Source organism: Bombus huntii, chromosome 17 (assembly GCF_024542735.1).
Source record: "Bombus huntii isolate Logan2020A chromosome 17, iyBomHunt1.1, whole genome shotgun sequence".
Lineage (NCBI taxonomy): Eukaryota > Metazoa > Arthropoda > Insecta > Hymenoptera > Apidae > Bombus > Bombus huntii.
This window is the reverse complement of record NC_066254.1, coordinates 2,555,163-2,843,520: the sequence shown is the minus strand read 5'-3', so window position 1 is coordinate 2,843,520 and position 288,358 is coordinate 2,555,163. Positions and strand designations below refer to the sequence as shown.

General features: G+C 35.3%; 7 protein-coding genes, 4 long non-coding RNA genes and 1 other non-coding gene across 39 annotated transcripts in view; 5 read left to right on the top strand and 7 right to left on the bottom strand.

Annotated features, from left to right (window-relative positions):
• Nucleotides 1–13,807, bottom strand: part of LOC126874956 (uncharacterized) — a 92,977-nt gene extending 79,170 nt beyond the window's left edge. For both annotated transcript variants that reach the window (XR_007693140.1, XR_007693141.1), the window contains exon 1: nucleotides 8,484–13,807. This is a non-coding gene — a long non-coding RNA (uncharacterized LOC126874956). The remainder of the gene's footprint in view (nucleotides 1–8,483) is intronic.
• LOC126874945 (protein patched) overlaps nucleotides 1–31,619 on the top strand; it is a 96,127-nt gene extending 64,508 nt beyond the window's left edge. For 3 of the 6 annotated variants that reach the window (XM_050637470.1, XM_050637473.1, XM_050637472.1), the window contains 7 exons: nucleotides 4,130–4,227; nucleotides 5,059–5,272; nucleotides 25,578–25,985; nucleotides 26,764–28,602; nucleotides 28,853–29,341; nucleotides 29,590–29,713; nucleotides 29,906–31,619. In XM_050637470.1, coding sequence (XP_050493427.1) covers nucleotides 4,130–4,227; nucleotides 5,059–5,272; nucleotides 25,578–25,985; nucleotides 26,764–28,602; nucleotides 28,853–29,341; nucleotides 29,590–29,713; nucleotides 29,906–30,051 — 3,318 coding nt within the window. In that variant the 3' untranslated portion in view covers nucleotides 30,052–31,619. Of the gene's footprint in view, nucleotides 1–3,781; nucleotides 4,004–4,129; nucleotides 4,228–4,426; nucleotides 4,858–5,058; nucleotides 5,273–25,577; nucleotides 25,986–26,763; nucleotides 28,603–28,852; nucleotides 29,342–29,589; nucleotides 29,714–29,905 lie in introns of those variants that run through there. The other 3 variants (XM_050637474.1, XM_050637471.1, XM_050637475.1) reach the window with 3 other exon arrangements.
• Nucleotides 31,620–31,801: 182 nt separating this feature from the next.
• Nucleotides 31,802–37,655, bottom strand: LOC126874948 (DNA topoisomerase 2-binding protein 1-A-like). Of its 5 annotated transcripts, XM_050637483.1 has the most exons (20): nucleotides 37,323–37,654; nucleotides 36,121–36,870; nucleotides 35,906–36,045; nucleotides 35,681–35,807; nucleotides 35,505–35,612; nucleotides 35,226–35,432; nucleotides 34,933–35,149; nucleotides 34,751–34,864; nucleotides 34,606–34,676; nucleotides 34,353–34,522; nucleotides 34,176–34,281; nucleotides 34,000–34,084; nucleotides 33,793–33,930; nucleotides 33,550–33,731; nucleotides 33,318–33,478; nucleotides 33,042–33,247; nucleotides 32,828–32,979; nucleotides 32,552–32,761; nucleotides 32,421–32,474; nucleotides 31,802–32,337 (listed from the first exon to the last, which is right to left on the bottom strand). In XM_050637483.1, exons 2-20 carry the CDS (start codon nucleotides 36,223–36,225, stop codon nucleotides 32,281–32,283), a joined length of 2,610 nt encoding a protein of 869 aa, XP_050493440.1. In that variant the 5' UTR covers nucleotides 36,226–36,870; nucleotides 37,323–37,654; the 3' UTR covers nucleotides 31,802–32,280. The 5 variants fall into 5 exon arrangements, with proteins under 5 accessions (XP_050493440.1, XP_050493441.1, XP_050493442.1 ...); XM_050637484.1 differs by having other exon boundaries at nucleotides 32,828–32,967; nucleotides 36,121–37,650; XM_050637485.1 differs by lacking the exons at nucleotides 36,121–36,870; nucleotides 37,323–37,654 and having other exon boundaries at nucleotides 35,910–36,045.
• Nucleotides 37,656–38,520: 865 nt separating this feature from the next.
• Nucleotides 38,521–41,452, top strand: LOC126874949 (UPF0692 protein CG33108). 6 transcript variants are annotated; one of them, XM_050637493.1, is made up of 5 exons: nucleotides 38,521–38,978; nucleotides 39,630–39,816; nucleotides 39,898–40,083; nucleotides 40,166–40,498; nucleotides 40,584–41,452. In XM_050637493.1, exons 3-5 carry the CDS (start codon nucleotides 39,914–39,916, stop codon nucleotides 40,783–40,785), a joined length of 705 nt encoding a protein of 234 aa, XP_050493450.1. In that variant the 5' UTR covers nucleotides 38,521–38,978; nucleotides 39,630–39,816; nucleotides 39,898–39,913; the 3' UTR covers nucleotides 40,786–41,452. The 6 variants fall into 6 exon arrangements, with proteins under 6 accessions (XP_050493450.1, XP_050493445.1, XP_050493449.1 ...); XM_050637492.1 differs by having other exon boundaries at nucleotides 38,522–38,978; nucleotides 39,876–40,083; XM_050637488.1 differs by having other exon boundaries at nucleotides 39,630–40,083.
• A 9,259-nt stretch (nucleotides 41,453–50,711) lies between these two features.
• On the bottom strand, nucleotides 50,712–256,718 carry LOC126874947 (phosphofurin acidic cluster sorting protein 2). 6 transcript variants are annotated; one of them, XM_050637476.1, is made up of 13 exons: nucleotides 256,527–256,718; nucleotides 81,816–81,884; nucleotides 72,709–73,012; nucleotides 69,543–69,833; nucleotides 67,972–68,074; nucleotides 67,693–67,872; nucleotides 65,017–65,121; nucleotides 59,483–59,751; nucleotides 58,545–58,750; nucleotides 57,116–57,454; nucleotides 56,068–56,465; nucleotides 54,134–54,250; nucleotides 50,712–52,476 (listed from the first exon to the last, which is right to left on the bottom strand). In XM_050637476.1, exons 1-13 carry the CDS (start codon nucleotides 256,628–256,630, stop codon nucleotides 52,343–52,345), a joined length of 2,619 nt encoding a protein of 872 aa, XP_050493433.1. In that variant the 5' UTR covers nucleotides 256,631–256,718; the 3' UTR covers nucleotides 50,712–52,342. The 6 variants fall into 6 exon arrangements, with proteins under 6 accessions (XP_050493433.1, XP_050493435.1, XP_050493437.1 ...); XM_050637478.1 differs by having other exon boundaries at nucleotides 65,017–65,118; XM_050637480.1 differs by having other exon boundaries at nucleotides 67,693–67,848.
• On the bottom strand, nucleotides 91,812–93,383 carry LOC126874957 (uncharacterized). The gene is made up of 2 exons (XR_007693142.1): nucleotides 93,224–93,383; nucleotides 91,812–92,100 (listed from the first exon to the last, which is right to left on the bottom strand). It is a non-coding gene; the product is annotated as an uncharacterized LOC126874957 (long non-coding RNA).
• Nucleotides 105,039–107,468, top strand: LOC126874959 (uncharacterized). Its single transcript, XR_007693144.1, has 2 exons — nucleotides 105,039–106,278; nucleotides 106,960–107,468. It is a non-coding gene; the product is annotated as an uncharacterized LOC126874959 (long non-coding RNA).
• LOC126874950 (uncharacterized) lies at nucleotides 218,019–221,563 on the top strand. The gene has a single exon (XM_050637496.1). The coding sequence runs from the start codon at nucleotides 218,758–218,760 to the stop codon at nucleotides 219,355–219,357; it is 600 nt and encodes a 199-aa protein (XP_050493453.1). The 5' UTR covers nucleotides 218,019–218,757; the 3' UTR covers nucleotides 219,358–221,563.
• A 366-nt stretch (nucleotides 256,719–257,084) lies between the features above and the next one.
• On the bottom strand, nucleotides 257,085–262,854 carry LOC126875056 (protein YIF1B). Of its 3 annotated transcripts, none has more exons than XM_050637678.1 (4): nucleotides 262,704–262,854; nucleotides 258,214–258,299; nucleotides 257,808–258,140; nucleotides 257,085–257,729 (listed from the first exon to the last, which is right to left on the bottom strand). In XM_050637678.1, the coding sequence occupies exons 2-4, from the start codon at nucleotides 258,244–258,246 to the stop codon at nucleotides 257,202–257,204; spliced, it is 894 nt and encodes a 297-aa protein (XP_050493635.1). In that variant the 5' UTR covers nucleotides 258,247–258,299; nucleotides 262,704–262,854; the 3' UTR covers nucleotides 257,085–257,201. The 3 variants fall into 3 exon arrangements, with proteins under 3 accessions (XP_050493635.1, XP_050493634.1, XP_050493633.1); XM_050637677.1 differs by lacking the exon at nucleotides 262,704–262,854 and adding an exon at nucleotides 258,601–258,811 and having other exon boundaries at nucleotides 257,085–257,714; XM_050637676.1 differs by lacking the exon at nucleotides 262,704–262,854 and adding an exon at nucleotides 258,601–258,807.
• Trnac-gca (transfer RNA cysteine (anticodon GCA)) lies at nucleotides 259,350–259,421 on the bottom strand. The gene has a single exon. It is a non-coding gene; the product is annotated as a tRNA-Cys (tRNA).
• Nucleotides 262,855–264,727: 1,873 nt separating the features above from the next.
• Nucleotides 264,728–283,643, top strand: LOC126875053 (ankycorbin). Of its 6 annotated transcripts, XM_050637665.1 has the most exons (15): nucleotides 264,732–266,010; nucleotides 266,281–266,615; nucleotides 269,974–270,250; nucleotides 271,967–272,215; nucleotides 273,412–273,836; nucleotides 275,363–275,621; nucleotides 277,451–278,496; nucleotides 278,679–279,161; nucleotides 279,231–279,584; nucleotides 279,639–280,021; nucleotides 280,670–281,008; nucleotides 281,149–281,225; nucleotides 281,808–281,962; nucleotides 282,392–282,462; nucleotides 282,683–283,643. In XM_050637665.1, the coding sequence occupies exons 1-15, from the start codon at nucleotides 265,805–265,807 to the stop codon at nucleotides 282,848–282,850; spliced, it is 4,827 nt and encodes a 1,608-aa protein (XP_050493622.1). In that variant the 5' UTR covers nucleotides 264,732–265,804; the 3' UTR covers nucleotides 282,851–283,643. The 6 variants fall into 6 exon arrangements, with proteins under 6 accessions (XP_050493623.1, XP_050493622.1, XP_050493619.1 ...); XM_050637666.1 differs by having other exon boundaries at nucleotides 264,728–266,010; nucleotides 278,679–279,584; nucleotides 282,379–282,462; XM_050637662.1 differs by having other exon boundaries at nucleotides 264,733–266,010; nucleotides 278,679–279,584.
• Nucleotides 267,750–268,576, bottom strand: LOC126875057 (uncharacterized). The gene is made up of 2 exons (XR_007693231.1): nucleotides 268,222–268,576; nucleotides 267,750–268,155 (listed from the first exon to the last, which is right to left on the bottom strand). It is a non-coding gene; the product is annotated as an uncharacterized LOC126875057 (long non-coding RNA).
• Nucleotides 283,644–288,358: the final 4,715 nt, after the last annotated feature.

The window sequence follows — 288,358 nt, the reverse complement described above, 5'->3', positions numbered from 1 at the left end:
AATATAATATAATATAATATAATATAATATAATATAATATAATATAATATAATATAATATAATATAATATAATATAATATAATATAATATAATATAATATAATATAATATAATATAATATAATATAATATAATATAATATAATATAATATAATATAATATAATATATAATTTAATATATTATAATATTTGATTTAATATATCATTTTATATAATATAATAGAATATAATATATAATCTAATATAATTTAATTTAATATATACCTGAAATATAAATTTGAATATAATAATTTATATTACATTTATAATTCTACATATGCATAGAATATATATATATATATATGTTCATAGGTGTTCGTGAAAATACGTTTTCCTTGTAATCTAGCAACGACGCGAACGAAGGCGACGCGTAACGTTAAACGGATCGAAAGATTCTCACAGTTTAGTTTAATAGGAGAAGCTTAAGGGAAAATCGTGGCCATCGCTAGGCGTAGCACGTATCCGCGGCGGATCTGTTCGTTCGTGTCCTGGAGTCCAGTCACCATGTCGCAGCGTCGTTCCCCAACGACTCACGTACAGTCGTAAACGTCGAAAATTGAATACGACGCTTGAAAAGCCGAACAAACGTCGCGCCGGTTTGCACGTACAAAGTCGCACGCTCGTTTCCGCGCGCTCACGCGTGCTACATCGTTTCTTGCGCGCCGCTAACGAGCGGACGCGTTAGACGCGTTTCGAGCGGCTGGGAAAAGGGAAAAGCACGAAATTACCTCAGCGTGAGAGACACCGCGACGTCGGACGCGCCGCTTCCGCGATGTTACCAGCGCGAGTTTCACCGCACCGTACCAAAGTAGCAGTTAAGGAGGAGACAAAACTGTTCGGATAATGGAATTTTCGGATAATGGACAGTAGAAAGATAATAGAACAATAGAACAATAGAAATACGGATTAAGATTGATCGGTAGTTTTTTTAAATTTTTATGGATGTCATATGTTTCTGGCTGCCAAGTCAGATAACTCTTTCAACACAAGTAACCACACAGAGTGTGGTTATTCTTCTTGCATTTCCAAAAATTAAATTTTTTGAGTGTCACGAATGCCTTAATATGAGGAAGCACCTCTTCTCTTACCATCTCCATTTGCTCTTTCCATTTGGATGAAATCGTCGTTGTTAGACTGCAGATTTCCATGCAGTTAAACTGGGTCCAAATATTCAATTTATAGGAATTGCAAGAAATACGTGGTATGATATACGCAGAGAGAAATTTCAATGAAAAAGGAAGAAAGAAATTGAAGGATCGAATATGAGATTTCTAGGGATTGCGGATTTATATGCAATTAAATCGTGTCCAAATATTTAAGAAAATTCGCTAGGTGTATGTAGACTTTTGTAACTGACTGTAGTTCGAAAGAAACTCCGAGGATCGACCAACATCCGCGCGATTCATTATGTTTCAATCTCGAAGTTTCTGTTGAATGATAGATGTTCCGGTATGCAGGAATTGCCTGAAGTAACAACCGTCTAAATCACACGGCGGTCTCCTGTATCTCAGACAAACAGGAATATTATTATCCCAGCGCTTATGTACAGGATGTTTCACTTTTAACGCGACCGCATCCTCTTATCCCTGTTCACTGGATCTCATCGATTTACAATCGCAGACAAGATTACTGTTTACACGAATAACCTAATTGAAACTATATATATATGTCAGTTGTGTATAAAATATATTTATGGAGCTATGCACTCGTGTAATTCGTAAAGTTCTAGGAGATTTAACTGTGTGAAGTTTTTATTTCATGGTTAGAATTAATCGAGGTTTGTACCCTGTACGTATGCAACCGAGACGAATACCTTTGTCTGCCTGGTTGCCGTGTCGCAGGCACTTTTCTTCGCCAAAATTGCTTTCCTGATTTTAGGTATAGATTTCGGATTTGAAGAATAGTTTTTGGCAATATTCGAGTGGCAAATTATTTGGGCTACTGATACTTTTATATTTGATATAAAAATGTTCGATACTGGAATTTTAAACCAACAGAAGTTGACGCGTAAACCGACATTTTGTAGATCTTGGGGCGGGATTTCGAATTGTCTTTGTTCTGTCACTTTATAAGTCAATCACAATGGTTTGAAGAGATGGTTGGATAGAAATAAAACACGCGAAAATGCACGACGTAAACGAGTCATTATCAAGGATACAGACATATACAGTTACGCACAGTATCCGCTGCAATTAACACGATAGACTGGTGATAAGTAGACAGCGGATGTTTGTGCATTTTTCGGAAATTTATGATTCCAAAAATCGATAGAGTGCGTGTAACATGCAAAAGTGTATACAATATTTAAAATACAGCACTTACTATGATGTTCGATAGACGAGACAAATTTCTATTTAGATAACGTTTCTTTAATTGTGTTCACAAAACTATAGAACTGTGTTTAAATTTATCATACGCGTGTAAGCGCTAGATCGATTCTTAACTAAACACGTTCGAACTCTGTTTTCTTGAAAATAAATCCTTAAACGGAAAGATTATTTATTTTACATCTTTTACCTACGTTCGCTTCTATGATGACATCTTATCGATCGTTTACTCGTACCAGTCGGTAATTAACCATACGGTAATTAGTATGCTCGATAAACGTTCAAACTCGATTCTCTCGAAAATTAAACCTTAAATGACAACATTTTATTGCACATTTTGTTCTTATTTTTTCCAAAGCAATCACCTCGTGTTTGCTTGTACGTGTTATTCGCTCGCGCCCTGTATATGTATGTATAGAAATATATCGAATATATGTTTGTAACGAGTATCTTGTAACTTCTATATAGATTTTCAAATTAGTTTCATATTTCACCGTGTCACGTTACAATGTCAATAAACCGTGAAACGTTTTATAGAGTACGTGTTCGTACGTATACGAGTCGAAAAGCTGCCACGAATTCAACGTAGATGATTCGTAGCAAAATTTCACCTTATTTCATTTTCGTTCAAACTAAAAATTTCTTCTTTCACACAAAGTACCTTCGATCACGCAGCAAACGTGTGTTAAATCGCCGCTGAAACCTACGATTCGTCGACTGAACGTGCAGTTGAAGTGAAAGCCTGTGTAATCGCGTTAGTTGGAAAAATGAAACAGTCGATGGGCAAAAAACGAGCTTAACGCGTTCTCGATTAAATTCGTGGTCGCGTTACTCGACCAGACCACCGCGACGATGGTGTAACAAATGTCCGCTAGGTTCCTCGAATCCTATCCAAATTCATATTATTCGTAAATCAAGGGGGCCGAAAAAACGAAACGCTTGGCTGGAGAGACCGCCCTATTCGAGTTTCCGAGAACACACAGGTGGCCTCCCATAATGCCTTCCTACCAAGAAAAACCTTATGGCGATCGTTAGTGTCCACTATCGAAGAAAAGGAGAAATAATCGTAAATCGGTGCCGGGAACGTAGCATTCGTCATCCAATAATCCATTAAATACATCAGAGCATGACAATTTCTTTCGTCTAACGCTGCTAAGGAAAATTCTTCCGCGCTGATGGCTGATCGTTAGACCGCCGATTTTTTTCCCTTCCTCGGACATTTCATGGGTTCGAAAGTGCGCGTGATATGCAAAAGTATGCGAAATATCGGAAGCGTCGTATCTCTTACGATATTTCCTAAGGACAAGCAAATTTCTCTGTGGATTCCAGTTTTTTAATTATATTCTATAATATAATTATGTGTAATTGTATAATTACATACAATATAATTATATTAAATTATATTTTAAGACATGAATGTACATAAATATCTGTCATGATTACTACGTAGCTACGGTGTTGAACCGCCATCACTGTGATGATGTGATCGATTACTCGAACTCGCCGAATCGATAATTTCCGCGATATATCGCTCAGTCCTCGCTTTGTCTTCTTTCAGTCTTCCAATTTCTCTCGTATCTGTTATTGATCTGTTCGACGAATGATTCGAATTCCTGAACAAGCATCGGCATACGCGATTGTATGTAAAGAAATTGAAAAGATGTCACGTGATTTGTTTGTAGTTCGATATAAATAGATTTCACGCGAGCTTTTCTCGTTAGATATAAATACCGTGGACCAGTTTCTAACCAATTTTTAATTGCAGATCTTCGATAGAATTATACCATGCGCCATCATTACACCCCTCGACTGTTTCTGGGAAGGTAGCAAGCTCTTAGGACCGGACTCTCCTGTGTATATACCGTAAGTATCATACATATAATGTGTGTATAAATATATGAGTATATAAATAAGTAAAATTGAATGAAAAAAGTAAACAAAGTATAATTAAATTAAACGAATGAGAAATAAGATAAATGTATATAAATGAATAGGAAACAATAAACGAAACAAAATATTGGGTTGGTAACTAAGTGACTGCGGATCTTGTCATTCGGTGGTAATAACAAAATCCGCAATCACTTAGTTGCCAACCTAACCTAACCTCAATAGTAGAAGAGATATATGTAGATATTTACATATAACGTATAACCTTTTTTTTTATATATATATATGTTATATAAAATTTATACATGTGCAGTGTCACGTAGACTTCGAAATGTTTCATTTCATCTCATCAATATCTCAGTCTAACCATTAGACCACGGATTTCTATGCAAACTCACTTGTCCATGGATATAACAGAAAATACGAAAACTGGTATTGAAAATTCGTCTACCTATGAAATATCAGATAAGCCATTATACTCTTGATATTTGATACCTTATTATACATATTTATATATTACACACTTTCTATAAATTGTTCGCACTCTACGTAATAATATTGGGTTGGCAACTAAGTAATTGCGGATTTTGTCATGACCACCTAATGGTAATATATATAACAATGTATAATAATATATATAATATAACAATATAAATGTTTCTCATAAATGCATGGGATTCCGTAGTCTATTAATCATTATCAATATATCGTTCTACAAAGAGAAATAAATAGATGTATATATATATATATAGAGAGAGAGAGAGTGAAGTGGTTCATTTCGCCTTTGAATTATTTTTTCCACGGTAGCGGCACGCAGATGCACAAGCCAGTGCACTGGACGAATCTCAATCCGTTGTGGATGCTGGACGAGATGAAGAAACTGCAGTTCATGTTTCCCTTCAAAACTCTGGAGGACTACATGAAGAGGGCCGGGATAACGAACGGCTACCAAAGCAAGCCCTGCCTCGACCCAGCGGACCCTGAGTGTCCGGAAACCGCGCCCAACAAAAAATCCCAGCAGGTAAGCAAGCAAGCAACCAGGCAACCAAGCAAGCAACCCAACAAACGCACCTTGTCTCCGAGATTGTAGTACCAGCGGAGCCGTGTGTCGACCGATTAAGGTGAAAGTCTTGGCGTGTAATTGTTGATACACGGGTAGTCCCGGCGCGTTTCGTGGCGTCGTCTTTTGATACCGACAAATTCGGATTAAATTGCGCAAAAAGGATGCTCGTAACAGTCGCTGTAAATTAGCTTGGTAAAAAGAAAAAAAAAGAAAAAAGAAAAAAAGAAGGAGGGTACCTTGGAATGTACGAGTTTTCTTGGTGTTCTTTCCTCCTTTTTATTTTTCTATCTTTCTTTCTTCTTTTTTTTTGTTTTTATTTATTTCGTTTACTCGCACCGCGTTGTATTTCTTTCCTTTGGTTTTCTTTTTCTTTTGTTTCTTCTTGCGTACGATTATCACGTTCTTCTCTCGTAGGTCAGCCGTAAACTGCGATGATTAGCAGAAGTAAAATCGCTGGCAACAGTAGTAGAATGGTGTTTGACGACTCTGATGAGGCGAAATAGGGGTGAAAACATGGCTTGGCGAGATAGGCTTTTTTTTCTCCGATTAGACGCTCGTCTCAGGAACAGGCTTTTTTTAACTTGGTTTTAGAGAGAATTTTTATTGTCTTTGATACACTTGTGACATGATAACATCTTATATATTGGGTGCTTTTCTTGGTATATGAACAGAGTATCGGATTAAATGGTATTTCTGCGCATCGTTTAGATATAATTACTTGCCTTTTCTCAGTTTGAACATCAACATTACCAAATGGCCGGTTTCAATATTTAATGTAAAATTGTACATTTACTGTTATTTCTTTTATTCATCTAATTTTATGTAAGTTCTTATGTTATCCGATTAATCAATTTCTCAATGTTTATTAATATGTTTAAATGTTATTAATTTCTCAATGTTTATTCACAAAACACACGGTTCTATGGATCTAATTCTTCCGAACTTTTATTACAATCTTTGTTCCTTTTTACGAATACGCTTCGCTATCGAAAACATACAGAGAATGGTGCAACACACTGTCAACAATAATTTTATTGGAAAAGTACAGCTACGTTTTAACTTTCAATTTTACTGTTTTAGACATTTTTATTAGGATCTTCGTTTCTTTCTATACTTACACTATACGTAGATCAGCCTCAACTGTAGTTTGATTAGAAAATTAGAAAGTTTCATTAGTTTTGATTCATGAAAACACACAGTTTCTGTCTGAAGCTAATTTTCTAAATTTTTATTATAATATACAAAATCCAAAACATCCGAGGAGGTTGCACGCACGTGGAATTATAATTAGAAAATTACAACTAAATTTCATCCATAAAAATACACAATTCCTGCCTCTGTCTAATTAAACAATTTTTTAAATTGTAAATATTTTTACTACAATCTCTGCTTTTTCTCGCACGTTGATATGGAAAACTATCAAGAACGTTGCACCGCACGTGGAATTATAATTAGAAAATTAGAACTAAATTTCATCCATAAAAATACGCAATTCCTGCCTCTGTCTAATTAAACAATTTTTTAAATAGTTACAATTCATTAAATAGTTACACGATCAGTTACAATTGCAATAAAAAATTGAAACTAGATTCCATCCACGGAAGCACACAATATTTGCCTGCATCTAATTAAAAAAAGGAATCTCTAAAATTGTTACAATCTTCATTATAATCTCCGCCTCTTCTTGCAAATTAGCGCCGATGTGGAAAACTTTCCTCGACCGTGTAATTTAACTGAGACATGAAAACTATGTTTCATTCACAGGAACACGCAAGCCTCGTCTACACGTAATTTCCTTTTAATTAACCTTCTTTACAATTTCCGCTTCCTGCTGACGCGAGTTCGCGTCCGGATATCGGTAAGTCCGAAAACTGCAGCGCACGCGTGCACGTGCATTGCGTTTTCTCGATTAACCAGCGGTGTATCCCAAGTGGGCAAGTTCGTGACACGCTTGTTACGTCAGAGGCCGCGCGCCGAGACCATTGGCAAACGTGGAGGCAAAAAGCTCGCCAACCGCTTATTAACACGCTTGTTCGTGCGTCAGACGGATCGATGTTATAATTCATAGGGCTACGTGCAATTATGCCGGGTCCGTTTATTAGCCTTAATTCCGTCTTGGCCTCGTTAATGGCGGGATTTATGGCTGCTATCGATCTGTCGTGGGAGGCCAACGCGGTTCAAGCTGATGCACGTAAATAATCGTCTATTGCTATTACGAAACGCTATTGGGAAACGTTCAATTAGAAAGCGATCGACAAGTTGGTAGAGAAGTTGGATGCAGGGTAGTCGACAGTATCAGGTCAGTTGCTGAGCAAAGTTTCCTGAAGTATTCGTCTTTATGCGAGTCAGGCTAATGCGCTGCTGTGTAACGTTTGACAAGAGGGTGGACTAGGACTGTACTGTAATTTGTACTGTAATTTGTACTGTGCAATTTGTCCAGCTGCGTGGAATAACAGCTAAGTGATTGCGGATTTTGTCGTTAGGTGGTATTGAGAAAATCTGCAATCACTTAGGTGCCAGTCCAATAATTAAAAATATGTAAATTGAATTTATGAGATGGATGAAAATATATGCAGGATGGAAGGTGATGTGTAAAAATATTACACGAAGCTGTTATTATATTGAAGAAAAAGAAGACAAGTGTGAGGAGTTGAGGATGCTGAAGCTTAACGAGCACGAATCGTCAACCTGAGCAATGTTTTAATGTATGAAAAAGGAAGAACATTTTGATTTGTTAAATTCTTTATTGGAGTTAGGAAGACAGAAGGAAGAATATTCGAGTTGATAGTTGAACGTATGAAGACGCACCATGATAACTAAAAAATATATTCTAATTACTCAAACTACATTCTAATCCATAGGAAATGTTGAAGTAATTACTTCAAGAATAACTTTTGTATATCCATGACCTGGAGACCGCTGTTACGAAGAGAATAGAATTTAGTGAAGAAAATTCAAAATAACGAGAGGTCCATATTACTGTGCCCTTGAATATAAATTTTGTTTTTGGGTTACAAGCTCTAGAAACAAAAGAGATATAAGTAGATTTCTGTTGCTGTTTCTTGTAGCCTTCAGCTAGAGCTACACACCAAGGTTGGCTTTTTGCTAATGTTCTTTGCTATAAATATATGAACGTGCTCCCTATCAGCTTCCTATTGTATTGTAACACTGTAAGAGTGAGGATCTGGATCAGCATAAACTATACCTGTACTTATACCTATACTTATTTCAATGTATTTTTCTATTACAATTTCATCCACTCGTTGCTGTATCAGTCAACCTCAACAGAAGATGGTGAAGTTTTTCAAAGAGCAGTGGCGACATGGAGCGATTAAAGTATTAACACTAATCTTACCAGGTCCAGTCGAATGGCAGGTTTGAAAATTTAATTTGAAGTTCTAGAGTCGTCGTTGCTTCTTTTCTTCATCTACTTTATGTCAATTCTTATATGCAAAAATTGAACAATTGATTAACCAGATAATAGAAGAATTTACATAAAGTTAGACGAGCAAAAGAAACGACAATGCGCAATTCCAAATGAATTTTGAAACCGGTCATTTGAAGGTCCTGTAAGGTTGGCGTTAAGGAATGCACACTTCCACTGAGAAAGACGTAAAAGATATAAAAACATGAAGAATACAGCGGCCCTGGGAAGAAATAATTTGCACCGTACAATGTTTCCCTTGGAACCAAACACCTTCTTCAAGCAAACTGCAACCCCAGAAATAAATCCCATTGCTCTCGCTTGAATGTAACACTCCGCCATCCACGAAACTGCATTAGAGCGTTGCGTATAAAACGAGGAAGACAAAATGAAGAAAGAAAAGGAAGAGAAAAATGAGAAAACAATTCGTCTTCAGCTCGTAATTCCCTGAAAGTAGACACGGGACAGCGCACTCCAAAATCAAACAGAAATCGCTCGATATCAATGGCTGCTGTAAATTCGCCAGAAGATCGCAGACGTCTGGCGCGTGTCTGAGAAAATGCCGAAGCAAAGGATCCATCGTATCGCAGCGAAGAAAAGCGTCGGTGGCCCAGTGGTAGGGGAAGGAGGTCAGCTAAAAATTCCTGTCTATCGGCTGGTAGCGTGAGACGTCGCCGGGTCGACGAAATTGCTATCAAAATACCATCTCGTAGCGACGGAATTACCGAGGCCGCGGCGGCTACGATGTAGGGGAAGGCTGCGGATGCCTAAGATTCGTTTCATAGGATCGATGTCCGGAATAACAAGTGGTCACTTGGAATTCCGCGGCCGATGACGACCGGTTGCGCGCACGTAGCGAGTCCGGTAGGTCCTGGACAGCCGCACTCGTCCATTCCGCTTTGATGTCCGCGGCGCGGAGCAGATATTCCGCTGGCCGGAGCCGGCGACCTAGCCGCGGTAATGAATATTTAATTGGCCGTGCTTTGCTTCTTTGTTGCGCCTGTCTCTGTGTGCAGATACACAGCGCGGGCGCGTGCGTACGTGTTGCATCGTCGCGATCAAAATGGAGAATTTTTTCAGCGCGTGAAAAGTCGATGGAGAATGCTGATTTCCAAACGGTGGATTCACCAACGGCGACTTCCTGGGGGGGCCGATGGAAGCGCGAGTGGAGGGTAGGAGGAAATACGTGCGGTATCTGCGCCAGGATCTGTAGAACCGGAAGTGCGAGGCAAGCGGGCGTGGAGCGTATTCGTGAAGCACTTAGGGCTCCAGCCTCGGCTTTTTATCGATGGATTGAGTTAGGAGTGGAAGCAATGATCGGGGTTAGGTTTTGGTTTGGGGTAAGTTTGACGATATGGAAGTTGAGCAGTGTTGGTAGACGTTGTTCTTTGAAGAACGATTTTATGGAATTGTTATTGATATGGACGTTTGTAACGTGATAATGAATCGTGAGAAGGTTTGGTTAATTACTGATAATTGATATTTGATTAAGTGCAAACGTATTGCCCATGATACAGTTTTCAGCTGATTTTTTATGAAATTGAAGAATATAGAAATTAAGAGTCGTATAAAATGCATTGTAGAAGTTGAAATAGATTGTTTATAACATATTAATGAATCGTAAGAAGGTGTGGTTAATTACTGATAGTTGATATTTGATTAAGTGCAAACGTATTGCCCATGATACAGTTTTCAGCTGATTTTTTATGAAATTGAAGAATATAGAAATTAAGAGTCGTATAAAATGCATTGTAGAAGTTGAAATAGATTGTTTATAACATATTAATGAATCGTAAGAAGGTGTGGTTAATTACTGATAGTTGATATTTGATTAAGTGCAAACGTATTGCCCATGATACAGTTTTCAGCTGATTTTTTATGAAATTGAAGAATATAGAAATTAAGAGTCGTATGAAATGCATTGTAGAAGTTGAAATAGATTGTTTATAACATATTAATGAATCGTAAGAAGGTGTGGTTAATTATTGATAATTGATATTTGATTAAGTGCAAACGTATTGCCCATGATACAGTTTTCAGCTCATTTTTTATAAAATTGAAAAATATAGAAACTAAGAATAGTATAAAATACATTGTAGAAGTTGAAATAGATTGAAATAGTATACTAAGACAATGTTATTTCCATTACTATATATCCTCAAGTCTTTAAATATTAACTTTTTCAACATGCACCAAAAAGACTTAATTTATTAATGAATATCTATCAATGTTCATAGACATCAAAAATTGATATAATATACTTGTACAATTTAGATGACTCGTATTAAAAGCAACTTCATTATTGGATTCACTCGCGCACATAATCAATTGGATTTAAGTATTTCCATTTTTACTAAAATATACCGTACAAATGTTCACTTATTGACATTCACACTCAACTATATTTATTGTTGCCACTCGATCTGGCCATTTCTTTCACCAGTGTATTGTCTTGCTTATACTCACACTCAGCTACACTTAAATATTTCTATTTTTATTACCAATTCTTTCGCCAATGTATTGCCTTGCTTATACTCAAACTCAGTTACACTTAAGTATTTCCATTTTTACTAAAACATATCGTACGAATGAATTGACTTATTCATATTCACACTCAACTATATTTTTTGCTACCACTTGATCTTACAAATTCTTTCGCCAGTGTATTGCCTCACTTATACTCACGCTCAGTTACACTTAAGTATTTCCATTTTTATTACCAATTCTTTCGCCAATGTATTGCCTCATTTATACTCACACTCAGTTACACTTAAGTGTTTCCACTTTTATTACCAATTCTTTCGCGTGTATTGCCTCACTTATACTCATACTCAGTTACACCTAAGTATTTCCACTTTTATTAATCCATATCGTACTAATGAATGCATTCATCGTCAAATATCTGAATTACTTTCTCTGTTACCAATGGATCCTAACTTCCCAATACATTCTCATTCACGACCCTTACTCACGCTAACGCTCAGTTACACTTAAGTGTTTCCACTTTTGCAAAAGTATACCGTACAAACGAGTTCATTCATTGACATTCACACTCAACTATATTTATTGTTCAACTATATTTATTTATTGTTAATCGATCACTCGATCTTACCAATTCTTTCGCCAGTGTATTGACTCACTTATACTCATACTTAGTTACACCTAAGTATTTCCACTTTTATTAATCCATATCATACCAATGAATGCATTCATCGTCAAATGACTCAAATACTTTCTCTGTTACCAATGGATTCTAACTTCCCAATACATTCTCATTCACGACCCTTACTCACGCTAACGCTCAGTTACACTTAAGTGTTTCCACTTTTGCAAAAGTATACCGTACAAACGAGTTCATTCATTGACATTCACACTCAACTATATTTATCTATTGTTAATCGACCACTCGATCTTACCAATTCTTTCGCCAGTGTATTGCCTCACTAATACTCACACTCAGTTACACTTAAGTGTCTCCACTTTTATTACCAATTCTTTCGCCAGTTTATTGCCTCACTTATACTCACACTCAGTTACACTTAAGTACTTCCATTTTCACTAAAATATACCGTATTGTCTAATACATTGTCTCGCCCACACTTACGATCAGTTACACCTAAGTAATTCCACTTTTATTAATCCATATCGTACCAATGAATGCATTCATCGTCAAATATCTGAAATACTTTCTCTGTTACCAATGGATCCTAACTTCCCAATACATTCTCATTCACGACCCTTACTCACGCTAACGCTCAGTTACACTTAAGTGTTTCCACTTTTGCAAAAGTATACCGTACAAACGAGTTCATTCATTGACATTCACACTCAACTATATTTATTTATTGTTAATCGACCACTCGATCTTACCAATTCCTTCGCCAGTGTATTGCCTCACTAATACTCACACTCAGTTACACTTAAGTGTCTCCACTTTTATTACCAATTCTTTCGCCAGTTTATTGCCTCACTTATACTCACACTCAGTTACACTTAAGTACTTCCATTTTCACTAAAATATACCGTATTGTCTAATACATTGTCTCGCCCACACTTACGATCAGTTACACCTAAGTATTTCCACTTTTATTAATCCATATCGTACTAATGAATGCATTTATCGTCAAATATCTGAAATACTTTCTCTGTTACCAATGGATCCTAACTTCCCAATACATTCTCATTCACGACCCTTACTCACACTAACGCTCAGTTACACTTAAGTGTTTCCACTTTTGCTAAAATATAGCGTACGAATGAGGTCACTCGTTGTCAGCTACACCCTGATATTTCCATTCTTATCGATCGATCCTATCGGTACTATTCTTTCGCCAATATATATTGCCTCACACTCGCTCGCATTTCAAACTTTCTGCGCACCGGCACGTTTGCGAAACCAGTCATCGAATATCTTCGGAAATCGCACTTGTACAAAGTTGCAGCCATCGAATGTCCGGCGATTCGCAGGCGAAATTTCAGATGGCCCGATAAGGTACCCTCGGAACGATCAATTTTGGGTCGTAAAATCGTGGACGTAGCAAAGGCGGGAAAGAAAACGGGACAAGTGGACTGCGTTGAATGAAACGATTCCCATGCGAGGATCGGCGAATGCGTATGCGAGTCGCGTGGGCCGCGGCGCTCGGGACCGACATTAAAATAATAAAATCGAGAGATGCGCGTCATTATTGCGCCACGTCGGTGGTCGCTGCCGCTACACACCGGCATTACGTACGCTTTTTCGCCGCCGACACATTACGCGGCCGTCGTTTCGCCCTCATTAACATACGATCTGAATTCCGCGCCTGTCGCGCGTCCACGGATCACGTTCGCGCGTAAAAGCTCGTCCAGGCTGACGGACAATTTACAGGTTTACAGGCAAAGCGGTACAGCTAACGAATAAACAGCTTAGGTTTCCTACGTATTAAATTTGAAGTTACAAAGATGCATAGAACGTATACGATACGTGGAAAATTATATAAAATATCCAGAATGGGATACTTGTTGTAGTAATATCTAATAAATGAAATAGGTTGTTATTTACGTAGAATTTTGTATAGTTGAAGATCCGCGGTGCAGTATTATAACTTTTATTTATTTCAATTAATCAATTAATTAATTTTATTTATTTCAATTAATTAATTTTATTTATTTTAATTAAATAATTTTATTTATTTTAATTTATTGAATTTGGGATAAAGTTAAAGCTTGATCTAATGATGAATATGTAAAAGTAATAAAAGTAATCATAATAATTAGTATATGGTGAATTAATTATACAAATTACTTATTATTTGTTTAAAGTTAAAGCTTGATCTAATAATGAATACGTAAAGGTAATAAAAACAATCATAATAATTAATATATGGTAAATTAATTATACAAATTATTTATTTCATTTTATTGGTTATATAGCAGACTCGAATGAACTAGTATAGTTTTATATACTACACAGAGATAGAGTGCTATGTGTCTACTATATTACAACGTATGCGTAACTATGATTTCACATAGCAATTTTTCCTACTGACAAACAATCTCTTTTTCGTATTTATGGAGACACCTGTGCTCCTTCAATTCCTACCTTTTGTTTCACGTCTTATTGTATAAATCGTGTAAAGGTTTGGTTAATTACTGGTGATAATTAATGCGAGCGTGTTTCCTATACTGCAGTTTTCAAAAAGCCAAGATATAGCATTATCGTTAAAAAGAAAAGCCAAGAAACGATTTCACTACGAACAAAACTGCGCATTATTCGCTGATTAGAAGAAATTAAAATTAAAGAGAAAAACTCTTTTCTCATCGTCGATGATATGTACATGTGGAATATTCTTATTTTCATTTTTCTCTTAAGTAGGAATATTCGCTCCTATTATTACAAATTATTTAAAACAAGCTCAGAGCGCCGGTTGTTATCGTAAAAATCCAATTAATAAGAGATTATATGTTTTTCGCTTTCCAATCGTTAATTTAACATTTTATGTGCCGTTGCGTGGAAATGATTTAAACGCGATATGCGCGGGTTATCTGCTGACAATTGGCCATAAATCTGGAAGAATCTTAACGACGAGTCGCGATCGCTTCTCGGAATATTTTGGATAGGAAGTAGACCCTGTTCGTACGCGGAAACCGCAAAATGACAGGCTTGTCCGTTGAAATTCTAGCGTAATGACGGGTGGAGACGGCGCGGAATGATCTTTGGGAGGAACGTGTAATTAGGGAGAAATTTGGGTTTGATTGATTGCAATTGGTGCTTGGGTGGTTGGTGAACGTGGCCGAGTAGCACGAAATTTCGAGTTGTTCTTTTTTTTTTTTTCTTTTTCTTTTTCTTTCACGTGGATGGGTTAATTAGGGTAATACGAAGTATTAACGAATTCGCAGCCGATGCTGTAAAATTGCGTTTGTTCTTTTTCCGCAAACTGCAGCTGATTGCCACAGTTCAGGTAGAATTATGCTACCGACGCGACGAGAAGCTTGAAAGCAACGGTGGCTTTTTAATAACACGATTTATGTTTCTTTATTGCAATACAAATTACACAGCGATAAAGAACCAAATATTATATAATACTGATTTCAGTTTTACAAATTAACAAACCGTTCGATCTTCTTGAAATGAAAATTATATTTTTTAGATTTCTGTTCGACGTCGATTTTTGTTTAATTTAGTAATTAAAAATTTCTTCGACTATTTTCGACAATATTGTATTGACAATAAATGTTGACAATGTTGTCTTGACAATATGCATTGACCATATATGTTGACAGTATGTATTGACAATATATGTTGACAGTATGTATTGACTATGTATGTTGACAATATGTATTGATAATATATGTTGACAATATGTATTGACTATGTATGTTGACAATATTGTATTGACAATATATGTTGACAATATGTATTGACCATGTATGTTGACAATATGTATTGACAATATATGTTGACAATGCTGTATTGACAATATATATGTTGACAGTATGTATTGACCAAATATGTTGACAATGTACTATTGACAATATATGTTGACAATATGTATTGACAATATATGTTGACAATGCTGTACTGACAATATATGTTGACAGTATGTATTGACAATATATGTTGACAATGCTGTATTGACAATATATATGTTGACAGTATGTATTGACCAAATATGTTGACAATGTTTTATTGACAATATATGTTGACAATATGTATTGACTATATATGTTGACAATATGTATTGATAATATATGTTGACAGTATGTATTGACTATGTATGTTGACAATACTGTATTGACAATATATGTTGACAATATGTATTGACCATGTATGTTGACAATATGTATTGACAATATATGTTGACAATGCTGTATTGACAATATATATGTTGACAATGCTGTATTGACAATATATATGTTGACAGTATGTATTGACCAAATATGTTGACAATATGTATTGACAATATATGTTGACAATGCTGTACTGACAATATATGTTGACAGTATGTATTGACAATATATGTTGACAATGCTGTATTGACAATATATATGTTGACAGTATGTATTGACCAAATATGTTGACAATGTTTTATTGACAATATATGTTGACAATATGTATTGACTATATATGTTGACAATATGTATTGATAATATATGTTGACAATATGTATTGACTATGTATGTTGACAATACTGTATTGACAATATATGTTGACAATGCTGTATTGACAATATATATGTTGACAGTATGTATTGACCAAATATGTTGACAATGTTTTATTGACAATATATGTTGACAATATGTATTGACAATATATGTTGACAATGCTGTATTAACAATATATATTGACAGTATGTATTGACAAAATATGTTGGCAATGTTCTATTGGCAATAAATGTTAACGATACTGTATTGGCAATAAATATTGATAATGTCGTGTTGACAATAAATGTTGATAATGTCATATTGACAATATTGTATTGACAGTACATGTTGACAGTATTGTGTCGACAATATATGTTGACAATGTGTATTGATAATACGTGTTGACAATATGTATTGACAATAAATGTTGACATTGTTCTATTAACAATATATGTTCACAATATGTATTGACAATAAATCTTGACATTGTTCTATTGACAATAAATGTTGACAATACTGTGTCGACAGTACATGTTGACGATGTTGTATTGACAATAGATGTTGACAGTATGTATTGACAATATATGTTGACAATGTGTATTAACAATAGATGTTGACAGTATGTATTGACAATATATGTTGACAATGTGTATTGACAATAAATGTTGACAATATGTATTGACAATGTGTATTGACAATATATGTTGACAATATGTATTGAAAATAAATGTTGACAATATTGTGTCGACAACATATGTTGACAATATGTATTGACAGCACATGTTGACAATGTTGTATTGACAGTACATGTTGACAGTATTGTGTCGACAACATATGTTGACAATGTGTACTGACAATAAATGTTGACAATATGTATTGACAAATATGTATTGACAATATGTATTGAAAATAAATGTTGACAATATTGTGTCGACAACATATGTTGACAATATGTATTGGCAATAAATGTTGACTATATTATATCGACAATAAATGTTGACAAGATATATTGACAATAAATGTTGACAATATGTGTTGACAATATGTATTGACAATATATGTTGACAGTATGTATTGACAATACATGTTAACAATATGTGTTGACAGTGCAACTATTACCAAGGAGAAATTGTTCCTAGTACCTTCGTATATACATCCACAGGAAAGCTTTTCACATTAAACAAACAAAAATGAATATTAATTCATGCTAAAGATACTCATTAGAGACGAACAATGTCGAAGAATTAATCTCGCGATATCAAGATTAACAGCGTGAATACTATGAAAGCACGTAATTCCACGTACCTTCTCTTATGAAAAGATACAGCTCCATCATATTACCTTGTCTTTTCTTCTTCCTTTCTCCTACCTCATCCACTACATCACAAACATATTACCTGTTCACGCGGTCCATAAAGTACAAAGCGACGTAACAAAGTCCGAGACAAAGGTACAATGAAATTTATACACAAAGTTCACGTAGGTCCGCGTGCACGATACCGAGAGCTTCACGCTGCAGTAAGTACATACTTACACGCAAGCTGGACGTGCGAGAAAGAGGGAAGGGAGACTCGGAGAAAGAGGGAAAAAGCAAGGGAAGGGAGAGATTGCAGGGAGAAGATACAAGGCGCGGTCAATTAATTTCGCATAATTGAAAGCATGGATTTATGTCATCCGATCTGGAAAGGGAGAAGAGGCGTCTCTCTTCTTCTCTTCTTTTCTTTTTCCTTTCTCTTCTCCCTCCACCCCTCTCCTTCTCATTTCTTCTCCGTTCGTTTCTGCACCACGTTCGCCTTTCGCCACGCTCCTCTCGTGTGTCTCCTCTTTCTTCAAGCGTGGCCCCTCATTTCTACTTCTATTTCCATACAGCGTACGCGCGCCCGTACTTAACGTAATTACACTTAATGGCCACGTGGTGCAGTCAGCCCCCTCCTCGGGCAATCGGCGCGTAGCTGCGGGCACGGAACGTCCCCTCGAAGCTTACGCGGAAAGGGGAGAAAATCGATCTGCTGTATATACCCCGTGTACTTGCTATTTTCACTTCGCTGCGTGTCGAGTCACAGTTGGAGCGAACGAAATATTACGATACCGATAATTTCGAATTTGTTTGTACCGATGGAGGGTTCGAGTATTCGAGTTCGTTCTATGAGCGCGAAAATCAAAAATTCTTTCGGGGTAAAATACACAGCTGGGAATTAGAAGGAAGTATTGAAACTTGTTTATCTTTCTTGCGGATAGCAACAGATTTTTGTATCGATTTTACAGTAATTGATCTTTTTCTATCGCAGCAAGCAGGCGAACCAGCTCGAATCGTCTTTGAAATTTCACATAACCGCGTTGAGTATTTTTTTGAATCGCGCGCTTATTCGTTACAGGCGAATAGAATCTCATTCTCTGATAAATTCGGATAAGATTAATTGACGAAAAATAGCTTCAGATGAAATTTCGCCCGGAAAATATTCTCCAGCGATGGAAAGTCCCACGCAAACCGCTTACAAATTTAGTCGTCCGAGAGCCTCGCGTCGTTCAAGGGTTTACCGTACTCGAGCAGCACTCGTGGCACTCATCACCTTCGCGTCGAGCCTCTCGACCGCTCAAAGTAAACGGATACGCGTGGCCCGTTATGCGAAGGATCCGCGGCCGATTAAGCTCTTAACTGTGAGGTTTAAGTCGATCGGCTTAATTGTCTTACGGATCAATTAAAATCTAGTTGGCCGGTGGCCTGACGTGGTAAACCGCGTCGTCGCCACGATCTTCTCCACACGTGCACACGTGTGCGCGTCGTCCGCTTCGCTGGCTCGTTAAATTCTGCAGAACCGAGAACGGTGCTGCTTTCTAGGGAACACGACGATAACGATGGCCACCTCTAGCCTGCGGTCTTTTAAAGATTCCTGCTTTTCATGACTGTTTAATGCAATTATTATCCGATCCATGTCGATCGCATAATTAACGAACACCGGTCGTCTGCGAGCCCGACGATCGATAAAATCGTCGATCCGGCGCAGATACGCGATCGTGCAATGGGATGGCAACTGCTTCCTGGGAAAATCGTTAATGCGCTCAACAGCTGCTCCGTTCGGCGATCCAAGCGGACGCGATTAATTAAAAACAAAGTGTATTATTATATATCGACTGAAAAAGAAGCGTTTTATTCCTCCGTTTCTCTAACATTTGTTTATTTGGTTCCATTGACGAACCGACGAAGGCCGTACGAGCTTGCACAGACTCGTAACGTAATTTCAGACTAATAGCTCTTTCATAGGGTTTTGGAGATTTCAAGGTCAGCTGGCGTCTTCATTCCCCATAGACGATGTCTAGACGCGCTCAACGATCCTTAATACGAGGTTACACGATCTATAGTTACCCCATGTTACACACTTTGCCCTATATGATCTGTTGCGAACTGGCAATTTTAACACTTTACCGACTGATAGCCGATTAGTCGGTTTTCTGCCGCCAATACTTACCGGCCGATAGCCTATTAATTAGCTTTTTGTCGCCGACAATCTTTCTCATTATTTGAGCAGTAATTTGTTATTTAGTACTAAGGTACCTTGCTCAGTTGCGTCAGTTGCGTTGCTTTGTAAGCTCCCACGGTTTTATACCAATTTGAAAAACTTATCGTTCGCGATGAACGAAAAGAATGGTATTGGAGAGTCTAAACCGAAACTAGCGCCAGGGAGAATCTGCGCCTAATCTGTCGTACGTGCATATGCCGTTGAACCGCTAGCGGTCGGTAAAGTATTAAATCGAAACACAACTGTTAGTTCCTCGCCGAGGCTGTCAATTTCTTGAACGTAATATTGGCTTGGTATTGACAAAATCCGCAATCACTTAGTTGCCAAGCCAATGGTATCTTCGTTTCGACACTCGTCGCTCTGTCACCTTCTATTTCTTTCCTTTTTTAATTTCTTCCTATTAACCTTCCCATTCTGTTTGTTTATCCCTGTCGCGCGTGTGTCGTGTTTTACTTCTACCGATAATTGCATTGTAACTTGTAACTGCTGCATTGAACGAGTGAAACGAGCGAGTAGCACTCGCTACATCGAATTAAACGTAAAATCTGTCGAACGACAGAGAAAGACGCGGTGCATCTGATATAACGGAAGCAAATACTGGACATGGGAAAAAATGGCGGAAGGATGGAAGAAGGAGGAAGAAAGAGGAAGAGAAGAAGAGCGACCAGGTGGTGCGAGAGCGGTGCGCGATTCAAGTGGCATATAAGAAACAGCTACTAGTCGGACACGCGGAGAAAAAGAAGAAAAGCGTGCCAGTAGTACGTTGACGTTTTGTCACAGTACGGCGGCGTAGCGCGGCCGTTCGTGGAATTACATAACGCGACGTCCGCCGTCCACGTGCAACGCGTCTGCCGACACCGAATCACAGGTAGAATCACGTTCGCCGGCCTTTATTTGGTATGCCAGCCTGACATCCGGTAGCGCATCCATCGGCCAGCCCTCTATATTTTATACTCAACGTGAAACGAGGGCCGGCGATTTACGCAGGTGATCGCCAGATATAAAAAGAGCATGCGGATGAGAAAAAGTTGCGCTAGTGTGCTTAAAAAGAGAAAGAAAAGGGAGGGGGGGGGGGGGGGGGGGGGAAAGGAAAGAGTGAAATGAAATAGGTGTGTTGGAGAAATGGAAGAACGAAAGGTTGTTTGATGACCTACGAATGTTTAGGAAGGGAATTTTTCGAATATTCCGCGCACAAGATTTGCATTCGTGTGGCTCAAAGAGATGAGAAATGGAACAATAAAACGCTTTTCGGTGGCCTACGAATATTTAAGGCGGGAATTTGTCAAATATTCAAAATAGAAACTTTGAATTGGTTAAAAGAATTTTAAAATCTCCTGGCTTATGTGATTTTATACTGTCGTTTTACTATTTCCTCTCGTTCCGCCTCGATGGCAAAGAAGATAGAAGTATTTGACTGGTTTCAGATTAAGCGAACAAAAGTGTTCTTTGACGTGAACTACGATAGAACTGCGTTTATAGCTTACATGAACTTGTTGGTGGATAAATGAAGTCCATACAAGATATTTAGTCCATCACTATATATCTTATGAGAATACGAAAACATTTAAAAAATCAGTGAATTATCAATTATATTAATAAATTTCAAAACCCAATATCTTTACCATAACGTACCATTTTCAACGTATTCAAAATGGCTCCTCGTTCTATATATTAATTTTCTAAACATTTTCAAATCGTTCTCAAATTTGATCATATACCGGGTGTGGTCGAATAACACTCACAAATGGACACGAGGTGATTCCTTAAGAAAAAATAAGAACCAAATATGGAACAAAGTTCTTTCATCGAAGGTTTAGTTTTGGAGAAAATTGAGTTTGAAAATTTATCAAGTATACTAATTACCGTATGGCTAATTACCGACTGGATATAAGCAAACGATCGATAAAATGTTATCCTAGAAGCGAAAGTAAGTAAAAAATATAAAACAAAATTCTCGCATCTAAGAAAATAGAGTTCGATAAATTTTCAAATTTATTTTTTTCGCAAACAAAGCGCCCTGAGAAGAAATTTAATTCCGCATTTTCGACTTATCCTTCCGATTATTTAATACTGTCAAGTCCGAAATTAGCCATGTTCAAGTATATGGTAAATTGGTCAATTTTACAGCTCGATTTTCTCTTAAACTAAGCTTTAAATGAACAAATTTAACTGCGTATTTTGTTCGTAATTTTTCAGAAGGAATCACCTCGTACTCGCTTCTATGTGTCATTCAGCCGCACCCTGTGTGAATCAGGAATTTTGTATGCGACAGTCAGTGCTCATTATCAGTGCTAACGAAATGTCGAAATATTTTATACGACGCACGCAACATACACGTACGAAGTCTTCCACGCTAACTCGCGATCGCATACGCTGGCTTACGCAGCATCAAAAATATTTTCGAAAATTCCTTTCGTCAAGAGAATACGTTTGCGATCGCTATCGTACTGTCCATACTATCCATCCCACGTTATACCTTGCCGAGCTTAAATCTACGGTGAAACCAAATCCATTTGAACATTCGCAAGAAACCTGCAACCGATAAATTAGATTTCGCGCGTGCAACTCGATCAGAATTGCCCATACGATCGTAGTCTCTTGGTGGCACGCGCTTGCGCCGGGTAAATTGTTTGGGGATCGATGTTCACGGGACGATTTTCAAAAATCAGCCAACAAGATATCGTGACGGATCACGTAAGGTCGTGGACTGATACTCGAGACACGCGATAATCACCGTGGATCAGCTCTAATGTTACGTGCGTTTGTGGTACGCGAGCGTCGTGAGCTACACGATATCGTCTCGCGTTTCGCCAGCTGTCAGAAGACGACTTTTTTTTCGTCAACGTCGAATCGAAGAGCGTTTCGTAGCAGAGTTGGACATCGTATGACGAATATGTTTTTACATGTCATTGTCGTATAACGAATCGTTTGGAATAAATATTTGTCTGTGATAATTATTAAATATTATTATGTATAGTGTATATATTTATTGTATAATATTTTTTACATTAATTGGTAAGTTAACAGTGGAACCAGCGATAGTTAAGGCGAAGCTATTGCCATCTAATGACAAAATCCGCAACCACTTAGTTGCCAACCCAATATTTCTACCAGAACCAGTGGAAATGACTGGTGTGATAGTTTTGACTATTGTTAAATAATGTGTAAATATAAAATTAAAATATTACATAATAATGTATTATATAATTATATAGAAATGTAAGACACTGCAACTTTTAATTTAACTTTCTTCCTCTATCGTTTTTCGGCTAGGAAAAAATTATTTCGTTGTTAGCATGAGCTACATTTGTGCAAAGTTTCAAATTTTCCAGCTGACGTGCTTCCCTTTCGTATGTTGTATTCGCGTGGAATTTATCGTATTTTAATAGTTTCGAAAGTGTAGTTTCAATAAAAAGAACGTGGGCCATCGATGGCCACCGTGATAGCAAACGCGTTAATAAATATCGTAATTTACAAATAGAAGCAAAGGTAAGGCGCGAGGCCAATTTCTGCGCGATTCGCTCGTTTGCTTGCTGTGCGATAATCGACGAATTAATTACTGGTAATTAGCACTGGCTCGTTAGTATGCGATTAACGTGCTCGGTATCTCGCGTTTTTGCGCTTTCGTTTTTCGTCGTTACACTCTCCCTGCCTCTCCCAGCGCTGATTTTCTCCAACTCCAAGTTTCTTACCTCTGAACTACTTAATTAATCACTATCGATGCTTATACACGCGATCATCGCAGAGTAATTCAGCCAAACATTTTGTACGATATGCGATTTGTCCGAGGGGGAAGATCAAATTGATCGACTGCCGAGGGAAAATCTGCGAGAAATTGTCGAGACGATAAGATTTGACGTGTGAATATCTCCAAAGACGATCTATCTTTGATATATGATTTTTACATTCGTTTTGCATTTATCGTAACACGAGCAGAAAGAGAAGTCGGGCACCTCGAGACTCGCAATTAGCATACGAGCACCAACGGATATTCAAATTCGTTTTTCTCGAAAACGAGCCCTCGAACGAAAAAATGTTATTCCTCTTTTTCCACTTATTTTTGCATGTAGAATCACCACCCGACCGCTTGTACCGTGATTTCGGAGACAGCCTATATACACATACATATGTCTATATACAGGGTGGTTGTCTATATACTGTCTATATACTGGTGGTACAAGCGGAAAGGGGGTGATTCTACGCGAAAAAAGAAGTCGAAAATATAGAATAAAAAATTTTTTTTTTTTAATTTTTCCATCGAGACAACGATCCACAGTGAGATCCGTTATAACGTACCGCACGCGTACCGAGCGAAAATTCAAAGTCGATTTTCTCGAAAACAAAGCCTCGAGCGAAAAATTTTTATTCTATATTTTCGACTTCTTTTTTCGCGTAGAATCACCCCCTTTCCGCTTGTACCACCAGTTACCAACCACTTAGTTGCCAACTCAATAGAAGCCTTAGGGAATCACGTTAGGAATTTCTTTGTCTGTTGAAAGAATGATTGCGATTGAAAGGAAGATTTCGGAATGGATGGTTGGTTTGGTGGGCCAGGAAATGATAAAAACGCGATCGTAAGTGGAACGATGGCATAGGGTACGGCAGACCTCACACCGTGATTTTATGGGCACCTATAAAAGGAGCATAGCAGTGAGCACTTTAAACGATCGCCGTTTAGTTGGTTGGACGTTGTCCAATGGTTCGCTATATCATGCCAAGATAAATAACGTGAACAGGATGAACCGTGTCAAGTGTGCAGGGTCCTAACCTCTGTAACGAATGCATTGTGCTAGTCTGACGATTCATTAGTGTCCGTTTAATGATAATCGATAAAGAGAATGATGTTGCAGGTGGCATTCCGGCTGAAATATTTCGTTTGCTGAATGACGTGCTCGAAATACCCGTACAATCGATTGATACGTTCGTTTCCTATAGATGCGCGAGCAAACATAAAGTCAAATATACATATTGAGATACGTGCTACACTGAATTAGCCGCGTAGTTGTGGCACACATATATGAGTATGAGCGTGTGTGGGAGTATGTGCGTGCGCAGCGTCGCAAGAAACGGAAGAATGCAACTGTTCCGTACGCATGGTGGAAAAGAAGATGGCGAGACAAAAAGATTGCTATGGGTATCTACGAATATCTTGTAAATCACATATTAAATAAATATGAAACTATTTTAATATCATTTCTACGTGTACTATAAGTGTTCCTATACATTTATTTCGGCGACTAAGATTCACAATTCTCAACATATACATAAACTTTTGTTCCGAGTTCTTCTAAGGTTGTAAGGACGTGTTCCAAAAGAAGATCCTTTATACCATGTATTATTGCTGTGAAAATAAAGAAAGATGTCCATTGTCTTATGGCTATACAGCTTTCTCAAATTATTCCCTAAACTAAACACGATATTGAAAGGATACTTTGGAGCGATGTTTGGGACAACCGGAACTGTCCAGAACAATTTTGACGCTTCCTGTTTCATGAAAATGCGGGCTGGACAAAGATTCACTCGTTTGGTGTTGTTTCTCTGAACCCTCTCAAACAATTCATTATTCCTTTGCACCAACGTAGAACAATTCTGAATGAAGACAAAAAATACGAGATTAAAAGAGTAGGAGGAAGGGAGGGGGACTATCTTCATACAGACACCGAAGATGCTCATGAAGCTGCACGATTTGTTTCGCCAGGTACCAGACATAGGAGCGGAATTAACGGGAGGCTGTTACGGTTTTGCGGCAAAGTTTATGCACTGGCCCGAGGAACTACTCGTCGGTGGTGCTAAGCACAATAAGACTGGTCACTTGACCCGTGCAGCTGCGCTTCAGACCGTTGTGCAGCTGATGGGAGAACGAGAGCTTTACGATTTCTTCGACAACACCTACAAGGTACATAATATCGACTGGTCCCAGGAGAAGGCATCGCAAGTACTTAAAACCTGGCAACGAGCGTTCAGCAATCAAGTGAAGAAGCACCTGGGCGCGAATGGCTCAGCGCCGTACAATCTGTACGCGTTCAGCACAACCACCATGAACGACATACTTGGGAAGTACAGCGAGGTGTCCGTTATGAAAATCGCCATAGGCTGCGCACTGATGGTCAGTATAAATATTATTACGGTTTCTAACGCTTTCGTGGATACTCTAAGTAATAGATACGTTACGTTGGTCTGGTACATTGATCCTGTACAGTTTCAATTATACAGGGTGCCCTCTGAGTGGTGGTGCAAACGGGTAAGGAGCGATTCTACGTGAAAAAATAAGTTGAAAATGTGGAGCAACGTTTTTTCATATAACGTTTCGTTTGCGAGAAAATCAAGTTTGAAAATTTGTCAAGTATACTTGAACTTGGTTAAGTACGGACCAAGTATCAATAAATTAAGGAAAAGTATAAAATCAGCAGGAGGTTATTCTACGCGCGGAAATAAGTAAAAGATGTGAAATAAAGTTTTCCCATTTGCCACCTCGTTTTCAAGAAAATAAAGTTTAGTCGAGGACTGGTCTTGTGCACACGCACGATGCATTTTCCAATTAATTTTTCTTCAAGGCATAGCATCTTATGACAAAATGTTATTCTACGTTTCTGACTTATTTTTATGTGCAATTTAACTTCCTGTCGTTTATATGCTCCTGTTCAGTCCAGGATTAGCCACGTCGAGGTATACCTACCGAATTTTCAAACACAGTTTTCTCGGAAAGGAAACATCATATGAAAAAAATGTATTCCATATTTTCGACTTGTTTTTTCACGTACAATCACCTTCCACCAAACTGTATCATCTGTATTTGACATTCTTATTTCGCCTGATTAGAAACTTGCTAAAATTTGGCTATATATAATTAAAATTGTATAACTGGCTATATAATCTTCTTTCAGGTACTGTACGCGGGTATAGTCCTTCTTCGATGGAAGGATCCAGTGCGTTCGCAAGCTGGCGTGGGCATAGCCGGTGTAATGCTCATCTGCGCAACTGTGGCCGCTGGTTTGGGGTTCTGCGCCCTCCTGGGAATCCCCTTCAACGCAGCCACCACTCAGATCGTCCCTTTCTTAGCTCTAGGACTCGGTGTTCACGATATGTTCCTATTAACTCATACTTACGCTGAGCTCTCGGTAAACGAAGTGCCCAGTGGAGAACAGACAGGAGTGGTTTTAAAAAGGACCGGCCTATCTGTCCTTCTAGCAGGAATCAGCAACGTGTCAGCGTTCTTCGCTGCAGCGATAATCCCAATTCCTGCACTCCGAGTGTTCTGCTTTCAAGCTGGTATCTTGTTGCTTTTCAATCTGGCCGCTATGCTGCTTGTTTTCCCAGCTATGGTAAGTTTGGACCTGAGAAGACGACGTTCAGGTCGTTCAGATATACTCTGTTGCTGCCTACCATCGAACGCTGGCAGAAATAAGTACGCCAATAGAATGAGCAATGGTACCGCGAAGCAAACTGTAACGAGGGCGATACCACCAGAACGCCGTGAAACCTGCACGCAAATCCTGACATCGCAAAACGTGCAGAATGAGTCCTGGGTCGGTGGAAATATCGAAGTGGACTCGGATAAGCAATGTAGCGAAGAAGACACCCTAACAGGATGCAGTCAAGACGACTGTCTCACTTTCTCCTTAACCCAGTTAGCTGCGAAGCATTATGCTCCCTTTGTCACCAGACCAGCGACTAAGGTCTTTGGCATGATGATTTTAATCGCAGTTCTTGTTGGCTGTGTTTGGCAAGCTGTAAGGGTGAACGATGGTCTAGAGCTGACCGATCTGGTTCCACAGAATTCCAATGAACATGCTTTCTTAGCTGCCCAGGCAAAGCACTTTGGATTCTACAATATGTATGCTGTTACCCAGAGGGAATTCGAGTACCCTAACAATCAAAGATTGTTGTATGAGTATCATGATGCCTTCATGAGGATAAAGAATGTGATCAAGAACGATAACGGAGGATTGCCTGAGTTTTGGTTAAGTTTGTTCAGGGACTGGTTGAAAGGACTGCAGAACGCGTTTGATAGGGATTATAGCAATGGATGTATTACACAGGAAAGGTGGTACAAGAATGCTAGTGACGAGGCAATTCTCGCTTACAAATTGTTGGTACAAACTGGTCACGTAGACAATCCTATTGACAAATCGTTAGTCACTCAAGTCAGGCTAATCGATTCAGAAGGGATCATCAATCCAAGAGCGTTTTATAATTATTTGAGTGCATGGGTGTCAAACGATGTTTTGGCTTATGGTGCTTCTCAGGCCAATTTAAGGCCAGAACCAAGGCAATGGATTTATACTAATGATCATGAATTAAAGATTCCAAAAAGCATGCCTCTGACGTACGCTCAGATGCCATTTTATCTGCATAAACTTACTGACACGCAAGAAATTACAGAACTAATTGGCAATGTTAGAAAACTGTGCAAAAAATTTGAGGAACGAGGACTACCAAATTTTCCTTCTGGTATACCATTCCTCTTTTGGGAACAGTATATGGATTTAAGAAATTGTTTGGGTATTGCTCTGTTAGCTGCTTTAACAGCCAGTGTTGCTGTCGTTGGAATATTATTGTTGAATTTCTGGGCAGCTTTGTTAGTCGGCACTTCTCTTGCTGCTGTGGTACTACAACTCTTTGGAATCATGGGCCTCTGCAATATAAAACTGAGCGCTGTTCCTGCTGTTCTGTTGGTCGTCAGCATTGGAATTGCTGTGCACTTTACAGTGCATATTTGTCTGGTTAGTATAAATACTAGTCGAGGATAAGTTGAGACATTGAGAACAAAAGCAAACTACTCCCAATACCTAAGTAGCTAAACGAACAATGTAACAGAAAGTAAGAGTGTACAGAAAGAACATTGCTTATTCCACTTTGGTGCTCAATGTCTCAATTGTAAAACTCGTTATTTCGTTCATATTATATTATATTCTTAAAATATATTATTCTAATATATTCTAATATATTATATTCTTATTTTTATTCTTGCAGAGTTTTGTTACGAGCATTGGAAGCAGAGATAGAAGGATTCGGTTAGCTCTGGAGCACATGTGCGCACCTGTAATTCACGGAGCAATAACAACTTTATTAGCAGTCGTGATGTTGGCCTTCTCCGAGTTCGACTTCATCGTTCGGTATTTCTTCTTGGTGTTGCTGTGTCTTATTGGGATCGGTTTGGTGAATGGATTATTCTTTTTCCCCATCCTGTTGTCTTTGATCGGCCCATCTCCAGAAGTAATACCCAATGACCATCCGGATCGTATTTCTACGCCAACTCCACCTGCCTCGCCAATCGTCAGAAGATCGAAACCTCCTGCACCCCCCAGGAGATCGTACAAAATTGATAACGCCAGGTTACACGCTGAACCATCTCTCACTACCATTACAGAGGAACCCAATTCATGGCACAGTACACAGGAGTCTTGTATTATTGTTCAGCCAGAGTTGAAGGTTGAAACGACATCAACTTGTGGCAACCAGGTACGTTATATAACATGAATATTAACTGTTTTGAAATATTTCCTGTCTCACGTGGCATTTTCTTCCAAATGTACTTGACTTGAGAGTGCTTTTGATAATATCTACCATTTGGCTTTCTATCTCTGTAACTGCTTACACATTACTCAAAATTCTTCTTATTACCTTACATACTATCTCGCGTGAATGATACCGATACTCCAAATCCACGAAGCATGATTAACGTGTGTGCTTTTGTTTTTAACTAACAGAACTGTAGCGGATCAGATACAAGTGGGTCTAGTCGAATGTCACCAGTGACATCTACGTCTCATATCACAACCAAGGTCACTGCGACGGCTAATATAAAGGTTGAAGTTCATACACCGTTAACTAGTGAGTATCTATTGTAACGTTTGACTAAAAATGTTTCTTGTCATGATTATATTACATACTTATCATAAAATTCATCGACTTTCAATGTAACTTATTCAAGTATCTTAAACAAACAATATACATACAAGCAATATGATGGAATTATTTCTTGCAATGCTCTACATGGATATTGATTTCTGTGTAAAATTATTGTAGGTACAGTGGATCGTAGCGAAAAATGCAGACACACGACTTCCAGTAGCCGAAGGAGCTCGCGCTGCAGTGCGAACGTTAATGCTGGGGAGTCTTCCGGTTCCGGTTCTGAACCGGATTCAGACACTAACCCAAATAAACACTAATAATAAGTACCGGGAAGACCGGCAGCTGCTGCTCAAATACCATGCAAAGCGGGAACATACAGAAGGCTGACTAGGATAGATTTATAGTTTCTTTTCTTCTTTCTTTTCTTTATACATCGTATGGCGATGTGCGGGTACCCAAAGTTTAAATAGCAATGGCTTTATTCGAGATAAGTTCGCGTAATGTTCTCACATGACACGTTTCACCTCTCTCTTAATCTTTTGTAAACTAGATATACGAACTAATCTATTCACTGCCCTTATTTTATATAAAACACCGCGGACGAACAACGTGGAAAGCCAATGATCAGAGTTTACCAGGTACTCTCACATCGTTAATAACGCAACGTGCTTGTCCTCTTTGAATTAAAGAACAAAAGTATTATGACTCAGAAATACTGAATCGATACACGCAGTGATACATTGTATATAAATGTCCGCGAAAATGCATTTATATTTGTATCGTACGTCCAATGCGGGCCATACGTACGAACAGAATGTTCGTAATTCACTTTTAACGCATTGAACGTGTGATAAATTATTGGGATATATATATATATATATATATACATATATAAAGTATACATATATATACATATATATATATATATATATATATATATATATATATATATATATATATATATATATATATATATATATATATATATATATATATATATATATATATATATATATATATATATATATGTATGTATGTATATGTATAAAATGATATTTTTAACGAATCTACTTAGGAGCATGTCAAAGAAAATGCTTTACTACACGCTCTGTGGTATACGACAGTTTCCATGAAACTATAAGGATATTATTTTATGAACTAGAAAAATTTCAACGTCTGTTCTATAATTGTTAATAATACGACGAAGATTGAAAAACTGGAAATGTTTCGGGTGTTTATAGAACTTTTCCTAACAACTTATTGTAAAGTCCGTTATACAAAACAAACCTATTATATAGTAACATATTTTTGGAAACGTTTATCCGTCAGAAATATATATGTATATATATATTGAGACGTTTTCTTTTCTAGAAGATACTAATAGTATTATGCGCATAATATGTAGTTTGAGATTTTTGCGGACAATACATGACTTTCTTATTGGGTCTAATTACGTGCAGATTAATCGTTGGTACCCTTTTGGGTATATAGGTGACCGAAGGTTTACAGATTACATTTACGTAATACTGTTTAGGGAGAACTTTCTAATTTAGAAGTAATTACGACGATGTAGCTCTCTTGCGCCGTTTTTTTGCAACGACTACAATGTGGTGCCTTGAAAATGATAATAAAATTTCGAGTAACTATTTATTTTATACACTAACAGTTATAGTGCAGTGTGTATATGACTTCGAGCGATATTAAATTTAAAATCTATTTATTATTTATTTCTACGTGTCTACTTTGATATCACGATTATTTAAAGCGTTTCGTTTTGTACAATGCCTATTTCATATGATAATTTGTAAAAATACTTCATTATTTATGTCACCCTATATATTTTTATATAAAATCGTTACTTAATTTAATAAAATAAGTCGATCTATCCGATTCGTACCTCTTATGTAAAAAGGTGTAATATATTATTCCACAGCCAATATGTATGTATGTTTATGTTTTTTTTGTTAGGTATGAGACAGAATTATGTACAATAAGAGAAGTATTTTTATGTGAAGTCAATTTTGTAAACATACAGAATGCAGATAAGGTATTTAATGAAAGAAGACGTTCTATTAGAGATGTAGAATCTTTATTGTGCATAAAAAACACTTTCATAAGAAAAAACATAGTCAGTGTGTACCTCCATCGTACTTCCTAAATTATACCACAAATTCCTATTCAAATACAGTTATAGTAAAACGTTTATTTTTTCGATCGTGTTTCAAAATATAGAGCCAGTACTTCTTTTGATTTTACAATTAAATTGGAGGTGCAATAATTAACTTACTACTGCTTTTAGTATTATAGAAGCTAATAATTTTTATATATTGAATATAGAAACAATTAATTGTATGATGTATAATCTTCATTTGTATATAAATACAATGATACTATTATAATAATTTTGGAAGTACAGTCAATTACTGTTCTTAGGTCTTTATGAATATTTGCATATTTCACATACTTTGCTTATCTAAAACTTTCTTTTAACTTACATATTAATTCCATTTGTCAGTTTTACCATTGTCATCTGTGTCTTCTAATTTCTACCAGTTGAAACCACCGTTTGCTACTGCAGATAATGTCTCGTCTGCATTATAATTCTATAATGTTGTAGTATTTATTAATAAATATATATAAAATTATTTATCGATACACATATACATATATAAATGAAGAATATTACCTCTGGTAACTTTTCACTTTTTTCCTGCCAGTTTTTTGTAACTATTGAGAGAACCTATAAATTCAATTATGGTAATATTTATTAGATATTTATGTATTATGTATATAATTAAGCTTACAAGAAATACTAACTCTAGTAAATGGCCTACTCAAAGGAGGTTCTGCTTTTATTAAATTTGAGGAATAACTAATCTCTTCCAACCGAGATCTTTCTGTCTCTAGTGAAGGGATGGGTTCAAACACTTGACTACATAGTGTTTCTGATGGTTTAGAAGTTGTGTTCATAGGTAAGCTGAGTTCATTATTTAGTAACAACATGTCATCGAAATTATTATTTTGAATCTATAATATATTTTTTAGTAATAGATCATAAATTTATAATAAAGGAAATATGTAAAAAATATATACTTGTAAATTTGGAAAATATTCTTCTGGAACAATAATGTTGTGGCTTCTTGAACTACTGGCTACTGGTTCAGTAGAAAGAACTATTTGATTTGTGATAGTTTGAGGTAAACTTAAGTCGAATTCCATCGGTCTTTCTGGGCCTTTAGACGGGACTAATATTATACAAATTTTTGTATATACATATATAATATGAATTTATTAAGTATTTATATACCTAAACTTTCCACGACAAGAAATGGCGTTTCGTCAACCCATGTTGATTGAGCCGCACAGACTTTTAACCATTCTGCGGTAACAACTGGTATTTTCCACTTTACTGCAGCGTCATACTTCCTCCCCTTTGGTATTGGACAAATTAAATGTGTGTTTTTATATAGATCTCTGTCAATAATTATTTCACGAGCGAAAACATTTTGGTATCTGAAATTAAACAATGCTTTAATACTTGATTCACTCTAGTTATCCTTAAGGTATATGATAAGAATAATACATTGCACCCAATTCCATAGCTAATGTTACAAGATACGATCGTTCAACTCTTACATATGTGCTGATTGTAAGAACACAACCTACTAATACATGCTTTGCTACAGATACAGGTCTATGATAATACATAATTTCAACTATTCGATCCTGATTTACACAGTCTTCCTATAAAAAAAAATGCTAATACTAAAGAATATATCAAAATATGAAAATCGAAATAAAAAGCTGAAACTTACAATAAACAAATCGGTAACAATTTCTTTCACTGTACAATTTAAAGGCATACCACATTTTGGCACAATACCATAATCTGGAATCGTAACGAACGTACCTGGAACTATTCTTCCATTCATTGCTACTATACTTTCAACCACATTATTATACGTGTTACAGAAGGCAGATACGACAAATGTCAGACCTATATGTATATTTTACCATTATTTTAGTTCATTGTTGTATATATTCTACCACAGCATTACCTTCAAATAGTCTATTATTAATAATACCACTATTATCTGTTCCAGGTAGCACTGAATACTCAAGACTTTCTGGCGTTTGAGACAAAACAGGTATATACGGCTCTACATATTCTTGCACCTTTTCATCAGTTGCTGAAGCTAGCAAAAAGTAAGATGTACATTCAATTTCTTTCATAAAAAGTGTAAGCAATTATTTACAGATACTACCGATCGTATTTTGTAGCTCCTGTTGACCGAGATTAAATGATTCTTCTCTTTGTTCTGGCATCCTTTCTTGCAGCAATTGTAAATTCTGGAAAAATATATGAACATGATAAATACCTATATTACGTACTATATTTTTATGTATATATCATAATTAATGAAGATGATGGTTCTGTAACCTTTTGGATTGCACTATCTTCTTGTTTGTATAAGAAATATTCTACTGGTGCGGTCCGTTTTAATCTAATACTCTCTTCCAACCACTCCAGTTTCAATATATATGGACTACATCATATATCCATTAAATTACAGAATTTTAAATAGATATTAATTTAGACATTAAAGTAACATTATACCATAATCCTCTTGATTTCAATAATTTTAGTTCACTAGCTGCGCTATCTTCGTCCCCGACAATAACGTGTGTTATAATGTCACATATATAATCAAATCGCATTGCACTACCTACATGCAATATTCTGTTAAGTTTATCCCTTTGATAAGAAGTAAATCCAGCTAGGTAAATCTGAAGAGAAGAAAAGAATTAATTAGAGAAATACCATCGGAGAGTATTATAGAATATGAAAAATGTAAATGCAATTTACGCACAATGCAACCAAATAAAAATGGACCAGCCGCTTCTGCTTCATTAAATATAGGTCTAGCCAAAACTGTAGTAACTGAAAGTTGGAATAAATTTAAAATAAAATTTATCTTTGCTGTAAGTTACTTTCATGCATTTTGTAATACTAACCAGTAGAAACATTGCTCATTGTTGAGATTTTAAATGCGGTTTCATCTATATAATTGCTGCGCTGTTTGTCATATGTTATGAAACTTGTTGTAGAATAACTACAAGTTTCACGTACTGAACATTAAAAAAATTATATTAGCCACCAATTTATAGATCTATAACACTAAAGAGATATTTTTTACCATTTGATCTTCTTGAAGAATAACATTGTTTTACTGTTTGAAATATATAGTACCTAAAAGGCAAAGCATGGCCGACTTCTATACTTTGATATAGCCAATTTAGTGTTAAACAAATAATATCTGCTTCTCTTGCATGTTTGAGCTTCTGATTTATTGGACTATCTTCTGGTGTAAGTACTACATTAACTCTGTCTACATTCAAATTATTCATATACACCTAAAAAGAGAATAATAATATAAGGGAATAGTTAGCTAAAATATAAAAGAAAAATTTTAAACAATATGTATTTTACTCCTCCATTATTTCTAATTAAACGTGAAATGTCTTCCTTTTCACATTCCTGAATATTTGTTGCTGTTACAACTAAATTATAGAACATAGGAACTTTATATTTATCAAACCTCTTGTCATCTGGATCAACATAATCTGTCTTACTCGCTTCCCATATTGCTTCAACCCATTCTTTTGTAACTATTGGTATTTTCATATGTATCGCCTTCTATTAGAAAGAATTAAATATTATAATAAAACTATATAATAAATATAATATTAGCGATATAAATTTACTTACCTCATATTCAGCAGAGAAAACAGATGATGTTACAAGATGTGTTACTTTATCATATAACTTTATTGCAAAATTTCCACTCATCTTTGCCACTAATGCTTGTATGTATCTCTATAATAATAAGATTTTTTAATATTTCCTCTTTTATTGTGTGCAGAAACAATCATTAGTGAATATACCTTATCTTCTAAACATAAATGAGAACATGTACATATACAAAGATTTGCCATGACTGTTGTATGCATTAGACCTCTTCTACCTGGTGTTGCACTAAGAAAAAATGGCAAATATTCTGGTTCAATTATGCTGTAACATTAAAATAATATTGATTAATATCATGTAATCTACTATCTTTGCAAAGTTTATGTAGCAGTATATTACATCAATATCAAGCTTCTACTTACTAACATTCAGCTGTTATTAATTTTTTCAATGGAATTTGTTCATGATTTTCCACCACAAGGATATCAGATGTCGTAAGTTTCAATTTAGTAGAATTTCTTTTACTGACCCATATTGGTTCCATATCATATTCAAGGCATTTCTGAAAGATCAATTCATTATATCGTTTTTATTGTTGCTTAAAATATATTATTTATGTAAAAATAAACCTACTAACATCGTACGCACGCATCATATTTTCACTACATATTTTAGACTTTTTCGTCTTTGATGTAACAAAATAAATCTTGAACTTTTTTGTAGATTCACTCTGTTCACTCATTTTTAGATACTGTCTAACTGGTTATTTATATATGATATGATTTTTATTTAACAAATAAATATTCAATGAAAAATAAAATCTTTATGTGTCACACAATTATACGTCAAAAACTATACCGAGCACTATATTAAGTATTGCCAGGGACGAAATTTGTTTTTAATCGCTTGATACGATGAAATAACTTTATATTTGTCAAAATGACATTCACTTGACTGATATAAGGGTAATGTAACGTTTCCACTCCCGGACCATCGAAATAGATATTTTGTCTTATTTTCATTTTTATTTATAAAGAATTGTAAATTTTACGTTATAATAGGTTAGATTTTCTTGACAAAGGTGTAGTTAATTAAAAAGATCATTAATTTTGAAAAGATATTATTTTATACCTAATAAAATAGTATTCAAAACGTTTAATTTAAATTTCTATTTAAATTTTTTGTTTAATTTTTTATGTTTTATTTTGTTTAAATGGTAGAATAACAGCAAAACTAGGTAAAATCACCGAAGGGATATAGAGGAGAAAAGTAGACGTGACCCTCCATGACCCCCACATCGTGTTCGCATGCGACGTTATCAATTCAGTTTAGTACTGTTTTGAATTAAACCTAAAACCACTGTCGCAGAAAATAACCTTCACATGTGCTACAAAATAAAAATTTTATAATTCATATATCAATTAATAACAGTGATAATTATTTTAATTTAAAGAAATGTCTTCTTTTATTTTTCAAGATAGTTTCGTTATCAATTCTCTAATTGCTAATTATTAATCATTTTGAAGAATGATAATTGTTTTTAATAAATGCATTCATAAAACAGCGTAGGACAATTATTTCATTTTTTTCTATTTAGTAAGATATTATATGTAGAGTGATATGTAGAGACGAAGAAATTATATGTAAGAGTACTACAATCATTTTTGAATAATATTAATTAAAAATAATCTTATTTGCCATTATAAAAATTGTTGAAATTATTTAACAAGTATGACCTATATCGATTAATCAAAATACGCCTCGATCACTGGCAATTCAATAAAGAATGAAGAATATCGGCTGGCACCGATAGACAAACTTGGTTTAAACATCTTGTACCTCAGTTGACCTAAAATATCAAGGATCGCAGTTGACGAAAAGATTCGAATAAAATCTCGTTTCAAAATATCCAACCGATGATCAGTTTGGATTAATTTGCCGCATCGTTTGGTATTCTCGTCATAAACTGTTTGATATAAATCTACGCTATTCTAAAACGTAATGGCAAATTGCTGCTTGCAAATTGGGACTGAAAATATGTAGTGCAGATAGAACCGGTAGTCCAAAAAAAAATGACTTCTGATATGGCGTTGTTCGTTTTAAATGTGTAAAGGAACTGTCCGTGACGTGATGAATAATATGTTTCTATCCTACACCTCTTTGACTACACATATCACAACATTACATATTCAAAAATTTGAAAGAATATTATTTTTCCTGAAGTTACAGTTGCAAGAAACATTGAATGTCATGTCTATTCTGTTCTTCGTCGATGCGCATATAAGCAGAAATGTACTATAATAGTAGCGATAGTTTCTTGCGAAAAATTTCAGAAAACAAAACCGATCGCCGATTATATACATAAGAAAAATTATACAAAATGATATATTTCAAAATCATCAAAGTCGGAGAGGGAGTACCTTTCTACAAGTTCACATGGCACATACCATATCTATATACATACATACTCATGAACTGACATGCACGTATACGCACACGTGTATGCTGCACTAACAGTAAATAGCATTTTATATAAATTATAATAGTCGCCTTAGTAAATCATAGAGGGCGTAAGAGACATTCTGATCTTTTTCTCGGTCGGTATTTCAAAACGTGAGACATAAAGTTCTATTCAATGCCATGTCTATCCTATCCTTAAACAATGATAAAACTTTGTATAATCGTCAAAAAGTCAGATCAATTAGATCTATTTTTGCTCGCCACAAAATTCAAGAAAGCAAAATATGATTACGAACATTACTATTTAAACTATCAGAACTTTGAAAATGTACAATCATATATAAATCCATAAAAAAGTTTAAATGTCAATCGCAGATTGCAGACATTTGCAGAATTTAGCTCTATTTTCGATCCTTTTGCGTGATATATTTTATATGCAGCATTTCGATGCGTCGAATTATGTCCAGCAATGGGCAACGATTGGCGTATTCGAGACATTTCAGCCAATCAGCTTTCATAGTACTATTAGAACTGCATTAAACCTATTATCTATGACAATAGTATAGGAATACGGTCTCATGCGATACGTATCGAAATCCCCGCACCTGTTTCAATTCGAGTTCGAGTCAGAGTGAAAAGAGATAAACAATATATTTCCCGAGGCTAGGGTTCTTGCAAACAATGCACTTGCCTAAACTGGTGAATCATCTTCGGAACTGCAGCACCTACGAGAAATTTCTTATCAGACTGTATATCGTGACAGACGCTTGCGAATAAGACATAGTGCGCTATGCCAGCCTGAGAGAGCTCTCTCAGAGAGGATTTAAATTTCAGTCGTATCGGGGCAGTAATCGTAGTTTGTTGGAGAATTGTCGCGCATCCGAACGTACTCTTAATACCGTCACGTCAATGCACTCGAGTGTTAATTCTAATTTCTATCGAAGAATTATATAATATATGTGCATGAGTCACAGGGTGAATAGGGGGGACGTGCAAACGTCAAAATCGTGCTGCACCGATTTTGTTGCATTTTAGGTACGGTAAACAAATACTGATCACCCGATTGATTGCCCGATCTAAATTTGATCTTCCGTGTACAACAATCGTATAATATTGGATCGATAATCATCACTTGATATGTATATTGTATATTATCGTCAACTGCTATTCCGTCCAATGTCGATCGTGCGATGTGCTGCCATTAGAACTTTTGCAACGAGTTCATCCTTATATTAGAGGCCGTAAGAAGTATTAAATATATCTCGAAACTCGGGTAAAAGCATCACTGCCAGTTGTCGCGCGACCTGATTGATTTTGTCAAAAACGACTACTGTCGATGATATCGTTTAAAATTTTTTTGCAATTCACGTTCATCGAGCTATGACAGATACCGTATAAAAACATATTCCTCAAGGTTAAATGAGTAACGGATAAAAGTAATTGTAATAATCCAGTGACTGCGTAGTTTTGTTTCTTTTTTCTATCATGTTGAAATCTTTTCGTAATGAAGTAATGGCACAAAAAGTGTTTTGTTAGAGCAAAATCGATATTAATATCGATATGTTACATTATTTACTATTTTTAGTACCACATATGAATTGTCTTAATTTTTTTGCTAATTAATTATTATTTATGGTTTTGATTGTACGTTGCAAGTCGCATGCTGTTTTTCCACTGATATTTCAGCTTGGATCTCTGCAAGAACGTTCAATAGGATTGCATTTACGATGAACTGGAAACATTATGCGTCTTACCAGTGAACAGGAAGACTATCACTAAGAAATGGCAATTTTCAAATTGAAAATACTAAAGCGTAGGTGCATGATTTCATAGCTGTGGAAACTACCATCATTTTATTGTAACGTGCGGCCAGGTATTTGTTAATTGAACAAAGTAACTGTTCGTATCGTACTTATTATTGAAAAATGCCAGCACCACCTCCACCTCTCTCAAGTTTGCCAGAGGCACCTATGTGTGAAAAAACTGAAGTCAGCGATGCAGACTCCCTGCCTCCTTGGGCCAAGATTACCCTTACATCTGCTGAGGCAGAAATTGAAAAGCTGATATCCCGAAATGAACTGAAAGATGCAGAAGTCACATATTTTTGTCAAGTTGAACCAATTTTGCAAGACGGACCACAGTGAGTTTCATCTGTAATTTATTATTTATAGATGAAACACATAAATCTAAATAATAACAATAATTACGTTACTATTTAACAGATGTGGTTTAGTAGCACTTGCTATGGCATCGCAAGAATACACAAAACCAGTTTCTGTGAGTCAACTCCTAGCTGAAGCTCGTGTAAGGGGTTTTACACAACATGGAGAAGTGTATAGTGTTGATTTTATGGGCACACTAGCGGCTGAATATTTGCCTGACCATAGACCGGATATCTTAGTGGATTTACAGCAATGCCCAGACACATTGACACACGCTTTGGCTCATGGTGCAATGGTACTAATTCCATACGATTCTGATTTCAATCATGCTCCATGCTTAAAAAGAGGCCATAAAGCTCATTGGGCACTACTTGTGGGTCTAATTTCATCTAGGTATGCCACATCTTTTCCTATTGTTTTCAAATTTTAATTGAAAGTAAACATTCTTGTGACTGACTCACTGTGATATGTATTTCAGACAAGGATATCATGTCTTAGCACGTCATGGAAAATCACGTCATTTAGCTTGTTGGCCGTTACGCGATTTAATCGAGAGCAATGGTAATTTGGAAGAAGAAGGAACAGCTAGACATGCTGGAGGATACGTGATACCAAAAGGAGGAGTCGGAGGTCAGAGAGGTTTGCGTGGTAGGGCACTGGCGTTGCACCCATACATATAAGATCTTGTACAAGAATTGTAGGTAATTAATATCACAGCGAAAGACAGAAATTACTATTATAATATTACTGTATCCATGTTACAGTATATGGTAAATATTCAAAGGCATAACGTTTGCACAGCTGCTACGGAATTTAATTACTTGTAAAACCGTATTGCTTTTAAGTAACATGTGTTTTAACTTGCAATGCATTTTTTGATCAACATCTGAAGGGGGGTATTAAGATTCTCAAAAATTCGGCATTAGATGTAATGAATTGACGAGAATATCATTCATTTAGTTTTAACATGCAGTGTAAATAATGATTTATTATGTACGTTTGACTGCACCTGACGGTTTGAAAGATTCTTTCTTTCGTTGTTTCGACGTATCGAGCTTTTCCTGTGGTGCGACACGTGTTAAGTGCAGGCATAAGAAAATAAAATGGGCATGTACACGTACATGAAAGAGACAAACGTTAACGAGGAGAAAGAAAAGTCTATAAAGAATATCTGCATAAAATAAATATCTACGTGTATTAGCTAGGATTTATTGGGATCGTAACACTAGCTGAAACAAAAAAAAAACCAAGTATATTTATTTAGCGAAGAAACTGTAGGTTTTCGATCAATAATTATGAATCTTTGTTTTATCTTAACATTGTGAATAAAGACTAAATCTATCTATAGCAAGAGTCTCACAATTGCATTTGAGGCAATACAACTTAATGTTCGTGTGTACCGGATTGTTGGGCGCATTGCTTTTAAGATACGGAATGAATTATTATATTTGCTAGATACGGTAGACTAGTTTCACGAAATCATACGAATTAAGACACGTTTCATTATCCAACATAAAATGTGCGATTTACTTTCAAATTTATTACATATCATTTTTATATTTATGAAACAGTCTTTCAAGCTTTACTCATAAGTAGTAACTTACAAATGACAAATTGCCTAATAACGATAGGATAGCGATACATATATACACTATATCTTTGAAATTATATACTAAGCTTTAAATTGAGATTCCTATCAAATTTTCCCGCATTTTTTCAAACTTTTATCAAACAGAATTAAATGTATCTTCTCTGAATCGTGTAAATCGAGAATTAAATTTATCACTTGGTAACTATATCGAAATCTCTTTATCGAATATACAAATACATATAAAAATATCCAAACTTACACTTAAAAATCTATAAAAATTCATTTTACGAATATATCGTCAAATATCACTTTGCTGTACCGAAGGTCTTGGAAGCAACGCGCTATAAGGAGAGGATCTTACTGTGTAGAACTCTACGATATGCTTGTTTTACTATGTATTTACCGGTATGTAAAGTACGAGCGTAGTTTTTACTGATATTAATACGTAACGATCGTAAAAAGAAAAAAGAACGGAAAGCTATAAAAACCTGGAGATATCTTATGACTGGCTCGTCTTTCCAGTTGTACGGTATCTTAAGCGTTTTCTTTATCAAATTCGTCGGATAAAAACGCGTAAAGCAGGTTCGAGAGAGATGCTATATTATTTGTAGACTCCGTTGAGTAGTTTCGGATCGAATACAAAACAACAAAGAGCAAAGAGAAAGTTAAAAGAAGACAAAGAAAAAATAATAAAAACTGTACCCAAGTGCCGCAAAGTAACGAGGTTCATTCATTAAAAAAAAGGGAAAAAGAATAATTGTATACCGTGCCTATTCTCACATCGCGAAGCTTCTTCGATTTGCTGCCCTGTCGCAATCAAAAGATACTCTTGTAAAGTAAAACGAATACGACGAATGCTACTTATCGGTGCACGTACATGGTTTCTCCGTTTTCCATGATGTTTCTAATGATAATCAAAAAGGAACAAAAAAAAAAAAAAAGAAAATTAAAATAACACGTATTTTTTCTGCTCTAACTTCGTGAAACTCGTACGAATCGCGTAATAGAAGAAAATAGGGATTTTCAAGAGTAATAAAAAAATACGTCTTCCGTTACTTACCGCGATACAGTCTTTTCATTGGAGTCGGAGAAGCAGAGTTGAACCTTTCATTTTAAAAGCATTTAGAACACGTGAACTTGTTACATCTTCTATATATACCTATCGCCTTTTAATCGATGGGAAGGAAGTAGTTTCGATTAATGGGAGTTATCGAGCTTTTTTCTTCGAAGGATTTTAGTTCGTGCCGATGTATAAATCGTCATCGACTACATCGATGTACATCGCGCCTGTGTGGTTCGAAAAGTGTAAAAGCCAACGCAACACAGAGCCAAGAGAAAGCAGCGGTACGTGGTGCCGCGTTACGTTATAAGAGATTAATATTGTGATCATTGTTAACACTTGTTTCTTTTTTCTGTAACTCGCGTAATTTTTACTTGATTTGTTGTCGGTATTTAGCTTTAAACGTGATACAAATATAAAGAGATGTTATCATTTACAAAGCATGTTTTCATTAAGATTTCTTTCCGTGTATAGTACATGTCTTTCTTTCTCTATCATCTATCTTTCACTTTTACACTTTGGCCGTTACTTTACGATGAACATCGTTAAAACGATATCCTATGCGAAAATCGACTGTATCGGGTATGGTTGGTGCTAGAGATTTTCTGAACTAGTGAGACAAGCGTGCCAATCTATATCTTTCAATTACGAGTATACATACTGCACGACGAAAGATTTACTTTCTTCTTTCCTGTTAGGAGTTTGAAAACAGAACGCAATAGTGACGTTTGAAGAGTAACCAAAAAAAAAAAAAAAAAAAAAAAAAAAAAAAATGAAGAAAAATGAAGAAAAAGGAAAGAAAAGGAGGATGTAGAGAAAAAGAAAATAAGAAATAAGAAGATATTAAATCGTTCGGATGGTACAGGTGCACTGGGATTGTAATAGAATATCGAGAAACTGCGTTACATTTATATTTCAAGCTTACAAACATCAACAACATAGTTTTTTTTTCACTTTTATCCTTTTAAAATTGTAACTTTTCCTTATTGTTGTTTTCGGTTTCTTTTTCCTTCTCTAAGCATACAGAGTTATTACCACAAGTTTATTTTTTGTCCACTATTTTCTAATTACATTATATATCTACTTGTGTCCTGAGATGCGACTGGGAATCATCGATCAATGTCCTCCCTCTTTCTCGTCTTTTGTAAATACAAAAGATCACGCCAGACGACTCGCACGCGACGAGAATGCGATTACAGTTTCGTCGCTGGAACAACGATCCTCACACGCTTCTTTTATTGAATCTTCGATCGTGGGAGAGCGTCGAAAGTCAAACCATATACATAAATATATTTCACGCGGATGCCACTAGACGAATAATTATATGTATATTTCTCTATAAAACGAAGCTACAATCTATTTTGCCGTTTTATATTGTACTCTGCATAGATGTATGTATACATATACATACGGTACTATACTGTGTATACATATATGTATACATATGTACATGTAATATATTAAAAAAAAAGGAAAAAAGGAAAAGAAAAAAAAAGAAAAACAGAGAGAATATTCTGTACAACGATTACACAGCGTTCACAGTATAAAACGACCACGTGTTACGCCCAGGACACAAGCCGTCTCTAATTATTCTATAGATTAATAACAATGATATCCTGTATCCGAATATTATGTTTATAATAATATATATCACATATAGGTATTTCATGTTCATTATATCAACAATAGGGGAGTTGAATTAAAAAGAAGGCTAGCGTTCACTTATTAGAAATTTATTTTCTTTCACTGCTTTCTCTCATTCTCTTTCTTTCCTCCTTTGTTTTGCTTCACCCGATCTACGCGTGTGTATTCACGTTCAACTTGAAAAAAAGAAAAGAAACGAATTATTCGAGTCCTACAAAATTTTCCTCGATCATTGTGACATCTTTTCTTTCTTTTTTGTTCTTTTAACCCCGTTTTAGAGCAATTAACAAAAGGACCTCGGTAATGATACAGTGTTTACTCGCAGTTCGTTGGTCGTGCGAGTTTTATGAAAAAATCTCGCCTTTGACTCTCTCGCTTCCGCAGTAATCTCATTTCACGAGCAATTCGGGAAAAATTACGAATAACTTTATCCTCTATCCTCGTGCAATTTCGTTCGCGAAATATTTCCGTAAATCGCTTACGTTGAATAATTTAACGATCAATATAATTTTTCGACTAATACAATTATAGTTAACGTAGTTTCTAGTTCGGGAGTAAAAGGGTTCAAGAGAAACGGCACGAACGTTCGCGCGTTATTTGTATTTTAGAAACTTGGGCGGAATTATTCGTTTCAGCCGCGAACGAAGTTTATTGCCAGGTCCGTAACGAGATCCGTACAATTAATATGTTTAAAACGTGTCTACGATATATATATGTATATATTGCGTGCGTAATAAAATTCTGTACATCTGACGTTTGGAGAAAAAGCGTGAAACAGAAGAAACGCGCAAACGTGTAGAACGAGATACCTGGAAACAGTCGACACGCGTATCAAATATCAACAAACTACCACGTAATTCCTCTTCTAATCTTTCTTATCTTTGTCAGTCTAATTGTTCGCGTAGAATTCGTGGAACGGTTTTTTTCTTCCGTAGCTTTGTCGTGCGACTCGCCGGCTTAATTCTCGAAGAGAAGGAGGAAAACTGTAAAATCAGTGCGAAAGATCTCGCGACGGGAACGCGCAACAAAATGGAAAAACGTGACTTTGCTCGTGAAGATACACGCGGAGGCCATGTTGCCCCCTCCATCTTGTCTCTTTGTCCGCCCTCTATCAATTTCGTTGCTGCCAGTTTCCCGCGCGGGAAGCCGGCACACGCGTTTTACAGCCCTTTTAATTGAACTCTCTGATATTATTGATAACAAGTTAATCATATGTACATGTACAGTTTAGACATCGGCCGCCGTAAGCGCAATAAAGACGTCTAAGAACGCCCGTGAAAGTCAAACGCCGTATCTCTGACCGATCCATTTGTTTTTTCGCTTAATTCTCTTTTTAATTATTTTCCTATTTCGTTTCTTTTTCTTTCCGATCGCTACGCTCTGGTACCGAAAAACACGCGCTCCACGTATATATTTATACAGACATATATATATATAGATATAGATATGTGTGTATATATATATGTTTATATATATTAATTACCTCTTTTTTTTTCGTTTAATTATTGTAAGCTTTGAGCTTGGGCCTGGCTGCCCACACGTGTCGAAACTTACTATACGCTGACAAAAACAATAATCGTACCGTAGCAAACGCTTTCGCAGAGTATTGCGGCCCAGGCGTACGTGCTCACGGTCCTTGCGGTCCATAACGATCGCATTCTCGCGCTCAATCGTCTGGCATAGAGCTTATCGATCCATTCTTTTTTGCTGCGCTTCGCGAGACTCGCGGAAAACGCGCTGGAAAATTCGAAACCGAATGGCGACGCTCGTTACGCGGATCGATCGCCACATCGCGGATTCGTGCGACGACGGTACCGATTGCCTCGTTCGAGAAGAATCTTGAGTTTTGACTAGAATCGAGAGCTACGAGAGTCGAAGTTCGCAGCGATCGCTGCTTGTAGCAGCCTTCAAGGGAACGAATTCTTCGACGAATCTTACGATGCTGTTGTGGACCGCGGACGACAGGTATCTGACGACTGAATTTCAACGTTCGCGTGCGTCATGGAAACAGGACAAGCAAACGAACGTTCTCGTCCTCTGTCGCAGACAGTTTGCTTTGAATGTTTCATAGGTTCCCGCGTTTCGTATATTTTTCTACGTTTCAATTTTTCATAAATCCATTCAGTTTAGCTACGAGTGCGACGAGAGGAATGGAAGGGGAAGGAGAACAAAGACTGTGAGCACGCGTCACGGGTGTATCGTCGCACGTCTCTAAAGACGCTAAAATCTCGTATTACGAAGCTTATTTATTAATTGCACAACTTGGACGAGTCGAAATTAAAAAAGAAGAAGAAAGAAGACGCAAGCGTTTATTTGCGAACCAACGATAAAAGCAAAAGGAAGTAAGGTAAAATAGGAGGAGAAGAGATCGAGGAACATTAAGGAACACGCGAAGTCCTTTACACGCTGTCGTGGATTAAAAGAACTCGTTTCTGCTTCAACATTGAATACGTTCGTAAGACATAAATATGCGTAGGTATGCGTGTACGACAGTTGGTGGAAACGATATAGCAAAATCGCAGATCTCTTATAACGTCATAGAGCTTCAAATTGTACATCTATGCCATATGATCATCCGTCCTGATGCCTCCATCTCACGTCATATCATCGTACTATTGCACTGCATTATTGTACTGTCGCTGTGTTGTTGTGTGGTAACAAAACGTCTATCTATCGCTGGTCTACAATTTTTATTCTTTTCGGAATTTCGATCTAATTCCAGTTACAGAAAGTTTAGTAATCGTATTACAGAAGTAACTTGGATAAAATTGCTGGGTGTCATTTAGTGATTGCAGAGTGCTCGTAGGAAAAGCTGTAGGTGCCAAGGAACAAGCTCTCGAGGAAGGAAATAGGAATCTACGCATTCATGTTTGGGTTGTCAACTAAGTAATTGCGGATTTTGTCATAGATGGTAATGACAAAATCTGTAATCACTTAGTTGCCAACAATAGTTCAAGTTTACTAGAAAGAAAACCGTGTTCGTAGAAAAGCCTGTACGCGTCGTCTCTCAGCTGCAAGAAGAACTCAACGTTTGGTTAATTATGATAAATGGCATAGACAAAAGCCAAGCAGCAATTAACTAATTTTTATTGGCACTTATATTTCTCTATATAGAGGCGACCTTGTCACACTATTTTCTGCTATTATTAAGAACTATTTGGAATGGGAAATTGCACTTGGATCTGACGTTAAGTAATACTCGATGCTAATAATAATACAGCAGTATCTTCGTGGGTATGTGGAACATGGTCCAATAAAAAAACAAAATCTTCCAATCGTGGCACTTATAGCGTTTTCTACAGGCACTCTTCGATTATGGAAATAGCCAGTGGCGCCTGTTAATGTGTCGAAGACGTGATATTTTACAGTTTCGCAACTTTACAATTTCGCAATTTTAGCCAGCGATATTTATTGATTCAAGCTGCGGTAGCTTATATTGAAAAATACATTTTTTTATACTGTCGCATAAAATTTCACTATTGTCTACATATATCGACGATGCGGGAATAAAAGGAAAGCTTGTACGTTGAGAGATTGGTTTTCGCACGGAGACAGTCAACGACACATTGAACGACTGTTGTTCCGATTCTTGTAACGTACACAGCGTAACGCACGGCCGATTCTATGACTTCGCTATGTTCCTTCCACCAGCTACGGAACGGTATGCACGAACGTAAACGTTTTAGTCTTTGCGTTGTACAATTTACAGCCAGGCTTCCGGTGTGGCCGGAAGTATGCTTCTTCGTCCGTTTAATTTATTCGGATTCTCGACCACTGCGCGTCGTCTCCTACGACGTGTCACGATCGAACTTGCATTCGCATTGCCGGCCGCTGTTCGTCGCAACAAATTTATTGACTTTGAAACTTTTGTTTCATCATTGTTTTCTTTTTTTCTTTTTTGTCGTTCCGTCGAAATTATACCGATAAGAGACATCGTTGAACGCGCCTTCTGACAGAAAAGCAAAACGCCATCGTGCAAAACTGCGGAACGACGTCCTCGAACGCCTCGTTCAAACTGTGCGAGTATATATGTACAGGGTGTCTCAAGTTTTTTCGTTCAAACGACGCGAGTATATTCTTCGGGTAAAAATAATTAATTTTATACAAACGTGGACCTATGGAAAGCTTCGTGATCCATTGTTGACAACATCCTCGTCGTACGCTTAGTATCAATCGTTCATAAACGAGTACGCATAGTCATTGGCGGGCATTGTGTCAAATGAAAAATCAATCTCGCGTTATTTCGTACTTTTTTTTTGTTGAATTTCTTCCTCAAGTGCTCACGTTCTACATTCCTATCAAACTTCTTATTTCTATTCGTAGAATATGCTGCTGAAAAATCATGGGTCACCCTATATATATACACACACACATACATAGTATCTATACATATGTATATACATATATTTATATGCATATGTACCTATAGAAATATATATATGTACATCGTATGGCAGGTTCGATCGCTGAAAAACGATTCAGCATACGTTCAATGAATCTGACAACGAGGCAGTTAATATCGCGTGTATGTGTGCGCGTAGCAACGTCTCTTTGTTGACTTTTCATCGTTCGCGTGGCCTGCTGGCATAGTTTCTTTCCTTTAGACTTCAGACTTGTCGCGTTCAACCGCGCTCTTATTTCTCGTGATAATGTGCGCTGCTACTGAAAACTGACACGGGTTTGAAAGTCTTTCCCGAGGGTAGCGTGCAAACGTTGATTGATCTACCGCGGCCTTTCCTCCCCTCGCATCTTTTTCGCCAAACTAACGCAACTCGAACCGACCGACCGGCTCTTTGAAAACTGCCAACGAGTCTACTTCGATACGATAAAATATTACTTTGTTAAATCCAGCGATAGTAAGAGAAATATATCATTACTTTTAAAATAGGAACGAACGTCGTGTTCATCTCGAGCTTATCGTTGTGAGGGGACCTTAAAGGATAAGCCGCGCGTCAACGCGTTTCCTTTAAGTCGTCTCACTCTCGTAAGAAAGGATCGCGCAACGTGTCGAATAAAACTTCTTTTATTTTGCGGGATCTCGCAACTGAATTTTTTTAAATGAATTAAAATTTACATGCACACACACATATATATACATAAAATAGAATGATAAAAAATTTCAAGACAGAAATTGGCAATTAATCAGAAGATCCGATCTCATCCACGAATTCTCTCGAATTTGAGTATCCGATCGCTCTTATCGCTCCGATCATCTTTTTTTCTCTCAGCACAGCCTCGCGGAAGGCCATCGCGCGTCGAAAAGCAGAACGTTGCCACGTACACACGCCCCGCTCGGCAATAACTTGCCAGTGCCTCGAGCTGCTATTCAAATCAACTACGTATCTCGCGGGGTAGTTCTCAGAAAACGGGTTATTGCTCTCAGCCGCTTAAGGATGTGAAATGTAGGACTACGATTTGCACAGTTCGATACTCGTTACAAACTAATTGCAGACTAGCAGAGAACAGGGGAGGGGGGCGGGACACAGAGTACGTACTATCGTATGGTATGCGTGTGTTCGTGTGCGAGTGTGTGTACGTGTACATGTACCGGCACAGGGTAAAGATTTTGCCTGTAATTTTATACCGGCGAACGTAACTTCGCCAATGTACCATAAGACGTTATTATCGATTTCCTCTTCGCTGTTTTACGCACAGTGATAGAATGCTCGTGTTCCAAATGTATTTTCTCTGAATTTAACGAATGATCGAATGGACGATCGGTTTTTTCTCCTTCTCTTTATTTCTGCTCGAGCCTTTCTCTCTCTCTCTTCTTCTTTTTCGATTTGGCATTAGGCAGTCAGCGCGACGTATATGTCGCTGGAGACACTAAACTGTTGCGTCGTTACTTCTAATTTTTCCCCCTTTTTCTTTCTCATCTATTCTCTTGCTTATCCGAAGCTACATTCCAAAAACGAAGAAATCGGAAAGTACGTGACTGCTGCACGCAGCTATCGTTCGAACGGTGCTCGTTTTCTTCTCGTGCAAATTATGATACGTGTTTATTTATCTCGTTTCTTCTTTTCTTCTATTATCCACAGTATTAAACGTTAGTCTTTATCGTTTCGTCGTGATATGACTCTATTTCTTTCTTCTTCTTCTTCTTCTTCTGAGGGACAAGAGGAACTTACGGACTTGACTTGCAACGCGTGACAGGCGGTTGATTTTGAACGGCGATTTAAAGTGAAATTCAATAATCAATAAATGTAATTAGAAAGAAGGAAGAAAACGCGCGAGCGCGTTTCGATTCTGTCTTTTCACCACGATAATTTCATTATCGATCGATGGTATGAGAAGAACGTACTCATTCGATATCTTTTTTTTTCTTTTTCTTTATTCCCTAATACCCTCGTCTACGTCTTTCCAACGAATTTATTTCTATTAAGTCTTGCTCACTCTCGCCCTCTCTTTCTTTTTCTTTTTTTCTTTTTCTTCTTTTATTCCTACCGGCTAAACAATAATACGCGGATGAGTATACTCTATACGTTACATCGAAGTCGAAGGGTGAGAAGGTCGTCTAGCAAGAATCAAGTATCAAATAATCAAATCTGAAAATAGAGTATTTAAACTACAGCAGCCTGCGGCTAAAAGTCTATAAAATGGAATACAAAAAATATGTCGAAATCTTAAACGAGAAAAGGAGTATAACGTATATAATAACTAATGAGCTAATTCGTAATCGTCCTAATCGTATTCATCATCTTATTATTCTTCTCTTCCTTTCTCTTCCCTTTCGTCTATCTTCTCTCTCTCTCCCCGGGGAAAACTTCCCGAAAATTCGCGAAACTACATCGTCTTCTCCTAAACAACAGGTTTGTGCGCTAAGAGAAATGTTTTGCCTGTATCACAGACTTCTTTCGATAACGTCGCTGTATGCTCCATTGCTATATGCGATCGTATATATATATATATACGTGTGTGTGTATATACACACATGTGTAAGTACACACACATATATATTTACCTATGTATATGTATATAGAATACACGTTAATTAAATAAATACATAATTTAACGCTAACCTTTGCTTCGCTACCTCGCGATTTAGACGAAGAACTATCTTAGCAAATACGCGTATCAGTTCGACTCGCAGGCGAAACCGATCGATTTTTCCTATACTCGTCCTTAAAAAAATTTCTATATGTACACGCGTCGACGGCTAGGGAGTGGGGATGCAGGAGAAGGGGTGGGGGTGGCTTGCTGAACCCGGTTCCCGAACGATTCTTCGTAATCCATCGCATGTGCCGCTTCCAACAGGAAAATCGAATATCCTATTCGTGCAATTCGCTTCCGCTGCGGACATCGTGCTCCTAACGATGTAACCGCACGTTCCCTCGCTGTATGGCATTCGCGTAACCAATGAGATCCATCGTCATCGTCGTTATCTTATATTAATCGCAATACGATATGTTTGTTGGCGTTATGCGTCTACCGGTCTTCGATACGTCTCAGTTACGCGCCTACTCCTGGCGAACTGCGCATGCGCGATGAAGAGTCGCGTCTCTTTCTTTCTCTGCGTTTCTCGCTTCTCTATGCCTTGGGACAGTTGGCAGCAAAAACGTTAACAGATCGCACAGTTTCCAAGTTTGCTTTCCGCTTCTCGAAACGTAATCGAACGAACGACCCGAGCGTAATGCAACACCGTGGGCCAATTAAACGAACAGGCAACGTCCAAACACTGTAGAAGCCTGTACAAGCTGCAACGACTTGCGGTTTCAAGCAGCAGACTGTCCACTGTACGAACTCTGGCGCTCTATCGCGCATTACCTTCCGCTCTGTCTCGCTACTTCTTCCCTTTCTTTTCTCTATTTTCCGACGTTCCGAGGGTTTCATGGCTTTCGGGTTTTGCGCGATAAGCTAAGCGGTTGTTTCTAATTGGCAATATCCATGAACACAAACGAAATCTGGCGAAACGTCTGGCCGCTGACGGGAACGAGGCAAGCGTTTACGTGGGGTTCGCTGCTTGTTGCTGGGGGCTGTACTCCAACATCGCTATCGGGAACGTCTTGATGTGCGTCTGCCACTGCGCCGACAGTTGGAAGAATTTCACGCCGTACCACTCGGTACCGTCGATGCTCACTGAAGAAGAACAAGTTATTCGTGTAATTTCAACGTTCCACGTGCTAACGTTCCTCTGCACAATTTTCCCACATTTTACCTACGTTATTCCCTTTCTATTAAACTGTGCCAGAAATTCCTTGCGTTTTATGAGCAAACGATAGATGCAAATTGTTTGGTTCATGTTATTTTATTGAAGATATTTCTATCGTTCTATTATCGCCAAATAAAAATAATATAAAAGAAACAATGTGCATCTATCGTTTTCTTAGAAAAGCAAAGAAACTTTTCGGACAACCTGATGAATTCCTTGAGTCAAAGAAATTAATAAACATGATCGTATGAATACAAAGACTTGAAACATGACAAAGTTGTAGACGTGTCACTTAGAAATTTGCCTTTTTGTACGTACAATAAATGTCTGTATAGTGGCCTTGAAAATGAAAGAGATACGAAATAAAAAAAATGGAAAAGTTGTAGAATATTTTAACCTTCGGTTGTCGTTAAGTCATTAAGGTCATTTAAGTTTTACTTTGCAAAGAAATATCTTCAAGACTCTTCTGTTAATTTGCAGTGTTTTTTAAAATATCTGATGATCACGCTGCTAGACTTAGTAATGGGTCATATTGACCCAACTGTGGCAAAGGTGTATTTTTCGCTGCAGCCGAACGTGTTTTATCTCTGTGCAGCTTTTGCATACATATTTTCGCGCAAGAACTGATTGAAATCAATATTATACTTTTTTACACCTAAATCTACGCATACAATTAAAACAAAAGATGGTTGTACCTGTACGTGCGAGTAAATTGATTTTCTCATTATATACAGGGTGGTTGGTAACTGGTGGTACAAGCGGAAAGGGGTGATTCTACGCGAAAAAAGAAGTCGAAAATATAGAATAAAAATTTTTTTTTTTTTAATTTTTCCATCGAGACAACGATCTACAATGAGATCCGTTATAACGTACCGAACGCGTACCGAGCGAAAATTCAAAGTCGATTTTCTCGAAAACGAAGCCTCGAACGAAAAATTTTTATTCTATATTTTCGACTTCTTTTTTCGCGTAGAATCACCCCCTTTCCGCTTGTACCACCAGTTACCAAGCATCCTGTATATTCACATAATTGTATTCTTCTTATTCGAAAACTATTTCTTAGAGTAACACGTCTTAAAACCAACATGTTAAATTTTTTACAAGAAAACGTAAGAAGAGTTACAGCATTTTTCACTTAAAAATGTTTCTCTATCGAAACTTACAGTTACAAGGATTCTCTGTTTTTTTTAAATAATCTCACTTGGTTTGTTAACCGTTTTTCTTATCAAAACGTATTCCAGGATGTTGAAACTACGTTCCCAATTTTTTCCACTGAATATCTCTGTTGTTTTTATAACAGCAGCTTCGTGAAAGTTCCAATTGGAAATTGGAAAGTTGAACAACTTGGCTTTGGGCGAACCCCAGTGCGACAACCGACGGTTAAACGTAAATTTTCATTCTCTATAATTCTGTTCTAATTGTCGCTATAATTTTAATTAAAATATGAGTCTAATAGCATTATCATATAGCGTAAGAAGAAAATTTCCAATGAAAATTTTGATTTCTCTTATCCTAAAAAATACTGTGATTTTCGTACGTTTTGTATACACGTAATATTAGGAGAAAACTGGCACATGTTGTTACCTCTTAATGGAATGTTGTGAGTCTTCGCAGAGCATATAAGTCGTGTCACGCCTTCCACCGTTTGACTCTTTGGCTCGTTTTCCTTCTCTTTCTCTTTCTTCTTACCCAGTCTCATTACTGCAAATGAAACGGACAAACGTATAAAATTTTTTCTGAAAACTAATACCATTTCAGAAGAATACAACGTAGTTAGATGTGAATTATATTTAACTCCTAATTGCTCTCGTGGGATTTTCACGTTTTAATTTAATTTAATCTCATTTTATGCTACCAGTTTCGAATATATACTCACACAGATGATCCACGTACGTATAGTATACGTGAATAATTACAAGCTCAACTGTATTTTTAGATTGTTCGTAATATTAAAAGAAAAATTGACCGAATCGTTTGTACAATTTCGTATTACAATGTAAAACAGAATTGAAGATTAGGGAAACGTTAAATTTTCTCTTAAAATTGTGCCCCTGCTTCTGGCTAAACATACAAATTCAGTGTTAATTTTGTTACGTTTTCGTTCCATATTTCGTGGATTCTCCTCTGTTTTTGATTACTATTATTAATCCCTCAGGTGCACTAATCGCTAACTTATTTATAGTTTTCTTTTGAATATCTTCCTACGTGGATTTTGTGCTTCTTTTGGGGCTCTGGGTCGTGTTCGGATTAAGACTCGATGCTGGCCATCGTCATAACTCTATTCAGCATCGTCTTGTTTGAGAAATTGTCTTTTCGTTTGCAGTTTCAGTTATTGAAAAAAATAATCTTCTTACGTAATACAGGGTTCAATTTAGCCATTTTCAAAAACAATTTCAAAAACAACTTAACATATTCAGGCATTCAATCAGTGGTTCCTTAGAAATATCGAAGAAACAACACAGAAAATGTTTTTGAGTTTACAATTGTCCAAAATAATGTACATATAAATAATTGAGACTAAAAATTGCACATATGAAAATTAAATTAAAATTATACGTATGTAATATACCAATGACAGTAAATATACATATACACACACAAACATATTACATTTTACTAAAAGTTATCATTAACCAGTTAGTTAGTATGTTGCGTCCTCTTTGAAAAGTGTGCATCTGAAATGTGTGGCAAAAAATGAGTGATGACGAGTATACTCGTCAAGCGCTGAACATGCGAGGCTCTTATAAATTAGAATTAAGTTAATTAACGAAATGACTGTTTTACGTTTTAACTTCATTACTGCAATCCACTGCAATTACTAAATTGAAATTTAAACAACAAATTGTACTTGTTACGCGTGACGAGTATACTCGTCAAACGCAGAGTACGCGTGACTATTATGACATAGAATTAAGTTAATTAACTAAATGGATGTCCTACGGTTTAATTTCATTACTGCAATCCACTGCAATTACTAAATTGGAATTTAAACAACATATTGTACTTGTTACGCGTGACGAGTATACTCGTCAAACGCAGAGTACGCGTGACTATTATGACATAGAATTAAGTTAATTAACTAAATGGATGTCCTACGGTTTAATTTCATTACTGCAATCCACTGCAATTACTAAATTGGAATTTAAACAACATATTGTACTTGTTACGCGTGACGAGTATACTCGTCAAACGCAGAGTACGCGTGACTATTATGACATAGAATTAAGTTAATTAACTAAATGGATGTCCTACGGTTTAATTTCATTACTGCAATCCACTGCAATTACTAAATTGGAATTTAAACAACAAATTGTACTTGTTACGCGTGACGAGTATATTCGTCATAATGCGAAATATCGCCGTTTCCTCGTGACGAGTATACTCGTCAGAAACAGCCAACTGGTTAATCTTGCCAGTGGTACTCGCATACTTTTGGCAATTGCAAAGTTGCCAAAATTCGTCATCTGAATAAAAGTTGGTTAGTCGGAAAGTTACAAACGACGCAACTTGACACGTACTTTTCTGTTTCTTCTCCTTTGTGGTGTAGTTCATGGACAAATAGTGGCCAGGAGTTTCACCCAGAGGCGGAAGTCTCTGAACGTGTAACGCCCTAAACGCCTGTCTTAATGTGTTCTTGCCCTTTTCACCCTGTGTTTGCTTGCTCCAATAATCGAGTTGTAACTCGACCGGTTCCCAGCCTTCCCTCGTTGGTTGACCGACGTTCGGGCTGCTTGGTGGCGTTAACCTACCAGGAAGTGGAACAGGTAATGCAGGGGGTGGCAGAGAAGGTGGAGAGCCAGACATGGTCACGTTGCTCTCTTCGAGGTCAACCGACGCGGAGGAACTGCTGTCCGGACAACCCACGCGGACGTCGTTTATGAATGGGATGAAGATTTGGCTGCTGTCGTCTGTTTCTCTGCGAAATTAAAGCGCAACGATGTTTGGTTCTTGTTATGATCTCTGCTTCAGCGTATGAACAGCTAAAGTCCCAATTTGTATTTTTATACTTTAATATCTTCTGTAATTTGTTTTTATAATAATTTTTATAACAAGATTTTATGACGATTCGTGTCAGTAGCAGTTGGTTTTGACAACTTTCTATTATGAAAGATAAAAGCAACTTTCGAGTTTGGATGGAATTTAGACGCTTTTATGAAGATACAGTAGAGTCAGAAATTTATTTTTTGAAAGGGGATCTTTTGATTCTTCGAAGAAGATTTCTTGCAAGAAACGGGGATTAACAAATTTCCCAGCGATGCTATACTTATCCGCACTTTTTTCTGCAAATTCAAGCCGAATGGGGAGGGGGGTGAAAAAGGACTAAATTGTTTTCTCAAAGGACAAACTCTATATCTGCAAAAGTTAGAGACTCGAAGTTCGGCATAGAAACTCTTCATTAGAAATAAACAAACACGTGTTTGAGCTTTTTTCGAGATTCAACCCCTAAAAGCATCTCATAAATTGAAAATACTGTGCGGGCAAAACCACTCGGGTAGCCTAGTATCGTGTAAAGAAAATCCATAATGTATAGACGTAAAAATCAATTGAACCGCCTGGATATTGTACCTGTAGGTAACCATGGCTTCCGCAATCGGCAGTAGCAAGGTTGTACCAGCCGAAGCCAAATACTCGGAAACTCTGGCCGCACCCTCGCTCGCGCCACCGCCCTCCCTTTCCAACAATTCTTTCCACTCGTCACCGAACAACATCGAGTACTTGGCGTCTATGGAGCCGAGGTATTTGGACAACGTATTGGAGCCCAGAGGCACGACGAAGAACTTGAGATAACTCTGCGGTCGGAAACTTAGCTGATCCACGTAGTGGCGGAGCACTGCATTCACGAAACCGTCACCACCGGCAATGACTACTTTGATCGGTGCCGGCGGCTTAGCGGAGCTGTTACAACTAGAAATGACAAGATGGTTTCGTTATTAATAAATATTATCATTGTTATTAATATTTTCAATATTCTATGATATTTATATTTATATTGTATTAGAATTATATCTTCCAGTAGATTCGCAGCGAAATACTAGTGAGGATAAACCGTTAATTAATCAGTTAGCTGTTTTTGACGAGTATACTCGTCACGAAGAAATGGCAATATTTTGCGTTGCGACGAGTACGTTGTTGTTGTACGACGAGTTGTTGCGGACTCTTTGAAAACTTCGAAAAGTGTGCACATAAAATGTGCCGCAAAAAGTAAGCGACGACGAGTATATTCGTCGAACGCAGAGTGGCTGTTATAATACAGAATCAAGTTACAACGAAATGACTGTTTTGCTTTCTCGTGGTAACGCGGAATATTGCCATTTCTTCGTGACGAGTATGCTCGTCAAACGCAGAGTGGCTGTTATTAATATAGAATCAAGTTACAACAAAATGACTGTTTTGCTTTTTCATGGTAACGCGGAATATTGCCATTTCTTCGTGACGAGTATACTCGTCAAACACAGAGTACATGTTATAATACAGAATCAAGTTACAACGAAATGACTGTTTTGCTTTCTCGTGGTAACGCGGAATATTGCCATTTCTTCGTGACGAGTATACTCGTCAAACACAGAGTACATGTTATAATACAGAATCAAGTTACAACGAAATGACTGTTTTGCTTTCTCGTGGTAACGCGGAATATTGCCATTTCTTCGTGACGAGTATACTCGTCAAACACAAAGTACATGTTATAATATAGAATCAAGTTACAACGAAATGACTGTTTTGCTTTCTCGTGGTAACGCGGAATTTTGCCATTTTTTCGTGACGAGTATACTCGTCAAACACGGAGTACATGTTATAATACAGAATCAAGTTACAACGAAATGACTGTTTTGCTTTCTCGTGGTAACGCGGAATATTGCCATTTCTTCGTGACGAGTATACTCGTCATGACAAGAGATATCGTAATTTCTTCGCGATGTGTATACTCGCGAAAAACAGCTAACTAGTTAACTAAAGGGAAGATCGTTATGTCGTTAAGTAAATTATTAGTTACAATTTCTGTATTCGCGTGACCAAGCACGTGAACGTGGCACGAATATCCGCCGGAGAGGCGGTCGTCAGGACCCTGTGGTTCCTCTCTTGAAGTCTCGTGGCCAGCACAGCCGCGCCAGGATCAGCCAGCGACACCAACGACACAGCGTCCGGCAAACTGTCATCCGGCAAAACCCGGCTTAATTGCTCGACCAACGCTTTCCTCGGCTGAAACAATACGTGACCCGCTTTAAATACGCGTGTCTAGCTTAACGTACGAGCGAAACGTTTCAAGATCACGATCGCGACTGCTCTCATGTTCGAGCGCAATTAAATTCTATCATGGACAATAAATTGAATATATCGAGAATTTATACGCGTCGCTGATTACGAAGATACGTACGTAAATAAGGGAACCGTGGAGAATCGAGATTCTCATCTGTTTTATATCGTATCGATTTGTATTTCTATGTTGTGGGAGAATCTTTTTCGTCAAATAGCTGCGAGACGAGCGACGATACGGTGACGTCACTTTCGTATTTAATACACCGTACACTATGTGCGATATCAAGATAAATGTATATACTAGCAGTGATACACTACTGTACATAGTGTATGGTGCACATGGTCTGTGTAGTGCACAGTGTACATAGTATACAGTGTACATGCCGTATAGTGTATACACTGCATAGTGTATATAGCGTGTAGTGTATACACTGCGTAGTGTATATAGCGTATAGTGTACACAGTATACAGTGCATAGTGTGCATGGTGTATGTAGCGCATAATGTGCATAGTGTACATGGTGCACACGGTGCATAATGTGCACACTGTATAGTGTACACGGTACATAGTATATGTAGTGCATAGTGTACTTAGTGTGTATTGTAATTCTAGCAGCGATACACTGTATACTATATACGATACGATATGCTGTGTACGATCGAATATTCTATCTACCTCCGAGCTATTCAAGTCGGCAGGAGGCTTCAGGTCCACACTGAGGCTATGCTTTTTGGACTTATTGGTGGCCGGCACGCCTCTGTCGCGAGTAAAAAGCCTGCTCCGTTTGTCCGTGTTCTCGGCCTTGTTATGCTGTTCCGATTTGGGCGGCGAGCCCGTCACGTAATTCGGCGGATCGTTCGCCTCGTGATCCGTCCAATTTTCCGGGTGCGAGTCGCTGTCCGCTCTTCGGGAACTATCGTCACTTTGCCTATCCACGCCACGTTCTGCAACGAAATTTCATTACTCTTCGTCGCGGTGCATTTGCCTAATCGTATCACAGGAAATTGGCCGCGCGTTACCGACCGTAAATTCGAGACATAATTTGTAAATTCCCATTTCGTTTATTTCTTCATCTTGTCAGAGAAGAGGCAGAAGATGTGGGTTACGCGTAGAGAATATCTGAGGGATATTTCGAAGGTTCGGCTTAACATTCGTTCGAAATTACTAATTTGATAATAGAAGAGAATTTGCGAATAAAGAGGTGAATTTTTTTTTTTAGGGAAACAGCACCACATTTTCCTCTATTCTGCGATTTATTAGGAAATTAAATTAGATTTAGGCGAATCAAGTTGCTCTTTTCACTCGTCGATTATGGCCCCAACTTTACGATCAATAACGTACGTGGCAATTGATTAATGTGTGATCGATTAACCCGCGGAGAAGTACACACACACACACACACACACACACAGGCGGCTCTATTAACGCGTTCAAACGAATCGTTGTACTAACGTACACTACGCGTTTAATTAATCGACACGATGGCTCGGTCCGACACATTGTACGCGTGTTGTCAGTTTGCCAGAAGTGCGACACCGCTAAATGAAGATCAAGAGACGTTTAGGTAACTTTTCCTGGAAATCCTGAATTTCCAGAGAACCTGATGCAAACTCGAAATTATCAATTGCTCAACCATTCAGCGACAAAGCAATTTCTTCTCGTTACCACTGTACAATTTGCAGCGACAAAGTGGCAACTGCAATATGTTCAAACTGTAAAAGCAGGGGACGTCTGCGAAGTTGATAATTTGAAGTTCTCTTTTTCACGCGTATATTCGTGGAACGCAGTTAACTGATTAATTACTACGCACGAAGTTCATATTCATCGCCTAATTGAATTTCATCATCCGACAGATTAGCCTGGGGATCTCTGAACGTAAATATTCATTTCCTATCGGTAGTTTGACAAACGTCCATTTAGCCGGACTACACTTTTCAATTGAAATGATTATGATACCCTCAAAAGGCAAAAAAACGATTAAAGCAATCGATAACTGTGTTACTATAATCGTGTTATTATAATTATACATAATAACTATTTTAATATTTTAACAACATCTACTAAATATTCCTGCAAAATAGCAGGCGAGATTCCCTCAGGAGTGACAGTTCCCGAATATCCAAAAATCGATGATCCTGCAGATGCGTCGCTCTTCTGTTAAACCGACGATATATTGGGTTGGCAACTAAGTGACTGCGGATTGTGTCAATACCACCTACTGGCAAGTACAGACGTTTTGACGACGTACAGACGAGTGGGACGTCTCACGATAACCAGCAGATTTGCCTAGGTGCAGGCGTTTGCGAGATCTCAAGGTGACCTTTGTCCCTTTAAATGGAACTATATATTTTTTTCACAATTGTTCGATGCAGCTTCTAATTCTCTACAAAAAAGTATCTAGGTACTTGTATCCGAAAATGGACAGTTTGAAAGATATTGCAATGTTAACTTCGTTGGGTGCAGCGCATGGGAGAAGGCGAACGTAAGAGCACCATATTATCTTCCCTTGTCTCTCATACAACGAGTCTTACAAGACTAAAATGGTATAATACTTTTTTGTAGAGAATTAGAAACTGTATCGAACGGTGTATAAGAAAGTGCCTGGTTCCCTTTAGAAGAGCGAAGATCAGCAATATTGACAAAATCCGCAACCGCTTAGTTGCCAAGCCAATATGTACGTACATAGATAGTATGTATAATATATATATATAAGAGAACTTACTAAAACGTATCAATGGAAAAGGATACACCACACGAATCTGCGCGCAAAATGCAACGGGCAACAGGCGTTCGTGATTCGAGACATGTGTTTTTCTTTTCTTTTCTTTCGCTTCTATTCGTTAAGAAGATCAGTGAAGCTTCAAGAACACTCGCAATCGAACGTGTGGCGTGTTAATCGGTACAGCGACCATAGATAGATAGATAGATAGAGAGAGACAGAGAGAAAGAGTAAGAAACAAGTAGAGTTAGTAAAAGAAGAGAGACAGCGATAGATGTAACAATATAGTTCATAGTATAAAAAGAGATACGTACGTACAAGTAGATAGAGAGAGGCAGAAAGAGAGAGGCCAGCGGGCAGGGTTTTTGGTGTTGCAATTTGCTTTTCACTTTTGTTCAAATTCGCTACGTACAGACAGGCGTATAAAAAGCACACAGACACACGGTTAACACAATCTCTTCTGCAGCAACGATCTGGACGTTCGATTCGAGGGGAGAGAGATCTGCCCGCTCTCTTTCCTTTTTTTTTTTTTATCGTTGAGAGAAATCGAACTGGATTTTCATTGTGTCGCGGAAGCAAACAAAAATGACTACAAAAGAGATCAGATGGTAGATAAACGTTTATTTCCATCTCATTTCCTTACAGATATATCAGTATCGGTCTTACAGGTGTGTTCTAACGTCTACCACGAACGAGGGCTTTCTTGTCAGCGTGCTGATCGCGTACGACGCAAGGATAATGGGAATACGAGGGCCCTTAACCAGTTAGCTATGTCCGACGAGTATACTCGTCATGAAGAAATGGCGATAATTCGTATTATGACGGGGCGTGTCGGTGACTAAAATTGCAAAATCAAATTGTCGCTTCGTTACAACTTCACTTTATGTTGCAGAATATTGCAGTTTGACGAGTATACTCGTCTTACAGCTGACTGGTTAAGAGCAGTAGAATAATTTCGATATATTGTATGCAGCGTGAAATCACTTTGATCAGTTATATGAAGATGAAAGAAGAGCATTCGGCGCAAAAACGAGCGTAATTTTGCGCTGTTAATTTATTAATAAACAACCAAATGGGATAACTCGTTCGCGCCGATCAACATGCAACAGCAGAGCAATTGTCTTTTTTGAGGATGCAACTGAATACTTTTTCCTCGCACTTATTTTTCCACATCGAATTATTTTGTTACTCGATTTGACGACTGTTGCTCGTCTTTCCACCGAATGCTTCGTTCGTTTGTGTTTTCTAAAGGACAGAAGAGAAATGAGCCAGGATACGAAAGGTTTCTCTTTTTGACTTGGGTCATTTGTCGTGTTAAGGTAACTGAAACGTCCAGTGTCGCAGTGAAAAGTGATGAAATTATCGAGGCTGGCTGTGATTTTAGCTGGTAGTGTATAGGTACTACGAGGAAGAAATTGCACATTGAACGATCATTGCTGGTGTACGGTGGAACTAATAGACATCTAATTACCGAGTCGGTTAGCTTCTGTCGGTTAGCAAGAGGTCATTCACGCGCTCGAGTTCCTTCTGCAATCTACAAAATTGCGTACACCGCCATATGTAGCTACATGTTTCAGTCTGCCAATTAACAATAAGCCAAAACTGACTAAATACACGTTGGCCAGGTACTAGCGCGATTGTCTAATTTTAATTATTTGTCTACTTCTTCCTCTCTACGCTCAAAACTTGATACTGGACGAGTAACTTTGAACCGACCCACGCAAATATTAATTTCATTAAATACCAATTAAATTATTTATAAATGATGAATAAATTATTGGAAAAAGTCTGCCAGATAAAATTTGTTCTGTTTCGAGTGGGACGTCTCACGATAACCAGCAGATTTGCCTAGGTGCAGGCGTTTGCGAGATCTCAAGGTGACCTTTGTTCCTTTAAATGGAACTATATATTTTTTTCACAGTTGTTCGATGCAGCTTCTAATTCTCTACAAAAAAGTATCTAGGTACTTGTATCCGAAAATGGACAGTTTGAAAGATATTGCAATGTTAACTTCGTTGGGTGCAGCGTATGGGAGACACGGAGAAGGCGAACGTAAGAGCACCATATTATCTTCCCTTATCTTTCATACAACGAGTCTTGCGAGACTAAAATGGTATAATACTTTTTTGTAGAGAATTAGAAACTGTATCGAACGGTGTATAAGAAAGTGCATGGTTCCCTTTAGAAGAGCGAAGATCAGCTTGAAATCTCGAAGGCACGTCCGCCTACATAAGATTTGCGACCATCGCGAGATGTCGCCCTCGAAACGAAGCAAATTCTGTTCGAAACGCTTCTTCAGCCTCTAGATTCGGAATATTTCATTGTTTTAAATATTTCTTGCTACGATTCATTGAAAAACATTGCATGGCAAACGATATTTGGAATAGTTCCTCAGATTATTTCATATAACAGAAATATATCACTTTCGTGTATTATAGCATTCTATTTAAAAAAGGAATTTTTTTTACAGATAATTACAAATGTTTTAATTTGGAAAATGAAAGTGAATTTCAAATAGGTTCATTTCGAGTAATTAGAGAAATAATTGACCAACTGATTTTATTGTTCCTAAGGAGAGAGGAAAGAAGTACGTCGTTATATGAGTTGCGTTTTAAACTACAAAAGTGTACGTGCTGTCAGATATGTATATACAGGGTGGTTGGTAACTTGTGGTACAAGCAGAAAGGGGGTGATTCTACGCGAAAAAAGAAGTCGAAAATATAGAACAAAAATTTTTTTTTTAATTTTTCCATCGAGACAACGATCTACAGTGAGATCCGTTATAACGTACCGCACGCGTACCAACCGAAAATTCAAAGTCGATTTTCTCGGAAACGAAGCCTCAAACGAAAAATTTTTATTCTATATTTTCGACTTCTTTTTTCGCGTAGAATCACCCCCTTCCGCTTGTACCACCAATTACCAACCACCCTGTATATGTGTATAATATTAATACAAGGATACAAAGAATATTAATATGCGATTACGCTGCGATCAATCGACATAAATCTTCCACTTGACATGAAAAATTGCCCTGTTTCTGTAAGAACAAAATTACCCTCGCGAAACACGTTACACGTTAAAACGTCAATTTTACCGATTACATAATTACCGAAAATCACCAACTATCGTGCTCCTCGTCGTGTAAAGTATATCATAACATGAATTTCCGCTACCAAGCACATTTTCATAGCCACGACAGCACGAAAATACCAAAAGAAAAAAATAACGACAAAAGGTCTACAATCAAATCAACTCGTTCGATCTACACTTTGGCCGATGAGCAGCAAAATCGTCGCGAGAAGGTCAATGAAAAAATGAAAGAAAGGCGTGTCATGCTGTTCAAATTCACGCAGGCATGCTCGTTCGGCGGCGAAGCGAAGATTCTTCAAAACAAAAGAAAAAATAAAAGAAAGAAAGAAAGAAAGAAAAACGATCCGGGGATAATTTGTCCTTGGAAATCGCGACGATCCGGTGTGCCTTTACATACCTGGAGTGGTGTGTCCGATACGCTGTTTCTCTTTAGCTGGCTGACCTGCGCTCTGCTGACCTATGGCTGTCGCAGCAGTGTTTCCGGTCTCCTCGTTGGTTACTACTACCGAATCGTAACATGCAACAATGCAAAGCCAACGCACCAGACTTTCACTTAGTTAAACAGATCTGAATCCGTATTGGCAACGAAACAACATTTGCGCTTCTATTTTTACTAAAAAATGATCGGTACTCAACGTGCGATATCTGTCGGTTCGTTACTCGTGTTGCATCTCGACGACTTTGCTAGTCGTATTTCGAATCTGGGCTATTCAAACGAACGAAGAAACGATCACGGACGATGGTAAATAATTTGCAAAGTTTCTGGGACCTGGGACGCAGTCGTATCGCTCCGAGTACAAATGAAACGATTACGGATATTTCAATTAGATTATATTATTCAGGATGTTCGAATTAGCGTTGAAAGATTTTAATTAATATCGATTACTAGAAAGGAGGATTAATATCAGGATGATATTACGTAAAACTTGAATGTAATTTAACAATAATATTTAGTATACGATAATAATTTAATTATTAATTACTTTACTGTTTATTATTATTAAATATTTTATTGAATACTTCACAGTGTATTGTATAGGAAAAACTACTTTGCTATATTTCTCATTATTTGCCTAGGAATATCACAATATTATATCAAGTTTGCTAACTTTTATAATTATCAGGCCTGTAAGTATGAAACCGGAAGTTGCCTATAGATGGACCTAGCTGATAATGCAGTTATCACTGAACTGCGTCATTGATGCCAAAAGTCTTTGTTGGCATCTCACAAACATTTTCGACTCAGAACAATACAAATTTCATACGACAGCATAGTTTGTAATATCGTTGAACACGTCAAATTTTGTGCCTGGAAACGACGATTTGCGGACAGCATTGACTTTCTGTTAGCATTTGAAGAAAACTGATGCAGAATCGCATCGAATGCTTGTCGAGGCTTACGGTGAGCACGCTCTTGGTAAATCTTGGTGCTTTGAGTGGTTTAAAAAATTCAGAAGTGGCAATTTTGACGCGAGGAACGAAGAACGCGGAAGACCGCCGAAAAAGTTTCAAGACAGCGAATTGCAAGCATCGTCGGATGAGGATGACGCTCAAACGCAACAACAACTCGCTGATCAATTAAACGTGACACGAGAAGCCGTCTCCATACGTTTGAAAGCCATGGGAAAGATCCAGAAGGTGGGAAAATGGGTTCCGCATGAACCGAACGAAAGACAGCAGGAAAACCGGAAAACAACTTGCGAAATGCTGCTCGCCAGGTACAAAAGAAAGTCATTTCTCCACCGAATTGTGACTGGCGATGAAAAGTGGATATATTTTGAGGATCCTAAGCGTAAAAGATCATGGGTAGCCCCAGGCGAACCACCGACATCGACTACAAGACCAAATCGCTGTGGACGGAAGACAATGCTCTGTGTTTGGTGGGATCAGAAGGGTGTGATCTATTATGAACTGTTAAAACCTGGCGAAACCGTTAATGCTGAGCGCCACCGACAACAAACGATCGATTTGAGTCAAGCTTTGCGTGAAAAACGACCAGAATATCAAAAAGGCAACACAAAGTAATTTTGCTTCATGATGATGGACCATCACATACAGCAAAACCGGTCAAGGAAACGATCGAAGCGTTCAGTTGGGAAATCCTTTCGCACGCGGCTTACTCACCAGACTTGGCTCCGTCCGATTACTATTTATTTGCATCGATGGGACACGCACTTTCTGACCAGCACTTCGCTTCTTACGAGAATGTACGAAAATGGCTCGATGGCTGGTTTGCCTCAAAAGAGCGACAGTTCTTTTGGCGTGGCATCCACCAATTGCCAGACAGGTGGGAAAAATGTATAGCTAGCGATGGGCAATACTTCGAATAGAATATCTTTAATCATTTTCATACAATAAACGTTTTCTATACAAACATTCCGGTTTCATATTTACATGCCTGGTACACGTCCTGGCCACGCGGGTTCTTTGATAAACCTCCGCTGAGGTTTCAGACAATCGATAAAAAGAGACGACTAGGATACTCGTGTCAAGCGTTTAGCGTAATATATTTTTGTAGAGTATCAGAATTTCATGTCGAATGCTTCTAAATGAATATTGTGGGTGTTTGCTGCGATCGCTAGGCTTGTTAGAATTGCGAACTCTTGTCCTACGCCTACGACACAACTACGAAAAGACTGCAAGACAGGGAATTAGATATCAACAGCGATTACATTGCTCAAACAAGTAATTAGAAATAATTAGATAAATAAATAAACGAAGACAATTGTTCCGCTAGGTCGTCTTCTCTACATGTAGAAGGTGTTCTTGTCTTTTTACTTTCTGGCAGAAGCATGAATGGAAACATAGGTAACACTCGTCAAGTGTCATCATATAACCACAGTGTTCCTTACCGTGTGCTCAACTATTTCGACAGAGGCAACAATTAGACCGATCTGTACAGGTCTCGCGTTATGTACACCTGCTGTATATTTTCTCTTTTCGCTCCACTGTTCTTTACGCCGCACTGATCGTCGTATCGAGCAACTCGTATTTGCCAATCGAGATTCACATGATCACAAAATCTACGATACTCAACAATGTTTGGACGAACGAAAACGAGCGATTCACTTACCGGAGTGAGGAGGCGCGAGAAGAGATCGACTAGAGCTGAAGAAAGGGCGCAGGGACGGCTTGGGCGTGCTACTGACGGACATCGTGTCCAATTCGGGGCCACTGTCTGAAAAATTTTCCAGTTCGTCGAACAGTTCCTCGATTTCCATTTCTGCCCCTTTAACAAATCCAGTTAACGAGTCTATAAAATAATCAATAAGACGATCGGTGAAACATTGGCACAATTCTTCACGTGGCTACTGTGTTTTGGGATAGGAACAGTTGATGTATGTGTACTTACCTGACAGCTTTTGCCCGATCTCCTCTTGATCTTGATCGAGGTCCTCGGATACCCTGAACCGTCTTTTCAGCAGCGCTATGAATTTCTGCTTTAGATTTCTTTGCTGCAAGAATAAAGATGATTCTATTGATGATTCTATTGATGATGACAATCTGGCTATTTGCATTGACGTTTATCGCAGCAATTTTTTTAATGTTGTTTAATTAAGATTTGTTTGGTTCCTATGCTCTTGTATAGTTGGGAGGAAGGAATTGTTATTGTTTCAATATTAATAGTAATAGTATTAATAGTAACAATAATAGTATGATTGTAATTGAACTGTGGATTTTTATGGGTTTATAGAAAATTTGTGCAAAATTGCACAGAGTACATATAAGGTGAAAATATATATGAAAGATTGTAGTGATTTCTATAATATTTGGTAGGTAGAGAACAATTTTCTGTTGAATTGTCTTATTTATTATACTTTGATAATATGAACTTGCACAAAAGTTTGTAGTTTAGTTATAATATTAAAATATTTTCATTTCTTTGACAGGACTATATCTTAGTTAATAATTATTGCACCTTTATTACTATAATCGAAATTGTAAAACAATCGCTGGATACTCGGTCCACTCATAGCAAAGCAAAACTAATTAGATTTTTGAAAATTATTCATTGAAAAATGAAATATTGTGATGTAGTAGGTCTATTACAATTTATTGCGGCTCTCGAGGGAAAATATTTATTGGGTTGATCAGAAAGTTCGTCTTTGTTCTCGTAGCAAGATGAATCTGTGTTTAAACAATGTATATTAACTTTAATTTGATCCAATTGTAAGCTGGGATTGTTGATTAATCAACGGTTAACTGTAGAGAATGAAACAATCATCTTTGAGAGTACTTGTTTCTTGTTGGCCTGGTACAAGTTCACACATGGTTCACCAAAACAACGCAAGAGTTTGAGCTATTAGTCTCAAGTTAATTTAATTGTAACTTGGTATTGTTCACTAGTCAACAGTTAACTGTAGAGTGTGAAACAATTTTTGGAAGAACTTGTTCCTTGTTGGCCTCGAACAAGTTCACAAATGGTTCACCAAAACAACGCAAGTTTGAGCAATGGGTATTAACCTTAATATAATTCAACTGTAACCCGGTATTGTTGATTAGTTCGTTTCTGTTTTCGTAGCAAGATGTATCTGTGTTTAAACAATGCATATTAACTTTAATTTGATCCAATTATAAGCTGGGATTGTTGATTAATCAACAGTCAACTGCAGAAAATGAAAGAATCATCTTTGGAAGTACTTGTTTTCTGTTGCTCTGGCACAAGTCCACAAATGGTTCACCAAAACAACGCAAGACCACATTGGTCGGACAAAAACTGGTGCAACATCGAAAGGAATTGGTGCATACATTCATCGAAAACAACACACGTAAAGGAGAGAACACATCCTCGAGTTCGGCCGTAAAAGCGAAACTTTCCGTTCAATTCAATAAAATTCGCGTGGCAGACAACATACATATTAATGATACATTCATCATACACAAACAAGGAAACAAATTACGTATGTAATTCAATTCACGTACCCTGGCGTTGGGCGGAATCTTCGCCCGGGTCTTTCGTCTGTGTCCCATCTCAAGAGTTGGCTCGCTGTCGCTGCCTTCCGCTTCACCCTCTGAGCTGAACTCTTCCTCCTCGTCGCTATACTCGGGGCAGAGCCTCTCGTTCGGGTCGTTCATCAGTCTTTTGTCCTGGTCGACCGGCTGGGAGCTGAGCGCGACCACGCTCACGCGGGCTAACACAACCGAGTGGCCACCGTACTTCTCCGCCTTGTCAGACACTAGCTCCAGCTCCAGGTCCATCTGCTTCTGGAGAACCTGTGCACGCACGCAAGTGTAACAGTTCGATGAGAAACGAATTGCTTTTTTCTGGCCTAGTCTCACATGGCAGCCGGTTGTTTTTGTTTCAGGTGGACGAACCTGAATTTACAAAATTACACGGCGAACAGAGGTTCGGCTAGGATGCCGAAGACGTCGACACCGAGTGGTTAGTTGGAGTATGGACTTTCCTTTTAATTTTGAAGCTGACGAGTAGAGCTAGAATACGTGGAGAAACGATCGTGTGCGAAAACAGTTATGTTATTGCAGAGTTTAAGCATGAGAGGCTGTTACCTCGAAGAGGATGTTGACGGTGCAGATACTGTAAATGGACGATAAATTCGTTGGAAACCTTGTAACTCCATAGGGAACAATATGTGTTTAAACAATTTTTATTTTAACGAGGAATGAAATCTTTAGGTACGCACTTACGAAAATATCGAGAATGTGTTTAATTTTGATGAATTTTAGTACGATAGCTATTCACTGTATATGTATATAATAATTATAATTTAGGTTTTCGAAGATTACTCGATTACTTATTGACTTGCATTTATTGGTTTTGTCGACTAAATGAACTTTTTTGTGGATTATGAAATAGAAAAATCATTTGTCAGATTGTGTACAGTAGAACACTTTTTACAAATTCGTTGTTTTGAAAACGCTAGAGAGTTTGATCGAATGCTATAAATAATTTTCTAATGTTGTTTTGCTGTGTTGTTGTTTGTTTATTTTGTTGTTTTGTTGTTTTGTTGTTTTGTTGTTTTGTTGTTTTGTCGTTTTGTCGTTTTGTCGTTTTGTCGTTTTGTCGTTTTGTCGTTTTGTCGTTTTGTCGTTTTGTCGTTTTGTCGTTTTGTCGTTTTGTCGTTTTGTCGTTTTGTCGTTTTGTCGTTTTGTCGTTTTGTCGTTTTGTCGTTTTGTCGTTTTGTCGTTTTGTCGTTTTGTCGTTTTGTCGTTTTGTCGTTTTGTCGTTTTGTCGTTTTGTCGTTTTGTCGTTTTGTCGTTTTGTCGTTTTGTCGTTTTGTCGTTTTGTCGTTTTGTCGTTTTGTCGTTTTGTCGTTTTGTCGTTTTGTCGTTTTGTCGTTTTGTCGTTTTGTCGTTTTGTCGTTTTGTCGTTTTGTCGTTTTGTCGTTTTGTCGTTTTGTCGTTTTGTCGTTTTGTCGTTTTGTCGTTTTGTCGTTTTGTCGTTTTGTCGTTTTGTCGTTTTGTCGTTTTGTCGTTTTGTCGTTTTGTTGTTTTGTTGTTTTGTTGTTTTGTTGTTTTGTTCATTTATACTGTTTCGGTAACATAATAATCACCTAGAGAAATAAATTGAACGAATGAAATTGTTACGTGAGAATTTAACAGACTGCGAGAAAATTAGCAGTAAAATTAGATTTTTCATTTGTATTAAATCAAATTATTTGTTTAATATATGAGATTTAATTAAATTTATTTCGTTAAAGTTATTTAAGATGTTAAATAAAATTAGCACTAAAATTAGATTTTACACACTAAAATTGAACGATAATCATTAATAACAATTTAAATAATAAAACTGATGAGATTGGACGGCTAGAAAACTGGATATTCCTTGATACTTTTTTAAATAAATTCTTGATAATATATTAGACAAGGATATTGAATTAGCTGTAATTCTCCTTTCACTCACAACCTTAATTCGCATATTCGTAGCTGCATCATGGCACAAGGTGTCCCGATTTAGCCTAATGCATTTGTAATCTAATCTCTAGAGATTCGAACGCCGCTATAATAACAGCACAACAGGGATGATGTATAGGTAAATTTCAAATTAAGCTGAACTTTCGCAGTAATAAATATGTCAATTGTACTCCAGCGCTACATATATATGTATAGTGATTTTGATAAATTTTTATATCATAGATATTTACTATATATATAATTATTATAATTTAGGTTTTCGGGAGTTACTCGATTATTTATTGACTTGCATTTATTTTTTTATCGACTAATTGAATTGTGGAATAGAACAATCATCTGCCAGATTGTGCACAGTGGAATACTTTCCACAAATTCTTCGTTTTAAATTTAATAGTATATATTATATATATATATATATCATTGCAACAGTAAATAAGAGTAAAACTGTGTGAAAGAAGATAGTTCAATTGATGCACATAAAGAAATATAGTTTCTTCGTTTTGCAAATTAACACTAGAACTACCACACCAGTCGAATTGACTGGTTCTACAATTTTATAAATGTGGCAACCCTTGTTTAGGGATCTTGGTCCCGGATGGATTAATAATACCAAAAATGTACCACATAACATGGAATTGCTTCTGTAAGAAAGTAATAAATCGAAAAATATAAAAATATTCCACTATTACGTATTTTTTAAACATTTTCATCGGTTTTCGATTGTGTTAATCGATTCGCAGTACACCTGCAACTACTTTTACAATTTCTTCCACTAGCACGCTAAAGCAGCCGTAGATGTCTCTGATCTCGTAGAAAGATAAATAACAGCGAAAAACAACGTTTGTTTTGTGCCAGTTTAGTCGACGTAGGAATAGAACCAACAGATAAGCTGGAACGTCGTTAGAACGTAAACAATACCAGTCTCGATTTCAAAGACACACGAGAACTTGTCCGGCTCGTTGCAAAAAATCAGTGAGAGAAAAAGCGAAACGTAGGTCGTCGCAGCCGACACGAGACGATCAGACAAAGGAAATTTCAAACGACGAAAGTAATTTTCTTCTCGCTGATAAGAAAGTCGTCGTAGTGACGACGCATAAAACGAGGATTTTCGAGAAGAATATTCTTCTGTATCTTGTACTTGTCGTATGCTCGTGTATCTATCGAATAGAACGTGCTTATCGAATGTAGTTGTAGGTCGAAAATTGCTTTTTACCTGAGCCATATTGATAACTCCCTCGGCTAGCGTCTTGTACCCGAGCATCGTGCGATTTTTATAGCGTTTTCTCCTCTGCAGTTGTATCAGCAGCTTGTTGCCGTCCCTCTTGAGGAAATGCGGATACTGAAGCGCGAATTGCAGCTCTAGCTCGGTGTCCAGCATGCCACCGGTTGGAATGGCCATCTCGTTGGAGCGCAGCGTCCTCTTCGAGCTCTGCATCTTCACCGCGATACTAATCGACGTTAAATCGGAGCCTAATGGCCGTAAAATCACCAGCCGCGTCAAGGTCAACGAGCATAACCTAAACAAATTGCAAGAGAAACGTTCGCTTTAGATTTTGCAAATAGTTGGTAATACAAAAATATATATATTTTTTCTTAACTAATTAAAAAGCCAAGAATTGAAATAAAATATTGGGTTGGCAACTAAGTGATTACGGATTTGGACATTGGTGGTAATGACAAAATCCGCAATCACTTAGTTGCCAGCCCAATAGTGGAATTTCACTCGTTCGCTACGTAAGTATTTGCATGGAAATTTACTTTGGGATTTCAGTACGCTAACTTCTGCCAGGCACATGAAAAGCACGAAAGTTTCTAGCGAAAGTTTTGTTGAGCTAAGCGTAAGGCGCGTACGCAAAATTTTGTTAAGGTACACGCGAGCAAATTTGCCGCGGAAACTGTGTGTTCGTGGCACGTGTTACGCGCACGTAAAAAGAGCGCCAACTCCACGAACAGCCGAGTACAATAAATAACGAACATTGTAATTATCAAATTATCGATTCAGTGTTTTTCTTTCTTCTTTTTTCTGTTTTAGATAGGCAGCGTCACAGCTGACGTGATTATTAGAATTTTAATTTAATTTAATTGTCAGAAAGGCCGCAAGTGTGGAAATTGAACAATTTCCCTTTACTTTAATACAGAAATTGTGAAAAATTGTGAAGAAAATGTTTTGAATAGCGCGATAGCCCTTTGTAAATTGTTATTAATACGCTGCTGATTTTTATGCAGCCAGATTTTATTTTTATTTTTTTTTTTTTTCGTGTCGAAATGTTCTACCTATATGAAGGAAACGTGTCACATTGTATAAGGTACGTGTCAAATAACGCAGGTTACACATATGCACAGAACAACTTAAATAGAAGCGGAAGAAGAAATTTGAAGACAGAATATGACTATTAAACCGTAGATTTTTACTCAGCTGAAACGTGTCCGAATATTCAACTTATTATATATATTATAAATTATAATTAGAAAATATGTGACATTACGCAAGGTGAATGGCAAATAGTGTGGAATACATACACTGTGTATATAAATAGGATAAATATAAAACACAAATATGAAAAAGAAATATAAATAGAATAAGATAAATTGCAAAATGTAGAATACCTACACATACATACACATACATATGTATTACATTGATATTTACGAAATATGAATCACATTCATACGTGTACCTATATTTATTGGTAATGTTTTTAGGTTAGGTTAGGTTTAGGGTAGATCCATTAAGTGGTAATGACAAAATCCGCAATCACTTAGCTGCCAATCTTATAGTTATCGTTATACTGCGGATTTTGATACATTTGGAGAAGGTTCAAAAACTGCAAGAATGCACAAAGTGCACGTAACATGCGAAGATATAAGAAACTCGTTCAAAGTGAAGCAGTTGTTACGACGTCTAACGGGTGAGATGAATATTCGCGTAGGTTCCACCTCTGCAGTTGTGTTAACGAAATTAAAAATAAAAATCCGCAGTCTAATTATGACAATTTGCGTTACGATAAGTAATAACAGGTTTTCCAAGGTCGTTTAAATCGCAAAACGATCTCGCTCACGTGGAAGCATTAATTTACACATCGAAGGAGATCGTTCGGCGTCATGAAACCTAACTGAAGTGTACATATTTCAATTTCTTTAAATTAAACAAAATTCTATGGATGTGCCTGCAAAATTCTTGAAATTTTCAATGTCGAGTGATAACTAACATTTCTTCATCGAATACGACGAAATTTTTCTCCTATTTGTTGATCGCGTGACATAAATCGGTACGAAATCCACTTTTACGCGATTGACCGCTGTTGTGTACGTCCCTTAAAGGTATTAAAGAAATTCAAATTGTCCCGCTTGTACTTCGTACGAACTGATAAACTGATTGTACGATGATTATTATACGAAAGTATCAGGAATCATGAAATTAGAAATAAATATGTAACATGTTTATTAACGTGGTTTATGTAAAATACGCGAAACCTATGCAATATGAAAAGTACGAAAACTAAAAATTCGTTGTCCGGTTATTAATAACGCTAGAAGATGTGTATCATAACGTCAACTTTGTAGAAATCAAATCAAAGAGTTAATAAACATTTCTTGGTTTTTGCTTATGCCATCTGCCCAAAACGAATGGAACGAATAAGTTTTCTTTGCAACTGAGACGAAAGGTGGCACTAACGTGCTTCGCATCTACAGATACACTTTTCTCTTTCATGAATTTGGCCTAGATCGATGCACAAGTTTTCTTTCGCTGTTGAAAAACTTGTTTCTCGTCGCTGGACAGTGTTCGTCAATCATCGACGATTACGACGTAATTAACAACGTAATTGCGACACATTACATTAGCTTCCATCGCTTAATTACACACCTGATTTATGTGAACCGCGAAAATGAAGTTTGTCAGTATAAAAAGAGAAGATAAATTAGTGTAAAAACAGAGGTTAGTACGTGTAAACTTTAGAAGAATTTCAAACAGTTTTTGATAGAAAAGAATAATGACGTTTCAAAAACAAACTAATTTAATTTAATTTAATTTTACACCTAATTTATGTAAACCGTAAAAATGAAGTTTGTTTGAATGATGTTTCAAAGACAAAAATAAACTTTATTCCATATCAGTGTCGCTATCCTAATTCAAAACACTCAATCTTTGCTTTTTAAAATTTCTACGAACGTATCATCTTCATCGCTTGAATATTTGCAAGTTCGGCGTCATTTTCGTCCTCAACCATTTTCGTCATTTCCTCACACGATTCTTTTTCAATCTTTTCTTTCACCAAGTTTTCCTAAATTTGTTGATACCGTCGCTACGACATTTCATTGAATTTTGTCGAAATTTTAAACTTCGTTGGGCGTCCCCACTTTTAAATAAAAGAAAAATAAAAAGTAAAATGCAATTTACCACGTAAGAAACAGACTCGCGTAAATTGAGCGTCGATTACATCTTAACACTTTACTGACCGCTAGCGGTTCAACAGCATACGCACGTCCGATTGGCAACTCAGGCGCAGATTCTCCCTGGCGCCGCCTCTGTTTCGATTTAGACTCTCCAATACCATTCTTTTCGTTCATCGCGAACGATAAGTTTTTTAAATTGGTATAAAACTATGGGAGCTTACAAAGCAACGCAATTGACGCAACTGAGCAAGGTACCTTAGTACTAAATAACACATTACTGCCCAAATAATGAGAAAAATTATCGGCGACAACAAGTCGATTAATAGGTTATCAGTCGGTAAGCGTTGACGATAAAAAACCAATTAATCGGCTATCGGTCGGTAAAATGTTAATTCATATTGTGCGCTTCAAACCATAATTGACCATGAAACACCATTAAACACCATTATCGTTGCAAGATAAATAGAAAATAAACCGAAATAACCCAATCTGCAGACAATTGTCAATCACGAACCTTCGATACGGTAAGCTAAACACGACAATGTGCTCGTAATAAATCGGTGAAATTTATCGGCTAATAAAAGATATTCAACGAGCCAAATCGGCGATATTTTATTGGAATATCGCATCCTATCGGTAGACATTTGACGCTGTTCGACGAGATTTATGGTGGTCGACAGGGGCTCGTTTCGAAGTGTTACAAGTGGATAGTTTTATTGCTATTGGTAATCGAGGTCGCGTAGCATATTTAGAATGATTGATGGAAGTCGTGAGATTTGTACAGAAAATGTAGGATAAGAGGATCTTCGTCAGAAAGTTTCAAACTTTCGCTCAACTTCTTGCTGCTTTGTGATAGTTGTAACACAGTTGCAAGTGGTTCAAGTGCGAGGTTTTAGTGGCACACCTGACTAGCTGCTAAGTGTTCTTCTTTCGATTTTCATATACAGGGTGTTCGTTATTAGCTGACCATTTTTGGATGTAAACGAGAACGATAGACGTGTATGTGTAATGTAAATGTTCTTGTAAGATAAGTATAACGTTTTTTGTGTGAAAGTAAGAAAAAAACGTAGAATAAAATTTATTTTGCCTCGGAAACCAAGCGTCTGGAAACTTTGCGAAATGAAGAAATGGCAACATTTTCTGCTACGACGAATATACTCGTCATGCGCAGAAAGCAGTTACAATTCTCTGTTTAAGTTGCAATTTTAATAAAAACTAAAATATATTCGTAAACTTTAATATGTTTTTTAGTATTTGCAGGCCGAGATGAAATAAACCGATCAAATAAAAACATGTAAATAATTATTATAAACAAATAGTACATATAATATGAAAGTATTTCCTCTTTCCTTTGTTTCCTGCGAAAAAATGATTAAGGCAGAAATATTCGCGTGATTAAAAATCTTGTTACATTTATTATACGTAGCACTATTATATATATTATTATTCATTATATAATATTATACGTAACGTTTATGTATCTACAAAGAGCTGTGTATGCGTGTGAGAGGAAAAACAGCTTCAGAAAATTACGTGGAAATAGAAATTTATTAATAGAATAATTTATTAATAGAAATATAAAAATAGGAATTTATTAATAAAAATTTATTTTTATAGAAATAGAAATTTACGTAAAAGGGATTATAACTTTTAATTCAACTTTTCCCTCCTATCCTATATACTTTCTAAAATATTTATGATAACATGAAAAGTCAAGATTTCTTCGGTGTGGAGTTTTCACCCCTAGGACCGTTCCACTGTTCAGAGAAAATTGTTTCCTTCTTAGCATCTCATGAGCTACATTTGCCAAGTTTCAAACTTTTCTCAATTCTCCAGTTGCCAAACCTTCCCCTTGCCAGTTAAAAACTTCTCCACTCAAATAGCCCAAGAAGCTTCACGATGCACGTTATCATCCAGCAAACCAAAGCTCGGGAGAAATAAAAACGAAAAAACTCGATCGATAACCTAAAAAGGAATTTTCCCTGGAAACAATGAGAAAATCTCTTCGGACGAGAAAAATTCAACGATATAATACAAATAATAGAAGAATCGAGACTCTCATCCGCATTCCTCGCGTATCTTCTTTCCACGTAATTTCCATCGGTGAAACTTGGAAAGGCGGATCGAAGATTGAGAAAGAAAGCCCTGAGCTACGAGACAATTTGTATCGAAAACGAGCGGAGGATCTCGCGGAGGCTGGTGCTGAGCCTTCGCTTTGCGAAAACGAACGAGTCCACTCGGCTCGTGGAACCAGGCCGAATTGATGCTCGAAGCAAAAACGCTGCTGCACAATGCTATCGATCAGACGGCTACGTAGACAAAGAGATAATAATCACGCCGGTTTGAAGACGTCACCGCATGTACGTTGCCATGTACAATGATATGAAATATGGATACGTACGACACGACCAACGTAGAACGCGTCCTTGCGGTATCTTTGTCATCGAAGACGTGTTAGTTGGAAGCGGTGGCCTTTGACACGAGATCGCTAGAGTGTCTGACGTTTTAATTGCTTTGGCTGGCGAGAATTAGGTTAGGTTCAAGCAAAAGCGTTCGCGATAACGAGGGCAATGTTTCGACGTTGACTACGATGGATGAGAAATTGCGAGGTTTTGGCCGTTGACGACGAGATTGTTCGCCGAGCTTCGCGAAAGCAAAGTAACAGTTTGGTAATGAGATGGTAATGCGTAGTAATGTATTGTAGTAGGTAGATGGGTAGTACAGTTGTTAAGCAAGTTTAAGAGATCATCTAATATTTGCATCATTATTTTGTAATTACGATGTAGCGTAATTAGGATATTTAATACATGAAGTGGATCATTTGAGATTTTGTTTATTGTAGTAGGTAGATATGTTATGCAATTATTATACAAATTTAAGAAACTATTTATTTGCATAATTATTTTGCAGTCTAATTGCAATATTTAGTGGATGACGTAGATCATTTTCGATTTTGTTTATTATAGTAGGTAGATATGTTATGCAATTATTATACAAATTTAAGAAACTATTTATTTGCATAATTATTTTGCAGTCTAATTGCAATATTTAGTGGATGATGTAGATCATTTTCGATTTTGTTTATTATAGTAGGTACATATGTTATGCAATTATTATACAAATTTAGGAGACTATTTATTTGCATAATTATTTTACAGTCTAATTATAATATCTAATACATGAAGTGGATCATTTTCGATTTTGTTTATTGTAGTAGGTAGATTTGTAATGCAACTATTACACAAATTTAAGAGAATATTTATTTGCATAATTATTTTGCAGTCTAATTATAATATTTAATACATGAAGTGGATCATTTTCGATTTTGTTTATTGTAGTAGGTAGATATGTTATGCAATTATTATACAAATTTAAGAGAATATTTATCTGCATAACTATTTTGCAGTCTAATTATAATATTTAATACATGAAGTGGATCAGTTTCGATTTTGTTTATTATAGTAGGTAGATTTGTAATGCAATTATTATACAAATTAAGAGACTATTTATTTGCATAATTATTTTGCAGTCTAATTGCAATATTTAGTGGATGATGTGGATCATTTTCGATTTTGTTTAGTATAGTAAATATATAGATAATACAAATTTATGAAAATAAGTATTTGTACAAATTTAACAAATTATTTATGTGCATAAAAATTTTGCAATATAATTGTAATATTTGAAGGTAATTAATGCAATGTTGCTTTTATTTCTTGAACCGTATTCACCTCGGACCAACCATAATTATCAAGACTATACACGTAGACTGTATTATGCAATTCCTATTTCTTTAAATAAATATTTTTCTTTAATATGTCGTGTAATCCAGCGGCCGGAATATTGACATTCTCGCACAATTCTCTCATGGTAATGTACAATTCGTAATGTATCTGCTATTTGCATATGTGCATTACGTAAATCTCACGAGACATTAATAAAAGGAAAAAAGAAATTGTATTCGTAAAAATATGTATCATCGTATAAACTTCCACAGTTCAGTTATCACAGAATCAATTATGTTGTTTCTAATGATTTCTGCCCTTCTGATGAATCCTTTCGTCTTCGCGATTTATTATATTGAGTTGGCAACTAAGTGATTGCGGATTTTGTCGTTACGTGCTAATGACAAAATCCGCAACCATTTAGTTGCCAACCTAATAGTACGATGTATAAGACATTAAAGAAAATCTCGTAACGATGCACAATTGACAATATATGCAATTTTCACGTGTAAATTACGTAAATCACATGAGACAATTAAAACTAATAAAAGAGAAACAAAATTACATTAATAAAAATATGTATTTGTATTTTGCATTGTATATGTATTGTATCTTACTTATTTCACGTAACGTGTACATGTACAGTATTTTAAACATCCACATCGCAGTTACTATAAAGTAAATTACGTTGTTTGTGACGCGATTGTCTGGTGATATACGATATTTGTCTCCGACTTTCTCATAGTTTCTTTCGTCTGCGCGATTTATTGCATGGTTATAGCAGCCACGCTGTACAAAATGTGGAAGAAAATGGCACAGGAGAGCGATTCCAGTTGGACAAATAAATCTGGCGACACGTAGAAGAGGCGGGATAATACGGTGTAGAGTAACTTTCGTTGAAAAAACAAGCCGAAAATTGAAGGTACGAGTTGGCATTTGGAAGATCGTGGCTCGGGAGAAAACACGAATTGAACAAGTGAACAAGGAAATTGCTACGAAAATAGAACGACTTGCACACTGAAAAATAAATTTCTCGATATATAGAATATATTCACGAGGGAGGAAATCAATAGCGTGGAATGTTTTCCTCTTTCCGGAAAAAGTATTTCCCCTTCACTGGAAATAATTAACGTAATGTTCTAATAAATAACGTCTATCTGTTTCACATTCAATTTTGCAAAGAAATAATTCGCACGTACTAACATCAGATAATTGTGATACTTTTAGCATCGCGAAAACTGTACGCGATTTTTATTGGGTTGGCAACTAAGCGATTGCGAGTTTTGTCGCACCACCTAATGACAGCCAACTTAGTTGCCAACCTAATAGATTATCCCAAAAGTGTCTGACATTTTGTAAGAAAATAATTAGATGCGCAATATTTTTTCTTTCGTACTATTTTATTGAATTTTGTGTGATCCATTTTGCAGTAATAGAACAAATTTTTGTATATTATTATTAGTATTATTATATTATTTTAGAATTATCTGCAATTCTGATTATATTATTGTTGAAAATGACAACGTGAGTTCGTGCTCGCCATCTATATGCAGATGCGTTAGTTACAAAAAATAACTAGAAGATAGTTCTAGAGACAATCGATAGATTTAATCGATAGGTTTAAGATGTTCTTTTGTGTTTATCCCTAGTCCATATAAGAATGTGCAAATAAAGGTTTTTCTGGCTCAGAACGGTGTGATAGATTTATCCATAGAATATAATAATAGCTATTGTGATCCTACCTTTGAATATAGAAATAACAACAATTATATTATATTGTATGTTATATTATTTTGTAGTGATAGAACAAAATGGACGGTACATAATTCGATAAAATAATATAAAAGAGAAATGCAATATAAAAGTGCATCTACGTTGGCAACTAAGTGATTGCGGATTTTTTCGTACCACCTAATGACAAAATCCGCAGTCACTTAATTACCAACCCAATATTTCCTGATTAAACGAAAGGGACTTTTGGTACAAGCTAATATTTCGCATTGTGATGAAACGCGATAAATAAAATGCGGGACATGAAACGACGAACAGCGAGCAGTTCGCAGTGGAATTTACTTTCGTGATGTATGCACACGTAAAACGGAAAAGTCTAAAATGGTATCATTTGCTTGGACGTAATACATAGTTACAGTTATAGCTAAAAACTACCGACGTTCAATCGATATTCCATTTCTTGGCTTACCATTTGCAGTTCTTTGCTACTTTTCCGCGCATTATGCGAACGCTTGATCTCTTCCTTTCTTCCATAGTTCTGCAAACCAACAGCACTTGAACAGATCTATTTATTCTTCGTGTTACACTAGATACAATTTTATGTTTGTTTATACTTTTTGTTTTTCTTTCTTTTTTTTTTTTTTTTTTACACGTGACACTCGTGAAAGTATCGTAAAATGTGAGAAACAGAATTTACGAAACGTACGTACATCTGGAGATAAGAAGCTGGTGAATTTTGAAAACTCAACAAGAATTACGGATCACTGGAAAATAAAACTTCTAATGCAGACTTATGCGTGAAATGAATAACTGGCCAAGGAATTAAACAAAAGAAAAGAACATAATGAGACATTGAAAAGATTGGGAAAAGTAAAATATTATGCAGTGCAGAAAATAATAAGCCAAGTCTCGTCGAATCATTGTATTCTACAAGATTGTACCGATTCCCTTTCTTAACTCTCGGTTGCCTTTATGGGTCACAGTGACCCATAGTTTTGTTTTGGGAAGAAACATATTCAAGATGTGACGCTTGCAATGACACTATTGTACAATTTACTGTTAATTTGAATTATTGAATTATTTTTTTTTTTTTTTTTTTATAATATCTGGTGATTACACTGCTAAGAATCCTGTCAGTTTGCGTCTGGTAACTCTGTGAAGTTAGTAATGGGTCATTATGACCCAAGTGTCACAAATGTGCATTTTACTTTTGTGCAAATTTTACTGACAGAAATCACTATTACAGTTTAAAAAATTTTAATCTAAAAATTGTTTGCACCTGTGTGTGTAATGAACTGATTTTTCCATAAAATTGCACTCTTCTTATTCAAAAACTGCTCTTCCTCAACATGTGAAATAAACATCTTTTTAGGAACGCGCACTAAGAAACTATTTTCCCCCTCAAAGTGATTTAAAAAACATTAAATCTGAAAATTGTAGCGAGAAATGTCGAAACACAAGAGAGTTACAACAATTTCTCATAAAAATGATTTTCCTCGAAACTTACAGTTTCAAATATTTCCCTTTCTTTCTCGGAAACAACGTCACTTCCTTCCTTAGACTTTCATTTTTGTCAAAACATATCCCAGGATATTGGAACCGTATTCTCAAATTTCCTTTGATCCGATATCGCCGCTATCCTTTCAACAGCAGCTGCTTGGAAATCGAACAGTGGGTCAGATTGACCCGGCGAAGCGAGCGTGGCAACCGAGGGCTAATAAAACCCGTGAAAACTAAACCGGCAAAGTAGAGAAATCACATTCCAATAAGAAATTCAACACGACACCTCTGGTCTCTCTTTCTGCTTAACCCCCCCCCCCCCTCCCCCAAAACAAACAAAAACAACAAAACAACAGAATATCAATCTTACACTCAATTGTCTAAATTTCCAACAAAACAATTCCACCTGCAAACTCGTCGAGTTCGATCTCACACTATTTCAAGTCCAACGCACAACACACCTTTTCCTATACGCTTTTCCGATTCTCGTTGCTGAGAATTAGAGAAACGACGCTCGAACACGTTGCAAAACACCGAACCGGGTTGTCTAGACGTCGCGGTAGCCTCTCGAGGTCCGCGTGGGTCAGCCACAGCCGACTGTGCAAATGGCGAAAACCATAGAAAACGAAGCGCAATTGTGGTGAAACAAGCCCGTTTGCTACACGCGAGCCGGCAAGGTAGTTATTTTTATTTATGGTAAGCTTCCCTCTTCGGTTCGGGGGCGAGCTCGCTAACTATAGCTTCACAGCGCTAAAACTACAGGTGGTGTTTCAGTTTCGTTGTACGTGTTCGCCTGGCGAACCAAGCTACCATACACGACGATGGTGGCGGTGAGCCGGCGACAGACTGCGGATCATTTCTTTTTTCCACCTACCAACCGCCCACGACGGGTCGTCGGTGGAGGAATAAATAGGAACCGGGGGCAGCAGACGCGGTGCAACAGAAATGATTCATCTGTCGAAGAATCGATAAACGAGCGGTAAGGTTGTCGTCGTTGTAGGTAAATTAGTCGCGTACAGAGGAGCACGTACGGTAGAAAGGCAATTTTACTCGGTTCTATTCGATTCTTTGTGTTTTTTATTTTTTTTTTTTTAAACTTCCATGGCTGATTTTATAATTTTATTTTAAAATTCCTATTTCCTGGCGATAACAAGAGGAATAATATAACGAACAGTAATAATGGAATTGTATAATAGAAGAGGAACAATATAATGAATTTTCTGTGCTTCTATTTACTTGGAATGGAAATAATTTTGTATCGTTTACCATACCAAAGCGTGGAAGTGTCCTACGATCTGTTTACCGAAACTGAATGAGCTATTGCTTTGCTTTATCAATGTGACGCGATAAATAGTAATCTCATATATTAATAAATATTGAGAAATTGATTAATCGGATAACATAAGAACTTACATAAAATTAGACGAATAAAAAAATAACACTAAATGTACAATTTAACATTAAACATTGAAACCAGCCATTTGGTAATGTTAATGTCAAAACTGAGAAAAGACAAGTAATTGTATTTGTTGGGTTGGCAACTAAGTGATTGCGGATTTTATCATTAGATGGTATTGACATAGTTGCCAACCTAATAGTTTCCTTATTTTCTGCAACTTACCACGTGTCTTTAACAAACGTTAGAAGTTTTGCAGACTTGTGTTTTATAGACTTTCGAAATTTATCAGGCAATTTTCGTAATACAACAAGGAAGCAAAAAGCATTTTGATCAATTACGAAAATTGTAAACGACAGTTTCCTTATTTTTCAGATATTCTGCTCGTTGTTATTCCGTATCGTAGAGCTCAACTTAGTGTCACTTTAAAATACTCATCGGATAATGACGAATTTCAGCGTATAGTTCTCTTCCTTTCCGCTTTATATAAACGTCTGTTTTCTTTATCTAAAAATCGTTATCGTCTTCCGATTCTGAGATTCTTCTTTTATCTATTTTTACCCACTTATTTATAAAATGGCGGCAATCTCAGAACTAATTGGAAATATAGAATCATTATCTGTCTATTTATTAATAATTTATATCACTGACGTTAACCGGAAGTTATCCGCCGATAAACAATTTCACTTTCGCTGGTCGAAGCAATTGACTAATAATTACTAACGATAACAGTAGAATTTTCGCTCCTGAGAAACGATACCTTCGACAGCAATGCAAATATTTCGTAAAAATACCAATGAAAATATTAACACTTTACCGACCAATAGCGATTCAACAGCATACGCACGCCCGACCGGCATCTCAGGCGTAGATTCTCCCTGGCGCCGGCTCTGTTTCGATTTAGACTCTCCAATGCCATTCTTTTCGTCCATCGCGAACGATAAATTTTTCAAATTGGTATAAAACTGTGGGAGCTTACAAAGCAACGCAACTGACGCAATTGAGCAAGGTACCTTAGCACTAAATAACAAATTACTGCTCAAATAATGAGGAAGATTGTTGGTGACAAAAAGTCGATTAATAGGCTATCAGTCGACAAGCGTCGGCAATAGAAAGCCGATTAGTAGGCTATCGGTCAGTAAAGCGTTAATAAAACAATTTGTACAATCGTTGATCTCTGGATGACACGCGTAAGTTCCGTAGAACAAATGAACAACCTTCCACGCCATTGAAAAAACGACAAAACTTCGCTGGTCAACCAATAGGATAAATGGAATTGCTCCGCTTTTATAACAAACAAATAATTTCGCATCTTCGATCGCCAGACAAATTTACACTGACCAACTTCACGCACATACACCCGACATTGCTTTTACACAATTGAAACAATTGATTTGCGAAAAAGCATAAAACTTGCGTTTCATTCGTTAAAGGAAAATGAAAAAATATCATTTTCTGAAAAATCTGCATTTTACTCGTCGTCGATGTCCATTGGTATTGCAACGAATACGATTTTCGTCACTCAAAATATGTGCCGCCCGATCGTTCTGTATCAGTTGCGACGACGTGTATTTCGTTGTTGTTGGGTAGATGATACATTTACACTGTACATGTGAATGTGTGTGTAAGCGTTAGGGGGCGTCCAGGTCTTAGTTGAGACAAAAGACTGTTGCCAGATGTTAGAAGCTTCTAGAAGGACAACAAGCGTGCGTGCAAGAAGGTTATCGAGATCTTCAGAGTGTAATATATATGTATAGCTGTTGTGTGTGAAATAAAGTAAACTATTTGTATTTCCGAATCCTTTCTATACCTTAACAGTTGTGTTCTTGTACAAATTGAGGAAATTTGAAACGATAAAATTTCAATTCTGCTCAAGCCAAATTAAATTCTCTTTATTCTATCAAGTTCTGACTGTTGGTGAATGTTCAATCTGCGGCTTATTGGACGAACGAACAACACCTTTCGTTGTTTCTTTAAACAGAATGAAGAAATGTAAAACGATATAATCTCGATTCTCTTTGCATCGAATCAAGTGATTCTTTGTTCGCTCAAGATCTCAGTTGTACGATCTGACGATCGTTAAACAAATGAACAGCATCCTTCAGATGCTGTATGCTCTTACCGCGACTCTAAAACAGTCGGTTGTTTGTAACAGCGATAACAAAGTAGAATTTGTGTCTTGATGAAGCGGTTCTTGGAAGGTTCGTCGGTTTCTTCGGTCCGAGGATAAAAATAAATGAAACGTGTGAAAAATATCGTTTAAAGGTAAGTAAAACGTGCTAAGAAAACTGTGCAAATATGAATAAAACGTGGTAAAAAAAGAGTCGCATAACTTTAACCAAGACGTGTTAAACAAATCGTGTAAAAGTTAATAATACGTGCTAAAAGATCGTTGTAAAAGTGGATCTTGTAGAAAGATTCCTAGGTGTAACTAAAATTTCGATACTAATTTCATAGCAAACTATAATTTCCTTTTCGATAAAAGCCGAAACAAAGTGGAATTGAATTTTTTCGAAAAATGAAGTTACCCCACTTTCGTGATAAACGGTTCACGTATTCTACTTTAGATTAGTCGTCTACTTTTTACCTGGCTGCTACGCGTATTGTAATATGACATATTAATAATAATGAAATATTATGTTATACAAATAACGTATATAATATTATATATTACTAGTATTTTTGTTTTATTTTACATTTATATTATATATTTATACTGTTATTATATATATAATTATATTATATTATACAACGTACCATTATATAATATTTAATTTTAATTTATATAATTAATTACACGCATAATTATACATTAAATATATAATGTTACATATAGCATAATATGTTACTATATGTATCACAATATAAATAATTTATACACATATACGTATAATGGTATATGATGTATATATGATAATATAATATATTATACAAACATATATATATTTATATTATACAACGTACTATTATATAATATTTAATTTCAATCTATATATTCAATTACAGGCATATTTATATATTAAATACAGCATAATATATCACTATATGTACCACAATATAAATAATTTATACACTATGGTCATTGGGACAGAATTCTGTTTAAATTTGTGATTTCCACTGAATTTCTAAGGGCTGCAAATGAATATCTTTACATTTCGTGTCAAGGAACTGCTGTTCAAGGAACAAGTGTTCCAAGGGTATTGTGAATTGCTGATAATTTTTCCTATTTTTTATTCGCCCCCTATTGTGCCGGACAAAAGCCTCGAGTAAGAGAGAAATGTGAAGATCGAGGAAAGAGATACGGTACGGTTGGACGTGGATTGTGGACATAATAGACTGACTATGACGCCGAGGAGAAATGGAGTCGCTTGCTATGTACCGTATTTTTCCCCTTCTTTTTAAAACGTATTTGTGCGGTAAAACATTACTCGAACGAATTGTTGGTAAAACAAATTGTTTGCAGAGTATATCTTTGAATTGTGAAAACATGTAATTTCCAAAGAATTTAATATAATTTAAAACGTTTATGCGTATCAAGATCATAAAACACGAATGTATCATATTATAGATATGCATCATAACGCGCATAAAATAATTCTTCCAAGTATACGAGTGTACGTATTATGTATACAAGTGTAGTAACATTAGAATTACTTTTTTAATTCCAATTAGCCACACGTAGTGGTATTTTTTTCGAGAAGATTTACATATACGTGTTTTTTATATTTTCTATGACAATTTCTTCGTTTGCAATTCCATTCTTCTGGCGATTCTATATGCATATTCTATATGTGCATAAATTTAAATAAAATTTCATGAACGTCGAAGCCTCGACTAATAACTCTCTGTGTTTATGTAATGTATATTATTTATTATTATTTATTATAATTATATACATTATACATTATAAATGTATATATAAAAATGTATATAATAGGAAATATCGTGCAGATGAAATAATATTCTGAATGAAATATATATATATATACATTTTTTTATTTTATTCTTTATTTAACGCTTACCTCTCGACAACCCCATATACATGCACATCTACAATAGTATAGCGTATAATATCTCCATTTAGTGTATTATCTCCTCTGTTCGACATTTCCTATTATATACATTTTGTAGAAATAAAATTTCATTTTCTTAAAACTTCCACGAGCAGGTGAAAATATTAATCTAGAAATGTGTTTTAAACTCCGTACAATGCAATTAAGCTCCTTACCTACTACGATAGACGTACACGTGTACACAGAGCAAGTGTAAATGTGTTAATTTGCAGATACGAAATATATCTAAACGTATCGCGTATTAAATTACTCAACGTGCTATTCGTTTGTGTAAGAAGGCGTAGTGCAATTCTACGAATCACACGGTGTCAGCACACGAACGCATTGAATTCACCCTCTTTTCATGCCATTCATTATGCAATACCGCACTTTCTTGCCCCTCTTGGCAATTTTCTATTATTAAAACGAATCGATCGCAATCGTCTATCGCTTGGAAGAAAACCACGTATCCACGCTGATATCGATGTTTTGCTGTCGAACCAGCCAGTACATATACCTAAACACATATATAGGTGCTCGGTCGTTTTCGTATTTTCGTGCCGCGACTTGCACTTTATCGTGCGATCTTTCACACGCGTTTTCTCCTTTCTAATCCTTACATGCCTAAGCTTTTTAATTTACAGACCGATCCAATAAACGCTTTTCAGTTTAATCGCCGTTCCAATAATATTTCGCCACCTCTTACAATTCTACACAACAATTTTCTAACCTCACTTTGAAGCTTCGTTACTTTATTTCTTATTTTACTGTGCTTCGAAATTATCCGGTCAGAAATCGTAATTTTTCGAAGCATTGAGAGCTCCGTAGATAAAATCCGATGAAATTACTGTGCTAGAAATATACGATCGAACGATCTGCTGAGTTTCGAATTAATTGCAGTGGTACGTGATGGCTATAGCGCGCAATAAATTATGTGTATGCAATTATTATTTTAGTCAGATTACGAGACACTGATTTCGTGAATGCAATATCGTATTAAGATCGTCGCATTTGCTTTTCTCTTTCGTGCTGACAACGCCTCACGTGTCAACGCCAACTTATTTCTCGAAAAAATTGCTCTCGATAAAATCGGCGTGAATCATCGATGATTCACACGCGCTACGAGAAAGCACGTTGGACGAGTGTGTATCTGTCGGGCATAAAAAAAGTATGACATAGGACAGGAAAAATTGAAGAATTGTTTAAGTATCAAGCGAAACTGTTTCCTTTGTTAAAGATAATAATGTGATTTATGTTACTGAGCGTAATATCAATAAAAATACCAGACGTGTAGCTAATGTGTAGTACACCCAACAATTCCAAAGATTAATTACGGTTTTCACGTGATTCGTATTAAATTATCTTCTTATGAATTGCAAATATCGATGACACATTTAAAACATCGAAACGTTGAAACATTATTTGAGCGACGTATCGCGTTATTTGCTTCTCGAACATATTCCGGAATAATTAATAGAATCAAAAAAAAAGAACAATCTCACAAAGAATTATTACTACGGCCAAATAAAACAGAATTCTTTAGAATTTAATAATTTAGAATTAGAATAAAAATTAGAATAGGATTTAATTTCTTTACGTTTGCCGAAATAATTTCTCGTTCTGCTATATCAACCGTGTCAGAAATCCGCATTTCCCCGCGATACCTAACCTACAACACAATTCCACGCATTTGTTATTCCAGGATAATTGAAACGAGAACAATTAACGTTGCCTCGCAAAGCAATCTTTATCGTTTGTAATTGAAACGCGCGTGAAGCACGGCTGTTCCAATATTATTTCCAAGCGTGGAAATAAAGAAATTGCAAATAAATTCCTCGAACTGTCTCGTGCTCATTGCAACGTATACCGCGCGAGACAACAAATCAACTACATTCGCTGGAAGAAAGAAAGAACTCGCGTAAACATCCGCAGTCTACTGCTAATTAAAACCTTCCTTTGTCCGCTTTCGCAACTCGCAGCGATTTCGTTAACCAATTTTCCTCGCACAACTATGCATCCGCATAAACATCCGCAGTCCACAAATCATTGGACGCAGCGACGCGAGGTAAACGAACCAGCGAACCTACCAAGAAATCCAGGCGAGCGCGTCAATCTCGTGACAGATGCGCGGCAACCAGTTGAAACTATCGTGAAACTTGCGCCAAACTTTCGTCTGGCCGTGTCACGAACTAGTGTGGCCGAGGTAAGTAACCTGACCATGGTATCGACGAGTGTGTAACGAGCGCACGAGGCTCGTGTGTATACGCTGTACACACGACAAGATGGGTAAGCGTCGATAAATAGCGGTGCAATTATTACGGGGAAGATCGATCGAGCTGCGTTGATTTGGGGCGCGACGTTCGCGCGCATCAGCGACGAGCGAAACGCTAATTTCGACGATATTTCGAACGTCGATGCTTTTCCATTCAAATATCGAATATTAATTAAGTATGTTAAATATGAATATTAAATATGTTTAATGACACCGTGTATTATGCGCTGCGGTATCACGACGCTTAACTTCTGAATATCGAAACTGTCGAACGAAATTTTCAGTTGATATCAGACGAGTCAACAATACACTGTTTGAGTGCCAAACAGCGTGATCGCGCTGTTTAAATTCTGTGTCGATAAGTCCCGGCAATGACAAAATCCGCAATTACTTAGTTACCAACTCAATATACATATTTTGACAAATCTTCGCAATAATAGCTGTAATGTAAAAAGTATAGGATGTTGAATACAAATTTTCAAGACTGGCCGCCATTAGTATTGTTAATAGTTTAAATCTTCCAACATTGAGCAAGGGAGAGACGATATCCGACGTAATCTTCATTAATAAAATAGCTAAATGTGCATTGTCGACTGATAAAAATAATGATAAGAAGTCATCTGTTGTTTTGCACGAAACAAATGAAAGAAACTGTAGTCGCATAAATCGTATGGACAATCGCGTAAATTCTTATCACACGAACATGGAAATTCTCTTATAGTGTTAATTCTGCGTAATATTTTCAAGACATTCTTTCGACCGTTTTCTATGACAGTGTTGCGTTCTAAGTTTTCTTTATACTTTTATGCTTATGTATTAATTATTCAAATGTACCGCCATCACTAACATGCATCATTTCAACTCGTAAGTTAACGAAATCAGACGCGTTCTTGTGGCATCGACCAGCGTCGCGTCGTGTCATGGCAAGAGAGACCATACAGTATAGCATACACACACGGTTCGCGTGTGTCACATGAATCACCGAACGCTGTCGGCTGATGAATGAGCTCCTCGTCAAGTAGCCCTCCTCGTCCAACCCTCCACTCATCTCCTCGGCCGACTATCCTCCACCCCCGCAGCCTGCGGCCAGAAGCGGCTGGCCACGCGATTCGTGTACGCATCTTGACCTCGCTACACCCTTGTTGCTTTTCAACCACGTCTCGACCAAGTACGTAATCGCGCACTTAGAATACTATATATGTATGTAGTTTTTCTTCTTTTTCCTTTTATTTTCTTCTTTTTCAATTGTTTTCTCCTCTTCTTTTTCTTTTTTTTTATAAGTTTAAAGCTACGCTCACGTTTCAAGGTGCCAGCGACTACGATAAGAGTAGTTAGCGAAAAATACAGTTACCTATGGTCGGTAAAAATCGATATGTCTGAGGAATCAGTAAGGTTAGAATCTTTTTGCAAAGACTTGCACAGAGTCGCAAGCACTCGGTTTCGAAGCGTGTCTAGTAAATTAGTAGCGTGTGTGGAAGATTTGCGCTCTTTTCGTAGCGTTGTTGTTTCGTATTTGTTTCAAGTCGCTTGTTATCTATAACAGGTAAATCGACATGTATCGGTAAGGTTAGAGATGATCGTTGATAGACAAAAGGTATCGAAATCGCGAGGAAGAATTGATATTTTGCTGTTTAAAGTACCGATAGAGGAGAGAGAAAAGAAAATCGAGTTACTTTACATGTTTGATATATCGAACAAAGTTGTATGCGAAAGAGAACCGTAAAGAAATGTTTAATTCATATTATACGCAGGTATGTCTGTACTATTTTACTATTCCAAGTATCTTATAAGAGATAATCCAAGCAACGTTAAGAGTCACGATATATGTTCATTATAATCTTTCTCAGAACGTTTTTTATTCGATTCTTTGGAACGTGCGCGTCTTGCGACAGAAAACTGACGCTTCGACGTGGCGGAAAACAATTACAAAGTGGTGGCGCGATTTTTTGAACTACAAAAGTCTTACTGCAAACAAGTGCAACACACTAAACTTTACACGCGTTGACACGCGTTTGCTTCGGCGTAAAGCAACGGCGCGGCGCGTTGAATTCAACCACGCGCTGCAAATGCTTTTGCAAATACCGGGTGCAAAATATGAATATCGACGTGGGGCAACAAGCGCGTGGAAACTAAGCCAACGACAACGATGATAAATATTCATGGAAATTAGCGAGCTATTCATCGAAACAAGCGTAGAGAGTCGGCGCGACGAAAGACAAAAGACGAAACCCTACGATTCGATGACCTGGCTTTCTAGAGAGAAGCTGGAAATTAACGTCGACGCAATTTGATTCGAAACTGGCGACGAGGACTGCGTCAATTCCCTGTATTTCAATATTTTACACTTGCCATTTGTAAAATATTGATATCGCTCTTGTTCGTCTGTCGTTTCAGGTAAAAGTGCAAATGTAGATTAATTGCTGCTAATAAATAAAAAATAATATTACATTAGGCTGTCCCGAAAGTTCCTTTCGTTTTGCAAGGAAATAATACACATTTTTTCTTTCTTATGTTATTTTAGCGAATGACGTATGGTACATTTCGTAGTAAGAAAAAATGTACGCCTATTATTTTCCTACAAAACGAAACAAGTTCAGGTTATTTCATATTGATTATTGTTAATTACTGACCATTACTATTATTTTAGATAAACTTACAGGCAAGTTTGTGGAACTTTCCAAATACGTGTGCGATATGCATTTCTGACGTAGATAATAGACCACACGCGTACCTAACCTAACCTATGCACATTACGTTTGCTGTGTACCGAGTGAAATAGCTGGTGGGGCGAAGAATATTCAACTGTTCAGGTTTTTCATATTGATTATTGTTAATTACTGACCATTACTATTATTTTAGATAAACTCACAGGCAAGTTTGTGGAACTTTCCAAATACGTGTGCGATATGCATTTATAACGTAGATAATAGACCACACGCGTACCTAACCTATGCACGTTACGTTTGCTGTGCACCGAGTGAAATAGCTGGTGGGGCGAAGAACACTTAAAAATGCATAAAAATTGGATAATCTGGATTCGTGTCGTGCGACCGATAATTGTTTCGCGTATAATTTCATTGTGAAATAGTAATCAGACACGACGTATAGTTTAGCTCAATTCCATTAGGATCGATCGTTGTACCGTGCATACGTAATTCGATTATGACGCGGCTAATGATCTCTCGCGGACAGAGTTGTACGAATTCTACCAATTCTGTCGCCACGAGTCACTTCTTCTATCAAATCGTATGGTGAAATTGCGAGGATGCTCGTCGTTGCAGAATTCTATCTGTTCCGTTATCGACGGAAGATCGATCAAGATAAAAGATTGATATTCATATTTAATCAGCCACCTTAACGGTTATTATCGATGCGACCAGAAGTTGCAGTATAGGAATCTGTAGATAAGTTTGACTGATTTTCGTTACCGGTAAACATTATCAGTAAGATAATTTTCTTTTTGGTTACCGGTAACCGTTATATGCGAGAGAATTTGTTTCTTTGGTTAACCATTCTATGTGAGACAATTTTTTTGTTACCAATAACCATTATTCGCAACGGAATGTATTTTTTTTTTTTTTTTTTGGTTATGGATAACCACTACGTATACGAGAATATTGTTTGGTTACCGATAACCATTATCGACGAGAAACATTTTCTTCCTGATTGTCCGTAACCACTAGGTGCACGAGAATTTTTGTTTGGTCGTAGATAACCATTATACATGACGAGATTTTTCCTTGGCCATCAATGACCATCGTAACCAGAATTTCGTTTGAGCACCAATAACCGTTATCTGTGACAGAATTCTTTTTCGTCACCAATAACCACTTAATCAGGCACCCTAACGGTTATAATTAACGTGACAAGAAGTTGCAGTGTAGGAATTAACAAATAAGATTAACTGATTTTGGTTACCGATAATTTTCTTTTTGGTTACCGGTAACCATTACATTATAGAGAGAATTTTTTTTGGTTACTAATAACCATTCTATGTGAGAGAATTTTTTTTGGTTCCCGATAACCATTATCGACGAGAAACATTTTTTTTACTAGTTGCCCGTAACCATGAGGTAACCACGAGAATTTTTGTTTGGTCATCCATAACCATAATCCATGACAAAAGTTTTCCTTGGTCATCAATAACCATTATTCGTGACAGAATTTTTTTTCATCACCAATTCTCATTTTTTTTTTGACAGAATTCTATTTAGTCACCAATAACCGTTATTTATGACAGAATTTCTTTTCATCACCAATAATCATTATCTATGACAGAATTTCTTTCCATCACCAATAATCATTATCTATGACAGAATTTCTTTTCATCACCAATAGTCATTATTCGTGACAGAATTTTTTTTCATCGCCAATTCTAATTTTTTTCGACAGAATTCTGTTTAGTCATCAATAACCGTTATTCGCAACGGAATGTTTTCTTTTTTTGGTTATGGATAACCATTACGTATAGGAGAATATTGTTTAGTTGTCGATAACCATAATTCATGGCAAAATTGTTTCTTGGTCATCAATAACCATTATTCATGACAGAATTTTTTTTCATCACCAATTCTCATTTTTTTTGACAGAATTCTATTTAGTCACCAATAACCGTTATTTATGATAGAATTTCTTTTCATCACCAATAATCATTATCTATGACAGAATTTCTTTCCATCACCAATAATCATTATCTATGACAGAATTTCTTTTCATCACCAATAGTCATTATCTGTGACAGAATTTCTTTTCATCACCAATAATCATTTTTTTGACAGCATTCTTTTTGCACACCAATAACCATTATTCACAACGGAATGTTTTCTTTTTCTTGGTTATGGATAACCATTACGTATAGCAGAATATTGTTTGGTTGTCGATAACCATTATCCACGACGAAATTTATTTTTCGACACTTTCGAGTATCACCAATTTTGTATTAACATTGCTGATAATCATCCGGATGAAGTAGCTTAAGAAATAACTCTCGATGACCTGCGTGCGAGGTCTTCTCGTCTACACCTTGTCATCGGCAATGTTAACAAAAAATGACGATGATCGAAAGTTACCAAAGAAAAGTTTCGTCATCGACTATAGTTATAGGTGATTAAAAAAAAAAAAAAAGAAATAATATTTGGTTATAGACAATCAAAAAATAATCCTCTCACGTATGATGCTTATCGAAAAGCAAACGAATATTCTCTCATTTGCAATAGTTATCGTGAAGCATAAAAAAATTTCTCTCGTTTCTCGATACCGGTTATCGGTAAGAAAAATCATCTTCCGATCATTTACAACGATTATTCGCACCGAGAATGCTCAACAGATTCTTTCTTTTTAATTATTCATTTTTCCAAAAAATTCATCAACATTTAGTGATCACTGTCTTTCTATTTAAACGAAAAATTTAAGGATTCTTTTCATAAAAATTTCAGGGATAACAGAAACCTTTGGACCCTGCATTTAATACACAAAAAGACAATTGCAATTTCGTTTTTTATCTTTTTCACCTTATCAGCCTGCAGATACAAAAAAAATTCACTTTTCCAAAAAATTCATCAACATTTAGTGATCACTGTCTTTCTATTTAAACGAAAAATTTAAGGATTCTTTTCATAAAAATTTCAGGGATAACAGAAACCTTTGGACCCTGCATTTAATACACACAAAAAAAAATTGCAATTTCGTTTTTTATCTTTCTCACCTTATCAGTCTGCAGATACAAAAAAAATTCACTTTTCCAAAAAATTCATCAACATTTAGTGATCACTGTCTTTCTATTTAAACGAAAAATTTAAGGATTCTTTTCATAAAAATTTCAGGGATAATAGAAACCTTTAGACCCTACATTTAATACACAAAAAAAAAAGAAACAGTTGCAATTTCGTTTTTTATCTTGTTCACCTTATCAGATTGCACACAAAAAAAAAAAAAAAAAAAAAAAAAAAAAAAAAAAAAAAAAAAAAAAAAAAAAAAAAAAAAAAAAAAAAAAAAAAACGTTGCTCGGATTACAATAAGCGGAATTAGCGAGTTAGCGTTTAATATTTCAACTGGACGTTGAGATTCGACATTAAGAAACGACTATTTGTCACGCAGTGCGCATCTAAATTACCTCGTTTTCTTCGTACGTCGACCTCGCGTTTTATTTTTGAAATTGACAAGTTCATAAAGAGGATCACGGGTAAATTTAGCGTTCGACTGCAAAAAGGAGGGCAAGTGTAGCAAATTAGCAGCCCTGGTGTTCGCTGGAATTTTCGTTAACCACGTTCGTGCCCTATCTGTTCTATCGTTAGTCCCGCTGATCGACGATCTATGGAAACTCGTGCTGCAACTTGCACGACAAGCCTATCGTCGCCGGTTTTCCGTGTAAGAAAACGAGACCGTGGGAAAATTCGAACAATGGTTTGCTCGTGTGTAAAAAAAAAAAAAAAAAAATCCTAAGCTTCCACGTGGCTCGTCATAATTTTAACACTGTGTCACACTAAGCTGATTTCCCATTTCCCATGTTCCGCCCGGTATACGGTGCATTATTTGCATATTTTGATTAAAACTTAGGTTGCATGGTTTCTCTACAAAGATCGACACGCTGTGACGTGCAACGGACGACCGTGTGACTCTCGCCGATCGAAGAATATTAATCGACCCATTTTCCCAACCATATTTCAACTACACTTTCACATACGTATTTTGTTTAAATTTAATATTTCGTAAAACGAACGTTTGCTTTCATCCATCGTGCAATATTCATTGACCTAGTTCGTTTGAACGTTCGAACACTTGAAAAAAAATCCCGGTGAATTTTTACTGTCGCCGCGAATTTGCCAGTTTGCTGCGCAGAACGTGACGAAGAAATATCATCGCGAAAAATATCGCCGGAAAATTTACGGAATCAGTGATCCCATACACGTTCGACGTACGTACGTTTAATGCCGTTACATCGACAGGACCATGTTCCTATCTTGGTCGCATGTTCCACTAATCCGCTTTGATACCGTCACAGATACTCCGCGCGCATAGTCCTCTAGAGATAACGTGATTCTAGCGTCGCGCTGCATCGATTTTTCTTCACATTTTTGCACAGCGAAACGAATGTCTGGTTCGCTTCGCGTGTATTTTGCTTTTTTTTTTTTTTTTGGTTCTGTTCTTTAAGTGGGGAGGGAGGGGGGGGGGGTAAAAGGTTAATTCGTAGAAAAATAAGGCATGTTTTTGTGAATTATTTGTGACGACAGAGTTAAAATCTCTTTATTAAGACCAATAGTACATTAAAGTATGACATTAGAAGAATATTGTATAAAATTTTCACGGAGAAATATTGAAGAATACGGCAATGGCAGCAATTATTCGTGTCTCGGAAAAAGGGTAGAATTGCGGTGCCCCTGATAACTTGGTGCTGGATCGTCTGAAATCAAAAAATCAAAGTTCATTCGTTAGGTAACAGTTTTCCCCAGGTAACGCTGCGAGGGTTTTTCGAAATTTCAATTTTTCGCTTTTTTGGAACACTTTGAAGGGAAAATTAACCGCAAATTTTCGCAAAATCGGGCAATTTATCCCTTCAAAGTGTTCCAAAAAAGTGAAAAATTGAAATTTCGAAAAACCCTGCCAGCGTTACCTGGGGAAAACTGTTACCTAACGAATGAACTGTGATTTTTTGATTTCAGATGATCCAGCGCCAAGTTATCAGGGGCACCGCAATTTTCCGAGACACGTCCGAATAATTACTGCCATTGCCGTATTTTTCAATATTTCTCCGTGAAAATTTTATACAATATTCTTCGAATGTCATACTTTATTGTACTATTGGTTCTAATAAAGAGATTTTAACTCTGTCGTCACAAATAATTCACAAATACATGCCTTATTTTTCTACGAATTAACCTTACCCCCCACCCCACCCCTTAACGAAGTAGAAAATATAATTTTTAGGACAGCGATTAAACGTAATGTGACATAAATGTGCACGTTGTACGCTTCCAGCGTGCGTTTGTTTCCAAGTAAATTGGAAATAAAGTCTCGAAATTTACTCTGAAATATTGAAAAAGTATTTGACTTTTTGATTTGTATGTATTAGGTTGTCTCAAAAGTGTGTTTCGTTTTGCGAGCAAGTGACAGATGCACAACATTTTTTGTTTCTCGTTATTTTATTGAATCATGTACGACCCATTAGAAGTAGAAATAAAAATATCGGCAGTAGAACAGCGCGAAAGAAAAAACGTTGTTGTTTCCTTACGAAACGAACGAAAGTTTCCGGACAACCCGACGTGTCTTTGCTTTTCAACGAAGACTTCGACTTTTGGGAGATCGTCGGGCGAGGATGACGTCAAAGGAAACTGCAAATTTACATGAAACTGCATAGTTGCACAACAGAGATACGAATGAGTAAAATGGTACTGCAAATTTCGACTATGGCATTTGCACGCGTATAGCGCGCTGTAGTCCCGCGCTGATTTCCGATTGACCAGTCCGATTGGTACAAGTGCACAGAGCTGTCAGAAAGGAGGAAAATTTTTACGGTTTTCCGCGACCAATACAACAGCGAATATCGTTTTTTCGTATTTGCAATAGTTTTCGTGGAGCAAAGGCTGCCTTCGATTTTTTTTTTGATAGAACGCTGTATATTTTTTCATGGCGTATGAAAGCGCGCGTGCAAATAGAATGACCGTCGAGGTCGTGCAAGCTGCATAACGAAAGAATTATTTCGAATATTACGTGTCGATGCTATTCTATTAAGAGAAAATCGGAGGACACCTCTGTTCTTTGAAAAATATTGCGAATTTGAAAAAATGATGTACGTTACTTGATTGTTCAGATAAAACTGTAAAACTTTCCCCTCTTTCATTTTTTCCCTAAGATGTACCATTTACGAGAAAAACGCTGGCTAATAACGGTGCGCACAGCCCGCACGTAATTGCAGCGAAGAAGCGTCCGTGTGCTGCGCAACTTATATCGAGGGAATTTACGGTACAGACGTAAATGTTGATGAACTGAAGAGTGGAAATGGAGCAGTTTGATATACCGAGTAAGATTTGGAATGTAGTCGCTGTTTTCGAAAAGTTGAATTTTATAGTGGAAAAGAAAATTATAACCACGTCTCGGGACTAATTTTAGGGAATAATTTTAAAATTGTTTCCAACGTTAGAGAATGAACAACAGCGAAGAAGATCGTTCATTTTTCGTTTTCAACCTGGTGAAAAGTACTTTTTCGGAATAAATTTAACGCATCGGTAACGTTGCGCGTAGAAATGGATATTTTAAAAGCTCTTTGTTGCGAGGACAAAATGTTACTAAATATTATCCGTTGCTTTGTTACTAGTTGCTATTGTGAAAATTAGAAAACCAATATTTTTCATTTCTTCAAATAATTTGATATTGATTTTGTATTTTCATTTTATATTTTTTCTTCATCCCAAGCTAAACGATACGAGTTCAGAGAAATTTCAAAATCGTGATATTTCTTCCCTCGAATTTGATTTGCATACGTGGGGCCCGGGCGACTCTAGGCACGGCCCTGCGTAGGAGGCCACCGCGTGTTATGTAAATCGATCACATAATTAAGGGATTTCGGGGCAAATTATCGCGAGTCATCGACAGTGTGGGCATAATCATTATCGGATACGTCGGATACAGGTGCAATCAAACGCATCGACTAGATAGCGGCGCTCCGTGAACGTACGCTGTTCCTGACAGCACTTGTTCACTTGACAAATGTTTTAGGATAAGCACCTTTGGACACTTGGGACATGTTCAAACAGTTAACAGGTCCGGTGTTTGATCAGATTTTCAGATTATCAGTGAGGGTGGTAGACCATCGAGTTAGAGTCAAGTTTTGATTTTCGAAAAAAAATTTTCTTCTTTAACTACGACACTGTAATAGTGTAAATTGTTTCTGATCAGTCAGATTATTATTCCTGCTGCGATTTTTTATATTTCCATTTCCTCTTCGTTTTAAGCAAGTAACGAGCTATTAAAGTTTTAGGAATATTTTTGAACATAATATCGAGACGAATTCTTTTTTATTTGGCTGGAATTTAGAAAATTTTCTAACGACGAAAAACTATGCTCCATCGTGAAAAATTGAAAATTGAATGTTTATATTTGTAATAACAAATCGAAGTTGATAGAAAAATACTCGGTAAGATGGAATTAAATTTATAATAAATAAATAAATTTAACGAATAACGAGAGATTATTTGAAAGCTTTCTATCTCGCGATCTGACATTTTTAGATGCGTAGAGAAAAGGCGAGAACTCATTTTTTTTTTTTTATTATTATGAATATTATTTATATTTGATTCGAATATCGTTCTTTCCTCGAATATCTTATCAGAAATCTTATGGGGGTAAGATTAACTGTAACTGTAACAGCGCAGCGTAGAGGAAAAGTCCCTCGATGGGAGTTGAAGAGGCTATCGATGACCTCATGTTATGTTAGGTCTCATGAATGCTCTTTTTACACTGCTGTATTTGACTAGACATTTCAATCGGGTGTTCTTATCTGAGATATATCCCAGAACCTGTAATGTATCAACGAATGAGGAACTTATGAACGAGGAGATGGACGAATGAAGAAATAAACGAATAAGAAATTCGAATGGAATAATAATTAAGCTAATAATGGATAAGAATTGGATGGACGAGTAAATGAATAAGAAATTCGAATGGAATAATAATTAAACTAATAATGGATAAGAATTGGGTGGCAAAATAAACAAATAAGAAATTCGAATGGAATAATAATTAAACTAATAATGGATAAGAATTGTATGGACGAGTAAATGAATAAGAAATTCGAATAGAGTAATAATTAAACTAATAATAGATAAGAATTGGATGGGCGAGTAAATGAGCGAGAAATTCGAATGGAGTAATAATTGAACTAATAATGGATAAGAATTGGGTGGCAGAATAAACAAATAAGAAATTCGAATGGAATAATAACTAAACTAAAAATGGATAAGAATTGGATGGACGAGTAAATGAATAAGAAATTCGAATGAAATAAGAAATAAATAAATAATGAATAAGAATTGGATGGGCGAGTAAATGAGCGAGAAATTCGAATGAAATAAGAAGTAAATGAATAATGAATAAGAATTGGATGGGCGAGTAAATGAGCGAGAAATTCGAATGAAATAAGAAGTAAATGAATAATGAATAAGAATTGGATGGGCGAGTAAATGAGCGAGAAATTCGAATGGAGTAATAATTGAACTAATAATGGATAAGAATTGGGTGGCAGAATAAACAAATAAGAAATTCGAATGGAATAATAACTAAACTAAAAATGGATAAGAATTGGATAAGTGAGTAAATGAATAAAAAACTCGAATGGAATAATAAGTAAACGAATAATGGATAAGGATTGGATAAACGAGTAAATGAGCGAGAAATTCGAATGAAATAAGAAATAAATGAATAAGGACTGAATATGGATAAGGATTGAGTGGATGAATAAACAAATAAGGAATTGGGACGCAATAATGACTAAACTAAAAATGGATAAGAATTGGATAAGCTAATGAACGAATAAAAAATTCGAATGGAATAATAACTAAACTAAAAATGGATAAATTTGGATGAACGAATAAATATGAGTAAGAAATTCGAATGGAATAATGTAAACGAAAATGTAAGTTTAATTTACATAAATGTAAAGTAAATGGATAATGGATAAGAATTGGATGAACGAGTAAATGAGTAAGAAACTCGAATGAAATAACAAGAAAACAAATAATGGATAAGAATGGGATGAACGAGTAAACGAATAATAAATTGAAATTGGATAAACGAATAAACGAAGAAGGAATTAAATGGGGATAACGAATAAGCGAGTAAGAAATTGTAATTGAATAAGCGGATGGAGAATTGAACGATCAATAAACCAACGAGTCGTATATCGAATAATAACGAAATAATCCAATCGAAAGGTAAATTCGAATAATGAATGAACGAATAAATGACTACAATACTATAAAGGAATAAATGTTCTGCTTCTATTCATTTTATTTCTGAAAATTCCTGCTTTTTGAAATGTTATTATACGTAAGAAGGTTTTACGTGTGTTCTACGCGTATTTTCATCTTCAAATTTCCCAAAGCTACATCTGAAGTCTGCCGTCTATTTATCATTCTAAATCTTGCTATCCATGAAAATATTTATTATTCTAAATCTTGTTATCCATGAAAATATTGACTATTCTAAATCTTGTTATCCATGAAAATATTAATTATTCTAAATCTTGCTATCCATGAAAATATTTATTATTTTAAATCTTGTTATCCACGAAAATATTTATTATTCTAAATCTTATCCATGAAAAAATTTATTATTCTAAATCTTCTTATCCATGAAAATATTTATTATTCTAAATCTTGCTATCTATGAAAATATTTATTATTCTAAATCTTATCCATGAAAAAATTTATTATTCTAAATCTTCTTGTCCATGAAAATATTTATTATTCTAAATCTTGTTATCCATGAAAATATTGACTATTCTAAATCTTGTTATACATGAAAAAATTTAGTATTCTAAATCTTATCCATGAAAAAATGTATTATTCTAAATCTTCTTATCCATGAAAATATTTATTATTCTAAATCTTGTTATCCATGAAAATATTGACTATTCTAAATCTTGTTATCCATGAAAAAATTTAGTATTCTAAATCTTGTTATCCATAAAAATATTTATTATTCTAAATCTTGCTATCCATGAAAATATTTATTATTCTAAATCTTGTTATCCATGAAAATATTTATTATTCTAAATCTTGCTATTCATGAAAATATTGACTATTCTAAATCTTGTTATCCATGAAAATATTTATTATTCTAAATCTTGCTATTCATGAAAATATTGACTATTCTAAATCTTGCTATCCATAAAAATATTGATTATTCTAAATCTTATCCATGAAAATATTGATTATTCTAAATCTTGCTATCCATGAAAATATTTATTATTCAAAATCTTGTTATCCATGAAAATATTGATTATTCAAAATCTTGTTATCCATAAAAAGAGTAATAAATACACCGCAGGCTTGAGATGTATCTCTGGGAAATTTGAAGATGCAAATAAGCCTAGAATACACGTGACACCTTTTTACATATAATAACATTTAAAAAAATAGGAATTTTCATAAATAAAATAATAGAAGCGCAACATTCATTCTTTTATATTATTTTATCGAATCATTGAATTATATGAATCATATGATCCATTTTGTTCTAAAACAATATATATATGTATATATATAGAATATAATATAATTATTAATATAAAACAAAAAATATCGTGCACCGATTATTTCCTTACAAAAACGAAAGAATCTTCCGGCGCAACCTGATGTTATAAATAACAGTCGTACTCTACGCTATAACAAGAAACATGTATCATGCGTCTTACTGTAGCTCATACCGTAGCTACATTCGCATATTTAGCATTCCATTATTCCAACCAGGGTATACGGATCTTGCTCAAGGCCATCTATACGTTGGCATCCTCCCTCGAGTTTCGAGCAAATCTATGCCAAAATATCGCCTAAAAGGAACTCGCGTAACTACAAAGCTGGCGCCGTCTTGTCGTCCTCTTCTACCGACAGAAATACACCAAACGCTAGTATTAGGTTGCGCAATACGCTAATTTAACTTTCAGCTTCTCAACTTTAACGTCGCCTGGCTTCAACAGATTTACTCTGTGACACCTCTGTCGCAACAAAATTTTACGGTCCTCTCGATGATTGTACACGATTGGACAATTGCACATGTTCGTTGCTTCTCCTTGCAAACTCTTCCTCGTCCTCTGCTGTCTTCTTCCTTCGTTTCACAAATAGCCCAATCGTTCAAGACGTTTAGACGTTCAAGAAACCGTTCAAATTCAAGAATTCCTTTCACCTTGATTTTTACCAATTTTCAACGTTAACAATTTTATCGAAACGTTACGTTACTGTATGACGTAGTTCACTGTTGATATCTTCAACGTACTTCACGTTGAACGTGAAGAAATATTACAGTTGAATATTGCGGTTGAACGATAAGATGAATTGTAATGCAAAGGAAGAAATGTAGTTTGTTGAACGTAATGCAAAGTAAGGAGAAAATGTAATTCGTTGAACGTAAATATTCACAGAATCTTGAGGTTCTTCGAAAGTACGAATGGCTTTAGAAAATTATAATGTTACCTTGTCCAATTGTATGGACCAATTGTATCGTACGTTTCACAAACATAGTAAGGAGAATGTTGGACATGAAAACAATAGACGTTGGATGCCGTTTGATTCTCACAATTAAGGCGCATCTTAATAGTTTGAGTGTTCCGATGCTGTATAAGAGAAGGATGATTTTCATTTAAAATTTCAATTAATATAATTAAAACATGCATTTCCATTTGAAAATATAATGCAGTTGTTGATTGCATATGCACCATTGCATTTCAAAAAAAAAAAAAAAAAAAAAAAAGAAAAAGAAAAATAAAGTGGTCTCACGGATGTAGTACTCTTTGAATGATTCATTTTTCTTGAATATTTTTCTGTAACTGCACTGATAACGGAGTTAAGACACGAAACAGTTGCGTGGATCGTCCTGTGCCGATTCAGACGATGTGGCAAACTTCGCACAAAGTCTAATTATAAAATTAGCGTAATATTATGTAGAGGATATTATATTGTATTTCCTTATGGAAATTAAAATTGCCTAATAAAAGAAAGAAAAATAAAGCTCGGTTAAATGTTCCACTGTAAAGCTTCTCAATTTTTTCTGAACGTATGTACTCACTTTTTTGACATCCTGTATATTGTAATTGAACTATGGTAATATATCCTACAAAGAATATTACATTGTATTTCCTTATGGAAATTAGAATTGCCTAATAAAAGAAAGAAAAATAAAGCTCGGTTAAATGTTCCACTGTAAAGCTTCTCAATTTTTTCTGAACGTATGTGCTCACTTTTTTGACATCCTGTATATTGTAATTGAACTATGGTAATATATCCTACAAAGAATATTACATTGTATTTCCTTATGCAAATTAGAATTGCCTAATAAAAGAAAAGTTGTCTAATAAAAAATAAAGTTTGGTTAAATGTTCTACTGTAAACCTTCTCACTTCTTCCTAACCTTACATGCTCTCATTTTGTATATTGTACATGAACTATGGTAGCATATCCTTCAAAAAATATTACATTACATTTCCTTATGGAAATTAGAATTGCCTAATAAAAGAAAAGTTGTCTAATTTGGTTAAATGTTCCACTGTAAAGCTTTTCAATTCTTCCTAACCTTGCATGTTCTCATTCTGTATATTGTACATGAACTATGGTAGCATATCCTTCAAAAAATATTACATTACATTTCCTTATGGAAATTAGAATTGCCTAATAAAAGAAAAGTTGTCTAATTTGGTTAAATGTTCCACTGTAAAGCTTTTCAATTCTTCCTAACCTTGCATGTTCTCATTCTGTATATTGTACATGAACTATGGTAGCATATCCTTCAAAAAATATTACATTACATTTCCTTATGGAAATTAGAATTGCCTAATAAAAGAAAAGTTGTCTAATTTGGTTAAATGTTCCACTGTAAAGCTTTTCAATTCTTCCTAACCTTGCATGTTCTCATTCTGTATATTGTACATGAACTATGGTAGCATATCCTTCAAAAAATATTACATTACATTTCCTTATGGAAATTAGAATTGCCTAATAAAAGAAAAGTTGTCTAATTTGGTTAAATGTTCCACTGTAAAGCTTTTCAATTCTTCCTAACCTTGCATGTTCTCATTCTGTATATTGTACATGAACTATGGTAGCATATCCTTCAAAAAATATTACATTACATTTCCTTATGGAAATTAGAATTACCTAATAAAAGAAAAGTTGTCTAATAAAAAATGAAGTTTGGTTAAATGTTCTACTGTAAACCTTCTCAATGCTTCCTAACCTTAAATGCTCTCATTCTGTATATTGTACATGAACTATGTAACATATCCTACAAAGAATACTACATTATATTTCCTTATGGAAATTAGAATTGCCTAATAAAAGAAAATTTGTCTAATAAAAATAAAGTTTGGTTAAATGTTCTACTGTAGACCTTCTCAATTCTTCCTAACCTTGAATGCTCTCATTCTGTATATTGTACATCAACTATAGTAGCATATTCTACAAAGAATACTACATTACATTTCCTCATGAAAATTAGAATTACCTAATAAAAGAAAAGTTGTCTAATAAAAATAAAGTTTGGTTAAATGTTCTACTGTAAACCTTCTCAATGCTTCCTAACCTTACATGCTCTCATTCTGTATATTGTACATGAACTATGATAGCACATCCTACAAAGAATATTACATTATATTTCCATGTGGAAATTAGAATTGCCTAATAAAAGAAAGAAAAATAAAGCTCGGTTAAATGTTCCACTGTAAACCTTCTCAATTCTTTCCAAACTAATGTGCTCACGCTTTCAACATCCTGTATATTGTACACGACCATGGCAGCCACTAGTTATACGGATACAAAACTACTTGCACGTAGATTTCATATTCGATTGAACAAGAGGCTGGCAACCCTCGGAACACAGTTAACCGGCCATCTTCCTCTTTGACTAGTTTCAGAGCAGCATTCCTTTGTTCTTCCATGCTGGCGTGAGTGGCGTGCAACGTGCAACCCACTCGTTAAAACACGTAATCGTAAGGAAGGATGCAACGCGTGCTTTAACCCTGGAATTCGTGTTTCCCGCGTAAACGTCGTGGGTAATTCTGTGAATAGTATAGTCAGATGCTTCCTGGGTACGATCAGCGCATATTGGGGCCATTTTACAAGACCACATTATGTGTCCGGCACTTTATGGTTAAAACCTTATGAACGTATCACAAAAATTTGCTTGCTTAACTCATGTAAATTCTGTGAATATAAAATTAATTCATGCCGCGTACACGAATTATCGGCGACTCTCCTTTAACGTTGAAATCGCAACCGTGTAAATTGCCGTAAGAGGCCGCCAGTGGAACGGAAGTTCGCATGCAACCGATTCGATGCATGTTATTTGCTATTCACCGCGGCGCGCCGAGTAGAAAAGAAAGAGAGAAATAAAAGAGGAAAATAAACGCCTGTCACAGTGACATACATTCGATTGGTTGCCGATTAACTCGGTTAACTTTGTCGTGCTGCCAGCGATCGTCTACTTATCCACCTGGTTAATTAGGTGTATGCACGTGCATATGCTTTCAACATGGAGAAATTATACTTCTCCTTCCTTCTTTCTTAGCTCTAACCAGACACGCTGTCTAACTAATTAGAAAATGATACTTCACTTTGTAATCGTCTTTTTCCTCGCAACAGAATTATAATTTCCTTTCGTTTTCTTCTTTTTTTTTTTTTTTTTTGTTTCCTCTCTATCGGTACACTCGGTATAATTAATTAGAAAACGATACTTCATTTTGTCATCGTCCGTTTCTTTTTACGACAAATCACAATTTCCTTCGCTCGTTATCTTACGTATCAAGATATAACGCGATATAATTATATCATTAGCAAATAAATGCATTTTCTTGTCGTCGCTTTTTTATTCACCGTGTGTCACATAAATATCTGAACGCCTTGATCAATTTGTAACGTTGCGAGAATGTTATTAAAATATACCTGGGGCGCATTTTACACGGTGTTCTTTTTACGCCACTCACTTTTACACGGATTTTTTTCCACGGTTCATTCACTTTCACACGCTTTTTTAAACACCTGTTAAGGTAGCTTTAGGCACCTTTGTGCAAAGTTAATGGTGCAAGTTAATTACAACGAAAAAGACTATTCATTCTCCGCAAGTTTAACCGAACGATGAATACAACCAGCTGATAAACTCGAACATCGTTTCGCTGTGAACAGTGAACGTTCCACGTGATTTCCAAGGCACTCGAGAACTTGCGTGGCTCATTGTAAAGAACTGTTAGGATAAAAAGTAAAACGCAACTGATACAAAACGATCAGACGAAGTCTGATTCTTCGAGCGACGATGAAGGAAATGAGGAGTTTCGAAAAGAAATTTTTTTTCATTTTCCATTACCTTCGTATGTCTTATCGAATAAAATGTTATCATCGAATGTATAATAGTTCGAATATGTTAAATTGCTTCCTATATTATTTGCCTTAGGTCGATGCAAATTTTATATTTTTCTCTGGAAGCAATTTTTTTTTTTTTTACATGTTTCTTTGTTGCGATTTATGTATCTACCTTGTAAGAAGAGCTGCACATTAATAAAGTATTTCCTTTTTTAAAATACACCCGGTACGTATTATTTTATTATCATTAGACGTCAGTGTGTTTTAACTCGAAAAGCAGATACATGTTGGTGCTACTTCCATTAAAGTAGCAATTAGAATCAGAAAGCAAAAATTGATGGCTTGAAATGATCCTCGTTAGAATAGGTTATAAATTTCAATTATCTTCTTGCCATTGCACTTTGACAATGACTCACCGATGTGACCATCGTCCTTTAAGTATTATGCCTGCAATTAATCAAATCAGTATTCTACTTAGCAGATTAAACGACGCATTTTCTTCTCTGATCCATCAAAGTAAGCAATCTGAAGGCAAATAATTTTCAACCAAGGAAATATAATATAATGCAATATATATAATATATAAAAATATAAGTAATATATATATATCTATATCGTGGAATATGTATATTGTTGCTGTAACTTACTATATTAATACATATATATATATAGTATATATATTAATTTTATTAGTATGCAACCTATTATATTAATATGTATGTTATATATATATTAATGTTATTAGTGTGCAATTTACTATATTAATATATATATTAATTATATTAGTATGTAACTTACTATATTAATATGTATATTATATATATTACGTTTATTATTGTGGAACTTACTATATTAATATGTATATTATATATATTAATTAAAATTGGTATGCAATTTACTACATTAATACATATATACATATCAATTTTATTAGTATGTAACCTAATATATTAATATGTATATTATATATATATATTACTTTTATTAGTGTGGAACTTACCATATTAAAATGTATATTATATATATTACGTTATATATATATGTATATTATATATATCAGAATTTTTATTCCAATACCATCATTTTGCATTAATAATTCCAAAACAAAAACAGTAATTACAATAATAGCAATTAAAAAAATTAAATTCTCAATTTAAAAAAATGACATTAAAAATATAAACAAATTCTGAATTTCCATTCAGAAATTCTGAAACACCATCTCTTCACATTAACAATTAATAATAAACAAAGAACAATAGTTCAGACAGTAGCTTTTCAAAAATTATATACAGCATTTTCGAATTTTCCTTATTAGAGCCACAATTTTTATTCCAATACCATCATTTTGCATTAATAATTCCAAAACAAAATCAGTAATTACAATAATAGCAATTAAAAAACGATTAAATTCTGATTTCTAAAAAATGATGTTAAAAATATAAACAAATTCTAAATTTCCACTCAAACACTATCTCTTCACATTAACAATTAATAATAAACAAAGAACAATAGCTCAGACAGTAGCTTTCCAAAAATTGTATACAGCATTTTCGAATTTTTCTTATCACGAACGATCAAAATTATAATTTTCGTGATGCTATTTTTCAAACGAAATCTGTCGCGATTTTAGGCTCAGCGACGATAGAAACTGTCGACACGTGTTTGCTTTCCATTGACGTACTCGATCGCGAAATACGTATATTTCGCCTAACGATCTCAGCGACCTCTGTGACGAGTCAATCCCGCCGAGAATTAATTAAAACCGGAGATTTCAATTTCACGTTCACATCTAATGCCCGTCGTTTATCCTTTTCACTTCGCCTTCCAGTGAAACGTAGTAGATTTACGTTTGATTACCAGCTTAATGGCAACTTCAACTTGCAAGAGCAAATTCATTAGAACGTAAATCTCGATTGCATATCTACAATCTTCGTACATTACGATTCCAACATGTTCGCGCACTTGTCTGTTTATTTTTCGACAGCGCGTCGATTATTCTCTTCAATTGTTGGCAACTAAGTGATTGCGGCTTTTCTCATTACCACCTAATGTCAAAATCCGCAATCACTTAGTTGCCAACCCAATAATTCGTCTTTTAATTTCATTACGCGATTACGTTAAAATGTAATTAGATATATATGTATGTGTGTGCGTGTGTGTGTGTGTGTGTGTGCGCGCGCGCGCGCGTATGTGCGTATGTGCGTATGTGCGTATGTGTGTATGTGTGTATGTGCGTATGTGTGTACGTGTGTATGTGCGTATGTGTGTATGTGTGCGTGTGCGTGCGTGTGTGTGTGTGCGCGCGCGCGTGTGTGTGTGTCACAAATCGCGTTATGAGCTCACGTTAAAATGTGAAAACCGCTGTTCGAGATAAAATATCGTGCGTAAGGTGTAGGGACAAAGCATCGTAAATTAAACGTTCTTTTAACGTAAAAGAGAAATTACCGAGATCGATCGGAACAGTGATATTTCACGCTGCCAAGCAAATTTGTAATCCGACGATTTCATACGAACATAATAAGCTTTATTCGCTACTTTTACTTGATTCGCATGTTTCAGTAACGTTCGTACGTTGCTGCTACAAATCGGTCAACGTAACCGAGCACCTACCAGCGCCTAACTGTGTACCGTATGCACATACATTGAATTTACGCGGTTTGTCAAGCGAGCAAATAATAACTCGCATGAATAATTAATATTCGAAGATTAAATTACGTTGTTGGTAATTTGATAGGTGTAATCGGCTGATCTAAACGTGGAAACCAAAATCCTGATTTTACAATAATGTGAATGTAGACCAGCGTTCGTTCGGCTTCATTTTCTCGCTAATATCGCGTTTATTCGATGCAAATTTCATCGTTCGATGGCAGGTCGCGTGTACACGAAAAAAGTTTCTCGAAATACGTACACATCGAACGAATGAAGATCGTTTGCACTGCAGCTGCGATTTACGTGCGAACGTAAATCAGCCTTTGAGTCGTAACAATTGCAATCCCCTCGTGTTCGTAATTAATTGCTTGAGGTGTAAATTTATGCGAGCAAGAATCTTGATTAAACAAATCGGGCTTTGTGTAATGTTTCAATTTCTTCAGTTTGCTTTTTCTCCTATCGCCGCTGGCTACCGCTTTATACCGGATTGTTGGTTGAAGCTTGTTGAAAGAATTTTAATTTCATTTCGTTTAAGGCTCACAGCGAAATGGTGAAATTTAAATTACCACGTTCCGAGAGAGGAAGAACTACTTTGCATAGGAAACTGATTCAAATATTATCGAACCCTGTATCATCGTTTGCTTTCCTTCTTTCTATTCTCATATAATATATGATATAATTATATCATAGTTATTGTATATTGTAATATAATATAAAACATGAAATAATTATTATATATCGTATATTACAGAACCTTGCATCTTCGTTTGCTTGCCTTCTTTCTATTCTCATATAATATATGATATAATTATAGTATTATATATTACATGATATAATTATAATATAATATAAAAAATGATATAATTATATCATAATAATTATGTATTACAATATATTATATTGTAATATAATATACAACATGATATAATTATTATATATTTTATATTATAGAACCTTGCATCTTCGTTTGCTTGCCTTCTTTCTATTCTCATATAATATGTGATATAATTATAGTATTATATATAACATGATATAATTATAACATAATATAATATATGATATAATTATATCGTAATTATTATGTATTATAATATACTATATTGTAATATAATATAAAACATGATATAATTATAATATATTTTATATTATAGAACCTTGTTTCTTCGTTTGGTTTCCTTCTTTCTATTCTCATTTAATATATGATATAATTATATTGTAATATAAAACATGATGTAATTATAACATATTTCATATTATAGAACCTTGTATTTTCGTCTGCTTTCCTTCTTTTTATTCTCATTTAATATATGATATAATTATAATGTGCAATATAACATGTGATACAGTAATATCATAACTGTTACATATTATAATATGTTATATTATAATATAATATAAAACATGATGTAATTATAACATATTTCATATTATAGAACCTTGTATTTTCGTCTGCTTTCCTCCTTTCTATTCTCATTTAATATATGATATAATTATAATGCGTAATATAATATATGATACAATAATATCATAATTATTATATATTATAATATGTTATATTATAATATAATATAAAACATGATATAATTATAATATATTTTATATTATATTATGATATATTATATTATATAATATAATTATGATATAATTATATCATATATTATTACAATTATATATATTCAATTGCATTATTTCAATTTCTATTACATGGAATATTATTTCAACTGATTGAGATTTTTCGTTTTTTTAAAGAAAATTTCTCGTCGCATTAAAATTTCCATTAACAAAGAAGAGTAAATTTTACAAAAATCTCCTCTAATTCTGTCTACCAGATCTGTCTACCAGGTGTATCCAGAAAATAAATTCCGATTGGCTACTATTAAGCAAATGCAGAGATTCATTTGCAAGAGCTTTGATAATAAAATATTTGACAATAGTGGTCACTGATAACCAACGAAATTCTCGTATATATTATATAATAATTATCCGCTGCAACAATGAAATTCTCCGCTTGATAATGGTTATCGATAACGAGAAATATTTCAATTCATTAAAATATTCAGAATATTCATAATGGATAAAATCGGTGAAACTCCTATACTGTAATTTTTTTGTCGTTTTGGTTAGAACTGGTCAGGGTCGTTGGTTAAAAGCGAACAAATATCCGTAAACACGGTCTGATTGTTTCAAATCGACATTTGTCACTGACCAATGAACAGAGAAATTCAGCACGCACGTGCAAAATTGCGGTTGCAGCGTTGCATCGTTGGTATTTGTTAAACGAGACTTACTTCATGGACACGGCACGTGTACTTGAATACAAAGTTAAATTTTATCCTGATGGAAAGTCGTTAAGACGACTTTCCGTAACAAACTTTTATTCTGCTCGTTAAAACTGCACATCGACTTGCAAATGACTGCAATAGACTTGCAAATTTTAGGCACTGATTTTAACAGTTTTGTTGATTTTAACAAAAAATTTCCAGGATGTAATTTTTCATTAATATAGAAGTAACGTGTAATTTTAAGTTTCAAATTCTTGCAAACATACATTTTCCTCGCTTACAAACTCACTGTTTGCTTCTTTTTGCAGTGCACAAAGCAGCACGAAAGAATTTTGAACAAACAGTCAAATACACTCACGCCCAACATTTTCAATGTCATCATACTTAATTCGATTATTAATATCTTTTTCATTCGTTATTTACAGCCTCGGTACAGGTCATTTATAGCGCGAAAGGAATGTTGTGACTGTAGCTTACCACGTAACGCGTTAAGTAAATTTTGTAACTACCTCTTTATTAAGCTATTTTCAATAAAAAAGTTGAATATATATATACTCACATGATATATTCATATATTCATATGACATATCCATATATTCATTTATTATATTCATACATTCATGTTATATACTCTCATATTTATATTATACATATACATATATTCATATATTCATATAGTCATATTATAAATTCATATGATATAATATTTATATATTCATATAGTCATATGATATATTCATATGATATAATCATATATTTATATGATATATTCATATATTCATGTATTATTTTCATACATTCTTGTTATATACTTTTATATTTATATTATATATATACATATATTCATATATTCATATGATATATTCATATATTCATACGACATATTCATATATTCATACGACATATTCATATATTCATACGACATATTCATATATTCATATGATATATTCATATATTCGTATGATATATTCATATATTCGTATGATATATTCATATATTCGTATGACATATTCATATATTCGTATGACATATTCATATATTCATATGATATATTCATATATTCATATGATATATTTATATATTCATATGATATATTCATATTATATATTCATATATTCATATAACATATATACATTCATATGATATATCCATATATTCATGTTATATACTCATTTATATTATATATACATATATTTATATAATATATTCATATGGTCATATTATATATTCATATGATATATTCATATATTCATGTATTCGTATGATATATTCATATATCCATATAATAAATATATAGTCATATATTCATATATATAAATATATGCTTCATACATGGAATACATTTTTCATATGAATTTCATAAATATATCTTTTACAATCTTCTTTTTCAATTCCTAACATCCAATGAATACAAATACAATGAATCCCGCGAGTAGATGCAAACTACTCTCCAACATACAATTTTGGAGTGTGTTAGTAATTTTATTACGCAGTCAAACGATTAAACGTGACAGCTGTTGTATTTCCAATTGCGTACTAATTATTCAATAAATATCATCAATCCGATGGAAACGCAATATCCATAGAAAGCAGAAAACCACAGAGTTTCGATAACTTTCCACTGTATACAGTCACCGATGCAATTCCTTTCAACGGATACACCTTCTTGTTTCATCGAAAGTTCAATCTCCAATCGTTTCCACCATTTCCTTTATCAATCTTCCCCCTCTCACCCCCGTTTTCCTTTCTTCCCATCGTTCCACATTAAACAAGCTCGGATTGATTTTCGATTACTCGCAATCAACCGACCACCCCTCCCCATCCTCCCCCACCTACCCCATTTCCAAATCACGTGGACTGGAACATGCAACCAGCTACACGGTACGTGTCTTGCGCGACAAAAACAAGAATTGTGTCGCGACAACGACAACAAAATCGCGACAGGTTTCTATGACACACAACGAGGGACACGTGCGCGACGATGCCCCTGCACACGTTCGTAAAGCACAGCAGATGCATTGTACGAGACACGGTCGTTGCGGCGCAACAATACGATCATAAAGAATTATGAAGATGGAAAAATTTAGAAATAGTCCGAGGAATCGAACAATCGTTTACAATGAAGGAAAACCGAACGACGCGGAATTTTTTGCAATCAGCGTGCTGCTTTTTTCTTTTCTTGCACGCTCAGACGCTTGAACGCTCTTCTACGAATTGGTAGTCGGAAACCTGAAGGCCATCTGTCGTTGCATAACATGACGGCTACCAACGTCACCAATTACTTTTTCTCTCCACTTCCTTCATTCGAAAAGAGTACCAAGTTAGGAAATTCGAGGGTCCACCGTCAGCAATTTGCCCAACTTGAACCATTTTTCCTATCGTTTTTGAGTCTGTAATGGAACTTCGTTCGTTCACTTACACTTCGAAGAGACTCGATTGCATCAGGTTGCAGTTCGAGACAGTTCGCGTGACCGATCTTTCGATGGCTTCCTCTGATTCTGCTTTTTTTTTGTACAGTTTCATTTATTAAGGAGGGGAGGGGGGGGGGCTAAGGTTAATTCGTACAAAATAAGATATGTTTTTGTGAATTATTAGTGAAGACACAGTTAAAATCTCTTTATCAAAACCAATAGTACATTAAAGTATGACATTCGAAGAATATTGTATAAACTTTTCACGGAGAAATACTGAAAAATACGGCAATGGCAGCAATTATTCGGAAGTGTCTAGGAAAAAAGTAGAATTGCTAGCAACAACTGCTGGATTTAAGTGAAAATCGCGAGCAAAGCCAGCAATCTGAAGATAGGAAAGTTGCTGTAGCAGTTCACGAGAAGGGAAACACGTTTGTCGGAACATAGCAAATACTACTGGGAGATCTGAGACTGCTGGTAAGCAGCCACAAAAAGTATAGAAAAAATGCATAGCCACCGCTTATCGGAAAAGGCTCATTTACCAAGTGTCGTTGACATTTAAAATGAAATGAAATGAAATAAGAACCGCACGGAGGCGTCTTCGTGATTTTGGCCGCAAGGGACGCGTGTCACGCGAGAAACCGACTCTCTCAGTCGTAAATATCGGACGCTGAGAGTTGCGTCCGCCGAAGCGCGCAATCGCTGGGTAGCGCAAGATCCGGTTAAAAGCGTCATTTTTGACGAGCATTTTTTATTTTGTATTTAGTATTTTTAAGATAGCGCGATAATTTGTTGGAAAGTAGCAGTCGTCTTGAACTTTTGTCCTAACTCGTGACAATATTTAGAGGGCGCAACAAACTCAGTGATTAGGTTCTTCCTTTTTTGTGTTCGCAGAAATGTAAATTTGCATGAACTTCGGCAGTCGAACTGTATGTTAACTTAACTTGATAATATGTTAATCTAAGTTAGTGTTGATGAGAAACTTCATTTTTTTTTCTTTTTTTTTTGTTAGGTGAGAAGGGGAAATGAGAACTTGAAGATTTTAGACAAACGTTATTTTATTTTCACTCTGAAAACGAGAGACGTGTTTAAACAATTATCAGATCACTTTTACGTGTACGTTAAGCAATCGTTGCTTTTGAAAATACGTCAGGCAAATCGTCAGGCGATTCGCGATATGTTTTGTGTGGGAATTTTATACAAAAATAGCAGGTCATTGATGGCTTCTGCCTATCTCTCTTTGCATAGGCAGCAGAAATTCTACGAATTAACCTGTCTGAATTAATAAGGTTTCCCACTGGTAGGCAGATGTACCTATGACTTAGCCACTTTGCATAGCAGAAAACTAGAATAATGAAATTAGTATTGTACATGTAGAGTCGTTATATAAATAATAACATTTTTCTTATTTACGTTTTTCATTTCATGCCGTAGATTCGGAACGATTATTCGCTTTTCCTGCAAATAATTTGAAACACGAAAAATGAAATGAAACGATGATAAATCTTTGAGAAAACAAATTACGAAACGAGGTATTATCAGGACGATCTTCCTCCACGTTGATGTTTTAATATTACACGCAACGTCCTTGAAAAATATAAGATTTCGGAGGGAAACGATAGATGAGCGATGAAAGGAAATGAGAAAATCGACTTTTCGTAACAGCATCGAGAGAAAAACGCACATTTAATACATCAGATAAATGTTGCTTAAACGATTATCAAGCATATCAGTGTTGTACATCTAACGTGCGTAGTATCTGCCACTATTGTACACAAATGTGATTGGAAACCAGGAGAAATCGTAGAAATCCATCGTACATATGTGCAAAGGTAGGCACACGTATTACAACAGATTGATGCATCAGTATGCAAACAGTATGCGTCACTTTTGCGGTGGGTTGAATTCGCGATAAGCCAAGACACACACAAACAGTCACAATGAATATCACGTATATAATATATAAATATATATATTTATGATATTCACGATATATGATATATTACACATATGATAGTCATTGTGTCTATTTTTGTATGTTTTTGTTTATCACATATTATGAGTTCAAATATAAATTATATTTATAATATATATAATAAATATATATTCAATATAAATATTATATGACAAATATAAATTAAATATATATATTTCTGTTGTATTGTTGTATATGTTTTTATGATATTCATGATATATGATACATTACACATATGATAGTCATTGTGTCTACTTGTGTATGTTTCCACTAATCACATACTGTGAATTCAAATACAAATTATATTTATAATATATATAATAAATATATATTCAATATAAATATTACATGACAAATATAAATTAAATATATATATTTCTGTTGTATTGTTGTATATGTTTTTATGATATTCATGATATATGATATATTATACATATGATAGTCATTGTGTCTACTTGTGTATGTTTCCACTTATCACATACTGTAAATTCAAATATAAATTATATTTATAATATGTATAATAAATATATATTCAATATAAATATTACATGACAAATATAAATTAAATGTATATATTTCTGTTGTATTGTTGTATATGTTTTTATGATATTCATGATATATGATATATTACACATACGATAGTCATTGTGTCTATTTGTATGTTTCCACTTATCACATATTATGAGTTGAAATATAAATTATATTTATAATATATATTATAAATACAAATACAAATTAAATTTATAATATATATTACAAATACATATAGAAATTAAATTTATAATAATATTATAAATACAAATGTAAATTACGTTTATAATACATATCATAAATACAAATAAAAATTAAATATATATATATTTATCTTGTATTGTTGTATATGTTTTTATGACATACATGATATATGATATATTACACATATGATAGTCATTGTGTCTATTTGTGTATGTTTCCGCTTATCATGTATTATGAATTGAAATATAAATTATATTTATAATATATATAGTACAAATGTTTACAAATATGTTATAATATATATAGAGATTGTATTGTAAATATAGTGATCATATTGATGTTCATTAAATATGCATTTGCCACGCAAAATATATTTTTTATTTCATCCTATTTTGCTTCATTTCATTTTGCATTTATCTCTTCCACCACATTTTATTTAAGAACACTATCTCTTTCAAGGACGTCATACATGATATAGATTATATTTAGCAGCATTTGTACCCTATTATATTTATAGCATTTAAAGTATTTCAATTTAGATTATTGTGTATTTATAATGTTTATGTTATTCCAAATCCAAGTATTTATGCAACTTAGCTTTTCTAAAGTTTATATAACAACGATAAATTTAGTCTGAGTAATATTAAGCAACGCTCATAATGGACAACCTGCGTTAAGAAGTAGCAGTAAAGCTAAGAATACGTAAACTGTCGATACTTGAAACTTTGCTCTACGCTATAATTAGAACCAAAAGTCATTTGAAGTTCAGCTTTGAATTTATCATCAAGCAACTTCTCTCTTCTTCTCTTTTTGATGATACAACGAGCCTCATTACTGTCACGATTCTCACAACTGATCGATATTACCTGTGTGGCACGTGCTTGCAATTTATTTCACAGACAAATAAATTCACCAACGAAGACGTGTAAATCGTGCAATACAACCTACAAACTTCCTACAAACACAAATCATGCATACGGCAAACAACACAAATTTAACATCTCAGCTGTTGAACACACACAAGAACACAATTGGACGAGTAGAAAATTTCAATAGAATTTAAAAACGTTGGAGGATAACAGCCGAAGAAATTTAACAATAATATTCGTAGCTCGTGTAAAATTCACGATGAAGCTCTCTTCAATTGTTCCATGTGAAACGTAGTTGTACGTTGTTTGAAGCGGGCAGAAATTTATACAATACACAACATGAAACAACATCTATTTATAAGGTTATACTCGATATAGTAGGAAAATAGCGTAAAAATAAAAGTGAGCGAGTACGAGTGTACGTATTAAGTTGGACCAGTTCAAGTACTATTACTACGGATTAGATTAAATTTCGAGCACGTAGGTTTTAAGCTCCAAGTATTAGGGCAGATAGCAGTGAAATTTAAACACTTAGAACGCAATAGCTTGTCGTATCAGTGTTTTATCGTGATCTAACAATAAGTCGTGTTTCGTGATAGTGACAGCAATGTTGAAGATAGTAGTGTCATCGTATGTTTATTACAACGATTAAAATAATCGCGAGATTACCATCTTCTACGTGTTACATAATATTGGACTGGCAACTAAGTGGTTGCGGATTTTGTCAATACCACCTAATGACAAAATCCGCAATCACTTAGTTGCCAGCCCAATATTTAGGTATCAGGCACAGGTGTTGAATACATACAGAATGTCTCATTTTAATCGGCTCAGCGAATGTCCCTGAATTGCACATTGATTCAATAAATCGACCGTTTCCAATGAAACTCACTGTATTTCTAGAGAGACGTCTCGCTACGGTAAAAATCTGTGGCGCATCGGTATCAATAGGACGCCGACAGATCCGCGAGTACCAACCGCCAACACCAGAGGGCTACGACGACAACGAGTCTATCTCGCTAGCGGTCGAATATACGGCCGCACGATACAAATACCGCACCTAGCGAGATCTGTCGGCGTCCTATTGATACCGATCCGCCATATATCTTATCCGGATGGACGCGCCATCCAGATTTCATGGTGGTCTTTGGTCCTTCAAATGGAACATTTGTACACTTTTTCGTGCGCCATTCGACTTAGTTTTTCATTCTCTATGAGAAGCTGCCTTTAAAATCTGATTATATTAAAACACAAAGATGAAACGTTAAGCCGCGTGGCTTCCGATTAGTTCGAATGATTAGTTCGAAAGATATCTTAACTTTAATCTCGTGAAGCTTATCGTGGAAAGACGAGGTCAGATAACGCGGTGCTTCTGTTCCTACGTTTCTCGTATCTTCCGTACGCTCGATTTCATGAAATTGCCATCGAAAATATCTTTTAAACCGAGCATTCTCAGCCACCGGTGGCTTCGTACTTTCTTGTAGAGAATTAAAAACTGCACCTAATGGTGTATCAAAAAGTCTACAGTTTCACGTTTAAAGGAACGAAAGGTACCTCGAGATCTCGGGGCGTCTGCACTTTTTTTTAAAGTTTAAAGTTTATTGAGTCCAAGAATACAGTTTTAGGTACATATTCACAATAAACGGTGAATTTTTGTAATGGTATGTTAGGCAAAGGTACCGATACGCGGCGGTATGACGTAGCCATGCTGTATTATGTGTCAGCGCTTTACATTTTTCGTTGTATGATACAATTTTTGGGGTTTAAGCCGCTGGGGAGCGGAGCTTTTTTTATTTATTTTTTTTTCTGTCCTGAAAACTTGATCGCAAAACAGGACGCTTCGGTAGTTTGCTTTTTGGGTGCTGTGTAACTTTGGGGAGGGGTGGGATGGGAGGGAGGGGACGGGGGAGGGGGATGTCAAATAGGATTATTTACAGTATTTTTACATTTTACACCTGTGTTATGCGGTGTCAGAATCGAGTTCTGTCGGTTTAATGTTCTCTTATTTTGTTATGGGTTCTGTATCCACCAGTATTTTTTTGTGTCTGCACCTCAACGAGTCTGGTGATCATCGTAGGGCGCCATCTTTTGAAACGGACACTTTTTCCAATAACCTAATAACCTATAGTTTGAAAATATGTTCGCGCAGATCGATTAGAATGAGACACCCTGTATAAAAGAAATGAAAGAGATTCAATTTTGGAAGCGGTTAAAAGGCTTCGAAAAGAAAAAAAGAAAAAACGAAAAATATTACCAACGTCATTTGCACGTGGCTTTCGTCGCTATAATAAAAGTACAATAAAACGGTTTTTCATTTCGCCTGTCGAGAATCCGCATAATCGATTCGTCCGGTTCGCCCGCAGCCTCTTTGTCGGTAGAAAAACGCGACACGCTTTTCTCTTTCTGTTCGTTCCGTTTGCGTGAAATATCATCGAACATATGCAGAACGTATGCGTCCAAGCTTTATAAATCGCGCGACGTTTCCGTTCCGTGTGACACTTTCCTGCACCTACTTACGTATTTGCACACCGCGTTCGTCACTCGATTTCGTCATTCGTTGATTTACGTGCACATTGCACGATATCGTAACTGGTCGATTCACGGGTTCAACGTGTTCATGAGCGTTTTTCCTTTGTCACGACGTTTCGCGCGACGATTACGATCGCCTTTCTGCAATACGTAGCCACGAAACGATTTCGTGACGTTATCTCGATCGATTCGAATTTCGAACTTCAAATTTACCGACCCTAGCGGTTCAACAGCATACGGACGTCCGACCGACAGCTCAGATTCTCCTTGCCGCCGGTTTTGTTTCAGTTTACAGTCTCCAATGCCATTCTTTTACTAAAGTTTACATAAGTTTACAAAATAACACAATAACAAATTACTGTTCAAATAATGAGAAAGATAGTCGACGACAAAAAGTCGATTAATAGATTATATCGGTCGGTAACGTCGGCGACAAAAACCGATTAATAAGTTATCAGTCGGTAACGTCGGCGACAAAAAACCGATTAATAGGCTATCGGCTAGAGGTGCGTGCGTGTTCTTAGAAACCCGCATGTTTGTGAAAATATTAACGAGTATCTGAAAAATGGCCAGATATACAGACAGTATAAAAAGTATTTCTACGGTAATTAATTTCAACAAATACAGCGATCTTCGAGTTTCAATATTCGTCCGAAATGGAGGTACAAATTGCATGTGTCAATCTGATGCCATTCAGTGTTCCATTTTAGAGCTCTCTATTTTAAAGTGGAAAATCAATATTTGCCTGTGTAGTATAGGGACACATGACGAATTCCACGAGACTCTCTCTCTCTCTCTTTCTAAGCTGCGTTTGGGAACGAAATTGGAATTTTTTGGGAACATTTCACGTGGCGCTGCCTGTCACGCGCACGCCGAGGCGCAATGTAACAACAGTGCAATATCGAATTCCTAACGCTGCAGCTTTGCTATTCGAAATTAATGTCATAATACGTGTTAAACCATACACGCAACGCTGTGAAAATTGATAAAATGCAGCTGATTAAATCGAGACTGAGATGGAAATAACAGACGCAGTACAACATCGAATTATACACAGCAATTAATTAAATTAATAGAGGGAATTAATATCTGTTTTCAAATGTTCGACAGGGCGACGAAAATTATTTCATTTCTTCGTCTCTTTCGAATAGCTAATTAATCGGTCATTTTTTAATCTTCTTATTGAAATAAAGACGTACGTTTTATTTACCTAACGCGCCTGTTTTTTCTAAATGAGAAGGAATAAGTCGAGTAACGTTTCTTAACGAAATATCCGAAGATGAAATCTCCGTCGGTAATACGGTTTTTTCACTGACGCCGTCGGTATAGGAGTTTTTCAGTCCGATTTCTTATCGTCTCAGGTTTTAAAAAGATCTGAAAAGAATCTGAGCTGCTTATTATAGTCGCCAATTTACCGCACAAGCGATACTTTAGCCAAACGTTCGAACCTTTCTGCAAGAAAGATACAGTTCACTTTAAGATAAAACTGGAAATTACGAAAACATTGTAATTTGTCCGGAGGTAGACAATTTGGTATGGAACAAATATCGAAACAAGTTATTGCAGAGTTTTACTCCTAAGATAACGATCCTCCAAGAAGATCTAATGAAATTTACCAGCTCTTACAAAGGTGTAATTATTTCCTTATCAAAGTATAATAAAACAGCGAATTTTTGAAAATATTGACAAAAATCAGAAATAATTTACTGATTATTGGACAATGATACGAAACACGTATCTCGTATTTGGAAATGTATGATCGTCAAGAGATTAGTATTGCATATACCAAGATAAGAAAAATTGTGAGTATAAAAGAACTCATTTAGCAAAAGAATGACAATACGAATCGCTCGCAGTGCTCAATTAATTAAATAAAAACGGTAACAATTAAAAAGTAAACAATACTTGACCAGTCAGAAGCTTGTAGCTGTAAGTTTTTTTAGGTGCAGGAACCACAAGGTCCGACACCTTCGTTGGTCCAAAATGAGCCACGTTCGACAGTTCTTGATAAATTTTCAAATTCGATTTTCTCGCAAACCGAGCCTTAAACGGAGAAATTTTATTCCACATTTTCTTCTTATTTTTTTATTTGCCCGCTTGTAATGTTATTCGTTCGCCCCCTGTATACTCTGAATGCTTCGTTTCGACATTTCATTTTCTCAGCTGAGACGACTAAATATGCGACTCCATTGAAAAAGCATACAGAACTATAGAAAACAGACGTCACACTCGCGCAACCACGTGTGCGCGCGCTTTAATTTTTATTCAAAGGAAAAGCTTCTCTCAATGGAAAAACTAACTCGACCATAGACTCGGATCGACTTTGCAAAGCTGCGTGGTCGCGTTCAGAGGAACTGAAATTCGCGTGACCGCGAGCGAACAGAGCGAAACAGACGAAATGAATGCCTCGTAACGAGATGAAATCGTGTTACGACGACTTGGCGCGTAAAATACCGAGCAAAAGAAACAGAGAGAGAGCGAGAAAAAGGATAAGAGACTGGACAAGTCTGACTGAAAAAGGATAAGTCTGGACAAGAGACTTAACTGTAATTACATCCATTTACAGTTACCAGGTTAATACGGCGAAGACGCGCGGCGTTTGGTTACTGTCACGCTTTCCGGATTGCGACATTTCAAATTTAAAGCGTTCGCCGCCAACGACATTTCCGACGACATTCGCGTGCAAGCTTGTGCATCGATGCAGGTTATCGCGCGCGCGTGTGCACGGTGTTGTGTCGGCTCGCAACTAAGAAAAGACTGATGACGATAATTTTGAGTTTATTATAATTTGTGGTAGTTTAGGGAACGAAATAAAATTATATTTACAAAATTAAGTAATTTCGAAGAAAAAGACGAAATAACTCGTATCTGATTTCCCTAAAATATAGCGGAAACGTGGAGATCGGTAACTTTTAATGGCGTTAGAAGAGGAGTCTGCCAACTTTTAGCTCAACTTACGAACAAGGGAAGTTGAGAAACTGGGAACTGGTGAAAAATTTGAAACTCTGCGCGGACCTGGTTTACGCGATGCTAATGACGAGAACGATGTCTCTCTTCTGCAGGAAAAGCAGGCCATCGGTGAAGATACTCCTCCATCGAAGAAATCTCGAATTTTCATAGTATCGTGAATATTTCAGAAACTGTACGAGATAGAGGAGAGAAGTTCAATTAAAAGTTGCAGCGTGTTTCATGGTATCGTGGATGCGACAGACTTTCGTGAAGTTGTATTTGCTCGCTGTCACGAGCGCGGATATTTGCGATTTTTTAATTTTTCAATTTTCACAGATTACGAATTTCCAAATATACGGACGAACGAACCTCGAAAAGACAGAAATTTTCTACGAATGTTCTTTTCCTTTTCACGAGTTTCCACCACGTTAAACGCGCAAGCTGTCTTCTCCTTTTGAAAAAATTGTTTTTTGGCACTCACAGTGTTCGTTTACTACAAGCGCTGTTCGCGATTGATCGAAGAGTACGACGTTTGGAAAATGGTGAAAAATCGTGTTCTTTTTCTCTTTTTCTTTTAGTTGTGTTGCTAACCAGGCAACGTGTACGATATGAACGCGCGCGAGCAAGTAAATTTGTTGTACGGGTCGCGTCGTGACGAGACTCTGTTGACCAGTTAGCTGTGTTTGACGAGTATACTCGTCATGAAGAAATGACAATATTTTGTGGTATAAGAGGCCTGCGAGTAATAGAATTCAGAAGTAAAACAGCCATTTCGTCGCAATTCAATTCCACATTACGACAGCTACACGTACTCTGTGTTTGACGAGTATACTCGTCACCAAGAAATGGCAGTATTTTGTGATATACGAGCCCTGCCAGTAATAAAATTCAGAATTAAAACAGCCATTTCGTCGCAATTTAATTCCACATTACGACGCTACACGTACTCTGTGTTTGACGAGTATACTCGTCACCAAGAAATGGCAGTATTTTGTGATATACGAGCCCTGCCGGAGATAAAATTCAGAATTAAAACAGCCATTTCGTCGCAATTTAATTCCACATTACGACGCTACACGTACTCTGTGTTTGACGAGTATACTCGTCACCAAGAAATGGCAGTATTTTGTGATATACGAGCCTTGCCGGAGATAAAATTCAGAATTAAAACAGCCATTTCGTCGCAATTTAATTCCACATTACGACGCTACACGTACTCTGTGTTTGACGAGTATACTCGTCACCAAGAAATGGCAGTATTTTGTGATATACGAGCCCTGCCGGAGATAAAATTCAGAATTAAAACAGCCATTTCGTCGCAATTTAATTCCACATTACGACGCTACACGTACTCTGTGTTTGACGAGTATACTCGTCACCAAGAAATGGCAGTATTTTGTGATATACGAGCCTTGCCGGAGATAAAATTCAGAATTAAAACAGCCATTTCGTCGCAATTTAATTCCACATTACGACGCTACACGTACTCTGTGTTTGACGAGTATACTCGTCACCAAGAAATGGCAGTATTTTGTGATATACGAGCCCTGCCGGAGATAAAATTCAGAATTAAAACAGCCATTTCGTCGCAATTTAATTCCACATTACGACGCTACACGTACTCTGTGCTTGACGAGTATACTCGTCATGAAGAAATGACAGTATTTTGTGATATACGAGCCTTGCCGGAGATAAAATTCAGAATTAAAACAGCCATTTCGTCGCAATTTAATTCCACATTACGACAGCTACACGTACTCTGTATTTGACGAGTATACTCGTCATCGCTTACTTTTCGCCACACATTTTAAGTACACGCTGCTCCAATAAGTCGTAACAGCTATTTGGTTAAACGAATTCATGAGCCAAACGAGGATTCGCGACAGTAGAAAGTTTCGGGGCCATCGCCGTAGATCCGACTGCGCCGGAACGTCGATTTCACTTTCCACTTCCGTTTCAGCGCGTCGCGACGCGACGGAACGCAATTCATCGCCGGATGGAACACCGACCGAACAAATTATCCTGTTCGACTTACCGCATCACCTAGTGAACCAGTTAACTGCGTCCGACGTATATATACGTCAATGCGAAGCTTTATTTCGGCGTGGTTGACGTATATACTCGTCGTGTGAAAGAAAAAATTGCCATTTAGCATAAAATGAGATTTAGTGGCACGTTTTCTTTATACTTTCAATAAACCTATTATGTATAACAAATATTATAACAAAAGAGTGTGATTATTTGATTATTCTCTTTGCTGCCATATCGGCCATTCCCGAGATTGTTTTGCGTTTTATAGCAGCTTAGACAACTTTTTATCAGCTATACCGTCAAAAGCAAATCTTCTTCGAAGATGTGCCGTCTGCTGAAAAAATGAAAGCTCGACCTACGAAACGCCACTTTGTACGTACAAACTTGCTTTGAAAAATACCACGCTGAAATCAACTGCATTTCTGAAATTTTCTTTTCTTTAATTTTCTCCATTTATCAATTTCATTATTTCTTTGGCAATTTTTCTGTTTCCAACAGCGATACCTTTTTCAACGATGAACCGTTATTTCTTAAAAATATAATCCTTGCTCGTTTCGCTTCACAAATTTATAACACGAGCATCTGGCCTACGTTGCACGTATATACTCGTCGTTTGCTTGGTTCTAACCAAGCGCCACGTAGGAGAATTCTGACACTAAATTCCCCAGTTCACAGGTTAACCGTATCTCTCGTCGTTTTAGCTTCAACGCACGAGCAGAGATTTCTGGCGATTATCGACGCCCAAATTACTTGTCAGTGTCGCAGATAAATTAGATACGGCACTGCGAACAATTAGAAAGCGAAACCTATTTGTCCCGTTGTTTCTTCGATATGAGGCGGTTAGCACGTGCTAAGTGTTGCTCAAGCGCTCCAGTCTTTTACTTTAACAACGTCCATTTCAATGTTGCGTGTGCGCTGTTTTAGATCGTAACGTTTCGCAGGTACAGCCGAAGCGATGATGACGATGCAGAACTGATACAAACTTGTTATGACTATCTATTTGATCGACTAATGGTGTTACTACCAGCAACTATCAATTGCCTACTATGACGGACTATAATCGATTATCCACTCGCTCCAGCTTTTCCTCCCCGAGGAAACAATATGGGTATGAAACAATACATTTCTTCTGAGGCCCATGGTTTTCTCAGCAGGTCCCAGCATTTATTCTTTCACGACGTCCTGTCCTCGGACGTCGCTTCTACCTTGGAACCCTCTGTCTATGGCCATGAGCCGCTACAGGTATTTTCAAGAAACCGCTGTTCATGACTGCGGGAAGTTATTTTTCTAATGGGCCAAATTGCACGCCATGGGACGTTAGGAGATGTTGCACGACGAATCATCGCAATTAATAGCCGATTTTTTTTTTTTTTTAATCGAGGAAAAGGCGATCGTTCAACGAGATGGTTTTGTCAGCGTGGCCAGTGTCACGTAAACTTAGGAGTCACATAACTGAATCGTAACACAACTATCGTCTTTATTTCACAACACAAGTTTACACAGATCGGAGAGATTCGATCGTTCACTGTTCGATAGTTTAGTCTATTTCTCCCCAGGTGTCCTCGTCTCATTACAGAGGAAAGCTCGGTGTGGGTGCGCCCTTTTTAATTAACAATTAACAATTAACAGGTTCGCACCTTCCGTTAGGAAAAGTGAGGGTAACGATCCACGATGCCAATTGGTTATAGGTCATGAAGATAGGAGGAGAAAGCCTCCTACCAACGCGGCTATTAGGTCACTTTGTTTATGGGAAAAACCAGCTTTTTCGTTAGTCGAGTATTGGGTCTTTCCTATTAAGTAACTACCTGCTTTCCCCGTAATTAGTAAGGGCGTGTAACAACCTAAGGGCCGTTTCAAAGACCATCCATAAACAGATAACAGGAGTAAACTTAAAAAGCTTAGGTTTATGGTGGGTCCTTGGGGCAATTGAGGGTACGAGGCGAAGACCTGCACACATCCTGCCTCTAATATGAATCCACGTTACACCAGCGTCGAGGTCCCATCTGAGGGCGAACGGGGACCTGTTGAGGAAATTTTAGGAAGAAAAGTTCAGGATCGGGAGAAGCCAACCGTAGAAAATGTCGTCGAACTTGATCAAAGTTAGTGGAACTTGGAATAATTTTTATTGCTAACCTAACTGATCGATAGAAGCAACGGAGGATAAAGGAAAATTGGTGAAACATTCGAATGAAAATTGACATTGAGTTTGTGTGTTCTCGCAGCCAGGAAGGCAATTTTCAGAGGGATTTTCATTTTTTCCCGAAAGAGGAAAGTTTCTCCTTGCTGCATCTTCAGTTTTCTTTTGCAGTGTAATATGAAGCGATACAAACGATCTTGTCGACAATTATCGTGTTCTAGCGACGACAGGGTACAGTTTATGATTCGACATCGCGTTCAAGTTCACATCTTGCAATTATTTTTTTGGATAATTATTATTATTTTCGAAATTATTTTTACATTAAAAGGCGTCATTATTTTTATTTATTTTAATTATGCATCGCAAGTACAGATAATGCAAGGTTTGTACATTTCAGACAATTTTGAATTTCATCAACTTTCAACGTCACGACACAGCGGCATGAATAATTATAAATTGCATATTACACTATAAACAATTATATAAAATAATTACAAATTCAATCGCATTTTTACAATTTTTACATCGCACCAGTTTCCACCACGAACTTGAACAAATTTTTCATTTCTTTCATATTTATATTATATTTATATTAAACGTTGCTTCGCCTAAAACGATCTAAATGACAGGAAGCGTTAAAAAACTGTCGAATGATATTCTACAAACTTGGAAGATTATTTAAGAATTTTTTTGAGATTAAAAAGAGTAAGAATCTATGACGTCGGTAAAAACGAAATTACAGACGGAAGAGTTAAGACAAAAATTGTTTATATAATCTCATATGATAACAGAAAATAAGTAGAAATCTTCTTCTCCTTAAAAATGAAATTTTCCCTGGAAATTGCGTTTTCGTCTGTGAGAGAAATAGAAACTCGATGTGAATTTCGTTATTACCTTCTTAATCGATATTTCCCGGATTTTCCTTTATTTTCAGTGCATTGGCCGTACTCTTGCTAACGTAATCCACTTGTTCGTCCTATTACTCGAAACTTATTGTTAGCCACTGTTTGTTGAGAGATCGTAGATAACGAGCAGAAGCAACCAACTCCTATTACATGGATTCCACTTACGCCATCTGTTTATTTTCCGATCAGTTTAGACAAATGGAGTCTACTTTACGTACTTACAGTGCGGTGAATAATTACAAGCTCAGTTCTATTTCTACCTTTCTCATAATATTCGAAGAAACGGTAACAGAATCGTTTACGTAATTTCACGTTATAATGGAAAAGGAAACTATGAAGATACTTTCTTCTTTGAAAAATGGCAAATTCTCTCTTGAAATTGTTCCCTTTTCTCTTTTGGCTGCGAAGAAACATAAACTCAGCTTCTTACGTACAAACTAATTTTCTTATATTTTCCTTCGATATTTCCTGAATTTTCCTTTATTCCCGACTGTTTCAATTAATCCACTGACTCGTTTAAAGTTTCGTTTTTAACATCCTCCCACGCGCATTTTATTCTTCTGTCAAGTTTAACGTTATTTTCTCTACCGTAAACTTGTTCTCCACGATTTTCTCGATCTCGTTGAAATCACAGCTCGACGCCAGCCACCGCGATAATTCTGTTCCGAAGCCTGGAAATCAGATCTTTCTACTGAAAAATTTACTTTGTACTTGAAAAATCACCTTTCTGTCTTCTATCTCGTCTATGCGAAGCGATAATTTTCCGCCCAACGTCTCCTGTTGTCCTGCAGCAGTTGTTCAATCTGCCCCTTAGAAAAACGATTTCTTTGGTACATCGAACGATCTCCCTTGAAACATTGCAGAAACAACGCAATAGACGCGTTTCGGCTGGCAATTATTCGCGGCACTTGCGTTTCCATGTATTTTCCACGTTCCACTCTCGTTCAACGTTATTTTCCAATCGACACGTTCGAAATATTAAATGAGTTGCGAACAGCAGCTGACTCGATCGATAAGGAAATTTTCTGTTACGACAGAAATCGAATCAACGAGTTCGATGAAACTGCCAATTAGAGAACGACGTTATCTCGAGAAAGATCGCGGAAGAAAATTTCCGCGTGTCTCGTGTTCGCTGATTAATCGATCACGTTCTACATCGCGAAGCGAAGCGATCTTTAAAATCGCGCGGCTGGCTGGCAACAGATGAGAGACGGGGTCGTTGAACTCGCGCCATCTTTTGTCAATTGATGATCGCGATATATGTTACATATATATATATATATATATATATATATATATATATATATATATATATATATATATACCGCAGACCAGAACGTCACAGATCGTACGAGAATGAACGATTTGCTCGGTCGTGTCTTTCCGACCTTCTAACCTAACCTTCTCTCGCTGCACCGTAAACACCAGAATGTAATGGGATGTGGTGGGGGTAAACCGAAGGCGGGTCGGACGTACGCACGGTGCAACGAATTAAAAATGCAGCGAATTGATAATGGCGCGTTTACACGGGCGCAGGTAACACGGAATTTGATCGTGGAACTGCATCCAGATTTGCCGCTTCCCACCAGCTCTTCGGACGACGGAATACGCGTCGTTGCGCGTGATTATGATCGATGCAGCGATGCTCCGATAAATTGCAACGACGCGAGCGCGATATTTGCATTGCAAACGACGCACGCATTAATGCAGGTCAGAAATAGAACGATGGACGCGGGCTGATCTTCGCTTGCTTGGATATCGATTTCTCCGCGGACGTCGGAATCAGTCGCGTAGAAAGTCGTCACGCGTCCTGTGATAATTATAATTACGATATAGAGGTGAAATTTCACGAATTCAATTTCCTCGATTTACAAATTCATTTCCATGCACGACGACTGCCTTCTATCTGTTGCGTATAGTCGAAAGTTTGTCACGTCGTAATCGATCGAACGTGCGATCTAATCGACGTGTATTTATACAGGGTGTGCCAGTACTTACGGTACGACGAGGAGGTGATCGTAAGAAAATACGTGGAAAATATGGAACAAGTTTGTAATATTCGAAAGAATTCTTCCACTGTTAATCGTGTATGACCTTGACCTTCACCGTGTGGTACGTGGATGAACTGGTCTTGACACACGTTCTCGTACGAGGCAGAGAAACGTACAGGGTGTATTAAAAAAAAATGGGCAAATCGTCGTTATTTGTTGAAAAATATTGCAAACATAAAAAAACAATATAGCCATTGTATTGGTCATAAAAAACTGTACAACTTTTTCCTCTGCCACTTTTTCCTAATACGTACCCGTTTACGAGAAAACCGCTGTCTAATAACAGCGCGGCTGTCCCTATAATAACGAAACGCGACTTTCCGTACTAAGAGGATTCTCGTCAGGTTGATAGCGATAAAAGGCGAATCTTGCGAAGAAAGGCGTGCGAAAATGTGGAAAATTGTCTTCGCCAGCGTTGAAATGTGGCGATGTCCGACTAGCTACTTTCCATCGAACAGGTGACAATAAATAGCGTTCGTATTCCAAAGAAACGTACAAAGCCCGGCAACGCGTCAGCATATAATACGTACGTCATACCGAGAAATGTGACATTCGCAGAAAGGGAAACGGGCGGAGCCCAGATTCGTCGAAGTAGTCTACAAAAATAGCGCTAACTGGTAACGATCGCTAATTCTATTACGTTGGTTGTCGTTTGTTCACGCTGCGGCGTGTCTCGCGGAAAGACGCCAGCAACCGGACAACAACTATTTTATTTAAGGATGTTTATTAGACCCAAGATACAATTTTCAGTGCATTTTGGTATTTACAATAAACGATGAATTTTTGTAGTGATGTTTTAGGCAAAAGTACCGATACGCAAATATTATAGCCATGCTATAATATGTGTTATGGCGCTTTACATTTTTCGTGTTTAATATAATTTTTAGGTTTAAGCCGCTGGGAGAGCGGAGCTTCTATGTGATTTTGTTTTTGTTTGTTTTTTTTTTTGTCCTGAAAACTTGGTTGCAAAACAGGACGCTTCGGTAGTATATTTTTGGGTGCTGTGGAATTTTGGGGAGGGGTGGGATGAGGGGGAGAGGGAGGGGGATGTTAAATAAGTTTCTTTTAAAAGAAGGAGAATTACAATAATTACAATGTTTGCACCTGTGTAGCTTAACCGGACAACAACTCTGTCGATTCTCGTGATCACTGCGGATTCTGAATGGAACTATTCGCAGGCGTCTCCCGCCATTGTAACTCGACAGTGGCCTGAGAGATGCAGCGTACTGCGACGCGAAATATAATTACAGTACACGCAATAGTCGCGACTTCCTCGTCATTTTTATTAAAAATTAAAACGATAGATACATGGAAAATATTTACGTACTCTCGGCTTCCGGTCCTGGACTGTTGAGCAGTTTTGTCGCGTGTTACGCATCCAAGCGATTTTTTGGAATCTTCTTTATCGTCTGTTTGCATTTTTTATGCGCCATAGTAAAATATACAGACTTTTCGCGAGAGTTCACATTTACTGATGTGAATTATATTGCTGATACTACTACGACGAGTATTTTGCTTTGGACACTGTTTGCACTTTTCTGTATTGCATTTTGTATTTTCTAAAATTGAACTTTATCCGCTTTCTTAATCGTATCATAGGCAATCTCACAAAGTAAAATTTCCCAACGTCTTAAATGAAGGAATAACTGAATACGTTATGCAATTACGAATTTGATTAGTTGCACCAACATTATTATAATTCTCGTGCTACTCGTCTTGCACTGAATATTTGTAAATTTATTTGCGAATTATTAAATTATTGGTGAATTATTCAACGTATGAATAATATTTACAAAGCAACCCCACTTTTCTTCATCCTGATCAACTTTAGTAGGAAAATTTCAAATTATCCTTTTCTAGTCAGTTCCAGCACCCTACAAGTTGCATTTATTTTAGCTAACTTTGAATTGCCAGCGTATGTCCTACGCGCATGTGTGTTATTACACAAAATATACTAAATTAGTATAATAAATTATGAAATTCAACATTTAATAAATACAAGAGACAAATAATAACGCAGAAGTTTGAAAGAAAGTAACGAGAGTATGGTTCATTTACTTCCATGGAACGTAACTTTCCTCGATAATATTTTTCTCCTCCGTAATTGATCGTTATTCAGCCGGAAAATGGCTGGTATAAGTTTCGTTGTATCGCGGAATCTTTTCACCGCTGTTAGCGATTGCCGCGAATGGAGCAGCGCAACGGTAAATTCAATTTCCTTCCGCAGAAAGCTGCCGGCTGTTAAATTGCTTCATCTGTGATTGTCATTTGCGTTACTCGAGGCTTCCTGCAAGTCGTTCAAATTAGCTAATTTCAAGCGAACCGTAGTTACGTTTGTTGAAAAACTACGTTTACTTTCAACTCGCCCATTCCACAAAGTGTCGCTCCTTGATACTGTGGTTACTCATTTGTCAAGTGTATCTCGATATCAATTTAACTGGACATCATCATTCTGCCATCGACTGCAGAAGCGTGTAGACGTGCGTCTAGTGCTCAGTGAAGTTTACACTACAATAAGTGACGACCCTCCGTCGAAAGTGGATTGAAACAGAAATGAACCAAGTGGACTTGGTTCTAAACTTCCTCATGGAAAATCCGACACTTCTAATCTTTAATCGAAATCACAGCCTCTCGACTAGTTACTTCAATTTGAATTAATTAGCTCGAAGATGGCTCAAGTAACTCGATCAGGCTCTCATCAGCAAAACTACAACCGCACTGTGTCTACCTCCTCCGTGGCGAAAGGACAATATATGCCTCCGTTCAATGGACACTAAAAACATAAAGAGACGCAAGGTAGGTATAGTAAAAAAGTTGCCAGCGACTTCAACTCTAAGGCTACCGCATGGGGTGGAAAGAAGAACGACCGCAGGGGAACCAGCCTTCTGAATGTGTCGAATCGTTCCGATAAAAATGGCATACACCGTTCATTAGGAACGGAGGAACGAGTTTTATCGACGTTGTCAGCGTAAATAAGGGACTAGCGAGGAAGCATGCCGGTGGGAGGATATCGAAAGTCTGGTCGGCACCGAACCACCGCTACGTCCTTCGTAGTTTTAAAATCAAAAGGACGAGGTGTATTCGACAAGGGACAAGAGCTCTCATGGACAAATTTGTTTTGACGTTCGATGGATACTATGGCAAGTCATTTACAGATGCTATGGATGACCAGGAGGCACAGGATGATCGCTTACAGACCATCCTAGAAACGACATGTGCCTTTGAGTTAAAGAAGGTCTATCCATCGATAGGGAAGAGAATGTGCGAATTATTGATGGAATGATGAAACAACTGGCCTAAGGAAAGAAACGATTAGGGGTAGGAGAAAGGCCCTGAGAGCCAGAATTACAGGCACCAACGACGCAACTCGACTGAGCGAAGAGTTTAAAACCAATAAGAGGACGCTGGCGAGGATGATAAGAGGAAGTACGGAGAGATACTGCAATTTTGCGTGACGCTGGATCGGGACCCATGGGGGAGGCCGTACAGGGCCACCATGTCTAGGACGGCCTACACGTGCATAGGGCTCGAGCTACAGTTGTTGAACTCTTCCTGACGAGGCCAATGGAGAAAAAGCAAGGTCTATTGAGGAATTGCAACCTCAGAGGAGGACCTGATGAATGCCTGTAGGAAGATAACAAGGCGGTTGATGTAGACGGTGTGCCAGGGACGGCGGTCAGAGCATTGGTGGAGAGGAGAGCAGAGAAAGTGTTGGGAGTGTTGAATACCGTGAACGACACAGGCAAGATCCCGGCGAAATGGAAGATAGCGAGGGTGGTGCTCATACCTAGACCGGGCAGAGATCCCACGTGAACATCGTCTTTCCTACCGATCAGCGTGATTCCAGCACTTAGTAAAGTCTGGGAGCACACGTTTAAGAACCTGAGCGAGCAAAGCCTGGGACTGGACCCATTTCATGATGACCAGCATGGATTCAGGAGAAGAGTGAGTACGGTGGACGCCCTGAGCCAAGTAATGGATCTTGCTGACTGGTCCAAAAGGAGAAATAGGATTCGTGTGTTGGCGGTGGTGGACGCGAAGAACGCGTTCAACACTCTCAGCTGGAGTAAGATGTTGGAAGAAGCGGAGTCTAGAGGGATACCCAGGAAATTAGTGACGCTCCTTGAGAATTATCTCGAGGACAGAAAGACTATAGTAAGGACGATAAGAGGAACGGTCAGGAGGAATGTGTACGCGGGTGTCCCTCAGAGATCAATACTTGGACCACTGCTCTGGAATCTGGTGTACGACGGTCTAATAAGGAGTTGAAAGCTATTCCGAAAATGAATGACGTCGCTTTTGCCGACGACTTGGTGGTGATTCTCGACGTGGCCAAGCAGGAAGAGGTGGAGAATAAATTAAGTATGGCGGTGGGTGTGATTGTGTGGTGGTGTGCCGATAAAGGATTGAAAATTGCACAGGAGATGACCGAAGTGATACTGCTGACAAGTAAGTGGATGCCCAAGGTAATTGAGATGAACGTGGAGGGGCATCTTCTGACCACGAAGCAGGAGATTAGATACCTTGGGGTGTAGGTTGATAACTGCAGAAGGTTCGGGGCTCATTTGGAGAAAGTGTGCGATAAGATGATGCCCTTATGGGAACATTGAGATCGCTGCTGTCCAATGTGAACGCTCCCACCGGTTCTGCGAGGGAGATATCTGGGCATGATCCTGAACAGAAGAATGACTTAGAAACGGTACATTGAAGACACATCCAAACAAATGAAATCAAAACTGAAAAGATTCTACTGGCTCATTGGCAGACGCTGCAACTTAAACATGCAGAGTAAAATAATGCTATATAAAGCCATATTAAAACCTGTTTGGACCTGTGGGATCCAACTATGGAGAACAGGAAGTAACTGCAACATAGAAATTCTTCAACGATTCTAATGGAAAACTCTAAGATCCTTGATAGATGTACCTTAGCACGTCATCAACGAAGCAATATATCGCAACCTTAAATCCAAATATCCAAATTTGAAATATCCAAATTTGGTAATGGATATAACATAACAGTTAACAACCACCAAAACCCGCTAGTTACTCAATTACTTGACACGACGGATCAGATCCGCAGGCTAAAAGGACTTTGGATTTGCTACAGCAGCAAGGAGGGAGAGGAAAGGCGACCTGTCGAGCGCGGAGTCCCGCAGGGCTCGGTGCTGGGACCGATTTTATGGAACATTGCGTACGACGAGGTACTGTGATGCCCGCTGCCCCCAGGCGCGGCCATGGTGTGCTACGCGGACGACACCCTGGTCCTGGTCGGGGGCCGTGGCTGGCACGAGACACTGCGCATCGGCGAAATCGCAACGGCCTGCGCAATCCGTGCCGTGCGCGGACTGGGCCTGCGAAGTCTAAGGCCACCTGATTCTACGACAAGAAGCGGCGAGGGACTCCATCGCACGGCCTATGCATAAACATGGTAGACGAAACCGTCCAAGTGGGATCGCAGATGAAATGTCTGGGTCTCGTCATCGGCAGCCAATGGACGTTCGAGCCGCACTTCGACTGCCTGATTCCGAAAGTGTCGGTGGCTGCTAATGCCCTGCGCGGCCTGCTACCGAACATCGGCGGGGCGGGAGACGCGATGCGCCGACTTTACGAGGGGGTCATTCGACCCCACCGCCCGGCCTATGCATAAACATGGTAGACGAAACCGTCCAAGTGGGATCGCAGATGAAATGTCTGGGTCTCGTCATCGGCAGCCAATGGACGTTCGAGCCGCACTTCGACTGCCTGATTCCGAAAGTGTCGGTGGCTGCTAATGCCCTGCGCGGCCTGCTACCGAACATCGGCGGGGCGGGAGACGCGATGCGCCGACTTTACGAGGGGGTCATTCGACCCCACCGCCCGGCCTATGCATAAACATGGTAGGCGAAACAGTCCAAGTGGAATCGCAGATGAAATGTCTGGGTCTCGTCATCGACAGCCAGTGGACGTTCGAGCCGCACTTCGACTGCCTGATTCCGAAAGTGTCGGTGGCTGCTAATGCCCTGCGCGGCCTGCTACCGAACATCGGCGGGGCGGGAGACGCGATGCGCCGACTTTACGAGGGGGTCATTCGACCCCACCGCCCGGCCTATGCATAAACATGGTAGGCGAAACCGTCCAAGTGGAATCGCAGATGAAATGTCTGGGTCTCGTCATCGACAGCCAGTGGACGTTCGAGCCGCACTTCGACTGCCTGATTCCGAAAGTGTCGGTGGCTGCTAATGCCCTGCGCGGCCTGCTACCGAACATCGGCGGGGCGGGAGACGCGGTGCGCCGACTTTACGAGGGGGTCATACGGTCCCGAGTGATGTACGGGGCCCCGGTATGGGCGGACGACCTGATGGCGAGCCGCCGTAGCATCCTGCTCCTGAGGAGGCTACACAGAATCATTACATCAATCAATACATCAGAATCATTAGGGGATACCGGGCGGTGTCTCACGCGTCGGCGATCGCCCTAGCCGCGCTCCCCCCCGTGGGAGCTCCGGGCACTAGCGCTCAAAAAGAGATACACTCACCGGAGAGTATGGCATCCGGGAGAAGATCCGACCAAGCAGGCGGCTCCGAACGACATAGGAACCGCTGAGGAGGACACGTGGGACCGGTGGCGATCCCAGCTGATCAACGAGGGAGGTGAACATCGGGGCGCGGAGGCGGTCCTCCCAAACTGGAAGGCCTGGTGAAGCCGCCACGGCCTCCCGCTTACATTCAGAATGACCCAGATGCTCACCGGACACAGCGTGTTCGGCGAGTTCCTGAAGAGAATTGGGCGGGAGACGACAGACATCTGCCACCACTGCGGAGAGGACAGGGACACGGCGCAGCACACCCTGGAGCTCTGCCCGGCGTGGGAGCTGCCCCGACACTCCCTGCGGCACGCCACAGGAGGAACATCGACCCCCCGCCCCCCCAGCTCACCCCTGCAGGATAAGACGATGGAGAAGAATGGCAGTCGGGCGACCTAGAGCCGCCACACCGCCGTCCCAACGGACCACGCCTGAAGGAGCGCAGCGCTAGGGGCAAGGACCCTCCTAATGCCAACTCAATAGACGGGAGATACTAGGACTGGTTCGAACAAGAGTACGCGAGAAGAGGGTGCAACAGAAGTTAATTCATTGAGGTTCCTGGAGCACCCCCGTCGCACGCGTAGGATGGTCATCGTGGAGTTTTAGTCGGTAGGAGTCCGACACTACTCTGCTGCTACGCGTCTACTACAGCAGCGGAGTGTCCATGAGGATTTCTCCACGTACAAAAAAAAAAAAAAGGTTAAAAGGACTTTTCCCTTTAGATTTAAGCATTAGATTCAACTGGAATCAGACACTGAAAAACACTTATTAAACACGACATAGTACAATGCCAAAATTACTTATAATTCTCAAGGAGAATCGATTGCGCAGTTCTTCCAAATAAAAAAAAAAAAAAAAAAAAAAGAAAAAGAAAAACTCAACTGCCAACGGCTCTGTTCTCAAACTGCTCCTCCAAACGAAGTGCAAGGAATCTTGGTCGTGTTTGCAGAAATGCGCAGTTTTAATCTACGAACTTGGAACACGTGGAAATTCCAAATTAAATGCAATTACATGGCAAGTTTTAGACGATGTACGCGCCTAATAGGCGGATTAAGATAATTAGTTCGAGAAATTTGGAGCAAAAGTAATTCCCCTGTTTTATGACGGTTTCTTTTGACAACGAAAAGCTTATAATTACAAAACTTGCGCTTGTAAGAAGGTAGAAAGCGTGCACTGTAGCCCGTGTAATCACAAGCGCATCTCCCGTTCTCGTTGCTTTTGCAGAGTACTTGAACAACTTCAGAAAAACGTCACTTTGTACTTTGTACTTTGGCGCTTGCGTTTAAACGTTATACCCATGGGCAGGATATACTTTGAAACAGCGACAAGGTCTAATTGCAAAGTTTTAGAACGTTCACTGACGATTCTGTACGATAACAAAGCTGTTTCTTCAAGGCTATCCATTTGCGAAAAGAAACTAAAGGAAAGGTCAGATCGAGTTTCTTATTAAAACTGTTCCACAAGTGTGTTTAATAAGAAGCAATATCTGCACATCTTGCTTTTGAATCGATTGATTTTTTATCTTGAAGTGAGAAGAAAATACATACGTTGCAAGTGTGTAAAAGACCTAGGATTGAACAGAAAGTTTGTTCCATTTTTATTTATAGATGAATCTTAGTTTAAACAATGGCTATTAACCTCAATTTAATTTAATTGTTTCCTGGTGTTGTTGATTAGTCAACAGTCAACTGTAGAGTGTGAAACAATCATCTTTGAAAGTGCTTATTGCTTGCTGGCCTCAACTTACTTCAAACATGGTTTATCAAAACAATGGAAGAGCTTCAACAATTTTTATTAACCTCAATTCAATTCTATTGTACTTTAGTGTTGTTGATTAGTCAACAGTCAACTGTAGAGTGTGAAGCAATCATCATCTTTGGAAGTGCTTACTGCTTACTGGCTTCAACTTACTTCAAACATGGTTCATCAAAACAATGCAAGAGCTTCAACAATTTTTATTAACCTCAATTCAATTCAATCGTACTTTAGTATTGTTGATTAGTCAACAGTCAACTGTAGAATGTGAAACAATCATCTTTGGAAGTGCTTACTGCTTGCTGGCCTCAACTTACTTCAAACATGGTTTATCAAAACAATGCAAGAGCTTCAACAATTTTTATTAACCTCAATTCAATTCAATCGTACTTTAGTATTGTTTATTAGTCAACAGTCAACTGTAGAGTGTAAAGCAATCATCATCTTTGGATGTGCTTATTGCTTGCTGGCCTCAAGTTATTTCAAACATGGTTCACCAAAACAATGGAAGAGCTTCAACAATTTTTATTAACCTCAATTCAATTCTATTGTACTTTAGCATTGTTGATTAGTCAACAGTCAACGGTACAGTGTGAAACAATCATCTTTGGAAGTGCTTATTGCTTGCTATCCTCAACTTACTTCAAACATGGTTCATCAAAACAAGGCAAGAGATTCAACAACTTATATTCATCTCAAATTAATTTAATTGCTTCCTGATGTTGATTAGTCAACAGTCAACTGTAGAATGTGAAATAATCATCTTTGGAAGTGCTTATTGCTTGCTGGCCTCAAGTTATTTTAAACATGGTTCATTAAAACAAGGCAAGAGCTTCAACAATTTATATTAACCTCAATTCAATTCAATTGTACTTTAGTATTGTTGACTAGTCAACAGTCAACTGTAGAGTGTGAAGCAATCATCATCTTTGGAAGTGCTTACTGCTTACTGGCCTCAACTTACTTCAAACATGGTTCATCAAAACAATGCAAGAGCTGCAACAATTTTTATTAACCTCAATTCAATTCAATCGTACTTTAGTATTCTTTATTAGTCAACAGTCAACTGTACAGTGTGAAACAATCATCCTTGGAAGTACTTGTGGCATGTTGGCCTCACACATGTTCAAACATGATTCAAACACCAAAACAACGCAATACTACCAATAGTATCTATCTGATTTTTATGATACTTTCGAAATGATAGAAACCGAAGTGAAGCAGAGTGGAATAAAAATGTACTCAGAACGTAGAAATGTCAATCTCTTTGGAACATGTTGCTCAAGAAACAGAAATTAACGCGTTATCGATGTTTCATCTCGCAACATTTTATCGAATATTTCTTTCCCAATCAATTTACATTATTCAACTTTTTAATTCCCTGGCTGTAAAAGGTAATTCCAAGGATTCGACCAATATTTTTCTCCTATCGCCATGTGATTCTATTTTTACGAAATCTTACAATTTCGATTGCGATATTTTACGATACACAATCTTATGAAATCCAATGGAGCTCAAGTATTTATAGATCATGATAAACCCATGTTCGGTCTTTCAGTTAAACCTCTTCCTCCTCCACCATGCACGACTCATAAGAAAAAAAAACGAGATTAAATTACGAATGCTGATGTGTAATCAAAGCTTAACAGACGACGTCCTTCCACGGACGTCTCTGTAATAATCACGCGACACGATGAATCGTGTAACTGTTACGTAATCATAGATTCTTCGATAAATATGTGACACGACCATCGCCGTGGCATGGAGGTCTATTTAAAAAGATATCCAAAATTGAGTAATCGAAGCTGGTCCACGCCTCGCTCTCCGCTTCTCACTGTCACCTCGTCGTCGGTTATCTATCGTCGATCGTCGGTCGTCATCAGTTGGATGTTATTAAAATGCGTGGCCTTTCGCGTGCGCATCGCACCATCGCACCATCGCACGCCCCATCCACGCCACGGATCTCTTCGTTTCGTAATTCTGTAGTCTCGCGCGGCGCCGTTTGAGAAGCGATGAGAGTCGTCTTCAAACTAAAGACGCACGCGACTGATGCGCGTGGGCTCGGGAAGAAATAATTACGGTAATTTACCGCCGTTCCTTTTTCCTCTTTCTTTCTGTTTTAATTCGCGTCCTCTGTTCTCTTCCGTTTCCACCTCATTTCCATGCTGTTTGTTAGACATCGATTGCAAATTGTATATGCAAATGCATGCACCTCCTACGTGATTTGTTAGTTTGTCGATATTGTTTATTTATTCGTATGTAGGGAATATATTATTGATTTGTTTATCGAAAATTGTTATGTTATTTAGCGAGTTGCGGTTCGGATTTGGTTGAGGTAACACGCTGACCGCGGATGTTGGTGCATTTTTTGGAAATTTAACGTTCCAACAGTCTACACACGGCGTATAATGTACAAGAGTATGGTACAATATTTAAAGCTGAGCTTTTTTTTGTGATATAATACTTTATGTAGTATAGTATATCTGACGGTAAATTATATTAAATGATGGCGAAACAAGTTTCTATTTACATTCACGCTTGCTTAACTTTGTTCATAGAAATACAAAATTCCATAAACATTAGCAGGCTAGCAATAAGAATATAACAAGATATAAAAAATTATAGATAGAACAGTTATATTAATAATGATTCATGATAGACAATATTATGTATGTTGGGTTATGGCGCTGTATGTATGTATATATGACATATATGATATAAAATATATGACATACATATAATATATGTACATAATGTATGATATAGTACATATAAAAATATAATATATATATTTATATATTATACATAGTAATATACATATATCAGTATATATATAGCATCTATTTATTTAATTATTTTTTTACTATATTTTATTTACTGTATTATAATTATATTTATATTTTATTTACTGTATTATAATTATATTTATAATAATAAATATATTATAATATTCCATATTACATTAAATATATTATAATATTATTAATGCAATATTATAATAACATTTATCGTTTATTTACTATAATATAATTATATTTATAATAATAAATATATTATAATATTATATATTATATTAAATACATTATAATGTTATTAATGTAATATTACAATTATATTTATATTTTATTTACTGTATTATAATTATATTTATAGTAATGAATATATTATAATATTCTATATTGCATTAAATATATTATAATATTATTAATGCAATATTATAATTATATTTATTTTATTTACTATAATATAATTATATTTATAAGAATAAATATATTATAATATTATATATTATATTAAATATATTATAATATTATTAATGTAATATTATAATTATATTTATAATAATACATATATTATAATATTATTAATGCAATAGTATAATTACATTTATCTTTTATTTACAATATTATAATTATATTTATAATAATAAATATATTATAATATTTTATATAATATTAATGTAACATTGTAATTATATTTACAATATTAAATATATTATAATATTACGTTATATATTGTTATACTGTATCGAGCACTGTGTATGATACGTGCATGGACATTGCGTTCCTGCTAAGGGAAGCAAATAAAGCCATAGTATTCGTTTTAGTTTTCATGGCTGTATTTTGATGCAAATAATTGCTACAAAGGTGAAAAACGAATATTCTAGTTGAAACGATTTAAGAAGCGCGTTCAGAACAAACGATATTCCGATATTTTAATCGCTTCCTGAAATTGAGGTTACACGACGACTGGCTGCATAGCCTTAAGTCCTGTCGAGACCACGTTAGACAACGAAATTGCGGTTTATTATTTTCATCGCGTGAATGGAGACAGGTGAAATCGATTGCATGTTACGTCAGCGTCGACCAGGATAAATACGTTTATTCCGTGAGGCGAAGAAAACCAAGTACTCCATGCAGGATCATACACTTTTATCATCCACTAAATTGCCCCATGTGTCTGATAAATTATATTCCCTCATTAATTTGCCTCCTTACAAAATTTAGATTGCACTATCTATATTCGTGTTATTATATACACTTTCGTTCTTCGTTTGGAATTCAATGATCTACGTGTATCGACTAACAAATTAGCAATATAAATGGTAAATTACAATCTAGATAGTATATTATTTATAATTAGTAATTTATAGAAACACATTAGTGACATATAGCAAATTAGTAATTTCCACTATTACATACATCTTTTATTCATAAGATTTCTAATTCTCTATAGTGGCAATTAATCCGTAATTAATGAAAACAATTAAAGCCTGTAATTAACGTTTACCATTTATCAATGAGAATCTTTCCAAAAGCTGTTTACCTATTAATTAACCAATGTTTCAAGACAATTTTTCCACCTACGACTAGTCCAACTCTCCTTTCGAATATACAGGGTGTGATCGAATAACAGGAACGAACAAACAGCAGGTGATTTCTTACGAGGAAATACGAAGAGTTTTCCATCATACGACGCTTCGTTTCAGGGAGAACCAAGTTTGCAGACTTGAAGAACGCTTTGAAATTTACTCGATGCGAGTGAAGATATTTGAAACTTTCACGGTGCTCAGACACGTTGATATTGGGCCCAAAATGAAGATTCCAAGAAAACACACACAATTTACAATTACAATACAATTGCTCATCCGGGAGAACCGACATGGAGACACGTAGGTCGTAGGATCGTAATACGCGAGAATTGAAATTTCCATTTTCCAGCCGAGCGTACGATTTAACGATCGATAAATCAATATACACATTGGATATACGTCATGCGTTAGTGGACAGAACTTTCGTTCGGTTGTGAGGCGAATGACAAATGAATGCCAGCCACGAGTCTTTTCTTCTTTTTTATTTTTTTAAGCGAGCCACGCGACTTTCCGTGATAAAACTCGCAGCCATTCTTTCTCTTCCGAAATCTTTTAATAAATGTTTCGTTTCCTGGTTGCTTGCGGAGCAACGACCCTGAACCTTCAAAGATTCACCGGGTGTCCCGAACCTACGCGGCCGGGCTACGACAGCTCAACCTACAGGCGCAAAAAGAAACGAAAAGTATGTCGTACAAGGTTTGTCAATAAACGCTCTGTTGCGGAGATCGTAAAGAAATATTGAAAAAAAAAAAAAATATATAATACAAAATATAATAACATGAAAATGTATTAAAAAATTGCTTTGTAATTCATTTCGTAATTAATCATCGCATTGTTCATCGATGTGCTTGTATCCGAGCACGCGGGCGACGTTTCGAAACGAGGAATTTTATTGGGTTGGCAACTAAACGATTGCGGAGTTTGCCAATACCAGCTAATGACAAACTCCGCAATCGCTTAGTTGCCAATCCAATATTACGTTTCACATCAACGACACGGGATTGTTACCACGCGATAAAAAAAGAAGTAACTGCGATAATACGGTGGCCATCTGCGCGCTGCGATGGAAAATGAGTTAGTTTCTAACGCTGTGATGCAACGTCTATTGGCAAACTAACTCTCTGTATAACGTTTCTTCCTTCCTTTTGTCTGTAGATCGAACAGTTTGACTTTGGCACACCCTGTGTATGCGTATTACGTTCGCCTGTAAGTATGGACCACCTAAAGCGATCACTGTCAAGGACGACTGTTGATCAAAATACCAAGGCATTAATATCTCTTTCGTGTCAAATTTCATGTTGATACACGCGGCGAACGAATGGTGCTAATAGAATAGACCGTTGACACTAATAGACGGCGGAGATAAATCGTTTTCTGGTAAGCGTAGAGACTTTCTCTTCTTTTAGACTTCTTTACTTCTTTTTTTTTTCTTTCTAGCGAGCTGGTGCTGTCGCGCGCAGATCTTATCGCACTCAGGCCGAAAAAACATCAAACTGAAATAAACAAAGTGAATTTTTTTTCTTGCGAGTCCGTGCTGTCGCGCACAGATCTTATCGCACACAGACCGAAAAAACATCAAACTAAAATAAACAAACCGAATTGTATTTCTTGTTATGCTGCTCGGACGCTAGTTCGTTTCTTCTCGCTCGATAAATTTATTGCTCTAATTTATCGATTGCAGCTTGCCAGAAGGATAATGTTCGAGGTAAAAAAGAGGAAGAAGAAATGTTTGATGTTTCACAAAATCTCGTGGACCCTTATACAATCGGCGATTCGCAGAAAATAACATAGAACTATATTATAGTTTGTAAATCGTCGATCATATAAGTTTCTATCGTTCGCTGCGTTCTGCAAGTTTGCGCTTCTTTCGCCGCCTCTGACGAATAAATCCACGTTACAGGATTGTTATACGAATCTTACGATATTCCCGGCGACGTGAAAACTCTGAAACTTGCAGCGAAGAATATATTTAGATAGCATCAGTTGCTGGAATTATTATGCATGTCTGTAGCTTCAGTTACAAATTCTAGTGACCTTGTATCCACGACACCACGCATCTTTGTTCGTTCTTTCTCTTCTCTGATACGTACGTTTTCTTGTAACCGATATTTGAGAATACGAATCACGCTGCTAACAGTCACGAATTACATCAATTTAGAACATGCCACAGACTGCGTTTAAATCATTGCCTAGAGTAATAATTTGTCATTTAATAATTTCAATTATCTAATTACTTTATATTTAATTTTATGTATACTTTGTACAGGAATTATTTTATATACATATTTAATATTGAAATTTCGTGAAATTTATATATCATATTGCATTATATTACAAATTTATTAAATTTCGTGTATAAACAATTGCACTTTTATGGTACATTGATCTTATCGACCGAGTATTCCAGCTACTTCGATGGGTAAGTAAACTGAATCGCAAAGTCAGCGAAGTGAAGCTCATTCTAGGTACTTTTGCAACGCTACGATCGTATCTAATCGATCGGAAGCGGCATTACTAGGGAAGTTGGAGCGGATGAGTCAAGTCCAAGGGTAGAAAAGTTTAGAAATAGTAACCGCGCGTTATCTTGATGGCGATGACTAAGAAGCAGCAGGACTCGTCGTTTCCAACAACAAAGAACTTCCGAACGAAAGTTCTTTGCTTTCCCTGGAAAATCTGTCAACCAAACGGATGCAAAAAATCCTCTACGTTGTTTAAAACGTTTTCGCGAAACGCGTGTTCGCGAAGGAAGAACTTGCGAACAAAGATCGACGCTCTCATCCTGTGGAAGCAAAATTGTATAAAATTACAGTCAGTGCAGTCGTTGATTTCAACAAAAATATCGTAGAACTAACACTACCAAGATTTTTGCAAGTGAAAATTATGTAAATATTTTGACCAGTCTGCAAAATAATTTTCATGAGAAGGAAGATATCTATATGCATTGTGAAGATATCATCAGATCTCTAAAAAAATGGGAAAAATATACGCGTATGGAAGAAATTAATAAGACTTTTCTGGAGAGGAGATCGCCATATTTAATTATTTCGACGCTCAGCAGCGAGCTTTCCTCTTGGCGGTATTTTTTATCATTTTGCATCAGTTCGTCTTGCAAACCCAATTCTTCTGCACTTCGATGCAGATTATTTTTTGAAATATCTACGTACATTTTATGCTACGAAGCGGTGACTGTACGAATATTTTTATCATTTGCTAAATATCTATTAATATTTTCACGATAGGATTATAGCTATCGCATTCTTCTTTTTTTTGTTTTTTTGGAAATAATTCTGGAAACTCGCAAGAATATTTTTTATTCGTTAAAATTACTGCACGAGGTTCTGCAATAATTTTATTAAACTTAGCTATCGTACGAATACTTTGACTGCAGGTACCTACGTGCAAACTTAAAAGTCACTTCAATTTCCGAAAGCAAATTTCCACATGAACCAAATTTGATGCTCTGAATTCATTTTACGTTCACTTTGCATTTCATTTAATACGCGACACTGCGAAAGAGATACGCAGTGATCCTATTCGCAACTGAAAAATTCAAAATTCAAAGTTTATTGTAAAATCGCTGTATAATGCTACAATATAACCGAAATATTCAATAGCATCTTGTTATTTCTTAAAATTCGCATATATATATATATATTTACAATATATATATATATATATATATATATATATATATATATATATATATATATATATATATATATATATATTGTAAAAATATTGCAAGCTTCAAAACACAGAATTCCTAAATTCCTAACGCAGTCGATTAAAAAACGCAATCAGAAAATCGGAAACCCGCGAACAATTTCTTAAAAAAAAAAAAAAAAAAAAAAGATCTCTGTATTCCAAGAGACACGTTCATAACCTAAACGTTCCATTAAACGTGGCATCGCGTTAAATAAAAGCATATGTTGGAAGCTGTTGCACGGATATATCGTTAGGGGTCAACGAACAATGTAGCGAGAATGTGAGAGGTTGCCATTTGAAAATAGAGGGAAAAAGTATATATTTCGAGGTAAGAGTAAACGCGGACTAAAACGGGACGATGAAATACGAGTGGTAAAAGAGGTGATGCCGCGCGAAACACCGAACGAGACTATGGAAAATGTTCTGTACCGCAGCACGTCGCTCTATGCACGTTGCACGCTGCGCACTCTACAGACTACAAGCTGTTAGCTGACTGGTGTAAGCTTGTAGTCGTAACTGACACACGGAGACGCGGGGATAAAGAATGTCCGACTCTTCCGTCGTTTATGACTCACCGTTCGACTATTTGGTTCGTCTAACGCCGACCGTCGTCTAACCGACGAGAAAGAAAGCCAGGCGACCGGCTAAACGACGAGTGAAGCGACCTTTTCCATGTAATCTGGAAAGCGTATACTGCTCCCTTTTCCTAGGAAAATTGACGCTCCGCCAGGCGAGGCAGCGATACGAAAATACGAAGAAGCCAAAAGAAGAAGAAACGCGTATACTTTTGAAATTGCTTCCTATAGATGGGGAAATATTTCTCCAACAGATTTCTCTTCTATTCTCTCTTTGTTGCGCGTCAAACGTAACGCGCACCCTTAAAGTTATTACGGCAGAGATGGCGCGCAGAATCACTACGAGTGATTTGTCAGAGTAATCGCAGAGTTACGATCACGGTCGTTGCCTAACTTCATTCACGACCGAGGCCGTGATTTTTTTTTTTTTCTCTTTTTTATCTCGAGCGAATTTGCTCGCGTAATTCTTCACGCTGATTGAATTAGGTTTTATAAAGTAATTGTCCGCATAGTTCGCGTAAAAATATCTGCGTATAATACGAACTGGAAATTTCGTTAGGTTCGCCGCATATGCAACGTAAATGTATTTTACTGAGAATTAAAATTGCAAAATAATTCAACTTTCCTTTCTTTATCTTATTTTCGTATTTGAAACAGTAATATATTAATATTAATGTTTATTCTCGATTTCGAAATCACAATATTCGCTTCATATCGTTAATACAGAGTACAGTAGAGCGTCGGGTTATTCGAGACCCGTTTAACTGAAGTTTCGTATTATCCGAGGTGTTTTCGACTATAACGCAACTTCGTATTTCTCGAAACTTCGATACGTAGAGTACGAGAATCTAAATAGTCAGGTAACGCGCAAGCAAAAGTCGTTCCAGCTTTCAACTGATGAAATAATTCATTAAACGTAAATAAATGCGCACCGTTACACTGTCGAAAGTTGCCTGCGATTTTATTGTACGATTTATGAACCCAACCTTTCCGTAATATCCGAGATAAACCCGGGTCGCATCACTCCGGATCATCGAGGTTCTACTGTACAGAGGTTGCGATGAAGTACAGTTACGCTGTGCACCAATCAGAAGCCATCTTCGTGAAAAATCACAAATCAGTATGAAAAATCGTCGTGATTGAGCACGAATGTGATCGAGTCGCTCGTGATTCGCAAGTAGCAGTTTACGTCGTCACTTATTAGTGACCGTATTGGGAATGATCAATGGAACAGAACGAATCTATAGTAGTATAGTATAGTATTTATAATATTATAGTATATATATTATAGTGTATGCCGTAGTGCAATATTTATTGCATAAACCAACATCTTTCTGAAAATCTAAAGCTTTCCTTCTTCAGGTTTCTTTTTATAGCGAAAGAGCTTTTAGAGCGAAGCTACACCATGCTACACACTTTTAATATTGTATTTAGTGCAGTACTTACTGTTTAGTATCTGCTATTTCGTATTCAATATCTAGCACTCAGTATTCGGCAATTAGTATGTGCTATTTCGTATTTGGTATTTGGTATTTCGTGTTTGGTATTTGGAATTTGTTGTTTGGTGTTTGGTATTTAACATTTGGTATTTAATATTTGGTACTTGGTATTTGGCATTTGCTACTCGGTATTTGGTATTTTCATTTGGTACTTGATACTTGGCATTTGGAATTTGCTATTCGGTATCTGGTATTTTTTACTTGGTATTTAGTATTTGATATCTGGTACTTGGTACTTGTTATTTGGTTTTTTAATTTGGTACTTGGTATTTAGTATTTAATATTTGATACTTGATATTTGGTATTTGTTGTTTAGTTTTTGGTATTTGATATTTGATATTTGGTATTTGCTGTTTGATACTTAGTACTTAGTATTTTGTACTTGACATTTGATACTTTTATTTGGTATTTGTTACTTGGTATTCGATATCTGATATTTGATATTTAGTACTCGGTACTATGTATTTATCATTTGGTACTTGGTATTTGATATTTAGTGCTCGGCATTTGGTATTTGCTACTCGGTATTTGGTATTTTCTATTTGGTACTTGGTATTTGATATTTAATACTTGGTATTTGATATTTGGTACTTGTTATTTGGTTTTTTAATTTGGTACTTGTTATTTAGTATTTGATATTTGATATTTGTTGTTTGGTTTTTGGTATTTGATATTTGGTATTTGCTGTTTGGTACTTAGTACTTAGTATTTTGTACTTGACATTTGATACTTTTATTTGGTATTTGTTACTTGGTATTCGATATTTGATATTTGATATTTAGTACTCGGTACTATGTATTTATTATTTGGTACTTGGTATTTGATATTTGGTACTTGTTATTTGGTTTTTTAATTTGGTACTTGGTATTTAGTATATGATATTTGATATTTGTTGTTTAGTTTTTGGTATTTGATATTTGGTATTTGCTATTTGATACTTAGTACTTGGTATTTTGTACTTGACATTTGATACTTTTATTTGGTATTTGTTACTTGGTATTCGGTATTTGATATTTGATATTTAGTACTCGGTACTATGTATTATTTGGTACTCGGTATTTGATATTTAATGCTTGGCATTTGGTATTTGTTATTTTGTACTTGGTATTTACATTTTTAGTAGTATACTGCGGAAATGTCTGCATTTATGAGAAATTCGCAGACGCAAAGGTACAGAGAAGCGCACATAACGCGTAAAAATATGTAAATTATTCAATGCATAGTAGCCATTACAATTTTTAAACGATGAACTAACATCTTGTGCAAACTCCAGTTTTTCAATTATTCGTTCGGGCAAATACCGCGGGTATTTGCATAAATATCCGCAGTCCAGTTTGTCTGACCTATTCATAATCGAGTCAGCGTTGCCTGATCATTTCTGTTCAGCAAGTACAGCAATCATTTATACCGTTACGAACTTTGTGTAACTTTGTAGGTCTCGAACTCCTCCATTCTTCGTCCCGTAATTCTATTGTCGCTTGAACGTACCACTTCTGAAGATCTTCGTAAACTACAGATTCACGATTTATCGTAGACGTACCGGAGCCAGTCGTTCGCTGTTCAGTTGACGTCCTTATTTCCTTTGAAAACGACGTGTGATGGGATATAGAACATCTTTTTGGCAAACTTCAGTATTGCATCCGTTTCGATAACATTGCGAATTATCGTGTCGCTGTCGAAATTTTGCAACGCGACACTTTGCGGCCAGACAGAGAAAGACACAGGAGAGTAGTAAATTTGTTGGCTATCGATTTTCCTGTACATCACAGAGTTTGCAGAACGACAAATACTTGACTGGTGGAAACAGTCTTGCGGAAGTCAGGAAAGCAGCTTTTCTTCTCCATACCACACGTTCCACTATATTTTCCACGTACCGTGCGCATCCAGTCCAAAGCAAATATTTGTCTGCGATTTGGATATTCGTCGGATAATTCACTACACAAACTCGTATAATACTGGCGCATATTCTTATGCTTTCGTGGGCGGAAATTCTAACAAAAACATTTGAAACATAATACAAAATCGCTATGCCAAGAACATCGTTTTTCCATTAATTCCTTCAATGCATGTAGAACCAACTCACTCGAGATTTCGCAGTTCTCGTTCAATTCCTTGTTAACTAACAATTTATTTTTTATTTTCTTTTTGCAGTTCCAATACCAATACATTGAATCTTCAAGACTAACGTAATTTTGGAATCTGACGGTCTCAATAGAATGAGATGGAAAGTACAAGGTAGGAACTGAAAGGAAACAAATTTGTCTTTAAAAACACGTGACTGTTTATCGTTAAACGTGCGGATTTGTTAACAAGTCGTTCGTTCACTGTGTCTCGCACGAGCATCAGCGTTCAGGTGCTAAATGGAGCGTCGGTGGAAATTATGTTTCCATTTCTGGCAACTGGATTTTAGTCGACGCTTAACTTTATTTTTTGGGATTAAATGATCTTTCCACTACTGAATAATTAAATTGTCACACCAATTAATGGGGCATCATCGAGTTTTGTGTAACCAATCTTCCTACAACATCAACCACATATTTGTTAATATTATGGTCTCATCCTGATCATTTTATTTTTTTATTTGATTATTTGATCAGTTCCTAATCATATTCTTATATCTATGTATAATTCTAATTAATTTTAACTTTCTGTATTGAATGAAGCATTTTATATTCTCCACTAATAAATATCGGCTCTGTATTTAATTGGCCAATAATAAATTAACAGGAATTTTGCCATTTTGAAACATCACACGTCCTATGACGTGCTATAGCTGGCTCGACTATATTAATATTATTATATGATATTATAAATATATCTGCTATATTGTAAAAGGATATGTTTATTAAAACAATTCCATTCAATAATATGTATAATACGTATAATATTTGTTTTCTCTGGTATATCATTACCATAATGTTCATCATTCACATTCATATAGTGTGTTAGCTGATGATATTAACTTGAAATATAAAGTCCAACTTACGTAGGTTAATTATTTTGCTTCAAATGTTTTAACGTTATCCAAGTTATTAAAACAACACAACTGGATACAGTTAGTTGCTTGTATACTTTGGTTAATATTTGCTTCATTTTTTAACTTTAACTTTCTGTATGTTCTATTTTTATGTAGCATTTATTTCTGCTTGGTTGTATTTTAGCTTCAGTTCAGCTCTGTGTATTATTCTGTATCCAGTAAATTGGCTGCTACATATTTATCTATTTCTTCCAAAGTCGAGCAACACGATTCACAGACTTTTAATATTTTCAATATTTATATCTTCCAAAGTCAAGCAACACGATTCACAGACTTTTAATATCTTCAATATTTTTATTTCATATTTTACACTTTTAATATAGCGTCATTTCTTCAGGTTAGTGGAACATCCCACAAACATGTTGGCTTCAAAAAATTCAATCACAACTTCTCTTCTATCTACTTTACAAGTTGCATCCATTTATTGCCAAGTATTTTTGATACATTTTGTTATCGCGTCTCGACCACCCTATCGCTTGTTCTGAATATATTTATTATTATTTATTATTCATTTATTATATTTCACTCCTATGGTGTTCTATTATACAATCTACTATGACATACATTTAATACACATTCTGTATTTATTATTTAATACAATTTCATTGTTTCACAGGTTGGCATATATTTTTATGAATCATCTTGACATTTTGAGCAGACACGTCGCGGTAAGTTAGCAGCTAGCCATCCACTACGCTTCTTGCAATTATTCCGTACGTTCATCTGAATGCGAACGAGCATCGGATATTTAGTTAATTATTTCTATCGTGTTATTTACTTTCAGCTCCATTTTACGACGATTCGTGTGCGTGTAAATTACTTTGGCAAATACACGCGAGTGTACGCATACGTACAAGACCTTAGCGTACAAAGTCTGGCCAGATCAATCACGAGACGTGTAAATTAAATTGTCGGGAGGGAGAAAGAGGAATGCGAGGCACGTGAGTTACTCACGTGACAAGGTTTCGCATCCTTCAAACGCGCAGTAAAATTCATTTCTTTCGAATATTTTACGCCTTCACGCTTTTACGAACGGCACACAGACGAACAGACAAATTACTGGCCACTTGCTACCACGTTTCCAGTGATTTACAAAGACACTTTACGCGTCCTTATTGGCCATTACACGCCGCAAAGAAGAACTCTAGTTGTCGGCTTCTATAGAATACTAGGAAATTACATTTTAAAAAACGCAGGGAAATTATTTAATTAGATAGAAAGAATAAGAATATAAAATATACTTTAAACACATGATATGTAATTAATATCATATAAATCGTGTCGATCTCGGCAAAAATTCGATCACATGAAACATTTCTTTATTCATGTACATTAGTATCATCCCTTTATTTATAAGCAATTAATAATTTAAAAAATTAGTCTCTTTTTAGTAATTGAAATTTCGTTAATAAATAGACTGCACAATGATTTATTTTGGAAGTGGCGAAAATTTTCGGAAAAGATCGAAAGAACGACAAATTTACGTACAGTATAATGTGATACTTTTATTTATAAGCAATTTATAATTTGAAAATTTTCTCCCTTTTAATTAATTGAAATTTCGTTGATAAATGGACTGCACAATGATTTATTTTGGAAGTGGCGAAAATTTTCGGAAACGATCGAAAGAACGACAAATTTACATATAGTATAATGCGATACTTATAGGTATAAGCAATTAATGATTTCTGTCTTGAAAATTTTCTCCCTTTTAAGTAATTGAAATTTCGTTAATAAATGAGAGTGCACAATGATTTATTTTGGAAGTGGCGAAAATTTTCGGGAAAGATCGTAAGAACGACAAATTTACGTACAGTATAATGTGATACTTTTATTTATAAGCAATTTATAATTTGAAAAATTAGTCCCTTTTAAGTAATTGAAATTTCGTTAATAAATGAGAGTGCACAATGATTTATTTTGGAAGTGGAGAAAATTTTCGGAAAAGATCGGAAGAACGACAAATTTACGTACAGTATAATGTGATACTTTTATTTATAAGCAATTTATAATTTGAAAATTTTCTCCCTTTTAATTAATTGAAATTTCGTTAATAAATAGACTGCACAATGATTTATTTTGGAAGTGGCGAAAATTTTCGGAAAAGATCGAAAGAACGACAAATTTACGTACAGTATAATGTGATACTTTTATTTATAAGCAATTTATAATTTGAAAAATTAGTCCCTTTTAGGTAATCGAAATTTCGTTAATAAATGAGAGTGCACAATGATTTATTTTGGAAGTGGCGAAAATTTTCGGAAAAGATCGAAAGAACGACAAATTTACGTACAGTATAATGTGATACTTTTATTTATAAGCAATTTATAATTTGAAAAATTAGTCCCTTTTAGGTAATCGAAATTTCGTTAATAAATGAGAGTGCACAATGATTTATTTTGGAAGTGGCGAAAATTTTCGGAAAAGATCGAAAGAACGACAAATTTACGTACAGTATAATGTGATACTTTTATTTATAAGCAATTTATAATTTGAAAAATTAGTCCCTTTTAGGTAATCGAAATTTCGTTAATAAATGAGAGTGCACAATGATTTATTTTGGAAGTGGCGAAAATTTTCGGAAAAGATCGAAAGAACGACAAATTTACGTACAGTATAATGTGATACTTTTATTTATAATTTGAAAATTTTCTCCCTTTTAATTAATTGAAATTTCGTTAATAAATGGACTGCACAATGATTTATTTTGGAAGTGGTAAAAATTTTCGGAAAAGATCGAAAGAACGATGAATAAGATCGAAAAAAAGTCGTAGCATTCCTGTTTCGAATATTTGATATTGAGAAACTTCACTTATTTATTCGGATTCTTCTCTCTAATTAATTATTTACGAAAATGAATTACGTTTATAACAAATGACAATAATTGAAACGCGTTTGTACAATGCGATAAAAAAAAAAAAAATAAAAATAGGATGCAGCTATTCGCCTTACGTATCTCTCGCAATTGTTATGAATATTCCAAAATACTAGTGCGTAACGATCCGAAATGAAAGATACATGGAATGTTGCTGATATTAATCATACATTTATATTTTACAAATTATAATTTACAAATTATATTTTACAAATTATATTGAAGAGAAATATTTTATCTCTGCTGTTGCAATTTTATTTGCAAACATGGAACGATAAATTCTAAATGATAGAAATTTAACGAATTGTACGACTCGCTAGTATTGAAAGTAGCGTGAAATTATTCATTGCCGAGGCAACATATTCGTCTAAATGATTCTCAAAAAAATTATTCGTGTAACTTACATCCACTTAGGCGAACAGAAAAACGGAAAAATCGAGTGCGCTTTATCGGAATTCTTCAATCGTTGGAAAAGCCTCGAACGCTTTAGCACGTCGAAACAAATGAAAATGGAAATTCTTTCCAACTAAACGACGCAGCGTAGCTTAAACGCAATGCGCATGTAATTTAACTCTTCAGTTCCTGGTATGTACATAGAAAATGGGGTACTAAAGGTATTAAAATCTTCAAATTTCGTGAAGAAATTATTGACCACCTTTTAAGTACAGTGAATCCCCACAGAGAAGAAATGTCAAACGAAAATGAAGTACTGGCCAAAAAACATTCACATTTTCTGTAGTCGTACCAAGGGCCCGCGAGAAAAACGAGACGGCGGTGTAAACAATGTTACAAACGCATCTCTAGAATAAAAAGTAGAGAGAAAAAAGCTAAAAAGTAAGAACGTATTGTGATCGCCGTAAGAACCAGCCGGCACTCTGTCTAACATGTTTTAAAAAATTGCATGAAAATAGAAAACAATTACGTTGTTTATAATATTGCATTGTTATGTTTTTACTATTGTATGTCTGCTTATAACGTACAGATAATATAGTATAAACCTATTTTGTGAAATACATGTGTGACCCATCGAGATGTACGCCATCCCACGGAATAAACTCGAGTGACCCATCGGTAGTGCACGCCGCCTCACGGGACAGACCCGCCGATGGTGCACGTCGGCGTCAACGTGTTAAACGCAACGCGCACGAGACGAGACTCGGGACAGAAGGGCAACGCTGAATGCTCGTTACGTTTACGTTAGCATACGCGAAGCAACTGTTTAAAATTCGAATAATGGAATTGGTAAAAATGAAGTTGTTAAATTGTAAAAAATACGCGAAGAAGAGAAACGCAACGTGAAAGCAGACCGGCTGTGTTTACGATGTTAGTTTTCCTCGCGAAAAACGTAAGCAAACACAGAAAGCGGAGATGACATGCAGAAGAATCTGGCATCGAATTTATTTTTATTTTTTTTTTTTTTTGCAATCTTTCACTTTTACCTGCGTTTGGCAATGTTTCTTTTTTATCTGTAACGCAGAACAACGCTGAGATGTCAGTGCACAAAATCAACTGGCTGCTTGTGACCACAATAAAACGTGGGAAAACCGCACGAACGACAAGGAAATGTTGCTTCTTGAAACAACACAAACAGACGATAATTCGCTCTAACTGCTTCTTTTCACGAGTCAATAACTACCAAGTGTGTAACTAACGACACAAATATTCGTACATGGCAACACGATAATGTAGAAACCTGCACAGTTAATATGGCGGATTTGCTCCAGAGAAACCGTACACGTATCAATTACGTAGCGATAAATACCACGTACGACACATGTAACACACGTCTGTCTATTAGGAAACGATCATTTACCACGTTACCGTGTCGAACAGCATTTAATTCGTCGGTGTCTATGCTCGCGTTTAGTTTCGTTCTATTCGGTTGGCAACTAAGTGATTGCGGGTTTTGTCATTAGGTAGTATTGATAAAATCTGCAATCACTTAGTTGCCTACTCAATACGATACACAAGGTAAATCGAAAATATGTAGAAATCGTCGGAACGAATATAAAGCAACTAATTGAGATTTTTTATTAATGTTGTTAGCAACTCTGCTGATAAATGTAGATCTTTCGTAGGTCCTTGATTTTGTTCGTTCAACGATCTGACGAATTAGCTTTAATTACCGCGCTCGTTTCGCGCTCACCCTCGTGCCAATTCGACCAATTTCTGGAACAATGTTTCTGGAGATTTTTCACTTTTATTTCGTCCGGTTTATTCTTCGCGAAGAATGCGCAAATGTCGATAGGATAATTTTCAAGATTAATTGTTTATCTATTCGTTTCGTTGATCTTTTTTATCGTCTTTATCGTTATAATGAAATTGACACCCAGGCACGTACTGACATGCGAAAGTGAGAGACGAGCGATGGTAAATGAAATTATTACAAAGAAAAGAATAATAGCGAGGCGAATGATGCAAGTGACGATGAAAGTTCGAAGACAAGTACGAGATTTCGGAAATTATCTCATGTGTTACGAGACAAACGTGAATGACGTTAGTTAGCGTTGATTAATTAATAACAAAGAAGGGCCTGCCATCAAATCGATAACTGTATTTTGTCCCAGACATTATATTGCATTTCTAATCAAACCGAAAGCTGTTAGCATTTTATCGCTTCAGGAAATCGTTACGAATCCACCAGTGGTTCTTTCATCTATGATATGGATCTAAATGGGAAGTCCAATTATCTCGCCAACGTCGAATACCTATGACATCGGTCTCTAAGATAGATCGAAGATTCAATCTTATCTGATCAAAGTGGATTGGAAAAATAATGTGTGCATCTACGTATGTATTCCATTCGTATCCAGATATAAGTGGTAGGCAGATCTAAATTAGAATTATACGCGTGAACCTTTGATTAAATAAATTCGATATAGAGAATTAAAATGTACCATGTCGAAATTCACTGAGCGATTCAGGTCTCATACGATATAAATATTAATATACATGTCTATATATATTATATTGTACTTTATATCATATATTTATATAATATTTTATATTATTATATTATACATTATACATATATATATCTAAATCATCTGATACTTAGCATTAAGTATTATTTAGTTAAACTCTGTATATGCTTATATATATATATGTAAATATATAAGGGTTCAACCGATTAACACATAAATGCAAGTACATGGTGATTCTTATATATTATAATATATATTGTTATATGTATTACTACATTAGTATTTTATATTATTATACTATATATCATTATATTATTACATCATACATTATACATACACATATACATATGTAAATCATCTGGCGCTTGTCTTCGCGTGTTATTTGTTAGAACGCTGTGTATATTTACATATATATATATATATATATCAATATCAATATTTTGTATTGTTATATTATATTATTACATGATACATATACATATACATATGTAAATCACCTAGTACTTGACTGCGTCTGTAACTTGGTTGAACGCTGTATATACTTACATAAATATATATAAATATATAAAGGGTTCAATCGATTTAGAGAGGGAGGAAAGTACCCGGTGATTCTTATATGTTATACTATATATTATTATTCCATATATTATCATATTATTATTTTATATTATTGTACTATATATTATTATTTATATCATTATATCAATATTTTGTATTGTTATATTATATTATTACATGATACATATACATATACATATGTAAATCACCTGGTACTTGGCTTCATCTGTAACTTGGTTGAACGCTGTATATACTTACATAAATATATATAAATATATAAAGGGTTCAATCGATTTAGAGAGGGAGGAAAGTACCCGGTGATTCTTATATGTTATACTATATATTATTATTCCATATATTATCATATTATTATTTTATATTATTGTACTATATATTATTATTTATATCATTATATCAATATTTTGTATTGTTATATTATATTATTACATGATACATATACATATACATATGTAAATCACCTGGTACTTGGCTTCATCTGTAACTTGGTTGAACGCTGTATATACTTACATAAATATATATAAATATATAAAGGGTTCAATCGATTTAGAGAGGGAGGAAAGTACCCGGTGATTCTTATATGTTATACTATATATTATTATTCCATATATTATCATATTATTATTTTATATTATTGTACTATATATTATTATTTATATCATTATATCAACATTTTGTATTGTTATATTATATTATTACATGATACATATACATATACATATGTAAATCACCTGATACTTGTCTGGATCTGTAACTTGGTTGAACGCTGTATATACTTACATAAATATATATAAATATATAAAGGGTTCAATCGATTTAGAGATGGAGGAAAGTACCCGGTGATTCTTATATGTTATACTATATATTATTATTCCATATATTATCATATTATTATTTTATATTATTGTACTATATATTATTATTTATATCATTATATCAATATTTTGTATTGTTATATTATATTATTACATGATACATATACATATACATATGTAAATCACCTGATACTTGTCTGGATCTGTAACTTGGTTGAACGCTGTATATACTTACATAAATATATATAAATATATAAAGGGTTCAATCGATTTAGAGATGGAGGAAAGTACCCGGTGATTCTTATATGTTATACTATATATTATTATTCCATATATTATCATATTATTATTTTATATTATTGTACTATATATTATTATTTATATCATTATATCAATATTTTGTATTGTTATATTATATTATTACATGATACATATACATATACATATGTAAATCACCTGATACTTGTCTGGATCTGTAACTTGGTTGAACGCTGTATATACTTACATAAATATATATAAATATATAAAGGGTTCAATCGATTTAGAGAGGGAGGAAAGTACCCGGTGATTCTTATATGTTATACTATATATTATTATTCCATATATTATCATATTATTATTTTATATTATTGTACTATATATTATTATTTATATCATTATATCAATATTTTGTATTGTTATATTATATTATTACATGATACATATACATATACATATGTAAATCACCTGGTACTTGGCTTCGTCTGTAACTTGGTTGAACGCTGTATATACTTACATAAATATATATAAATATATAAAGGGTTCAATCGATTTAGAGAGGGAGGAAAGTACCCGGTGATTCTTATATGTTATACTATATATTATTATTCCATATATTATCATATTATTATTTTATATTATTGTACTATATATTATTATTTATATCATTATATCAATATTTTGTATTGTTATATTATATTATTACATGATACATATACATATACATATGTAAATCACCTGGTACTTGGCGTCATCTGTAACTTGGTTGAACGCTGTATATACTTACATAAATATATATAAATATATAAAGGGTTCAATCGATTTAGAGAGGGAGGAAAGTACCCGGTGACTCTTATATGTTATACTATATATTATTATTCCATATATTATCATATTATTATTTTATATTATTGTACTATATATTATTATTTATATCATTATATCAATATTTTGTATTGTTATATTATATTATTACATGATACATATACATATACATATGTAAATCACCTGATACTTGTCTGGATCTGTAACTTGGTTGAACGCTGTATATACTTACATAAATATATATAAATATATAAAGGGTTCAATCGATTTAGAGATGGAGGAAAGTACCCGGTGATTCTTATATGTTATACTATATATTATTATTCCATATATTATCATATTATTATTTTATATTATTGTACTATATATTATTATTTATATCATTATATCAATATTTTGTATTGTTATATTATATTATTACATGATACATATACATATACATATGTAAATCACCTGATACTTGTCTGGATCTGTAACTTGGTTGAACGCTGTATATACTTACATAAATATATATAAATATATAAAGGGTTCAATCGATTTAGAGATGGAGGAAAGTACCCGGTGATTCTTATATGTTATACTATATATTATTATTCCATATATTATCATATTATTATTTTATATTATTGTACTATATATTATTATTTATATCATTATATCAATATTTTGTATTGTTATATTATATTATTACATGATACATATACATATACATATGTAAATCACCTGATACTTGTCTGGATCTGTAACTTGGTTGAACGCTGTATATACTTACATAAATATATATAAATATATAAAGGGTTCAATCGATTTAGAGAGGGAGGAAAGTACCCGGTGATTCTTATATGTTATACTATATATTATTATTCCATATATTATCATATTATTATTTTATATTATTGTACTATATATTATTATTTATATCATTATATCAATATTTTGTATTGTTATATTATATTATTACATGATACATATACATATACATATGTAAATCACCTGGTACTTGGCGTCATCTGTAACTTGGTTGAACGCTGTATATACTTACATAAATATATATAAATATATAAAGGGTTCAATCGATTTAGAGAGGGAGGAAAGTACCCGGTGATTCTTATATGTTATACTATATATTATTATTCCATATATTATCATATTATTATTTTATATTATTGTACTATATATTATTATTTATATCAGTATATCAATATTTTGTATTGTTATATTATATTATTACATGATACATATACATATACATATGTAAATCACCTGGTACTTGGCTTCATCTGTAACTTGGTTGAACGCTGTATATACTTACATAAATATATATAAATATATAAAGGGTTCAATCGATTTAGAGAGGGAGGAAAGTACCCGGTGATTCTTATATGTTATACTATATATTATTATTCCATATATTATCATATTATTATTTTATATTATTGTACTATATATTATTATTTATATCATTATATCAATATTTTGTATTGTTATATTATATTATTACATGATACATATACATATACATATGTAAATCACCTGATACTTGTCTGGATCTGTAACTTGGTTGAACGCTGTATATACTTACATAAATATATATAAATATATAAAGGGTTCAATCGATTTAGAGATGGAGGAAAGTACCCGGTGATTCTTATATGTTATACTATATATTATTATTCCATATATTATCATATTATTATTTTATATTATTGTACTATATATTATTATTTATATCATTATATCAATATTTTGTATTGTTATATTATATTATTACATGATACATATACATATACATATGTAAATCACCTGATACTTGTCTGGATCTGTAACTTGGTTGAACGCTGTATATACTTACATAAATATATATAAATATATAAAGGGTTCAATCGATTTAGAGATGGAGGAAAGTACCCGGTGATTCTTATATGTTATACTATATATTATTATTCCATATATTATCATATTATTATTTTATATTATTGTACTATATATTATTATTTATATCATTATATCAATATTTTGTATTGTTATATTATATTATTACATGATACATATACATATACATATGTAAATCACCTGGTACTTGGCGTCATCTGTAACTTGGTTGAACGCTGTATATACTTACATAAATATATATAAATATATAAAGGGTTCAATCGATTTAGAGAGGGAGGAAAGTACCCGGTGATTCTTATATGTTATACTATATATTATTATTCCATATATTATCATATTATTATTTTATATTATTGTACCATATATTATTATTTATATCAGTATATCAATATTTTGTATTGTTATATTATATTATTACATGATACATATACATATACATATGTAAATCACCTGGTACTTGGCTTCATCTGTAACTTGGTTGAACGCTGTATATACTTACATAAATATATATAAATATATAAAGGGTTCAATCGATTTAGAGAGGGAGGAAAGTACCCGGTGATTCTTATATGTTATACTATATATTATTATTCCATATATTATCATATTATTATTTTATATTATTGTACTATATATTATTATTTATATCATTATATCAATATTTTGTATTGTTATATTATATTATTACATGATACATATACATATACATATGTAAATCACCTGATACTTGTCTGCGTCTGTAACTTGGTTGAACGCTGTATATACTTACATAAATATATATAAATATATAAAGGGTTCAATCGATTTAGAGAGGGAGGAAAGTACCCGGTGATTCTTATATGTTATACTATATATTATTATTCCATATATTATCATATTATTATTTTATATTATTGTACTATATATTATTATTTATATCAGTATATCAATATTTTGTATTGTTATATTATATTATTACATGATACATATACATATACATATGTAAATCACCTGGTACTTGGCTTCATCTGTAACTTGGTTGAACGCTGTATATACTTACATAAATATATATAAATATATAAAGGGTTCAATCGATTTAGAGAGGGAGGAAAGTACCCGGTGATTCTTATATGTTATACTATATATTATTATTCCATATATTATCATATTATTATTTTATATTATTGTACTATATATTATTATTTATATCATTATATCAATATTTTGTATTGTTATATTATATTATTACATGATACATATACATATACATATGTAAATCACCTGATACTTGTCTGGATCTGTAACTTGGTTGAACGCTGTATATACTTACATAAATATATATAAATATATAAAGGGTTCAATCGATTTAGAGATGGAGGAAAGTACCCGGTGATTCTTATATGTTACACTATATATTATTATTCCATATATTATCATATTATTATTTTATATTATTGTACTATATATTATTATTTATATCATTATATCAATATTTTGTATTGTTATATTATATTATTACATGATACATATACATATACATATGTAAATCACCTGATACTTGTCTGGATCTGTAACTTGGTTGAACGCTGTATATACTTACATAAATATATATAAATATATAAAGGGTTCAATCGATTTAGAGATGGAGGAAAGTACCCGGTGATTCTTATATGTTATACTATATATTATTATTCCATATATTATCATATTATTATTTTATATTATTGTACTATATATTATTATTTATATCATTATATCAATATTTTGTATTGTTATATTATATTATTACATGATACATATACATATACATATGTAAATCACCTGGTACTTGGCGTCATCTGTAACTTGGTTGAACGCTGTATATACTTACATAAATATATATAAATATATAAAGGGTTCAATCGATTTAGAGAGGGAGGAAAGTACCCGGTGATTCTTATATGTTATACTATATATTATTATTCCATATATTATCATATTATTATTTTATATTATTGTACTATATATTATTATTTATATCAGTATATCAATATTTTGTATTGTTATATTATATTATTACATGATACATATACATATACATATGTAAATCACCTGGTACTTGGCTTCATCTGTAACTTGGTTGAACGCTGTATATACTTACATAAATATATATAAATATATAAAGGGTTCAATCGATTTAGAGAGGGAGGAAAGTACCCGGTGATTCTTATATGTTATACTATATATTATTATTCCATATATTATCATATTATTATTTTATATTATTGTACTATATATTATTATTTATATCATTATATCAATATTTTGTATTGTTATATTATATTATTACATGATACATATACATATACATATGTAAATCACCTGATACTTGTCTGGATCTGTAACTTGGTTGAACGCTGTATATACTTACATAAATATATATAAATATATAAAGGGTTCAATCGATTTAGAGATGGAGGAAAGTACCCGGTGATTCTTATATGTTATACTATATATTATTATTCCATATATTATCATATTATTATTTTATATTATTGTACTATATATTATTATTTATATCATTATATCAATATTTTGTATTGTTATATTATATTATTACATGATACATATACATATACATATGTAAATCACTTGATACTTGTCTGGATCTGTAACTTGGTTGAACGCTGTATATACTTACATAAATATATATAAATATATAAAGGGTTCAATCGATTTAGAGATGGAGGAAAGTACCCGGTGATTCTTATATGTTATACTATATATTATTATTCCATATATTATCATATTATTATTTTATATTATTGTACTATATATTATTATTTATATCATTATATCAATATTTTGTATTGTTATATTATATTATTACATGATACATATACATATACATATGTAAATCACCTGATACTTGTCTGGATCTGTAACTTGGTTGAACGCTGTATATACTTACATAAATATATATAAATATATAAAGGGTTCAATCGATTTAGAGATGGAGGAAAGTACCCGGTGATTCTTATATGTTATACTATATATTATTATTCCATATATTATCATATTATTATTTTATATTATTGTACTATATATTATTATTTATATCATTATATCAATATTTTGTATTGTTATATTATATTATTACATGATACATATACATATACATATGGAAACCACCTGGTACTTGGCTTCATCTGTAACTTGGTTGAACGCTGTATATACTTACATAAATATATATAAATATATAAAGGGTTCAATCGATTTAGAGAGGGAGGAAAGTACCCGGTGATTCTTATATGTTATACTATATATTATTATTCCATATATTATCATATTATTATTTTATATTATTGTACTATATATTATTATTTATATCATTATATCAATATTTTGTATTGTTATATTATATTATTACATGATACATATACATATACATATGTAAATCACCTGGTACTTGGCGTCATCTGTAACTTGGTTGAACGCTGTATATACTTACATAAATATATATAAATATATAAAGGGTTCAATCGATTTAGAGAGGGAGGAAAGTACCCGGTGATTCTTATATGTTATACTATATATTATTATTCCATATATTATCATATTATTATTTTATATTATTGTACTATATATTATTATTTATATCATTATATCAATATTTTGTATTGTTATATTATATTATTACATGATACATATACATATACATATGTAAATCACCTGATACTTGTCTGGATCTGTAACTTGGTTGAACGCTGTATATACTTACATAAATATATATAAATATATAAAGGGTTCAATCGATTTAGAGATGGAGGAAAGTACCCGGTGATTCTTATATGTTATACTATATATTATTATTCCATATATTATCATATTATTATTTTATATTATTGTACTATATATTATTATTTATATCATTATATCAATATTTTGTATTGTTATATTATATTATTACATGATACATATACATATACATATGTAAATCACCTGATACTTGTCTGGATCTGTAACTTGGTTGAACGCTGTATATACTTACATAAATATATATAAATATATAAAGGGTTCAATCGATTTAGAGATGGAGGAAAGTACCCGGTGATTCTTATATGTTATACTATATATTATTATTCCATATATTATCATATTATTATTTTATATTATTGTACTATATATTATTATTTATATCATTATATCAATATTTTGTATTGTTATATTATATTATTACATGATACATATACATATACATATGTAAATCACCTGATACTTGTCTGGATCTGTAACTTGGTTGAACGCTGTATATACTTACATAAATATATATAAATATATAAAGGGTTCAATCGATTTAGAGATGGAGGAAAGTACCCGGTGATTCTTATATGTTATACTATATATTATTATTCCATATATTATCATATTATTATTTTATATTATTGTACTATATATTATTATTTATATCATTATATCAATATTTTGTATTGTTATATTATATTATTACATGATACATATACATATACATATGGAAACCACCTGGTACTTGGCTTCATCTGTAACTTGGTTGAACGCTGTATATACTTACATAAATATATATAAATATATAAAGGGTTCAATCGATTTAGAGAGGGAGGAAAGTACCCGGTGATTCTTATATGTTATACTATATATTATTATTCCATATATTATCATATTATTATTTTATATTATTGTACTATATATTATTATTTATATCATTATATCAATATTTTGTATTGTTATATTATATTATTACATGATACATATACATATACATATGTAAATCACCTGGTACTTGGCGTCATCTGTAACTTGGTTGAACGCTGTATATACTTACATAAATATATATAAATATATAAAGGGTTCAATCGATTTAGAGAGGGAGGAAAGTACCCGGTGATTCTTATATGTTATACTATATATTATTATTCCATATATTATCATATTATTATTTTATATTATTGTACTATATATTATTATTTATATCAGTATATCAATATTTTGTATTGTTATATTATATTATTACATGATACATATACATATACATATGTAAATCACCTGGTACTTGGCTTCATCTGTAACTTGGTTGAACGCTGTATATACTTACATAAATATATATAAATATATAAAGGGTTCAATCGATTTAGAGAGGGAGGAAAGTACCCGGTGATTCTTATATGTTATACTATATATTATTATTCCATATATTATCATATTATTATTTTATATTATTGTACTATATATTATTATTTATATCATTATATCAATATTTTGTATTGTTATATTATATTATTACATGATACATATACATATACATATGTAAATCACCTGGTACTTGGCGTCATCTGTAACTTGGTTGAACGCTGTATATACTTACATAAATATATATAAATATATAAAGGGTTCAATCGATTTAGAGAGGGAGGAAAGTACCCGGTGATTCTTATATGTTATACTATATATTATTATTCCATATATTATCATATTATTATTTTATATTATTGTACTATATATTATTATTTATATCATTATATCAATATTTTGTATTGTTATATTATATTATTACATGATACATATACATATACATATGTAAATCACCTGGTACTTGGCTTCATCTGTAACTTGGTTGAACGCTGTATATACTTACATAAATATATATAAATATATAAAGGGTTCAATCGATTTAGAGAGGGTGGAAAGTACCCGGTGATTCTTATATGTTATACTATATATTATTATTCCATATATTATCATATTATTATTTTATATTATTGTACTATATATTATTATTTATATCATTATATCAATATTTTGTATTGTTATATTATATTATTACATGATACATATACATATACATATGTAAATCACCTGATACTTGTCTGGGTCTGTAACTTGGTTGAACGCTGTATATACTTACATAAATATATATAAATATATAAAGGGTTCAATCGATTTAGAGAGGGAGGAAAGTACCCGGTGATTCTTATATGTTATACTATATATTATTATTCCATATATTATCATATTATTATTTTATATTATTGTACTATATATTATTATTTATATCATTATATCAATATTTTGTATTGTTATATTATATTATTACATGATACATATACATATACATATGGAAACCACCTGGTACTTGGCTTCATCTGTAACTTGGTTGAACGCTGTATATACTTACATAAATATATATAAATATATAAAGGGTTCAATCGATTTAGAGAGGGAGGAAAGTACCCGGTGATTCTTATATGTTATACTATATATTATTATTCCATATATTATCATATTATTATTTTATATTATTGTACTATATATTATTATTTATATCATTATATCAATATTTTGTATTGTTATATTATATTATTACATGATACATATACATATACATATGTAAATCACCTGGTACTTGGCGTCATCTGTAACTTGGTTGAACGCTGTATATACTTACATAAATATATATAAATATATAAAGGGTTCAATCGATTTAGAGAGGGAGGAAAGTACCCGGTGATTCTTATATGTTATACTATATATTATTATTCCATATATTATCATATTATTATTTTATATTATTGTACTATATATTATTATTTATATCAGTATATCAATATTTTGTATTGTTATATTATATTATTACATGATACATATACATATACATATGTAAATCACCTGGTACTTGGCTTCATCTGTAACTTGGTTGAACGCTGTATATACTTACATAAATATATATAAATATATAAAGGGTTCAATCGATTTAGAGAGGGAGGAAAGTACCCGGTGATTCTTATATGTTATACTATATATTATTATTCCATATATTATCATATTATTATTTTATATTATTGTACTATATATTATTATTTATATCATTATATCAATATTTTGTATTGTTATATTATATTATTACATGATACATATACATATACATATGTAAATCACCTGGTACTTGTCTGGATCTGTAACTTGGTTGAACGCTGTATATACTTACATAAATATATATAAATATATAAAGGGTTCAATCGATTTAGAGATGGAGGAAAGTACCCGGTGATTCTTATATGTTATACTATATATTATTATTCCATATATTATCATATTATTATTTTATATTATTGTACTATATATTATTATTTATATCAGTATATCAATATTTTGTATTGTTATATTATATTATTACATGATACATATACATATACATATGTAAATCACCTGGTACTTGGCTTCATCTGTAACTTGGTTGAACGCTGTATATACTTACATAAATATATATAAATATATAAAGGGTTCAATCGATTTAGAGAGGGAGGAAAGTACCCGGTGATTCTTATATGTTATACTATATATTATTATTCCATATATTATCATATTATTATTTTATATTATTGTACTATATATTATTATTTATATCATTATATCAATATTTTGTATTGTTATATTATATTATTACATGATACATATACATATACATATGTAAATCACCTGATACTTGTCTGGATCTGTAACTTGGTTGAACGCTGTATATACTTACATAAATATATATAAATATATAAAGGGTTCAATCGATTTAGAGATGGAGGAAAGTACCCGGTGATTCTTATATGTTATACTATATATTATTATTCCATATATTATCATATTATTATTTTATATTATTGTACTATATATTATTATTTATATCATTATATCAATATTTTGTATTGTTATATTATATTATTACATGATACATATACATATACATATGTAAATCACCTGATACTTGTCTGGATCTGTAACTTGGTTGAACGCTGTATATACTTACATAAATATATATAAATATATAAAGGGTTCAATCGATTTAGAGATGGAGGAAAGTACCCGGTGATTCTTATATGTTATACTATATATTATTATTCCATATATTATCATATTATTATTTTATATTATTGTACTATATATTATTATTTATATCATTATATCAATATTTTGTATTGTTATATTATATTATTACATGATACATATACATATACATATGTAAATCACCTGGTACTTGGCGTCATCTGTAACTTGGTTGAACGCTGTATATACTTACATAAATATATATAAATATATAAAGGGTTCAATCGATTTAGAGAGGGAGGAAAGTACCCGGTGATTCTTATATGTTATACTATATATTATTATTCCATATATTATCATATTACTATTTTATATTATTGTACTATATATTATTATTTATATCAGTATATCAATATTTTGTATTGTTATATTATATTATTACATGATACATATACATATACATATGTAAATCACCTGGTACTTGGCTTCATCTGTAACTTGGTTGAACGCTGTATATACTTACATAAATATATATAAATATATAAAGGGTTCAATCGATTTAGAGAGGGAGGAAAGTACCCGGTGATTCTTATATGTTATACTATATATTATTATTCCATATATTATCATATTATTATTTTATATTATTGTACTATATATTATTATTTATATCATTATATCAATATTTTGTATTGTTATATTATATTATTACATGATACATATACATATACATATGTAAATCACCTGGTACTTGGCGTCATCTGTAACTTGGTTGAACGCTGTATATACTTACATAAATATATATAAATATATAAAGGGTTCAATCGATTTAGAGAGGGAGGAAAGTACCCGGTGATTCTTATATGTTATACTATATATTATTATTCCATATATTATCATATTATTATTTTATATTATTGTACTATATATTATTATTTATATCATTATATCAATATTTTGTATTGTTATATTATATTATTACATGATACATATACATATACATATGTAAATCACCTGGTACTTGGCTTCATCTGTAACTTGGTTGAACGCTGTATATACTTACATAAATATATATAAATATATAAAGGGTTCAATCGATTTAGAGAGGGTGGAAAGTACCCGGTGATTCTTATATGTTATACTATATATTATTATTCCATATATTATCATATTATTATTTTATATTATTGTACTATATATTATTATTTATATCATTATATCAATATTTTGTATTGTTATATTATATTATTACATGATACATATACATATACATATGTAAATCACCTGATACTTGTCTGGGTCTGTAACTTGGTTGAACGCTGTATATACTTACATAAATATATATAAATATATAAAGGGTTCAATCGATTTAGAGAGGGAGGAAAGTACCCGGTGATTCTTATATGTTATACTATATATTATTATTCCATATATTATCATATTATTATTTTATATTATTGTACTATATATTATTATTTATATCATTATATCAATATTTTGTATTGTTATATTATATTATTACATGATACATATACATATACATATGGAAACCACCTGGTACTTGGCTTCATCTGTAACTTGGTTGAACGCTGTATATACTTACATAAATTTATATAAATATATAAAGGGTTCAATCGATTTAGAGAGGGAGGAAAGTACCCGGTGATTCTTATATGTTATACTATATATTATTATTCCATATATTATCATATTATTATTTTATATTATTGTACTATATATTATTATTTATATCATTATATCAATATTTTGTATTGTTATATTATATTATTACATGATACATATACATATACATATGTAAATCACCTGGTACTTGGCGTCATCTGTAACTTGGTTGAACGCTGTATATACTTACATAAATATATATAAATATATAAAGGGTTCAATCGATTTAGAGAGGGAGGAAAGTACCCGGTGATTCTTATATGTTATACTATATATTATTATTCCATATATTATCATATTATTATTTTATATTATTGTACTATATATTATTATTTATATCAGTATATCAATATTTTGTATTGTTATATTATATTATTACATGATACATATACATATACATATGTAAATCACCTGGTACTTGGCTTCATCTGTAACTTGGTTGAACGCTGTATATACTTACATAAATATATATAAATATATAAAGGGTTCAATCGATTTAGAGAGGGAGGAAAGTACCCGGTGATTCTTATATGTTATACTATATATTATTATTCCATATATTATCATATTATTATTTTATATTATTGTACTATATATTATTATTTATATCATTATATCAATATTTTGTATTGTTATATTATATTATTACATGATACATATACATATACATATGTAAATCACCTGGTACTTGTCTGGATCTGTAACTCGGTTGAACGCTGTATATACTTACATAAATATATATAAATATATAAAGGGTTCAATCGATTTAGAGATGGAGGAAAGTACCCGGTGATTCTTATATGTTATACTATATATTATTATTCCATATATTATCATATTATTATTTTATATTATTGTACTATATATTATTATTTATATCAGTATATCAATATTTTGTATTGTTATATTATATTATTACATGATACATATACATATACATATGTAAATCACCTGGTACTTGGCTTCATCTGTAACTTGGTTGAACGCTGTATATACTTACATAAATATATATAAATATATAAAGGGTTCAATCGATTTAGAGAGGGAGGAAAGTACCCGGTGATTCTTATATGTTATACTATATATTATTATTCCATATATTATCATATTATTATTTTATATTATTGTACTATATATTATTATTTATATCATTATATCAATATTTTGTATTGTTATATTATATTATTACATGATACATATACATATACATATGTAAATCACCTGATACTTGTCTGGATCTGTAACTTGGTTGAACGCTGTATATACTTACATAAATATATATAAATATATAAAGGGTTCAATCGATTTAGAGATGGAGGAAAGTACCCGGTGATTCTTATATGTTATACTATATATTATTATTCCATATATTATCATATTATTATTTTATATTATTGTACTATATATTATTATTTATATCATTATATCAATATTTTGTATTGTTATATTATATTATTACATGATACATATACATATACATATGTAAATCACCTGATACTTGTCTGGATCTGTAACTTGGTTGAACGCTGTATATACTTACATAAATATATATAAATATATAAAGGGTTCAATCGATTTAGAGATGGAGGAAAGTACCCGGTGATTCTTATATGTTATACTATATATTATTATTCCATATATTATCATATTATTATTTTATATTATTGTACTATATATTATTATTTATATCATTATATCAATATTTTGTATTGTTATATTATATTATTACATGATACATATACATATACATATGTAAATCACCTGATACTTGTCTGGATCTGTAACTTGGTTGAACGCTGTATATACTTACATAAATATATATAAATATATAAAGGGTTCAATCGATTTAGAGATGGAGGAAAGTACCCGGTGATTCTTATATGTTATACTATATATTATTATTCCATATATTATCATATTATTATTTTATATTATTGTACTATATATTATTATTTATATCATTATATCAATATTTTGTATTGTTATATTATATTATTACATGATACATATACATATACATATGGAAACCACCTGGTACTTGGCTTCATCTGTAACTTGGTTGAACGCTGTATATACTTACATAAATATATATAAATATATAAAGGGTTCAATCGATTTAGAGAGGGAGGAAAGTACCCGGTGATTCTTATATGTTATACTATATATTATTATTCCATATATTATCATATTATTATTTTATATTATTGTACTATATATTATTATTTATATCATTATATCAATATTTTGTATTGTTATATTATATTATTACATGATACATATACATATACATATGTAAATCACCTGGTACTTGGCGTCATCTGTAACTTGGTTGAACGCTGTATATACTTACATAAATATATATAAATATATAAAGGGTTCAATCGATTTAGAGAGGGAGGAAAGTACCCGGTGATTCTTATATGTTATACTATATATTATTATTCCATATATTATCATATTATTATTTTATATTATTGTACTATATATTATTATTTATATCAGTATATCAATATTTTGTATTGTTATATTATATTATTACATGATACATATACATATACATATGTAAATCACCTGGTACTTGGCTTCATCTGTAACTTGGTTGAACGCTGTATATACTTACATAAATATATATAAATATATAAAGGGTTCAATCGATTTAGAGAGGGAGGAAAGTACCCGGTGATTCTTATATGTTATACTATATATTATTATTCCATATATTATCATATTATTATTTTATATTATTGTACTATATATTATTATTTATATCATTATATCAATATTTTGTATTGTTATATTATATTATTACATGATACATATACATATACATATGTAAATCACCTGGTACTTGGCGTCATCTGTAACTTGGTTGAACGCTGTATATACTTACATAAATATATATAAATATATAAAGGGTTCAATCGATTTAGAGAGGGAGGAAAGTACCCGGTGATTCTTATATGTTATACTATATATTATTATTCCATATATTATCATATTATTATTTTATATTATTGTACTATATATTATTATTTATATCATTATATCAATATTTTGTATTGTTATATTATATTATTACATGATACATATACATATACATATGTAAATCACCTGGTACTTGGCTTCATCTGTAACTTGGTTGAACGCTGTATATACTTACATAAATATATATAAATATATAAAGGGTTCAATCGATTTAGAGAGGGTGGAAAGTACCCGGTGATTCTTATATGTTATACTATATATTATTATTCCATATATTATCATATTATTATTTTATATTATTGTACTATATATTATTATTTATATCATTATATCAATATTTTGTATTGTTATATTATATTATTACATGATACATATACATATACATATGTAAATCACCTGATACTTGTCTGGGTCTGTAACTTGGTTGAACGCTGTATATACTTACATAAATATATATAAATATATAAAGGGTTCAATCGATTTAGAGAGGGAGGAAAGTACCCGGTGATTCTTATATGTTATACTATATATTATTATTCCATATATTATCATATTATTATTTTATATTATTGTACTATATATTATTATTTATATCATTATATCAATATTTTGTATTGTTATATTATATTATTACATGATACATATACATATACATATGTAAATCACCTGGTACTTGGCGTCATCTGTAACTTGGTTGAACGCTGTATATACTTACATAAATATATATAAATATATAAAGGGTTCAATCGATTTAGAGAGGGAGGAAAGTACCCGGTGATTCTTATATGTTATACTATATATTATTATTCCATATATTATCATATTATTATTTTATATTATTGTACTATATATTATTATTTATATCAGTATATCAATATTTTGTATTGTTATATTATATTATTACATGATACATATACATATACATATGTAAATCACCTGATACTTGTCTGGATCTGTAACTTGGTTGAACGCTGTATATACTTACATAAATATATATAAATATATAAAGGGTTCAATCGATTTAGAGAGGGAGGAAAGTACCCGGTGATTCTTATATGTTATACTATATATTATTATTCCATATATTATCATATTATTATTTTATATTATTGTACTATATATTATTATTTATATCATTATATCAATATTTTGTATTGTTATATTATATTATTACATGATACATATACATATACATATGTAAATCACCTGATACTTGACTGGATCTGTAACTTGGTTGAACGCTGTATATACTTACATAAATATATATAAATATATAAAGGGTTCAATCGATTTAGAGATGGAGGAAAGTACCCGGTGATTCTTATATGTTATACTATATATTATTATTCCATATATTATCATATTATTATTTTATATTATTGTACTATATATTATTATTTATATCATTATATCAATATTTTGTATTGTTATATTATATTATTACATGATACATATACATATACATATGTAAATCACCTGATACTTGTCTGGATCTGTAACTTGGTTGAACGCTGTATATACTTACATAAATATATATAAATATATAAAGGGTTCAATCGATTTAGAGAGGGAGGAAAGTACCCGGTGATTCTTATATGTTATACTATATATTATTATTCCATATATTATCATATTATTATTTTATATTATTGTACTATATATTATTATTTATATCATTATATCAATATTTTGTATTGTTATATTATATTATTACATGATACATATACATATACATATGTAAATCACCTGGTACTTGGCGTCATCTGTAACTTGGTTGAACGCTGTATATACTTACATAAATATATATAAATATATAAAGGGTTCAATCGATTTAGAGAGGGAGGAAAGTACCCGGTGATTCTTATATGTTATACTATATATTATTATTCCATATATTATCATATTATTATTTTATATTATTGTACTATATATTATTATTTATATCATTATATCAATATTTTGTATTGTTATATTATATTATTACATGATACATATACATATACATATGTAAATCACCTGGTACTTGGCTTCATCTGTAACTTGGTTGAACGCTGTATATACTTACATAAATATATATAAATATATAAAGGGTTCAATCGATTTAGAGAGGGTGGAAAGTACCCGGTGATTCTTATATGTTATACTATATATTATTATTCCATATATTATCATATTATTATTTTATATTATTGTACTATATATTATTATTTATATCATTATATCAATATTTTGTATTGTTATATTATATTATTACATGATACATATACATATACATATGTAAATCACCTGATACTTGTCTGGGTCTGTAACTTGGTTGAACGCTGTATATACTTACATAAATATATATAAATATATAAAGGGTTCAATCGATTTAGAGAGGGAGGAAAGTACCCGGTGATTCTTATATGTTATACTATATATTATTATTCCATATATTATCATATTATTATTTTATATTATTGTACTATATATTATTATTTATATCATTATATCAATATTTTGTATTGTTATATTATATTATTACATGATACATATACATATACATATGGAAACCACCTGGTACTTGGCTTCATCTGTAACTTGGTTGAACGCTGTATATACTTACATAAATATATATAAATATATAAAGGGTTCAATCGATTTAGAGAGGGAGGAAAGTACCCGGTGATTCTTATATGTTATACTATATATTATTATTCCATATATTATCATATTATTATTTTATATTATTGTACTATATATTATTATTTATATCATTATATCAATATTTTGTATTGTTATATTATATTATTACATGATACATATACATATACATATGTAAATCACCTGGTACTTGGCGTCATCTGTAACTTGGTTGAACGCTGTATATACTTACATAAATATATATAAATATATAAAGGGTTCAATCGATTTAGAGAGGGAGGAAAGTACCCGGTGATTCTTATATGTTATACTATATATTATTATTCCATATATTATCATATTATTATTTTATATTATTGTACTATATATTATTATTTATATCAGTATATCAATATTTTGTATTGTTATATTATATTATTACATGATACATATACATATACATATGTAAATCACCTGGTACTTGGCTTCATCTGTAACTTGGTTGAACGCTGTATATACTTACATAAATATATATAAATATATAAAGGGTTCAATCGATTTAGAGAGGGAGGAAAGTACCCGGTGATTCTTATATGTTATACTATATATTATTATTCCATATATTATCATATTATTATTTTATATTATTGTACTATATATTATTATTTATATCATTATATCAATATTTTGTATTGTTATATTATATTATTACATGATACATATACATATACATATGTAAATCACCTGGTACTTGTCTGGATCTGTAACTTGGTTGAACGCTGTATATACTTACATAAATATATATAAATATATAAAGGGTTCAATCGATTTAGAGATGGAGGAAAGTACCCGGTGATTCTTATATGTTATACTATATATTATTATTCCATATATTATCATATTATTATTTTATATTATTGTACTATATATTATTATTTATATCAGTATATCAATATTTTGTATTGTTATATTATATTATTACATGATACATATACATATACATATGTAAATCACCTGGTACTTGGCTTCATCTGTAACTTGGTTGAACGCTGTATATACTTACATAAATATATATAAATATATAAAGGGTTCAATCGATTTAGAGAGGGAGGAAAGTACCCGGTGATTCTTATATGTTATACTATATATTATTATTCCATATATTATCATATTATTATTTTATATTATTGTACTATATATTATTATTTATATCATTATATCAATATTTTGTATTGTTATATTATATTATTACATGATACATATACATATACATATGTAAATCACCTGATACTTGTCTGGATCTGTAACTTGGTTGAACGCTGTATATACTTACATAAATATATATAAATATATAAAGGGTTCAATCGATTTAGAGATGGAGGAAAGTACCCGGTGATTCTTATATGTTATACTATATATTATTATTCCATATATTATCATATTATTATTTTATATTATTGTACTATATATTATTATTTATATCATTATATCAATATTTTGTATTGTTATATTATATTATTACATGATACATATACATATACATATGTAAATCACCTGATACTTGTCTGGATCTGTAACTTGGTTGAACGCTGTATATACTTACATAAATATATATAAATATATAAAGGGTTCAATCGATTTAGAGATGGAGGAAAGTACCCGGTGATTCTTATATGTTATACTATATATTATTATTCCATATATTATCATATTATTATTTTATATTATTGTACTATATATTATTATTTATATCATTATATCAATATTTTGTATTGTTATATTATATTATTACATGATACATATACATATACATATGTAAATCACCTGATACTTGTCTGGATCTGTAACTTGGTTGAACGCTGTATATACTTACATAAATATATATAAATATATAAAGGGTTCAATCGATTTAGAGATGGAGGAAAGTACCCGGTGATTCTTATATGTTATACTATATATTATTATTCCATATATTATCATATTATTATTTTATATTATTGTACTATATATTATTATTTATATCATTATATCAATATTTTGTATTGTTATATTATATTATTACATGATACATATACATATACATATGGAAACCACCTGGTACTTGGCTTCATCTGTAACTTGGTTGAACGCTGTATATACTTACATAAATATATATAAATATATAAAGGGTTCAATCGATTTAGAGAGGGAGGAAAGTACCCGGTGATTCTTATATGTTATACTATATATTATTATTCCATATATTATCATATTATTATTTTATATTATTGTACTATATATTATTATTTATATCATTATATCAATATTTTGTATTGTTATATTATATTATTACATGATACATATACATATACATATGTAAATCACCTGGTACTTGGCGTCATCTGTAACTTGGTTGAACGCTGTATATACTTACATAAATATATATAAATATATAAAGGGTTCAATCGATTTAGAGAGGGAGGAAAGTACCCGGTGATTCTTATATGTTATACTATATATTATTATTCCATATATTATCATATTATTATTTTATATTATTGTACTATATATTATTATTTATATCAGTATATCAATATTTTGTATTGTTATATTATATTATTACATGATACATATACATATACATATGTAAATCACCTGGTACTTGGCTTCATCTGTAACTTGGTTGAACGCTGTATATACTTACATAAATATATATAAATATATAAAGGGTTCAATCGATTTAGAGAGGGAGGAAAGTACCCGGTGATTCTTATATGTTATACTATATATTATTATTCCATATATTATCATATTATTATTTTATATTATTGTACTATATATTATTATTTATATCATTATATCAATATTTTGTATTGTTATATTATATTATTACATGATACATATACATATACATATGTAAATCACCTGGTACTTGGCGTCATCTGTAACTTGGTTGAACGCTGTATATACTTACATAAATATATATAAATATATAAAGGGTTCAATCGATTTAGAGAGGGAGGAAAGTACCCGGTGATTCTTATATGTTATACTATATATTATTATTCCATATATTATCATATTATTATTTTATATTATTGTACTATATATTATTATTTATATCATTATATCAATATTTTGTATTGTTATATTATATTATTACATGATACATATACATATACATATGTAAATCACCTGGTACTTGGCTTCATCTGTAACTTGGTTGAACGCTGTATATACTTACATAAATATATATAAATATATAAAGGGTTCAATCGATTTAGAGAGGGTGGAAAGTACCCGGTGATTCTTATATGTTATACTATATATTATTATTCCATATATTATCATATTATTATTTTATATTATTGTACTATATATTATTATTTATATCATTATATCAATATTTTGTATTGTTATATTATATTATTACATGATACATATACATATACATATGTAAATCACCTGATACTTGTCTGGGTCTGTAACTTGGTTGAACGCTGTATATACTTACATAAATATATATAAATATATAAAGGGTTCAATCGATTTAGAGAGGGAGGAAAGTACCCGGTGATTCTTATATGTTATACTATATATTATTATTCCATATATTATCATATTATTATTTTATATTATTGTACTATATATTATTATTTATATCATTATATCAATATTTTGTATTGTTATATTATATTATTACATGATACATATACATATACATATGTAAATCACCTGGTACTTGGCGTCATCTGTAACTTGGTTGAACGCTGTATATACTTACATAAATATATATAAATATATAAAGGGTTCAATCGATTTAGAGAGGGAGGAAAGTACCCGGTGATTCTTATATGTTATACTATATATTATTATTCCATATATTATCATATTATTATTTTATATTATTGTACTATATATTATTATTTATATCATTATATCAATATTTTGTATTGTTATATTATATTATTACATGATACATATACATATACATATGGAAACCACCTGGTACTTGGCTTCATCTGTAACTTGGTTGAACGCTGTATATACTTACATAAATATATATAAATATATAAAGGGTTCAATCGATTTAGAGAGGGAGGAAAGTACCCGGTGATTCTTATATGTTATACTATATATTATTATTCCATATATTATCATATTATTATTTTATATTATTGTACTATATATTATTATTTATATCATTATATCAATATTTTGTATTGTTATATTATATTATTACATGATACATATACATATACATATGTAAATCACCTGGTACTTGGCGTCATCTGTAACTTGGTTGAACGCTGTATATACTTACATAAATATATATAAATATATAAAGGGTTCAATCGATTTAGAGAGGGAGGAAAGTACCCGGTGATTCTTATATGTTATACTATATATTATTATTCCATATATTATCATATTATTATTTTATATTATTGTACTATATATTATTATTTATATCAGTATATCAATATTTTGTATTGTTATATTATATTATTACATGATACATATACATATACATATGTAAATCACCTGATACTTGTCTGGATCTGTAACTTGGTTGAACGCTGTATATACTTACATAAATATATATAAATATATAAAGGGTTCAATCGATTTAGAGAGGGAGGAAAGTACCCGGTGATTCTTATATGTTATACTATATATTATTATTCCATATATTATCATATTATTATTTTATATTATTGTACTATATATTATTATTTATATCATTATATCAATATTTTGTATTGTTATATTATATTATTACATGATACATATACATATACATATGTAAATCACCTGATACTTGACTGGATCTGTAACTTGGTTGAACGCTGTATATACTTACATAAATATATATAAATATATAAAGGGTTCAATCGATTTAGAGATGGAGGAAAGTACCCGGTGATTCTTATATGTTATACTATATATTATTATTCCATATATTATCATATTATTATTTTATATTATTGTACTATATATTATTATTTATATCATTATATCAATATTTTGTATTGTTATATTATATTATTACATGATACATATACATATACATATGTAAATCACCTGATACTTGTCTGGATCTGTAACTTGGTTGAACGCTGTATATACTTACATAAATATATATAAATATATAAAGGGTTCAATCGATTTAGAGAGGGAGGAAAGTACCCGGTGATTCTTATATGTTATACTATATATTATTATTCCATATATTATCATATTATTATTTTATATTATTGTACTATATATTATTATTTATATCATTATATCAATATTTTGTATTGTTATATTATATTATTACATGATACATATACATATACATATGTAAATCACCTGATACTTGACTGGATCTGTAACTTGGTTGAACGCTGTATATACTTACATAAATATATATAAATATATAAAGGGTTCAATCGATTTAGAGATGGAGGAAAGTACCCGGTGATTCTTATATGTTATACTATATATTATTATTCCATATATTATCATATTATTATTTTATATTATTGTACTATATATTATTATTTATATCATTATATCAATATTTTGTATTGTTATATTATATTATTACATGATACATATACATATACATATGTAAATCACCTGATACTTGACTGGATCTGTAACTTGGTTGAACGCTGTATATACTTACATAAATATATATAAATATATAAAGGGTTCAATCGATTTAGAGATGGAGGAAAGTACCCGGTGATTCTTATATGTTATACTATATATTATTATTCCATATATTATCATATTATTATTTTATATTATTGTACTATATATTATTATTTATATCATTATATCAATATTTTGTATTGTTATATTATATTATTACATGATACATATACATACACACACACACACACACACACACACACACACACACACACACACACACACACACACACACACACACACACACACACACACACACACACACACACACACACACACACACACACACACACACACACACACACACACACACACACACACACACACACACACACACACACACACACACACACACACACACACACACACACACACACACACACACACACACACACACACACACACACACACACACACACACACACACACACACACACACACACACACACATATATATATATAAATCACCTGATAATTGTTTTTTATCACGCAAGAATGGCAAAATAACATAGAATAAAATTTTCTCATTTTAGGCTTAATTTTGTCTGAATAAACTGCAATCAGCCTGAATGCAAAGAAACGCAACGAAAGGCGTACAACAATTTAGAATAATAATTGTAGCAACATCATGTCCTTACGATGCCATAATCGTTGAGAATGTCGACATGAAAAATATGTAAATTTGCGGTTGCAGTATCGAGCCTACGAGATTTCATTTCACTTGTTTGTTCAGGTGTTCTTCAATTCACGTTCCGAGCTCACATTGTATTTGTCTCTTTAACGCAATTTGTTTCTTTCCCCGTGTATTTGTACACATCCCGTGTTGATTTCTCCTCCCGTGCGAGAAACATCACAAGAACTCGAGACAAGAGCCAAAGTGGAAACTTTTGTGGCATCGTAATTCCGTGCAACTTTCGTTAAATTGGATATCATTTCGAACAATACGTAGGTGTCTGCTTTCGATCTTATGGTAGATTTATCTAACAAATCGAACAATTCGATAAGCTGCCTATGGACTGAGAATAAATCGGAAATAATCTGCGTTGTTATATGGAAAAGTAACGGTAGCTGAATGATGAATTTAAGCTGGATATTTAATCATAAATAAATTATTATTGCAATATTTGATACAACAAATTAATTCCTTTCGCTTCCGTACGTTTTATCATTAATTCTTCTTTATTAACAATGATTTACTTATTTGAGGAGGTCAGTTCGTGGTGACAGAGCTGTTGTGGATGTATAAGACTATACATATATAGGCTTATACATCCTCAACAACACTATCATTACCACGACCTATCCACCTCATATTTATTCATAGGAGAAACTCTATTTACTTGAACTTGTCAGTGAACAAGTCCTTCACGTATATATTCGGAGTTGACGTAATTAGAAGCTCGGTTGGATGAGTTTGATACGCACAAACGCGAATTTTTACGAAAACCAAACTGCATTCGTTCGTCCACGATTTGTCCACGGTCGTCCAATTAAAATTTTCGCTTGTCCACGTGGTAAAAAAAATTTTATCATCAAATTAAAATTAAATTAAAAGAAACGGAATTTTCGGTTGGATAAATGTGGACAAATTGCAGACAGACGAATGTCCTCTGGTTTTTGTGAAAACTCGCATTTAGGGCTGTCATGTTCTCCCAGCTTCGCAGCTTATTATCAATTACCCCCACTACGTACTATTTTTCATATAAAGGGTGAGCATAATAAATGTACAATAGGAGTTCACATGGATGAATTCAAGCAACAAGAGTTCGGTTAAACGAGCATTGACTCAAGTTTCGTTCAGACGAATGGAGTTCCGCTATATTTGACATTTAAGAGGAGTATTGAATCCAAGTGATTCAAGTGGAAATAATCACCACGTTACTATCCATCCGTATCTAATTTACTAAATTGATTTTAAAGACCATCTAAAGTAAGTATAGAGAAAGAAACTAATTCGATTCTGGGAACATTCAATTCTCAAATTTCAAGCTGAGATAAGCAAGCTTGCCAGATACGTCTTTATCTCCTGATCAGATAAATTTCTATTTAGACAAAGGCGATAAACAGCGCGTGATATAAATACACTTTGGAAGAAACTACGTAAATTTCGAATTATCTTTGTCTTCGCATTCGCCAACCTTATTCCAACTTTAATTTATCGTCAAACACCAAACACATTTGTGATCATAGGATATCGATAAACCACGCGCAATTTTAATTCATTTTGCAACAGGCTATATAAAAAATGTTGCACCCAACGAGCCAACAAATATCTTTGGAAGCAACGTTTCACATGTTCATCGAACGAATGGTTGGTGTTCAAGTGCACTGACAGCAAGAACAATGCACGTGCACAAATACGAGTTCGATAGGAGGTGGAAGCGAGTGTGTGCAAGGTGAAATATTGAAATGCAAATTACAGTTACTGTACGAGAAGGAGCACGTCGATGTCAAAAGTCGATAGACGGTTCTTGGTACTTGAACTTTCTGCCTCCATAAAAGCTTTCATCTTGAGGGACTTTCGACCCACTCGCCCTACTATCTGTCGGCTTACCGCGTCTCTCTACGCGGTCTTTGCCATAGTCACAAAATGCAACTGTCCAGGTATTGATATACAGATGAGAGATATATAAATTAAGAGGAAATAGTTTTTATTTAAAAATATGTTAGTAAGAAGAAAATAATATTAATCAGGTATCATGAAGTAATTGAGTATAACAATAATATGCAGGGAAGCCTGTATATGTTAAGCACACGTGGTAATAGTATAACAATGTGACACTCAATTAACTCAATTGAACTCATGTAATCGTAATAACTCATACAAAAATGAGCCATCGTCTTTTGAATGAGTCTTTTGGATGAAGAGACTTCAAACGAAGGCAATTTTCCAACAATTACAAGATCAAAGTGGAAGAATGTTTGGCTAAACTTGTGAATCCTGAGATTTATCTAACCAGACAAAGAGTCTTCAAAAATGTGAAAATTCGGAAAACTTTGGAAGCAAACTAACATGAGCCTTGCAGGTTTTTATTTTTGGTAACATCAGCCCAACAATTAGCTTCCCCTGTATATTGTTATTAAGTTCAATCAACAATGATACCTGACTAAAAAAATTATTCCCTTCTTCTAGCTACATTTTTTAATGAAATCCATCTTCGTTCAATTTTCTAAATTTGTAAATTCTACTTTTTACTCTTTAGTCTTCAACTGTCATCGTCACTGACAATATACGTTGAACTGCACCGTGAGATTTCTGCAAATCTCACCTCAGCCAACCAGACAATTATTTCCAACAAAAGAAACTATCGAACTTCTTGAAATTGCAGTAGAATTCCTATCATCTGGCACACTCCGGTCCCAGGCAGTGGCCATCATCAAATATCTCAATAAGATTAGATTACACTGACGAGGTGATAAAAACGAAGAAGATAATTTAGAGATCCAACGTGGACGATACGACAATGGAATTTATTAATAAAAACAACGTACGAATTCCTTCAGTTGTTTCGTCAACTGTTCAACTATCAACGTCACAGTTGGATGGATTTCTTCGTCCGCGCGAAATATAATTCGCGACGATTGCCGAAGAGAAGAGTCGGTGCAAATGCGTCGGTTAATCCGCCCATTGCGGATAATCGCAGCGCTGCTGTATGTTGTATCGTCATGGGAGATGAGCACGTGTTCAGCTTTCTAATTGATTTTGCGTTGGGCAATCGGCAAGTGGATGAAATTTCCCTGATGGAATTCCGGTTAGAGACGACAGACAGGCAACGACGAAGTAAGCTTTTTATTTAAAAGCACTGCACACATTACACAGCGTTCATCGATGTCACGACGAAACCGCGCGCATTTACTTTGCCTGCGTCCTATTTCTGGTTGCGATACGACGTAACCAGCGTGTCCCCGCGGCTCGTCTTTTGTGGTTACGGAATGCCAGTATTATCGAACTCTGGCTTCGCGCTTTTATTTCTCCTGTCACCGACAGGCTTTACGGATGCCGCTGTTCGCTTTTGTTCAGCCGCCTTTTCGTTGCGCCAGAGAACAAAGGTCGCCTCGTAATAAGTCGACATGAAAAGTGATCCGCGCTAACAAAGAAATATCGCAACGCGATACGAAATTGCGAGCTTTCGTATTTTCTCTCTTTCCTTTCTATCCTTGGAGCTTCGTTACTTTTACGAGCAACGATTCGTTTCAATTACAAGTGGAAGAGCGAAGATCTTTCAGTTACGGACCAATACGACCGATCAATGATCGTCATACAGCAAAGCTGTAGATACGCCTGGAGTTTCAGAGGCGGCGGTGATACACGTTCGATACTTGCAGAGGTGAACATCGAATTGCAGAGGCCTGGAATATTCTAAATTTCAGCTACAATCAGGTAAAATCTGCACACGCGGCAAGTGGTTCGAGTTGAGACCAGTTTCATCTCCCAGCGAAGCGGAAGAGAACGAAGAAAATTGTAACAAAGGAAAGAACAGACAACGTTGTGCAATCAATTTCTCATCTTACGATACACGGCCTAGCTGTGGATAAAATTCGACAGTTACAGAGGCAGCGGCGATGCAAGTTGCACAGTTACAGAGGCAGCGGCGATGCAAGTTCCACAGTTACAGAGGCAGCGGCGATGCAAGTTCCACAGTTACAGAGGCAGCGGCGATGTAAGTTCCACAGTTACAGAGGCAGCGGCGATGCAAGTACGACAGTCAAAGAGGCAGCGGCAATGCAAGTTCGACAGTTACAGAGGCAGCGGAGAATGCAGCCCTTCGTCAAGAATTATCTAGAAGGGCTGCTTGCGCTCACGAGTGCCCGCGGTGTAGCGGCCCGGCGTCCGAGTCCGGCCGTCCTCCGCGGGAGAGTAAAAGCGACAGTACGCACAATGATGCTCTGGAAAAGAAGTTCAACGAGTTCGGACCCTTCATATTAAGGGCCATCGAGGAGCGATTTGGATGGTCGACGACTACGCCCCCTGAATCTCGACGCAAGGCGGACCACTCTGCCACCCGTCGCACTACCAAAACATCGGTACTCCCGAGGGAGCAGGAGGCTTGCGAATGGAGAGTAGTGGAAAGGAAAAGCAGAAGAGGAAGAGAAAGGGGAAGACGGTCGCATCTGGAGAAGAGGCGAAGAAAGGGGCGACTGCGGCTCCACCGGCAAGGATGGCAGGCGCACTGAAACCAAGCGCCGCCACCACAGTGAAGAAGGGACCGACGCAGGCACTTAAGATAGCCACGCTCCCTCGCACACCGCGAACATCCGCGGTGACTCTGACGCTGAACAAGGGAGCCAAGATGTCGTACGCCGACGTGCTCGAAGCAGCCAGAACAAAGGTCCCGCTCTCGGAACTCGGTGTGGAGTCCGTCGAAATGAAGAAGGCCATGACGGGCGCAATTATCGTCAGGGTCCCTGGAGACAGGGACAGGGGAAAGGCGTCGCTGCTGGCGACGCGTCTGGCCGAGGCGCTAGACCCGACGGCGGTGAGAGTCGCCACACCAACGAGGATAGCGAAAATGTGAGTGACCGGAATAGACATCTCGGTCAAGAAGGAGAAACTGTGGCAAGCACTGGCCTCGGCGGCAGGATGTGGCTGTGCGGAGGTGCATGTCGGAGAGATCGGCGCCACCAGAGGCGGCCTCGGGTCGGCGTGGATCAAGTGTCCGGTGGCGGGAGCCCGAAAATTAGCCCAGGCAGGGAAAATAGCCCTGGGCTGGTCAACCGCGAGAGTCAGAGCTATCCCAAAGCGGCCCCTGCAGTGCTTCAGATGCTTGGAGCTGGGGCGTGTACGCGCAACGTGCGTGTACACCGTGAATCGAGGGCACCTGTGCTACAAGTCGCTGTCCTGCCCCTGCGCCCAAGTGCCCCCTGTACGAGTCGCTCGGGGCGCCCGCCAACCACAGGATGGGCGGGGCGGCATGCGCCCCCCCGAAAGTCAAGAGGAGGCGACCCATCCGCGAGCCAGTTGCGGAAGGGACCCCAGGGAGCATCGCCAAAGCAGCAGCGGCAGATGGCCGGGAGGAGGCCATGGAGCTGACCGAGTAGTTCAAGCGCCTCCTTTAATGCAATCTGGGTAGATCCAGAAGGGCGCAAAATCTGCTTTTCCAGACCATCCGGAAGAGCGAGGTCGCCCTTGCGGTAGTGGCTGAGTCGTATCGTGTTCCCGACGCCCCAACTGGGTCAGGAACCTGGATGGATCGACGGCCATAATGTGGACGCCAGTCTTGGGTGCCCTGCTCGACCGTGGCAGCGGCTTTGTCGCGGTCGAGTGGCTGATCCAGCGGTGGTAGGAGTTAACATTTTCCCTAACAACGTTAGGGGGTGTGGTCCCCCCTAGCGGCCCAACTCATACAAGGACGCATCTTTTCTGCACCAACAGGGAGATAGACGACAGGGGGCACCCCGGTAGAACTTCGCAAAAGACCCCGGGTGCACCTCTATCAAAACGTCAGAAAGATCGCCGTGGAGATTTAGTCGGTAAGACACTACTCTGCTGTTGCTTGCAATAGCGGGTATCCATGAGGATTTCTCCACGCAAAAAAAGAAGTAACAGAAGTAGTGAAGATACACATACGTCAATTACAGAAGCAGCAACAAGTTGAACAGATACAGAGGTAAACATTGATTCGCAGAGGCAAGGCTACTTTAAAGTTGAGCTGTAGATTAAAATGGACACGTATTATAGAGGTTTTCAATTGATGGAATTTACAGTCGGATACGTTTCATTCAGTTTTCACGGACTTCTTGTCTCTTGCACAGAATCCTGCAACACACGATGCTTCGTTTCGTAATGTCGAAAATAAGCCACGATATTTACGACGATTATTCAACGATCGATTTCTAAGCTTCTTGGCTTGTCCAATTTCGTTTCTTTCATTTGGCTATCGTTGGTCGTGTTTCTAAGGGGCGGACTTTGATCTAACTTGGAAAATCGTTTATACATGTTCGACAGTTGCAGAGATAAATTGTCTCAATTGTGTCAATTTCCCTAAAATTTGTGCTACAGAAGTAAAATATCGCAGTGCAACTAAGTTTTATCTGAACCTGCTGACAGTTTTTCTCAACGGAACGGAAAGAAATGGGTGAAATTATAATCTTATAAAGGTTTTCGAAATAATAAAGACCTGAGTCATCGAGGTCCGATTGCACGTGCAAGTATAATATCCGAACAACGAGAAATTGAACGTCTCTTTGAATTTGTGAGCGAAGCAGAACGAGACGAAGCTGAGATACATTAGTTTTTCTTCAGCCAGAGATAACGTTCCTTTTCAGTTGGAACTTCAATTAGAACGCAGCAAGAGCTTTGCTGGAAGAATTTGATATCGTAAATCCTCGTTTAATGACGAAAGTTTGACCCATTGAAAAATGGTGAATTTATACAACCACAGATGTACCAGCGATATTTCTGTAAGATGAAACTCTGGTCGTTGTTGAACGTGTAGAGTGAAATTTTGAAATTCTCTACAATTTCTAAATAAATTTTTTAATGAAAATGTTCGTAAAGAGTAAAGTGAAGGGTATGGGGCATCGAACAATATCTCTTGGCGAATTATTATTTTTAATAGCTGAGTCCACTCGGACACTTACACGAAGGCTTATGAAAATGAAGCGTCGAACTTTCAGATTGAATTCGAACGCAAATTATTAGACGTTTGTCTCGTGTTTCTGAACGGCAGACTTCGTGCTAACCTGGAAAATCGTCATACGTTTTAACAACTGACGTCTCAAGTTCTCTTCATACAAGTTCCACAGTTGCAAAGACAAACTTCTAAATACTTTAAATTTGAACTACAAAGGTAAAATATCGCAGTGCAGCTAAGTTTTATCTGAACGCTGACAAATAGTACTTTTATTAAGGTTGTCGAGATACGAAGTCTACTCCATGTGATTAATAACGGGACGTAATAGTTTGGCCAAATTTTTCAGTAGTTTGAACAATTTACTTACATTTTCGCACACCTGAGATTCCACGCGATCAATGACGCTCGTGGCGTTGTATTTCATCTGATCGAATCATAATCATCTTAAAGATCACAATACGGAATTATATGAACGACGTCGTCAATCTTTATTTTAGCATTATGGCAAGTCAACAAATGGGGCTGAGTTTAAAATTACTCGCGCCTCTGTACGCGCGTATATGTAGCTGCTGTATACGCGATAATTAGGGTGTGAAAAAATGTCGTGTCCTGTGAAACCGTGTTACATGAAACAAAGAATTAATGCAAGAACAATGTCTAGGTTGCAACAGTTAACAGAAGTACATATACTAACAGTATATCCCATAAGCACATATGCTACTTCGTTCTAGGAACATAAAACTAAATATATTAAAGCGATCAATAATTAAGTTGGAACAGTCAGTAAAAGTGAATATACTAAGAGTATACATAGTCCCATGATCGAATCAAAATATAAGAAATATTCTAGAAAAATCGCCAAAGAAGAGTTACCAAAATACTTAGAACATCTTCTTCATGGAGGATGAAGTGGAGTTAGCAAGATTGAGATGTGAAAACGGGACCAAAGCAAGGGAATGCTGGAAAGAGGAGGGAGAAAAAAGATGCAGTCTCTGTAAGAGGAAAGAAGAAGATGTGAGACACGTAGTAGAAGAATGCGAAATAACGGGAAGACTAAATGGCGTAGAAAAAATACTAAATGAGCCTGTAGAGGGACTAATAGAATTGAAAACAATACTAGAGAAGAAAACGGTAATACACGACGGGGAGGGGGCAATGGCAATAAGGAAGCATAGCAAAGAGGCAAAATTGCAAAAGTTGCCATAGTTTTAGAGGCAGAATATACAATGGTGTGCGATATAATAGAGTGGATAGGAGGGCAGGTAGATATACAAGAAAAGATAGATAGTTTAAATAGATGTAAGGGAGGAGGCAATAAGTTGATAACACAATAAGACTGGAGGAATGTAAAGAGTGTGATAGATAAATGAGATGTAAAACCGAAAGCCATTGACTAAGTAATAATAATAATAATAATAATAATAATATATAGCCCCATAAGCATATATGGTATTTCATCGTAGGAGTATAATACTAAATTTACTAAAGCAGCCAATAATTTAATTAGAACAAAAATGTATATACTAACAGTATACATAGTCTCATAAGCACAAATGCTATGTAATCGTAATGAAGAGAACTAGGTTTATTAAAACAATCAATTACTAAGTTGGAACAGTTAGCAGAAATGCATATGCTAACAGTATACATAGTTGCATAAGCACATATACCATTTCATTATACGGGATCAAAGTGACGTTAATTAAAACAATCGATAATTAAGTATTATAGTAAGAGTTAGCAAAAGTGCATATGCTAACAGTATAGATACCCCCATAAGCACATATGATATTTCATCATTAAAACAATGAATAATTAAGTTGGAACAGTTAGCAGAAATGCATATGCTAACAGTATAGATACCCCCATAAGCACATATGCTATTTCATCATATTGGATTGTATGTGATTCATTAAAACAATGAATAATTAAGTTGGAACAGTTAGCAAAAGTGCATATGCTAATAGTATACATAGTTCCATAACTGCAATACCATTTCATTAAATCGGGAGGTCTACTAGACGATTTATTAAAACAATGAATAATTAAGTTGGAACAGTCAGCAGAAATGCATATGCTAACAGTATACATAGTTGCATAAGCACATATACCATTTCATTATACGGGATCAAAGTGACGTTAATTAAAACAATCGATAATTAAGTATTATAGGAAGAGTTAGCAAAGGTGCATATGCTAACAGTATAGATACTCCCATAAGCACATATGCTATTTCATCATATTGGATTGCATGTGATTCATTAAAACAATCAATAATTAAGTTGCAGCAGTTAGCAAAAGTGCATATGCTAACAGTATAGATACCCCCATAAGCACATATGCTATTTCATCATATTGGATTGTATGTGATTCATTAAAACAATGAATAATTAAGTTGGAACAGTTAGCAAAAGTGCATATGCTAATAGTATACATAGTTCCATAACTGCAATAGCATTTCATTAAATCGGGAGGTCTACAAGAATATTTATTAAAACAATGAATAATTAAGTTGGAACAGTTAGCAAAAGTGCATATGCTAATAGTATACATAGTTCCATAACTGCAATACCATTTCATTAAATCGGGAGGTCTACCAGACGATTTATTAAAACAATGAATAATTAAGTTGGAACAGTTAGCAAAAATGCATATGCTAACAGTATAAATAGTTGCATAAGCACATATACCATTTCATTATACGGGATCAAAGTGACGTTAATTAAAACAATCGAGAATTAAGTATTATAGGAAGAGTTAGCAAAGGTGCATATGCTAACAGTATAGATACTCCCATAAGCACATATGCTATTTCATCATATTGGATTGCACGTGATTCATTAAAACAATCAATAATTAAGTTGCAGCAGTTAGCAAAAGTGCATATGCTAACAGTATAGATACCCCCACAAGCACATATGCTATTTCATCATATTGGATTGTATGTGATCCATTAAAACAATGAATAATTAAGTTGAAACAGTTAGCAAAAGTGCATATGCTAATAGTATGCATAGTTCCATAACTGCAATACCATTTCATTAAATCGGGAGGTTTGCAGCAAGATTTATTAAAACAATGAATAATTAAGTTGGAACAGTTAGCAAAAATGCATATGCTAACAGTATAAATAGTTGCATAAGCACATATACCATTTCGTTATACGGGATCAAAGTGACGTTAATTAAAACAATCGATAATTAAGTATTATAGGAAGAGTTAGCAAAGGTGCATATGCTAACAGTATAGATACCCCCATAAGCACATATGCTATTTCATCATATTGGATTGTATGTGATCCATTAAAACAATGAATAATTAAGTTGAAGCAGTTAGCAAAAGTGCATATGCTAATAGTATGCATAGTTCCATAACTGCAATACCATTTCATTAAATCGGGAGGTTTGCAGCAAGATTTATTAAAACAATGAATAATTAAGTTGGAACAGTTAGCAAAAATGCATATGCTAACAGAATAAATAGTTGCATAAGCACATATACCATTTCGTTATACGGGATCAAAGTGACGTTAATTAAAACAATCGATAATTAAGTATTATAGGAAGAGTTAGCAAAGGTGCATATGCTAACAGTGTAGATACCCCCATAAACACATATGCTATTTCATCATATTGGATTGTATGTGATTCATTAAAACAATGAATAATTAAGTTGAAGCAGTTAGCAAAAGTGCATATGCTAATAGTATGCATAGTTCCATAACTGCAATACCATTTCATTAAATCGGGAGGTTTGCAGCAAGATTTATTAAAACAATGAATAATTAAGTTGGAACAGTTAGCAAAAATGCATATGCTAACAGAATAAATAGTTGCATAAGCACATATACCATTTCGTTATACGGGATCAAAGTGACGTTAATTAAAACAATCGATAATTAAGTATTATAGGAAGAGTTAGCAAAGGTGCATATGCTAACAGTATAGATACTCCCATAAGCACATATGCTATTTCATCATATTGGATTGTATGTGATCCATTAAAACAATGAATAATTAAGTTGAAGCAGTTAGCAAAAGTGCATATGCTAATAGTATACATAGTTCCATTACCGCAATGCCATATTTATTAAAACAATCACTAATTAATTGAATTGTATTACAAATGAATATTGTTCGTATTAGTCGTGAGGTATATTGTCAACTTTTTAGCTGAAAATCTTGCAGTTGCTACTTGGCTGTGGGGAATTAAAATTTTCCAGTGCAAACGGTTAATACGAACGAACAATAGATAGCAAATTTTCGATACTCGAGAATTCCATATGCTAATTTGAAACAATGAAGGAACAATTTGAGAAAATTAGAAAAAATTCTCATTGCGTTTCTTTCTTTAATTTCTCCGATTCACCAATCGTGTTGCTACTTCTTTTCCTCTTTCTTTTTTCAATTTTCAATTGTTTACTGATGTATCTACGTGGTATTTATACCACGCATCAGCTAAATCAATTTACTGGACAAATTGAATATTTTTTTTTTAGGGGTACGATAAAAAGAGAAGAAAAGAGGAAAAAGAGGGGAAAATACTGTCTAGTCTATTCCAATAGTGTTACTATGAATCCGCGTTGTAGGAATATCATATACGGTACTATAACCTGTTCGTGTACAAATTTTTCTATAAATTTGGAAATTAAAAAAATTGTCGAAGAAAATCGTATAGATAGGCGAGACCACGTTTTGATATTTCATTCACAAACTAACGATCTCGCGTTAAATAGATGCATGGACATACTTGATGCTCCGCCTATTATCATTCGGAAATTGAAAGATTTAGAGAACTTTCTGTCAAACTTACACACTTCTGTAGTAAAAGATCATCAACAAAAATCGAGAAATTGATAAGAAATCAAATAATGAGATGATATAAAAATCTACAGAAATTCAGACCATCAAAGAGAACAACGATGAACGTAGAAGTTTTAGTTAAATTTCGAAACCGGTCATTTGACCAGTCCTGGCAACGGTTAAAAACTAAGTTTGACGATATTTGTTGTACACCGTATCCAAACTAGGCAAATCCGTTTTATATAGGTCTCAGCTTTTGAAACTGAGAATACAAAGACAAGAAGATATTGAGTGCAGGTATAAATTTCGCCAAAATCACGAAATACAGTTATTTTTCCTATTAATCGATCGTTTGCGAAACAATTTTTCTAAACCTTTTCCTTTTTTCTAAATATCCTTCGCAAAGACACTTGTAGACAACACTTGTAGTATCGTGGAAATTAAGATATACATTTTTTCCCGATTACTTACAATTTGTTAATAACGAATTGAATATTAATTGGACAGAACACGATGTTTCTTTAACTGAAACTAAATGCGATACTCGCATCTATTTCAAATAACTTTACAGTTATTTGGCAACTCTCGTCACAACGAATCTAACACACACTCTCTCTCTCTTTATCTCACTAGCAACTCTACAACACTGACACCTCGAACAATTCTCTCAAATCTACTCTTCGACGTCTCGATTAACTCTGACTCTCGCAACGCACACACTTTTCGACTCGCATACTCTGACCTCTCGGTCATCCCCCCTTGAAACACGAAACCGTCCTTCTGCTCTAACGTTGTTTATTGTTTCTTTTTATTTTCTTTTCTACTCTAGCACAAATAGCTCCGTTAAAACGTGTCTTTCTCTGTCTTATTCAATGCCGGCAGAGCCCCCACTTGCCCGGCGATGGCGCAGATAACTTCGTCAGCAGTAATTTTCAAAATGAATTATTTATCTCGTTTCATTGATTTTTCACTATGGCAATAATCCACACAGAGTACAATTCACCATATACGTTAAAATGCGAAACTGACGGGCCACCTGATGAACAGCATTTCAAATCTAAATCACAGCTACGTTATTCACGTTATAATTAACGTAATATTGGGTTGGCAACTAAGTGATTGCGGATTTTATCATTAGGTGGTATTGACAAAATCCGCGATCTCATAGTTACCAACCCAATATAATGATCCAACAACCTCCTTTCGACGAAGATCACGTGTTTCGTAATGGAACGGCGTAGCGCTTTTTACGCCACCAATCGATTTCCTTTGTTTGTTACCACCGCCCTGCTCTCGTCTCGCGTGTCGTCTAAAAGTCTAAACTAAACGGAATCTTCCGGCTTATCGATCCACCTCGGATCGCGTATTGCCTTTCCACGAGTTCAATTTCCACGAGTTACCAGCCCATTCGTAATTCCATATTACGTGAAATTCCATCGAGAACCAACACTCTGTCCCTCTGTCTTTCTTTCTTTCTTTTGCAGCTGTGAAACCGAGGCACAGGTGTTTCGAAGCTTCTTAACTCGTACGAAGCGTAACGAGCGCCATTTTACCGACTGATAGCCGATTAATCGGTTTTTGTCACCAACGCTTACCGACCGATACCATATTAATCGCCTTTTTGACGCCGATTATCTTCTCCATCATTTGAATAGAAATTTGTTATTGATTACTAAGGTATCTTGTTCAGTTTTACGCCAATTTGAAAAACGTACCGTTCGCGATCAACAAAAAGAATGGCATTGGAGAGCCTAAACCGAAACAGAGCCAGCGTCAGGGAGAATCTGCACCCGAGATGCCGGTTGGACGTGCGTATGCAGTTGAATCGCTAGCAGTCGGTAAAGTGTTAATTACGAAGGAACCCGGCGTGCGCTGTCTAACCTTCTTGCAAGAGTATTAAATGTAACCGGCGAGAAGCAAAGATTTTTTAGTTTGCAAGAACCGCAACAACGATGATCTGGTTTAACACCGCGTAATGATTAGACCGCGCGTGGTTCAGCGTTTACGGCCGACTCTTAAAGACGCGAAAGTACAGATAACGCGGAGAAATATGCAGGCAGGCGCGTAAAATACGTGGAGAAAAGGTACGGTACGTTACCACTCGTGACACTATACGTTGTAAGTACGTAAGCGTGGTAGCGGTGCTCGTCGATTATTTTTAAACGATGTTTCGTACGTGTACGACTATATCGACATGCGATGATCGGAAAATTCGCTGATGTTGGATCATTATGAGAATCGAGGGGGTAGTAAAAATTACTCGACCAGCTGACAATGAATTTCCTTATACGTAGATTGTAGTCTGAATGGGAGAAACAAGTTGCAAGCGTTTCTTTGGTTCGAGTGGATGACCATATTCTTTTCTTTTCTTTTGTCACTGACTTCTTTTAGCTTTCGAGAGGTCGGTCTGAAACACAGACGTGCCTTGCTCGAATGTGAATTAATTACACAGATTATTGCAATATCATGAATCATTACTTCTTTTAATTTATTGTCTATAACCAACAGCGTATGTAAGAAAGTTGCATAACGTTATGTACATTCCTTGTTATTTATATTTTTATTTATAATGGTTGTAAAAATATATATGACATGTATAGTGTATGATAGAATAATACATATATTATATTATATACTATATTAATTTATATGATATATATATTATATATTTTTGCAAATATTTTACATACAATTTATTTGATTATTTTATTAACGACAAATATACTAAACTACTAATAATGTATTTATATTATATATATAATAAATGATATTAATAACCAATAATAAATATTTTACTATAGATAGATAATAGGTATAGAAATAAATAATTGTTATTTAAACAATTATCTATGTACATATTTCATTTCAATTACTTTAACTGTGTTAAATTGTAAAAATATATTTTTTACTCTATTCATGGTGAAATAATGGATAATAATTTTAAACAATTGATTGATAGCACAGATTAATCATCACGAATGAAACTGAAACAAATTCTATAATACATTTTTGACGAAGAAATATCCAACGAAGGCAGAGAGGGCAAACAAATGCAGGGATATTTGGAAAATGTGAAAATTCGGAAAACTTTGCAACTAAACTAATACGAGCCAGCCAGCTATTTATTTTTAGTAATATGAGTTCAACAATCACGTGATATCCCATTATACGATTACCTCAACATATGCTCAACATATTTCCCTTGAACATTATTATTACATTCAATTACTTAATGATACCTGACTGAGAAAATTATTTCCTTCTCTTTTGTACATTTTTCAATGAAAACCGTTCTCTTCGAGTTTTCTTTAAATTTACATGTTTTACTTTTTTATTTCTCAAATTTTAACTGCCATTCGACGATATATGTCCCCATTGTGACAAAAAGATTTTCTTCCAATTTCGTCTCAGCTAACCAGGCGACTATTTCCAATGGAAATTATGCAATAACGAATTAGGAAAAAATGGTCAACTTTTTCGCAAATTATATCGTATCGTAGCTCCAGCGATCTTTTCCCTCCACTTAGTACGTTGCAATTTTGTACTGATGCATCTATATATACCACGCATCGGCTAAATCAATTTACTGGACAAATTGAATATTTTTTTTAGGAGTGCGATAAAAAGAGAAGAAAAGAGGAAAAATTAGGGAAATTAGCGTGTGTTGGAAATATCAGCTTTTTAGCTGTTGGAGAAGCGAGTGAAGTTCCGCTGACAAAATTCCAACCAGACGGACAGAGAGAAAAGCTAAACGAGGTAAATAAAAAACATTAATAAAAAAACAGATAGCTCGTTATCGTCGTTAGCAATTTTGCTCTGCGTGTAGATACAGACTGACTGAGTCACCGCAATGGTCTTCGTTCGCATATTCTCGTACGCTTGAACGAAGATGCACGTGACAGTGTAGCATCGACCATCAAACGCTGTTGCTAATTTCTATGCCAACGATCCGAGCTAACAAGTGTACTGTTGCAATGAAATCTGACACCGGGTATGTTGCCACCGTCAGTTTATTATTATCTTCCATTTATCTGAATTTATGATTTTGTCAACTGTTTATATTTTCTTCTTCTTTTAACGACTTCGACTTTTCGCTTTCTCGTGTCAAGTGCAACTTTCAATTCGAAGCGATCGCTGTTGCGAATAGCCTGGCTCGTTACGCGGAAACACGTTACGGAAACAATAAATTTAGAATTAACAGCGGAGCCAGATCGTAAATAAGTTTTCCACGCTAAAATTAAACGACGTATCGAAGTCGGAACAGCAACACAACGGAACGAACGCCTGTTGAATGTTAAATGCTTATTACGCGCGTATGTGTGCAACGTTTGGCCATTTGCAACATGCACATTCAATATTTGAATATCGTGTAAAGCTAACCTTGCCGTTTTCTAATCGTATCTCTGTTAAACACGAGATATTGATTTGGACGGACGTGAATATTGCTATGCATTTAACCGATAGAAGTGCCAAGCTCCTTCAATTACGTTATTACTTGTAATAATTTAAATGACTCATTTTCATTGTAAGGGTTGCTACTAAACGACATAACCTCCAATTTTGATGGTCAAAACATATCCACGTGTACCTTATATACATAATCGTAATTATAATACATATATTATATATAATATTGAATATAATATATACTATATATAATACTGAATATAGTATATATTATATACAATATTGAATATAGTATATATTATATATAATACTAGATGTAATTATATAGTATACGTATATATATAGTTAACATATATAGCAATATTATGAATAATGTATATATACATGATAACTGTATATGCATATACCATATGTCTTTTCTAGTTGCAAAAACTGATATTAAATGAATTAATGTCTAATTTTGGGGATCAAATAAGCTCGTGTATCTTATATACATAATCGTAATTATAATATATATATTATAGACAATACTGAATATAGTATATATCATATATAATAGTAGATGTAATTATATAGTATACGTATATATATAGTTAACATATATAGCAATAATATGAATAATGTATATATACATGATAACTGTATATGCATATATCATATGTCTTTTCTAGTTGCAAAAACTGATATTAAATGAATTAATGTCTAATTGTGGGGATCAAATAAGCTCGTGTATCTTATATACATAATCGTAATTATAGTATATATATTATAAACATTACTGAATATAGTATATATTATATATAATACTAGATGTAATTATATAGTATACGTATATATATAGTTAACACATATAGCAATATTATGAACAATAATGCTACCCATGATAACTGTATATGCATATACCATATGTCTTTTCTAGTTGCAAAAACTGATATTAAATGAATTAATGTCTAATTTTGGGGATGAAATAAGCACGTGTATCTTATATACATAATGGTAATTATAATATATGTGGGATGGTGTAACGTTAGTGAAAGACGTGGCTGATTGTTTATAAACGTTGTTAAGAAATGTTAATGTTGTCAAAGAGTGTTGTGAGCGTTACCAAGGTTTGTTAAAAGAAAAATGAGCGTGGTAATGCTGTCAGAGTTCAATTAATCGTGGTGGAGAGAAGTTCAACGCGTTGCTGTGACGTAAAAATAGTGATAAGCGAATTCGTGAAGCGCGGTATTATATTCGATTTTGTGAGAGTGTAACTATATTGTGTTTATCGTACTGTCTTTTCTGTTAATTTATAATAAACATTCCTACAAATATATATTATAGACAATACTGAATATAGTATATATTATATACAATATTGAATATAGTATATATTATATATAATACTAGATGTAAATTATATAATATACGTATATATATAGTTAACACATATAGCAATATTATGAATAATGTATATATACATGATAACTGTATATGCATATACCATATGTCTTTTCTAGTTGCAAAAACTGATAATAAATGAATTAATGTCTAATTTTGGGGATCAAATAAGCTCGTGTATCTTATATACATAATCGTAATCATAATATATATATTATAGACAATATTGAATATAGTATGTGTTATATATAATACGGAATATAGTATATATTATATATAATACTAGATATAATTATATAGTATACGTATATATATAGTTAACACATATACCAATATTATGAATAATGTATATATACATGATAACTGTATATGCATATACCATATGTCTTTTCTAGTTGCAAAAACTGATATTAAATGAATTAATGTCTAATTTTGGGGATCAAATAACTAGGCGTATCTTATATACATAATCGTAATTATAATATATATATACTATGTACTATGATATATACTACATATAATACTAAATATAATTATCATATATATAATAATAATACATGTCGGAGATGGAAAGACAGCGGGATTTCCCGTGCGGAATGTTGGGACAAACCCCAATACACTAGTCCAAACTTTCACTATAGCCGCCCTTAAGTAATAAAAATAAGAAATAGTCTTAATGTTCCAATCTGACTTTATGACGATGGGTTTGGCCTCGAAGTGACATGGCAGGTCACCGGACGTAGCCACGGTCACGGGAGGGACATGTACCTGACAGAGGTATGAAATGATTATATGGCTCTCCTTAAAACAAAGATTAACCCGAGAAGCGGGGACAGGAGTATATAAGGGCAGCCTCTTTTGGATTGACAGAGTTAGAGGGAGAGTTAAAGCTAGTCAGTTAGTTAGTGAGTCGTTGGACGATTGAGTTATCGGGAAGTTACTCGAATCGAGTAGCACGTTGATACGAGTCCTTCCGTGGACTGTGGATTCATTATCGAACCTGAATTCGCTGTCACCATCATCTCGACCACCCTATTACCATTACTCGTAGCCTCTGGTAGTGTCCACATTAGTACTGATAGGGTTTGGCTACATTCGCAACTGTAAAGTAAGTACAGGTTCATCGAACGCCCAAGTGCCAACCTGCCTCCGACATACATATATACTATATATTTCTTTTAATTGTAAAGACTGGTATTAAACGAAATAACGTTTAATCTTGACCATATAATAAAAAAAGGATATATATATTTCATATGTATATAAGGCACACATGAATATTATTCGATGGTCAAAATTAAACGTTATTTTGCTAAATATCAGTCTTTACAATTAAAAAAAAAGTAGATATATATACATTATATTTTATATATAGAATAATTATGATTATATATTATACATAATATAGTTATATAATAAATGTGCTGATGTAAAATAATTATTGAAATATCGAATTTGGAAGATGTTATGGGAAACATAAAATTAACTCTGTTGTGCCAGTACTCGCTAATATCTAACCAATGTATTATAATTAAAAAATGTCCACTTTTTATCTTATTTAAACTATTCGTAACACCTGTTTTAAACGTGAACGTATCGAATTCGCTGAGAAGAGCACACCGCAACACGATTGCCCTATTCTTCTTACGCGAACGACCAAGTCTCTGTTCGTCCCGTTGCATCTGTAGCTGCGCAGCCGAACAAACGGCGCGAACAGGACGAACGTCATTAACTGGAAATTCTGTCGTATAATTAGAAGATGTAACGATGCGCGCGATGCAAACTGTCGGCTTATGAACATTCAACGATCGCGGAATGCTGTTCAATGAGTTGATAGATCGCCGGAGTGTGAGAAGCTTCTGGAACGCTAAATATGGAAGTTTCTAATAAAGCACAGCTTATAATTAGCCTTTCTTATCCTTCAATAGTTGATCGTAACAATGAGATTTTTTTAACCGGCGCGCGACCCTGACGGGTTTATCTTGACCCAATATGATATTTGCCAACGTCGCGTACGCGAAAATCATCGTATTCTTTTCAATCAGAAACCGCGTTACGTTATATTGTGGCAGTGCAGAATGGCTACTGTTTGTTTATATTTTGCTACTAATTTATCCTCGTGTCTATACTTTATTGAAAAATAATATAAAAAGAAAATTTATTTCTATTTCTATGTATACATTAGAAAAAAAAAAGAAGAATATAGCCATTATTAGAATCGAAAATATTGGATTACGTTAACCGGAGGATAAAGCCGAGGGTAAAATTTCCTATCGTTACAGAAATGTGCCGACGACCATAAATAACAAGGGTAGCGATGCACGTACATATTGCTGAATACAGATTACTATAACGTATTACTTGAAACAGTAGCGTGCCTGAATATCTCTTATAGCATCGCTTCTAATGAATCATTCTTCTCACATATCGGTATGAACGGTCCTTAATGCATTCTGCAATGATATTATTTCGTCGTCGCGCGTAACATTTCCATTTAAATTTACATATTCACCGAATTACCTTTTAAACTCAATAAGCAATTTTCCTGCCGGCAGTAAAATAGCGAAGATAATTACACGAGCGCTAAAACGGTACGTAAACTATATAAAATATAGTATATAAAATATCAATTATATATATATATACTATATCTGTATTATGATACATAATATATATTAACTTAATTTTTATTTATTAATATATTTAATTAATGTATTAATTTATTATTTATATATTAATTATATTTATATTTTGAGTATATAATTATATATTTATATATTAATATAACATATTAGAGATATATAAATGTATTACATGTGTATTATATATTTATATATTCCTGATATGTATATATTGTGTTGTGTGTATGTAATATTATATACACACACAATACATATATTAACATAATTATGTATTGATATAACATATTAAATATATATAAATATATTACATGTGTATTATATATTTATATATTTCTGATATGTATATATTGTGTTGTGTGTATGTAATATTATATACACACACAATACATATATTAACATAATTATGTATTGATATAACATATTAAATATATATAAATATATTACATGTGTATTATATATTTATATATTTCTGATATGTACATAGTGCATAGTACATATATACACACACAATACATATATTAATATAATTATGTATTGATATAACATATTAAATATATATAAATATATTACATGTGTATTATATATTTATATATTTCTGATATGTATATAGTGTATCTATATATGTGTTGTGTGTGTGTAATATGTATATACACACGCAATTCATATATATATTATTATATAATATATATGTATATACATATTACACACACAATACACATATATATACACTATATATATTTAATATATATTATGTATTATATATATATATATATATATTCGTACAGTCTGTAAGACAGAATAACTTTTTTAAAATTGCACCGAAGGACGAGTTTTATTTTTCCCTCTTTTCTCAATTTTGATTTTCTCCAAATTTCTTTTACGCTTCATCTAACCAACTCTGATCCTCCTAGTCTCTGGAAAATGGTCAAGTGCTTGGCCGCACTTTCAAAAAAGTCAAACCGTTTGAAACGGCGCACGAACGCTTCTCCGACATAATTCAAATTTCATCTTCGTTTTATTAATTTATTGCACCAATGCGCGTTTACGTAGACAGTCTCGCGTACTTTATATACATGGTAGCCGAGTGTTTCGCTGCCCGTACGTTGCCAGTGTATTGCACAGGTCAAGACAAGGGAAAAACGTCACATAAATCGTGTTGTCGTATTTGAAAGCATCGCTGTACAGTTGCAACGAAGAAAACGATGTACGAGATGCTCGCGTAACGTTCCAACGCCGGTCCAGTAACGTGCAGTCAAAGAGGTGTGACAATACTTCTGCGACTGTATCTTTTAAGACGTTGCCAATTGCTCCCAACAGAAAATCGGCAACGGTGGAAGGCTGAATTCATTACTCGTTGAAGTTGTTTATTTGTTATATTTGTTAGTCGTAGAAGTTGACTTTTAAGGATTGTACAAATGATCATCTGAATTTAATGGATAGCTGCTAGAGCATTAGCTACCATTTATGTACTCCGAAGTTCTGTAGTGGTAATTTCTCTGCGAAAAATAACCACGACACGGAGGTTCAATAATTTTCGATCAGGTCGAACTTCGTAATTTCGTTTTCGTGGATTGCTTGCTTCGATAAATTTGTTTATCGCGAAGAGATCTCGAATGCAAACAGATGGGCCTACGCCAGTTTCTTCTACTTTTGAATTCATGCGGACGACCAGCTATGAAAATTCAATCGCGCAGAAGCAGACAGATTTTTCAAAATCTGCAACGCCAGCAAATTCGAAGATTTCGGAATTTAGGTTCTCTAACCTGTGTTTTGGTTTAACTGATCAATACGGATCATTCAGCTTGCTGTTGCATCTACAGGGTGTCCTTTCAGGATATTGACGATATCAGTACGTTGCATAGGTGGAATTAAGGGAACAAAAGAACGTCGTATAAACGTCATTGAAAGCATCGTTAAAGGGTTGTAACGATATGCAAAATGATCGATATGCAACGAACGTGTGCTACCACGTCAGAAAGTACGAAAAGATAGTGAGAGGAATCATAATGTTTCTCCAGATACAACTCCACTTGGAAATCTTCACCATTGCTGTCAATGTGAATACAAGTAAGGGAAAAAATCGAATTTATTACACTTTGAAGTTGAACTGTAGCGTAGCAACGCACGTGTTTTATCGCCCATCTTGTATATCGTTCGTCTCTTTGTCTTTCTGCACATTTGCAGACATTTAAAGATTATAGATCTTTCCCCTATGCAGTTTATCTATAGACTATACTGGCGACGTGTAGCCAGAGAAAACTGGACACCCTGTATACAAAGCCTAGGATTATCTACACGCGTATCTATAGGACAAATTCATAAAACCAAGATGACACTTGAATTATGTGTGTGTGCACCTACAAGAAGCCGCGTAATTACGTTTACGTACTGTTTTGCTGCTTGTGTAATTATTTTCATTGTCTTGGTGCTCGCAGAAAAATAACTTGATAGGTTCAAGAGGTAATTACGAGAATTAAGTAATATGATTATGTAATTTTAATGAAAATTTGACGAGGCACGATGGAACGTCGTGAGAAGATCAATTAAGGGTCGTTCACACCGACGTTCGAAAAGAAAGATTCATTAGGAGCAATAGGAATGACAAATATTCAAATATGTTGCTATTTCAGTAGTATTTGTAAGTATAGAACTCTTCTTATTATGTAATTTTAATGAAAATTTGACGAGGCACGATGGAACGTCATGAGAACATCAATTATGGGTCGTTCACACCGACGTTCGAAAAGAAAGATTCATTAGGAGCAATAGGAATGACAAATATTCAAATATGCTGCTATTTCAGTAGTATTTCTAAGTATAGAACTCTTCTTATCATGTAATTTTAATGAAAATTTTACGAGGGCGATGGCAAATTTCGAGAGGATCAATTAAGGGTCATTCACACCGACGTTCGAAAAGAACGATTCATTAGCAGCAATAGTATGACAAATACTCAAATATGTTGCTATTTCAGTAGTATTTGTAAGTATAGAACTCTTCTTATTATGTGATTTTAATGAAAATTTGACGAGGCACGATGGAACGTCATGAGAACATCAATTATGGGTCGTTCACACCGACGTTCGAAAAGAACGATTCATTAGCAGCAATAGTATGACAAATACTCAAATATGTTGCTATTTCAGTAGTATTTGTAAGTATAGAACTCTTCTTATTATGTGATTTTAATGAAAATTTGACGAGGCACGATGAAACGTCGTGAGAACATCAATTATGGGTCGTTCACACCGACGTTCGAAAAGAACGACTCATTAGACGCTATAGTACAACAAATATTCAAATATGCTACTATTTCAGTGCTATTTGTAAGTATACCACTCTTCTTATTATGTAATTTTAATGAAAATTTGACGAGGGACGATGGAACGTCGTACGATGATCAATTAAGGGTCGTTCACACCGACGTTCGAAAAGAACGACTCATTAGACGCTATAGTACAACAAATACTCAAATATGCTGCTATTTCAGTAGTATGTGTATGTACACCACTCTTCTTATTATTTATGAATCTGATTTGACATTTCTGTAAGGAAGTCAAATCGTTCTAATCAACTGTTAAAGAACAACAAAGAGTACAATATTGTAGGAAACAACTGACTTTCTTCCCATAGATTCAGTTGCCACAGAAATGATTAATATTCCATTGTAAACGTATACTATAACATTTATGCAGTAATTAATTAGAAATGAGTATCATTTAATAATGAAAGATATATAAAATGAAATTTACAGAATCTGACAGAGCAACGCTTCACTGAAAAGTCACTGTACTCGTGCAAATTCGTTTTACATCCGCTACACCTGCATCAGACGTTTCTCGTCTTACACAGTCGAAATACAATTTATTTTAATCGGTGCGTTATCGACAACAACAATAAGCACGTTAAGACCACGATAAACGTTACATCTACGTACACGTGTACGCACATAACATGAACAGCACATGCCATAAGGAGAAGATGATTGCACGGCAAGGAAACACCTGTACAAAATTGCACAAATATTTTGCTTGGCGGTGACTGCTCGTTTCACGTTACCACAAAGTAATAAAATTGCCCGAGCAATGACGTAAAGGCGGAATGTAAAGCGCAAAGATATTATCGTGGAAGAGCAAGGGGATATGTTTACCTTTGGTTGGCTAGGCCTTTGATTTTCTATCATTTTGCGAAAGTCGCGTCGATTCGTGAAAGAGAAACACGACTCGTCGAGATACAAAGTAAAATAAGATACGGAAGAAGCTTCGCTGTCAAACCCAAGAGAGATCGATACAAGGCGATAAGATACAAAGTGAAAATTATATAATAGACGAACCGATCGTCACATTTAATTAATTGATGAAACTTTGAATTGGAAGAAATAAATGTCTGTAGAATAATTTCATATTTCGTTAAATAATTATTAGAAATTTTTGTATATTTTGAAGATGCTGTATATGTACAAAGCAATGAATTTTATTGAGACACATTTAATTTCTGGTATATTTCATAACTTTCACGTGAACAATTTTCATTGTAATTTTCATTCAAAGATAACGATCGTTGAAAGCGAGTAAAGAATGTCAGTAAGATCAACGACATGCCATACATCGTATACGACATACGACCATTCAAGTTCTCCATGATGTAACTGAATGAACTTGAAAGTACATCCCACAGTCGCTTTAAATGTCTGTTTAAACTCAAACGTTCGTGAGAGAAAATATGTACATATGTGTACAATATGTGTGCATACGTAAATACGATATATTTATCTTTGGAAGATTTGTCGTTATATTTTTCGTTATATTGTTGCAAGTTGATTATTATTTTTAACTATATATTTCTTTAATAATTTCATTGTACAGTAGAATCTCCATTGTTCGAGAATATTATAACTATCGAAATGTTGCATTCCTTAAAACTTTTATATTGTTAAATAATGTAAGTATGATAAGATAGTGGTAACTTTAATAAGATAAAATAGCCAAAATAAAATTTGGTCATTTGTATTGATTGCTGCCAGGAAAAATTAAATTTCCGTTATTGATAATGGTAATTAGACATTCAAATAATATGCAGTTCATTGATAATTGTCACTGGAAAGCACAATTAAATTTCCGTCATTGATAATGATTATCCGTAATCAAAATAAAATTCGATCACTTGTATTGATTACTGATAACAAAAATTAAATTTCCCTTAACGATAATGGTTATTCGTAATTAAAATAATATTCAGTCCATTGATAATTATCACTGGGAAGCACAATTAAATTTCCATCATCGATAATGATTATTCGTAACCAAAATAAAATTCGATCATTTGTATTGATTGCTGACAGGAAAAATTAAATTTCCGTTATTGATAATGGTTATTCGTAATCAAAACAGAATTCGATCATTTATACTGATTACTGTTAACCAAAATAAAATTCGATCATTTGTATTGATTACTGATAACCAAAATTAAATTTCCGCCATTGATAATGATTATTTGTAGTTCAAATAATATTCAGTTTATTGAAAATTATCACTGGAAAGCAAAATTAAATTTCCATCATCAATAATGATTATTCGTAACCAAAACAGAATTCGATAATTTATAATGATTACTGCTAACCAAAATAAAATTCTGTCATTTTTATTGATTACTGTTAACCAAAATAAAATTCTGTCATTTGTATTGATTACTGATAACCAAAATTAAATTTCCGCCATTGATAATGATTATTCGTAGTTCAAATAATATTCAGTTTATTGATAATTGTCACTGGGAAGCAAAATTAAATTTCTGTCATCAATAATGATTATCTGCAATCAAAATAAAATTCGGGCACTTGTATTGATTGCTAACAGGAAAAATTAAATTTCCGTCATTGATAGTGGTTATTCGTAACCAAAACGGAATTTGATCATTTATATTGATCGCTGCTAATCAAAATTGAATTCGATAATTTGTATTGATTACTGATAACCAAAATTAATTTTCCGTCATTGATAATGATTATTCGTAATTCAAATAATATTCAGTTTATTGATAATTGTCACTAGGAAGCAAAATTAAATTTCTATCATCAATAATAATTATTCGTAACCAAAACAGAATTCTGTCATTTATATTGATTGCTGGCAGCAAAAATTAAATTCCCGTCATTGACAGTGGTTATTCGTAACCAAAACAGAATTCGATAATTTATAATGATTACTGCTAACCAAAATAAAATTCTGTCATTTTTATTGATTACTGTTAACCAAAATAAAATTCTGTCATTTGTATTGATTACTGATAACCAAAATTAAATTTCCGCCATTGATAATGATTATTCGTAGTTCAAATAATATTCAGTTTATTGATAATTGTCACTGGGAAGCAAAATTAAATTTCTGTCATCAATAATGATTATCTGCAATCAAAATAAAATTTGGGCACTTGTATTGATTGCTAACAGGAAAAATTAAATTTCCGTCATTGATAGTGGTTATTCGTAACCAAAACGGAATTTGATCATTTATATTGATCGCTGCTAATCAAAATTGAATTCGATAATTTGTATTGATTACTGATAACCAAAATTAATTTTCCGTCATTGATAATGATTATTCGTAATTCAAATAATATTCAGTTTATTGAAAATTATCACTGGAAAGCAAAATTAAATTTCCACCATCAATAATGATTATCCGTAATCAAAATAAAATTCGGTCATTTGTATTGATTACTGATAATAAAAATTAAATTTCCCTCATCAATAATAGTTATTCGTAATTCAAATAAAATTCAGTACATTGATAATTATCACTAAAAAGCACTATTACTATTATCGCTAAGCAAAATTAAATTTCCATCATCAATAATGATTATTCATAACCAAAATAAAATTCGGTCATTTGTATTGATTACTGATAACAAAAATTAAATTTCCCTCATCAATAATAGTTATTCGTAATTCAAATAAAATTCAGTCCATTGATAATTGTCAGTGGGAAGCAAAATTAAATTTCCCCCATCGATAACAATTATTCGTAACCAAAATTGCATTCGATTATTTATATTGATTACTGATAACCAAAATTAAATTTCCGTCATCGATAACGATTATCCGTAACCAAAATAAAATTCGGTCACTTGTATTGCTTGCTGATAACCAAAATTAAATTTCCCTCATCGATAATGGTTATTCGTGACCAAAACAGAATTCGATCATTTATATTGATTACTGCTAATCAAAATAAAATTCTGTCATCTGTATTGATTGCTGGCAACAAAAATGAAATTTCCCTCATCGATAATAATTACCCGTAACCAAGACAAAATTTACTTCATTGATAACGGTTACTGGTAACCAAAGAGAATTTCAATCATTTCTAACGTTTACTCGTAACCAAACTAATGAAAGATATTAACTTGTACACCATAATTTAAACAATTTGCCTCACAACAGTAACAATGTCCCTTGAAAATACAAATTTTCAACGACCAATAAATAATTGCACAAAATATTACGTTCAATATTACATCGACTTGTCAACATTATGTCACTTGTTGCTTACCATCGTCAATACGATATTATTTCCAGTAAAATATAAAACAATTATTACAACGAAAATGTTCCTATCCGAGTGATCAATTATTCTTGCCACAATAATTCGAATATTGCAGCTTGCACTGTTCATCTGCCAAACTATGCAATTATACTCTCGTCCAATCGAAACAGAGTAGCTCCATATAACTAAATATTCAACATAGAACCGAGTCTGTTTAAATCGTATCAGATCGACCACGTCTATTCAAAAAAGCCTTACTCATCAACCTACGCGGTTCAAGCGCAGCTACCTATGTGCAGCAAAAAAGAAAAAAAAAAGAAAAGAAAAGAAGAGAACCGATCGCAACTAATTACAATAAAAAGAGAAGGAAACAAAGTACAAGGAAACGAAAAGAAAGAAAAAAGGATCGAAAGTCCCTATAAACAGGTCTCTGTATTAATGCGATCGGTCTTGAGAGAATATACCTGGCCTCTGTATTTAACACCCGGCATACGTCTGTACGTGGCCCGCAAAGGAAGGCGGTGCGCCAATAATCTCGTGTTTCAACTCCATTAGTATACGTGGCACTTCAAAGGAGGAAAAGTGTCCTTCAAAGAACCGTGCACCGTGTACCAAGACCTTCCCTTATTATTAGAAATCCCATCGATTGCCGACATGGCTCATGGGTTGTTTAATTTCCCGTTAGCAGGTTCTTTGTACACACGTGCAGTGTGCTTTTTAAGTAAACCAGCGATCGTCGATTTAGGACGAGCTGAGGGATCCTCGCAAGACGTTGTTTCACAGATACGTGCGCCACTATCGTGGCAAATATCGCAATCCTAAAATTCTTCTGAATAACACAGAAACTGTGAAATAGCTGCAGCCCGAAAAGCTGTGCGCTGCGTTCGGTAGAGCACTGAAACAAAAGTACAGTAGGGTAGAGTAGAAAGTCAAATAGAGCAGAGTCAAGTAGAAACTGATCTGGTAAGAAATTATTTATCCAGACTCGAGTTACTTTTCCAGACGCAAGCAGCTCTTTGTTGGCGACCCAAGATGCTGACGCGTCTGACGGCAGAATTGAAAACCTGCAAAATACGCGAAACTGTGGTGTGGCCCCAAATCAACGACAGACGAGAAAAGAGGGAAGCTCGTGCGGATACTCTGCCACGCAGGCATCGAGAACAATGACAAAGCGACCAGGCAGCGGAAACGGCGATACCGAGCGACAGAGAGGGAAATCTAAAAGGACGAATCCGAAATGAGTGTGGTTGCAGAAGAGAAATCGATAGAAGACTATAGTCCGTGCAACGAGTCCAGGTACCAGCTGTAAACACACGCACGCGCTGGGATTTAAACGAGATAGAGCACTTTCCGCGCTGGCTGCGTGTTTTGTTGGCTGACAGATCCGCTTCTGATATAAAAAAACGAGCAGCGTTTCGCTTGACAAGTGTCGGCCAATAGTTAGGGTTCTTTTCCACTTGCGACCAACGTCGAACGATGGTCAAAAGTCAGCTTCATCCTCCTTAGAAGAAGTTAGCTGTTTTTGGCGGTTACACACGTCATAAAAAGATGGCAATATTTTTCTGTTACGATGGCAATGTTTCGTGTAATAAATCGATTTATTTATCAACGACGATCGACCGATCAATGACTATCGCTGTTACTATTGCAAAGCAATTAATTATTCTCATTATTATTGATTATTCAGGTTTAGTAAATAGTTGAAAAACATCTATGAACATTTTAATAGCTCTGAATCATTATGTCGTGAGTGTCGATTATGTAGGGATCTGCATACAGAGCGCGAAGAATTCCTGTTACAATAATAATTATTCTTCCCAATGGTTTCAGAACAGTCAGTTTCCACGCAATTTTCGTCTAATTTACTGCGATTTATCAATTGGCATACGTAAATTTATGTATCAATTTATACCATCTCTTCTTCTTTTTTGAAGAGTTTAGTGGATTAAAAATACGATGCCAAAAGCTTGCTTAAATAAAGTATCGAATACGCCACAGTAAATATTAAACAGAATTTGCCAGGTGGAAATAAATTCGTAAGCAGCTTACGAGAGAAAATAGCAAACCAGCACACAACACATGAAACATGGATGGCAGGCGAGATGTTTTATTTATATTTGTATTTATTTATTTAACGAGCAATCAGCAACTTAGAACTAAGTATCTGCGTCTCCTCGACTTCCTTCTAAATATCTTGGACCAAACAATTTCGTTCCACAGTGTCTTCTTGTCGTTTCGCAAGAAATCACCTGCCGCTCCTTAAGTGTCGCTATGCCTCGCTGACGATACAAATCGATAAAAGTAACAGAAGATTAAATCGAATCCGCCAAACGATTGAACAGTGCATCAAGGCTTCCACGGAGAAGAAAAAGAGGGAGAAATGGAATAGAGATGCGGCTAATCCGAACGAGCAATCGATTTTCACTAACCAGAAAGAAAATCGAGCAAGTAGCTCGAACGAGGAAGGAGGAAATGGAGTGTTTCGATTATACGGCGCTGTACATACGTACGAGGAACACACGTCCGCGGATGTACAATTTTACGATGTAGGATACAAAAAAAAAAAAAAAAGGAAAAGAAAGAAGAAGAAAAAGGAAAAGGCGTCCCATTGGCTGAAAGCGCGTACAGCTACGTATCCACGCGCGGAGCATTTCAATGACTTTTTGCACACATCCTCCGGCAGTGGCAGATTAGGCATATTACGATAGTGATAGGTGAACGTATAGGTAGGCGTATCAAAGTCATTTGCATAATAACGACGCAGCTGCCTCGGGGCGAGAGCCCGCAAACTGTGCTCGTTATGTGTTGATCGAATGATAAGGCAAGTACCATCAAAATTTAGCGGTCTAATGCCTGATGGGCACGTCGATTCGCAATGATTCTCAGCCGCGAATCTGGCATTGTCAGGGCGAATCGCCAAACTCGTCGAACGTGAAACTTCCAACGTGCAACTTCACACACCTGACAAACTTGCGCGTTCAAAAGAAGGTTTTCACGTTGAGAGGTACATTTGCGTTTGACACAGTACCCCATTGGGCGCTAAAACCACACTTGGCGAGAAATGGTGTGCAGGGCTCTATAATCAATGTGGCAAACGAAATGCATAAAGAAACGAACATTGCAATATACGAAACGAAAATGAAAACTGAAAATAATATAGAGGTGGAGATTGACATCCTTAGACGAGGCAAGCAGGGTGAGTGACCCATTGTCACAGCTGCTATTCAATTTATATTTAGAACCGCTATAATATTACAAAGCAACGAATCAGTAGTATAAATGTTAGTCGTAATAGAAAAGTCTGAATCCTGAATCATCGATAACATCGTCCTACTTGACAAAGATGACAGGAAGGCACAACGTCAAGTGGATATGCTCCATAAATACATGAAGAGCCTAGGTATAACCATCTCAGGGGAGAAGAGCCAAACGTTCCAGATGGTCACCAAAAAGGACACCTCCTGGTTCGTTAAGGATCCAAGAGCAAGGCTCCATGAAATCCAAATACCAGAAATTGAGCCGGATGAGGTCTTCAGATATTTAGGCGCTAAAATGGGACCTTGGAAGGATATACATTGTGGCATTATAGTGTCGGAAATTCTGTGCACGGAGAGAAGACTTAGAAAGCTCGCTCTGAAACCATGCCAAAAAATCGAATTAATAAGGAACTGCATCGTTAAATCTGCAATTTGCTAATAAATCCAACGGTGTCTATCAACGTTCTTCAACTTGGTCGGTTCGTAGCTGAGATCGATGGTCGATCGATAAGCAGGACGAATGGTGAACTTTCAGGCGTCATTCCAATTAAAACTGCAGTGCCTCGAGGCAGAGTTTCAGCGAACGCAGTTCTGTATTTGTTGAACCTGTCAACTAATAGAAATCGATGCTATATGTAGTATCGGGGAGAAGGGCCTAAGAAACATCGACGAGAGCCGAGGCGCTGACGGCTCCATCAATGCGTTATCGGTCCTTCAAATAAATAGTTTCGCCGAAAAGGCCTACGTGACCCTGGCTACGAGCGTCCGCGGAACACGTGCGCAGTGGACCTAAGAAAAGACAAAAGAATGCTACAACGGCCAGAGAGTCAGTTGAGAAGCAGAGTGTGAGTTGAGCGGACACAGAGTGTGCATCGACGTGCGACGATATTGTAGTCGGTCCTCTTGTATTAGAATATCACTTCTTAAAATACATTAAACTTTGAACCCACCATCATTACTTGTCCTTATTCTAAGAATCCATCAGTTACTACATATTTTGGGGGGCTCCAGCCGGGATTTAGAGTGCCAAGTGACAAGTGAAGTGTTCAAGTGACTGTATTCGTGAAAGTGATATCTGAAAACAATGGCTGACTACGATACAGGAGAAGCAGTATTGACCGACGAGCAGGTGGCTCAGATGCGAACATCTGAGCTAAAAGACGAACTGAGAAGACGACGGCTGAGACTAGCGGGCAGAAAACGCGAGCTGGTAGAACGATTGCTTGCTATGTTACGCGTAGAGCGGGAACACAATGCACGAGAAGATGATCCAGAGGATAATAATGATAACGAATTTGAAGAAGACGACGAAGACGACGATTAGCATGGTTGGGGACCGTTTGGACGTTAACGGCCCAGGAAATCGCAATCTAAATAGTCAAGAAGAGGAATAATCGAACGGTGTGGAATTCCAGTGATAAGACGATCGAGGCAAGACGAGCCTAGGTGCACGGTGTTAACGTTCAGAGACGTAGAGGACTCGTTAGAGAAATTCAGCGGGGACGATCTGCCGAGTGTAAGTCGGTGGATCGAGGACTTCGAAGAAATGGCAAAAGTGTACGGTTGGTCAGAGATGAACATGGTAGTTTTCGCGAAGAAACTGCTCACAGGCTCCGTTAAATCTTTCGTGCGATGTGAACGAGGCATGACGTCCTGGGTAAAGCTAAGAAAGGCACTAAAAGACGAGTTTGAAGATGCAGTAATGACTGACAGATACACCAGGAGTTAGCGAATAGAACGAAGAGACCAGATGAGAGTCTGCAACAGTACATGAATATGCGGTATATATTATATATGAACAGTACATGAGGTTGCGGGACAAGTCGCAAATCAACTATATCATTCAAGGCATTCCCGACGAGATCGCAAACAAGGCTGTGTTGTATGGAGCTAAGAACATGCAACAGATGAAAGAATACTTGAAGCAGTATAAAGAGATGAAGAGGGATACGAAGGCGGAAACAAAATTTCGGGAACGCAAGCACGATATGGGAAAACGATCGGAAATGCGAGATCAGTCGGGGCAAAGAGTTAATGACAAAAGCGGTTTCAATTGTGTCAGTGCGGATTATTCGAGTGTTAAGTGTCCGAAGAAAGAAAAAGAACCCGAGAAGAAGGTGTCGATAGATGACTGTAAATTTATATCGGTAGTGGATACGGGTAGCGATCCCACACTTATACGGCCAGACGGGTATGAGAAGTTAGGATCACCACCTCTAGGTAATTCCAAGCTTGAGTTTGAAGATTTGGGTTCGACTGACAATGAGACCTGGGGCGAGGTGACGTTTCTACGACTTGACGATCAGACTGACGGTTACGAAGACGCGCCGAATATATCGAAAGTTAACGTAACAGAGCAGTGCGACGAGACAGATGTATCGCACGCACAGGAAGCGATTCCGGGAAGCGATTCGCGATATCATTGGGGGGTATAAGCCGGAGAAGACGCGGGACACCGGGGTAACTTCAAAAAGCGTTCCAAAAGCGACAAACCCGTAGCACGAAGACCGCGAAGACTGGCGCCGTCTGAAAAAAGGGAAGTAGACGATTTGATGGAGTTGTGGACAAGCGAACACGTCGTTAAACCACCAGACTCCAAGTATGCAAATCCTATAATAGCAGTACCAAAGGTAATGCAGGTTCAGGTAGTCAGGCAGGCGCACGAGCGTGGGTATTTTGGGGCCACCGTAAACAGAAGCGCGGGAAAAACTCCTTTCCAGCTACTGGTCGGGGTCGAAAGACAGGTCAAGGAAGATGCACAAGTTAGAGAGCTGATCGACGAAGAGTGGGCCGCGAGGTTCGAAGAGCAACGCCGCGAGCTACGGGAGGACGCGAAAAGGAAGATCGCCGCAACTCAAGAGAAGAATAGGCAAAATTACAACATAAGAAGAAAGAGTGCGAAGCAGTACCGCAGGGGGGACCTTGTCGCCATAAAGAGAACACAGTTCGGCGCAGGGTTAAAACTCGGGGGCAGATTTTTGGGTCCGTACCGGGTAGTGCGAGCCATGCGGAATGACCGTTACACCGTGGAGAAAGTAGGGGAGTATGAGGGACCCGCGCACACCTCGACGACTGCCGATTTCATGAAACCTTGGGTCCTGAACGCCGAAGATGACGCATCCGAGGACGACGAGAATGAACACAACATCTGAAGGCAGATATTACTGCAGGATGGCCGAGTGTAGTATCGGGGAGAAGGGCCTAAGAAACATGGAGTTAACTATAGACAATGTCGCGAGAGCCGAGGCGCTGTCGGCTCCATCAATGCGTTATCGGTCCTTCAAATAAATAGCTTCGCCGAAAAGACCTACGTGACCTTGGCTACGAGCGTCCGCGGAACACGTGTGCGGTGGGCCTAGCAAAAGACAAAAGAATGCTACAACGGCCAGAGAGTCAGTTGAGAAGCAGAGTGCGAGTTGAGAACAGAGTGTGAATCGACGTGCGACGATATTATAGTCGGTCCTTTTGTTATTGAATATCGCTTATTAAACTAGAATAAACTCTATTTATATTCCTTTTGTTATTGAATATCACATATTAAACTACACTAAACTTTAAATTTACCGTCATTACTTGTCCTTACTCTAAGAATCCAACTACATATATTTGTATATTTCTATATTATTATATACTTGAGGTAGAGAGACATTCGCAAGCCACGAAATCCTCAATAGCAACGTCGTAGCTTCAAGAACAGGTGAATTGAGTGGAAAACTGGGTCATCGAATTTTCACGCGGCAATTAAATCGCCTGTCAGATTTGTAACATGGCCACGCGTGTATTGTCAATAGGAGGAATTTATTGTTACAACTCAACATATACAGGGTGTGACGGAATAACGCGTCAAACAGGTGGGAGGTGACCGGTTGTGGCAAAGTAAGAAAAAGATATGCGACAGAATTTGTTCGTCCGAGGCTTAGTTTTAGCTTAGTATACTCGTCACGCGTAAATAAAAAATTAAACCAGTCGTTTCATTGCAATTTAACTCTACATTACAACGGCTCGTTACATACACACCCTGTGCTTGACGAGTATACTCGCCGTCGCTTACATTCTGCGACGTGTACCATTTTCGGTACACGTCGCCTGTTTTCTGCCACGTGTACCATTTTTGGTACACGGTTTTCAAAGAGGTCGCGACAGCTAAGTGACTAGGTGCGATTGTCACTACATAAACATCGAATGAAATTGCACTATGGCATACTCGAGCAACGATTGTATCATCCGACAGATCGATCTTCTCATCAGAGCAAATCATCAGATTCGATGGTCGCTCGAACCTGGTCGTATTTTACGCGAAGGAAGATTTCCCCGCCCGCGCACAGCCGCCTTCCGCATTGCACCAGATCGACGTTACGTCACTGTTTCACCCTTGGCAAGCGGCGAGCGCGGCCGTTTTTCCTCTTAAGTCGAGTTTGCAAGCGCGCGGCGCTGCCATTTGGCGGCCAACAGTCGCAGAAACCGCGGCAAGCAAAGCTTAATTACACCGAGCGCAACTCTTTCGTCGACGTAAACGCGAAGCGAACTCGCGTCAAATTAACGCGTCAAATTAAAAATTGTGTCGCGCGGTATAACGAGCTCGCGACGACAGAATGGAAATTCGACGAGCAAACGGAAACTTCTGAATGGGAAAATACGACGTTTCCAAGCGGAGTTTGCCGCAGAAGTACACGACGGTCGTACGAGAGAAACGATAGAAACGCGCTTTAACCAGACAGCTGTTGAAGACGAGTATACTCGTCGAACACGGATTGCGCGTGGCTGTCACGATAAAGAATTAAGTTGTGACGAAACGACTATTTCATTTCTTAATTTTATCGCTGGCGGCGTATTTTGGTAAACCGAATGTGTGAAAAAAGAGATTCGTTTCAGACGAAATTGTTTAATTTCGTTCGGACTAAAAATTATAACTTTTCAAATAATCATTTTCTTCCGGAATTCTTGCAAAGAAAAATATACATTTTAAACTGGAGAAGTCGTGTTATACGACAATTAGTAACATTTGTTTATTTATTTAACTGAAACATATGTAGTTTGCATATGAACGAAAAAGGTTCGGGAAAAGTCAATTAATGAGAAAAATGTTTAGTTTAAATTACAATTTTAATGAAAATACTCGATATTGTTTCGCAACAGACGATTAAACAGCAAATTTCAACTACTTTTTGCACATAAACAACACAAAATATTATCATTTCTTCGTGACGAGTATACTCGTCGAGAACAGCTACCTGGTAAAAACGTTTTCTTCGTTCGTAAAATCGTAAAATTTTTCGAACAGAAGCGTCGAATGGTTTCAGGAAGACGTGTTTTCGTGTTACAATTAATTGTTAGAAAAATAATTTATTTAAATATATATATTTATTATATTTAATTATATATATACTTGCATGTAATAAAATCAATTTTCTCCAATTTTTCCAATTTTTTTTAAATTTACCAATTATTTGACAAATTTCAATTTTTAAAAACTGTAATAACTAATAAATCAATAATAACAAAATTACATAAAATTAAATAGTAATTTCCATTTTTTTATTTTTTTTTCAAAAAAATCTTGAGTAGAACTATACTAGGTGGACTCATATATTTTGCAACACGTGACTATAAAAGATTATCAAGCTATTTCCATGAAGAGACTATTAGTTTTATTAGGAAACTTTAACTTTTAGTTTGTCAGGGACGAGAAGAAACGTAGAGCACTATTTTTCTATTTGCTTTCCTTATCTTTCGTGCGATAAATTTTACAAACTAAAAGTTAAATTATCCGCTAAAGTAACAGTTTCTCAACAGAAGTAGGTTACTCGTTTTCTACAAAGAATGTCGAGCTGCGTGGATTTATATATTCAAAAATATATGACGCCATTTAGAAATATAAAGCTGACCTTTACCACCTATTATTTATCTATTATTTATTATCTATTGTTATCAATATTTATTTTACCGTATAATTAATAGTAACGAATATATCTCGGCTTAGACACACTTCTGACTCACCCTGTACATTAAGTTACTTTCCGATACCAATTTGAACCTATTTCAACACTTATCGTAGTGTTCCACGAGTTTTTCTATACATTCGTCGTACACTTCTGCCGCCTGTGCACGTAACTATCGTTTCACGCGGTCCTTTAAACCCGCTAACTTTGTTCGACGTATATACTCGTCGGGTGAAATAAAAAATTGCCATTACAATATAACAATACTATAACAGTATAAGAAGTGAAAATTTCAGTCAAAGATAACACAAATGACATTTAGCGGCAGTTTTGTGCTTCCAGTAAAATTATTATGTATTACAAAAAAAAATTTTTTTTTTTTTTTGAAAGGAAAGGGTTCGATTATTTGATTATTGTTGAGGTTATTCGGTGTGTAAACAGAGAAAACACGCGGATAAATTGTAATAAGTAAAAATACAACTTGAGCTGGTCCAGATCCGCACGCTAGCTGTGTTACCTAACAACTGAAAACCCCGAAGCCAACGTCGCCTGTCGTTTTGCTTCACTTCAACAGCAGAGCATTCGTTCTGCCTTCGACGTATATACTCGTCGCTGCTCGATCTTAACTACGCGCCCCGTAGGCGACTTTTCGAACTAAATTCCGCAGTTAGCTGGTTAAGTCATCGTTTCTTGCGAAGCTCTTGAAATTTCGTAAAAACACGCTGATCACCGACACGTTTGCAAACTTCGCCGTAATGAGAGACGAGCGCGCACGAACACACACACACACACACACACATACACGCGCCCTTTCTACTCGTCGAACAAGCTTCTAACAGTTTCTTACCGCCGCAAACCGCTGTAATTTGACGGCGCAGTTCTTCTGCGAGAAGGTTTGCAGCGTTGGAAAAACGCGAAAGCGCGGCTTTTTCAATGAATTTTCCATACGACGACCAAAGTGTCAAATATTCAGACGGAAAATTTGATACGACTTGTGCGAACGTATGAGCCAAGCCCGGTGACCTTGTACGAACACATTCCATCGTTTTATGTGGTTTCGATATGTGAATTGGTGGTATGTGCTTTTTACATTTACGGTGCTTTCTCGGACGAGTAGTCGCGCAGCCTCTTCCCCCTCCCTCCACTTGCAAAAACTGAAGTACACAGTCACACACGTGCACACGTTCGTATTTCCGCCGTGCATTATTTATGGCACATGTATTTGCTATTTTTTAAGGGGGAGTCTCGCTTCGAGAGAAAAAAACACGGGAGCAAAGAAAAAGTGGTACGTCGTTTTTTGCTGCCTTTCAGACGATAAGCTTCGCGACATTAGAGTCGCGACCCAACTGATCATTTTTCCACCCAAAACGTCTTTTTCGTTGACAATTTAGAAATCACCCTCTAGATTTAAACATTAGATTCAGCTAGAATCAAACGGATGATAATCACGATATTACACACGATATAGTACAAAACCAATTCTCAATCAGAACCGAATACGAAGATCTTCCAAAAAAAAAAAAAAAAAAAAATTTAGAAATTCATCGAACGATGCACGAGGACGTGTAAGAAACAGAGGTGACCTTGACTTTTCATCGAAGCAAAGCTCTTTTCGCTGGTAACATCCTTCTCGCTACACTACCAGAAGTAGCTGACAAAATCACGAGGACTGATTCTTGGGTCACCCTGTATATGAATTGTATGTATATGTATATACATATTAGGCTATTGCGTATACAACACATATACAGTACCTCTACACTGTTACTTATATACGTACACGTAAATTGATTCGAAATAAACGTGAAAAAAAAGATGGAATTTTTCAACGAAGAAACAATCGCGTTCCATGGAAACCAAATTTTTCGAGAATCTGTTTCGAGAAACTTTTCAAAATTTACGCCTGTCGCATTCGCTATATTTTTATATTCTCCGCTGCAAGACGATATCACGCGAACTGCCTCCCCGAAATCATCGCCGTGTTCACCGAGCAGCAGCATCGATTTCGAACAGTTGCCAGAAATGTTCGAAGAAGAAGAAGAAGATCCGAGTTCGTTTGCCTTCGCATACGATTACAGCGAAACGACGCAACTGCGTAGCTCGTCGAAGAGTACTGGTCGTCGTTTGATATTTTCCAAGTTCCATAACGTTTCGTCGTGTGTTTGAACGCGTTTGAACGTGTTCGATCGTGTTTGAACATGTTTGAAAGCGTTTGAACGTGTTTAAATGTGTTTGAACGTGTTTGAAAGCGTTTGAATGTGTTTGAACGTGTTTGAACGTGTTTGGACGTGTTTGAGCGTGCCACTGCTTCTTATATGCAAGCGCAATTAGCGTGGAATTATGTAATTTCACAGAAACGCGACTTCGCCGTGTAAAGAAGATTGCAAAGATACGCTGAATGAATCGATACGAAATAAACGTGAAGAAGAAAAACAGAAAGAGGGAAGGAAATAAAATTAGTAAAAAGAGGAACGCGCGTATGATCGAAACCGCATTGTTTGAGACAGCACGACGAAGTTGGAGCTGAACACGGCGACCAATGACCACTGCGAAAGCATAAAAAGAGATTAGAAATGTGCTAACAAGATTGTTATCAGAAATTGCACGTCATTGCGTGCAGCTTGTAACGATTTACATTGTCTCGTTCCGATCTCGCGGAATAAACCTCGTTTCCGTATGAAGCGGAAATTCATTCAGCTTTCGCATGGAAATTGAATGTAGAGAGAGAGAGAGAAAAGCGACGAATTTAATGAAATGTACTACAAAAGGTGTGAACAACTTGTTGTCGTGAGTGCTGTAAGTCTACATTACCACGTGTAATATAATTTGATATAATTTGAGATAATAAAATATATGTATCAGATTACATATATCAAATAACATATAATATCAGATTATATTGCCATATTGAAATTACCATTTGCCTGAAGTTTGAACAAAAAGTTACTTGAGGCCAACAAACGTACTGTTCATGACAAAAAGTATGCACATTGATACGGTTAAACAAGGCTCTTAAAATTTGTACAAATTATTTCACATTTTATATGAAGAACTGTACACGTACACGTTGTGTGTGACATGTTTCTGCACGCCATACGTAACCAAATCCTACCGACCAATCTCATTACTTCCGGTGTTCTCTAAGATACTAGAGAAAGTAATTTACGACCGAATATAACCTATAATAGAAAAGAATCGACTAATACCGGGTCACCAATTCGGATTCAGAAACAAACACTCCACGATAGAACAAACGCACAGACTCGTCAATGAAATCCTACAGGCGCTGGAAACAAAACAATACTGCACGGCACTCTTTATGGACATCGAAAAAGCATTCGACAAAATAAACCACACTAGCCTACTACAATCAATCAGGAAACAGTTCCCGGGGCAGATATACCAACTAATCAAATCATACCTAAGCAGCAGAAGCTTCATAGTAAAAATCAAAAACACACACTCGGAAGCTAAAGAAATCAAGGCAGGAGTTCCGCAAGGAAGCGTCCTAGGACCAATTCTATACACATTATACACGGCCAACATACCAACAACTAACAACAGCAAAATACTGACATTCGCGGATGACACAGCTGTACTAGTCAGGCACACCAACCCTGCAACAGCAGTTACATTACTACAAGGGCATATCACAAAAATAGAAAAGTGGCTTCAAGCAAAACAAATCAAAGCAAACCCCGAAAAATGCAAACACATTGCATTCACACTGCGAAGACAGAAACCACCAAACATCGTACTAAACGGCACACACATAATACAAACAAGGCAAGTCAAATACCTAGGACTGCACTTAGATTCACGACTCACATGGAAACAGCATATTAAAGCAACAATAGACAAAATACAGATGGCAAGGAGACAAATGTACTGGCTAACAAGTCGAAAATCCAAAACAAGCATAGAAAATAAACTAAAAATATATAAAATGGTCATAAAACCAATCTGAACGTACGGAATAGCACTATGGGGAACAGCAGCAATGAGCCATATAACCAAAATAGAGGCAATGCAATCTAAAATACTCAGAACAATAGTAAACGCACCATGGTACCTTAGAAACGAGGACATTCGGAAAGACCTGGGAATACCAACGGCCAAGGAGGAGATCAACAAAAGTGCAAGAAGGCACGGAGAAGGAATAGCAACGCACCCAAATCGGCTGGCAGGGGAAACAGTCGACACATCAAGCATAAAAAGAAGATTAAAAAGATCTCCCCAACAGATCTCACAAAGGACGTAACCTAACAAACACGTATTATCTGAGATAATTAAAGAAATAAATCAATCAAATTCGAAGATGGTATCTTCTGGCTACTGGGGGTAGCCATCCACATGTTATAATACTATATCACTAAGCTATAATATTTTACCAAATGTCCAACTGGACAAATTGTAAAATAAAATGTTTCTGCACGATTTTCTTTGAATTTCCATGAGCAGAGTTAAATGCAAAACAAATAAAAGCAGAATTATAGACAAGTACAGACCAATAACAAATTGTACCGATTCAAATGAACAAGGAAACAAGTTTCTATCAAATTTTTCTACCAAAAGTATGCACTTTGCTGTGATCCCATGAGATGCAACAGCATTGTCCACCTATCAAAGCATAATCAAGTTGTCCATCTGCATAACAAGGACAAAGAATGGTACGTTTTATCGTCGTTATTCGAGTCACAACACTGTGGAGGACACAAAATGTGTACCTTTTCCAACTGACCATAATTTGATCGACTATGGCACCTGATATGGGGTGAAATACATAAATTGCATAAATGGTGAGTTTGTCAGAAAAATATAAATAGAAGACGCCAATGTTTCAATATATTCGCTACATCGCTATATATATATATATATATGTCGGAGATGGAAGGACAGCGGGATTTCCCGTGCGGAATGTTGGGAAAAACCCCAATATCTTAGCTCAGACTTTTAGTATAGCTGCACTTAAATAATAAAAATAAAAAATAGTTCTAATGTTCCAATCTGGCTTTGTGACGATGGGTTCGGGTTCAAGGTGACATAGCGAGTCACCAGACGTAGCCACGGTCACGGGAGGGACTTGTACCTGACAGAGGTACGAAATGATTATACGACTCTTTTTAAAAACAAAGATTGACCCGAGAAGTGGGGACAGGAATATACAAGGGCAGTTTCATTTGGATTACGAGTTACTTATCGAGGAAGTTACCCGGATCGCGTATTACATTTGCACTCGTCATCCCGTGGACCGTGGGTTCGCTATTGAACCCGAATTCGTTTCAGCATCATCTCGACCATCCACATTTATACTAACTAGCTTGCAGTGTCCACATTTATACTAACAAACATCAGGTACATCCACGATCGCAAAGTGAATAAAGGTTCATCGAACGCCCCCAAAATTCCAACCTTAATCCGACATATATATATATATATATATCACTATACTATATACAATGGCTCGAATAGACTCGAATTTCTCAAGGTCGCCGGATAACGACGAGACTGTGAATGTTTTTTAATTCATTTTACATCACAAAAAAAGCAATTGATTCCAGGCAAGTCTTCCATGAAAAGTGCATGAGTCGGAAACGTTCCACGTACAGGGTGTCCGAAACTAAACCAGTTAAGTTCGATTAAGGTGCGTTTGACGAGTATACTCGTCGTCGCTCGTGCGTATTTACGCGCTCCACGACCTAACCTCGCCACAGATCTCTAAAACGAAATTTTGCAGTTAACTGGTTAAACGACCAAACTGCTAGAATTTGATCTACAAAAAAAAAAAAACAAAAAAGAGAACAAAATGTTACATAAAGTTTGCCAATAAACGTCTTGCTGCGGCGCTGCAAAGAGATAATGTCGCAGGCATGAACAGACAACGATTCAGTTGTCGAAACTCAGGAAAATTCTCTTTGGAAAACTGCGCGACGTAATTAGTCGCATTGTTTATCGACGCAGAGTTTGTGTCGGGGCGCGAGGGCAAAGCGTTTCGAAACGAGGAGCCAAAGGTAGCGGGCAATCGTGTTTGTTATATTGTTATATTTTATAACTATCAAATTGTTAGCTTGCGTACACGAAATTGTTGCCACATGATAAAGAACACGTAACTACGCTGATACGATAATACAGTCGACTTCTGCGTATTGCGATGGAAAATGCGTCGCTGTTTATTTCGTTTATTTATAACTCTGTGTCAAAGCATCCTATTAACGAACACTGTATAACGATATTTTTCTTTCTTCATTCTGCCTGTCGATATTAAACTCTGACAGTTTGGGCGTTCGAGTTTGCGACCTACTCTATGTACAATTTTATTTTAATATCGCGATAGTTGAATGACGAATCAGTGACAATTAGAGACGCACAAATCACATCATCGTAATTATTGCGTCTGAAACTATAAACAAAAATTTCGATGACTCATAAAATTGGAACGCTCTGGCTGCTCAAGTGCATCTATATTATAACAATTACGTAAAGTGGAGGAAAAAAAAAATAGACAAATCTTACGAAACAGGAGAATTCAATGTGAAACTATACAGAGTTAAGGTATAGTTGTACGTACAGCGTGTCCGGTTTATCTCGAATCGTGCAAATATTTCGAAAGATACAAACGATAGAAAAAGATGTTTCAGACAAAAATTACTATAAAAAAAAACGCTATATTTTTGTCAGTTTGACCTTAAAACTTGGTGCGAAGTTTGGGATTGGGATTAGTATACCTGGAAGACCTTCGTGTTTTCTTACGTGTTCTTGTAGTTGATATTGGGACGTTTTCAAAACACTACGAACTTGTGGTTTTCGCATCATCAGCTTAATTATATCGTCGTGAAAACGTTCGAATTTTAGAGAGCAATATAAGTCAGATAACTAAAATTGAATACACGACACTGAATGACTATTTTGGAAACATTAGAAAACTGCAATTCTTCTCCTCGATATAAGTTTTGTTTGAAACGTTTTTATTATAATATTTTTATATTATATAATAATATTATAATGTTTTTTAATGTGATATTTGAGCATTTCCCCCCCCCCCCTCAATACTGCGCAAATTTGATCTGAAACGTTTTCTCCTATCATTCAAACTATTCGAAAAATTTGAGCGGTTCTCCTCTTCGATATAATTTTTGTCTGAGGCATTATTTCGAATTATTCGTGCTTTCCGTGATATTTCAGCAGTTGTCCTCACGATACAAGTTTTGTTTGAAACGTTGTTTCGAATTATTCGTACTTTTTAAAATATTTGAGCAGTTGCCCCGCGATACAAGTTTTGTCTGAAACATTTTCTCCTATCATTCAAATTATTCGAAATATTTGAGCGGTTCTCTTCCTCCATATAATTTTTGTCTGAAACATTGTCTCGAATTATTCGTACTTTTTGAAATATTTGAGCAGTTGTTCCCACAATACAAGTTTTATCTGAAACATTTTCTCCTATCATTCAAATTATTCGAAATATTTGAGCGGTTCTCTTCCTCCATATAATTTTTGTCTGAAACATTGTCTCGAATTATTCGTACTTTTTGAAATATTTGAGCAGTTGTTCCCACGATACAAGTTTTGTCTGAAACATTTTCTCCTATCATCCAAATTATTCGAAATATTTGAGCAGTTCTTCTCCTTGATATAATTTTTGTCTGAAACAATGTCTCGAATTATTCGTACTTTTTGAAATATTTGAGCAGTTGTCCCCACGATACAAGTTTTGTCTGAAACATTTTCTCCTATCATTTAAATTCTCAGAAATATTTGAGCATTTGTCCCCCTCAATACTATGCAACTTTTATCTGAAACGTTTTCTCCTATCATTCAAACTATTCGAAAAATTTGAGCGGTTCTCCTCTTCGATATAATTTTTGTCTGAGGCATTATTTCGAATTATTCGTGCTTTCCGTAATATTTCAGCAGTTGTCCTCACGATACAAGTTTTGTTTGAAACGTTGTTTCGAATTATTCGTACTTTTTAAAATATTTGAGCAGTTGCCCCGCGATACAAGTTTTGCCTGAAACATTTTCTCCTATCATTCAAATTATTCGAAATATTTGAGCGGTTCTCTTCCTCCATATAATTTTTGTCTGAAACATTGTCTCGAATTATTCGTACTTTTAGAAATATTTGAGCAGTTGTCCCCACGATACAAGTTTCGTCTGAAACGTTGTTTCGAATTATTCGTGCTTTTCGAAATATTTAAGCATTTGTCGCTCATAATACAACTTTAATTTCAAATCCTTTCTCCTATCATTCAAATTATTCGAAATATTTGAGCATTTGTCCCCCTCAATACTGCAAACATTAATCTGAAATCTGTTCTCCTATCATTCAAATTCTTCGAAATATTTGAGCATTTGTCCCCCTCAATACTACACAACTTTAATCTGAATTCTGTTCTCCTATCATTCAAATTATTCGAAATATTTGAGCGGTTCTCTTCCTCGATATAATTTTTGTCTGAAACATTGTCTCGAATTATTCGTACTTTCCGAAACATGTGAACATTTGTCTCCACGATATAATTTTTGTCTGTAACATTGTTTCGAATTATTCGAAATATTTGAGCAATTGTCACTCACGATGCAAGTTTTGTCTGAAACATTTTCTCCTATCATTTAAATTCTTCAAAATATTTGAGCATTTGTCCCCCTCAATACTACACAACTTTAATCTGAAATCTGTTCTCCTATCATTCAAACTATTCGAAATATTTTATTTACTCTCCTCCTCGATATAATTCTCGTCTGAAACATTGTTTCGAATTATTCGTGTATTTGGGTCCGATACACCTGATACACCGATACACGATACAAGTTTTGTCTGAAACACTGTGTCTCGGTTCGAGATAAACCAGACACAGATACGTATATATGTAATTAATGATTTTTAGAAACGCAAGTTTGCACAACTAGAATTTAATTTCCATGGAAAAGTTATCGTTGTCGGAAAGACATTAGGCGAGTTGATAAGAAAAGTGTTTCAGCTATTACAGACCGACCTTGCATGTCCAAACGATTCGCGATTACCACGCTATTATTCTCTTCCGTTGCCAACGCGTATAACGCTTCCACTATTATAGGTTTCCCTGCCAAACGTAAAAACTTTTGCCGCTCCTTAGTCCTTTCTATATAGCTATATTTCTAGCTATATAGCTATATAGCTATATTTCTATATAGCTGTCTATATAGCTACACGTATAATCAGCGACAATAAGATTCGTACAATTGTAATTGCCAAGCTCTATATTTTCAATAAATATAGCAAAGTACCAAGAAAAATGTATTACGTTATGTTACAATAGCCCACGTAGATAACGTAAAAAATACTTTCCAGTTATTGTTTCTTACCTGTATTGTTGTCCAAATATTAAGAAAAATATCTTAAAAATATATTAAAAGAAATATTAAGAAAAAAAAAAAAAAAAGCAACACCGAGAAAGTTCGAATTTTGATATCGCAAGACGTTCCAAATATCAATGCCAATTATACACATAAAATCAAACAGCAATTAAATTATCCAAATAAAACTGAAATTAATTACGATTACTCACGAAAGTTTGATGTGTAGTTAGGTGCTGCCCCATACGTTCGACGAAACGGTGTAAAAATTTTGAAATATTGAAAATACAATTTTTCTTAAACAATTAACACTGTTTTCTTTCCAATCTTCCGCCAAACGTTTCTTTATTAACGTAGCCGCTACTTCTTCGCCAATCCACTTTCTCTTCTCCCGCTGAAATAAAACTAACTCTACTGTTTCTCCAAACTTGTATATCTGTTTCTGCTTACTCCAGACAGCCTAGTAACACGACTAACGCGCACTTATAAACACCACGCGAACGCGCTTCGACCAAACGTCCTTTCCAGAAATTGTATACAAACACTGGCAGAGCCTGAAGGAGAATTAGGCTAAAAAACTGCCAAACATGGGGCTTGTGTGAGAAACTTTTTTCTAACGTAGAACTTCGCTGGTTTCGGCGCTTGCCTTTGGACGACCATAAATAATAACTCGACAGTTTTTTCCTACTGTTACGTATATTGTTATTGGCAACTAAGTGATGGCGTATTTTGTCGATACCACCTAATGACACGGAATTTGCAAGTTTTCAGAGAAATTATAACAGAAAAATAACAGACTGTATTAACAGTTAAGCATTAATTTTATTGATTAATTTTGCATTTAATATCCAGCTATACGTATTGTATGCTTAACCACAGATTTGTACGTTTTTCTTTCTGCAAGAAAACAGCAGTATTTTAGTATATTCTATAGTCTATACAGCAGTATAGTATATATAGTATATATATAGTCTATTTTAGTATATTCGTATAGATATTTCTTATTTCGCCTAATTTCGCCATTTTAAACATCTCGCTTAGTTTTTACGATAGGAGAAAGCATCAGAGCGGGAGAATATTCGATTAGAAGGGCAAATGTGTTAGGCAAGAAAATATATGGTCAAGGTCAGATCTATTTAAATGGCGCTTTAACTCGTCGGCAAAGACGAGTTGAGTTGTCATTGGCAAATGATTTACCTTCTGCAAAATTCTATTATTATGAAACATACTAACATATTTTCCTATATTTGTCGACATTTCAAGATCCGAGTATTTTTACAACAGCAATCTTACAGCTGGCAAAAATAAAAAAGGAAAGAAATTTAACGATGAGCATTTACGTGACCTCCAACGAGAAAATCACTAAACGTTTGCCATTAATTTCAATACTCGTTCCACGACGATAAACGAACGAATCTATCGAGTCAGATGAAACACTCTGTACATGTATCGCTGTATCTATAGAAAAGAAAAATTGCAGAGTTGAAAATCCACCGTATCTTTCACTTTTTCCTCCGTACGTTGTTCGTGCAAAGAAAAGATGATGAAAATTCGCACAATTTCAACCAGTTGCTAAAATACGGTAAAATATTGGCTTGGCAACTAAGTGATTGCGGACTTTCTCAATACCACCTAATGGCAAAATCCGCAATCACTTAGTTGCCAAGCCAATACAAGGATTACAAGTTTGAAAAAATAGGAAAACTTCTGCATTTTCCCGATTTCTTTTATTATTTTCGCATCGATTCTCACAAGAACGACGATTTACGATCATCGATCGTTCGCGGCTGATGCAAACGAGCATCGCCACGTAACTTGCGTGTCCTTTTTGTCACATGACCGCGCGACGATGGCAAATCGATCGGAAAAATACGCGCGGGACAGCGGTACTTTCGCTGAACGATAAAACCGAGCAAAAACGACGATATCTTTGGCAAGTCGGTTTTTTGAACCGACGTCGGCCGGTTCAATTTCCCGCGCTTTTTGCTCGTTCGCCGATCGTATCGCGTCGCGTAAAATACGAAAGATTTGGAAGCGTAAAAACGTTGTTGGTGGACGGTTGTTAAAAGGAGAGCGTAAGGCAATGGAAGGAGAAAGGAAGTGGCAAAATGACTGACTGAGAGAAGGTTCGATGTTGCCGATCTAGAAAACACGGTGCATCAACGACGACAAACATGGAACCTTAAAAGGGAAGATGGATGTCTGCGCGAGCATATTCGCAAAGTGTTTTGCATATTTTCCAGAGATTATTTGCATATTTTGCATAGAGAGAAAAACAAACGAGCTGAGAGAAACACGGCTGTTTATTTTGCAGGAAACAGTCGCAATGTTCAAAGCAATAGCTTGTTTCTTCCAACAATAATACACAGTTGTTAGCGTAAATATGTAGAACAGAAATCTCGTCATGAAAAAATGGCAACGTTTTTGGGAAAATGGCACATTTACAACCTACTGTTTAAATTGCAATTTAATAATAAAATTGAGAGATGAAACAGTCGTTTCGTTGAAATTTATTCTGAAATTCTGTGTTATACAGCCACGCGTACTCTCTGCTTGACGAGTGTATTCGTCGGGAGTAAAAAGTGGTTACAATTTGTTGCTTAATTTTCAATTTAATAATAAAATTGAGAAATGAAACAATCGTTTCGTTGAAAATCATTTCGTTGAAACCTAATTATATGTTATACAGCCAGGCGTACTCTCTGCTTGATGAATGTACTTCTGAAAGATGGGTACAATTTGTTGTTTAAATTGCAAATTTCATAATAAAATTGAGAGATGAAACAGTCATCTCGCTGAAACTTAATTCTGTGTTATACCGCCACGCGTACTCTCTGCTTGACGACAAACCTATGAAAGACTGGTTTCAATTTGTTGTTTAAATTGCAATTTCATAATAAAATTGAGAAATGAAACAATCGTTTCGTTGAAACTTAATTCTGTGTTATACCGCCACGCGTACTCTCTGCTTGACGAGTATACACGTCGCGTGAAAAGTAGCTACGATTTTGCAGTTTAAATTTCAATTTAGTAATAAAGTTGAGAAACGAAACAATCGTTTCGTTGAAACTTAATTCTGTGTTATACAGCCACGCATACTCTCTGCTTGATGACAAACCTATGAAAGATTGGTTTCAATTTGTTGTTTAAATTGCAATTTCATAATAAAATTGAGAAATGAAACAATCGTTTCGTTGAAACTTAATTCTGTGTTATACCGCCACGCGTACCCTCTGCTTGACGACAAACCTGTGAAAAACTGGTTTCAATTTGTTGTTTAAATTTCAATTTAATAATAAAATTGAGAAATGAAACAATCGTTTCGTTGAAACTTAATTCTGTGTTATACAGCCACGCGTACTCTCAGCTTGACGAGTATACTCGGCGCGTGAAAAGTAGCTGCGATTTTGCAGTTTAAATTTCAATTTAGTAATAAAGTTGAGAAACGAAACAGTCATCACATTGAAAATAATTTCGTTGAAACCTAATTATATGTTATACAGCCACGCGTACTCTCTGCTTGATGAATGTACTTCTGAAAGATGGGTACAATTTGTTGTTTAAATTGCAAATTTCATAATAAAATTGAGAGATGAAACAGTCATCTCGTTGAAACTTAATTCTGTGTTATACCGCCACGCGTACCCTCTGCTTGACGACAAACCTATGAAAGACTGGTTTCAATTTGTTGTTTAAATTTCAATTTAATAATAAAGTTGAGAAATGAAACAATCGTTTCGTTGAAACTTAATTCTGTGTTATACCGCCACGCGTACTATCTGCTTGACGACAAACCTGTGAAAAACTGGTTTCAATTTGTTGTTTAAATTTCAATTTAATAATAAAATTGAGAAATGAAACAATCGTTTCGTTGAAACTTAATTCTGTGTTATACAGCCACGCGTACTCTCAGCTTGACGAGTATACTCGTCGTCGCTCTCTTTTTGCCACGCGTTTTAGCTACTCATTTAACTGTTGATTTATGGACACATTGCTTAACTTTGGTAGCCTGTTTGATACTCTGCTATCGCGAATTATCAACCATATTTCAAATACGTTTTTTCCAATTTTCTTTCGTTAGCCGTTTCGTTGGCAACTAAGTGATTGCGGATTTTCTCAATACCATCTAATGACAAAATCCGCAATCACTTAGTTGCCAACCATAATGTGATGTCTTTTTCTATGCAAACTCGCGTGCTTCCGAAAAGAAGAACTAAATTCAGGACATTTCGATCGTGCGATACCTTCGCAAAATGTGATACATCGTTTCGACGTGTACGATCGACCGTAATATCCTACAATTTTGCGCCGTTGCCTCGTAAAGCAAGAAAAATGTACGTAATCCGTTTCAAGTCCATTAATTCCGTGTTTCATGACATTTGCTAAATATCATCTTATCCTTTTCTGGCGTAATTCTGCGTTTACGTCAATGGAATAAATTATTCAAAAAAAAAGAAAAATGAAAGGAAGGCTAGAAAAAAATAAAATTTTATTAGAGTCTACTCCAAAAGCCTTCTTTACGACCAACAGCGGGAAATATTTTTCTACTATTTTTTATACTAAAAATTGGCACAGTTTCATTTTCAAAGTTCTTCAAATCATATTTATAATTAAATTATATTTTTAATAAAATTGCTGCTGCCATCATGTAACGTTACCGCTGCTCAGAATCTGTGGATCATCGCGACCACTTGCCCACAGCATTTCTTTTCTGTCCAAAATTTCTTTCCAAATTTCGCTATTTAAGTTTGCACAATATGTTTCAATTAATAATTAACTTACACAATTAATTAACTTTTCTAGAATATAAATATATATATATATATATATATAAATTAATTGCAAATGTCAATCAAACAAATTCGAATTCATCGACTGTTCGAATATGAACAGTCTGTTTAATGCTGTTTCATCGTTGGCGTTAAAATCGACTTTTCAGACAATCGCCGCGGCAGCTGGTGCAGATCATCTTGCGTTTGACGAAGCTTTTGCAACGAGTATTCTTATTGGTCTATACCTTTCCATCGAATTTGCTAATTTTAATCGACTTCACAAATTTAACTAATTTACGATGAAATTAAGGTCGAAGCCAGTGGACTTATTTATTTCGTGCAACGATGACAATTACCTTGTCCATCATTTTTTTTTTTTTTTTTCAAACGGCCCTAGACACGTGACAAACGCTGCACTGTTGGTTGAAACGAAGGAAATTTCGCCGGAAAAACGAAGCAAATTTTACACGCAGGCAAATGGCAATTAAACTTGGGGCTGCGAAGTTGGCAGTTATCGCGATCGCAGCGAGCGAACCAGCAGCAGACGATTAGAAAATATTCCACCGTTTGCGTTTCCATTTCGCCGTGCGAGATCGCAGCGTGCGATATTCGTTCGCAAACTGCCAGCAACGAAACGCGCGAAGAAAAAGAAAAAAGGGAGAACAGAGATGTGTTTCTGTGTTGCGCAATATCCAATGTATTGGGTTGGCAACTAAGTAATTGCGGATTTTGTCAATACCACCCAATGACAAAATCCGCAGTCACTTAGTTGCCAATCCAATAATTAATTTACAATTTTGACTCTTGAGAAAACTGAACTACGTATGAACATATACGCGTAGAAATAAATAAACTGTTATCTTTATATTTGTAGACAAATATATACTTAAATATGTACATCTGTGAAGATGGTTAAAGAAACGGAACCATAATGGCTACATAACCTCAAATATTTCTTGTACCAATTTTTTTTATTCTTCAAAACTATGCGAGTCTTGGCAACTTGCAGGTTTCGAAATTTTCCATAAATTCCATAAATTCACCGATTTCGTTGTAGACCCACAACGACCTTCGAAATGACGCGGTTTCTTATTCGCATGGTCAGCGATCGTAATAGAAAATGGCTACTGTTAATTTATTTCCGCGTTGTGTGTGGCGCCACACGAAATAGCGATGGCTGCCACGTATTTCGAATTGGCGTTGGATATCTGGTTGACTCGATATATCAAAATATTTCTATGATATCCCGTGAGTCATTTCACCACGATAAGATAAATTCCAAGAATTTGTAGCTTTGGTCGCTATAATTAGTAGCAATTACCATAACTAGATACGTATTTCGACATGGGAATGTTAATGACTCGCGCTTTTTATCATTCTTATCTGTTTCTCGATTTTAAGTTACATCGGATCAGTTGATGCATCCTCGAGTCTCGTGTATATGCGTGCACACATACAGTGCAGCCTCGACAACACAGCAGATTAGGCACACAGACGCGTCGCGTGGACAAAAACCTGCGTATCATATTTCAGTGTTCGAAAACTGAACTATTTATGTGGACGTACGTGTACGTAACAACCTGTTGTCGACTGGCAGCTTCGTTCTACATGCTACGCGTGTTATCGCTGTGTTCTTGTGGTAAAATAAGTTAGAGAAAAGTAAAGTGAGTTATTAAGAAAATTACGTGCATAGGAGGGAGAAGAAGCACGTGTGACGATATACGTACGCAGCGTATACATACATAGACACGTATACAAGGGTTGGAGTGGTGATTCTACGTGAAAAAATAAGTCGAAAAAGAAGAGTAACATTTTTTCGTTTGAGGCTTCGTTTTCGAGAGAAATGAGTTTGAAAAACGGTCGGCTGACCCTGTGCTTATCGTAAGCTTCGCGGCGCTCGATTTCTCTTTTCGCTCGCTGGATGCACCGTACGTGCGTTCGATTCTTTAAACAGAGAAACTATACTTATGGCGCGGCAATTTTTTATTTATTTATTTATTTTTTTGCTACAATTTCCATCCTCAAAATTATAAAAATATACGGGTGTGCTATGGCGGATAAAAATGACCAAAACGATCAAAAATGTGGAAACAAAACTGAGGAATTTAATATTAGAAAGGAAGATAAGATCGATATTAAACGAATTTGAAAAAAGCAAGATACAAAAGATGCCTTGAATTTTACAAAAACAATTTTATTTTTACGTGCACCTTTTTTGCTACTGTTTTACCATCAACCTAAGCATCGAAAACGCATCCAACCAACTCGTTCGAGATTTTGCATAAAATCTCAGATAGAATTCCTAAGTTGCTCGTATTTCTCGTTTCTAGAGAAAAAAGGTGGAAAATCTACTTGCTTCTGAAAGCGTGTTTTGTGTAAGAATTGGGGGAAATTCTGGGGAAAAGTCGTGCGACTAGATAATGAAGTGGTCCAGACGCTGCGCTCCTACCACGACTTCACGACCTCAACTATTGCCAGAGATAAAGAAGCCATTCATTCGGGCGGAAAAAACGAAGCAAGTAAATCGACAGGACTAATCGATAAATCAGTGACCCGAATCGATCTGATCGCATGATGGCACTCGGGGCCACGCGAAACCGGCCGACTGTGCACTGGTTTTTCGTCGCTCGCGGTTCCGATGCACACGACAGTGCACTCCCGTTCGAAACTCTCGATTCTCGTTCTCGTTTTATTTTCCTTCTTCTTTCTTCTGTCGTTTTTCCCTTCGTCTACTGTGACTAGCGGCCAGATCTCGGATTTCAACGCGTTTGTGGGGAAATTGTATAATATAATGCGCGTGACGATGAAAAAATATAGAAATATGTAAATTCTATAGAATACAAATTACCCGCTAACCGATAGTTTCACTTTTGCTTTGTTTTACTATTTTGTTGAATAGATTAGATGACGAGAGAATCGGCAGAGATATTTGCGAGTATAAAAATACACGTGTTTTCATGTACCTCGTTTTATTATTCAATTTATCAAATCTTAGGCGCTGTATTTTATTTACGAAATACAATTTCGCGGATATTCCACTTTTTTTCAAGTCTCACACGTTCCTCTAAAAATCGAAGAGCGAAAAGCAAAAGATAAAAAGAAAGGCGAGAAATACAGCGAATAACGTGTCATCTAAAGAAGAATATTCTACGCACTCGACTTACAGCTTTATCTTCAGTGTACGTTCTACCTGCAGTTGTTTATTTTCAATTTTCCTTAATCTTCTATTGCACAGCGCCCACTGTGCAATTATGTGCTCCTTTTGATTAAAAGAAAACACAAGTGCCACTGTCCTCGTTACAACGATAAATACAAAGATTATGAAGATTATCTGTCCAGGTATTGGGAAGCATAAATACAGCGTGGTAATTAAAAGCGATAAGAATGAGATACGCGAGGGTAATAGGGCAAAAGCAATTAATTAAATTAATGACTAAATGCAATCAGTGACACGCATCAATGACGAAAGTCAGGTCATAAGAACCAGGCAAAGCTTTTTGAGGTAGTGCGAACAGAGTCTTAAAACAGTGTTCATCAGAGCCTAGAACTCTTCCTAGTATATTAAACCGCATTAAGTAACACATAAACGTACATTAGTACTCAGTCTCATTAAGAGACTAATAATCAGTCTAAGTGGCCAATGGGTCAGATGTAAAGTAAAGGTCTGATATGAATTAACAATACTAGAGAGTACACAAGTACAAGATCTGAAGTAATAGATTAGCATCCGATAAAGTGATGGTAGGCATTAAACTCAGGGGATGGAAAATTAGTACATAAGAATCAGGAGAAGCTTTTTGAGGTAGTGCGAACAGAGTCTTAAAGCAGTGCTCGTCAGAGCCTAGAACTCTTCCTAGTATACTAAACTGCATTAAGTAACACATAAACGTACATTAGTACTCAGTCTCATTAAGAGACTAATAATCAGTCTAAGTGGCCAATGGGTCAGATGTAAAGTAAACGTCTGGTATCAATTAACAATACCAAAGATCACACAAGTACAAGATTTGAAGCAATAGATTAGCATCCAATAAAGTGATGGTAAGCATTAAGCTCAGGGAATGGAAAGTTAGTACATAAGAATCAGGAGAAGCTTTTTGAGGTAGTGCAAACAGAGTCTTAAAACAGTGTTGTCAGAGCCTAGAACTCTTCCTAGTATACTAAACTGCATTAAGTAACACATAAACGTACATTAGTACTCAGTCTCATTAAGAGACTAATAATCAGTCTAAGTGGCCAATGGATCAGATGTAAAGTAAAGGTCTGATATCAATTAACAATACTAGAGAGTACACAAGTACAAGATCTGAAGTAATAGATTAGCATCCGATAAAGTGATGGTAGGCATTAAACTCAGGGGATGGAAAATTAGTACATAAGAATCAGGAGAAGCTTTTTGAAAAAGTGCGAACAGAGACTTAAAGCAGTGTTCATCAGAGCTTAGAACTCTTCCTAGTATACTAAACCGCATTAAGTAACACATAAACGTACGTTAGTACTCAGTCTCATTAAGAGACTAATAATCAGTCTAAGTGGCCAATGGGTCAGATGTAAAGTAAACGTCTGGAATCAATTAACAATACCAAAGATCACACAAGTACAAGATTTGAAGCAATAGATTAGCATCCAATAAAGTGATGGTAAGCATTAAGCTCAGGGAATGGAAAGTTAGTACATAAGAATCAGGAGAAGCTTTTTGAGGTAGTGCAAACAGAGTCTTAAAACAGTGTTGTCAGAGCCTAGAACTCTTCCTAGTATACTAAACTGCATTAAGTAACACATAAACGTACATTAGTACTCAGTCTCATTAAGAGACTAATAATCAGTCTAAGTGGCCAATGGATCAGATGTAAAGTAAAGGTCTGATATCAATTAACAATACTAGAGAGTACACAAGTACAAGATCTGAAGTAATAGATTAGCATCCGATAAAGTGATGGTAGGCATTAAACTCAGGGGATGGAAAGTTAGTACATAAGAATCAGGAGAAGCTTTTTGAAAAAGTGCGAACAGAGTCTTAAAACAGTGTTCGTCAGAGCCTAGAACTCTTCCTAGTATACTAAAGAGTATTAAGTAGGTATAACTTAGATCTGTACCTTAATGTGCTAGTGATTCTCTTTGCATATAATGAAGGATGCAAATAAATAACCTAAACATACTCCACATCCACACAATTTACCTCCACGGTGGACGTTAATCTCGTTCACGATATCAACCGATCAGTCGCAACCTGATTGATGAGCACTTAGTTGAAAATTCGCAACAACTACTGTTAAGTAAAACAGTAGAAAAGCAGTGAATGCTATAAACAGAACGTTTTACATTGTGCGCTTGAATAATAAAAAAACCGATATCGACGTGCAATTTTTTTGAAAACCTTCCATTTAGTAAAGAGAAGGCGGTCGAAAATGGAAAATCAATCATTTGAATGGAGTGAAAAAATTTGTGCATGTGTATAGTCGGCTGTACCAAGCGATACCCAAAGTGTAAAATAAAAAATAATATTTGTGATAGCAGGACAGTGAAGTTTATTTTAGTTTATTTTAGATGAAGTTGATTCAGACATCGGTGAAAAATCAGATGAACGCCGTTTTGTTTCTTATTATTTATAACACGTACAGATATAATATTTCGTTTCGTCTGTAAATTATAACAGTCAATTTTCAACGTATTAAATATATTATAATTTATGGTAAAATAGCTAGCGAATCACGTAGCTTTAATTACCGTAAAATCGATACGAGAGTTAATTGTACAACTGCTGTGAAGTTGTTATTATAGAATGAAGATACGATTGTTGCTTTTATTTTCAATCGCTAACGAAGCAAATATGTAAAAAGAAGTTGATCGGAATGGGTGGCATCATTAGTGAAATGTTCATTATTGCGCGTCATTAGGAAACGAAATGCAAATACTTTATTGTCGATAATCAAACGATATGACAGAAATTTGCTGTATCAATTGTTTCCAGAAAACAAACCGTAAACGATAACAACGCGTTTCGTTAAAATGCAGATCGGTTTTCGTATAATACGAACGCAATAACGTAAACGAGAAATTTGATCGAGAACGACTATTAAAGGATATTAACAGGCTCGTTTTCAACCAATTATTTTATTTCATTTTTCATTTTTCAAAAAATTATTATAATAGGAATGAATTATTCGTTAGAAAAATTCAGATGACACTGGTAGCAACAAACACTGTTGTACGACGTTCTAGAAGCTTGGAACAGCATTCGAGAATTCTGTGGGATTTTTTTAAAACACGAAAACCTAAAAAAGCTTTAGAGGCCTCGAACGACCCAGTTCGCAGACGTCGATAAAAAGTAGGCAGGTTTGAGCCAACGAAAGACAGCAACCATATAAAAACTACTGTTAAATAATATGTATTTTAATCAGTTGGCTGTTTTTGACGAGTATACTCGTCATGAAGAAATGACACTATTTCGTGTCACGACGAGTATACTCGTCAAGCGTAATGAGCAGTTACAATCCACCGCTTCAATTGCATTTTCAGTGGTAACTAAAATATATTCATAAATTTCAACATGTTTCGAATATTTGTAGACCGAAACGAAACGAAATGAGCAAATAAAGAAATATAAGGAATTATTATAAAAAAACTACATATAGTGTGAACAATGTGACACATTTTAAAAAGACATTTTTCAAACAAACTATACTACAACTTAAATAATAAATTGCATATATGTACATTTTATATTCATCATATTTACTGATAGATACTGATAATAAATAACATATATCAAAGAATAAATAAATATAACGATAGGCGAGTTGAATATTAAACCAATTAATCGTATCTTACATATGTCTTCTCGGTCATATTGACTCATTTATACGCTCACCGATTTATACGATGACGAAATTTACAAGCAACACATATATATATATTCGCACTTTCTTCGAAATGTGTGTGTGTCGTGCACGAATACGCGTGCACTTCAAAAATTAGCAGCGACGATACGTTGGAACGAGATATCGCGAAAATAAGCGGCGTAGAAATTTGATCGCGCATTCCATTTCACTGATACAACAATGAGTTTCGAGTTTGTTGTACGAATCTATAATTGCATTTTTGTTGCAACCAAGTTGACAATTAACTATACATATTTCGAGTACAACTTACGCAAGAATTATAGATACATATACAAGTACATATATGGCGTACTCAATAAGTAAATAGTAAAAATCAATAATTTTCCATTTAGCTATCACTTGATGGTGACTCATTCTACACACTAAACGCTAAATGTAACCAGCAGTTTTCCTCCAGTCTTTCATGAGTTTTGGAAACTAGACAATGGTCGATCATCAATTAGTTTATTGTAGGCGTTCATACTGTTTGTATTGACTAACTATGTATTTAGACTGACTAACTTACATGAGAATTATACATATGTATATATGTGTATGTACATGGTGTACTCAATAAGTAAATAGCAAAAATCAATAATTTTCCATTTAGCTATCACTTGATAGAGACTCATTCTACACACTAAACGCTAAATGTAACCAGCAGTTTTCCTCCAGTCTTTCATGAGTTTTGGAAACTAGACAATGATCCAACATCAATCAGTTTATTGTAAATGTCTATAATAAACACGATTGCATCTATAATTAAATTTTTTTCGAAATCAGGCTCACTAACTACGTATTTCGACTAACTAACTTACACCAGAATTATACATATGTATGTGTGTGTATGTGCATGGTATACTCAATAAGTAAATAGTAAAAATCAATAATTTTCCATTTAGCTATCACTTGATGTAGATTCATTCTACACACTAAACGCTAACAAGGCAAGTTTCCCAGATGAGTAATTGCTTTTAAAAAAAACTAGTCTATTTTTGCTCGTAACGTATATCATACGCAAACGCAGTGCGAACTTCGAGCGGAACAGATGAAAGGAAAAAAGTGTTTAATAGTTGGAATCGAGATCGAAAATTTCTCTCTGTTCGAGTTATGGCATATGCGTATATGTAGAAACGTTGGAAAAAATAAACAAAAATTACGAGAAGATGTCGATATCGATTCTCGAAGCTGCTTATGGCTAACCGCTTTTCCAGTCGATATCAAATTTTCCGACCGAATGCCATTCATTTCGGTTATTACGAGGTAGATACGCTGCAACTTCCAACAATTATACTTCGTTAAACTGACTACTCATCTGAGAAAATCTCCCTCCTAAGTATAGCCAACAGTCTACTCAGAATCTTTCACACGTTTTGAAAAATAGGCAGCGACTGTCTGTATCTGTAAATAAAATAACAGAAAATAACAACAATAAATACAATCGTATCCATAACTGTATTTTTATTTTTCTTGCACTCAAGCAACAATATACAACAATAAATACAATCGTATTCATAATTGCATTTTTATTTTTCTTGTACTCAAGCTGACTAATTAAATATTCCCAGCCTAATTTGCACGAGAATTGCAATGTATACGCGCGTATGTACACATATGGTTTCTTTTGTCATCCCTCAACATCCCCACCGTCCATGCATTTGCTAGGCGTCCGCCATTGTTGCCACGTGCTCTTTCTTCTAGGACCTTCGGCGCAAGGACCTCTGGGATGTTGATGGTTCATTAGGCACTCAGCGATATACATTGTCGCCGAGTGCCGCCACGTCTGTATCTCTATCATCAGTCCATCGGATTTGAAGTATGCCGGTCGCGACATTATCTCCGCGTGGAGATTTATCTCTCGCACTAAACGCTTAAGTACAACCAGAACTTTCACTGCGAATCTTCCACGCGATCCGCGCTTAGAAAATTTCCCGTAGATGCATGAAAATACTGTCTGATCATACGCGACAAGACTATGGATATTCGACTCGTCTGAACAATTTCACAATGGAAACGCAACTTGTGGAAAATGTGTAAGTAAGCAACTAACCGTTGCAGTACTTTTCAACTGTATAGTAATTTTAATTTTCCTTAATTTTCAATCGTATTTACACGTCAGTCTTGTAAAAAGAGACCTAGCAATATGGCTGACCTGCGCGCGCTGCGCACAGTTTCTACGCGACTACGAAAATCGTCGCGTAAATTCGTCCTACGAAACCGGATAGCATTTCGACGTTGCCAACGATACTTCCGCGTTTGCCATCGAATTGGTGAGGCAAACGCTCGTGATCCACGCGAAGAAGGAACTCACGACGCAAGTATTGACGTCAACTTTCGACTGCGATGAGCAGAAACAATGGAGGAAACGCGAAACGAGTCTGCTTATTCGATGTATCGATGACGAATCGATTCGGCTGCCACGCCAGCGATCGAACCGAGTCGCTGCTCGGCGAAAAAGTTACGCGAGGAACAGAAGACGAGAAACGGAACGTGAAGTGAAATTTTGCGGATGATTTGCATAACGGATAGGCGATCTCCATGAGCAAATGCGAAGTATTGGCAGCAGCGACGATAACGAAACACAGCGTTGCGGATAGCCGTAAATTCGAGCGAATTTTATGCGTCATTTGTTCGATATCGCTCGAAAAACGACTGGTCATGGCTGGACACGTTAACCGGTCAACTGCGCTCGACGTGTACACACGTCGATTTACTTTACTTTGTCGCGGTGGACGTGTATACTCGTCGTGTAAAATAGATAATTACCATTTACTAGGAGAAGTCAAAATTTTAGTAAAAAGTAATATAAATGGTATATTACTTGGTATATTACTATATTAATAATGGTAATATTTAATGGTATTTTCTTTTTATGCTTCCAGTAAAACTATTATGTGTTTTATAAAAACAAAAGTTTAACTATTTGGTTATTAATTTTGATTATTTGATTTTTAACTCTTTATCGAATGAAAATGTGATGCTCCCTCGTTTTGCTTTACTTTCTTCGTAAAATTCACAATAAGAGCATTTAACTTGCGGTCGACGTATATACTCGTCGTTGTTTGATTTTACTTACGTACCTCGTAAAGAATTTTTTAAACAAAATTCTGCAGTTAACAGGATAAACGGAACTGTTTCTCGAAAATAAACGCAAGTTGAACGTTGTGGGATGTGGGATATCACGGATGATCGTTTTCAATAAATGAAATAAACGACGGGGAGACGACTTTTTCCTGTTGACGATCCTGTACGACGAGTATACTCGTCAAACACGTACGGCTATTATACTATAGAATTAACGAAGTGACTGTCGTAATTGGAACGGAACGACTGTTTTATTTTTTAGTTTTATTACTGGCAGGGCTTGTCATAACACGACGTCATAACATAACGAGTATACTCGTCAGAAACAGCTAACTGATTAAATACTGTTACGAGACTCGACTATATCACGACTATACTGATCAAGTCATGAAACCAATTTGAAAATACACGTGCATGAAAATTGCAAGATATTTAAACGATACATAACGTGTACAATAATGTAACAGTGTGTATCTATAGAAAACCAAAAAATTGAAACCGTCAATTATTATTACCCATTATTATAAATTAGCATAGCCAATTATTATCCATTGCACTTATGAACTTCAATATTCACTGAGACCGCATTTAAGTCTTCTTATACCCTTTAAATAGCTGTTCATGCTGTATGCTAATTTTTACTAAATATACGCTTGCGGATAAATAACTTTTAACTTCCATATATATATGTGTATGTATGTAGATGATATAGAAATGTGTGTGTATATGTACATATATATATTCTGTGTGTGTGTGTGCGCGCGCGCATAATTTAGAAATGTATGTATACATATATATAATCTACAAATGTGTGTGTGTTTGTTTGTTAAGATAAATATCTTGTCAACTTCCATATATATATATATATATACATATGTAGATGAAATGTGTGTGTATTTATATATATATTCTAGAAATGTGTGTGTGTGTATAATCTAGAAATGTTTGTGTGCGTGTGTGTTAAAATAAATAACTTGTCAACTTCCATATATATATGTAAATGACATAGAAACGTGTGTGTATATATAAACTAAAAACGCGCGCGCGCGTGTGTGTCTGTGTGCATTCTAGATATATGGAAGTAGACAAGATATTTACCTTAAACACACACACCACATTTCTAGATTGCTTTCAAACATAGCCACGACAGTCGTGTCTCGCTACAGGACCGATGAAATTTCGAAACGTGACTCATACAACTACGGACTTGAAAGTTTTTTCTGCGACGAGTGTTGAAACACGGAGGGTTGAGAAGCCAATTAGCGCAAGCCCAACGTTCCCTAAAAATTGGCTAAGTCGTTCGGAAACCAATCGATCGTTAGACTTTTCAGTTGAAAAATCAATTAAGTCCTGAGCTACGTCGATTAAGTTCACTTAAATTCACGCACTGCGTCGACTACACCGCAGTTAAGTCGATTTGTACATCATCTTACGATACAATCTTTTTCCTGTGCAATAAATCTTTTACGATAAAATCATTTCTCTCCTTGTCTTTTTCATCCTCGCCGCTAGCATCGTCAGTTTCTTGCAACCATTTCGAAGAAGCCTTATTTACCTCGGTTTCAACGATAACGTAGCTACACCGATCGGCTTGCGAACCGCCCGTGTACCCACGATCACACACACTACGCTCGCGAAATGTCGTTGCGGATATTTCGCATTGGCCTGTGGCATCCTCCACGCGTATCCCCCATCGTCGAGTGGCGATTTGCGATTAGTACACTCGTCCGGTCTGGGTAAACGTAACGGAGGCGAGGTCGCGATTTATTCAATACGATTGCTGCGTGCTCGGAATTGCTGCCGTGCAGCGAGAACCGCAGAAGAGGTGGAAAAAGTTCCCAGGCGATGAGAAAACGCGACCACTTTGTCATGTAAATGAAGGAACGCTGCGAACCAAGGGTGAAGTGGTACCTTAACCCTCTCACCATGCTCCTCGACATTTGTTCCGATCGCGTAATAATGATTCTCTACCTGTTTGCTGATGCTAGTAGAAGATTTATTCGCATATCGTGCACGTGGATACTTCGCCAGACGAAATAATCGTCGTACGATGTGAACCAGTGACCCGTTCTTTGACAAACCGAGACGAGCCAGCGCGTCAACTTCTAAAGAAAAGATCTCCTCTAGCCATGCTGCGACTCGATGGTTCAATGACTCAACTGCCATGGTGACCGCGGTTATCTCTCCCTTAACGCCTTAACGACCGTACGCTCTGACGAGCATAAAGAAACCTGAGCTGTCGCGTATTTTTCGAAAAGATTCAAAAGCAGTAAGATTCCAATTTTTAAGGAATTCCGTCCACGTAAAAAATCATATTGAAAAGTTCGCTGAATGCCCGTTCGCTCGAGCTTCTGGAACAAGTTCCATGGGGTATTTCGCGATATTTTACCAGAACATTGTTCGCGAATATTTTAGGACAAATGGTTGCCACTGAGAAAGGAATTCCAGGCAACGAAAATACCGTACGGCTACTGAAAAAAAAGTGAGGAGCGTGACACGGTATATTTGTAAATATTGCTCGATGCTTCTCTATAGAAGGAACTGTTTTCAAGGATATTGCGCTAAAACACGTCCCTAAGAATATTTTTAAATATGCTTATTGGTTTTTAATAAAATACTGCAATTGTTAAACGTTATATTCTCTATGGAGTTTTTTTGATGGCTGAAGAAAATATATGTTTGTCAGACATATGTTGAGAAACGTTAAAAACGAAGAATTAGAAAAATAACGTTCCATCGAACAATCTGTTTATCGAAAGATTATGTGCTTAGCAAATAATTATTTTGTAAGCTTGTAAACAGTTTTCCACTTTTACTGGAAAGCTTGTTTCATTTGTGTTTCGCTTCTCAGATACACGCATACAGCCAAGCGTTGACGTGTTTACACACTTCGCATAAACATCTGACGAATTTAGTTTCCTTTGTGATTTTATGACCTTGTTGTCTCGCGATCTTCGTGTTGCCCTTGGACAATATCAGCGATATTTACTCGACAACGATACAGCCAATTGCTTCGTATTATCCGAGAAGCTTGCAAACTCTACCCGATTTTAAATTCTTTCAAATAAAATATAAAACAGCAACGAATAAAAGATAGTAATCGACACAGATAAAATAGCGTGAATAGTCAGGTATTGTGAAAGCGGTTAATTGAACTTTCCATCGATTAGACGATTAATTAAACCTAAAGGCACGTACAATGTTACGCCATCGAACGTTTTCTATGATTTTGTTGTACGATTTACGAACACTGATAAACCTTTCCGTATTATCCGGATTACGTAATCTCGGACAATCGAGGTTCTGCTGTATTGATAAAGTTATTACAAGGACGAGTAAACGAAAATATGGGCTAAAATCGTTTGGGCGCTTTCATTGCTCTGTCCTCGTGTTTATTAATCTTAAATTAAATTGGTAATTTAACGAAAGGTAAAAGGTATAGGAAATATACTGGAGGAATACTCTGCGGGAAATAGACACGTTAAATAGATTAATAGATAAAGAACAGACGGAAGACAACATTTCTTCGATGACCTTATCATCTTGATATACCTCCGTATCACTTCGCTTGCGTATTTTTATATTATTTGTTAATACATATTATAATAAATATATGATAATACTATTAAACATATTTAAAACATATAACATACACAAAATGTATTAACAATATTAAACATAATATATTAATACTATTATATATGTATATATTTTAATAATATATTTAGTACCAGATTTTATAATAGTATTAATAATATATTTATTATGTACTATTATATATGTCTATATATAATGGTATCAATGATATATTTATTATAATATTTATTAACAAATAATATAGAGATATATATATAATATATATAATAGTACATATATATATTATAATAAATATTATAATAATATTAATACTATTATATATAGACATATACAAACATATATAATAGTATTAATATATAATTTGTACTTTTAATACGTTTCATGTATATTATATGCGTTTTAAATATGTTTAATATGTTATGTTTAATAGTATATGTCTATGTATTAGAATATTTATTATAATGTATATATATTATATACATTATATATGTCTTCGTACCTTTATATTATTTGTTAATAAATATTATAATAAATACATTATTAATACTATTATATATACTAATATATATATACTAATACTAATATATATAACATAATATGGATTTCAAACTTCAATGGTGTCTATTCTTCAATTAATATTTTCCCCAGTGCAGTCATTTTAATTTAGAATTTGTTGTACCGTGCCTTATCTAGCCCATATTACTTTGTAATTTACTGCACGTTAGCATGTAATTTTATAAATTTAATTTCTACGTATATTCAATAAATAACAAACAATAAATAATACTCGGTTACTTTTTCTTCCCCTGACTAAGCAGATAAATAAATAAATAAATATCGCTTAATTAACATTGTGCAAAAGTGACATCGAAATCATAGGACAACATAATAAATCCATAAGAGAAATTGAAGCAAGATATTCGTATAAAATCAATAATAAATGTCCGGCTACTTACGAACGAGAGCGTACACGTACAAAATAACAGAAATCCGACTCCGGTAGAGTCGAATGATAAAAAATAAAAGGTTGATTCAGATATCACTTATCGTCCTGTCGGACTGAAAAATATATTCCGCACGTACTTTACGATTTTTTTACTATTTATATCTAACGTTATTCTCCTGTTTGTACAGTTGCAACGATAACTAAATCCTAATAGCCATGCACTGTAATGCGTGGAACATACGAAACGCAGTTGTCTATCCCTCGTAGGCAATTCTCGTGCCAGAGGACTAGCAATAGTCTAGGACTAATTATAATTCAGATGAAACGGCCGATTCTAACGACGACGGTCAACTACAAAAGACCATACTGCTCGCGTAGCACGTGAGCCTTTTCAGATTTCCATTAGAATTGTAAATATTTTCCAAAGACCCTGTCGCCGGCGAGCAGCGTGTGAAAGCTGCGATCCGTGAATAATTCAAGGTAAAAAGCGTGGCAGGATCGATCTCGATCTCTTTGGTCGTTTGCCCGGTTCAGTGGGGCGTTAGACGCGCGATTCTGCAAATTTTTCATGCAAAATACCAGCTGCCCTATTCGACGTGTTTCACAGTGCAACGATCTCAAAGCGACGTTGGACAATCGAACGAAACGACGACTCTAACGTCTCAGGCTACTCCAACCTTGACGAAGGTGTCTCTTCCTCGAACTTACCAGGGTAGTATGAGTTTCCCGATTACGATATTTGCCAGAGTGAAATGTATATAATACGGTACGTAGCGAAGGAACACACGACAAATATATTTTTCCTGACTTTCTTGACATACTTTCGCTGACTGATTCTAGGGTACTTAAAGTTACGTACTCGAAGCTAGGTACTTGGCGATTGAATAAGAGGATTTCCATACACCTCGCGTAATTGCAAACGACAGCAACCTATGGTATTCGAAGATATAGGTCTATCGAAGATAACCGTGGCGGGTTGACGTATTTTTATGGAAGACAGTTACATTTGAACACTCGATGCAAACCACTGAAAATATTACGATACGATGCGAGAATGTTTCTCTGCTTCTTGCCACAACTGGGGCCAATGTTCTGGCAAATTGGAAGCGAAACGAGGAATGTAGCTGCGTCGATCGAATTCCATGTTTAACAATGATAAATATCTGGCGCTATAAACACCTATATAATCTTTACACACAACACATATCGCAATCATTCCAAGATCTCAACGTTGGATAGACACACCTGAAGCTACTGGACTCGGGCGTTTTCGTAGGGGCGGTTTTCATCCACCTTCGATTAGCTTCTTTATTTACGCTAATTAATGTCAACTGCTGTTCTTATCAGACAAATTACTTTAACTTGAGCGTGCTCGTAGCACGCAGCTTCTACCCAACTAAAATTAGCGTCTTCTTATTCATACCAATTAATGTCAACTATTATTTTTATTAATGTCGACTAACCATATACGATCGCCCGAGATAAGATCACAGCGGCAAACTAGATCAACCGTTCTCGACGAGTATACTCGTCGTGAAGAAATGGCAATATTACTTTGTGCTGCGACGACTATATTCGTCGTGAAGAAGTGGCAATATTATTTCGTGCTGTCACGAGTTTACTCGTCGCGAAGAAATGGCAATATTATTTCGTGCTGTCACGAGTTTACTCGTCGCGAAGAAATGGCAATATTATTTCGTGCTCTGACGAGTATATTCGTCGTGAAGAAATGGCAATATTACTTCGTGCTGCGACGACTATATTCGTCGTGAAGAAGTGGCAATATTATTTCGTGCTGCGACGAGTATACTCGTCGTGAAGAAATGGCAATACTATATCGTGCTGCGACGAGTATACTCGTCGTGAAGAAATGGCAATATTATTTCGTGCTCTGACGAGTATATTTGTCGTGAAGGAATGAAAATATCATTTCGTGCTGCGACGAGTATACTCGTCGTGAAGGAATGGCAATATTACTTCGCGCTGCGGCGAGTATACTCTTCGTGAAGAAATGGAAATATTTCGTGCTGCGACGACTATATTCGTCGTGAAGAAGTGGCAATATTATTTCGTGCTGCTACGAGTATACTCGTCGTGAAGAAATGACAATATTACTTCGTGCTGCGACGAGTATACTCGTCGTGTAGAAGTGGCAATATTATTTCGTGCTGCGACGAGTATACTCGTCGTGAAGGAATGGAAATATTATTTCGTGCTGCGACGACTATATTCGTCGTGAAGAAGTGGCAATATTATTTCGTGCTCTGACGACTATATTCGTCGTGAAGGAATGGAAATATTATTTCGTGCTGCGACGAGTATACTCGTTGTGAAGGAATGACACTATTATTTCGCTGCACGACGAGAATAGTCGTCGTAAGGAAAAGAAAATATTAAGTGCTGCGAGCAGTTTATTCGTTGTGAAGAAACTATAATACTGAGTACGAAAATAAGTATACTCATTCTAGCACCAAATACTATTGTTTTTTCACGACAAGTATATACTCATCGTGGGTAGAAAGTAGTTGTAATCTGCCGTTTTAAATTGCAATTTTAGCGGAAACCAAAATATGTTCGTAAACTTCGAGACGTTTCGAACATTTCGAAATACACCGAAGGAATAAAAAGATACAAAAAGCTGTGAGATGAACTTCACGCATTTGCTATTATTTGAGCGTCCAAATACCGATCATCAGGACGAGTAATATTTTAATATCGCGCGAGTGATGTTCTAGAAACTTCGAAACAATCCCCAAAACATATTTAACCTGCGTCGTTTGTTAATTAAAAATTATGGACCAATGCTCAACTCTTTTGTCCGCATTTGCGCTTGGAAATGACAACAGCGCGCAAGACGTTTGCCAGGGCAAATGTATGTTTCATCGTTCCATTTAGCTCGTTCAAATGGCGAGCACCCGCGCCTCTTGGAAACCAACAGGTGGACCACGTTCATTACGAATATCCGATTTATCATAGAGACGGGGCGGACAATACTTGATACATGTTGCAAAACGTTGAGGAAACTCGGTGTATCGGCAATTTATTCGACCGACGATACTAATTGTAGTCTATGACCTCGAGTAATTCGCAACTGGTATTAATTAGAACGACGAAGGTCTGTACGTAGCTTAAAACCCGTTATTCGCGGTAATTGGAGAATCGTCTACATCGAACATGTTAATCGATATCTTGAAAGTTTCTTGCTTGCGTTATCATGTGTAAACTAAATGTACCAGGCGGCACATTAAGTATAGCCGAGCACGGGCAGCGAATTACGGTTCAACGTTATATAATGATAGAATATTGATTAATTCGAATTATTTCTTATGTGTACATTGCATAATATGGTAACGAACGATTTGATTTACTAACGTAGGAAGACGTAATACAATGAAATAAATAACGTGATTAACGATAATGAAATAAACGATGCAATAACAATGATGATATATTGAAACCTAAGTAACGATAAACAACGTAATAATAGGAAGATTGCGCGAGCTTTAATTATACCGTATCCTAATTTGTGTAACAACTTATGACCTTCCTTGGGATTATGTATCGTTCATGATGGAAGATTATGGATTTTATTTTTAATAAATTTCAAGATCGTGCGAGAGCATTTATTATTATTATTATTATTATCGTCGCGTCGATTTATGCGAACGTCGTGCCGGATGGAAAAGAAAAAAAAAAAAAAAAAAACTCGACGCAACTACGCGGATATAAATTACGTTTTAGCGAATTGCGTTACGGGCACGACAAAGCGATTCATACGCAATAAGAACACCTTTATCGGAAAGGACTGGCAATAAGATCCGGAACAGCCGGATGTCACGTAGTAAAATTACTAAGTTATTGGATATTGGATATCTTCGATCGATTACAACCGACGTCCGAAATATCAGGCAAAACAAAAACCACCTTCAACATATCGCGCCACCTTCAAGGAGAATTTTGAGCAGAAAGAAACGAAACGAAATTAAAATACGTTTGTAAACGACTGGAAGCTTTGATTTAACATTTAATACGACAGAATAATCAGTTGTCGATTCTTCAGAGAAATTTTATAAATTTATTATCATTATGTAAATAATTATTCATATTATGTTGATATTTTCATATATTTTTTGATGATGGAATTTTAATCATTTTTTGGAAAGTGTACAGATAGCGATACGTAGACTTCTCGATTTCTTTGGTACAAATTTTATGCTATAAAAGATGATAAATGCTAAATATGTATCTGCTAACGTATAGATTTGCAGATATATCTATTAATTTTTGAATACGTAAATACATGCGAGTAATTTATTAATAAATGAATATTAATCTTTAATGCATGAGTACGCGATTAATTTAATCCTCTAACACTTATATCGTATTTTAACAAGTTATTAATAACATTATAATGTTAATGTTAAATGTACTTAATTGCGATAAAACACCAGACTTATTTTCAGCGCATTCTTTGTGTCTCTCTTACAGAAGAATACAAGATGAAAGTGAATAAAATACAAATACGTATATATTTATATTCTAGTCACATTTATTCCGTGATTTTATCGTGTTTTAAATATATATATATATAGCAAAATGGAGAGAATACAAATAAAAATTAAATACCAAACGTAAATCTAATCCAAACTTTCATTATTTAATAATGAAGGATTAAATTCCTTAAATTCGAACAAAATGTAATAATGTGTATTAATAATATACAGTTATTCAGTTCGAATCATGGCCGCTGTCTATTTCGTTTCAAACAGAGAGAAACATGGTGAACTATTCATAAAAATGCGTAGCAGAAATAATTCGTGATTAACGTACTTACGGATTACTCGTATATTATATCCTGCATGAAGGCTTCTGTTTACTTTCGAATGTTCATCGGTGCATAGAAACGCGTAACGAGGAAAGAAAATGATTCAATGGGACATTATATCACGAAACGGAGGTTAAGATCGAATTAACGCGCCCGTGAAAACGGACAACCATGACATTCGAACACGACATCCCATTGCACGAAAGTGTGAACTTTGGCGGAACATATTCTAATCTAACGAGCGTACACGCACAATCAACACACGACTGTTTGTTTGACTTGTTTATTCGCACGCGACTAAGCATCTACCATTCGACCTACAACATAGCAACAATTCTTTCCCGGTAGCCAATGTCGGTAGACTCGTACACAAAACTTTGAACTTTCCTTTCGTTCCTCTTTCTCTCTTTCTCTCTCACTCTCCCGCTCTCTCTTTCTCTCTGCATCGAATTTCTTGCATTTACTCGTCGAGTATAAACCGTCGAATATAAACAAATAGAGAAAGAAAAAAGAAAGGAAAATCGCCGGTATTGGAACGATATCGATCGACTATCGGCGAGATAAAACCACTGTGAATATCGGGATGGAGATTATGATACACACGTTCGGTCATCTGTCACATCCGATTGACAGCTAGCATCCTACAATAGGCAGAGCGCGCCACGCAGTCCCAACCTGACACGCATCCCGAATAACCTATCTGGCGTATGTTATAAAAGAAACACGTTAATCCGATGGAAGGTCAAAACAGTACGCGAACACTGGTGCCCTTGAGGCAGGGGTGCGAACAGAAAAATGCGAATGATCATGGAAAAAAGGGCGTGTGAATACCGTGAATGTCCGTCGAGTGTCTGGCGTCCACCAGTGACAACGGAGTAACAATGCGAATATCGTGTGTAACACAGAAGCTGTATAAGAATCTACGATTGATTATCGATTACCTGGGTATACAATTCGGTGCAGTACAATCTACTTCCCAGGAGGCAAACAGCTTCATGGGAACGGGCCGGGTGGCCGGGGCTGTCGTCTTCGTACGCTCCGCCATTTTTGGCCCGTCGGCCCACAGAAACACTCACTACGCCTTCAGTTCACCGCGGCTCGCGGCTGACTGACTGACTAATCACGCTTGTGGCGCCATATGAACGACCGTTTCGTGAATTGACGAAGAATTACGGAAAAGTACGAAGACACCTTCCGGAGAATAACCGAAGTAAACAACGCGAATTATATCAATGTGTGTGTATGCATGTACATACCTGCTATGGAACACGCTCGCGAAGCAATCGCACGGTCGGTAATATTCCTCAGATACATTTCAAAATTCACGATGATTGATTAATAAATATTATATGAATATTATGAATATTATGTTATAAAAAGATAGTAAGAAACTTTGAAATAATTTACGATTATCATAATTTTTTATTTATAACTTCATTTATACAAAATTATTTAACAAAGATTATAACGAATAGCAGGTTCATTTAATGAATAATAAGTAATTTTTGGAAGAAATTTTTATTATAAAAATGCACATATGATGTGAATAATCAAATAAATATACACATTTCGTTTTTATTTAAACGCATTTCAATTTCTTTCCATATTATTACTGATTAAACCAAATGATAAGATAACCACCACATTAGCACAGGTTGAATACCTGCTACAAATAGTATAAAATAGAGTCTCCTCTTATTTCCAGAAGCTGTGTACGGGCTATTTTGCGGAATGACTCTTAGCTTTAGTGACCGTATAAGGAAAAACCCTAAAGACGCACTGAAGTACAATAAAACTATGTAATAGCCAAATTTTCGAAATAACAAGGAAACCAAAAGAGCTGTATTCATACCGACATATTTATAACCGCAGTAAGCTAACAAATCTAATGTTGAAAGACTTGTCTCAAGATTCATCACATAGAGGCTTACAATATGCACAACTAGTTCTATGACTCCCCAAGCAAGAGCAGTACTAGCCAAAATACTTAACTGTTCTGGGGTGAAACGTTCTTGAGTTCCTGAAACTAATACAGCTGAAACTATGTATGTTAAAAACGCCATTGTTGGAATATACATATCTGGTGCATTTGTTTCATAACGTGGTTGTAATGGAGCATCTTGTTCGTACTTCACAGACCAGTCCTGTTGAAAATATTAATCGTTTATTTGAAGATAATTAAGCTCTATTCGAGATAAGCTATTAGATTCGAGATAACTTACTTTATGAGTAAATGGAAAAAATAACAAAGCTAGTTTCGAAGCAACATAATTTGTGTCAACAGCAAAATAATATTTTAAAGCTGAAACTGGCACATATTTTTCAAATTGCTGTTTCCCAGATCCAACCAAAACATTTCCATATTGTACAGCCATGTTTGTAACTACTGGCTGTGTCAATAATTGCGTCGCAAATTGTGAGGTTGCATATTCATCGCCACGACTTTCAGGAGGTAGGTAATGTTGCATCGGCGTCATATTAAATCCATATGGTGGAGGCTGTTGTTCTGGCATGTTGTAACCATACTCTGGTACTATACCATTATCCATAGGAATCTGTTAGACCAAACAAGAACAAAGTTCTCATATTCTACAATAACTTATAATAAGTACGCCTGTTAATCTTTACCTGCTGATTATACATGTATGGGCTCTGAGGCATCGATGCTGATGCAGAAATACCAGCAGATGGATCAAGCAATCTTTTTGGCTTCCCTATTAAAAATTTCTCATTTAAATAACATTACACAAAATATTATTACAATAAAACATAACTATCTCAATATAAAGATTAACACTTTATTAAATAAGAGAGGCTTAGAAATCATAACCTCTATATAACGTTTCGTAATATTATATTACATTGTACCCATATTCTTCAATAAATGTAAAATGTATTAATAAATAAATACATTATTTTTATTAAAATAAACTCATTACACTATCAAATCTAAGCCACGAATAGTAATGGATTCAATAGATAAAATGACATATATTCGCGGATCAACAAACTTACCTCGCCGCGGACTTGAATGATTATAATTCATGTTTTTCGAATTGAATTCCTTGAACTGTTTATTAAAATCACCAAATACTAATCAAAATTGTATTACTTGCGGGTTCAGACCCGATTATTTTCACAAAGAAACTTGAAAACAATGCATGCTACACGTCGCCATAGTACGTCATACGTTGCGCTACGTTGAGAAGTTACAATTATTGCCACTACCAATCTCAGTACATTGTAATTCTGTCATGTTGTAGCAGATGTCCTTAAATTACTCTAGTTAACATAATTATTCACTACTAGTAACTTCTGCAACTTAAATATTTGTTGAATAATTCTTCCAATACAATTTTTTGTACAAACTGCACATTTTCAAATGTCCAATCATTTGCTGATTAAGTCTAATATCACAAGAGGGAATGTAGAAAATTATTTTATATATTTTTAAAAAGATGTACATATATGAAATAAGTACGTAAATATACGATTTAAAATATGTATTACAATATTCGCGTAAGTAATTGACATACATGCAGATCTTATCATGTTACGTAGGATGATAATACGCCTTTGTAGTTATTCATACTATAGTATTATAGTATTATTATTATAGTATAGTATATAGTATAGGTTAAAATGTTAAACTATCCTCTTATGTATTGTAAAATACAGATATAATATCTATATTGTAATATATTATACCAATAAATATGAATTTAAAAAAGTTGAGTTTGAAGTAGAGCAAAAATAATCAAATCAGGGGGCACCCGGGTTTGAACCGGGGACCTCTCGATCTGCAGTCGAATGCTCTACCACTGAGCTATACCCCCTGTTGTATCAAATATCTTCTAATAGCAAGATTTGAATTAATACTATGTACATATATTTTATTTATTTACAAAATTATTCATTAACTAACTCTAATAAACATATTATCTAATTATTAATTCAACATTTGTTAATTAAAGTTTAAAACCTCGCTGTTATTTTTTTAGTAAAAGATACAGATCACTTATTAATAGGACATTTATTATTAAAAATTTCTTTATACACTAAAATATATTTATATCAAGATAAAGAAGAAGATATTTATATCAAAGCAAAATATAAAATATAAAAGAGACGTATTTACACATATATCGTTTCATTCACGCGTATTTTTCACATTACTCCACTTAATCCTTTTCTATGAAAGATTAATTACAATGAATATCAATAAATAACAACATAGAATTAATTAGTATCGTATCTACGTTGTTAATTTATGTTTCTACTGTCATTGAATGAAACAAATTGAGAACGTAAATCAGTCGAGGAAAATAAGGTAAATATAGTAGACCTAAGCAGTAAGTGCAAAGATACAATTCCAGTCACAGAGACATATAAGTGTTTCTGCCTCTGTTGATACGTTACTGAGACGGTGGTAACTAGGCAACCTTTACATTAACTAGCCGCGGTATCAAAGGGATGTCAGTGCGCGTCCCACCCTCGTGTGGTGCGCTTCAGAGTTCTTGAAACCTCGTGGATGATGCGTCGATCAGTGACAAATACATTTTTCAAGATTACACCTCGCAATGGGAAATAGTCAAAAGCTGGGAGCGCAATTTTTCAGAAAGTAAGTTCTAAGCAAAACAACAATGTCCCATATTATTCGCTCTTTCGGCACTCTCTATCGAATTCAAACCTTATCACTGGCAATGAAACGCACGTGTAATCCTCGGACACGGTGGCTCACGTTCGGAGTAAAACACGTAATTTTAATAGTATGATAAATATACATTTGTATATATACTTTCAGGCACGTTATCATTTTTTAAGTTACACGTTAAAACTTTATAGACGAAAGCTTTATAGAAGAAGTAAAATTAATGGAATTTGTGAGCAACGAGACGACTGTTGTTACACCGACAGACAGTGTACATGTGTATCGCACAGCAAGCAGTTGTAGATGGCCACATATCTACATACTTACGCAGTCATATATTTCACATCTACATTTTTCATAACATAACACTGTAAAACTATGTATATAATATTTATATAAAATGAAGATTTATATAATGTTAAAAAGTTAATATGAAAATATTTATTAATCCCTATCGTTACAATCTTGATATGCCGCCACGTTTAAATCATGCGACGTAATTTTTAATTTTCCCGCATTAACAATTATAATACGCAATCTGTCAGCTTCGTCAATTATATTTATCTTCAAACTAGCGTCCTGCTTGTCACGTGTTAAAAATAATTTCTCGCACATTTTCCACGACAAACTATTCTACGTGCTATTCACAGACGAGATCCGGATAACATATTCATCAATGAAGTACGCTTACGATACGGGGCTTATCTGAAGAGGAGCTACTCGATTTACTTCAAACACGCTAATACTACCAACTCACATTCACTTTCATTAATTTTCTCAAATAAGCACGCAACGAATCGAAGGATAAGTCTGAACTGCGCTTCGTTCTTTCTTTCCGATCGTATTTTTCTAACGTTAATAAACAACATCTCGAGTTTGAGCAAAAGTCTTTTCAGCAATATTATTTTTCTGTTTGTTGAAGCGAGAACAATATAGAAACTAGAAACTATGAGTTCGAGTTAAACGTTCCTCTTACCTCGATCATGCGCTTGCCGCTTACTTCAGATCGATTCTCATGATTGTTCGTACGACTGTGATCGTTTTCGTGTTCTATTGTCGATCGACGATCGCCAACGATCAGTTTGGTCACCAATAAACGCGATTAATCAAACGTTCTCACGACGTTACTGCGCAGCGCACGTAAACTCACGTGAAACCGGAGATGTTATCATTAAATATTAACGACGCGCCATCACGAAGGAACGAAGGCCTCCGCGAATTATTAACGGAGCAATAACGATCGACGTGCGGCACGGTGAATCAACGAAATAACGATTTTCAGTCATCGCCGCGTTACGGCAACACGTGCACGTGGGTTCGTCGTACGTGTGTATAGATATCACTAAACGTTCGCCACTTCGTTACACAGCACCACGCTGATTCAGTACTCCAGCAGAAACGCTCTTGGAATGTAGAATGCACTTTTCTTGCTGGCGCTCACTATATTCATAACGTTGTAGAGATGTCGTGTTTCTTGCCGCTTTTACTTTCTTCCTTGCAAGGTGTTGCATTACCTGCTAGACCCAGTTGCTTTCCTTCCGTCGATACGCGTGACGCTTTTACGACGACTCGACTTCTCTCCAATCACGAATTTTCTGAATTCTCTCGCGATCCAACTGACACTACTAGCAGAATTTCATAAGTCACGCGTTTGCAAGTTTGCCGATACTGACAGATCCTTTTCTATGATCTTGAATCTTCGCGATACGAGTGGCCAATCGGCAGGATAATTGTTAAAATAATTAAGCATAGTTCATATGGTGATAAATAACGAGTAAGATGAAAGTAAACGTAAGAATAGAATTTGTAGCAGCAGATTTTTCTACTGTGCGAAGATATGTAAAGAATAGAAAATAAAATGTGTTATTTATTTACAAGGTTAATTTTCTCAAAAATCCCATCGTTACGATGTAATTAAAGGTTAGGTTAACGAGGTATTAATATTCTATAGGCTGACGTGACCATGTTAATTTGAAAAATATACGAAGAGCTTTCTTCTACGAACGACTATTCAATGAATTTAAAAGGAAATACTTTCTTCGCTCCTATGTATTTGATAGTACTTTCTTCTTAGTTTGAAATCGATTTTTATCGCGATTCGCCGCTCGTCTAGAGTCTAAAGGCACATGAAGCCAATCCTTGGCGATAATTATTCAAGTATTTAAATATTATTAAATGAAGTAAAATAAAAATAGTATATAAATTAAAACTATTTCAAGTTCTTACGATCGGCATGCTGTTGGACGTATTAGGTTGTTTGAAACCTAACCTGTTTTTTTCGTTTCGTTTTATAAGGAAATAATAATAATTTTAGTGTAATAAGGACATAATAATAGAAATAGAACGAAATGGATCACACCCAATTCAATATAATAATATAAAACAGAAATTGTCATTCATCTATTATCATCTTATGAAACGAAAGAAACTTTTCGAACAACCAAACACATCATTTTTTTGAACGCACCGAGCAATAGAAGTATCCGTGCGAAGTGATGGTCGAATGATTGGATCGATTCGTCTCTGATAAAAACGAATCTCGCCAGGACGAATCTTTCTCCTCTGTAGGATTTTCAGGGAAAAATAGATCGTTACTTGAAAACCGCTATCGATTCTGCCATGCCGTTACACACATTATAAACTGACTGGAAGTCTGGTTCCACCTCCACGATAGCGTGACACGTGACGGGAAACAGGTTAGGAACGTAGACGCTGCTGTTTAAGAACGATGGTAACACTGTTCGAGGTGCAGAGCAAATTGCATTTTCGATGATGCATGTATAGGTTAGGAAACGATTTTCTGCATTTCGAGCGTGACGGGACGGATCTGTCAAAATGATCCAATTTGGTAGAAATGGGTTTCATTGACAACAGCGATCAAAGCTGAAATTTGAAACGTCTATCTATCCTCTGTGCTTCGTTAAAGTCTCGCTTTTCAACGACACGAGAGATTTGTTAATCTTGCTCTGCATAGAGTAAACTTTCTTTCTGAGTAGAATGTCATTAAAGTTCGTGTGGCTGTAATTTGTGATTCGCTGTGATCGTAATCAAGGTTGTAGTGTAGATTCGATCGGGTTTCGTACTTTCCATAGTCCACTCAAATTAGACTGCCCTGTTTCACGGCGAAACTCAAGGGCACTCGTCAACACGTCCGATAGAGTCAATTTCGTTCAGTGCTACTGTGCCAGTAGCGTGCACAGCTGCTCGTCTTTAGTTTTCTTATCAAACTTCTTTTCCCTTGAAGATCAATCGATTCATATCGCTCTATTTTCCACGGCCGCATACGTCTTCCAAAATTATACGCCGAATACTCGGACTACGCGAGCCTTCTTCGTCTCTTATGGCGCTTCTTGCAGCCTAAAACGAGTTAGAACGAGCGTACGGAGTTTGTTGGCTCGCGCAATACGTAAGAAAACGAGCATCGCTTACGTCGTTGAACGCTTAAGCAAAACGATACAAATTTCAAATTTCAATATCGACTGTAATAATAGCCTCGCGTGAAAAGTGATCGCTTCGCGATAAGAAAGGAGCGTGTGAAATGAACAAGCTTCCCTTCGTTTCCTTTTCTCCTCCATTTTTTATACCACTTTACGCGACATTGAAATATCCGTGAAACGTAGAAGGATCAAGTTACTCGAATATTTTTTTTCGCTTCTCCAATTATTTGAATTCGTCGTTCGACGAAGCAAGCGCGAGACGCTTTATCGGTCGTTCAATGTCTTGCGAGTTCTATCGCACGTTTTAATCGCACGGCGGGGGAAACGATGTAGGGGAGAAAGAAACGAAAATTGAAGATATGTCGACCTTGCCATGAAACCCGGCATAATAGCTCTCGACGAGTGATAGGTGTTGTGGCGTTAGGTTTCTATGGCAGCGAGTGACCTGGTCAATCCACCACGTGGTCAGTAACCGAGCTTTAAATTCGGGTCGAGTTTAGTGATAAACTTCTGATGGGATCTGCGATCGTGTCGGCTGTTTCGTATGAGAACGAGGTCTCGGTGTCAATCAATTTAATCATTATCCAAACTATTCGCTATTTTTACTTTGGAAAACGGAAACTTTCTGTACGATCGATGTCGACGAAACTTACTTACGGATATTAGAAAAATCTGCATAGAAATCTTCACATTGTCGCGTCGCAGCGTTGTCAAATTTGGTGGATTTGCGGCAACGCTGCGGGCATGTCCGTGAGTAGTTCTGTAGCGATTATTGTTGCGATTGCTGTAAACTGTAAGGTGTTCGCTGTCAGTCACGCAGTGGCTGTGTTTACTTCCGGCGTACACTGATTAAAGCGTTTTCAGCCAGACAATATTTAACAACGGACAGTGCTAGAATTAGGTTGTAAAAAATGTGGCAGAGACATCAGATAGCCGAGGAAATGCCCTCATTCATTCACGATCAGTTCTTATTCGTTGTTGGCTACTATACCTTAATGTACATTAATTACACGTTTATAATAACCGAATAATGGATACTTATGTGACATGAAAGACTATTAAATATTAATGACGTTGTTATCGTAGCTTCTTTATTGTTAATTTTATAGCGTTAACTTTTATTATTTATTTATGATCATGCAATTATTTAAGCGCAATGGTATTTCAACAATTGTTTTATACCTAATAACAATGGGTTTTCCAATTACATTTGTTGCTTTTAATTATCCATTTGTTTACTTGTTACTTCAATCAAGACGTCCAATTTGATTGCTTAATTATAAATTATAATATAATAATATAATAATATAAATTAAAAACACAGAGAAGGAAACCTCTGACAAACCCTGAGAAACAAAGCTCGTAATTCACTGTAATGGAATTTAATCGTCTGTCTTCAACCAAATAAATCAGAGTTATTATGAAACAGAAGGTTTCCCTGACTCGAAAACAATTTTCCAAATCTTTGCAATAATCTTTCTTTTTTTAATAACCCTAACATAATCTGCTATCTACACGCAACAAGAAAGCAACTTAAATTTACAGCTTACAGTACACACTCCGATTTTCGTTTCATATACAGGGTGGTTGGTAACTGGTGGTACACGCGGAAAGAGGGTGATTCTACGCGAAAAAAGAAGTCGAAAATATAGAATAAAATTTTTTTTTATTATTCTTTTTTTTTAAATTTTCCCATCGAGACAAAGATCTACAGTGAGATCCCTTATAACGAGACGTGATAAAGTGCACGCGTACCGAGCGAAAATTCAAAGTCGATTTTCTCGAAAACAAAGCCTCGAACGAAAAATTTGTATTCTATATTTTCGACTTCTTTTTTCGCGTAGAATCACCCCCTTTCCGCTTGTACCACCAGTTACCAACCACCCTGTATACGCGTATTCGCTTAAATACCAAAGAAACTATAACGCAAAAAGATTGCGTGGAATCTGTTAAAAATTCGTATTCGCTGACGCGGACAAAGTTTACATGGAATCTTATTCGAAGGGCTGACCCAGTTCACGGGTAGAGGAACCGGACATTCTCTTCGGCGCGATGAATTCGATCGGCCGAGAGGGCGGAAGATGTTTCCACGCGAGGTCAGACCAATTGTGAACCGGTGGCAGAGACGGGCATGGACACTAAGACTCCACCGATCCCGTTGAAGGTCCAGGAGAAGCCAAAACCGAAGCAGCAGAAAAGTGTGGCCGACGTGTCCTTGCCCCCGCTGACACCATACAGGAATCATCGTCAGAGGCAGAAAACGCCTGGAACTCAGTGGTCGCGTGATGTGCCCAGCGCCGTACGGTATCAGGATCATCAGAAAAAAAGGCCTTACAGGTACACTTTCCCCTGCGATCGATGCATGCATTTATTCAACCGCTGCGCTGTTTAGCAGCAGGGTCTCGATTCTTACGCGTGAGCTGAAGCATCGTTAGAAAACGTTTGAAAAAGTCGCGGTTGCGAAACGTCGGCAAATAGGAAGGATCGTTCTGCTTGAAATTTCTCCAACAAGTTCCGTGAATATATTTTCTTTCTCCTACGACCCTCGTACATTATTTCCGCGAGATTTCCTTTCGACGTGTAAAGGGTGTCGTTCAACTTTTCCAGAGTGCTTCAAATCGGCGCCACGCCTTTGATGCACGCTTGCCAACAGGGCGACAGAGCCAGGGTTTTAAGGCTGTTGAGAGAGCAAGAGGAGACGATTGGCTACAGAGATCGTACCCTGAGGAACGCACTTCACTATTGCATGGACGCTGGAACCGCGGGTGCCGTCGCGGCGGCGGCACCGGAACTGGTAAATGCACCAGACGCAGAAGGACACACGCCGCTTCATTTGGCTGTCATCGCAGGTGATACGCAATTAGTGGCTGTTTTATTGGCAAACGGCGCCGACGTGAATGCCAGGGATCTGGAGGGACACAGTGTTCTTCATTGGGCCACTGGTATTTTCATGATCACTAATCCTTAACGCTATGACGATCGATGACCACTAGACTGAGGATATTTATGCAGATTCCTGTTTTCTTGTATACGATTAAAAGAACGTAACGTAGATAGAGAATTATTTTCCTTACTGAATAGTGTAATGGTCATTGTGACATTTTTTACGTTATCTGCATTCTATGGATTTTTACGTTTCACATTTCACGTACCTAAGCGCATAAAAATCCGCAGTCTAGCGATTACACTAGCGTCATACGAGTGTAACTATTACTGCACGATATGTAAACACACATACATATATATATATATATACATTTACTTATCAATTTATGCATTTCTTTTATTATTTATTGCTTCTACCTTTCCATGTATTCGCGTTTCGTATATTTCGATCTGTTTCGTTGTAATTTCGTTCTAACGATTAGTAATGCATAACTCTGGCCAAGGACTCTCTAAATAGCCTTATTTGCAATTGGCTCATAATTGTTTCATTGCGTGGCACTCTTGATGCATTTCATATACGTACATACACCATACACTCGAATTACGTATTTTACCGAAAAGTTTAAGTGTGTTCTTGGAAATCACTTAGATGTGTACATACTTCGAATCAATCGACCTAACCTTATCGGTCACTCTATCTTACCCGTTATTTTCTCCTTATTTTACGTTTAATCTGTACATACAGTATGCCCGGTTTATCAGGAATCGCTCAACTATTTTGGGAAACATGAATGGTACAAAAAAATGTACTCTTGTGTATTTGACTATACGGCGACTTTTCATTAGTACATATCTTTATAGCTCACGTTTGGAGGTCTTTAAAACGCTACAAATTTCTGTCTTTCGCATCATTCGCTGCATTGCAATCTTTGTCTGACATCTGTCTATCTTTCATATTTTTCCAAATATTTGAGCGGTTCGAGACAATCTAGACACATTGTACATGGCACTTTCTTTGTAGACAACAATATTTTATACATGGTGTTCCGCCTATCACCTGGAATATCGCTGGTGTATTTAAAATTTCATACAAATATTTTCTAAAAAGATTCTCTAGTAATGTAGTCAGCGTATATTAATCATAGTTTTAGTTTATTAGGATGATTTATAAAGGAAGAAAATTTGTTCCATCTTTTCCAAGCAAGTGTTTTATTTTAATTCAAAAGGAAGATGGGAGTAACATTCTTTTATGTTATACAAAATTACAATATATAACAAGAATATCATAATTCAAAGATTGTTCTAACCTTTTCGTTAACAGTATAAACAACACAAACTTACATATATTTATATAATAGATATTTTAGAAAGATCTTAGAAATCCAAAGACCACTACTATAATTTGTAAACGAAATTTGTCCATCGTTAAATAATCAAGCTACTAGTCATTTTCTATAACACCTGAAAAATTGTATTCCGAAAGAATTTCCTTCGTGTAATATCCTTTCCTAATAGAGTCACTCACTTCCAGCAAGGCGATGATATGTATGCAATGAATTTTCAAAGTCGAGACTAATCCATTCCTGAGAAATCAACCTTCGAATGGAAAAATTTTAACCTATAATTTTCATTTATCTTTACACGCGTAAAAGAAATCCTTACCTGTACATTTCTATACTTCCAATCGCACTCTGTATGAAATCTTTTCTTGCTCATTCAAACGCTGACAACGTTACACCCTGCATGTAATATTTAATTTACAATAACTACATCTTGCGTGAATGGTAATTTTACGGTCAGAGAATACGCTGGCGATCAAGATTAGCCAAAGCGTCGTTTAAGTCCGCGGTGGAAAGTGGGCATAAATTGGCTTATAAAGAGCCAGCTTTAATTTTGCCGGATGAAAGGTCGAATCGTAAACGGCCACACGAGCTCGGTAACGATTCCTTAGAATTTGCGGAAACTGTGAATTACAGGGCGTATCTTTTCTACTAATCTCCGATAAAATAAGGGTTCAGTATTGGTCAGGTAAGGTTAGTGGGTCAGTTCTGGTGACGTCATTCCGGTTCTCTAGGGAACACGCGAGCAAGACCCACGCCGAGATAAACCGAGAGATTGACCATAGTCGTCCTTGGTGTATTCAAATGACCAGAGATTTATAGCCGTACACCGCAATTGCCCATGTATTACGTTCGTCTGTCGGATTTACGGTACGAAAAAGAAAGTTTTCTCTATCGACGAGTCGCATCTGTGTAATTCACGAACGCCTCGAGTTGCAAGCGCGGACGCAACAAAGGCAACTTCTCACCAAGTAATATTCCGACCTACTTGTCGATGTCGCTGCTTTATCGCTTGTAACGTTACTCGAGTGTTCCGAATACGGACACGCGGGACACGATGCTATCTTGCGAGCCTATTATCGAAGACAAGCAGAACTATGGTCGAAGGAAGTCTATCTTACCAATGCTGAGTCTATACTACGCGATTTGTTTGACTTACATACGCACTATTTGTTAATATTTTTTTCTTAGAAAGGCGACGGCTTCGAGAAAATACTTCGCATAAAAATTAGTTTGCTTGCTGCTAGCAACTTCATAGATGATGATAATTCAGATGAAACATCTCTTTGCATATGTTTTATAAAGTTGACATGTATTGCATAATAACTGCTAATATTACTGATTTGCATTTTTCATTGGCAAAAAATGAAACTGGATGGCAATTTGTTTAGAGAAAACAAGAAATAAAAAATTACATGCGTACGCATAATAATGATGTTTTTAATTCTTGCAACATAATGTTTACCAAATGGTTTGATTTTACTATTATAGCGAAAAAAGTTCATTGCTAGTTTAATGTGCATAGTAAATTTATTTATATGTTTATATTTAAAATAACTAACCACCTTAAATTTATTAGTATAAAAACAGAGATCTATCGTTCAAAATGTTTAATCCAAGCTCTTATGTAGTTTATTACGACATTTGCAAAGCGAAAGGCGTACGAAGTTAATATATATATTAAATTTAAAATTTAAATTTATTTAAATTGCTGTAGTACGAATGATATTATATTGTTTAATAATAGTCATGAAAATATTTATTTATTTCTTATTAATATCATTACAGAATACATTATGTGCATTTTAATAGGTAGCTTGAAACTGAAAGTAATAAAAAAAATAATTTAATGGTTACTTCGATAAGCAGTACAAAAAGTGTAAGCAATGAATCTCTTGAAACATTATAACTGTTTCTAAAAACTAAATTACCTTGAATTGCTATCTTCCCAATTATATCTTCTGAAAAAGGTTTCAGAAATTTGGCTTGTTAGCAAACAATTATATCGGGATAAACACATGCAAAGTTGAAAACTCGATAAAGAAATAAAAATGTATGTTTATTTGTTGCTCAGTGTGCGGGGAAGCAGAATGTGTTCGCTTGGTGTTAGCGGCGGGTGCTCGGCCATCCACACCCGATCTTCGCGGAGGATCTCCTCTTCACTATGCCGCTCAATGTTGTGGTGCAGCTGCGACTGCGGAACTTGCTGTACCTAAGAAAGTTGGTTTAAAAGTTCTCCAGACTCTGCTGGAATTCGGTGCCGATGTGAACGCGAAAGACGAAGATGGAAGACAGCCGATTCTATGGGCGGCAAGTGCCGGTAGCGTGGAAGCTGTGTTGGCTTTAGCGAGGTAAAGTTTGATTTCATTCGAATACGCGGTCTTTCACTGTCGTTGAACGTTAACGCCGAAAACAATCCTATTTTAGGGTAGCTTATCGCGCAAAGAACGACGCTTTAAATTTTAACAATACATAATGGTAATTTGAGAAAATAATTCTTTTTAAAACTAGTAACACATTCGTAAGTGACGTCGCTGGGATTAGAATTGAATTTTGCAACGTTAAATATTTATATCGTAAAATGTATGAAATACCTTAATTGATTCTCGAATTCATGAGACTTTCGTGCTTCGGAACGGGTCGGCAAAACTCGGGCGAGATCGAGCCGGCTCTCGAAAGTACAAAATTCGCCAGGATCTCGAAACTATCCGATTGCGTGCGAACATATCGAGATCTCGAAACTATGCAACTACAATTGCATGTAAACGTACCAAGATCCCGAAAGTACCGTAATATATAATTAATTAATTGTGAGATCTAGAGACGATCCGACTATGTATGAACGACGAATATGTATCGAAATTCTGAAACTACTTACATATTATATGGTGGAACTGCAGAGAAACTATCTCCTCTCCGATTTCGATGATTTTGAAATGTGTTGTTAACCTCGGCATGTTGAATATCTTTTTCCTATACATATAAATCACAGTCGGTCTTGATTTTTGAGATATTTGCTAATAACTGTTGGTATCACTATAGAGAATTCTGCCTATAATTGTGCGTTCGTAGCAAGGTATGCGTTAGTATTATTTACCGGCCGTTCCACAGTGGCGGTCAGATAAAATGACACCTAATCTAAACCTAAGAAATTTCCGTGGAATAAGGCCCAATATGATGTAGAAGATCTCTGGCAACGTTCTTAGTACCCAATAATGACGTTAGAGGTCAGGAGCTGCTATAGTTGAAAAGAGAATAAACAGTAGCGAAGTGGAAGAAAGGCGTATTACCAAGTACGTTTAAAAAAAAGAATTATTTTTATGACTTTTCAAAAATTTACTTGCCAATGTCAAAAATAATGACTTTTATACCCAATGTTATATTTTCAATTAATAAATTACTTTCTCATTATTAATTTAATACTTCTTTTACAAAGTGGAAGAATGCTGTATGTTACACCAGCTGCTTCTTTTATTACTACAGTGAACAATGAATTGTTTTTACGTTCCCTGTAAATTTTATGAAATGTAACATACATCCTTTTCTCAGACAACCATTCCATTAAGGTTAGACGTCATTTTATCTAGCCGCCGCGCCGTGAAGCAATACTGACGCGCATACGCTGCCACGGATGTACAATTAAAAGCAGAATTCACTGTAATGGTACCTACCGACAGCATTTACGAACATCTCGAAAACTAAGCCTGGCCGACGATTCTCTGTACAGGTAAAAGTTGATAAAAATTGTTGAAATAGGAGAACAAAAATTAGATTGTTCGGAAGGAAAGTAGTTTGCAATAAATAAATCCGGAAAAGCTTATTACCGAGATCAGCGGGAGGATATACCTTACGAGGCAAAACGAATCATCCCGATTGGTCAAGCGATTTCGAATACATCGGCGAACCCAAAAAAGGAAAGAAGAAAATATATCCATCGAGTTGAGATGCCTTCCATCTTTTCCCAAGTCAGTATACAAATCATCAAAATCGGGTAGGAAGTAGTTTTTCGATATATGTTCAACGAAGAAAGAAGACGAATGATTCTAAAAGCAATAATTAAAATATAGAGCCGGTGGCTCAGCTGCCGCAGGAGCTGCAGACAAGGATGGCCTGACAGCACTTCATTGCGCTGCTTCCAGAGGTCACGCTAGGTGCGTCGAGGCCTTAGTGAATCTCTGCGGTGCTCACCCTGATCACGTAGACGATAATGGATGTTCAGCCCTACATTATGCTGCCACTCTTGGTCACGCTGATGCCACAGCCTTAATTCTAAAGTTAGGAGCCGATCCGAATCGGCAGGATCGAAAGGGTAGAACGTAAGTACTGTAGAAAGCTGGAATGAATGTTCATTGAAGCACAGACTTCAATTTTATGATACAATTTTGTCGGTTAAAATAAAAAACAAATTGTATTGATATTAACGAGACTGTCAATTAAAACAGGAAATTTATTTTTCACTAATCTATTAAGTAGATTGGATGTGCATAGTTCTCAGAGAATACTCGTTCTAGCTTTCTATGGTAAAAGCTTCATAAACGAAAGATTTGTTGGGGCATTTCAACATCTTGATGTACGACAAAAGTGATAGAAGTTTAGATTTTTATTTCGAGAGTCTTTGGTAGTAGTCGAATACGCGGTTAATCACTGGTCTCAAAACAGTGAGGTCATAAATTAGAACGTCTTTCTCAAGACAGGGTTTATTAAACTGAGTGCATTCATAACTCAGTAAGTTTTCAGTAAATACACTTGAAATTTTTTAGGAAGGGTTGTTATTAAAATTATCTTCTGATTAAATTTAGATCTCAACGAAATCTTATATTTCTATATATCTAAATAAAATAATAAGAAAATTTATATTTATATTGTAATTTAGATAATTTTTATTTTCCTGTAACGTTAAGAAACAGGTCAATTTTTTAACTATACCATTTGATGATTCACATCATACGTACAGCGTCTTGAACTAGGTCCCTATGTCTCTCAAAATGCCTCAATTTATAATTATTTTCTTTACGGCCTACCTATACTTTACCAATAATCTACCCCTAACCAGTTTTATGACCTTACTGTATTTCTTCTACCGACTATACTGCATCTATGTCAACATTAATTTTGTCCTGTCAGTATTATAGTATTAAAATTCATAGGTCATAGGGTGCATTGACACTATTATCTTGCATATACACATACGTACATACATAATAATAGACAATACCAGACAGTCTATAGATACTACATATAGACAGACTGTCATTATCAATAATGATACACGTTTCTGATACAATGTACTCACATACATAGACGTTGCCTTTAGATATGAAAACTAAGGAATGTGACTCGAGCAATTATAAAGTTAAAATGAATGTATAAATGGAAGTGAGCTAAAATATGTAATATCTGGCTTCCAGGAAATATAAGAGAAAAGCTAAATCAAACGAGAGTATGAAAAATATCCAGCTTAGACGAAAATACAAAGAAAGCTCAAAGTTAAAAAAAATCTGAAATATTTTAGACCAGCACTTTGTGCGGCAGCGAAAGGACAACTGGAAACCTTGAAGATTCTTGCCCAGCACGGTGGTTCTCTTTACGCGAGAAGTGTACGAGGAACCGGTGTCGCCCATGAAGCTGTTGCTTCCGGTAGGATCGAATTAATCAAATGGTTGGCGAAAAAACGGCCAAGCACTTTGGACGTTGCCACGCAAGATGGCAAGACACCTTTGCACGTGGCTGCACTTCACGGACATTTGGATGTGTGCAAGGTTCTTCTGGACAATGGCGCGAGGATCAATGCTGTTCTCCGAACTAGCAAAGGCAATCTGATGACAGCTCTGGACGCGGCGCTTTACAGGGGACACAGGGATTGTGCGAAATTGATCCAAATGCACGGTGGTACTACGGCACAGAAATTGAGGATGCAGAAAACTGTGCCGAATAAAGGTCAGGTCAGGTATATACGTATTTATTTACAAAAATGTCTTTAAAATGTATTAAGTATAAGAAAAGTCTTATAACGTGTATTATGCGTAGAAAAAATTTTATGTTCTATGCTATGAGCTTCAAAGACGCAATATCAGACTTTTTGGCGTTAAAATTTTTCTTATAAACCGCCACTTTTTCTTCATAACTTTATTCCTAGGGACATTTGATAATTCGTTGTAACAATGAGGATTAATAGCACGCGAATGACAATCTCCATTAAGATACCGGTACGAGATAGTGGTAATTTGCATATTTGTCGTACTATACCGTAATCAAATCTGATGTATCACTTCCTGTTTATGGTACAAGCTTTATGCACATTTGTGACAAGCTTATTAGTACGTATTATATACAATTATTTTATCGTATCCTTTCGCGAGGTTAGGGACCTTCTCACACGCTGTTGAAGCTTCTATATCTTAATGAATATCTCTATTTCTAACCTATCGTTTAGCTTAAGTGAGCCATCCGATACATTCGCATCCTATCGATGATGTTATCGAGTGACCCCCACGTGGATCTCCTTATCTCAAAGGGTTTCGTCTGTCATTGCATGCGATAATATTCTCTTTTCATTTTACATTACTTATAATATATTCATATACATATACAACAACTGTCTCTACCCTAATGTAGAAACGACATAAAAAGTAACAACTCTGTAGTAAAATTTTGCATTTCATTCTAACAGAAATGTCGTTTTCATAAGACGTACGATGTACCCAAGTCTTTTGTTGATTGCTACGTGTGATGCGTGCTAAATGCGGCTGTGATTTGACAAAGGAAGTGATGCGTCGGTGAGATACGAATAGGACGATGTGCAAAGAGATTGAATGTTTATATAAAAATATCGCTTACGTTAAAATATTTATTTGATTTCTGACAAGAGGTTTGGTTATACATGGCAGAAATGCGTGTTGTTAGTGGTGAAAGCTGCAAGACTGTGGTAGTGTAGTATGACTGAGAATCAAGAAAGTTATCTTACAATTCTTTCAGTCGTCTGAGAATCCTAGAACGTTCACGTGTGAATCATTGAAAAGTTATTCGATAATAGTGAAAGAGTGGCAAGCATTATTGTTGTGATAATACTAATTGCGATTAGTAATTGTGGTGATAGTGGCGGTTGTAATAATTGAAAATAAATTGTTCGAGACTTGTCAAAGGAGATCATGATTAGATTATATAAGATTTATCAGAAAATCGTAATTAAATGTTCAGGAACTTGTCGTAGAACTGTGAATAAATTGTTCAATGTTTCTCAAGGAATGATATTGGTGATGATGATATTGATGACAATATCCGACTTACTTGCATGTTTAAGAACCAATACAAGTACGTTCATTTTACCAAATAATCGATTTCGTATTACAACAAAATTTTCGTTCGTAAATGCTGCAACTTTTACCAATTTCCCTTCGAAGCAATTTCCATAATAGTTTGATTCGGATTTTTTGGATTTTTCATTTTTATCGAATCGATTTCAGTATTCTCAACGAAATTGCGAATGAGGCATCTGGATAGCAGCACCGATACGGAAAGCAGTCCCCGTAGACAAGATCGTAGTTGCAAACTTCCGGAATTATACTACGAGGAGCAATGGATTAAGAAGAGAACGCGACGAAGAGGAAATTTAAGAAAGTTGGCGCGCCAGGATAGCCGGAGCTTCAGCGAGGAAGAGGTTAGATTATCGAAGTCATCCTCGAAAAAAGATCATCAAAGGAGAGCTCGTAGCGAATCAGCACGGTAAGATATTTTTAAATTACATACGGTGTTTCCTCGAATAACACGTCGGTTAGGGACACCGACTGACCGCGTAGTTGCGGAAACTGAAGTACAGTAGATGTATTAGGCTGCCTCAAAAGTTTCTTTCGTTTTATAAGGAAATAATAGATGCACCAGATTTTTTGTTTTATATTCTTTTATTGAATTATGTATGATCCATTTTGTTCCAATAGAACAATAATTCAATAAAATAATATAAAACGAAAAATGTTGTGCGTCTATTATTTCTTTATAAAATGAAAGAAACTTTTTGGACAACCTAATACATACATACGCATATTTATATTTTTCCAACGCCTAATGTGTACTACTCAAAATTTACACTTGTTACATTCACTCGTTATATTCTTCACTGCAAGATTCTTTGATGCTAGTTGGAAAGTGCTTGTAGAAAACACTGTAAATGCCAAGAAACAAGTCTCTATAAATTTATGCATTAATATAGTCGAAATTTGTATACAGAACGTATTTTTATTTTATAGAATTATAAAGTACAATGAAATTATTATTTCTGTTTTTCAGTGCAATTGTCTTTCATTGTAATTTGCCCGAGTTGCAATTTAGTTGTCTTCTCTTCTTTCTTCCACTGTCGTTACACATAATATCGTACATGATGCATGTTCTTTGTAATTTAAACATTGAAAGCATCATTTAAGCCCATTTAGCATCCACTGATGCAGTGTCGTTGTGGCCGCCGTGTGAATGCCGACTAAAAGTGCAGCACCTATCTCAAGTGCCCGGGAGAGACACCGCACTTTCGTATTTCTCCGCGCTACACCGAAAATAACCTATACTTGCAAATAAATATTTCGTAAATTCATCTTAACGTACTTCATTTCAAAAAACTAGAAATTTTTAAGTTTTATGACAGTGCAAGTGAACTCGACGAACAACTTGCGAAGGAAAATGCAAATACAAAGTGCAGTAGACTTGCTTTGAAATATAACACGATCTTACAGGGAGACATAGAGGAAAAAGACAGACAGCTCGACGTGCGCTTCGACGGAGATGCACGTGGCAATGCAGCATCGATGATCAAAAGCCTTTGCTGATCCGATGCCGAACACTCGAGTTACAAGCTACAAAATATTCCGTTAAAAGCACCGCCGGCCACATCGCTACCACGATTCACTTACAATCTGTAAAACTAACAAACTTCGTTAACGTAGGAAGACAAACAGCATAAAGCAAATGAAACGAGCAATGCAATGTTTTGATATTGGCAACACTGAAATCCCGAAAGCCTGACGTCTCTCCTCGAACGTCATATCTCTCATAATTATATTCTTCTTATACTCATTTACGTTTATTAAGCATTATGTTTTTTTTTATTTTCGCCGTAGAAAAAACACAAAAAGAACTCGACAATTTTTAAATGCTGCAAATTTGCAGATTTGTAAACGCGAATATTCGTTAATTTGAAAGTATAAGAGATTGGAATTTTGGAAATACAAAAACTTAAAAATCTAAATGTTTGATGGTTTGCAGGTTAAGAATTTGCAAATTCGAAAGTATGGAAATTGAGAAATCGAAACGTAATATTTAAAACATAAATTGAAATGTTCACAAATTATACTTTCAAATCGCACGAATATAATCTTTTTTATTTAATTACTATCATAATCGGAAACTGTCAATTATTCGGAGAACTTAAAATAATGATAAAATGTCAAATCATTCTGCAGAGATGAGATTTCAATTTATTCATAACTTTAAATATGAATAGTAACGAATCTATTATTTGTTCCAAAGTACACTTTTAAATAAATAATCACGACAACATATTGCAGGTACGAAGAAGATGATACGGATCGAAAATTGAGAAGGGAAAGAAGTAAAAAACGATCATCGAAATCCAGACACGACTCAAGCGGATCATCCTCAGCGTCAGGCAGCTACGAACGCGCTAAAGACACGTCGAAGCAAAAATTCGATTCGAGAAAAGACGAGAGCAAAACTAATGGAACGGAGGGTTCAAAGAGAGGCGATGACGACGAAAGCGTGAGCGACGATAGCCTGGAAGTGGTGGTGGTACGAAAATCTTTGGAGAGGAAATGCGAGAAGGTGGTGTCTGGAAGAAGATCAAAGACACCCAGGGAAAGTTCAAGAGAAACGAAATTCACAAAGACTCACAGGAGCACCAGAAGGAAATTGAAATCCAGCAGATCGAAAACATCGGACAATGGCGAGAGTGCAACCGATCGAATGCATTCGCTGGACAAAGAACAAGGACCAACAGAATCAACGCTTCACAGCGAACAAACACCTAGAACATCGATAGACGAGGAAAAGCAAAACGAAGGGAACATCGTTGAAAGTCGATATCGTAGAGACGTGACCGACAGCACCAGTCAAGAAACGGTGGAACGCGTCGTTGTGACAGCGATGGTCCATAAAGATCAAGGTCCAGATACGCCAAAATCCGTAGCGGAAGCTTCGAAGGAAGTCACCTTCGACGACAGATTAAGAACGGAAGTGATCGAGATGCAAGAAATAGCGGGAGACGTTAGTTCAGGCAAAGCGGACGATATTTTAGAGCAGAGTGACGCATCACGTACCGATCTTGTGCAGAAAGCTGCCAGTTTGAAGAAAGATGTGGAAGAAATGAGACAGCAGGCTGCACAAGAGAAAATTGAACAAGAAGAAGGCTCGAAGCAGAGTCGAGAGAAGGAAGATTCCAAACGGGACCAAGAGAAGGAAGATGTAAAATCAGACCGAGAGAAAGAAGACACGAAAGCCGTGGACCACACGAGAAAAGATCAGGATGATCAAATCGAGACCTCGTTTAGTGATGAGGCAAAGAAAAAAGATCAGAAGAAAGATGAAAGCGAGAAAGGTAAGACTTTAAACGGAATAACAGCTGGATTGTAAGTATGTCAATATCATTGTTACTGAATTTATTTTTATGCATAATATATTGAAACTGTAACTTACTGTTAAAGAAACATTTTTGTTAATTTCCTGTAGATTTTATTTAAAAAAAGTTTCTGCCAATTTTCTGTAGAGTCCTCTTTCCAGGCAGGTTAGATGCACGCGGGCCGATTGAGTCGGAAAGTCCCACGTTGGATTCTGAAGAGTATCAACGACACCAGAGCCGACAGGAAAACGATCTCGTTTCCAGATCAGACGAAGCGTCATCTGGAACAAAACCTGACGAGAATCTCGATAAAGAGACGCGTAGTGAGAAAACGGACGTGTCTGAGTCGATCTTAGTGAAGGACCACGAAGATTCGGAGAAAGCGACCAAATCTGGAAGTCCGGAAAGTCAAATAGGTTTAGAGAAAGAGGACAGTACACCAAGGACAGCCGTGGAAGGCGTTTCACCGTCAGAAGGAGAAGAGAAAAAGTCGGCGTCGGAAGAAACGAAAAGTAAATCAAAAGTTAAATCTGCAACCGTAAAGAGAAAGGCGTCTTTCGATGAAAGAAGATCAAAGTCCTCGTCTTCGAAGTCGGATGAGAGTCCCAAAAAGAGCGGCGGGACTCAAAAGAGGAAAGAATTTGGTAAGAAGCGCGAATCTTCCACGAAAAACGTTTCCATGAAATTGTCCAGGGAAAAAACGAGCAAAGTAGTTGCAGAGAAGACGTCAGAAGTGCAGAAGGAGGATGAAATTGCTGTTGACGGGGTACAAACGAAAGAGGCCACATCGACCGTCTTAACAAAAAGCTCGAGCAAGGAGTCGCCGGATGAGAAGGAACAAACTGCTCATAGAAAATCTGTCGATTTCTCATCCTCCAAAGACTCTGCGTTAATGGAAGACAAATCGTTAAGCACAGATACACCAACTGCCACGAAACGAAAGATTTACGACGAGGAGGAAGTTGCTCAAGACTCGTCTCCTGCAAAGTCCGATTTAGAAGATCACAAGGATGAAGACGAAGCTAAAAAAGTGAAGACACATCCTATGGAAGACGCACTGGGGACAGGTGAGTACTGAAACCACTCCATGAGTGTCTTTATACCGTTTGCCGTGCTTTTAGTAGAGACCTTTCGATATATTGACGAAAGTTCCTCGAGTTCTCCGAAATCGGCGCAAACCAGACGCTCGAGACCGTCAACGGGAAAAATTAGACAAACTGGACGATCGTCGGTAAGAAAATGTTTGTTCGAAAGTTCAGAAGAACGTTCTCCAGATAGGAGCGCTATAGTGGCGGTGATTGAGAGTCCAGAATGGGACGAAGAGGACGAGGAGATTGACAAGGAGATCAGAGACGCTATCGGGGAGGACGGAGAACACGAGACGGAAGCCGAGGATGATAATGAGATGGGTGTCATCAGGGTATTGCCAAGCACGAGCGAGGAAGAAATGTCTCGAGCTGGACATGATGTTTGCAGGACTTCGGCGACCGACTCGTTATCCCAAGTAGGCTAATTCTGATGGTAGAAGAAGTAGAATAGAAATAGTATTTAGTCTTTCCTCGTCGTTTGTGAGATTGGCGATAACCCGGTGGATCTTACGTCTTTCCCTACAATATACTTTGTGACATATTTAATGGGGAAAATTTCATTATTTACCATATTTCAATTTTTGCAAGTTTATTTCATCCCTTAAATCAATATGATGCAATTCAATGTGACATTTACTATACTCCCAATATAAAAATATGAAATATAATTTTTGTATATGTATAAATATGTATAATCGGTTTAAAAGATAAAATAAGCTTCTTGTGCGTGAATTTGAAAATTAAATGTTTATAATGTCAATAACAACATGCGAGTACCATTCGTATTTATTCGTATCGATCAGTGGTAGAAATTTGTAAAAATGAAAAGGCACATAAATGTACAAGATTGCCTTGACCATCTTTTTCAAATTTACCATCGAGAATATTTCATTATTTAATGTCATATTTTAGTACGAAATAGATTCACATTAATTCGTAATATTGGATTCACCATATCAAACAACACATCAACAATAGTATTGTAATACATATTGTGTAAATAACATTGCAACCAGAAGATTGTCTTCTCGTAACCAATTATTTTTTCTCTTCATTTCACAAAGGTGCAATCCGGTACTCGAACTCGTTTGACACGAGTTCAAAGTCCTCAGGAAAGTAGAGTCAGTCGACTGCAAGGGAAACAACGCCGTGACAGCGGCGGCAGGGATAGTGGCATAGAACCCAGTCCTAGGGTATCACGGATACCGAGAAGAAGGATCATGAAATGTTGTCCAAACACCGATAAGCAACAATCCCTTAACAAAGACACCATAATAAGAGATGTCCAAATCAGTTTACGACGATATCACTTGGAAAGAAAGATATTCTTCCAACTGATGGAACTGAAGAGACTACAGATACGTCATGGCAGAGCGAATGAACAAGTTTTGGTTAAGAGACAAGTAATAATCCTGCCTATTTCTCCCTATGTAATGCAACATAATCTACGCATTGATCTGTTTAATTGGAATTTAAGATTTTATTTAATTCAAAATACTTAATCAGGATCTAAAATCACACTGAATTATATCCTTTGTTTCAGGTGGATGCTTTCCATAAAGCTGGGATGTCTGGACCCACCCTTGGTGTGGCAAAATACGATCAACCCTTAACGTTCAGGTTATTGTTTTCTAAATATAAAAAAATACGCTGTTTAAAACAATTAGAAGATCGTTTTTTGCGTCACTTTGATTTTTATGTGCCTGTGCATTTTTTTGTAACGACTGTCTTAAAACCCATTTTTTTAAAAGTATCATATGAATAACATGACGGTCTATCGAGTCTATATATATAGGACTCGTTTGCTGCTGTTTACTTTACTGATGCTATTGTGGCGGATGAAAAGAGAGTTGTGCGTTTTGTCCCGGGACTACCGGTGGACTCGTCAGTAAGGCTATGCCCGGTAGTGCTATGCCTTAGACGTAGAGGGAGTCTCGCTAGGTGCGGTATTTGTATCAATCGTCCGTATATTCGACCGCTAGCGAGTTAGACAGACTCGTTGTCGTCGTAGCCCTCTAGTGTTGGCGGTTGGTACCAGCGGATCGCCCGGGAGGTGTTGCGCCGCGTTGATGCCTCGACCTGTCAGCGTCCTGTTGATACCGATCCGTCACACTATAAAACCATTCATAATGATTCCTTAATTGACTTAGCGTATATTTTTATAGTATTGTGAATGAAAATGTAATTAATATTTCTTACTAGACACTTCGAGGCCTTCCTGTACGATCAGCTCAGGAAGATTCAAAAAAGGCCAGCAACTCCAGACTTCTGTATGGAAGCGAAGCAATGCATCCAAAAAACTCACCGCTGTCATCACGCCACTAGTGCTTACACTTCTTTCCCAGCGTACACATATCGTACGTTATTTCCGTGCATTGTCATAGTTGATAGGTTTCAGGATTCCATTTCAGACGTTTATACGTGAAATAGTCGAATAAGAAAATTTATACAATGTTAATTCTTTAATTTCTTTTAATTATCAACGTTTGATATGATAACATTTCAATAATATTTCTCAACCTTCCATCATTAACGTTCTAAATAATTAATAAGTCGGGAAATAATAGAAAATTTTTTCATAAGAAATTTTTATACACAAAAGTTTCGCAACGTTTTTTTGAAAAAATATCCATGAGACACATATACATAATCGCGAAAAGTCTAAAGGAATGTTACTATTTTTATGATTAATAATTCCGAAATGGTATGCTGAATACGAGAATCCAATCCAAATGACTTTCAAAAGGAATCAGTTTCCCTATTGTGATTGTAGATTATAATTGCAGTAGGTGGAGGCGGCCAAGAACAAGCGGATCTTCTTCCGAAGATAGAGAGCCGTGGAAAGGGGCAAATGAGGGTAAAATCTAGTCATTTAAACTGAAAATAATTATGCAAGAGTTGCATTAGTGCGATAATTAAATACTAAGTAATTAAATACTTGATTCAAATCAAGTTAGTTCGTGTCAAATAAAATCCTTATGTGCTTACTTATTTGAACAAAAATAATATGAGTAATGTGCGTGTTTCTTTAAAAATTACGTTAAGAAACTATACAAAAAATTCTATCTTTGTTGCAGGTGGAAGTAACACATGGAGAAGAGAAGCAAATAATAGCTCTTCCAGCTGAAAGACTGGATCGTTCGAAAAAATATTACGTAACGTTTACTGTAAGAGGGGAAGCACAACAAGAAATCGAGAAGCCGAAATCATCGATCGGTATCCAAAGGAATGCCAAAAGTGTTTAGGAAGTCTTCAACTGCATTTATCGTATCTTCCCACTGTGGTGATTTTGACTACGTTTTTTCTATTCGAAGCAATATCAAAAACGTTTCCATACTTTTTTACACAACCTTCTATTCTACCAATCTTCATACTATGCAACTTTCATAATAATTTTAACTTCATACTATGTAACTTTCATAATAATTTTAACTTCATACTATGCGATGTTTCACATTAGATTTTCTACGATAGTATAAATTGTAGCTTCATGGCAAAACATTGATTCTCCGATTTTGAAGTAATGAGTGTGGCAATACAAAAAAGAAATTTAAAAACTGCCAGAGAAAAACGGTTCATGTACATACTTAGAGTATGAAGCAGAATATATTCTGTACAAATTTCATTAACATTGCTGTAAAAATAATCAATAGTATAAATGTGTAAGATTGTATAATATATTGCATCGAAAAAGTTCTATGCATGGACCCTCAACTTTATTACACGCGAATTACATTGTGTATAAATATTCAATTGTATTAGACAAGACAAATGCGAACTTTTGTAAAATAAGCTAGATTGACTCAGTCCAAGTTCATTGAAAAGATCTCTTAATCTTACCTTAGTGTTACATTAAATTGTATTCATTAATACTGGTCAAGAAAATACGAATTTATTCTATGTGTACAATAAGAGATATTTCGTTCCTGCAAAAGCAGGGACCATGTTGCATACAGGTTCTGTATATTTGTGTAAAGGAATCCGCTAACTTGTAATTCTGTGTAAAATAAAAAAGAATCACAAACCGCATAACTTAAATTATCTTAAATTCATTTTTACGTACATGTTTGAACGTTGAACGCAAGCGTTTTATAATTTCCCCACAAATCTTAATAAATGCACGTAAATGCAGTTTTCAAGTTAAGAAGACGTTTTTGAATCAATTTGTAACTCAAACATATTCAAAACAAAAAATGAAGACAGCCGTAATTTTTCTTTTCGTTATTGTATGAAATAGCAGGTGCAACTTTTTTAACGTATCATGCATAAATGTATGCATAAATAAATAAGGTCAATTTTCTACATTAATGATGAATTTTAATCTTCTGCCACCAGTTGGCGTATCGAACATTCTTTGCCGATATTTATATCATAATGGAAGACGATTTCCACACCAGGATGCGTGTGTCCAGTGTAATCTCAAAAGCTACTCAAGCGATTTGAATAATTTATTCTCCATTGGAAAGAACATTTCCTCAAAATAATCACGTAGCGAAAGTGACGGATATCTGGCGTGTCTGCCGTGACCTTGACTATCCATCGAGCAAAGTGTAATCTGATGCACACGTACCTTACATGTTGACCTTTTTTTTATAACATTAGAAAAGTAGAAAGTCTAACTGAATTTGGAAGATTTTTTGGATATGTCGTAGAAATCAACATTTTGAACGACTTCCTACTGTACATGTAGCTGCCTGTTGGGTAAAGATTTCGTTTACGTAAATATACTCGTCCCGGCATTTGGGAATCAAATAGCATACGCTATTATGGACACGCAATTATATCGATAATTTTTTGCGAATATCATGGATACTATGTACCAGAATATATGTGTATGCTGATTTATAGTTACATTAGAGGAAAAAGTTGCTCAAAATGTTATGCTTTATAACATATTTAAAAAATATTGAAATCTGAAATGCATGTTGGTTTCTATAGTTTTTCATTAGAAGTACATACAGAATAATGCATATAATTTGATTATATATAAAATGATATCGAAAGGACTACTGTAATGTAAGGACGACACGGTGTAAAGTACGTAGTCGTCTTTAACATTAGTATATCAGTACAGATAGTATAAATTATCTAATTCGCGGTTACTTCTTAGATAATCATGTATAGCCTGGATCCATAATAATATTGTTGTGTAGTCTCGTATAATATAGATTTCATATCATTCATAATTATCATACATAAAAATAAACATAGAAAAATCAAAATGGAAAACAAGAAGGTTAGGTTCAACGCTTGCATGTCATGCTATGTCTGCTGAGATTCTCGATTCATTGCTATCTGTCTCGCAAGATCCTGGAATACGATAACTTTCCATGTAGATTTTTCACGACTAGAGACGACTCAGTTTTCCGACGGTTTTTCCTAGCCAATTTCGAAATCAGTTTATATGATCATATTACTGACGATAGAGGTAGCACCTAAACCTCGAATTCTCATAGTTCCCGCCGATCTGCTTTTCACGTTCGAACTATTGTAGGTTCCAGCTAAACTTTCTCTCGCAATAATTATCAACAAATGGTAAGTTTAAATTCATAAATACATAGATACAGATTTAAAGTAAGAATGTTTTTCTCATCGGTAATAATATGCCTATGTAATAATATGTCTATATCTAGATCCGGAAGTTCACAAAATCGATATATATTAATTCCGACTGGGAATAAAAGTAAAATTGTAGTTTACGCAGAAGCATTACAAGATCAAGAAATAAATAGAAAAAGATATCAGCTTTCTACCTGGACGGGCCCGCAGGTAATTCCCTGTATAATATAAAAGTATGGGAAGAAACCATTTGAATAAAACGTTTCAAATAAACTTGACCATGAAATTTAAGCAATAAATTCAATGTGAATGAATTTCAAGTGAATAAAATCCAGTGCTTTTATAACAGCATTGCACTTTGAATCAGCGTAAAACTCGAAGGATAGGCAGTACTCCCGTGTCAGCAACGATTCTACTATAAACACTCGAGTATTTTAGGCGTTGCATCACGAAACCGTCGAGGCCCACTAGCCAGTGACGGAAAAGGCATAATTTGCGATACCATCAAGTGTTCGCTATCTTCTTCTAAATCCACGGATGACGGAATTCAGCCCACCGTTACGAACGTTTGAAACCTCGCGTTTTCTTACATAAATATAGAGTAAGTATACACAATAAGTACTCAATATTGAATACATAAAGACAAGTGAAATTAAACGTTGTAGGGACTAAAATATACCTCCGTTCGTGTTATTCGACCAGGTTTCGAATGCGGATCTTCCACTTGTGGGGCAGATGCTGGTTAAATCACCCAGGCAGTCAGCGAATGCTTTCTTTCAAGTTCTTATGTGGCTCTTAGTAACCGCATACAATATAATATGAGACAAAAATTTGAATGTAATATATAAGATGTTTCCAGTACTTTCCTAGGTAGTCTTTGAAGGTACAGATATTAAATGAATGCAGGCAGAAAATAGAAAATAAAGAACATGGGGGGTTTGCCTGCAGCATAGGTAAACATTTTGAACATCGATTTGGGGCCAGTTTCTGCATTAAAATATTACTGTTCGCGTGCCTTGTGTTTTGTAGCATACTGTAACATTTGTAGCATTTACTGCCTTCGTCTTTGATTTCTTTTATTTGTAAATTTCTATGATCTTACATCTCGTATAACGATGCATTTCCTATTATTTGTAGCATCCTATTTTCGAATCGCTGTAATATCTGCTCTCTGCACGCGTATTCATTCAAAACAAAGGAGGATATCACCGCGCACGTAGGTGCTGCTTCTCTCAAAATATCATAAACATACGCTCAAAACAAGCAAAGGAGAGGGTCAAGATTTAGGAACGGAAGCTCGTCAGTCTCGACTGTTCGATAGTATACAGTTATAGTCGTAGCACTTGAATTAAGATTTTTGTGAATACATGATCAAACAAGTCATTAGCACAAAAGACTAAAAACAAACGCGGTTATCGCGTTTATGCCATAATGTACCTGCTCAGAAATCACCTTAGAGTTAATGATTGAAAAAAGAAGATGGAGCGTATCGAAAGAGCGTGCGCCAAAATTACATTAGATACGCTTAGAGCAGTTCATCAATCGTCCCTACATTCTTTGCAGATATAAGCAAAGATAAGCGGCGAAAACTTTAGATAGAAATATTCAAAGCAACCGATACAATTACACTCTCTATTTTATCTGATTTTCAGATACAAGATCAACTCAGGGTCACCTTATGACAGATCATTGAATTGTGCTTTTTATCGGCTATGACGTAGAACTTACAAAAAAAGAACATTGAGCTTAAAAAAGTTCAAAATCACCTTACAATTACAATCTGCAACAGAATGAGATATAACAAAATTAAATGGCACACATCCGGTGAATTCCCAAAAATGTAACATAATTTATTCAAAACAATCTTTAACACAACCATTATGTAAAGTTATTTTAACTAATAGTTATATTTTCTCGCTGATATTTGTGAGCAGCACATTTCTTAGCGCATACTTGACTAATTTATTTTCATGTTATTTTCATTTCTAATGAACGTATGCTAAATAGGAAGCACGCATATATTTATTTGGTGCATATTTATATGTCTTTTGTTATATATAAACTATGAATTGACCAGATGATAATGAGATAACTGATGAATAGAAACAAAATAGTTAATTAGAATTGAGTATTCAAAGGTTCGCTAGCAAAGCAGCATTTGCCTCCTTGCTTTGCGTTTGATCGGTGCACTCTCTTCCGTTTGAGGTTCATTCCACGTACGTATTCTCAGTCTCCGCATTTTCGCTTCCGATTTTTCCGTTACTTCTGATCTTCTACACCATAAGATATAAGATTCACGTATATGTTATAGGTTTTCCAATATCTGATAGTTTTATTTGCCATTTGTGTACATGTCAAATAGAGAATTGTTTAGAATAGGATACAACTCATCAATTTGGATGATACCGAAACATTTCGTCAAAACAAACATTCTGGACAACTTTTTACTACATCTACATACACCTGTCACTCGACGTTAGTTTTCAAGGTAGAACGAAATTTATGTTTAGTATGTTTTATTTAACAATTCATTTTACAAGTTTTTTCTCTCTAAACAACTTCTCAATAAATAAAGGTATATATGTGACGCTTTCGACTAATTGACGGTCGGTATTAAGTGCAGCATTCCAAGCATCAGACAGTTTATCGAATATTATTTTGTGCCATCCGCTATTAATACAGCCGAACCCATAAGCCATTAATCAATTTCTTTTTCATATTCGTATAAAATTAAAAATAGTTATCTCTCTCACTAGTGAGTTCTGTTTAATTCGGTTTATATGAAAGTGTGGTCGCTTGTTCCAGGAGAAAGTGTGGTCGTAACTTAGATGTAATTGAATTTTTTTGCCAACTCCTTGGAATCCAAGGCCAAGCGGCGTCTACAGGTATAGAAAAATATTGCTCAGAATGTCCATCTTCAAAATGTGTTTCAATATTATTCAAATCGGTGATGAGTACCTCCTATAGAATAATTACCATAAAAGAATACTTATTCCGCTACTATGTCTTGGAGAAAAGTAAATCGACAGTGTAACATCCAGATATCAGTAAATAGCTATAATACACAAATAAATAAAGTAATAAATATATCTTCCAAATTAAATTAGCATAAAAAATGTAAGAAGCCCGGGTGAAGGTTTACGTATCGTTATGTTCGAGATTACTGAATGCTTAGTAGTTTCCATATGGATGCT

Coding starts and splice junctions, on each gene's coding strand:
- LOC126874950 (XM_050637496.1), top strand. CDS start 218,758: ATGGAGTTGTGGACAAGCGAACACGTCGTTAAACCACCAGACTCCAAG.
- LOC126874948 (XM_050637483.1), bottom strand. CDS start 36,225: ATGAGTGAACAGAGTGAATCTACAAAAAAGTTCAAGATTTATTTTGTT. Junction 35,433..35,504: donor TTTTCTCTGCTGAATATGAG/GTAAGTAAATTT, acceptor TCTTTCTAATAG/AAGGCGATACATATGAAAAT. Junction 32,338..32,420: donor AAAGTGAAAAGTTACCAGAG/GTAATATTCTTC, acceptor ACAACATTATAG/AATTATAATGCAGACGAGAC.
- LOC126875053 (XM_050637662.1), top strand. CDS start 265,805: ATGGACACTAAGACTCCACCGATCCCGTTGAAGGTCCAGGAGAAGCCA. Junction 281,009..281,148: donor AAGTTTTGGTTAAGAGACAA/GTAATAATCCTG, acceptor CCTTTGTTTCAG/GTGGATGCTTTCCATAAAGC. Junction 281,226..281,807: donor GATCAACCCTTAACGTTCAG/GTTATTGTTTTC, acceptor ATTTCTTACTAG/ACACTTCGAGGCCTTCCTGT.
- LOC126875056 (XM_050637676.1), bottom strand. CDS start 258,631: ATGAATTATAATCATTCAAGTCCGCGGCGAG. Junction 258,141..258,213: donor CATACATGTATAATCAGCAG/GTAAAGATTAAC, acceptor TTGGTCTAACAG/ATTCCTATGGATAATGGTAT. Junction 257,730..257,807: donor TTTTTCCATTTACTCATAAA/GTAAGTTATCTC, acceptor TATTTTCAACAG/GACTGGTCTGTGAAGTACGA.
- LOC126874947 (XM_050637476.1), bottom strand. CDS start 256,630: ATGGCGGAGCGTACGAAGACGACAGCCCCGGCCACCCGGCCCGTTCCC. Junction 58,751..59,482: donor CCGACTTGAATAGCTCGGAG/GTAGATAGAATA, acceptor GTATTGTTTCAG/CCGAGGAAAGCGTTGGTCGA. Junction 54,251..56,067: donor AAAGGAGAAGAAACAGAAAA/GTACGTGTCAAG, acceptor TTTCATTTGCAG/TAATGAGACTGGGTAAGAAG.
- LOC126874949 (XM_050637488.1), top strand. CDS start 39,869: ATGCCAGCACCACCTCCACCTCTCTCAAGTTTGCCAGAGGCACCTATG. Junction 40,084..40,165: donor ATTTTGCAAGACGGACCACA/GTGAGTTTCATC, acceptor ACTATTTAACAG/ATGTGGTTTAGTAGCACTTG. Junction 40,499..40,583: donor GTGGGTCTAATTTCATCTAG/GTATGCCACATC, acceptor TATGTATTTCAG/ACAAGGATATCATGTCTTAG.